The 263166-nt window shown below is 39.2% G+C and overlaps 2 protein-coding genes and 1 pseudogene across 3 annotated transcripts; 1 reads left to right on the forward strand and 2 right to left on the reverse strand.

Annotated features, from left to right (window-relative positions):
- Nucleotides 1–84067: 84067 nt before the first annotated feature.
- On the forward strand, nt 84068–88194 carry HHLA2 (HERV-H LTR-associating 2). Its single transcript, XM_043593280.1, is given in 5 exon segments — nt 84068–84131; nt 85555–85730; nt 85733–85781; nt 85784–85903; nt 86824–88194. Coding segments are annotated over 5 exon segments (663 nt in total). The 3' UTR covers nt 87078–88194.
- An 8559-nt stretch (nt 88195–96753) lies between these two features.
- On the reverse strand, nt 96754–243472 carry MYH15 (myosin heavy chain 15). Of its 2 annotated transcripts, XM_043594075.1 has the most exons (41): nt 243268–243472; nt 239091–239197; nt 235207–235350; nt 233370–233526; nt 232702–232729; nt 231311–231404; nt 229456–229548; nt 226650–226713; nt 226464–226559; nt 217098–217201; nt 215716–215854; nt 205221–205339; nt 200320–200469; nt 199548–199718; nt 192214–192390; nt 191010–191142; nt 187906–187973; nt 186985–187072; nt 184031–184148; nt 183004–183127; nt 178757–178893; nt 175042–175297; nt 171654–171896; nt 170431–170607; nt 168582–168727; nt 164953–165043; nt 162310–162699; nt 154331–154457; nt 149717–149835; nt 146441–146637; nt 142641–142990; nt 139555–139679; nt 136554–136669; nt 126357–126549; nt 125951–126154; nt 122023–122148; nt 119765–119935; nt 116296–116400; nt 100962–101057; nt 99929–100063; nt 96754–97886 (listed from the first exon to the last, which is right to left on the reverse strand). In XM_043594075.1, exons 1-41 carry the CDS (start codon nt 243353–243355, stop codon nt 97872–97874), a joined length of 5781 nt encoding a protein of 1926 aa, XP_043450010.1. In that variant the 5' UTR covers nt 243356–243472; the 3' UTR covers nt 96754–97871. The 2 variants fall into 2 exon arrangements, with proteins under 2 accessions (XP_043450010.1, XP_043450009.1); XM_043594074.1 differs by lacking the exon at nt 96754–97886 and having other exon boundaries at nt 98957–100063.
- Nucleotides 116930–117166, reverse strand: LOC122492577 (annotated as a pseudogene).
- Nucleotides 243473–263166: the final 19694 nt, after the last annotated feature.

Genomic DNA, 263166 nt, shown 5'->3' on the forward strand with positions numbered 1-263166 from the left:
AGTTCTTTCATTCTCCTGAAAGGCTCAGAACAGAGTTGTTCAGGGCTTGAGTCAGGTTGGCATGTGATGGTATAAATCAGGTTGGGCCTCATGGGATCCCCAGGGCCAAGACACACAGGAACTCCAAGGCTGGGGGATAGCTGTCGAGAGGGTGTGTTTACACCAACTTCTTGATGGCTTGATGCTTTTACTGTCTTTAATTCTGAGTCAGCTCAGTTTCCCTTGCCCAGTTCTATCCTGCCTCTGCAGTATCTTAAAAACTGAACATAAGGAGATTTAAAATTGGACTTGCATTTTATCTCTTGGTTTCATGTCCAGCAAGACTGAATTCCTGGATTTACCTGGAAGTCTTCAGAAAGATTTGAATCAACTATTTCTCAGAGATGGGTTACTGTCTTAGCAAGATCTCCCTCCATGGGAGGTGCATCTGGGAACAATTCTGTCATAGTAGCCTCCAGTCTATCCAGTTTTCCTTTGTTTGCCCAATCCTTGGGCAATGGAGAGGATGGCAATTAATGACTCTGTATAGCTTGTTCAGATGATTTGGGGCCGAAATGTCTACTTCATTCCACTGTCTGCTTTCTCCGAGGATTTTGCATCAGCACCGACCTGCAATTGAATGCCATTTTAAGGTTTAAGGTTTCTAGCAGTTGTTAAAAATTCTGTTAAGAATTTTCTCACTTTTCCAGAGGCTTGGGAATTAAGAAGGACAGTGAAGTTTCTGAGTCAAGGATAAAGTCTTTCATAAACCTTGAATAATTGCCCCTGCAAAATATCTTTCTTTATGAGTGGTTAGAATAGGTATATTAGTATGGCCTAGGTAGAAATCATGAAGTTGTAGAGTCTCTCTTTTTAAGTTATGCCATTGTTATTGCTACAGTTTCAACCCTTCCAAAAAATAAATATTGTATTACTACTACATATTTATTGTCTAGGCAGCCAAGTTTATAAAATTTATTTGGAGATGCTCAACTAATCCTGTCATTCGTGTTTTGGTGTATATCACCTTTATAGGTTTTTCTTTTTTTTTTTAGTATTATGTTAATTATAGTGAAGCATGAACTGGGCATATCCTCTCTTATTTTAGAAAATTTTTCCTGTTACTATTTAATATCAGAGGCAATTTGTCCAAATTGTAATGAAGTGTATCATGGAGGATTTTAGCAAGGTCGATTTGAAGTTGTCTGGAAACACTAGGCATCCTTCCTGGATTTGACAGATCTTATCCTCATGAATTTTAAAACTTGATGATTTCCACTTTTTTCCAAAATTCACGGTCTAATTTTATGCTCCTGTTTATGGACTCTTTGAACTTCTTAACGGACTTTACTTACCTGTTTTGTAAGGGAGTATTTGTGTTAGAACAGTTTTTTTAGCAGGGTGATCTGCTATTGCAATCTCCTTTATTATAGACCTCTATCTTGATAACAACCTTCTTGGGCAGAAAACATTTGTGTTTCTATGGCATTTCAAAATCATGAACGACTGAACTACTAATGAACTATTTCAAAAGCATATCAGTGATCAGTGTGTTTTATTTATTGGCAATTTAACATGCCTTTTGTATGACCACAAGTTCAACCACTTGAACTGATTTGGCTTCTGTTAAGGGATAGGGTTCTACAAGAGAATCTAGAATAGTTACTGCATGTCCATCTGGTATTATTACTTTTCCCTTTTAAGATAAAACCCATCAATAACAAAACAGTCATAATCTGGTGTGGGCATGTCCAAAAGATTTTTTTTCTGGGATGGGTACTTCTCAAAGTGCAGAAAAATAACCATGAGATTCTTTTTCTTTCATTAGTTCAAGTTAATCATGTTACTGGATTAAGAATGTTAAATCAATAGATAGGAATATAAGGAGGAGAAAATAACAGTATTTGATAATTAGTTCATCCTTAACAGAGAGTGCTGGATGTCTTCAATGAGCAACAGGGGCTGTACTGCACGTGGTACTTCAGATTTGTAGATGATCATATTAGTCCAAGACCTCTGGGAAAACAAATGTCAAGAAGAAATTAGAAGCGCAAGAGCTTTATTGGAAGTAATGATCCTGTGAAATATAAAAGCAAGAGCGAGGGAGGAGCAGTCAGGTAGTCTTTAGTCTGTGAAGCAGGGACAATACTTGTCAAAGAAGAGAAGAAATGAGAATTGAGAATGAACTCTGGTTCTTGACTTGAACACTGTGGCGGATCTCAAAAGCACAGTCCTTGGAGGCTGTCAGCTAAGTGCACGGGTAGAAATCATGGTGGGTTTTCTCTTTAGAGGAGGTACTGTGAAATATTACATTGCTGTCACAGTCCACGCTTATACTCTGCAGATTCACTGAACACAATGGAAGCAGCTTCTTTAGGGTTCCTATATACCTCTCTTCCTGAGTAGGGATTCAGGTAGGAGGTTGGTTGGAATAACCATAGCTTTGCCATAGCCGGTGGCCTTGGGGCAATAACACAACTGATATGTTGCGGACTACTTGACAGATGATCAGATTGTTAACTGTCCCTGAGGAAAACTGTAAAGGAATTTTGTCTTTACAAAATGCAAATATGAATGCAAGTTTTCTGATTGGGACAAGAAAGAAAACATTGTTAAATCCGTGGTTTCATACCATGTACTTTGAAGCCTTATTAATCTGCTAGCAGTGCTACCACATCCTGCACAGTGACTGTGACAGGGGCTCCTAGTTGGTTGTATAGTCTGTGGTGTAGTAGACTATGGGGCAGGGACGGGGAGGGGGGTCATTTACCAGGATCCAGTCAATTTCTCTAGGGCCAGAGTGGCAAGTTAAATGAAGATATAATAGAGACCACCGCCCTTGTATCCTTTTTGGAATGTGCTATTGTTTTATATTTCCTTGTCGTACCTGGGGTGGGGGTATTTCAGGGACTTCCACTTGGCCTTCCCCTCTATGATAGCTCCTATCAATAGAACAAGGACCCAATGTGAAGGTTATATCAACTGGCAAGTATGTCAGTTGAGGATTATACATTTGAGGGTTAGGGAAATGATTACTGCATGTAGAACAGATATAGAACAGACTGAGTGGATATACTGTAAGTCAGTGCAATCTATTTAGTAGCTGGGGTTTGTGTGCCCCACTCTAGCAGTGGAAACTTTATTCTGTTCTGTGGGTATCAGTGTCAATGACGAACCTTTGTCCAAAAATCCTTGAAATGTCTGGGTGTTCCCCTTCCCCATATATTCAAGTAAATGGCCATTAATCTTGTTGGGGAAGGACTAGTGGAACGCTTAGTAGGTACCTACCATGGTTTTGCAAAGTCCTTCCTCCTGAGGACCCAGTCATTTCCATAGCCAGTGAGTTCCAGATCTTAAAAACTATTCGGGTCCAGGAACTGAGAAAAATATAATAAGACTTTAAAATGAGATGACCACCTTCAGCCTCCTGCTCTTTTATTCTTGACTTCTTTTGTTTGTATGTAGTAAGCATCACCCTCACTAACTGCTAGTCTATTTTGTCTGTAGAGACACTGCAATTCCTTGAAGGCTAAGCCCCCTTAGCTGCCCCTCCAAACTTGCTGGTCATGAAGCTAAATTTGACGCCCTGGTTTGTAGTATTTAAGCACCCCACCTCTCTCCTATTATCCCCCATTAGCCTGTGTTATTAATAAGCCAAATCCTGAGACCATGTTTCCTCCTCTTAGCCCTGACTTGAAGAGGAAAGGAAACGCCTTTTAGAGATGCTAGTGTCCCTTTCTCCAGCACATTCCTAATGGCTTGTTGAATGGTGGTGTATTCTGAACCCTGCTGTGGAGCATAATCCTGTGGTGAGTATTCTGGGCTCATATAATATGTTCACTCCAGCAAATCTACTCCCCTGAGCCTTTTAATCCCTTTTTCCAATGCCTGTCTCAGCAACTCAAACCTTTTTCCTTTGCACAGTATGGATGGACCAGCACTTCCCCAGGTTCCTAAGAACCATCTAGCAGCATGCTCACTGCAAACTTAGGGTCCTTGCCATATCCCATTAGGAGCCCTCAAGTAAATAAACTCTCATTTATCCAGTCTGGCACCCTTGGTTAAACTCTCAAAATCCATTACAATGGATACACCCCTTGGTCTTGTTAATAAAAGCTATATAATTCTTACGGTTCCTTTGTGATCTAATCTCTATCCTTTCTTAGCAAACCTGGCATAACCCCAGATGGCTCATGCTGGCATTTAACCCTAGTTATCAGCCTTAAAACCAGAGCTGTAGGGGCCGAGGGCAGGCAGCCCCAAGATGGGCTAGTTTGGCATGAACACTGTTTGGAGTTAAAAACAATCAAAACCCAGCAGAGTCAGGAAAAGTTCTTTACTCAACCCCCCTCAACTGCCTGCCTGTACCAGGAAGAAAGCTATTAACAGAGATTCCTCTTTACTGAGAAACTTATCTGCATAACATGGTAATGTTTCTTTTCTAAAAATCACCTTTCACCTTCCTGCTAATGGTCTTCCTTCCCTTTGTATCATTAGACTCTACCCCTCTCCTTAGCTCCTGTGTCATGTTGCTTCATTATCCTTGGAATTCCCATATCTGTGTGGATTCTCCAAATGTATGCTATCAAATTTGCTTTTCTCTTTTTAACCTGTCTCATGTCAATTTGATTCTTAGTCCACCTAGAAGGACCTTGAAGAGTATAGAAAATTCTTCCTCTCAACAAGACAAAATGGGGACATTTCTTGAGGTGGGCACCAGATGCCTTGTGAGGAAGAAACCTTCTAAGTATCTTGCTGTATGAAGTCAACATTAGCCTTCAATAGGGAGGGGATGGCCAACTTTCTCGGCTCTGATTCAGGGTGTCCACAGAGACACTGTCCTCAGGGACACCCAACCATATAGATACCCTCTTGCCATACTTCCCCCCCAACATGGCTTTATCCTTAACATAGTAGACCCTCTGTTGGATGAGTTTTCAATAGTCTTTGAACCCTCCTAATCTTGACTGTCAGATTAGGTGTTTGTTTCTCAGTTGTGCCTGATCTCTTTCTGAAGAATAAAAGGGCCTCTTTCTAAACTATTAAACAGCCCCCATGGTTCTCACACTTACTTTTGAACTTTTTAACTGCCCTACAATGTGTCATTTCCCCTGTGTAGTTCATCAATGAAGCAGCAATAGCCAGCCAATTCTACTTTCCTTGTATGTATTGTTACCCTTATTATCTTATATATGCTGAATAGTCCCACTGTTGTTAGCACTTGGGCTTCCTTTTGCCTTGTGTCAGGAGTAGCCTTGCCGCACATGCCACTTAGAATGAAGTCCTTATTACCTGATGAGGGACCATAAAGCAAACTGAGGGCAAAGCACAAACCAGCATACTCACCCCCTACTCCCCAGGAGGGATATGTGTGATATTCCTCAGGCACTCCTGGCTGCCCAAGAACTAAGGACAGGACAGAAAACAAATGTTTAAACCAATAGAACCTCTATCAGTTTACAAATATCTTACTACAATTACAAGAAAAAGACAATCTTATCAATAGCCTAATGTCCAGAAACTCCCTACTGTCTTAATGTTAATGCTTTGCTAGAGGGGAAAACAACCTTAGCTGGATAATAGCCAGGCCTCTAGAAATCTGTGAGTTGTTAGCATATGAAAATCCCTTTAAGAAACTTCCTCATATATATATATATATATATATATATATATATCCACTGTATATAACCAGTCACCCTTCACGACCATAGTGCAGCTCTTTCTGCCCACGGGTCCTGTCCCCATGCTTTAATAAAATCACCTTCTTACACCAAAGATGTCTTCGAGAATTCTTTCTTGGCTGTCAGCTCTGAACCCCCAATTACCCCCAAACCTCATCACTACCCAGCTGGTGACTGAACCAGTTCCCAAACCCCATTTTACCACCTGCTTTCTTGGGCCACTCCAAGTACCAATTGTGTTAGGTTATGCCTTTTAAGAAGCAGCACTAACAGCACTTCAACTAGTCTAAGGGTTAACTTGCCTCAAGCTTATGAACTCCTTGCTTACTGACCTAAGTCCCTTCATCTGTAGCAGAACTGCCTTACATTCTTTGACACTTGCAGACTACTAGTCTTGGGGAATGAAGGGCCACTTTACCAGAAGATAAGGGCTGACTACATTTGAAAACAGCTGCCATGGATGTCCACAACTCTTTTCAGGGTCATGTCAACTTATGACTAACCACCTGGGCACCTGCTTCTCTTACATGCAGCTCCCTTCCCTTTTCCCATGCCTTCCCTTTAAAACACTCTAGATTTGCCAGTCTTTGGTCTTTGAGATATTAGTCTGCTATCTTCCCAGATTGCTGCCTTTCCAAATAAAGCAACCTTTCCTTTCCCACCTCACTTTTCTCTCAGTATTGATCTTTGAGTGGCAAGCAGTCAAATCTAAGTTTGGAAATAGTTCTGTGTCCAGTAACATCACCAAGACATCCAGAAATGCATTAATTTTATTGCTGGTAATGGCTGTGAGACATAAAGGGGTAAAGAAGCAGGAATAGGGAAAGCCTTTAGACTACAATTCAGGTCTGACACTTATGAAACAAGGCAGGGAAGAAATGGGGATTGGATAGGAATAGCATGCAACAGAGGTGCAGCTTTGAGAGTCTCAATGAGCCTGACAGAAAGCTCCAGAGCAAAGATTGTCTATCACAGGAGGCTTGCACTGGACAAAATATCCACACTCTTGTATTCCTGTTTCTCTGTGTCATTGGGAGCTGTTGGGGTAGGGTTGTCTGATTCAAATACAGCAACAAATCCTGAAGATGCTACAACTACTGGTTGTCAATGGCTTGTACTTCTCATTACAGGCCCTCAAAGGGAGATCTGAGCAATGCATTTTGCACTGTCATGCTGCTAAATGAGGTATGTGCTAGAGGCTAGGCCTTTTTATATTGCAGATTCTATATCTGGGATCATTTCCCTTCTGTTTGAATAACATTTATTAGAATTTACTTAGTGGCTTTATTCTGGTTGTAAAACAGTTTTGAATGCTCTTTTTCTTGAGTGTGTATCTAGGTATAGAATGATAAGTTCTCTTTTCTCCCCCACTTTAAGTATATCATTTCACTGCCTTCTACCTTCTATGATACCCTTCAACCATCATTCTAATTGCCTTTATTTTGTAAACTATCTTTCATTTCGGACTACTTTTTACAGTCTTTCTTCAACATTTATAACGTGTGAGGATGTGGTTTTATTTTTATTTTTATCGCTTTAGATTGGGAGTCTTGGCTTTTTAATAACTATAAAAAAATTTTCGCTACTATCTATCTTTTCGTCATGCTTCCAAGTCCTTCTAGAAGTGCAATCAGACAAATGTTAGACTTTTCATTTAATTCTCCATGTCTCTTCTTTATTGTATTTATAAATCAGTCCTCCTGGAATACATTTTGGAAATTTTCTTCAAATTATATTTCTAGTGTAGACAGCGTAAATTAATCAGATTTTTAACTCATATTCTGAATTTTGCATTTTATGTACTGTATTTTTTCTACTTATTCCATTTGGTTGTGTTTTAAATCTCTTGGTCATTCTTTAAAATCTCCTGTTCCCAGCTCATTTTCAAGGATCTCATTTCTGTAAACATGCTTGCTTTTCACTCTGATTGTTAATTCTGATATCTGAGATGTTTGTGAGTCTACTTCTGCTAGTTCTTACTCATAATATGTTTTCATTATTATTTGTGGTTTGTATTTTTGTGCCTGTATGGAGATCCTCAATTTTCTTGGAGTTCTCTCTGTGGAAATTCCTAGAATTCTGGGTTGTTCAGTTTCTCAGTAAGGATTGATGTGTTCTTTTCTCAGTATCCTGGAAGTATGACTAATCCTACTGAGAAATTAAATTCTGTGCTTGGGGTTTCCTTGGACCACACAAGTAACTTGAATGCAGACAGTAAATATGAGGACCAGACTAGTTTATGTTTATGTACTCTCAGAAAAGAATTTATCTTCATTTCCCCATAACTTAGTGCCAAGTTTGAGAAGGCATGTTTCCTTGACATCATCTTTTCTGGCAATGTTTCATTTTCTGTTTTTGTTTTTAATATCCTGAAGAAGTCAAAAATTTGGGCAGTGATATACTGTTAGATTCCCTAGGTGGATGGGCTGTACATTTATTTCTTCCTCATATTAGCTCTCAAGAAGTAACTTGAGAATATCCAGTGTTCCACAGAAACTGAAGGTTGATTTGGTACCTACTTATTTGGCATTCCTGGTTTTAAATAATTTGGGGAGTTTTTCATATTCCTTAATTCTGTACCAATCTGTTGACACTTTATAAAAGATATTTTTATATTTCTATTTATTCTATTAAATATTCCCTCCTTAGGGAGAGACTGTTTAGAATATTGAATCCACCATATTTCTGCAAATAAGAAATACTAATAGCTCTTTATCCGTTAGTTTTTCATGGAATCCCAAATGTTTTCCAACTGTTTTTCACCAGAAAGTAAGATTGCATATTTTGGCAACTGGATACTTTAAATAAAACCAACTTTAATAAAACTCTAACTTAGCCCAAAATATTCTTGTGAAAAAAGCTTCCCGTTGAGAAGAAGGAAAAAAGGTAATGTGTGCCAAGAAGAAGCTGTTTGTCACAAAAGCGTTTTTGTATGTGTGTGTTTTGTTTTTAAGTCAACTTGCTGTTTGCTTTGTTATCCAATACAATCTTGATGTTAACAAAATGTTTATTTCTTTCTGGCTTATCCATATTTTGTTCTCTTAGGGCTCTGTTTCTTACTGTTGATCTTCTCTCTGTTCTTTTCCATCCCAACGGAGCCAAAATTCCAAGCTCTTGTGTTGGGGCGGCATTCAGTCCATTGAATAATAGAAATATGCATTTCTAAGGTTCCCATTTACATTATCTTTCCTGTGAAAGATACTGAAGGACAAGAAATTTTCTACTGGCCCCTGCAGGACCTTAGCCCCAACTCTCCCCTCCTCCTGATTGTACCACCAATGGCTGCTCCACAGCCCCACTCTTGTTCTTGCATCTTGTCCCATGATTAACACAGCCTGTTTCCCATATTTTTCAAGGTTTGAAAAATGAAATCTGATCTTCTTTAATAAAGTCTATGAAATCTTAAATGTCTTTCTCCTCTAGAACATTCAGTTTGAACACTTGTCACAGAGCAACTTTTAAAGTAACTGCTTGAGTTACTCCTTTTGTTTTCCTTCTTTCACACCTCTCTTGTTCATTAAATGCTTATTACTGACCAGACAATGAGTATTCTTGGCACTAGGTTGACAAAGTGAATAAATATGACCTTTGCCCTCAAGGTTTTTTTTTTGGTTTTGGTTTTGGTTTTTGGTTTTGTTTTTTTTTAGTAGAGAAGCAAAGAGTTCCTGTGTGATTTGAGACATTCTTCACATTTCCTGGTAACCAAAGTAATCCAAGTTTGGGAAAACTTAAACTCTACAAATGATAGGAGAAAAGAATAATGAGGGTGCATCTGATTCATCTGGAGATGGTAAGCTTATGTTTCTGGCCATGGAAGTTTCTTCTACAATACGCAGACAGAACACATTTCCACAGAGGAAGACATCTGATCTTCACATAAAATAAGATGCTTTTAAGGAATCTGATCCTTCAACTCCCTTCCAAAATGGGGAGGGAGATTCTGGCAAATTTATATCTTCCAGAAAAATAGGTATGTGAAAGTTGGATGGGTTCATTTACTGTGTTTAAGGAAATGTAAATATTTTAAACAGACCACTGGGGTGGCAATCAAGTCACCATATCTGAAGTTCCCCAAAATGTAAGAGAAAATATTTACCTTTAGATTATTTTGACTTGTTAGAACCTCAAGGCTGAACCAATCAACCTCAAGGGTTTTGACTGTATACCTTGCAATTGTCTCCAGCTCTAAAACTTCAAACTATTTAATAACTTAAGAAATGATCATTGTGTACTCCATTGTTATAAATGTCTAAAATTCATTAAAAGTTAGAGTTCTTCACCCAATAAATTATATACTTTTGAAATGTTATAGATTTGCTTATGCATAGCTCTAATCTGAGAATTTAATATACGATAAATAAGACTGTGTGTACATTACACCAGCTGTGTACCTATACTGCTATTTTATAGTAAAGGAAAACCCGATTTGTGATTATGAGAATGGAGCCCTGAGTTTTCCTTGTGGTGGCTGTAACTCCCTTATGCTCTACACCTTGGCTCTGCTGGCAGTGCTCTCTACTTCTGTTCTGCTGGCCTCACTGTAATTCTAGTTCACCCTGCTGTGGAACAATAGGGGAAATGGGAATAAAGACACCAGTAATAATGACAGCATATTATTATATTATTGCAGCAGTGTGCCCCCACGCCCCCATTTTTTTGGTACCACAAGATCATTTAGAAGAGAGTGTTTGTATGTGTAACCATTCTATTCCTATTAGGTAGATATCAAGTGTTATCCTCATTCTGTCACTGAGGAAATGGCCCTATTGCTAGGGATTGGCCCAAAGACACACTGTAAAATCACAGTAATATACGAGGAGCTAGCATTTTAGTAGACATTTGAGGATCTACTATGTGCTAGGAGTTTGTTAACGAAATCAAACTTCTTTATGGAGCAAAATTGCCAATGCCAGGGGGAAAGTTGGAAATGGTACTGAGAGAATATAAGGGTCTGGTAGATATGGAGTCTCCCTGAAACGAGAAGATTCAGAGGAAGTCTTGTAATGTGCACTTGAAAGATCAGATGACTGGTAGCACAGTTTCATTTCAAAGAGGAGCATTGTCTACAAGGAGTCAAGCACCTTACAAATGTTCTTGTTTAATTTCCTGCACCGCCCTATGAGGTAGGTGTTTTCCATGTCTCAGAGATAAGGAAATTGTGGTAAAAAGATCAAACTGCTAATGCGACAGAGAATGACTTCTGCTCCAGGAAGATCAAGTGGAAGTACTTATCTCTTTTCCTCTCACTAAGCACAAGAAAACACCTGAACACTTCATATAAAACAAATATAAGGCTCTGAAAAATAGAAAGAAGAAGGACAATAGACTAGGAACCCCAGGACCCAAGGAGTGACAGTGTGGAGAAATCCCTGGGTTTTCTTTTAGCCAGAGGTTGACAACCCAGAAATGCCAACAGGCATAGACTGTAAAGGCCCAAACAAAGGCCTTTTCTCTGTACTAAAAAGACCAGGAAAGAAGAAACCTGTCAAGACAGGAAGCTTTTAGACAATAACCCCTCTATTCATGCCAAGCATCACAGAAAAACTGTGGTGGAGAGCCTAGATTTCTGCCTTCTGGAGGCTGTAAGATCCCCCACTGGGGTTGTATCAGGGAAAGCTGAACAAAAAAATGAACTTGCATCCCTTCTAGGCAGTAAGGAGAAACTTGGCCTCACCCAGGGCAGTGGAGACTATGTTGGAGTCTGGGTTTCCACCTCCACTGAGTGGTAATGAAATGGCGTCCTTACCTTCCCTTACTGGATTTGTGTCCAAAAAAGCCAACTCAAATACAGTGTAAAGATAAGATCCAGAGTCTTATAAATTATAGAAGTGGAGAACAGATTAGTAAATTCCAAGGGTTAGATAGGTTGAGAGAAGGGAGGTGCATGTATCCATGAAAGTCAATATGAGAGATCCTTGTGGTGATAGATATGTTCTATCTATGAATGCCAATATCCTAGTAGTTATAGACTGAACTGCCCCCCCCAACCAAATTCATATGTTGAAGCTTTAACCCCAGTACCTCAGAATGTAACCATATTTGAAAATTGAGTCTTTGAAGAGGTACTAAAGTTGAAATGAGGTCATTAGGGTGGATCCTGTTCCAATATGGCTGGTTTCCTCACAGGAAAAAAAGGAAATTTGAACATAGACACTTATAGAAGGAAGATCCTGTGAAGACAGAGGGAGAAGATAGTCATCTATAAGCAAAGAGAAACCATCCCTGTCAACACCTTGAGGTGCTCCGCTCACCTTAACTTCAGCCTCTGAGGCCAAGAGACTTGGAAGAAACTGACCCTGTGGACAACTTGATCTCAGACTTCTAGTTTCCGGAACTATGAGGAGGTAAATTTCTGTTTTTTAAACCCATCTGATACCTACAGGACTTTGTTATGGCAGCTGTAGCAAATGTACACACTAGTTATGATCTTGTACTTTGGTTTTGCAAGATGTTCCAGGGAAACTGGGTAAAGAGTACATGGCATCCTTTTGTATTATTTCTCACAAGTGCATGTTAATTTATAATTATCTCAAAATAAAAAGTTTTTTTAAAAGTGGTCTGAGTTCCAAATGTAGATCTCTCTGTTGCTAAAGCTTTTACGCAAAAGTTACCCAAACATTTTTAATATAATTTATTGTCAAATTGGTTTCCATACAACACCCAGCACTCATCACAAGTGCCCTCCTCAATGCCCATCATCCACTTTCCCTTCTCCCCTACTCCCCATCAACCCTCAGTTTGTTCTCTGTATTTAAGAGTCTCTTATGGTTTGCCTCCCTCCCTCTCTGTTTGTAGCTTTTTTTCCCCTTCCCCTGCCCTATGGTCTTGTTAAGTTTCTCAAGATCCACATATAAGTGAAGACATATGGTATCTGTCTTTCTCTGACTGACTTATTTCACTTAGCATAATACCCTCCAGTCCCATCCACATTGCTGCAAATTGCCAGATTTCATTCTTTCTCATTGCCAAGTAGTATTCCATTGTATATATAAACCACATCTTCTTTATCCATTCATCAGTTGATGGACATTTAGGCTCTTTCCATAATTTGGCTATTTTTGAAAGTGCTGCTATAAATATTGGGATACATGTGCCCCTATGCATCAGCACTCCTGTATCCCTTGAAAACTTACCCAAACTTTTGACTCAGTCCTATGTCAGAGGCTCATCACTTCTGAGGCTGAGTTTAAAAATCAGACTATTCAAATTTAGGTGATTGGCATGGGTGCTGACATAGAGTCTTAGTAGTGATAAGTGAATATGAGCATTTTGCCATAAATTTTTCTGATTTTCTTCATTGTGGAACAATACTCCTGACTACTTTCTTTCTTATAGTAATGACCCTATCTTATAAATTCAGAGCTTAGAGTAAGGAGTAACCTCAGATACTATTGCTTTCATAGGTAAGTAAAAATACCTCACCAAACCTTAAAGGTAATTGATTCCACCCAGTATCCTATGACTTTCCAAAATTGTCATACTGTATAATTTTGAGTGCAAGTATTTCACAGTGATTAGGAAAAAATTGCTTTTAAATAGATATTTCTGGTACTACATAGACCCTACATGCAAGTAGCTATGTTGGCTCCTCAGCTGAAACATAGTAACCTGAACTAAAGAAATAATAGTCCATTTCCATTCTTAAACAATAAAAATACAAAAGGCAAAAACCTTGAACTCTGGATGTCTCTGTTTCTTATGTGGTAAAGGACTTTCATAAGGAATTTTCAGAGGTAATTTTGACTTTGTGAGTGTTTTGCTTTATATGCTGACTTTAGAAATTAACCTCCTCATAAAATCCAATCCCACTTTGCTATTTTGACACTTCTTTTGTCTGAAAGCATTCATTAACATTTCACATAATTGCCCCATTTCCAGAGCAAGTATATAATTTCCTGCAGAGTGAAGACTTTGTGATGCATATCCAATAAAGTCCATCCTGTCTGCTGGTAGTTGATGCCTTAGTCTCACCACGAGCTTGAAAGAGATTTTCCTGTTGTGGATCCTACTGAATCTTGTTGGTCATCTGCAGCATTAAAATGTGACCATCAGTAGTGACCATTTGTAATGTCTACTCTTCTTCAGTCATTGTTCCTTTAATGACTTCCTGGCTCTTTTCTGAATATATACCGTTAGTGGCTCTTGCCAAGTCAACATAGAATTTTAAGAAAAATTAAGTAAAGTACTTTCATAGCTTGATTTTTACCAAGATAGTCATGTAAATATGAATCTATTTTTATAATAACATTAGAGAATAGGGAAAGCCATTATAATATACTATGAGAACTTATATTTTAGTGAAATATGAAGTCAAAGGATGGGCTTGTTGAAATAAGGATATTTTACTTTCTGACTAAAAAAGTAAATTGCACAGAGATTCAAGAAGAATTTTTTTTAAATCGAGTATATATATTTTTTCCCAAAGTGTTAAGAGCAATTATGAAAACAGATTTCATGTCATTATTTTTCAACTGATAGGACTTACTATTTTTTATGTTCAAACAAACTACAATTTAGAAGTTCTTTAATATTTATGTGTAGTTGTTAAACACATGGATAATTCTGGTGTTCAGCCCATAGAAGAGTAACTATTTCTTCTATGAAGAAGGCCTATTTTAGGCCTTGACAGAAATGGATTCCTTGGCCACTCTATGTAGACTGTATATATGTGCTTTAGGAAGAGCATGACAAAATCTCCACTGTTTGTTCCACAGTGACAGATATTTCAATCAACAGATCTAAGTTCCAGAAGTTGTGTCTTAGTTTCTTTTTTTTTTCATATTTGTAACTTAACACACTACATCTAAGCCTTTAGTGACCAGCAATCACAGCAATGTTTACATTCAGACTGCTTGATGTCTGGCATCTGCCAAATATTCTAAAATGACGTTTGTTGGCTCTTAAATAAGAAGCATTGTGGCCAGTTGATCTGCTGGTCTGCACAAGCTGAATAGAATTGTTCCTTTTGTACTATTATTTATCCTTAAATTTGTCTTTCCAAATCAAGAATAGTCTGACATTCAGCAGTTGGTTTTTCTTGATCCTGTGCTGGTGGGTGATGCTTTTTTTGTACCAGAAACAAACAAATATGAATAATCATGTTCCATCTTTATAAAATTCGTGAGAGGAAAATCCCTATTAACACATATGTTTGTCTATAAATAAAACTGGTAAATGTCGATATTATTGCTTTAGAGCTCAACGCTATAAGACATCATCCTATTTTCTTCATTTAGGAAGACTTTTTAAAGTCAGCCATCAATATACCTAAAACAAGAAGCCATAAAAATTAAATATTTACTTTTTATTAGAAAATATAGGATGAAAAGAAACCGGCCCTAAAGCTTTATAGACATGGAACCCTTGTAAACTGATCCTAGAAATGACACTGAATAAAAATAGCTACTTCCAGCTCTTTTAAGTCATCTGTTGAAGATCAATTTACGTATTTCTCTTCATATTTATGCATACATAATTCTTCTTTAACAATCATTACCTTCAGGGTGACCACAGTTTCCTATTACTAAGCACCTAATGTGTGAAAGTCTCCACAGAACTTAAAGAGGTTATACTTGATATTCAAATGTTAAATCTATACCTGTTGTTTGTAAGTGGAAAAAAAGATGAGTATTGAGATTGAGTCTGGTGATTAATAGGGTAATAAGAAGAATGAACTAGAAAAAATCAAAACAATGTGTTTGCAGCCTGTTTTAACTTAGGTTCCTCTAGGAACTTAAGCCATGATCATGTTCTTAGGAAGAAGAACCTAAGATAAATTTTTTATGGAAGTAGTTGACTTGGAGGAGTGAACCCAGGGAATAGGGGAGGGACCCATGGGAATATTAAAACAAGGGAGGAGGGAGAGCTAACCCAAAGGTGTGCACTTGAGTTGGCTGTCCCTGTGGGCAACAGGGGTTTAGTCCTGGTAAGGATGCTTTAAGGAAACACATAGAAGACCCCTCAGAATTGTCAATCGTAGACACAGGAGAGAGGAACAACCCAACCTCTACAAACTAGGATTAACATTGGGGAGTGTTAATTTTCTCTTCTTCAGGATTTATACCATGAAGCAGAGAATCCCAGAAACAAACAAGACAGACACACACTACAGCTGACATGCAGTGCTGTCAAGAGCACCTGTACACAGCCAATGGTTGACTCAGCAATGGTCAGAGCCAAAAGGTGGGCTGATGGGATATGGGAGGGAAATGGCAAATATGCAGTGCCCATCTTTGACACTTACTCATTAGGTGCATCATTTGTACACTCTTTTTTTTTTTTTAACGTTTATTTCTGAGACAGAGAGAGAGACAGAGCATGAGCAGGGGAGGGGCAGAGAGAGAGAGAGACACAGAATCTGAAACAGGCTCCAGGCTTCGAGCTGTCTGCACAGAGCCCGACGTGGGGCTCGAACGCACGGACCGCGAGATCATGACCTGAGCCGAAGTTGGACGCCCAACTGACTGAACCACCCAGGTGCCCCTGTACACTCTTTTTTTAAAGTTTATTAATTTATTTTGAGAAAGAGAGAGAGAGAGCATGAGTTTGGGAGGAGCAGAGAGAGAGAGCAAGAGAGAGAGAATCCCAAGCAGACTCTGTGCTGTCAGAGCAGAGCCTGATGCAGGGTTCCATCTCTCGAACTGTGAGATCATGACCTGAGCTGAAATGAAAATTCAGATACTTAACCAACTGAGCCACCCAGAAGGCCCTCGTTTGTCCATTCGTAGTACCTGTTTCCTCATCCCAGAGGAGGCAGAGGGTAACCTACCCTGCCTGTTTCCCTGGGTGATCATTTAGGATTTATTAAAGGACTTGGTAGCAATTTACAGAATAAGTCACTACAAAACTGAAGGTAGTTGAGGCTGAGCTAGACCTGAGACATGTAGAAATACAGAGAAAATAGAGAACAAAGAGGAGGTCACAGAAAGAATCTAGAAGGCCACGAGAAGCCTCTGCATCTGATGTGGCAGCTCTGTAGCAACCATGGACCAGAAAAGGAAGATGTGCACAAATGATGACAAATATCACAGTTAGCATCTTGTAAAGTAAATGTGTGAATTTAATAGGTCAAATTATTTACCAGCTGGGATATTAGGAGAATGTTCCTTGTTAGGAATAAGTATTGATTGAACTGATTTAGCAAATGCCTAATATATGAAGACTGTAATGTCTAGTCTGTCTCTCAGACCAATTTAAGATCTTTTACATTGCAGTCATGTCTGTCTACCCTTCAGCTTTAGAGATCAAATTCACTTTCTTTTGCAGTGTTTTGACAATTGAAAGTCTCCAGTTGGGTTATTAATTTCAGTCCTATTTGATCTCTGAGGACTCAGCCAGCAGCTACTCTCCCATCCTCAAATTATATGACAGTTATACTTTTATTTCTTCAGAACTTTTGCAAATTTAATGAGTGCTAAATGCCAACATTACTTTAAATTTTCTCTGAGCTTTAGTGTAGGTGCATGTTCACGATAGATATCATCAAGGCTAACAACATTCCATATGTTAGATCTTCTTCCAGAGACTTGAAGATATTATGGAAGAACTTCGCAGTGGAGAGCCTGAACTGGTACTTGGAATAAACAGATATCAAAGCCTAACAGCTGAATTTCTTCAAGCAGTGGCCTCTGGGCTTCCCTAATATAGGATCCTAATGGCTCATCCTACTTCCTTCAAGGTACCTCTTCCGGGAGAGATAGTGACAAGTACATCACAAAGGAGAGAGGTATGTGACCTAAAACTGTCTATTTAGTCTTCAATTGTGGCATAAATGTTGTAGTAACTTTCCCTGTGACATAAACCTCAGAGAAACTCTTATCTCTCAGCTGTTGGCATTCTTAAAAACCTTAATTCTATTTTTGCTTCAACATGAACAGTCTCTGCATAATATCTTTGTGTGTATATGGCATTTCATCCTAAAACTTCAAAAATGTTCAAAGAATATCTAGTTCTTCTGTTATGAGATTCTGTGAAAGTCTGTTCTCCCCATGTGAATGCTTTGGGATCTTAGTATTCCTGAACCTAACATTAGAGTGGCTATAATGTACCAGGAACTACATGGCCCAGGGGACTGAGGGGTAAAAGCTGGGATTGCCTGAATCTTTAAAAGAAGTCCCATTTTGATCTTATGTCACTGTTGATCTTATTAAATAATGATAGAAATTGGCATGAGTGACTTTGGGGATTCTGGGAGCAGGGCAGGGACCTCCAACTCAGCTTCCAGTGGGTAGTAAAAGTCTCACCAAAGACAGCTCCTGGGTAGAAGTGCAAGAAACAGATGGGAAAGTAGAGGAGAGGAGTTCTCCAAATGTACCCTGTCCTTTGCTTCAAATGTCTCCATGTGGCAGGAGGAAAAAAATGGATGTGGGAAGTAATGCACAAAATGTAGAAGGCTAGGCAGAGCCAGATGATCAAGGGCCTTGAGTACCTGGCTAAGGCTTGGATGGTATCCTTTGATCCAGACAGAAGAGCCCTGTTGAAATCCCATTGAGAGCCCATTGTCTTCATAAAGTATCTTTTTGTTCACTTTGTAAATTTGTGTCCATGCATCCAACAAGCACAATACTGACCACCTACTATGCACTAGTATGTAATAGGTACAATGCTAGTTATTGGGGATACAGGGGTAAGTAAAGCATGGATCCTAGTGTCTACTGCGTGTGTGTGTGCGTGCGCGTGCGCACGTGTGACAGAGAGGAGAGAGAAGGAAACACCAATAATTTTAATAACAATATGTGATATGAAAACATAAAAGACAAACACTGTTAAGCTCACCCCCACAGACTTGAGGGAAGTCTTTACAAAGAAGGCTTTTCTCTGACTCCAACTTTGTTAAGCTTGGGTGTTCTAGCAACCAGAACTGCAATGAGAATTGTAGATGCAGATAAACTATGACTTTGTGTAGGATTATGGTTCTTTTTCATAGAACTGTCAGCACTTACTGCAACCAGAAGCACACTTCTCTTTGTCACTCTGCAGCAAACAAGACAGGTTTGCTCTGGATGTGGAGTATAGAGCAGTCTCACCCCGTAGGGTTGTGTGAATCATGACTTTTGATGATGTGACCGCTGGCACCCATAGCATGGAAATCATAGAAGTGCCATAGATCAGTGTTTTGCTGCTCCATTATATTATTTGTAATGGGGCATTCTGATTTCTCGACTTTAAAATCTATAAAGACCCCCTGATCTGGGTGGGCTTTAATTTGAAAGAAGTCCTGTGTTACATCATTGGTTTCTTTGATCTGTTATGGATAATTAACCAAACATATCATAGACTTTAGTCTCTGTTTCACACTGCATACCTCATCCCTGCTTCTTTCAACTGAATTCAAACTTTACTCTTATGGACTACTTAGCATTCAACTGAAAGGCACAGATTTCTAAGTAAGGTAAGAATTTCTTCTAAGTTGTTTATACTTAGATCTTAAAATTGGGCATGAATGAATCAAAAATACATGGTTTTACTTGATGCTTTATTTTTCTGTTAGGAAAAAATTGTTACTGGTTATTTAAATTGATTTTGTGCCAATATCTATAGTACATATGTGTAAAACAAATGCTTAAAAAAGGTTGTCTTGAAGAATCAAGCTGAAATATTTGAAATAAAAGAATTCACCAAAGGGGCACCTGAGTAGCTTCCGTGGTTAAGTGTCCAACCCATGATTTTGACCCAGGTCATGATCTTATGGTTCATGAGTTCCAGTCCCATGTCGGGCTCTGAACTGGCAGTGTAGAGCCTGGTTAGAATACTCTCTCCCAGCCCCTCCCCTGCTCACTCACTTGCTTTCTTTCCTTCTATCTCTCTCTCTCTTTCAAAATAAATAAACATTCAAAAAAGAATTTACTAAAAGTGATGAAATGCAAAAGATTAAGGTCAGAATGTTCTGATAAGATAGTGAAAGGAGGATGAGAAGTATCTGTTTTGAAAAGTATTTGGGGGAGAGGTGCCTGGGTGGCTCAGTCTGTTAAGCATCTGATTTTGGCTCAGGCCATGATCTCGCGGTCCGAATTCCAGCCCCGCATCAGGCTCTGTGCTGATAGCTTGGAGCCTGGAGTCCGCTTTGTATTCTGTGCCTTCCTCTCTCTCTGCCCCTCCCCTGCTCGTTCTCTGTCTCTCAAAAATGAATAAATGTGAAAAAAATAAATTAAAAAAAAGTATTTGGGGGAAATTTATGTCTGAGGGTATATTCTTATTTACACTGTAATTGTTCATCTAGTACACTAAGAAGACTTGTTAGCTCCCCCAAGGATACACTTTGCCCCACTCTGTGTGGAAAAAAGGATTGTGGATGTGGTTTTCTAGCAGAATCGAGTGATCATTGAATTCTAAAATAAGAAACTGAAGTCTACTAGATATTTACAGTGTCTCAAGGGAGAGTCATTAAGTTAATCTCGTTTGTTTTTTTTTAATGTTTTAATTTATTTCTGAGACAGAGAGAGACAGAGCATGAGCAGGGGAGGGGCAGAGAGAGAGGGAGACACAGAATCGGGAGCAGGCTCCAGGCTCTGAGCTGTCAGCACAGAGCCCGACGCGGGGCTCGAACTCAGTACTGTGAGATCATGACCTGAGGTGAAGTCGGACGCTCAACTGACTGAGCCACCCGGGTGCCCCAAGTTAATCTCGTTTTTAATGCCTAAGAAAGGATATCATAAGTTAAGATTTAATTCTCATTAGGTTCCTATTATTTGGGACTTTGGACAAAAAAAAAAAAAAAAGAAAAAAAAGAAAAAGTACTGAAAGATACTTTGGATTTTCTGTGTTACCAGTTCCTGACAAAGAAAACTTGAGTTTCCTCACTTCTTGGAAATTTGGAGGAAATCATTTCTGTCAAGAGCAGTAAATTGGTGTCATCTCACACATTTATAAGCATATTTTAATTAAATGATGTAATAAGGTGTAGTGCTGAAAATCATGGTCTCCAGGGTCAAATAATCCTTGATGTGAATACCTGCTTCACTGTTAGCAGTTGTGCACTTTTCTCTGAGCCTTAGTTTGCTACTCTGTAAAATGGGATAGATAGAACCTCCTAGTTTTGTTGTGAAGATTAAATGCAATGTTGTAAAGTCTTGGCAAGGTTCATGGTATGTAGAAAGTGTTCAATAAATATTGATTGTTATTACTTTAGAATACAGATATAAAAGACAAGTAATTTTCTAGTTTTATTATAACATGATATTATGATGTCGTGTAACACTTAATGTCCTGAAAGTTTGATGGGTCTTAAAGTAAATTAAAGTCCATAGTTGAAGACTCTGTCTGGTTTCAGGGCCCAGCCCAACAGCGTGCTCTATCAGTTGGCCTGTGTTGTCAATTGATTCCTGGATTTAGTTTCCCTCCAGATGATTTGAAGGGACCACAGTTGTATGAATATTTTGATCAATAACCAGGGATCCTGGGTGGCTTCTCCTTGCTGTAGTCAGCAACTGATGTACATTGTACACTAAGGCATTAAAGGTGTTTTTCTTCCTGTGACTGCCAACCAACTGGAAATTCCCAGAGCCTTGCCTAGGAGTGGAAATGTTTTCTAAACTGTTACACGACAGCACCCTCATCTTTGAGACTTTGAATGAATCTCTGTAACCGACTTGAAACATGCAAATGCCCGCCCCCCCCCCACCCCTGCCACCTAGTGAGAATGAATATCTTTTCTCTAGGAGGCCCCCTAACAGCTACCTAGGGGCCACCAAAGAGCCCTGTTAGTTTGGCTTATTTTAAGTTTGGGGAAGACCAAACTGCCTACTCAGGTAAAAACTGTCTCTCAACTTCTCCCAGGCGAGACTGGCCTTTGGGTACACACTCTCTAGGGCTCTGACCTGACTTCCTTACAAAAGAAAACTAGGATCCAAGTTTGTTCCATGTAATTGGAGCTAAAAACATATGTAGCCCTAAAAATCCTGCTATTCTGGTTTTCTTTAACTTCGGATTTGTCTTTCCAAGCAGATACTATCTTTCTAAAATATGTACACCTTTCACTGGTATTCAGTTGTGGTATTTATGTATTAAAAACCCCTCCAATTTGGCCCAAATTAAAGTTCCCAATCCATATTTTAAGGCCTCTTTTACTCCATGATCTTAATATATATATATATATATATATATATATATATATTTTTTTTTTTTTTTTTTTTTTTTTTCTTTCTTTTGAGATAGACTTTACCCTTGGAGGCTTTCTTTTCTCTGGGTGTTCGTATCTACAGCTCTCTGTGACAGTGCACCCTGTGCCATCCCTCTCTGTTGCGAAATCAGATGTGGCTAGCTGGGAAAGCTTCTCATCTCTTCAGCTGCAGATTTTTTTTCTCTGTAAAACCTGCTACGTGACTCTGCAGAAGCTTACTCTTAAATTCTGAGTAATGGGGGTTGCTCTTTCTTTGCTCTTGGAATCTTGTAGTCTTTAATTGCATTACTCCTTATCAGCCATGTAGAGTTCAAACTGCTAATCCCAACCAATAGGATATTAAGATTCAAACTGGAGATACATAAGCAAATGTACGCTTACAGCTCTATTGCTTTAATACTTTGTTTCACTCGGCATGTCTTCTCCATAGCCAGCCTGGTTCTGTCCTACACACCATCTTTGACGTATGGGGTCCTTGTAATCTAATTTAACCTAGATGAGAAGCATTGCAGAGAACACCTTCTGAAGAGAATAACCTTCTTGCCTTACCTTTCTATCCCATCCTCTGTTTTCCTTAGCTATAATCATTAGAATGTACTGACAATTACAGCAAATCAATGTTACCAAGACTGACTTTGGTAATATTCTCTCTACAGGATGTTAAGGCTTAATATCATTTCAAATTATGGTTTAACATCATTTCTTCTCTTGGAAAATATCACTGTCTTATACAAAGTTCAGTACTTCATTGAACATTCTATTCCCGGTTATATATTTAAAATTTTACTTATTGTTTTGGGACTACCTTACGCGTATTTTTTTCTTCTAAACCTATTATGATTAAATTGAGCCCTCCTGTCTGTGCTATCCCAGCCACACAATCCCCATTTAAGTCTGCATTTGAAATATTTAAAAAAGCATTTTCCCATGTTTAAATAGACTTCCTTAATTTATATATTCTTTGAACTATTTCATCTATCATCTGATCTCTAAAAATTTTGTTATACCTTTTTCAAAGCTGTGCTATATATTCTTTTAAAAAATTTTTTTAGTGTTTATTTATTTTTGAGAGAGACAGACAGGGGTGTGAGCAAGGGAAGGCAGAGAGGGAAGGAGACACAGAATATAGCAGGCTCTAGGCTCCAAGCTCTCAGCACAGAGCCTGACACAGGGCTTGAACCCAGGAACTGTGAGATCATGACCTGAGCTGAAGTCGGATGCTTAACTGACTGAATCATCCAGACAGCCCAAAGCTGTGCTATATATTCTTAAAAACCTAAAACACTTAATGATCACTTACCTCTAATTATGTGAGAACACTTTCCATAACTTTTGAGATAACTGAAAAAATCCCCTCACAATATGTTTCTAAGTAACACAGGCAACAGGTGAAAATATTTAGCAAAGCTGTCTCATTTGTTTAGAACATTATAATGTGAATTAATACAAGACAAAGGTGCCTCTTTTTATTAGCAAAATGTTTAAAGTACCTAATGCTGATGATATTGAGTTATGATAAGCATTTCTGAACATGGCAAGTGGGAGATTATATTACAAACCCCTTCTTGAAAGCAGGATCTCAGTAAATATAAAGCATGTATAAACCTAGAGTTAATATAAAATTTCATAAAATGATAAGGAACTGGGGTGTCTGAGTGGCCCAGTCAGCTGAGTATCTGGCTTTGGCTTAGGTCATGATCTCACCATTTGCGAGTTCAAGCCCCGCATCGGGCTCTGTGCTGGCAGCTCGGAGCCTGGAGCCTGCTTTGGATTCTGTGTCTCCCCTCTCTCTGTCCCTACCCCTGCCCCGGGCTCTCTGTCTCTCTCAAAAATAAATAAACATTAAAAAAATGCTAAGGCACAATATACAAAGCACCTTATTTCTAGACCTGGTGGGTTACTGGAAAGATTATCTCCTGGGTGTGGGGTTCAGGGGATATATATTGGAATAGAGTTCTAAGGGCTAAGATGGTAACTGTTGTTAACTTTTTCATCTGAGATACATTATTTGCCTGTGGGACCTGTAGACAATAAACATATAGATATTTTTTATTCCCAAGATTTTATCACTTTTAACTATAAGGTAGAAAGCCTTTGGTAACTTCTAAAATTCCATCTGGTAATTATTGGTAAGGGGGACTCATTTCTGAGTTCCAAGGTACTTATACTGGCTAAAACTTACTGTGTACATACTATATTCCAGGCATTGTTTCAAAAACTTTTATACACATTAATTTGTATATTAACCACCTCTGTCCAATGCCACAGACCTAAGTGTAAGAGCCAGGTTTATATCCCAACATTCTTATTCCTTATTGGTCTTTCTCAACAAGGTCATTTGTGGTATGCTTATATACCTTCCACCCAGATGTTATCAGATGTAGATAGCTATGGTCTATGCTATATTCTCAGTTGCCATAACTATTTCTGAAGAGTTAAACTTCAGGAATAGCTTTCACTTAAAAGGTATAGATTTGATATTTATCCATGACTGAGAGTGTAGTCAAAATATTTATCAACCCTTAAGGCAGCAGCACTAGCCAGTCAGTGAAGACACCACCTAATCAGATGCCCCATAAGCAACCAGTGAAATCATATGGATGCAAAGTGATTGGGTATAAATCTCCTCCATGACTAACTCATTCAGGGATGTCGATGTGACTCAAGAAAATTAGGAGGTACGTTTATCATTAACAATGTGCATTATATTTAAAGATAGCCTATGGAAATCAGAAGATTGTGGTGGAGCAGGAGGACCCTAAGCTTGCCTCGCTCCGCTGATACAACCAGATAACTATCAAATCATCCTAAATACCCCAGAAATAGACCTGAAGATTGGCAGAACAAACTTCACAGCTAAAGGTAGAGAAGAGGCTACAATGAACAAGGTAGGAAGTGCAGAAATGTGGCTTGGGAGAAAATGGATTATGGCGTTATGGTGGAAAGGGAGCCACAGTCACAGAGAAGGGCAAGAGACAGGTTCACACTCAGAAGAGTACATGAAAAAAATAAATCCCCATAGTAATTGGCTTGGAGAGCAAGAGGGCTTGAATTTCATGAGTTCTTGCAACCAGTGGGGCTTAAAGCCTGCAGTTTTAAAGGCCAGTGTGCTTGACTCTGGGAGAACTCAAAGGACATTGGGGCTGCTCTTAGAGAGAAGGCTGGCAAACAGCCCACAGACATACAGTTTGGAAACAACAACCTGAAAAGTGCCTGGGGCACACAATGGGGAGGTTAGTTGCTCATCTTGGAGTGGGTCCCAGAGAGGCAGTGTTCACAGAGACTCTTCCAGGAACAAAGGAACTGGCAGGCACCATTTCCCTCCCCTGTTTCTCAGCATAAGCATAGGGCCACCTGTGGGAACCAGTGCAGCACTGACACTGGCTACCTAACTTGCTTTCACCAAGTCTGGCACCCCCACGCTCCCGTGAAACCACTCTTCCCAGTCACACTTGCCTCAGTCCCAGCATGGTGGGCCCCCTCCTTCAGAAGACTGGCCCAAGCCCCTGCCAACATTACACTTTCCAACCCGGAGTTTTGCGAGGCCTCAGTTCCAGCAGTGGCAACAGGTCTTATTTCACAAGCAGACTAGAGCACACCTAGTTAAAACGTGCCACATTCAGGCAAGGGACAAAAACACTACCTGCAACAGGCAAAGAGAGCTTCTGTAGACAACTGTCCTGAAGGATAAAGCAGCCAGTACACAATAGCAGAGAACATGCAGCACACATTGGAGACACTCCCAGAAGCACCAGGCCCTGGGGCACAGAGGACACTATATGGCAGGGCACTACAGGACCTCTTCTTCATAAGGCCATTACCCTTAAGAACAAGAGACATAGCTGATTTTCCTAACATACAGAAACAGGCACAGAGACTTAGACAAAATAAGAAGACAGAGGAATTTGTCACAAGCAAAAGAACAGGACAAGGCCACTGCTGGAGACCTAAGAGAAACAGATATAAGTAACATACCTGATAGAGAATGTAAAGCAATGATCATAAGGATGCTTTCTAGGCTTGAGAAAAGAGTGGAAGACATGAGTGAGTGAGACTGTTAATACAGAGATAAAGAATAACATAGCAGAGATAAAGGGCTCAATAAAGGAAATGAGAAACACACTTGATGGAAAGAATAGCAGGCTGGAAGAAGCAGAGGAATGAATTCATGACCTAAAAGACACAGTAATGAAAAGTAATCAAACTGAACAAAAGAGAGAAAAAATAATTATGTAAAATGAGAATAGACTTAGGAAACTCAGTGACTACATCAAATGTAATAACAATTATAGAAGTTCCAGAAGAAGAAGAGAGAGAAAAGGGGGGACAGAATTTATTTGAAGAAATAATAGTTGAAGACTTCCCTAATGTGGGGAATGAAACAGATACCCAGATCAAGGAGGCATAGAGGACCCCCAACAAAATCAACAAAAGCATATCCACACCAAGCAATATTATAAATAAAGTGGCTGAATATAGTGATAAAGAAAATATATAAAAAGCAAGACAAAAGAAGAGTATCAAATATAAAGGAAATCCCATAAGGCTCTCAGTGGATTTTTCAGCAGAAACTTTTCAAGCCAGAAAGGAGTGGCATGATATATTCAAAGCAGTGGATAATAAAAACCTGCAGGCAAAAATACTCTATCCAGCAGGGTTATCACTCAGAATAGAAGTAGAGATAAAAAGTTTACCAGAAAAACACAAACTAAAGGAGTTCATGACCACTAAACCAGTCCTGTAAGAAATATTAAAAAAAAAAATTTTTATGTTTATTTATTTTTGAGACAGAGAGAAACAGAGCATGAATGGGGTAGGAACAGAGCAAGAGGGAGACACAGAACCGGAAGCAAGCTCTGAGCTGTCAGCACAGAGCCCGATGCGGGTCTTGAACCCACCAACCATGAGATCATGACCTGAGCCGAAGTCGGACGCTTAACCCACTGAGCCACCCAGGCGCCCCTCCCCCCACAAGAAATATTAAAGGCCACTCTTTGAGAAGAAAGGAAAGACCAAAAAATGACAGTATGAAGGTAGGAATATGAAAGCACTAAAAATGAATATTTCTTTTTAAAAAGCAGTCAAGGAACTCACAAAATAGAAGGATGTAAAATACGACACCATATACCTAAAACATGGGGAGGACAGGAGTAAAGAATGGTTCAAACTTAATATAGACTGATAGATGCAGAAGATGTTATATAGAAACCTAACGGTAACCACAAATCATAACCACTACCAAATATGCAAACAATAAAGAGAAAGAAATCCAAATATGTCACTGAAGAAAATGAACAAATCATGAAAGAAAGAAAGACAAGAAAGGATCAGAAAAAAGTCTCCAGAAACAACCACAAAACAAGTAATAAAATGACAATAAATACATATCTATTGGTAATTACTTTGAATGTAAATAGACTAAATGCTCCAATCAAAAGACATACGGTGACAGAATGAATGGGGGAAAAAAAAGGACCCATCTATATGCTGCCTAGAGGAGACTCATTTTAGACCTATGGCACTTGCAGATAAAGTGAGGGGATGGAGAAACATTTCTCATGGAAATGGATGTCAAAAGAAAGCTGGAGTAGCAATATTTATAGCAGACAAAATAGACTTTAAAACAAAGACTGTAACAAGATAAAGAAGGACACTATATAATAATAAAGAGGACAATTCAACAATAAGATATAACAATTATAAATATTTATGCATCCAACATAGAAACACCCAAATACATAAAGCAGCTAATAACAAACATAAAGGAACTAATCAACAATAATACAGTAATAGTAGGAGATTTTAGGGGCACCTGGGTGGCTCAGTTGGCTAAACATCCAACTCTTTTTTTTTTTATGTTTATTTAATTTTTGAGTAAGAGAAAGAGAGAGTGATCAGGGGAGGGGCAGGGAGGGAGGGGAACAGAGGATGTGAAGCAGGCTCTGTGCTGACTGCAGAGAACCCAATGTAGAGCTTGAACTCACGAACTGTGAGATCATGACCTGAGCTGAAGTCTGTTGCTCAACTACCACCCAGATGCCCTAAGCATTTGACTCTTTATTTCAGCTCAGGTCATGATCTCATGGTTCAAGAGATATAGCCCCATGTCGGGCTCTGTGCTGTCAGTACAGAGCCTGCTTCGGATTGTCTCTCTCCCTCTCTCTCTGCCCCTCCCCTACTTGCTCTCTCTCTCTTAAATAAATTACAAAAAAAAAATAGCAGGAGACTAACACCCACTTACATCAATGGACATATCATCTACACAGAAAGTCAACAAGAAAACAATATCTTTGACACACTGGGTCAGATGGATTTAACAGATATATTCAGAACATTCCATCCTAAAACAGCAGAATGCACACTATTTTCAAGTGCACATGAACATTCTCCAGAATAGATCATATATTAGACCACAAAACAAGCCTCAATAAATTAAAGAAGATTGAAGTCATGTTGATGAGTTTGTATTTTTGAGCAAAATGAATCTATTGAGTATTTGAAGAGGAGAATAAACTGGTCAAAGCATGCATGTTGGTCATAGTCTCTGTCCTCTGTGATATGTAGTATAAGATTAATAGCAAGTGCTTTTAATTAATAGCAAATGCTAAGGCCTTACCACTTGCAATAAATTCAAAATAAATTATTCGATACCTTAATCTACTCACCTATAAAATGGACATATTAGTATGTATTTTACAGAGTTATCACTATGATCAAATAAGGCATGTTTATAACCTACTTAGCAAATTTCCTGACACATCACCAACATTCACTGAGTGACTTCTATTGGTTATAAAGTGAACCACAGGAGATGACTTCTTGTGTACAGGGATGAACAAGGGGGTCTTTCATATTGCTTAAGCCATCTTTATAGACAGAATAAAAATCAGAGAGTTTTTTTTTTTAATTTGAGAGAGAGAGAGAGAGAGAGAGAGAGAGAACATGCAAGTGAGGAAGAGGGACAGAAGGAGAGATAGAATCTTAAGCAGGCTTGACACTGTGGGCAGAGCCTGATACAGGGCTAGATCTCATGACTCTGGGATCATGACCTGAGCCAAAATCAAGAGTTGGACACTCAACTGATTGAGCCACCCAGGAACCCCTGAGAGAGCTTTCTAAGATCAATTCTTTTGTTGTTTACTTGATTTACTTTCTATATCTGGGTTTGAGTGCACACTTAGAAGGCAAGAGCATTGAGAAACTATCTTACCTGTGTGGCTGAAATGGTCACCCCTGAACATGCCCAAAAGATAATTGGCTTCTCTTCCTCTTGATGATGCAGACAGTGTGGAGTAGAAGGATGAGGATGAGCTTTGGAATGAGACTCAGGCCCACTGCTTAAGAATCTTTGTGACTTTGAGCAATTTACTTACTTTCGGCACCTCCATTTTCTCATTTTAATAGAGATCAAATAGGGACTTAAATGGAGACTATTATAGCTCATAACTAATTATCCAGGCTTTTAACATCTTTTCAAAGATATATCTCCATAAAGAAGACTCTCTTAACTTTTCATCTTTTTAAGGCTGTCTCTATAGGTGATCTAATTGAAAAATGTTTTTCTTTTCTGTAGTTTAGACTCCATTAGCACTGCCAACTAAAGAGGAAAAAGATTTCTGGGAAGATAAAATCTCTTACTCTTCCATAGATTTTTCTAATGAGAGAAAATAATCTGTAATTCTGAGTTTTTATAATCATATTTATGAATTCTGCCAACTTTGAATCTTATTTCTCCTTATACTGTTTTACCCTTTGGTCAATATAATAAAATACTTGAACCTCCACTTTCCTCCCCGAATGGAGTTGGCAATATTTTTTAAAATCCAAAAATATATGTTCCTCTGAACTTGTTCCTCTGTGATTTTTTTATACCTAACCTCTTTAGATTAGAAGGATGTCTATCAGAAACAGCTTCTACACCCTCGCCCACTTAAAGTCAGTATCTGCAGAGGACAGCTATGAATATGGCATGTGGTATATGAATGCATGTAAAACATCATCCAGTTTACTAAAGTGGGGAGCTGCTGGAAAAAATGTGAAATCTTTGCTGATGGAATAAATAAAAATTATGCTTCTGAAATCTGTGCCCCTGAAGAGTTATGTGGACAGATTGTATAGTGAACAGGGGAGTAATCTCTTCCCCATGTACCTTTTGACTAGGGCTTGTGGGACTGTTGAAGGGAGGGAACAGATCAATGACTTGTACACAATCCCATCAAAGGAGTTGTTGGGAGAATCTTGCTCTACCCAAGTAGTTCTGAGAGTCCCTGTTTCTTTCCTTTTGAACACAGGAATGCCTTCATGTGGACTGCTTTAAGATTAACCTGTCTCAGGGCACCTGGGTGGCTCAGTCAGTCACGTGTCCGACTTTGGCTCAGGTCACAATCTCGCAGTTCATGAGTTCAAGCCATATATTGGGCTCTATGCTGACAGAGTGGAGCCTGCTTGGATCCTCTTTCTCCCTCTCTCTCTGCCCCTCTCCCCCTCGCACTCTCTTTCTCAAAAATAAATAAACATTAAACAAAATAATAAAAAAAGATTAAGCTGTCTCACTAAATACTTCCTTTCAGCCTTCCTCAGTTTCCTTAAAAATCATGGGTCCATCCTTAGTGTGCAAATCTTCAGGGTCCTGGAAAGTCATTGTGATCTTTTACTAGTTTTCCAGCCTTGGAAAGGGTACTTTCCCTTTAGCAAGTAATGGATAGTTGTTTCCAGAACTGGTTGTAAGCCATGGGCATGTTGTGTGGTCTGGGAATGCTAATTAGGAAAATGAAACCTGGCTTCTCTCTTTGACATCAGGATTGTGTAGCCTATTAAAACAAAAACATCCTAGCATTTCTTGGAGAAAGAACTGTCCAGATGACATCAACAAGAGCCCACATGCTTCAGTGACTCAGGTGTTGCTTAAATGCCAAAGACAACTGGCTTGATCTCCAATTCGAAATGTACATGGTGGAGAATAAGTGGGTGTGAGGGGTATGTGGGGCACTTCCCTTCTTCCATTCTTTTTAAGAGGGCATGCACTTAGTGTTTTTGATTAAAAGGAGTTATTAATCTCCTCATAGAATTCAAAATAATAAACACTCATGTTAATTGTAGGATAGATGCTTTAGAGACGTTGGTTTATTCATTCATTTCATCATTGGTTGCATTAGGTGCTAATTGGAAGTGGTGGACCTTTCTACCACATTTTTGTCTTTTTGGGGAAAAAGAAAACCAAAGCCTTATTGCAGTCTAGGAGTGCTGTACCTATTCTTTTTTGTCTACGTGACTAGTCTGTGAGAATCTGAATCTCCTCTAAAATAACCACATCAATTGCTAGATATTGCTCTCAGAGATTTACAAATTTACAAATTGTATTATTAATATGTATTATTAATAATTAATTAATATTAATTATATTAATAATAATTAATATTACTAATATGTATTATTAATATGTAAGCTAAGCTAGCAGATCTGTAGTTATCAAAATTAACTTGGCAAAAAAGAAAAGAAATCTAGTCTTTTTTTTTAATCAGCTCAAAATGTTAAATAGTTTTTGTCAAAAGACCCAAGAAATACATAATAGCCTAAGTGAGAATGGGAGCAATTGATGAAGTCAGGTCTTAGAAATCGTAAGATTGTTAGGTTAGTGGGAGGGGAGAAAGGATGTTTTGGGATGACAGAAAGTTGTGTCAGGGTAGGATATCCTTGTTTTATGATCTTGTTTGTTTTTAGTTAAAACTATTTTGGTTTGATGTATAAATTGACATACAACATCCCATTAGTTTCTGGGGTACAACATAATGATATATTTGTATATACTGTGAAATGGTCACCACAATAGATTTGGCTAAAATCCTATTGTAAAATGTAAATTGTAACACATGGTTACAATTTATTTTTCTTGTGATGATAACTTTTAAGGTGTAGGATATTGAGTTTGATACTTCAGGGATGAAACAATTCTGGGCAGGAATCCATCTATGAAAGTGTAGAGTGAGTGAAGAAGTGACTTAGTTTTAGAGTTCTCGATCTTCATCAAGAGAGTTTTGTATTTCTCATCACATGGGCATCAAAATCAGCCAGAATGTTGATAACAATGGGGATGGAGAGGGAGACTGAGTTTTGGTGCTAATTCTCAAAATCTCTGGGGCCTGATTGGAATTTAGTAGGTAACAAATGAAGGCATAAGAATGCCAAGACAGATGATCTAAGCCACAGACATTCATTAAAAAAAAATCTCATACCTGATAAAAAGTACAGCATAGGGAATATAGTCAATAGTGTTTTAATAATGTTGTATTATTAATTAATGTTATATCACCACTTATCGTGGGGAGCAGTGAGTAATGTATAGGATTATTGAATCGCTACATTGTACACCCGAAACTAATATAATATTGTATGTTAATTATACTTCAATAAAATTTATTTTTAAATTTCATACCTATAAAGGATGTAAAGAATACTGTAACATAATTATATATGCCCCATCCACCTTAAATACAGTTGACACTCCCTAGGTACCTTCCTATATGGGAGTAAGGATTACTTCAGAAGAAACAGATTCTACAGTGATATCACAGTGAGATCTTGAAACCCTAATGATACAGAAGTGACAGTTTGGAAATAACATTGTACACAGAGATTGACAGCTTTATATCCAGATTCCAGTGTGGAAGAAGATGGGAAATGAGTCATCTCTTTATTAAGAAAAAGGAAAAAGGGAAATGATGCCTTTGGGAATGAATCACGTTTCAACTGAAGCTGGAAGGCAGTGGGAACCTACATAGGTATGGGCAGAGGGAAGCTTATCATGAAATGATGTTTTCAGAGGGCACAGAAAAGAGGTCTCAGAATTGCAGGAGAAGTAGGAGGCTGGGTCAGGGGAGGAGCAGCACAGAACCTGAGGAAGGGTATGTATGAGAAGATGAGAGTGTCTTATTCACAGTGTGAAATGCCAGCATTTGCAGAGACGTGAAGGTGGGAAGGAACCGTTCAGGGCTTTCAAGGATAACCTGTCAGAGGATTTCAGTGCATTGTTTGTGTCTTGAGGACGCTTCTACTAGAAGCAACTGCTTAGCCAAAGATTTAGGTGCAAATGATTTATTAAAATAGTGCTCCCAGGAGAAACTAGTTAGGGAGTAGGAGAAACCAGCTCCACAGATGGGTAGGATAACATGACCCAGGTGAGCCAATCATGTGCAAGGAATTGTTTGATTGGGTTTCTGGGTAACACATTTCTCCTCAAAAGGTGCTGGCTGAAATACCTATTCTTTCCATCAGGGTTTGGTGGTGTGCAGATGTCAGGTCTGAGACATCCGCGGCCACGTTATTACCATGAGCAAAGCCAGACTGTACATGAAGCAAAGCCAGAGAAGGTAAAGCAAAGATATGGTACGTGGTAAGATGGTTCCTGGGTCACACTGGCCTGGGACTCCCAGAATCTCAGAAAAAGTCCTTTGTTGTGTAAACCAAATTGTTCTGAAATTTTGTTGTCATTATTGTGATTGTTATTGCTTGTAACAAAACTGTAAATTCTCAAACTCTTTAGACTCCTGTCGTGTTTATCCAAATGTGCTTTAATCTTGGAATTGAGAGTAATCAAAAATGAGTAATGACATCACATATCCGGGTTTAGCTTAGAACACAGAGGAAATATTTCATAGCATTACAAGTAAATGAAAGAAAACTTCCTTTCTCATTGAAAAGGAAAGAGGAGATTATACTTCCACAAATATCTCTTCTAATTTATGTCTTCTGGTCTTGCAGTTAGTTTTTTTTTTAATTTGAGAATGAAGAGACTGGGCCCTCCAAACCAATTTTCCCCATTGAATTAAGCTTTTTATTTTATAGCAAAACAACTTTACATCCTCCGTGCACTTCCTAGATTACTTTTCTAAATCTTCTGCATTCTTGTGCTCTTTGTGTTGTGTGCTCTGAGGTGGTTCTCCAAGTTGTCTTTGCAGGGATTCTGCCTGCCTCTAGTCTGTGAATTCTAGAGATGCGGCAGCAGAAACAGATGGTTGAATTCCAAGTGTATTGTTGCTCTAGTTCCCACGTTTATTCATTTCCTTTCCGAAGATTCCAAATTTTCTGTTGTTTTCTGAGGTATTTGCTTTCTCCTACAGTCACCTTCTTGGGGTCTTTTTTCTTAAGTTACCTCCTATTCCATCAAAGTTCTTTCCCCATGTTCTTCACCCACCACACCTGAAGTCTGCTGTATTTCCCTCCTCTGCCCCCAATTATTTCAAATGTCCTTATCTCTTGCAGGCTTCTTTTCTTCCTTCGGGTAATTTGAGAGACTTGATTGTTCCTCTTTTCCTTTTTGACATTTTGAGGATGACCCATGGTCGTTTTTATCTCTGTGACAAATTCTTGTAATCTCTGCTTTATAAGGATTCAATCCCCATCTCCCTCCACTCAAGCAGGTAAGCTCGTCTTTACTTCTCTCTTCTTGTAACCAAGTAGCATATTTTATTTCCCACTTTTCTCTACCTCCTACCTTAACCCTGCATTTCTCTTGTGTTTCCAGGTTGGTTTAATCAGAGTAATTCATTCGCCGAGGACCTGAGTAGCCTGGGTGGTTTTTGTTTGTTTGTTTGTTTTTGTTTTTTGGTTTTTTTTTTTAAATAAAAGATAAAACTAATTCAATCCACAAAACTGACCTGAAGTACTGAGTTGACATTTTAATTTTAAAAGAAAGTTAGATCTGTTACAGGTTTAGGAAATAAGGTTAGTAAGGATCTGAGATTTTATTTCTATATTGCTATTTATATTCATCTAATTCATACAAGAATGTATACTTACTAGTTACATAGATGTGGTTTTTCTAGTTGGGAAGTAAAATTTTTAATATGAAAATTCAACAACAATCTGACATTTTTATGGTATATAAATTGGGTTAGAGAGTACCTCATTTCATTTTCTATTTTACTGCAAGAGTTAGTCACTAGAAAATAGGTCTGAAAGAGTAAGCAGTAGATTAACTGGAAACCTGTAAATATTTTACTCTCTGAGCCTCCACCTGTCTACTTTTGCTGACAGTATGTTGACACAAACATGATTTTATTGACAATTTAACATCTCCCCCAACTTTCTGCTCTGCTAATTGTACTTTCATTTGTTCAGGTTACAGTTGGGGATTTCTGGATTCTGACAACCCAAGACATTCAGATCTATTCAAGGCAAGTAATACTGCTTTTTGAGTAAGTTTATCATTTTTTTTTTCTTTTCCCCAATTCAGTTTTAGCCACATATTTAACATAGCCACAGGACTTGTCTCAGGTAGAAAATGGCTGCTACTTTAGGGATGTACCTTTTTCCTATTTTTGTTCTTGGGAGTTCTACCTCAGAAGACATTGTGCAAAAGGTCCTGAAGTTGAAAGGAGAGGAGGTAGGAAGGAAGAGGAGAAAAGGAATTCCTTGAGGGCATTTAATAGAAATATTTCCTTGGTTCTCCATTTCTGTCATAGACTGGTGCTCTCCATGAAAACAGCACAGACTGATAAGAAATGGAACGTTATGAAGTCATCTTCTCTGTTGTCTTTTGTAGAGAAGTTAGAGGTCGTCCCTTGTCTTCTCCATCCTTTTTCTACTGTTTTGTTACAAAATTGTTTCAACAAAAAAGTAAAATTTTCTCTCCTCTTCCCTTTTATTTGATATTCAGCTTAATTAGGGTATGTCTTGGTCCTGGAACATGGATGTCCATTTAACAATTCAATTTTGTCTTCATTTCAGGGAAATTTTCTTCTATTTTATCTATGTATCAACAGCTTAATTTGATAGGCTTTTTACTTCAATTCCAATAACAATTATCTTTATATTGCATCATCTCTGTTTTATGGCTTAACTTTATCTAATTGTATTCATCTCTTCTTTCATCAGAATTATCAGGATGTATCAAATCTTTCTGTACCATGGTGTGAGATAATAGAAAATATATACATTGGTCTCTGCCTTTGGATCCTGGCATAGAGCTCCTAAAACTCTTGTAAATTCCTAAGTGACGGGAGCAGTAGGAGCATCTTTTGTTCTAATGAGGGACTCTGAGTAGGCTCCTGGATGGAGGCTGGTCACCAGAAAGACCAAGCCATGATTAGAAGCTTGGAATTTTCAGCTCTATTGCCCCTTCTTTAGAGAAGGAAGAGGGACTAGAAATGGAATTAATTGATCATGCCTGCATAATGAAGCCTCCACAAAATTCCAAAAGTATGGGGTTCAAAGAGCTTCCAGGTGGGTGAGCACTTCTATATATCGGAAGAGTGACGCACTCTAACCCTTGGGACCCTCTCAGACATTGCCCTATATGTCTCTTCATCTGTCTGTTCATCTGTATCCTTTATCATATCCTTTAATAGACTGGTAAATGTGTTTTCCTGAGTTTTGTGAGCTGTTCTAGCAAATAATTGAACCTAAGACACAGGAAGTAATAGGAACCTCCAATTTATAGCCAATTCAGATAGAAGTTGTGGTTAACCTGGGGACCTACAACTTGTGATTGGTGTCTAAAGTGAGGGGAGGCAGTCTTGTGGGACTGAACTTTTAAACTGGGGGTTCTGACTCTATTTCCAAGTAGATAGTGTCAGAATTGAGTTAAATTGTAGGACACTCAACTGGTGTTGAAGAATTGCTTGGTGTGAGGAAAAAACACCACACATTTGATAACTAGAAGTATCTAACGTGTTCTATATGAGTAGTAAAGGAGACACACAGAAGAAATGTAGGGTTTTTTTGTTGTTTTACTTTAATGTTTTTATTTATTTTTGAAGGAGAGACAGAGCGAATGTGAGGGGGCAGAGAGAGAGAGGGTGACACAGAATCTGAAGCAGGCTCCAGGCTCTCAGCTGTCAGCACAGAGCCTGACGTGGGGCTTGAACTCCCAAGCTGTGAGATCATGACCTGAGCTGAAGTCAGACACTCAACTGATTGAGCCACTCGGGCCCCTAGAAATGTAGGTTTTTAAAAAAATAGATGGTAATTGGCTTTCAGTAGTATCTCTTCTGTACTTAACTAACTCTATATTGTTATTGGTTCTCTCTAGAAATTTTTTTTTTAATTTTTTTTTCTTCAACGTTTTTTATTTATTTTTGGGACAGAGAGAGACAGAGCATGAACGGGGGAGGGGCAGAGAGAGAGGGAGACACAGAATGGGAAACAGGCTCCAGGCTCCGAGCCATCAGCCCAGAGCCTGATGCGGGGCTCAAACTCACGGACCGCGAGATTGTGACCTGGCTGAAGTCGGACGCTTAACCGACTGCTCCACCCAGGCGCCCCTCTCTAGAAATTTTAATACATGTTTTGTTTCCTTAGTCACATTTTCATCTTTCATTTATCTTGTTTTTGTGTACTTGTTTTACTGTACATGTGTTCTGGGGGTTACTTTCTAGGGATATGGATTTAATGTAAGAAAAGGCTTTCTGGTTTTTTTTGAACTGTTTTATTCTAGGTTGGGCTTTATTTTTACTTTTTAGTCATTTGCATGCTATTGCTGCACCCTCACCCCTTTCTGGACTGTGGTATCTATTCTATATTTAGTGTGTCATTTTTTGGTTTTGCTCAATTAGTGACAAAACAGTCAAATTGCTTTGACATAATATGTATGTGTTGAGTTGATTATTGCACACCACCACCCCCCGCCCCCGCCCCCGTACTATATCTGAGATCTATGACCACTAACACAACCTCTGAGGTCACCATCTCATGTCAAGGAACTCTTTAAGGACTGTTATTTTGTATTCTATCCTGTTTCTTAGCCTGATTTATTGGCCAGGGGTGGACATTGACCTTTGCAGTTTCTGATAGGTAACTGGGCTGAAGTCTTTTTTTGGAACCTGCTGAATATTCTAGTCATTACACCAGTTAGTTGTGTGTGTGTGTGTGTGTGTGTGTGTGTGTGTGTGTGTGGTTTTCTAAAGGAGAATATGTCAGGAGGCTTTGAATGGTTTCTCCCATTCGAGGTACTGTTGTATAAGCTCTACTTTCACTGTAGAGTCCACTTTATTGTTTACGTTCCCATTTCTTTCCTACTACTCCTCCAATTAAGAAAAAAAAGGAGAAAAATGACTCCTCTTCAAATCTTGGTATTAGTTTCCTAGGGCTTCCATAAAATGTACCACAAATATGGTGGCCTACAACAACAAGAACTTATTGTCTCACAGTTCTGCAGGCTATAAGTCTGAAGTCAATGTGTCAACATTCCCTTTTAAGGTTCCAGGGGAGAATCCTTCCTTGCTTCTTCCAACTTCTGGTGACTGCTGGCATTCCTTGGTTTGTGGGTACATCACTCCAATCTATGCCTCCATTTTCATATGGCTGCCTTTTTTGTGTGTCTGTGTGTCCCCTCCTCTCTCTCACTGGACTTAGGGCACACCCTCCTCCAGTGTGATTTTTGTTTTGATACTTAATTACATCTACAAAGACCCTATTTCCAAATAACGTCACATGCTGAGGTTCTAGGTAGACATGAATTTTTGGTGGATACTAAAGGTATAACTACAGGTTATAAAGGTATAACCTGTATAACTACAGGTATATTAGGAAAAACTTTACTTTCAAATTTTTGTCAACCACAAAAACAAATCTACAGGATCACTGAAGGTTAGCTGTATTTTCTCTCCTAAAGACTGCAGTTCATATCCTACAGATGCCTGATGTCCCCAGATCTGGTAAATTGCTCCTTTAGCCCAAGGCAATGAAGATTCTCTTCCCTGTTGCTAGCCTTGGAGGTATAGCATAGTTCCTGTTAGTTTCCCTTAACTGTGCCCATCACTTTGTAAATAACCACATTAGTAAACTATTCTCAGCTACCCAATATATTATCACATTTGCTGCTCAGTCACTACCTGATTCTGCATCCTTGCTTTATAACTGATTTTGCAGGGAGTATTTCTATTTTCCCATTTAAGACTGTATTTGTTCCAGGTTTTTCAGACATACGCTTTATCATATTTTTAAAAGTCCTTTACTCATGTAATGAGTTTTTAAAATTATTTTGCATACCAATTTTTTCTTCATGTATTCAGGTGATTGGATTTTCCACTTTAATCTGTTTAATGTGTGTGGTAACCTGCGTTCTCTAGGAAGCAGAACCTGAAGCAAGGATTAAAATGCTGATGCTTTCTTAACTTGGGAGGTGCAAACCCAGGGTAGTGAGAGAGAAGAATAATGGAATTGAGGCAAGGAAATATGGGAAACTTTGTGAAGGGATGGCTTACCATGCTGGCTTCTGCTTCATGGGTAGCCAAAAAGAGAGCAGTGCTCTTGGTAGTTGTATTCATTCAACACCAGAGACTTTCCTGAATGTGCTGCAAAGGGAACTGTGTCTCCAAGCAGTAGTACTTGGGAGGAGTGTGTCTGCCCAGGTCCACTGGTTCCTACTGATAGAAGTTTACCTCACAGGAAGTAAATTGCCCTGTATATCCAGGTTTCATCATCTAGCCCCTTTGATAGAAGCTTAAGATACCTGGTCCCATGCCCTGCAGTATAGTGTTTCATTCCACACCAGAAGTAGGAGGTGTCAGACATCCGGGTATTTGGCTGACTGGCTCAGTTCTGCAGTGGTGAGTAAACAGGAGGGCCTACTGCTAATTAGGGCCAATTAATAATCCAAAGCTAACAGTGATGGTAAGGTCTGTGAAGCATTTGAGCCAAAGGAATCTGAAGAGGCACATAGATCTGGGTCTAACACATGTGGTAAGTCACATTTACAGATCTGACTAATACTAAACCTTTGGATTCCTGAAGAAAACCCAACTTGGTCACTGTGGCAGCCATGAAAATGTAAAGCTCAGGATCTCCTGGGCAGAGTATGGTTGATTAACAGCCCCAGTTGCCACCCTCAGTATTAATCACCACCTTTGTGTTATGGCCATGTTCACCACAGGCCTTGATTAATCTCCCCCAATGCTCGGTTATTTACTTAGCTGATGACTCAGCATGGTGGTGAAACTAATGCAGGCTCATTTCTGAGGGCCATAAAATCCTCTCATGGGTGACAGGCTTAAGGACTCACCAGTGGCCTTGCTACAACTTTCTTAGAACTGCACTGCATTTGAGGGTCTTTTTAATTCACTTCCTCCTTTCACATGAGTCTGAAAGTTTTCTGCTTCCTCACCTTTATCCTTCTCAGGAATTTCCCTCAATAAATTCCTTGCACATATTATGCCAACTTGGTGTCTGCTTCTTGGAGGACATGATTAGCATAGGTACAGTATATTATCTGTATAAACATTGCTAGATTTGGTTTACTAATATTTGTCTAGATTTCTATGTTTATTTTCCAGAGTAAAATTGGTTGATTATCTTTTGTCCTTATGCTGTCTTTGCCTGGTTTTAATACTGTGGTGATACTGTCCTAGAAGTTTGGTAGAGTTCATCTAAAACACCATCTGGGGAGTGCCTGGATGGCTCAGTTGAGCGTCCGACTCTTGACTTTAGTTCAGGTCATGATTTCACAGTTTCCTGAGTTCAAGCCCCGTGTTGGACTCTGTTGACAACGTGGAGCCTGCTTGGGATTCTTTCTCTCTCCCTCTCTTTCTGCCCCTCTCCTGCCCGCATGCTAGTGTGCTCTCTCTCTCAAAATAAATAAACTTGAAACAATAAGATAAAAAATAAACTATCTAGGCCTGCTGAGTGTGTGTGTGTGTGTGTGTGTGTGTGTGTGTGTGTGTATGTAGGAAGGTTTTTAAACTATTATCCAATTACTTTAATGAGTGTAAGATTCTTTATGCTTTCTATTTATGTGTGTGTGGCAGTTTTGTAAGCGAAAGATGCCTGGAAAAGGGTTTCAAACCCATTTGCAGAAAGTTGCTGATACTCATTTTTCAAATCTCTGCTGTATTTATAGTTATGCCAACTTTTTCATCATACTTTTGTATTGAATTTTGCCAGAAATTTATCTATTGTCAATTTCATTACTCTTGTTGATCAATTTTTGACTTTAACTTCTTCTATTGTATGTTTTCTATCTTATCTCCACTGTTACATTTTCATGCTATTTTATTTTTCTAACTTCTTAGATTTAACACTTCATAAATTTTAACGTTTATTCATATTTAATGTAAGTATGGCTATAAATTTCCCTTAAAGGACTAATTTCACTGCATTGCATGTGTTTTCGTGTACGCTATTTTTTTCATTTGGGTGTAATTAAATTTTTTTTGTTTTGTTTTGGAATAATTTTAGTTATAGAAAAGTTGCAAGAATACTAGAGAGTTCCTGATTACTTTCATCTAGTTTTCTCTCTGTTAACATTTTATATAACCGTAGTTCGTTTATCCAAACTAAGAAATTAATAATGGAAAAGTACTATGAACTAAACTACAAATTTTATGTGAATGCCACCAGTTTTTCCACTAATTTGTTTTCTGTTCCATTGAACCCAAATACCACATTGCTTTTAGTACTTACATCCCCTTAGTCTTTCCTAATCTATGAGAGCTTCTTTCTTTTCTTGTTTCTTTGTGACCTTGACAGTTTTGAGATGTAATCATCAGATGTGTTGTTGACTATCTCTCAATTCAGCTTTGTCTGTTGTTTCTCTCCTGATTGATGAGGGAGCCAAAGGCAAGCTGAAGGCAAAGCAGAAGCTAACATCCCGTGACCTGCTCCCCTTCCCCACCCCTCCACGTGGGATATGTGTGACACTCCTCAGGCACTCTTGGCTGCCCAAGAACAAAGGAAAAGGAAAAACAAATGGTTAACTGATAGAAATCACAGTCCTGCAAGACAAGAATCTCCATCAGTTTGCAACTGTCTTAATGATTTACAAGAAAAAAGGCATCTCCAGAAACCTATAGACTCAATTTCCTGGAGCCCTAACATCACCCTCCCCTCCACAGAGATGTGGGGAACAAAAGCTAGAAGAAAATGTAGATAAAAGTAAATTTCTTTATAACCTGCGGCCCACTGACAAATACTGAGATAGGTAGAGTGAAACATACCTCCAATAAACTCCCACATGTTTTGTCTTAATGTTAATGCCTTACTAGAGGGCAAAATAACTTTAGCTCAGCAATAGCAAGGCCTCCAGTATTGTAGGAGTCCTCTTTAGCATATGAAAGTCCTTTTGGAAACCCTTCTTTTTCCTTACCCTACCCTAACTCCATAGTATATAATTCGTCACTTCTCACAACCCCAGTGCAGCTCTTTCTGCCCACCGGGGTCCTGTCCCTGTGCTTTAATAAAATCACCTTTTTGCACCGAAGACACCTCAAGAATTCTTCCTTGGCCATCAGCTCCAAAATGGCATCACTGATTAGACTGGGGTTGTGGGTTTTGTGGCAGAACACTGGACAAGCAAAGTGCTCTTGTTATCATATCAGGGGCACATGATATAATACTAACTTTGATCACTTAGTTAAGCTGATGTCTTTCCACTGTAAAGTTACTATTTTCCCCCTTTTCATAGTGTATTGTTGGAAGTGAGTGACTAAGTCCAGCTCATACACAAAGGAAGGTGAGAGGGTGATATGTCCTATGTATTCTTAGGAATGTTTTGGTAAGGAAAAAGCTCTTTATTCAACCATTAATAGATGTATAGATTTTTAAAAATATTTTGGGTTTCAAAATAGGGTTACTCTACAATCCAGGAATTGCACTACGATTTACCCAAAGACTGCAAAACCCTAATTCAAACATATACATGCACCCCTATGCTTATTGTAGCATTATTTATAATAGCCAGACCATGGAAGCAGCCCAAGTGTTCATTGATAGATGAATGGATAAAGAATATGTGGTAAATGTATACAATGGAATATTATTCAGCCATAAAAAGAATGAAATCTTGCCATTTGCAATGAACTACATGGAACTAGGGAGTATAATGTTGAGTGAAATAAGTTAGAGAAAGACAAATACCATATGATTTCACTCATATATGGAATTTAAGAAACAAAACAAATGAGCAAAGGAAAAAAAATGGCGGGGGGGGGAGGCAAACCAGGAAACCAATCTTACCTACTAAGAACAGATGGCTACCAGAGGGGAGGTGGTGGGAAATGGGGGACATAAGGGGATAAGGATTAAAGAGCATACTTTCCATGATAAAAGAAAGTGATAAAAACAATATTTTGGGTTTTTTAATCTAATATTTATTTTGCTGCTTAAAGTTGCCAGCGTTGGCCATTAGGGACTCTTTGAAGTTGATGCCTGTGTGTGTGTGTGTGTGTGTGTGTGTGTGTGTGTGTGTGTGTATAATGTTTTTAATTAAAATTTTTTTTTATTTTTAGAGAGCGTGCACAAGAAGGGGAGAGGGGCAGATGGTGGGGTGGGGGGAGAGAGAGAGAAAGAGAGGTGCACACTGTGCAGGTTCTATGCACAGTGTGGAGCCAGACATGGGGCTCCATCCCATGACCCTGGGATCATGACCTGACCCAAAACCAAGAGTCAGACACTCAACCAACCCAAAAAGCAATTACATATTTTTAAAATTGCTTTTAGGGGAAAAATATCTAAAGAATGCAAAACTTGTCAAAAGTGTCAGTTAATACACTTTTGTTATTTTCATCAATCATATTCTATCAGAGTTAATGGATTATTGTTCCCCTCTTGTTGGAAAAAATCAGCTAGCTTAATCATTAATTTTTTTTTTGAAATTTTTTGGCAAGTCAGAGTAATTCATTTGGATTATCAAGAGAAAGTTTATAGTATAATGGGCTGAATTCTCAAAAGTTGTTAATCGTTGAAACTTAACTGCATTCCAGATCCATACTGGCAGTGAGAATGAACTTACTTATGTGTTATGATTATGGATTTGATTTCTCATCTCAGCAGATAAAAAACTGGATGCCTCCCTGGTGCATCTCAAAACTGATCTGAAAGCTTATAAGACTATTTAAAATTTGAATATGAGGAAGACGTGAGTATTTGGTATATTCTAAATATTTGACTCAATGTCATTTGCCTGTGGTATATAAGTTCCTTGAAGGCAGAAATTTTTATTTTAATACAACATTTAGCAGATACATTTAGCCATTTTTTTTTAACCAATAAAGTTTGGGCAACTTTGTGCTAATATGTCCACATATAAATACTATTTCTTCCATAAGATTTTACCATTCACCAAAATGCACCATGGATGTGGCAACGGGTTATAGCTTTTACATCTTCTAGGTTGTTTTAAAGAAACATAGAGTTAAGAACACTTACAGAATGCTATTTATTGTCTTCAGTTTACTAAATAGAAATGGATGTGTGTGTCTACATGTGGTATATATACTTGGAAAATTGTTACACTCATAGCCAACCTGTATGTTTGTTTGATTCCCACCCCCCAACTATTTGATTTGCAAGTGGTAGAGAACAACACCTGAGAGGCTGGTCTCTGTTTCCTAATAAGCCTGTAATCACTTGGCTAATCCCCTAGGGGCAGCCATTGTGTAAACTGTCTCTTGAGTAGTCCCAAGTACTGATGCAAATTGACAAATAATTAAAAACATATGTAAATGTTCCCACTAAATTTGGACTTATGGTTAATGCTTAATTATGTTATTTTAGTGCATGGTGAAACATTTCAGGTGATGATTAACATTTTGAAAATATCAAGTAATAGTAAATACTAAGTATTTACTCAGACATGTGAAAGAAAAATGGAAATTCAAGCAAAGGGAAGTCCTGCCAAGTCAACCTATGCCAAAATTATTAATAGAATGGAGCTCAATTCTTTGTTTTTAATGTTTATTTATTTTTGAGAGAGAGAAACAGAGCACAAGTGGGGGAGGGGCAGAGACAGTGAAGGAGACACAGAATCTGAAGCAGGCTCCAGGCTTTGAACTGTCAGCACAGAGACCTATGAGGGGCTCAACTCATGAAGCCTGAGATTATGACCTGAGCCAAATACAGACGCTTAACTGATTGCACCACTCAGGAGCAATTGGAGAATGGAGCATGGAGCTCAATTCTTTTTTTTTTTTTTTAATTTTTTTTAATGTTTATTTATTTTTGAGAGAGAGAGAGAGACAGAGTGCAAGCCAGGGAGAGGCAGAGAGAGAGGGAGACACAGAATCTGAAGCAGGCTCCAGGCTCTGAGCTGTCAGCACAGAGCCTGATGCGGGGCTCGAACCCACGAACTGTGAGATCATGACCTGAGCCGAGGTCTGATGCTTAACCGACTGAGCCACCCAGGTGCCCGGAATGGAGCTCAATTCTTAATGTTACTTTCAAAATCCTCCAACTTTTTTCTTTATCCCTTTGCTTAGATTTTATTGGGTCTGGGAATGGGCATCAGGGGGAGCGTAGCTTTTGATTTTGGTCTCTTCCATAGTTTGAAAACTAGGAACCAAGCTAAAACAGCAAACTGTGGTGTACATTTGATTGCATACACTGAGACCTGGCATAAGTTTCATTACTTCTATTTTATTCTAAGGGAATGTCTGTGTCCCCTAAACTAGTTTATTATATATAATAGCAAAGAAAATGGATGACACACAGCTGCTTTGGTCAACGTGTATCTCACTTGGTATAAACAGAAGTGCTTACGTGTACTGTACCAGGGTCAGTCACCTGCCCATTGGCTCCTGTTCTCTTTCTGCCCTTCCCCTATTCTGCATCACAGGAAGCTACATTTCCATGGCCTCTTTCCTTCTGGCATCTTTGTAGGTTTGGCCAAGAGGGAGCACAGAAAGAAAGCTGGAAGGCTGGAGGTGAGAGGAGAACGCAGCTTATACCCCTATCCTTATTTCCTGAGGTGTCCCTTCTGCATCCCCTCAGGGGTTCTATATCCCCTAGACAGCCCTGACTGTACCACCTTTCATTGTCCCTCAAACCCTAGGGGGTGATAGCAGCTTCTCGTTACTGCTACTTAGTGGATTTTCTTACCTCTCTTGCTTTCCATCTGTCCCATCACCCATGTGGCCAATTTCCTGTAATTACTTCTTTATTAAAGATCTATGGTTGTTGCTGCTTCCTGGCTGGACCTTGTAGACTCCTAGTTATGTCAATGAACAGGAGTCAGGATGAGAAGTAGCCCATGTTGGTGTCCTGTGCAGATCCAATTTGCTGGTGAGATGCACCCAACCCCCAGCTGCTGTGAATGTTGGCTATTAATGGCTCAGGATGCACTCTTTTCCAGAGATGTCTGGGGAACAATGCCGTCCCACCTGACCAACAACTGACTGATTTGAGATTACAAACCATCCATTCTTTGCCTTAAGGATAAACAAGTCTATGGTGCCATTCATGCCCCAGTGCTCCCTGTGCCATTCATCAGGGACCAGACTTCAGCCAGCCCACCTTTGCTTGGCTTCCTTGCCCTTCTTGGTTCTATTCCCTCACTTCCTTAACTTCTCTTGGAAGTGCACCCTCAGAATAATCAATTGTAGGAGAACCTCCATCTCTGGCTGCGCTTCTAGGGCACCTGACCTAAGTATATTTCACGGCTCATTTTATCCATTTCTTCTGTCTTATGAGGTGGTTAAATGGAAGTTGTGAACAGAGCTTCAATTACAGTTCCTAACAGAGTGGTAATGGTGAGAATATAAAAAAAAAAAAGAGAGAGAAAAGCAACAGCTGAACATCTTAGAGGATCTACTGTTGTTGAACTCAAAGCTTTACTATATAGAGGAAGAGTGCCTTACAAAATTAAGGGTTAGAACACTATGTATTATGGCAAAAAAGATGATATTATGCTTTTTACTAGGTGAGTGTGGAGCCCTAACAGTTTGAGTGAAAACACCTGGGGGTGATTAGAAATGCAAGTCAGATTTAAGACTAGAAATAGAAACTGAGACAATTATATGAAAGCAATTTTTCTCAGACTTGAATAATACATAACTCTCCTTTGGGGTGATAATTCTCTTGTATTCCTAGTATTGGCTTAAGTGTTTTTTAGTACAGAATTACTTGTTTTTTAAGCTACTGGTGACACCTTCCATGTGGTATGTCACTTGATCTTCAGTTCATAAAAATATGTCTGCCCTGTCCTTATTTAAAAAAAAAAATGTTTATTTTTGAGAGAGAGAGCATGCAAGCGAGCACTAACGGGGGGTCTCATGTTCTCCCCTGAATGCCCACTCTTTCTGGCAGAAGTCTAGCATGTATCACGTTTAGTGTAACTGCATATGCCTTTATTTCTGCTGGACTGCACTGTGTGGGACACAGATGGATTTTTGCCTTGTGCTCATAACACTAGCAAGTTAGCAAAGTGCTGTACTAATGAGCACTAAGCACATTCCCTGGGTAAGTATCTGAAAATACTTGACATAAAGAAGGAGATTAAAGGAGAAAGAAGTTGGGGGTGGGGGCAGCCATGGAACCACATTCTGTATTCTTGTGAGCACCTGTTCTTTTGTTACCATAAGCAAAGTAAGTCCATAGCCCTGTTTTCTTTGAAAGAAGAAATTTTCTCCATTTCCACATTCTTCAGCTTGCATTTAGCCATTTTGCAGATTCCTTCCCCTTTTGCCTTGCCTTGCCTTGCCCTTCCTTTCCTTCCTTCCTTTTTTTTTTTTTTTAAAGGTTTATTTATTTGAGAGAGAGCACAAGCTGGGGAGGGGAAGAAAGAGGGAGAGAGAATCCCAAGCAGGCCCTGTGGGGGACTCAAGGAGGTGGGGCTCCACTTCATGAACCATGAGGTCATGACCTGAGCCAAAATAGAGAGAGATGAACGCTTAACCGACTAAACCACCCAGGCACCCCCAGATTCCTTCCTCTTTTGAATCTATTATTACAAGTCCTTCTCAATTTGTAAATAGGAAAAGAATAGTGTTGACAGTGAGAGAAGTTGACAGGAGAAGGGGAAGAATTTTCCCTGGCCCCAGATGTGATGGATCCAGATCTGGAACACCCACAGCTCCTTTCTCCAGGTCTCCTGTTAGGAGAAAGGCTAGAAAGACAATAGAAGGTAAGGAGAGGATGGTAGAATGTGAAAAAATACATGTACCTACCAGCATAGAGCCAGGCATTTTATTTCATAAAGGTGTCGTAAAGATTAAGAAATTATTTGTATCCACCACTGCCCCCAACCGCCATTTTACGGGTGAGGAAACTGCTCCTAAACTGGCATATCATCAAAGTCCTGTAACTAGTACATTTTGGAGCTGGAAGTAAAAACCTAGGCCTGACTGCAGAGCCCAGGCTCTCCCCTGCCTCCTGCCAGAACACCTACTGGTACAAGACTCAGGTGCCCCACTATAAAAGCCTGCCACTCTTATGTGGGGCCTTACCCCTACTCATCTGAATACAAAGGTTGCTGTGCCTGCCAAGAAGGATGCAGGCTCTGTGCCCAAACTTCTTTTCGGCTCTTCAGAAGGACAAATGCCCCCATTTTCCCACATGGGTTGAAAATGGTACCTTTGTACTCACATTAAGCCTTTCATCAGAGGCTCTTACCCTGTGAGATTAAGTTCAAGGTGGCTCACTGAGTGCATTCCCTTGCCTCCCTGCTCTTAGAAGAACCTGGTGTTCAGACTGAGCCCTGGGTGCACACCAAGTGTATTCTGTGGCTCCAGAGACCAAAACGGCAAATGGAGAATCCTCAGATATGACAGAGAGAGCATGGCTTCCTATTACATAGTATGAGAGTAATAGTCTCTTGGAGCCTAAGCATGTGCCCAGGGTTAACACATGTGCTTCCTTAGAGCTGTTAACCTCTCCTTTGACACTCGACTCTTCTTCAGTGGATCCTCCCAGGTGGTTAGTTCTCCCTGCAGAGGCTGCGGGTGCAGAGGAAGCACTTGGTCCCAACTGTGCTCATCCTCTATGTGGTTTTAGCCAAGTCTGTTAACTCCTACTACAGTGTATCTATCTCATGTGCCAGGAGGAGGCAGGCTAGCATTCCAAGAGACCTTCTACTTCCAAGATTCTAATCTGCTTTGGTAGGTGAGCTATTAGATAAATTAAGATGGTGTATCTTATGTCAGGAACTTTCTCTTCTGGAAACCCCAGGGGTGGGGAGGGGGCTTTCCTCTGAAATAACAAAGTGCTGCCAGAGACCACAGGTGATATATTTTTAATATGAGTAATTAAGCCAATTAGGGATTATTAGCCTATGCATATTTTGTGTTAAATCCTTTTTATTAGAATATAATGCAGAATTAGAAGTTTAATTGATATGTGACCTAGTGTTAAGCACTGTTTATGAATCTAAAGATAGTAAGTCTGATCATTGTAAATGTTAAGAGCAGACCTACATAAGCTTATTTTCATGGGAGAAAAGAGTCTTGATGCTTGATGGTTTTCTTAATTTTTTTTAGTTTTATTTTGAGACAAAGCGTGCACACAAGTCGGGGGGAGAGAGAGAAAACCCCAAGCAGGTTCCCCACTGTTGGCGTGGAGTCCAATATTGGGCTTGAACTCATGAGCCATGAGATCATGACTTGAGATGAAATTGGATGTTTAACCAACTGAGCCACCCAGGTGCCCTGGCTTTTCTTAATATTTTAAAAGGACATATAGTAAGCATGAGTAAAGTATATGTGGTAATTTTCTTAAGGTTTCTTGTTTGTTTTTAAACTAGAATGCTATGCCTTGCATTTTCTTTTCTTTTGATTTTCAAACATGTATCTGTCCTTTAAAACTTACCTCCACTCAGAAGCTTGATTTATTTGTGTGGTTTGTATGCAGTTGATGTTTATTTGGGTAATCTGAGGTAGCAGAAGAGGAATATATTTAATCATCTAACCTTTACAATAAGGAACATTTGAAATGTCAGCATTTTATTTCAGGAACAGGTGAGCTATTGCACTATGAGGCTTTTATTTATTTATTTACACCATGTGTCTTTCTGAAAAGGAATTTGAAATAGCTTAGAAAAGCTTATAATAAGGGTAAAATAGTAAGAAAAAAATATGAAAGATGAAACAGAGTAAATATTCCAACCAGAAGAGTCAACATAGCTGCTATGATGGAATATAAGCCTGTGTCTCAGATTCTTGGAAGCAGGAAAAGGCAAGAAACAAATTACATACTTCTTAATATTCAAAAGCAGGGATCAAGTTCTTCTGGTTCAAAACTCAGATCTCTAATAGAGTACATTATATAAAGGACATTGGTTTAATCCATTCAACAAATACCTAAGTACTTACTATGTAGTCAGATCTGGGTCAGGTGTTGGAGGCAAAGCTATGTAGGTATGAGTGCTCTTCTCATGAAGCTGTGTCTATGGGTACAATACAGATCAAACCTATTTATAACCAATTACACTTTTCTTTTATGCAGTTTAATGAAAGTAGCAATTCCTAAGCTCCTAAATTAGCTTAATTTTTTCTCTGACTCCCCAACTGAGACCTGAAAGCTGAGTAGGCACAAACCCAGTTGAGGGGACAGAAGAAGTGGCTGGATAGGTTGGAGAAATGGCAGAAAGTTGTGTGTCTGGAGGAGGCGGTACAGACAGGAGAGGCCAGGAGAGGCAGGTGATGACAAGGTAAGCTTTACTTTATCAAAGTAAAAAATGTGGGTCTAAGTAGACAGCGTTTATTTTTCATTTTTATTTATTTTGAGAGAGAGCATGTGCATGCAAATGCAGGGAAAGGGCAGAGAGAGAGAGAGGGAGAGCCAGAATCCCAAGCAGGCTCCACACTGTTAGCGCACAGCCTGACGTGGGGCACAAACCCAGCACCCACAAGATCATGACCTGAGCTGAAGCCTAGAGTTGGATGCTCAACCAACTCAGCCACTCTGGAGCTCACAAGTGGGGGAGAAATATTTATTTCTTGAGAAATATTGGCCTTTATTTTAAAATTACTATGCTCAAGAAATTACATGCTTTGTCTTCCTTTTTTCAAGTAAAACTTGACAATCCTTTGTCAGTTCCCAAGAAAACTTTAAAAAAAATTTTTTAAATGGTCCATGAAACCCCAAAACCTGGGAAACATTGGTCTACATAGGACCCTCAACAATTATGGCTGGAGAGACATGAGAAGAGTAAAAATTTGGAGTTGAAGCATAGTGTAGTGGCAGGATTTCCTCATGGGACTGAGGAACACATAAACCATGGCTACCCTGGACAGTTACTCAGACTGAACAGTGTACTGAGCACCTAGCTCATGAAATAAGTGGAAAATGAAATCTGATCCTCATTCCTCTTACTGAATAATGTATCGTGGTACAGGGCAGTGTCTTCTTGGAAGAAGGGAGGCTTTTTTTAGGAAGACACTGGCCAGTGGTAACACATACTGTCTTCCAGTGATCTAGCTTGATCCAAAGATAGAATTTAAACCTGTAGGAGTAGATACATGGCATGAAGCTAGAATACCTGTTACACTTTTTCTGCCAGGTATATTTTTTAATGTGTACAACTGTTCTTCATTACCCTCTAGTAGGGGTCTAAAGTGCTAGCTGTTGATGATTAAAGATGGATCTATGTGTTTTAGAAATTAAGTTGGCAAGTGGAAGCATGAGTAGCAGTGAGGGAAGAAGAAAATATTGTGTCCTAGTCATTGAGTTAGATACTTTAGTAATTTTACATGATTGTACGTAAGTTTGCCCATAGAATCCTGACGAGTCCTGTCCTTGAGAGGTAGCATATGATCCAAGGAGACTGCTTCTTGAGAAAAGTGGTAGCTTTAACTATTCTCAACTTTTAATTTAGACTTCACTGGAGCAATCTTTTTCTCAAGACCTCACAATAAAAGTAGAGATGGTTCTAGTCAAAAACTTTTCAGAGAGGGTATAGCCAGTTATTATCAACAGCTCTGAAAAGAAAAAAAATCTTAACCAAAAGGTCTACTTTGGCTAACATGGACTACTAAATATGCCTTCTAGGATGAATTAGCTGCAAAATGCATCCAGGGGTTATAGGGGAAATTGACCTGCTCTATGGAGTGTTTTTTTTTTAATATTTAATAATTGACCAATTATGTTGGAGACTGTGCAGAAAACATGGACTTAGTTAATGTTTAGTAATTCTTGGAAATAAGCAATTGCCAAAATTATTTTTTCCAACATATTTTTCTTTATATTATATCAATTCATTTTCATTGTAGAAAATTAGAAAATACAGATTAAAAAAATCATAACTTTATCCTGTAAAGAAACAGTGGTAACATCTTAATCATGTTCTCAAATATTTTCTACCCACATATAGTTTGTGTATGTATATTTTTACCTAAGGTGTCAGTTGTGGTGACCCTGCCTTTTACAGCCTACCTCAGATCAGCTGGTACCCCTCCTACCACTCCCCAAGTTAAGTGGGAAGTTTAGTGCATGACTAAGATTTCTGAAATTGCTCAGGGACTTCGTCAACCTTGATTATCATTTCTTTATTTTGTAGATGCTTCCCTAGGCTTACTTGGCCTGCAGCTGTTTTTCCTCATTCTTTCCAAAACACACAGAATATTACAGGGCAGCATCAAGTCCCTTTGGCATCTGAACACCTTGTTACTTCACTCTTTCTCTGTTCCTTACCTAGTTTGTTCTTTATGTCTTCGCACACCCCAAATTGCTGTTTATTATTTCTTATTCACAGTGGCTTAGGAAAAGGCCTCGATAAGGTGGTTGCATAGGGGATTTAGAGCCTCAGGGCCTGGGTAGCAAAGTGGCAAAATCCCTAAAGGAATTGTAGTGGTGCATAGTAAAATACTAAAAAAAAAAAAAAAAAAAAAATCCACCATAGACTGTATTTGACTTTAAAACAAAGAATGGGGCCATGCTACTGAACAACCCCTCCCCCGCTTAACTATATTGTTAAGAATAGATTTCAGCAAATTTGGACACTTAACAACCATCAGATTCTTTTTCTGTTATCTGTTTATGATAATTAGATTATCAGTGAGGGTACTCAAACTGTCTTGTAGGTGATTTGCAGTCTGAATTCTGCCATGCATACTATAGCAGCCATGAAAATACTCAGGTCTCCTGCTGTGGGGAGCATAACTGACTGCTAGTGCCAGCTGCTGCACCTCTGGACACACAGCCTCATTCACCCTGACATCCTGCTTCCTATGGCTACTTCCAGCCAGTCACTGAGCACGGCTAGGAGTATTAATGCAAGTCCTTGGTTGCAACATGAGTGACTCCTGGATGAGTGACTTTAGTATAGGAACTCCCTATCAAATTGGCTAAAAGTTTCTTGAAACCCCATTGTAAACCAAACCCTTCCCACCTAATCTTTCTCTCTCCTTCCTTGGCTCCTTCATAAATGTCAGAACTTCCTCATGGCCTTGAGGTCCTTCCTGCCTTCATCAGCCCTCTTCTCCTTTCCTTCATGGGTATGTCCCCCAATAAATCCGCAATAATCCTGTCTTGGCATCTGCTTCTCCAAAGTACCCCAAATATTCTGTTTAGTAAGCGACCATTAAGAGTCCTAAAACCTGTTCATGCAAGTTTGGGGAAGTACCAGAGTACTTGTCTCATAGGTACTCAAAGTTCCTTGCATGACAGGTTTACTTAGAGGGAGACACTGAAGTATTCTTGTGTTAACTGCTCTTGTAGGTATAAGCTTCCATTATACCCCTGTTCGTGCAAGAGCAGACGTGTCTGTAGTTTTCACCACTGAAAATCTATTTTGAGCACCTCTTACGCTAGTTAGCAAATCCTCCAATGCTGCTGGAGCTAGTTGTTATCATTGAAGCCCTTGCCGGTGTTGCTTCTACAGCAGGTCACCTGAAGGACACACACTGCACAGGGTTCTTCAAATATTAACTAGCCACCCCTGGAGGTAGATTAAATCAGTGCATACACACACATCCTATGGTCTATGCCTAAGTATTTTAAAGTAAATTACAGAGTAATGTGAACTTTACCCATGTCAGCAAATGCACCATATCAAATGACTGCATAATTGTCAATGGCATGAATATCCCAGTTATTTTAATCAATTCTACAAGAGTGGGCATTTTGGGCTCCTAATTTTTAACTGTTAGTGTCTGATTTAGCAAAGCCTTTCAGTGTACTTTGGGCATTGTTCAACTTTTCACAGACTAATTTTTAGAGGTGGAAAAAAGCATGCCCAATTTTAAGATTTTTTGATATTCATTGCCAAAAAGTCACCCAGGAAGTCTGTTTTAATTTACAGTCCAACCATTACTATATGAGTAGGCTTCTTTTTCCCTTATTTTCTGCATTTGAAGTTATGTGAAAAGTGTAAATTTTTAATTAAAAAACCAACAATTTAAAAAAAACCTTTAAGTCCTTCACTCTAGTTATAAAATAGAACTAAAACTCTCCTGTGTTTGTTGCTTCTCAACATTCCTCTCCATGCCTTTCCTCCCATAGGGTGGCAAATACAAAGCTAGTTGTGTGAGCAGTTCCAGGACAAGATAAACCCAATAGTTGCTGGGTCTTAGGCTTCTGCTTCCTGGGAGTTTACAAGAGGACCTTCTGGTGTATTCAGTGGGGGAGGCCATGCATGTGTTCTAGGAAATCTGAGCTCACTACACTCTGAATTTGGAAGGATTGTAGTGTAAAACAGATACCAAACACGAGCAGTGGGAGTGAAGTGGACTGCCCTGGGTTTCTTGCTTCGAAGCTCACCATGGCCTTGTTCCAGCTTTCAGAACTAAATTGAAGCAGAATACTTTGGTGGGGTGAAATAAATGTCCACATCCATTTTAGGCAGCAAAACCTGGAGGAAAGAACAGAACATTTATGAGCAAATTGTCAAGATCACCACATTCTGATATGGGCCGGGCTCTCCAGGGCATTCATCTAGGTATTTAAAAAAAAAAAAAAAAAAGACTAAACCAAAGCAGTGGGGTTCATGGTCCTATGTCCTGCAGCATGTCTGTCTAGACTTGCATTACTCCACTCTGGTCAAGTTTCCAGCTAGCATCTCAGGATGCCTGTTTGCTATCCTCCTAGGAATCCCTTCATCCTATTTGGAACTCATGCTGCCTGTATCCTGCCTTCCTTTTTCTTGGTTTATACTTTTATTTTGGTGGAACACATTTCTAGCAGCTTCTTGAGAAAGAGGATGGGTATTATATTGTGTGTGTGTGTGTGTGTGTGTGGGTGTGTGTGTGTATGTCTGTGAATGTCTGAAAATGTCATTCTACCCCCACAAAGTTTGGTAGTTTAACAATAATTATAGGTTACAAGTCATTTTCCTTTACATTTCTGTGTATTAGTTCATTATCTTTTTGCTTACAGTAATGTTGGTGCAAAATCTGAAGCCATTGTGATTCCTGATCCTTTCTGATCTGCTTTTTCTTCCTGGAAGTTGATAGAATCTTCTTTTCTGCCGGTGATCTGAAATTTCAAATGACTTTATGTAGCTATTTCCATCTACTACTTCTATTCAGAAAACTTTTTTCCCAGTAATAGCAGTTCGAGTCCTATTTTTCTGGGAAATTTTCTTGAACAATTTTGTTTTATGCTCTGTTTCCTCTTTTTTTCCTAGATTTTCTGGGGCTGACATCCATTTTTTTTTATTTCTTTTTCTCCTATTTTCTGCCTCTTTGTACTTTTGCTCTACTTTCTAGGAGACTTCCACGACTTTATCTTCTAACCCTCTAATGACTACACTTCTGTTATGTTCTCAATTCCAAGATCTTTTCTGTTTTCTTAAATTTTTATGACATCCTGATCTTCTTATATGGATGCAGCATTTTCTTATTTCTCTCAGGATGATGATGATTTCATTTCATTTGATTATGTTGATTTCCTTCTTCTCCAACTCCTACGTTCTTTAGCTACTCCAAGATGCCTTTTTGTGAAGGAAATTACTTTTTTTTTTAATTTTTAATTTCTGTCTTCCATCATAGGAGCTCTCCTCAGATATTTGATAATATCTGAGTATCTTCTTAATATTTAGTATGGGAGATCTAGAAAGCTCTTTAGAAGCTCTGAGAGCTTAAAGTATGGGCCATGCTAATCAACTGAATTCACTAGAGTGTGATCAAGATTGGTGGTGGGGGAAGATCTTTTACTCAGCTTTAGGTGTACATTTTTAAAAAAATTTTTACTGCTTGTTTATTTTTGAGAGATAGAGACAGAGACAGAGTGTGAGCATGGGAGGGGCAGAGAGAGAAGGAGACAGAGAATCTCAAGCAGGCTCCGAGCTGTCAGCACAGAGCCCAATGTGAGGCTCAAACTCATGAACCACGAGATTATGACCTGAACTGAAGCCAGATGCTTAGAAGACTGAGCCACCCAGGTGCCCCAACGTTAGGTGTACATTTAATCACTTACTCCTGACTTTTACCCTAACTCTATTGAATGCCAGGATCATCAGTCCAGACATCTTGCTTTTAGTTTCTCCAGAGAACAAGCTTCTAGATTTTCCTCAGAATTGGGAGGGGCAGTTGCTCAGCAAAATGGAGTAAGAGAAGAAATCTGCAAGGTTTAACTTCTTAAATAGTATAATAGAGTCTGAGTCCATTTTTAAGAATCTTTGACAGCTGAGAGCTGTCAAGCCCCAGTTTAGTCCTTCCCCACTGCCTTCTATTTAGGCAAGCTGACAAGAAATCCATGGCACTGCTTCCTTTGGCACTGGAGAGGAGTTCAAACAATTCTGGGAATGAATTCTCCTGTAGCTCCACCCCCTAACCATGATAAAAAACCGGAACCACTTGCCCTCACTCTCAAGACACTCAAGCCAGTTCTAGATCATTTTGGGTACTGTACTGTTCTGCCCAGAAAGTTTCATGATCTAATACAATTTTTTCTACCTCTTAATGTGTGCATGGTGTCATCATCTGGACATCATCTGTTCACTGGGTGTCTTAGACTGCTTGGGCTGCTGTAACAAATTGCCGTAGACTGGGTGATCTAAACAAACACACAAACAAACCAACAAAAGCAGTTATTTCTCATAGTTCTGGAGGCTGGGAAATCTAAGATAAGGTCCTGGCAGATTCAGTGTCTGGTGAAGGCACTCTTTCTGGTTTGCAGAAGGCCATTTTCTTATTGTATCCTCATACGGTGGAAAGTAGAAAGGGAGAAGTATGCTTTTTCCTTATGAAGGCACTAATCCTATCCTGAGGGTCCCATCTCCCAATACCTTACATTGGGTATTAGGGTTTCAGCATATGAAATGGTGGGCATGCAGGTGGATAGAAACATGCAATCTACAACAGAGAGGGCCCAGACCATCCATATTGCATAACTATAAGAAATAGCTTTCAGAAATTTTCTTTTCTTATTCTTCCTTTCATTACCAGTTCCAAAGACAATTCTATGTTTTCTGAGCACTCTGTAGTATAAATTGATTGGCTCTCACATTTCCCCAGTACTAGCTAGAGATTAGTTTTCTTGGGCCTACCAAATCAGTTCATATTTACCCACATTTCTCTAGCTTCCAAAATTTTACTATATTCACCCCCCTCCTGGTTTTCTGATTTGTATCTTTCTCTTTTTAAGAAAATCCTTTTCTAAATTTTTATTGACTTGAGGTAAGAAACAAAATTAAAAAACATGTGTTGAAGTTGCTATCTTAACCCGGAAGTCCTGGGTGGCTCATTTATTCACACCTTGTCAACAATGGTTGTTACCTTTTTATTTATTACTGAATTCCCTAAATATATTCTGCATTTAGTTCTAATCATTCTGGCAACTCAGATTATCCACATTATTGAAATATGATCTGGTTCACTCTTCATATGACAGTTTACAGTACAATTTCATGATTTATGGCAGATTCTTAAATTCAGCCATTCAGTTTACTCTAAGTTTGCTTCTTCCTATTTTTAGTAGCACTCCATTGTAATGCAAATGGAGGCTTCTACCAATATTCTAGAAACAAGTTGAAATGAAAATGAATTAACTATACCTGTCTCCGTTGCATTTGTGTGAGGGCAATGGAAAGACAACCAATTCATGGGTGTCTGTTTAAAATAAAAGCCACTTTTCTTCCCTTCTAAGTTATGAAAATTTGAGCCATCTTTTGAACAAATTTAGCAATGATTTAAAATTCTTGGTTTTACATGCCAGGTTTAAATTAAAATTTCAAAATGCCGTTGTTAATTTTAAAATAATGATTTGATCAAATAGTAACCCTATTTTTTCAAAATTGATTTATAGGTTGGTAAGATTTCTTTTAATTAAAAAAAAATAATTCGAGTTAATTTCACAGTAAAAAGCATTTGGATGAAAATTAGTCCCTTCTTTCCATAAAGAGCAGAGTCTTAGACTCCCCTCTAAGAGGCAGGGGGTCAGATTAAATTTATTATGTAGGTTTTGAAAAATGATCTGTGTGAATGCAAGCATGTATATAAGTATGTAAGCTTTTTTTTATTACTAACAAGAGCATACTATTTCTGCTGTTCTGAACTTTATTTAACCATATATTTCTGATGATTATACTATATCAGCACATTTAGATCTCCCTTATACTTTTATTATTTTTTGTGGAAATCAAATAAATACAGGGAAAGGCACAAAATACATATAGTTAAATGAATCAGCACAAAACAAAAGCCCATCAGGTTAGCCAAGCAACAGAACATTCCTAACCCTTCATGTCCCCTCCAAATCACCCCCATCTCTCTTTCCCTCAAAGGAAATCTCTTCTGAACTTTTATGATCATCCTTTCCCTGCTTTTCTTTAGTTGTACTACTTAAGTGTGTATCCTTAAACCTTATAGTTTAGTTTTGCCCATTTAGAATTCTTTGCCTCTGTTAGAATTTCAGACAAGTGGAGTTGTGCAGTATGAATTGTTCTTGTCTGACTTACCCAGTACTTTCTATTTGTCCCATCTATTTTATGTTCTATTTTATGTATTTTCCTCCAAATGTCCTTCTTTCTGGCCTTTACTTCAAATTTATTGATCTATTTTTTTTGTTTGTTTGTTTACTATCCTGGAGGTTACACATTCTTTTGCAGTTCTCCTGGTTAACCACGGATTATGATACACATTGTTGGTTCTTAAAGCCTCATATTAATTGTATTTTACTTTACTTGAATCTTCATGGACAATTCAAGGACCTTAGACTCCTTTTAGTTACTTCAATTCCTTTAGCCACCTCCATACGTTCAAGTCATTATTATTATATTCTTTAATTCTGTCTGTACTTTTTTAATTGTTTTATTGTTTATTATTTTTGAGAGAGAGACAGAGACAGAGAGACAGAGAGACAGAGAGCAAGCAGGGAAGGGGCAGAGAGAGAGGGAGACACAGAATCAGAAACAGGCTCCAGGATCTGAGCCCTCAAGCCAGAGACTGACACGGGGCTTGAACTCACAGACTGCGAGATCATGACCTGAGCTGTAGTTGGCCGCCCAACCGACTGAGCCACCCAGGTACCCCTAATTCTGTCTGTATTTTAAACGTTATCATCTTAAGTTCACCTACTTAAGTTTGCCCCATATTCCCCTTTTCATTGCTCGTCATTCCTTCCTGAATCTTAGCTTCTACCTGGTATCATTTTCCTTCTGCCTGCGAAAACTGCCTTTAGTATTTCTTTTAGTGCCGATCTACTGGTTACAAATTCTATTTGTGTATCTTAAAATTAATTCACCTTATTTTTTATTCTTCATTCTTGAAATATATTTTTGCTAGACTAGTGATTCTAGGTTGGAAGTTATTTTCTTTTAGCACTTTGAAGATATTAATCTCTTTGGACTTCTGGTAACTCTGTTTAAAAGTTAGCTGTCTATGGGGTGCCGGGGTGGCTCAGTCGGTTAAGCATCTGACTTCAACTCAGGTCATGATCTCGCCGTCCGTGAGTTCGAGCCCCGCGTCGGGCTCTGGGCTGATGGCTCAGAGCCTGGAGCCTGCTTCGGATTCTGTGTCTCCCTCTCTCTCTGCCCCTCCCCTGTTCGTGCTCTGTCTCTCTCTGTCTCAAAAATAAATAAATGTTAAAAAAAAAAAAAAAAGTTAGCTGTCTGCTTAATTGTTATTTTGAAGACAATATGCTTTTGTTGTTGCTGCCTTTACTTCTGACTACTTTAAGATTTTCTTTGGTTTTTAACCTTTCACTTTGAGGTACATGGTTGTTTTCTGTTTAGGGTTTGTTGGGTTTCTTGAATCTGTAAATTAATGTCTTTCAGTTTTGGAAAACTTGCATCCATTATTCAAATAATTCTTCTTACCCATTCTCTTTTTTCCCCCTAAAGTTCCTCTTATATTGCTTCTTCTCACTGTTTCCTCTGTTTCTTACCTTTCTTTGTAATGTTTCCACTCTTTTGTTTCTCTTGACTTCATTCTAGGTAGATCTTTCTGACCAATCAATATTCCAGGATCCTAATGCTTTGACTACCTAAACAGCTGTTAAATCAATCTATTGAGTTGTTGCTAACTTTAGTTGTTATTTCCCAGTTCTTGTAGTTTGTTCCTTTATCATGGTTTTCAGTTTTCTGCCAAAATTCTCCTATCTTGTCCCCTTGAACAAAATAAGTGTGGTTATTTTAAAGTCTATATCTAAAAACTCCAACATCTGAAGTGCTCGTGAGTTTTATTTTCAGTTATTTCTGTTTGATTGTTACTTTGTCTCTGAGTGCCTGGTTATTTTTTATTGTGTGCCAGACTGTATTTGCAAAAATGTTACAGAAATAATTTTCAGCTTAGGATATCTTGTTGCAAAGAGGATTGATTGTTTTATTCTTTTAGTCATATGGGGTACTAATACTCTGGAATCACTTTAATTTCACCCACACAGTATAAGACTACTAATGCTACACGAGATGTGATAGTGATGCTTCTTTTGAATGATACTAAAGTACCTTCTATGCTAAGTGGGGAGATATACAATCAGATTTCAACGAGATCTGTGCTGGCTATTTAATACTTTGTACCAGGTAGTATGTTAAATGCTTTCCAAATATCATTAAGGTAATTCTTACAACAATGATTCTGAGATGGATATTACTATTATCTCTATGTTACAGATGTAAAATTAATACAGAAGAGTTGGACAATTTGGCCAATGGTAAGGGTTTTAAATGCAAAAGCCAGCTTTTCAATTTGGTTTCAGAGTCTCTGATCATTGTTTTTTTTTTTTTTAATGGTTATTTATTTTTGAGAGAAACAGAGTGTGAGCAGGGGAGGAGCAGAGAGAGAGAGGGAGACACAGAATCTGAATCAGGCTCCAGGCTCTGAGCTGTCAGCACAGAGCCCGATGTGGGGCTCAAACCCACAAACTGTGAGATTGGACCTGAACTGAAGTCGGTCACTCAACCAACTGAGCCACCCAGGCACCCCTCAGAGTCTCTGATCTTAACTTATGTGACAGAGTTGAGAATATTCTCTAAGGGGGCAGATTATTGTTTATGCCAGTTCCTCTTAGCTCCCTTAGCTCAGTCCCTGAATGCTTAGTGCATTAAACCAAAGGATAAACACTATTAATAGGATTATGTAACTGAAATTTTTTCCAGGGGCAATTTTGTGAATGGTCACCAGCTTAACTTAAATTGTCTTGGTGAGAAAGAATGATGTTGAGGTGAATTTAGACTTTAAGTACTGTATTATTCTGGGAAATGGCAAAATTTGGAATTATGTGGGCAAAGGCAATTAGGAGAGGCACTTATGACTTTGTCTAATGATTACAAAGTTTAAAATGCATGATCTGTCATTTTGGCAGTGGTGTTGGGTGTTTAGGAGAGAATCACAATAAGATTATCACATGGGTTAGGAGACTCCCTGAGAAAGATCCCAGTTTGTATAAACTCACTGCTGTCATTCAAAATTGGGAGGAAGCAGAATTGTGGGTTAAGTGTGGGGTCTCTACAGACTCTCTCGTGCTGAGAGCAGCAAGTATGGAAAAATGGCATCTCTTAGAACTCAGAATTTTTGCTTGATTTGTGTGTGGGATTTGTTTGTTGTGTTTCTTTTCACAATGACTGCTAGGGCTGTTTCAGCATGAATAGTCAGCTCGGTACCCAGAGAGTTTGACTAGCTAAGTTAGGAAGCAAAATGCTATACACTACAGAGGAAATTTACCCTGGCATAAATGTAGATCATTTAGTCAAATTGCTATATTCTCAACATGCTAAGGCTTCCCTGGGGAAGAAAAAAAAATGTCATAGGAACTTTCTTGTAAACACAAGTAAATAGAACTTATTTTCCAGCAAATCTAAAAAGCATGACCTAGCATGTGATTCAGGACCAGCCAACATGACCTTGGAGGGAAAGATATCATAAAAAAAGTAATAATAAGAGTGAGGCATGAAACCAATACTACAGAGGCTTTTATGAGTCAGAACTCCTGGTTGCAAGTGACAGAAACCAGATTCAAATCAACTTAATCACAGCCATCAAGAGAGGGGAAAGAGAGACAAATTACTGAATTTGGCTGATTTGCATATACTGATTGCATATCATTATAAATTTATACTTGTTGGAGATGGAGGGAGGGTCAAAATGTTTTCAGCAGACCTAAATGTACTTTGGAAGGCTCTGAATTTAAAGGCCAAAAAAAAAAAAAAAAAGAAAAAAAGAAAAGGGAATGTGTTGGCTCATGATACTGGAAACATCAGGCATGGCACTAAATCACACTAGGCTGGATCAGAGGCTGAAAAACACCCCTTTTGTCCTTGCATCAGCCAACCTGCCTTTGATCTCTGTTCCTCTCTTTGTGGGCTCCTTAACTCCTATAGAACATGCTTATCCACGTTGTTAGAGAAGGGAGACACCGGCATCTTTCACTCTAGATTTGTCAGGCCTAGGACAGGTGTTATATGAGTTAGCTACTGCTCCATGACAAATCATCCCCCACATCAGCAGTCCTTTATCATCTCACAGAGTTTTTGAGGGTCAGAAATCTGGGAGAAGCTTAGCTGGGGGGCTCTGGTTCAAGATCTCTCATGGCATTGTGGTTAAGGTGTTGACCAAGGCTGCAGTCATCTGAAGGGACTAGAGAAACTGCCTCCAAGCTCATTGACGTGGTTGTAGGTAGGAAGCTTCAGTTGCTTGTCATGTGGACCTCTCCACAAGGCTGCTCACACGGCATGGCAGCTGGCTTCCCCCAGAGTGAGTGATCCAAGTGAGAGAAACCATATGGAAGCCACTATACCTTTTAAAACCCAATCTCAGAAGTAATGCGTTGTTTCTGCTTGTTCTATCGGTTACACAGATCAACCCTAGTAGAGTGTGTGAGAGGACCAGACAAGAGTTTGAATACCAGGAATGGAGTGATGGCTGAGGGCCATCAGAGAGGCTCACTTCCACAGATGCTGCAATAGACAGGACTGTAAGATGGCCCCAGATTCTTGCTTCTCTCTATACACCTGTTGTGTAATTTCCTCCCCTAGAGTGTGGGCCATGCCTCTGAATATGATTGGGTAGTCAAGGCCTTGATTCAATTCATTATATAACAAAGGTGAATGTATTGTGCAGATGTCCTTAAGGTCCCATACCAGTTGATTCTGAGTTAACTATAAAGGGGATTATTCTAGGTTAGTCTGACCTAAGCAGTGAGTACTTTGACAGAGGGTCAGAGACTTGAAGTAGTGGAGATAGTCTCCTATTGGCTTGAAGAAGCAAACTGCCACATCACGGAGAGGGCTATGTGCCAGGGAATGGAGGGTGGCCTCTACTTGCTGTAGGCCTCAGTGCTATAGCTATAAGAAACGAGATTCTGCCAATGGTTAGTGAGCTTGGAAGAGGACTCCAGGCCTTAGATGAGACAGTGGCTCTGGCTGATACCTTGATCACAGCCTGGTGAAACCATGAGCACAAGATACATTTAAGCTGTGCCTGGATGGGTGTTGTTTTAAGCTGTTAAATTTGTTAGTAATTTGCTATGCAGCATAGAAAATGAATACAAATGCCCACCTTTGAAAGGTAAAGGATATGCAGGTGTTCTGTCAGTCTCTCTCCATATTGTGAACTTGGAAGAAGACTCCCCAAGGCAAGAAAGGTGCCAAGAAAGGAGGGGGATAGCAAGGACTGTAGGCAAACTGAACTTAGCCCTTGGAGTTTATTATAATCTTCCAAACTTGGAGATCTTCACCATTTCAAGGATGTGAATCATTGAGCAACAATGCTCCCCACTAATGTCTTAGACATTGTTCTTAATGTGGTCGGTATACCACTCATAAGGGAACTTTCTGGAGTGTTTGTTAAAATATAAACTCCTGGGCCTCGCTCTAGATGAAATGACTCAATTTCTATGGGGTATAGCTTAGAGATATGTATTAATAATTACATAGTTTTTTATTTTGAAAATTAGAAAAAAATGTGAAGTACAGTGAATGCTTATATGCCTTTCACCAAGAATCCTCAATTGTTATTTTATCCAATTTTATTTCTCATATACATATTTATGTATAATTTTGTTGGTGAACCATTTGAAAGATACAAACATCATAACATTTTACCCCTAAGCACTTTAGTACAGATCTCCTACAAATGAAGTTATATAATCATTTACTCTTACCACATTGACGAAATGAAACATTGATGTATTATCTAATACAGCCAATATCTTCCAGTAATTCTCAAAATGCCCTTTAGATGATTACTTCTTAAGGTTTGATCCATAAACCTGTAGCTTAGGCATCACTGTATTTTGACAAGAATGCAGTGATTCATATGCACATCAGTTTGAGAAGCCCCGTAGCAATTTTTTGATGGAATGCCTAATCAAGGATCACATTGCCTTTTGGTTACCAATGTTGTCTTTACTCTCCCCAGTCTTTAAACTAGAATAGTCCATGTTTTTTCTATTTTCAATTCTCTTTTTCTGCTACCTTCCGCCTTCCCTCCCTTCCCTCCATCTACCCTGAATTTAGAACCTCTTCTATGATTTTGAAAGTAGCCATGGATAAACTGTGTAAAGGTTCAATGACTGCCACAAATAAGACGTAGAAAAGCAAGGTGGCAAGTGATATCACTAGGATTTGACTGAAGTTTCATGAAAGATGTGGTACTTCTGTGGATCTTGAAATCACAGATGCTGACTGCAAGGAAAATCACTTGTGGGGATAAGCATGGTGCATTTGGGAAACTAAGTCTATCAAGTCACTAAGTCAGGAAACAAAGAACATCCTTTGAAAGGTAAGTTGTAGCTTGATTCATCAACAGTCAGAAATCTTCAGTAAAAAAATAATTTCCAGACTCACAGAAAAACGTGAGTAGGCTACTTAACTGTGGAAATGAAAATTATCTCTGTTTGGTGTAACTAGTGAGTTTTAGTTTTTAAGTGTACTTCCTACCAGTCTTTATAAAAAGGGATCATTGTAAAAGCCTGACTAGCATTATAAATTTCATACAATAACTTCCCATAACATTAAATATCAATCCAGCCCTCAAAGTCACCTCAAATAATGTACATTTCCATATCCTATTTTATTTCCCCATATTATTTTAATCTTCCCCCTATTATTGGACATTTAAGCTGCTTCCAGTTCTTCACTGTAACAAAAAGCCTTGTTCATACATCTATTATATTTCTGATTATTTTCTTGTAGTAGTCCTAACAGGGTTGCTGGGGCAGAACTTAAAATAGACTCAAACTGGGGTGTGTGCCCAGCTCACATCAATTCCCTCCGAGGCTCTGGCTGTGCTATCATTCTGTCTCTGTCCCTAAATCATCTGATCCAGGAATAGAGGACCTAGATTGAAGCTGACCACCACCACCTCCCTAAAAAAGTGAAGATTTGGAATCCTGACAAACAGAGGCAGAAAAGATAGGACCATCTCAGATAGGGACTTGGTGCAATGCCCTCAGGTGTCTGCAGCTGGGCTTTGACATTACACTATTCCTATTCCTTCCAGAAGCTGGTTTGTGCAACCCTTGCTTGAGTCATAAGCAATCTTAGACTTCTTTCCCCAAATCTATGTTTTGCTTGTTATTCTGAGTTCCTCTCTGTTGCTACCAAAAAAACAAAAAACAAAACAAAACATCCCAACTGATACTGATGGTGGATGGCATAGAGTTACATGTAACATACAATGATACCTAGAGAACCATAGTATTTGGAATCAGTCATTCAACCTTACCAGTTTGAGAGGCAGTGAGACACCCTGCTATGTTCTGGGAGAGAAATGTAAAAGCTCACGATAAGTGGTTGCCAAATATCTCATCAACCTCTTACCCTCATGCAACTGGACCTCTCCTTAGAGTGAATCTCCAGATGTTTGGATAACTGTTTCTGATATAAAAAGAACAGAGGCTGATGAGGCACCCTGGTGCCACAAATTATGTAGCTGGTTCTGGTCCAAGGTCACAGTCATTAAGTGGAGGTGATATGACTCAAACCTAGGCAATCTCACTCCATAGCCTTGGTTCTTAACCACTTCTTTACACTCCCTTGCCAAATTCAGCTAAGTCTCCTTTATATGAAAGAAACTAAAGCCAAATGTCCCCCAACTATAGAGATCCAGAGTTAGCAAATAAAAACACAAGATTTCCAGTTAAATCTGAATTCCAGATAACCAACGAATGATTTGCTTTAGTATAAGTATGTCCCAAATAATGCATAGGACATGTTTATAATAATAAAAAAAAAGTATTAGCTTATCTGAATTCAGATTTAGCTAGACATCTTGTATTTTTTCTGGCAACCTGTACACAGTCCGATATCATATCTTTTTTCATTATTGCTCTCGCAGTAACAAAAATGAATTTAAATTCAGCACATACATGCCACAAAGGGTACAGTGCAGAAAACATTTCAGAAGAACTATCAGAAGTTCAGATCTGCTGAAATCATTACTACATCAATACTCCCCAGGCAGTCTCTATTCAATGAGCTAGCCTAGGCGGCCAGCTTTCATTTCAAGTTTGATGGCTTGGTTAAGTGCGAACCATTGCTGAATGCTGTCCTGCACTAAGTGACATTGAATTTCAGCCCTTCTATCATTTGGAGGCTTTCTTGCTTTCAAAGTCTGCAAGAACTAGGAACATTAGTTTGGATATATGTATGTGTCTGGCCCACCTACCTCCCATTCTGTTCTGTTACTGGGGCTCAGAAGCATCTTCTTTCCCATGAGAAAGATTACTGAGCCAGGTTGCAGAATTCTTTAAAAACGCACATTGCTATCTGTTTTTGTAGGCCAGAGGAGACTGCAGAAGAGAGAGATACAGTGAAAATGGGATCCCTAAACTCAGCATAGTTAGGAGGAGTCACGCTGAAAGCAACTGATTGCAGACTCCAAGCGGGTGTGGTCAGAAATCCAAAGGCGGTGCAGTATTCAAGGCTCAGGAGAAAGTCAGACAAGCAGACATCTTTGGCTCAAATTAAACATGGAGTCTTCAGGAATTAAATTGATGAGCCAGCCTTTTTGTTTGTTTTTTACTTTTTTTGACATAAAAAACAAATTCCGTTCTTTAATTGCCATCAATGTTGCAATGGCTAAAGGCTAAACCAAGGAACTAGATGAGAACAAGGTGTGGATATTCACATATATATCTTTCAAGCCCTTGAAAATATCCCAGGATATGGTATTACTTTTGATCAACTATTTGGAAGGCATGGGGGAGACAAAATACTGCCATTTGGTTTTCCTACTCTTAAGTAGACTTTACAGAAGAGGTCAGGGAGCTAGTTAATTTGGGGATTCCAAAAGTTGCCAAGGATAGACATTCCTGTTATGTACTCAGAGAAAAAAAAAATGTGTCAATTATAGTCCCACAGAGACTAGTGTGAGTAAACTTAGCTGACCTACACGTAGAGTCTTTCCAGGAAAATAGTATCAACTTCAATTATTCACAACAGAGGGAATTTACTGCAGGCAGCCAGTTAAAAGAGGAATTGGAAAATCAAGAAGATGATAGTGAGAAACTGGGGCGCCTGCGTGGCTCAGTTGGTTAAGCATCCAACTCTTGATTTTGGCTCTGGTCATGATCTCATGGTTCATAGGATTGAGCCCCATTTTGGCCTTGTGCTGAGAGTGCAGAGCCTGCTTAAGATTCTCTCTCTCCCCCTCTTTCTCTGCCTCTCCCCCACTCACATGTTTTCTCTCTCTCAAAATAAATAAATAAACTTAAAGAAGATAGTGAAAAACTCATGGTACAGTAGGAAGTTGCTTCTGTGAAGGGAGGAGTTGATACTATGGGGTCCCAGGGATGAGGGTGCCTCATGGAAGCTGGAATCCTGGCAACTTTGCCTGTCAGGAGCTTGAGCCACAGAAAAGATGGAACTGGTGCCAGAAAAGTTGCCTAACATATTATTTAATCAGGTGCTGATCTCCTTATAACTTCTGTCCATATATTGTCTCCTCACTGGAAGAAATTTATGCAGTGACTGAGGCAGATCTGGATACTGAATGTGTATATAGCAAACCCTAACATAATTGCAATAAAAGCTCCTAGACTTTGAGAAAGGCTTTGCTTTCTTTAGCAAAGGATATTCGTTTCAGAAATTGTGTCTAGGTAGATCGGATAGCATAGAGTTTATGAAGAACATACTTGAGTTTTAGAGTCTATGATCAGGGATCCAGTATCTACACCAAGTTGTGCCTTCCAGTGTTCTATTAAGCAAATAAATTACATGAGAAAACTGCTTGTATACCATCAGAAGCCCATCAAGCAAGCAGTGAGAAGGAGGCTGAGCTGAACTGATTCCATCAATGCCTAGTCACGTGATTGAGAGCCTCTTGTGCAGTGAAGGCTTTCTGGTGAGCATTCACATGGAACATGAAAAAGGCAGCCATAAGAGTAGAGATGGAGGCTCTGTATAGACTCCACCACACAGTCTTTCCCTCATCAAAGCAAACCAGGCTATGCCACAGCTGAGCGCTCACTTTGTTAGCCTTAGAGATTGGCCCACATCTCTGATGTGGCATCACACTTAACAAAGAGAAGTTGGCTCCTTGCTGGATTATATGTAATTGCTTCTGCTATAGAAGGGAATTCTATTTCCCTCTTCCACTCCCTCCTGGGCATGCCTTTGCCAGAACTACCAACTGCAGTCTTACTGAATGCTTCATACGCAATCATTATCCCACCCAAATTGGCTGTGAAGGGAGTTCCTTGATCAAAAGCAAAGAAAGAAAGGGGTTCCTTGGTAGCTCAGTCGGTTGAGCATCCGACTTCAGCCAAGGTCATGATCTTGCGGTTCACGAGTTCGAATGAGTTCGAGCCCTGCGACTGGCTCTGTGCTGACAGCTCAGATCCTGGAACCTGCTTCAGATTCTGTGTCTCCTAATCTCTCTGTCCTTCCCCAGCTCAGGCTCTGTCTCTCTACCTCTCAAAAATAAATAAAAACATTTTTAAAAAATTATAAAAAACAAAACAAAACAAAGAAAGCCATGGACTAATTCAAATGTAATTCATTATTTTTTTCTATCAATGAAGCTGCAATCCTTCTAATATGGTAGAATGGTCTCTAAAAACTTAACACTGCAATCTTCCAGGACATCTTCTACCTGATGATATAGCTACTTCACAGAAGATTGTTTAGGCTCCAAACCAATGTTCTAAATAAGGAACTATTGGGGTGCCTGGGTGGTTCTGTTGGTTAAGCTTCTGACTCTTGGTTTCAGCTCAGGTCATGATCTCATAGTTTGTGAGTTAGAGCCCTGCATCGGGCTCTCCGCTGTCAGCACAGAGCCTGCTTTGGATCCTCTGTTCCCCTCTCTCTCTGCTCCTACCCCACTTGTGCTCTCTCTGCCTCTCTCGAAATAAATTAATTAATTAAATTTAAAAAAATAAATAAGGAATTATCTCCCCATAGTTAGAAGATGTGATCTAGGAACCATGGGCTGAGGAGAGAGTGAGGTGTCTAATAATTATAACAAAGCTACTCTCAGTTTTTACTCACTGTGGCTTTTAGTGTCCTTCATCTTTGTACTTGAGGGCTCGATGCAGTGGTACTTCTGAATTAGAAACTAAGACTGGTCATTGGGTTCTTCATGCCAGGGGAAAATGGCAGAAAAGTGGGATACTATATAGCTAGGGTGACTAACCATGCCTAGTAAGAATACTATGATTACTGCTGTGCAGTTAGGGATCCACTAAGTTCCTATCATATTCCTCCTTTCTTTTATGTTCTTGGTGGAAAAGGTTAGTGGGAGACCGTTGTCCCTATGTAGGTAAGACCACTAAGAATGGAAGCCATTCAAGAATCAAGGTTCAGGATACCCATCAGGGACATAGCTAAGGGACTAGCAGAAGGCAAGGAGATCACAGAATAGGCATAAATACCAGTTCTGGCTTCAGGAGAAGTGGCAGATAGAAAGAATATGGCCTGTTTCCTTGATTGTTGTGACATGACTTAGAAAAAAGCATCTTCTATCCATATTGTGTGTAAAGTGTGTTGTTGATGGTTAAGTATTCCTTTTGGACTATAGACTGAAGCAGAATTTGAGGGGGAATAAATATTATCCAAAGTAGAACTCCTCAAAGTGGGGAACTGCAGGCTGGTGCCAGTGTTTGAACTGTTTATTATTGGTTCATGATGCTAGAAGTATAGAAATAGAGTTTTTAAAATTACTGTTACATTTCTCTCAAGGTTTCTGTGCCTACTGTATATAATAATAAAAAAAAACAAGTGCTTCATTTTATGTTTAATTTCATTTATCTAGCAATTCATCTTTATTGCATTTTCCCAGTGAATTTGTCCATGACAGATTAGAAACAAAAATTTACTGTTCCTTTACTATAGATGGTTTGAGAAATGCCGATCTTGTTGAGCAGTGTCCTTGTGAAATCTATTATTACTCCTGGATGCAGCAGCTTGTGTAACTTGGACTGCTTCCCACAGAGAAGGAGGTAAGTAAGCTTGCCATTATTCAGAGAGTATTTGGGTGTTGGTACGTGAAGGCAGCTTTGGCTGTATGGAGATGTGTATGTGTGTTGGGCATCCAAAGGTACATGTATAGAAATATACCAATGAGCTGACTGTACATCTTATATTCTGTTGCTCTCTCTCCCTACCATAGCTGGCTTTTCCAAGAGTAGAAGTATGTAACCAATTCTTGGTCTCTGCAGTTTGGAAAGTAGAACTATCATATAGTTAGGTGGAAGTTGATTGGAACTGAGTCACTGTGTAACAGAACCCAAGAACCCAAGAACCGAACCCAGGCTTCCTGCTGTCAACTTTCCCAGCATTGTCTGGGCCTTTGGTCTTTTGAAGCTTGGAGATTCGTCCTTCAGTTCTGGAGTTCCCCAATGTCCTTCTGTCACGTTTCCTCTTGCTTAAGTCTTAAATCTATTGCTTGTCACTACAGGAGGTCTTGCAGTTTTAAAGGCATTTGATAAATATTGCCAAATTGCTTTCCAGAAAGTTAAGTTGTATATCAGTGTGTACCATCGCCAATGATATGTCTCTAAGCATCTTTTCCAGGACTGAATATTAAATGTGTGTGTGTGTGTGTGTGTGTGTGTGTGTGTGTGTGTGTGTTGTGTAGATATTCGTCTCTCTATCTAATCTTTGTCATTCTGCTAGGTTAGAAATGAAACCTTATTTAACATTTTTTTCATATCTTTGAATATTATTGAAGGTAAATTTTGGGGAGATTAGGTGTCAGGACACTTTTATATGCAAGTTATAGAAACCAGATTCAGATTAACTCAGGCAAAAAAAGAGATTTGGTTAGCACACATGAAATGGAAAGATACTGGGGTAGTCTATAGACTTGAATTAAAAAGTGTGAGAACCAAGGCCATGAGGACATGCTTATTGGCTAGCACTTCTCTCTGCTCTGGTGTACTCACCTGCTTGTTATTATACTCTCACCCTCAGCCTCTCTATGTACCCGCCACCCCCCACCCTCCCAGTCCACACCCCATCCCCCCACATTGACTGATTTCTTTCTGTCAAATGGTTCTTTTCATGTGGCAGGAGTTTATTGCTGTCAGTAGTTCCACATTCTCCCAGTATGGAAGCATTAGTGGAAAAAGATCTCATTTAAATTTCAGAAGTGCTTTGACCTTTCTTGGATCCCTTGTCCCCTCTTTGGATGGGTCGCCAGGATTTGCCATGCCTGGATTATTAGCCTATCCTTGGTTGGAATGGTAGAGTAGGACATTGTGGCCAACACAGATTAGCAGCACCACTCCCCTCCAGAACAAAATGAAGTGGTGAAGAAGCGTTCCTCTGAAGGCAGGGTATAGTTGGGCAGACAGAAATGTTCCCTACACATTTAGCAGAAGTTCTTGATTTTGAGGAGATTGATTACATGTTGATATGTAATGTTTAATAAAGACTAAGACAGCAATGGTATATAATTTATCATCCAACGTGGGGCACTATGAAAGAAGCTACTACTAATCATTAACAGAATGCACAGTTAATCCTATTTGGAGAGCTAAGCAAGTGGAAGCAGAGAGGGCACTTGGAATTACTACACTAACTTCTTTCCTAAACTACACATGGTTTTACAATCACTGTTGACCACTTGCTAAGAGAAAACAACTTCCTGCAATCAGGGCCAAAACTGAAATGGTCAAGATTCAAAAAGGCTAAAGCTACACTGGAGGGAACCATTTGCTCCCTGATAGCTCATTCTCTGGGGAATAACCTAGGGGTCGTGAATCACTGATGTCACTTGTGAAGTTTCATAGTAGAGTAGTGGTCAATGGAAGGCCTCAAAGTCATGAGCCTGATGTAGTTTAAAGTCCTGGCTTTGCCATTCACTAACTGATGTTGAACAAGTTATTTAACCTCTCTAAACCTCAGTGTCTTCATCTTAAGATGGAAATTACAATACCTCATATGATTGTGTTTAGATTTACAATGTGTATAACATTACTATATGCTTACTAGCACTGTGATGTTAGCTGCTAATATTACCAAAAGAAGTAACAAATGCAGAAGAGAGAAAACTATAGTTTATTTTGTCTTAGCAGATAGGACCTCCTAGTAAACTTTGGTCATAAGGGTTCTTTTATCCATCTTTATTTATTTACATAATCTTCTCTCCTGACTTGCCAATTCTCCTCACCCAAGATCCCCACAAATGTAGACAACATCCTATTTTATGGCAAGAGAGGAGTAGCTGAATGTCCCCATGTGGTTTAAGAATGTCTTTGGGTTTGTCACTTGTGTCACGGGGATTTTTCAAAAATGATTTCAGTATTGGTAAGGGGAATCTGGTTCGCAGGATTTTTATTTCTTATTTTTTTTAAGTTTTTAAAAATATTTTATTTTATATTTGCATGTGAGAGAGAGACAGAGAGAGAGCACAAGCAGGGGAGGGGCAGAGAGATGGAGACAGAATATGAAGCAGGTTCCAGGCTCGCTGTCAGCACAGAGCCTGATGCCAGGCTCAAACTCATGAGCAGTGAGTTCATGACCTGAACTGATGTTGTACACTTAACCAACTGAGCTACCCATGTACCTCACAGGACTTTTAAAGTCAGTATGCAGTGAGAAGGAATAGCAGTAGATATCGTCCCAGATACAGATCATGAGGTAAATGTGTTGGGAATTAGGGTCACAAGTAGAGGTAACAACAGGGTCAAGGAATGCTGTTCAGTTTGTAGGCATGGGGAAAGAAAGAAGCAGAGCTGGGCTGGGTCAGGAGAAGGGTTAAGGTCTAGAGAAAGATAAGAGGGGACAGAATTGAGACAGGAAGGAATTACCAGAAGATAGGTTGATAGAGGGGAGAGCAGATGAGAGAATGCATATTTCTCAAAGAAGGTAGTGGCTTCTCATCCTTACTCTCCGAAGATCAGCTAATGCAAGGAGAAGCAGTCTACATTGCACAGTAAATTGTGCTGGCCTGGATCTCACTGCCTTAGAGGAGATCATGAACAAAGATGCCTCCTATCAGCACTGGTTAGTGTCTGTCTGTCTCCTATCCCCTCCCCTCCCTCTCACACTTTCCCTTTCTCCCTCCTGGAATGTTTCAGTGTTTTTATTGAGCCTAGAAAACCCCCAGGAGAACCTCTAGCTATAGAAACAAGTAGAACTGAGCAGAGGCTGCCTTGCCAGGTGCATCTGGGCAGCTTGATCTGTGAGTGGCCCATTATACCCCTGTGTATCAATGAGCCACTCATTTACTCTGCTCTTTAAAGGTCTACAGACCGGGGCACCTGGGTAGTGCAGTCGGTTAAGCGTCTGACTTCAGCCAGGTCATGATCTCGCAGTCCGTGAGTTCGAGCCCTGCGTCAGGCTCTGGGCTGATGGCTCAGAGCCTGGAGCCTGTTTCCTATTCTGTGTCTCCCTCTCTCTCTGCCTCTCCCCCGTTCATGCTCTGTCTCTCTCTGTCTCAAAAATAAATAAACGTTGAAAAAAAAAATTTTAAAGGTCTACAGACCAACTTAAAACTTTTATATTGTCTCTTCTCTAGTCTTAACTCTATAAATTCAACATTAAGTTTATGATGTTGAAGTATACATCATTGCATTATGACTTGTCAAATTCATTCATTCTACCAATATGCAAATCCTAGTTATATACTATGACATTACTTTACTACTTGATAGCCGTATTTTCAAAGGCCTTTTGAAAACAAGTGTTTACTCTTTTTTTTTCTTTGAAAGAAATAAGGACAAACAGGGACCCTAGAGAGTAAAAGCTAGCCAAACCCTTTTCTAGGTGTATAATAGAAAACCCCCCTATGTGCAAGCTACTACTTCAGCTGAACATCAGTATTTTCCATTTAATGTTGACACTAAAAAGAAAGGACTTTTAAGGTTAATGTGGTTCTGCTGTTAGAAACTTCTTCCTACAGAAAACTTAAAGCACACTAAACTTCCTACAAACGTCTAATAGCTCATCACTGATGCTTGCTTTAGCTTCAAGATTAAAAGTGGTTTTGCCACCATTAGCAAGCAAATGAATCTCTCTAACTCGACCCTGTTAAAATAGGACACCACTTCTGTCAATATTTTGTTGTAGTAGGAAGAGAGGCTATTTTTTTTTCATTGATTTATTTATGTAGACAAAAATGGCACCTACTTCCTGTGTTAGTAGCTCTTCATCAGGGGAAAGAAGATATTTTTATTTTGTGTCACCTTGGGACATTTGGAAACACGTGAAGGCCCAAGTCACAGCAGTTTAAATATATTACTTAATTAGCAGGAAGTCTAAAGGTACAGGATCCAGAACAGGCTGGACTCAGCCATGTCATTACAAACTCTATTTTTTTTTCTGTCTTTCTGTCATCTCTGTGATCCTTGTTATGTTGACTTTTTAATCTTCTCATTTGTTTCTTCATGTCTGGGAGGTGGCTTCTGCAGATGCAGCATGAAATCAGTGCTCAGAAAGTAGAAGGAAGGGGTTGCCCTGAAATTCTGTTCTTGTAACTATCCCTCTTACACAGACACAAAAGTTGCCACAGAAGTCCTCCCAATAGACTCCTGTTTATGGTCCATTGTCCAAAACAGTGTGGAAAAAGAATTTTTTTTCTGCAGTTGGATTTCAATAGTTCCTTTTAGAGACAGAGAAGTACAAGGGGCTTGGCCACACTTTCCTATTTCCATTAGGCTCAGAGTTAGAAGGAGGGAAAGGCAGATGTACAGGCATTATAATTGGGTTTCCAGACTCAAGAGGTATGGAAACATGGTTAGTTGCTGGGCTCTCCATTTCCCAGAAAGTTGGGAAGTTCTGATTGGGTTCCAGCTCTTTGCAGTGGTCACTACCCCAGCTTCTCCTTCCCCAAATGTGGAGGACTCCCCCTCCTGCACTGAGCCAGTGTGGCCATCTCATTTACCCTTTCTGGACCTTCTGTGTTCTGTTAGCTAGAGGTGGTCACGTCTTGCCCAGGGCTGGCCAGAGAAAGAGTTCTGCTAGCAAAGAAAAAGGGAAATGGTGCCAGTGTCTGTCACGGTGTCCCTTTCACATTTTCTCTATTTCACACGATTTAGTTTGCTTTTAAATGGTTTCCTGCCACATTTACTTCATTGATGCTTACAGGCTGGCTCCTTTTATTTATCTGCTACAATTCCACTGGTGGGATCTTTTCTGAAAGACAAATCTGACTTCATCATTAGGTTTCTATTTCCTTACTGTGGCTTACAAGAGTGGTTATGATCTGGCCTTTGCACACACCTTTCCAGCATTTTCCCTTCCACACGGCCTGCTTTGTTATTGTGTTCTCTTTTGGCTGTATCTTTGTTCTATTGTCTGCCTAGAAAATATCTTCCCTCCTCACTTCCCTCTACTCCTTCTCACAGGACAGCTTCTTCTTGCCCTTCAAAACTTAATGCTTTGGGAAGCTTTCCTTAACGCCCTGCCCTCACTAAGCTCAAGAACTTTCTTCTGTCCTTCTGTAGCACCTCAGAGAGTTCTTATTGCTGCCTGTATCTCTGTATTTTGATTTACTTGTTTATATAGTCCATCTATCTTTGGTACCAGATTGAGCTTTGTGACATTAGGGACTGTCTGACTCATCCCTGAATAGCCTGTGACACATAGGAGATGCTCAAATTGTAGGTTTTCAATGGCAGAAAAGACAGTTAAGCTTGGTGGACAACAGAGTGGGGGGAACAGTACAAAGGATGATCTAATCCTGTTTCCTAGGAGGTCGGGATAAATTTGAGGTATTTCATTTTCTCTTGTTTCTCAGAGCTTTAACATTGTCAGACACTAGGAATGGATTGGGAGTAGAACATAGGTCCGGAGCAACGGAGTTTTACAAACAAGAGTTTATTTGGCGGAATGAACTCTGAACTATATAGAAAACTCACCGATAAAAAGCCAGTTTCACAACTACTGTACTTTGAAAATGACCCACTAAACTGTGTATGTAGACCTAGGCCCTGGTCCTCCCTGTCTTGTGCACCAGCTAGTTGCGTTAGCTACATCTTTAAATTCTAAGGACTGATAGCCGGTAATTCAGATGCACATAGGCAGTCCTTTATAAAGCATCACTTGATAAAAGCCCTAAGCAATCTACACAGCTAGGAATAAATCTTGTAAGGATTGTTTTGCCTAATCATTTTTACACCAAATCCTTGATTCTAATATTCTGTTACAGGTCACTCAACCCCAGTACCTTGATATGTAGGGACAAGAAAGTTTCTTTACTTCTGGATTTGAAAGGAAAACATGGGGATTGAGTCAAAATGGCTAATCTCATACTGAGAATGATGAATATTGAATATGTCACTTACCATACAATAGACATTTAAATATAGCAACCGTGACCACTGTAGGATGGAATTATGATACCAGACTTGGGTGATAAACCTAAACCAACCTTAGGAAGGAGGGATCCTTTGACCCCCCACCCCCACCCCAACCCTCCTAGGTACTACTGCTGCCTCTGTGTTACAGATACTTTGTCTCACATTGTCTGTGGGGATTGGACACCACAGTCATGTCATTACTTTCCTTAAAATCCTTACATCGGACACAATCAGGCCCCGTAGTTGGTCTAGTTAAAAAAACAAACAAATAAACAAAACCAAAAAAAAAAAAAGTTCGGTATCCAAATGATATATTTTAAATGTTTTAAAAATTGAAATAACAGGTGTCCATCTACTTTCTAGTTTTGTTTTGTTTTGAGTGGAGGGGGTCAAGGCCTTGTTCTGTGTGTGGAGCACTGTGTGATTTTCTGTGTTACCTTTCTTCCACAAACTTAGTAGGGCACCATCTAGTATTTCCAATTATCATTTCTTGAAAATGGCCAAAGAACTTTGTACTCAGATTGTTACAGAAGAGTTCAGCTCTTTCTGGATCTTTACAGTTTGACTATTGTGTCTCCAGCACCTAATCTGATAGCAGAATTTTCTTCTCTCCTATTTTGTGACTTGCTTTTATTTAGCCTTTTCGCAGAGCGTTCATCTCCTTCGGTTTAGCTCGTGGAGAAACCCTGGGTTTGTCTTGTCCTTGCATTTAATCAATTAACATTTAAATTATTTAGTGATGATAATGCACTGAACTGGCAGGAGGAGAAGTGTACAGAAACAGCAGACTGGCTTCTCTGGGGCATTTGACATGCCACAGCCATCTATCTGTGTGTTTTATAGAGGGAGAGCTGACTGTTTTCAAGCAGTCCTTGGCCTTACATCTGCACATGTTCAAAACTCACTTCACTTAATGCAGTCTCATTCAACTGTTTACTACCTTTATGTGCTCAACAAAATGCCCGCCTGTCTGTCTTTTCAACCCTGGCATTTTCTTTTGTCTTGCGTGGCTTTGCAGCATTCTTGCTTTAAAAGAAAAAGAAAACAAAAACAACAACAACAAAAAACAACACTCTGTCCAGCTATATTCTTTCTTATATAGAGCACTATTGAGGAGGATTATATAATCAACCCTTTTGGTAGGAGGAAGCATTTTGTGATAGGAGTCTGAAGTGGAGAATGGCCCTTGGAGGCATAGTACTGCCCTTCCCATTCACGTTCTTTGTCTCGGGCTCTGCTTCCAGGGGACCAACCCCGCCAAAGATGGGGATTTGTGGAGTGTTTCCAGGAGGAAAGTGTGAAGAAGTGTGGGAGCAGGATGGGGCAGGAAAAGGAGCTGAGCAGGGATGTGGCTTCATGTGAAGGCTCAGCCTCATTTGCTGGGAGGCTCTGGACCACAGAATGTTTCTTGCCTTGAAGCCACCACTGGGGCAGGGAGTAAGGGAAAGAATATAACTCCCAGAACCACAGATTTCATCACCTGAGGGCAATCCTCTGAAGAAGGTGGCAGTAGCTGAGCAATGTGTGCATGAAACCTGAACTAGTAGAAGTGATCATAGGGGATCTGGGCAGGAGATTAATGGTCTGCTAATATACAAAATATCCGATATTAAATGTGTGGCATTTCTAAAATAGTGACTTAAAAAAATTTTTTTTAATGTTTATTTATTTTTGAGAGAGGGAGACACAGAGTGCGTGAGTGAGGGAGGAGCAGAGGGAGACACAGAATCTGAAGCGGACTCCAGGCTCTGAGCTGTCAGCACAGAGCTGGACGCAGGGCTCTAACTCACGAACAGTGAAATCATGACCTGAGCCGAAGTCAGATGCCCGACAGACTGAGCCACCCAGGTGCTCCCAAATAGCAGCTTTTATTGGACCCGAATTATGAGCCTTCCTAGGTTTTCTTGGCTTTACCTATTTTCTGGGCTGTCCACTCGTTGCACAAAGAGAGCCCCCGCTCTAACATCACTGCCCCATTTCTAAATGTCAGCAGCTGTATCTGCCTTCCCGGGGGAAGGCTAACTTCTGTATGCCCACCACTGTACCCACCACAGTGTGAGTTTCAACAACCACAGTCCAGACGTGAGTCTCCAGGGGAAACTCACAGAAGCTGCGGTTTCCCCTGCCCTGTGTTCCCAGACTAGTGAGGTATGACGTCTGGCTTCCTTAGTGGCTGTCCTGAGGGACCAGGTGCACAACCAGAAGGAACATGGGAGTGAAAACCTCATGGGAAAACCCATAAGTGAGTTCCTTTTCTTCTTCTTCTCTGATGGATTGTCCTGAGGTGCTGTGATTCTGTAGAGGATGCCTGGAGATTGTCCCTTGTGACTGAGCAAGTGGCTCTGTTTTCTGTTCTCAAGCTGTGGTCAGCAAGACACGACAAGCAAGACAACTGTCACCCCCTATCTACCTTCCCTTCTTCCTAGTTTCACCTCCCTTTTCCTTCAGTCTTCCTGGCCTGCCACTGCCCCTCCACACCTCCCCCCCAAATGTACTAGTGTGCACCTTAACCCAGTTACAGAGACCTACTCCTCCATCCACAAAAACAACAAAACAGAAACCTAAACAGAGCCTGAAACCAAGCACCCCTAGAGATTCAAAGTTTCAACCCAATGTGTCCTCAAGGGGTGGATTTTCATTGTACAACATCAGGGGAGGTTTTTTTGAGTAAAGAGTGGGTAATACTAACACTGTTCTTTTGTTCTTGGTTCCATCTTAACAAAGTCAATCCTATTAAAATCTAAGTGGATGCTAAGGAGAAATCCCTAGGATGCTACAAAGAGTTTCCTTTTGTTATGACTTTCATGAATTGGCTCAGAGCCAAGAGCACTTTGAAGAGGCATTGAATTTAAAACCAATGCTGAGGAGTCTGTAGCACCCTGGAAGCGGCTTTTCCTGAAGGAATTCGTGAAGGGAACTGGCACAATGCAAGGGATGTAAAACATTCCTGTTTTTCAAAAAAAAAAAAAAAAAGAGCATTGGCTTGCGATGTGGCTCAGGTCCTATTTAGGCCAGCAGTTATGAGGCCAGGACTGGTCTTGAGTGTTACTGATGTGCAGGCTAGAGAGTCTGGCCTGAACACAAGTGAAGTTTGTCATTGTTGTCACAGTTAGTGCTGATGGCTGCAGTCAGTGTGGTCTGTAGCTGTCAAGATGGGTACAGGGGTAGTCGTTCCGTTCTCTTTGTTTTATGCTTGTAGAATGGCTTCAATTTTCTCTTCTGTCTGATTAGTCTTAGCATCTGGATTTCTTTTTGCCATGTTCCATTACAGAGGCTGCCTCTTTTTGCCATTCTCCCCCACATCTGGAATCCAGCCAAAACGTACCAGAACAAGATGCTTCTAACATTTGAGCCCTTTTGTAAGGATGCTGATTGCAACTTGGGTGACTTCAGTTTAATCCAAGGTGGAAGATTTCTGCTGCTTTTGGGGAAGGAAATAAATGTCTAAAAATAAAACTTGGGCATAAAAATAGGGCCAGATACTCATTAACTCCCTCACTTAGCTGAATGCTGAAATTATTTCAACAGAGCTAAATCAAGCATTTGTGTAGAAGGGGTTGAGTATGTTTTCTTTTTTTATTCATAGTACTTTATCTTAATGATAAATGGGTTACTGTCATTGTCATTTTATGCAAAAAGCATGAATTTAATAATTTTCAAGAGCCTAATTCTCAGCTCATGCTGACCCTTGAAGTGGAGGATTAGTGTTCACAGGGTTTTGAGAATGTATGTTGTGGGCTCTTATGGAAGAGGCTGGAGGGGCAGGCAGGGCTAGGAGCCAGAGTACACAAGGCTTGGTGGGCTAGGGTTAAAAATTTGGATCCAAGTATGGCGGGAAGCCACTGGAGAGATTTAATTAGGAGGATATCATAGAATGATTTATATTTTAAAAATATGACCCTTGGCTGCTGAATTGACAGTGGATTGTAAGGAGTAACCAGGCAGATATTTTAGATATCCAGGTAAGAGAGGATAGTGACTTTGGAAGAGATAGTAATAGCAGAGTTGGGTAAGTGCACAGATAATGGAGATTTATCGAATCCAATAGCAAAAACAACAACAACAACAAAAACCAAAAACCAAAAAACAAACAAAAAAACAAGACTGGCAGCACTTTTGGGTAATTTTGTTGTCTTGTTTGGGCTGAGGCAGGGAGCAATGGTAAAGGGAATAAGGCAAAAGTCAAGGGCTCATGTTGATTCTGTGCTGCCTATAAGGCATCTGTCAAATGGGCAGCTGAATATATGACCTTGATTCAGTAGATGCGTTTGAAAATCCTTCACATACAGATGACATTCAGAGCCATGGAATAGAAGAACTCACCTAGGGAGAGAGTGTAGAGAAAGTATAAGACTTGAGAACTTTCCATATTTTCACATAAATTGGGAAAGCAGAGGAGGAGGAGCAGTGAGGAAGGAAGAACCAGGAAAAAGAGTTGGGCTGGAAACAAGCCAAGAATCTTCCAGGAGGGAGGTAACTGCCAATTATGTTGAATGCTGCTCTAAGATTGGATAAGATGAGGACAAATTATATCCACTGTTTTTGGCAACATGGAAGCCTTTGGAGACACTGGTAGGGGCAGTTTATGGCATGTCACACAGACAGAGGCCAGAGTGGATTGAGGAGAGACAGTAAAGGGGAAATGAGGGTGGCTCTTTAAACAATTATTTCAAGAAGTTAATAAGAGCTAAGAGATAGGTAGGTAGCTAATCAAGAGCCAGAGGAGAATACAATGGTCTTTTTTAATGTTCTTACGCTAGAGCTTATTGGGGTATTTATACTCATGGTATTGATCTAATGAAGAGAGAGAACCTAATGATACAGTAAAGGAGGGGATATAATTGTAGGGACAAATTTCTTGAATGTAAAAAAATATGAGATACAGAGCAAAAGTGAAGGCTTTGGCTTTGTGTAAGAGGAGAAGGGGGGACAGAAAGAGAAGACACAGCTCTTAATGGGTTGGTTGAATTGATGTAGGGGGTGAGGGAGTATCCATAATAAATTATAATTCACGAAGCCAGAGCATCAGCTGAAAGAGACATGGGAAAAAGGGATGTTGGAAATTTCCAGAAAAGGTAGCAAATATTGGAGTCATTAGAAAGAATGAGAAAGTGAATCCAAACAGAGCGGACATAGGATGTCCCAAAGTTACATTAAGCAAGGTGGATTTGAGTTAATTATTACTTGGAAAGCAATAATTCTTAATTCTTTTTTTTTTAAGTAGCCTATAAAGGTAAAAAATATTACATATTTACATATGCTCATGCAGAAAATGAGTTTAGTGATTACTTGTAATCTTAGTATTCAGAAATAATCATTGTGCTACATCTTTTCATACATTATACATGCAAATACATCTACAGGAAAAATATACAAAGGCCTTATTTTCTTTTTTTTTTTAAATGTTTATTTATTTTGAGAGAGACAGATAGACAGCAGGAGAGGGGCAGAGAGAGAGAGATAATACCAAGCAGGCTCTGCACTGTCAGCACAGAGCCCCACCTGGGGCTTCATGCAGGGCTTGAACTCATGAACTGTGAGATCATGAGCTGGGGAAATCAAGAATCAGACGCTTAACCGACTGACCCACCCAGGTGCCCTAAAGGTCTTATTTTCATAACTAATACTATTTTACAAGTTTTTGCTTTGCCAAACATCTTATCTATTGCTCTAAGCTATTGGAGTGATAACTTTGTCATATAGTAAACATATTGTTTATTTGTATCTTAATATGTTCTTGTTGCTTTTCCAATTTTTATTTAGATCTATCTATATAAAAATTGTATAGTCCTGTTAAAAAAAGGCCCACATCTTAGTCTGTATACATGATTATTTTATTCTAGAATTTAAAATGCAAAGATGAAACTATAAATTATTCTATCAGGTTTTATTTTGATGTGATGAAGGAGTCAAATTATATTTTTTAAATTTATTTTGAGAGAGAGACTGACAGAACACACACAAGCAGGGGAGGGGCAGAGAGGAGAGACAGAATCCCAAGCAGGCTCTGTGCCATCAGCACACAGCCCCATGCAGGGCTCAAACCCACAAATCTGTAAGATCATGACCTGAGCTGAGATCAAGAGTTGGACACCCAACCGACTTTACCACCCAGGTACCCCTGAATTGTATTTTTTAGAATAGTTTTAATTATTATTTTTTTTAAAACAAAGTTTGCTTATTTTTGAGAGAGACAGAGAGAGGGAGAGAGAAAGCAGGGGAGGGGCAGAGAGAGGGAGACACAGAATCTGAAGCAGGCTCCAGGCTTTGAGCTTTCAGCACAGAGTCCAAAGCGGGGTGAGTCCAACTCACCAGCGGTCATCATGACCTGGGCTGAAGTCGGACACCTAACTGAGTGAGCCACCCAGGTTCCCCTAGAATAGTTTTAATTATTCTTAAAGCTCATATCCTACAACAAATTTATGACACAGCTTTTTTAATAGTATGACTCCCAAATGATTTCTTTAAAAATTTCCTTTAGAGGTTTTTTAAAACTAATTATATGCTATTCTTTAAACAAGCTATTTTTTTAGAGAGTAAAAATGATCTATAATCCTATCACCAGAGAAAATCAGTTATATTTTACTTACTTGAATTATATTGTATGTATACACTTTGCCATCTATATTTTCTTGTGTTTTGTGCTTTTTGAAACATTCATTGTAAACCATGATTTTAATGACTGCCTTATGATCTATACTATAACAAGAATGTTTCTAGATTTTGTTTTGTTTTCGTGTGTTATTATATTTTATTTTTTTATTTTTTTAAAAATTTTTTAATGTTTATTTTTGAAAGAGAGAGAGGGAGGCACAGAATTTGAAGCAGGCTCCAGGCTCTGAGCTGTTAGCACAGAGCCTGATTGCATGGTTCGAACTCATGAGTGGTGAGATCACGACCTGAGCCAAAGTCAGACCCTTAACCGACTGAGCCACACAGGCACCCCTGTTTTTGTATGTGATTATAAACAATACCATAGTTAACATCATTGGCATTAATGCTTAACTGAATTTGTTTTTAGTATTTTTACTGTAAAAGCAATGCATATCCATTGTAGAAAGCTTTAAACATAACAAAAACTGTTATCCAGAGAACCACTGTTGACCCTATACCAAATCTTTATTCACTCAACGGCCATTTCTCAGTGCCTACTATATGGTAGGCACTGCTTTAGATGTGATATCTGCTCTGCAGAGTTAACATCCTAGTGTGTATTTAGTGACAAGTCTGTCTCCTATGTGCAGAAATGGGTGTGCTTTTAAAAAGGGATTATGCTACTTACAAGTTACATTGTAATCTGATTTTTCTCCTGTAAAATTAGGAACTTCTTTCCACACCACTGAACCAACTATTACAATATTATCTTTAATGGCTGCAGAAGAATGATTTGTATGGATGTACCGTAGTTTATTTAACTGATCTCCGATAGTCAGACGCTTTCTTTTCCTATTCCTGCTGGCCTTTGAAATCCCTAACATGCATATTTTGCTTGTCTTTGATAGTGTAATTAGTATGACCTCCACACGACATGAAGGCACAGGCAGTGCTATCTGTCATCCTCATCCTTGTACCACCTCTAAGTGGATTTCACGGTGAGTTCCTTTATAATGTAACCAAGTGTTAGTTATTTGTACAACTAGATAGGAACGTGAGCACACAATGCAAGGTGATGGTTTCCTCTGTTGCCATAGCGTTGTGAACCTTTCTAAAAGATCACTTAAAGAGAAATAGGAAACAGACTGGAGATCCTGGATGAAGATTAAAAATGATATTTTCTCCTGTCTACTCTAAGGCTTTTTCTGTTATCTGCTACCAGATATAAAATCACTAGAAAGGCAAGTTTGATTGACTGATGATTGATTTTTTTTTTTTTCAAGGGTAAGCTTGGTACTTAGCACTTAACAGCAGGCATTATCCACTTTTCTTGGTCCTGTCATGGGCATTTTTAAATTATCCAATGAAATATTAGAGGTGTTTAGTAGGACAATTTGGGAGGTTGACATAAACCACTCCTTTTCTTTCCCATCTTTCCATGTCTTTCTCTCAGCATAATACCACCACATCCCTCTAGCTCTTTGTACAGAAATAAACTAAATCTGAGGGAGAGAAGTGGGACATAGCGGAGTAGAAGGAGCCCCAGAAAAGGCAGAGGAAAAAGACTGTGACAAGGCCACATGAGCACTCAATTCTCCTGTCTTGGGTAGTCTTGGCCAAGGTCCAAAGGAGTTTACTCCATTGTCTCTACAGCCCTAATTTCCTAAAATCCATAGATAGGGTACACGATCTACCTACAATGTTTTGTGAATTAGTCAAAGAAGCTGGATGCTACCTTCAAGGATTATGGAATGGCTAAATATATTTTCTTTACGAAAACCTTGCTTGTTTTTCTGAATCCATCTGCTTTTCAAAGTCAACTTCTGAAATTAATAGTAAAAAAACTATATGTATAAATATATAGCTCAGGATGATTGGACTTCCACATTTATATCTAGGATGCTATTCCATAGGGACATTTCATTTGACACATATGACCTCCTGAGAGGTGCCCTAAAGCCAAAATAAATGAGTCCCTTCATTTCCCCTTTTGGACCCCTCCTGCCCATGTGCTCCCTTGCTTGAGATTAAGGTCTGCATATTCCTAACAGATTTCCAAATCCAGCATTGTCTTCTACACACTCCAAATATTTCCTAATGAAACCAAGTTAAGTTTGTTCTATTTGTTTAGGGCCTGCTGACTCTAGCTAGCTGAATAAATGGTTTTGTTGTTATTGTAGTAGGTATTAGAAGTAAATGGGTTCATGAAATAAAAGTCAACAGGACTCTTGCATATATAATATACAATTGCAGAAACTCTAACACTAGCTTTGTGACTCGTTTCTAGTAATCAGACTAGCAAGGTTTTTGATGGTATTGTCTTAATTGGCAGGCTGCTGACCGAGGATAATTCTTCTAGGTGGTTCTGATATAGCCCTTGATAAGCACCCATCGCTAATTCTCCTCATAACTGCTCTTGATTTTTAGTTACATTGCTTTTGTCTTCCTCAAATCTTGATAATATTGAGGAAAAGCAAATTGCCATTGGAGGACTTGGTGAAGATGTAATTCTCCCTTGCTTATTTAAGAGTGCGCCTGAAGTAGTAGTTCATTGGAAGAATCAAGAGAGCTATGTGCACTCATACTACAAAGACCATGACTGGAAAGGCAAGATCACAGATACACAAACAGAACATCCCTCTTTCATAGTGAAATGGAAATGCCTCCTTATCATTTAGAAGATTAAGCCTTCCGGATGAAGGAATTTACATATGCTATGTGGGAACAGCATCTAGAAACATCATAAACAAAGTGGTACTAAAGATGGGAGGTAAGTATGCATGGAAGGCTTTATAAAACATAGCAATAATATCATTCCATGTTTTTCTAAAATATCTCTTTCTTAATTGAATATGCTATGGACTACCTCACAAGTCAATACAAATCTACCTCATGTTTTAAATGCATGGTATCTCATAGTATAGACATGCTATAACTGATACATCCATTCCTCTACTGGTAGATATTCCAGTGTTTTACATGACAGGTGTTGTGATGAGCATTCTTGTATTTAATAGTGGGAAATGATTTGAAAGAAAAAGTATCAGAAAATTTTAATATATTACTTTGACCCGTTAGTCTTATTAGCATTTAATAGTATCAATCTTAATTTCTGCCCATATGCTATCTTTTAAAATGTTGAATTACTGGCTTAATTTTTGTTTTTTAAGTTTAATATTGTATGCTTTCCTCCTGTCTATATTAACTATATTTATTTATTGGGGGGAGGGGCATTTTCTGGCAGGTTGTTTTATCCAGCGCTTGTTTCTTTTCCCTCTGTCTCATTTAGCTGCTTCAGATCTTGACTCAGAAATCTAAGAATCATGTGTAAACAAAGAATCAAACAGGCTCTGGGTTATTACCTGAAGAGGGCATAGTGCTGCATGAGCTCTAGTTTATATTGGTTGCTCACTGAGGTCATTAGATTTCTATCTAGAATTCTTGCTAGAGAACGAAGATTGCTAGTTGCTAAGTATCTGCACATGCTTTTTTCTTTCACTTGTAGATAACCAGACTGTATCTTAAGTTTCTACAGAGTTTTTGTTTTGTTTTTCCTTTTGTAACTGCCAAGTTTTTCTCATAAAGCTTAGCTCTTCGTTTTATGGGTATTAAAATAATAAGTGTTCTGCACAGATGACTTAAAAAGAAACTGATGCCAGTCCCTCACATGCCCTTCTATCTCCCTCCTAGCTTTCATCACACCTGTGATAAAGTATGAAAAGAGGAACAGAGATAGCTTCTTAATATGCAGTGTGTGAAGTGTTTATCTTCATCCACTTATCACATGGAAAATGGACAATACACCCACCTCTGAAAGCAATATGGAAGAAACTGAGTCTTTGGGTTTTTATATAAATAGTATGATAAATATTACAGGATCAAATTTATCTTATGAATGTGCTACTGAAAACTCATTGCCGAAACAAACATGGACTGGGGATTGACAATGAAAGGTAGGCTCCATGGGGCTTTCTGTGTGCATGTGCTATGTCCGAGGTTGGGAGGGAATTAGGATTGATTTACAGGGAAAGAAGAGAGCACAAAAGAAAGAAAATGTATCTGCACCAGTTAGAGGACCAAAACAACAGTCCCAGGTCTGATATATACTGGCTTTGTTATCTTAAGCAACCATTTTTAGCTCTAAGCACTAGCTCCACATTGGTAAGACAGAAGTAATTCTACCTGTTAGGTGTTTGTGTTGAAGGAAAACATTTTTAAAATGGAAAGTAGCAAATATACTCATGAATATTATATTTCTCTATGATTTGTCCTCTAAATAGGATTTCCTACCTGCATTGCACTTCAAAAGATGAGAGGATACTTGCCTATTAAGTTACAATCTGTGATGTTTGCCATTCTTTCCACTAAACAAAAATTAATTAGTATTGCCTCTGTTTATTCTCTTTACATAGTATTATCCTATTAAGCTTTATCAACAGCACTATCATAGCGTGAACAGTTCTTGATACTCTTTCCTCTTATTTATTTGAAAAAATCTAAATTTTGACCAATCTCTAAATCTACTATAATCTACTCTAATAACCTACTATTTAAGAGAAAGAGAAATTAATTTGATATTTCTTATCCAATCTAAGGAAAATTGTTTTATATTTTAGAAGCAAAGCAAAATTTCTTTAGTAAATCTCCATTATATGGAGAAGGTAAAGGTTAGCTGCTCTCCTTTTTGGGCTTCTTTCCTGAGTCTCGTATTCTCCAAGTGCTTGCCAAGAAGACCCTGAATTATGAGTGATTCACCAACTTTACATAATTTCAGCATTGAAGGCAGGGACACCCAGTATTCACTTTTCCAGGCAGTAATGGGAATATGGAAAAGTGTTGAAAATGTTGATGTTAAATTGTAAATACTTTCTATGGAAAATTGTATTTTCTCACATTTATTCAGAATTGAGTATGCAGAAGCATCTACAGTTTCTTAAGCTCAGTGCTATTTCCTCTTGTTGAGGATTTTTTTATCTGCCAAGTTTGTTGCTCTCAGACTGTGAACTTAAGAATGGGGGCTTCTGGGTGGCTCAGTCGGTTAAGCATCTGACTTCGGCTCAGGTCATGATCTCACAGTTTGTGGGTTTGAGCCCCGCATCAGGCTCTGTACTGAATGCTTGCTCAGAGCCTGGAGCCTGCTTCAGATTCTGTGTCCCCTCTCTCTGCCCCTCCCTGCTAGCACTCTGTCTTATTCTCTCAAAAATAAATAAATGTAATTTAAAAAAATTAAAAAAAAAAAAGAATGTGGACTCTTACTCATTTCTGGATCCACAGCATCTAGTAAAAACATGTAAAAATTAAACTAGGAAGACAGCATAGCAAAGGGAGCAATTAATTCTGTTTACTATGATTGGATATAAATGGCATTGGATTGGATATAAATGGCGTTGTTAGAGAATATATGCTTAAGGAGTTTGCATAGGGCAGAAGTTTAAAAGAAAATTAGGAATTTCCAGAGGACATAGGCATTCCAGGTTAAAAACCACAAAAGCACAAAGGAGTAAATATTGCCTGAATTTGTAGAAGTATAAGTGGTTGAGGGTAAAGCTAAAGTAGCAATAGATAAGCCTGGAGAGGGAGGCAAAAATCAGATGAAAGGCCTTGGTCTCGCTAAGTAGCTTGACCAGGGTCCCGGAGGAAGGAAGTATGGAGCCAAAGAAGGATTTGAGGCATCAAAGAGACCCAGATTTGCATTTTAGATGGCTCACTTTGGCATCAGTCTCTTGCAGGTGGAGTGTGAAGTAAGTCTAGAGCCTAGGGAGAGAATTCATGGTAATCCACAGAGGTCAGCTACCAAACTGCAGAATAGGAAGGACAAGATGCAGCTAGATTGGAGGGGCAAGCCAAGCACACCTAGCATAGTCTCTGCTCTAACAGAGCTCAGTCCAGTGGGGGCTTACCTCCACATAGCTGGAAATATACTATTAATGTGCAGGAAAAGGGACTTTGTGCAGAAAGAGCAATTAAGAAGTGGTTGAGACCACACAAGTAACAGAGACTACTAGGGAGTAGATAGTGACAAGAGGGGAGTTCTGGGGAATACCAGCATTTTAGGTGTCAACAGAAGAACATTGAGTTTGAAAGGCTGGTGGCAACATTCTTGAGCGCTCACTATAGGGCTATAGGAGTTTGGAAACAAGGAGTGAAACCTCTCTAGCTGGCCCAGGTTTAGGTCTCCTCAAAAGTCTAAACTTAACCTTGGGAAGTGTTAAAATGATGGTAACACAGCTTTTCTTCCAAGAAATGCATTTCCAAAGATATTTCTCAAAGCATTTCCAAGTGTAACTTAGAAAATTCATTTGAAAATTGTATTTTCATTGATGTTTCCTTTTCTATCCTGTTATTAGATGACCTTCATAAAATGCAGGGTGAAAATGTTGCACTCTCATGTAAACTTGTGAACAGTATTTTTTTTTTTTTTACTGAACCCAGATTTTTTTTTATTAAAAAAAAATTTTTTTTAACGTTTATTTATTTTTGAGACATAGAGGGACAGAGCATGAACAGGGGAGGGTCAGAGAGAGAGAGGGAGACACAGAATCTGAAACAGGCTCCAGGTTCTGAGCTGTCAGCACAGAGCCCGATGCAGGGCTTGAACTCACGAACCGTGAGATCATGACCTGAGCCGAAGTCGGACGCTTAACCGACTGAGCCACCCAGGCGCCCCTGAACCAAGATTTCATAGTCACTTGGTCCAAAGTGGAAAAGGAGATCTCCTCCATCCTGGCTCACTTTCTGAGCTCCTCACAAGATAACAACTATCAGTGAACCCTGACTTTCATGGAACAAAGACCTAAAAAAACAAAGTGACTTCTCTTTGACTTTGAAGGATCTTAGTCTTTCAGACAGTGAGGAATACCTAGGCAATATTTCTTCAAGCAAATATAGCTTACTCACCATCCAAATGCTGCATGTTGTAGGTAAGTTACAAGTAGGGTTGGGTAACAGATTTTGGCTATAGCAATAGAGATTGTGAATATCAAACAGGGAAATTAGGTTGGCATTTAAAGAATAATTTTGATAAGTATTCTTGAAAATGTTATCTATAGGGATACTTCTGGCCAAGATACTTATTTAAAACTCACAAAGTCCTGCATTGAAAAAAATTTTTTTTTCTCCCAGAAGATTCCTCTTCATGGTTTCAGGGCTTCAGAAATGTAGAGGGAATTTACATGATTTGGTGAGTCTGTGGTCTTAACATCCTCAATTTCTGCTTACTACTGTGCTTAACCTGTGCTTTAGGGCCTGGAATTTGGGGAGTTGAGGCTTCAGGCACAGTAAGAAGTTAGAACTGGGGCTCTGGTAGATGCAGGGGAAGCATGATCTGTGAACCTGGTGGAAACAGTCACCAAGGGACGTTGGAAGCAGTAAGTGATGCCCGATTCAGCTTATTTTTTTTTTTTTTTTACCTCTACTGATAGTTAACTGCCAAAAATATTTATGGAGAGTGGACTAGAGATATTTTAGAGTCATGGCATATGCACCCATGAAGTTGACTTTCTAAGTGTATTGGTTGATCCCCTTACCCTTAAGCTATCAACGTGATGTCGTAGGAAACCATGGCAGCTCTGTATTATGTATTAAAGATACTTGAGTCAGTTGAATATTTGTTTTAAAAACATTTATATCATTCTAGTTGTGAAAATTAGGAGGAATAACAGATTTAGAGATAAGAACACAGATTTGTCCTTAGGTCAAGTAGTCCTCAAACAGAAGCTTCTAGACACTGAGGGACAATACTCCCTTTGTGCAGAGCTGTCATTTTGAGAATGCTGAAAAGTGGAGTGCATTTGAAGCTCCTATTTTTCTCCAAAATAAGAATGTTAGTTTTATGTAAAATACAGTTAAGATTTCATTCTGTTTTTAAAATGTTGCCTCATTTTGGAGTGTGGGGGAAAAAACAGGAAGATATGGTCTGAAGACCACGTATGACCCATCTTTCTAATCAGAGGTCTAATCTTTAGTTTACACAAAGCAAAACATCAGGACCATTCCATCTTTGACAAAAGAAGCTTTTCAGAGCCTCTCATTCCCACCCAGGAAGAGGTGTGTAATGGGAGCCACCCCCACAGGGCAAACACCACTCATATCCTCAACATCACTCTTTCAAGGCAACTTGGTTTTCTGTTCTCAATTGCAATTTTCTACTTGTTATCTTGCCCAGGAGATGCTGCAACATTTGAAAAGGAAGCCCAGATTTGGGGGCAGAGGGGTTATGGATCTACTCCATAAAAGTTGCATGGAATTGAATGGAATTTAATAATTCTTGCTAAGTTTTGTGGAATCACTATGTGATGTTAGGCAAATTTCTTTACAGATGGGAGAAGCGAGGGTCATGAGTAAAGTAAGGAAATTCTATACCTTGCAAGACTTTCTTCAGGAGGAAAAGTGTGCATATGGAAACACTTTTGAAAGTCAACATTTCTACTTAATTGCTCACCCTCTATATGGGTATAGAATTTCAGAATGACACAAATATATAGAGAGATTAATGTTTTAGTGATTGCAGGACATTACTTTATTAATAAAGAGTATGTTCATAAAAATAGGCATCTGTTATATAGAGCTATTCATTTTAAAGAATAGCTATAAACATTTTTTTCCACCTTGAATTGGCCTATGTGCTCTAATGCTTGCCCCCACTCTGTGGCAGAACATAGATCACAAGATTAGCAGGTAACTTAAGGTCTCCAAGTTTCTGCCTTCTGGGTCCTACTTCTTTTAATACTAATTACAATTATAGTTCCAACAACGATGCTGAAAAAACTCTGGCTACTCCAATGATTCTGAGGGGCATCAAGCACTCTCTTGGTCACCTCTCACTCAAGACCATGGCTCCCACACCACTCTGCTCATCACCTCTGTACTTACCCCTGTTCCTCTATGCCCCTGTCTTCTCCAAGCCAAGGGTGAACTCTGCCCTCCCTTCATCCTCCAAGGAGAATGCTGGGCTGAGGTTAGTCTGTAGTCATAATTATCCCTTTGTTAATTCTCTTCACAATATAAAAAATAGAAACTCACAGTGCATAATAGACTCACTGCTTTTTAAGTTTGCAGACTTTTTCTCCTCTGACACCCACTCCCTACTAAGCCCCAAATTGGTTAATATTCCTGCTTATGCAGGTTTCCCACAGTAAAGCCATTGAGACTGTGAGGTATTTATGCTCATGAATGCAGAAATAACTAGTTTTTAAAATAGTAAATGTTTCCTTTGGTAATTTTTCTTCCAGTTTATAGACTTTTTGTTTTATTTAGAACAGAGTCAAAAAGGAATTACCTGGATAATTATCCTGTCTCGGGTGCCTTTGGTTTTGCATGTTCCTTATTAAGTCAATAAGTTGCATCCATTTCAGTGGAGATAGGTGTCTCATGGGGAATTTGGGCTTTGTTCCCTGGGTGTTGAGTAGAGGTGTATCAAGCAGCTAACCCCACACAGCTGCTGGGCTTGTAAACAGACTTGAATCTTCTGGATATTCATTTGCAAAATTTATCAGCAACCTTTCTAAATGCTCCCACATTTCCATCTAACTATCCTACTTTTTTAGTTTATCCTGAGTTAAATGGTCAACAATATAACAAGCTATATACACGCACATGCATTGTAGCACACTGAAAAAATTTAAATCTGGCACTAATACACAAAATGATCAAATTTATCTTGCATTGAAAAATAGCTGGAATGAAATAAACCCAGACTTTAAAATGGATGCCTTTGGAGAGAGTTTGCCCCCTCTGTCTGGACTTGCTTTAGTCCTTGTACTGTTTTCTTTTTCCTTGAGCTTTGTCTATGGTGCTACTTCTTTGTTCTTTATAGGCCATTTTATTTTAATCCTTGTTAAATTTGTAAAAAAAACTTTTTCTAGATTTTCTGGGACAAACCTGTGTTACTTACAGTACTTTTATTACTTATGGTAATTTAAAATTATACATTAAGATGCCATGGTCACAGGACTTCTTAGAAGACTTTGCTCTTATTGACAGAATTAGATCCAGGAAAAATTTAGATGTAGTTATTTCCACATTTTATAGACCAGGAAACTGGAATCCAAGTGGTTAGGGACAAGAAACAGTTTCATGTACACCACTTACGATGACACAGCTAACTAGTGGCAGAGGTAGGTCTAGGCTCCAAGTAGCTCTCTTACTCCATAACCTTTCTGAGAAGACCGAGTGTCCTGGGAGGCTGAGATATAGCTCATGTCCCTTCCTCTGGTTGATAATTGCCTTTTGCCCCTAATGAAGTTAGGGGATTTGGTCATAGCAGACACCATTATTGAAGGTAAGGTTTTTAAGGGTGATACAAATCTACACCTTTGATTGTTTGTACTAATCCGCAGACTAGTCCTGCTTATTTGTTCCTCCTGTCCCTCAGCTGGCCGGAAGTAAACAAAATCAGAAATTCTGGACAAGTCTAGTTTGTCCCCCAGAAGCAACCTCTGACCTGATACAATGACGGTTGTGACTAAATTAGGGTTCAAATTATAGAACAGAGGGACACTACATACTGCTCAAGAATGACATTTTAGTTTCTATTTTGGAAATGTGCAAAAGTCAAGTCCCAACAGAAAACACCTGGCATACCCAAAATTGTACAAAGGGGAACACAAAAGATAGTACATTTCCCCAGAACTGGGAGCAGCTGATTTGATAGCAAATATAAGCTTGAAGGGACAAGGAGAGGGTGCAGTTCCCAAAACCCAGAAGCAGAGAGTCATGTAAAATCTGATGCCTTATAGGGAGAATGACTTTTAGTTGAAGGACACAGACCAAGAAGACCTTACAAGGAAAGAGCTGGAAGAATAAATACGTGCATTTGCCCTTTCCTCTCTCTGGTCTCCACCTCAACTGGAGGCCAGAGGGAAGACTTTTGAAGGAACCTACTCAGGTAAGCATCCCAGGGCAGAGACAGGAGGCTGGGTTCTGATTCTGGAGGAGCAGTCAGGAGATAAGAGCAAAAACAATGTCAGGGTATTGGCTACTTAAAAAAATAATGTTCTACAGTTCTGTAGTTAGGTAGGCTGAAAATATATTTCAAGCTGTTGCACTAATGGCCCCTAAACCTTGGTTGTAGTTTCATAGGACCATGGTTCATGTTTTTCTTCTTTAAATTCCCTTTTCTAGTACTGTTTTAAAATGTCCTTAGTCTAGGATAAGTATAAATTATCCCAGATTTTAGCGAGACACAAAAGGAAGGCCTTACAATGTTGTTGTATCCCTTTTCCTTTGCCATCGCTCTGGGTTTAACCATCATCTCTTTGGCTGTTATTTTCCATTGTTAACAGTAGGAATCAGGCCAACAATCCTAAAGAGCCAGGAATTCCTGGCCTGGTTGAACAGCCTTTATCCCTGCTTTGGAGCACCTGAATCGGCCATAAGAATTTATTGCTATTTGTAGATGAAGAAGTATTTCTACACTGAATGCATTTTTAATGCTGTTTGTTGGAAGAAAGATATGAAAGGGGGAGTGACTAAGGTGAGTGAATCTAATAACGTAATTGTACTGAGGTAGGAATAAGAAAGAAGCTGAGCATTTGCAAAGAGATTTTTTTTTAATTTCTCTTTTTTCCTGTAGAAAGGTATTCTGTCTCTACTGATGAGAGAGCCAACACTGCTAATGACACAGAAGAAAACAGGTAAAATCTTTCCTTTATCAAACCTTATAGTATAAGAATGCTACTGTGAAAAAGTGATTGACATATCATCAGAGGGGAAAAAAGGGTGAGAGGGATCATAGGATAACTCAACAGGAAAAAAATAAAATTAGGACTTTTTCCAATGTCTATAATTAAACAGGCGCTACTTAAATAAGTGGCTGCTCTTCTCACTTCCTACTGTTATTTATAGAGATCTCCAATGGCACTATGCTTATGATGATGCACCAATGTATTTATTCTTCCAATGGAAGTATGGGACTGAATAGAAGCCGAAAGAAATACAAAGTAGAGAAAAGCAGATGACAGTTTCTGCCCAGATTCAGGTGGCTGGGAATCCATACTTTTCCAGCCACTTCTAGGCTCCTTGGGGACTGAATTTACTTACAAATTATAGTTTGATTGCAAATTCAGTTGTTTAAAGTGGAGTTTAAATTTTTTGCTGCTGCACACCTTTTAGGAGTCCATTAATCATAATATAAATGAGAGCAAAGAGTGAGGTAAACTCGCTTTTCTACTGGTTAAAAACTCAGGAACTAATCTAGGAGGGAGATTGAAATTGAGACTTCATAACTACTTACAACTGTCTCATGGATCCCTCATTACAGATGCAAACAATAGCTCTAGAGCTCCCCTCTCCCAACAATCAAGACAAAACAGTACCATCATTAAATGCTCAAGATAAAAATGGTTATTCTGACATGAACAATGGCCACATAAAGTCCCATTTTTCTTGGTTCTAGGCCCTTTCAAAACACCCAGACAGTATAGGAAATGAAGCAGAACTGTGGTAACACATGACGAGCATCCTTAATATCCAGTGACTTCACTTATTCTTTCTTTACTGCAATTCCAGATATGGCTCATCATGGCCCAGTAATTCTACCATTGGAAAGACTTCCCAACTACCATTGGAAAGACTGGCAAGACTTGTCTTTGACAAGATTACATTTACTTTTCAAGTCCTAACCATCACTCACTGACTCCCTACCTGCATCAAGATTATGAATGCCTGGATGCCAAGGATTCCAATTCAAACTTAGAACTTTCTCATTCATTGACATCCCTGCTGCAATCAGCCACAGTGAGACTCCCATCAAGATCTTGGAAGAAATTATCACTAAGTGTTGATTCAAAATCTGATCAACTAATGATCTGATCAACATAGAAGCAGAAATTACCTTAGTGAAAAGGTGAAAAACCAGGGCAATTGATATGCTAAGGTACTGTACTCCAGTTTTCTATGAATAGTTAATATCAGTTTAACCAACTAAATTTAGTATGATGAGTCTTAGGGACTCCAAAGTCTAAAAATGTCAGTATCTTCAAGATTGCCTAGAGCAAAGGGCCCTATCAACTCAAGAATTGACATCTCTGAGGCTGGGTTATACCTTCCAACACCAGGTTTGCATAGCTGAGTGACATTAGCTATGAAGATAATTTGATTCACTCTTCTGGCTCAGTTGTCATATTGTTAATCAGCCTTATAATAAATTTATATTTCCACATAAATTTTTATACAAAGACAGAATGGATAGCGCAGTTGACTTGATCGCTTCCTTTTAATTTTAATCAGTTTATAAGAAAGAAAAAAATCTAATCAGGATTTTTGTTACTTAATCAAGTTTTGACCCTATAGTTTAAAGGAGAAAATCAACCTTGAATTGTATGTTAATGCTACCTGGTCCAATTTTCTCTAAGTGTTTGCTCCAATGTTATGACAGGTACTCATCATAAACTATAAAGTATTAACATCATTATACACAAAAACTTTGTCAGTAGAAAATGCTCAGAACTACTATCCTCTCCTTACAGTGATGAGGAGGGACAAATTGAAAGACTAAAGTCAACAAATTCAGGGTGGCAGACAACAATGAACTTGGGTCCTTCAATGCTGGTGAGCCTCTAAATTAATCTTGGAGCCACCTGTATGAGTCAGGGTTGGGTCAGAGAGGCACACTGCTGAGAATGCTAGAATAAAGATTTATTATATAGAATCAACCTTACACAAGTCTGGGCATTTGTAAAGAAGTCCATGTCATGCTGTCCTCTCCGCATCTGGGGATGTACCTTAGGTAGCTGTAGGTCAGCTGTGCTAGTGGTCAGCAAGGAGAGCTGGTTGTGGAGTGACGATGAAGTGAAATCCATAAGAAGAAACTGGAATTCATGCCTCTCAGGGCCTCCAAAGGCAATGACAAGGGTGACCTGCAAGAGAAGCTGGTGCCCAGTACCATGGAGCCACACACACACCTAGCTAGGACTCTGAAGCTGAAGGAGGGAGTTTCAGTGCCAGCTCACTCTTTTGGCCTGGGGTAGTATTTGCCAGCTATCACAGTGCCTGGGGCCATACCATGAGCTTAACAGCATAAAATGAACAGCTGCATCTCTACCGCTCCCTCTCAAATGTGGTGAAAATTTCTCTTGTGACCAACTCCAGTCCAGAACAAACAGAGAAAGGAAATCCAGGAAATGTACCTCTCGCTTAGCTACATTGGCACAATACAAAGCCAGCATTCCCCCTAACACTAAACTGATCATCTTATATGAGAAGCTGTTTCAGTGTTGAAAAATGCACAGGCATGTAGTCCACCCAGGTATAGATTAGGAGGATTCTTATCTACAAGTTCTAAGTACCTGTGACTATATGTAAATTACAGTGTTAAGAGAAAAGTTGATCAACTCCCACCATTAGTGGCTAAAAATATACTTATTGTTGGAGGAGTCCAGCAAAACTCATTAACTTCAGTAATAACAATTTACTAACATACCCTAGGCCTCATCGTCCATGTCTTCCATAAATATTTTGCATTAAAAGGCAATAGGTATTTTTTTAACTTGAGAATTTAAAAGACTCTTTTATCTTTTATGTAAAATGTTTACTTGTATTTGAGGACCAAAAAAATCCCCATTAACCTGGGAAGCAAGGATACTCTATTACATTTTCTAATCACCTTGTTTAAACTGCTTTTCACACCACATAAACATGCTTTTTTTAATGCTTGTTTCAAATGCAACTTAAGTTTTCAGCAATCAAATGGTACCATCCTTGGACTTGTCCAACTTCTGTTTTTCATAAGCAAGGACTGCTTATTCTTCATGAGCCTGAAAAACAATATGAGTGTGTTCTGTGAATTCCTGTGACTTTCATCAGTGGCACACACACCCAGAACCAAGCCCAGTCCCTTCCAGAGTAAGCAGACCTCAGCCAACTCCTCATTAGCTTCAAAGGGATACGGGGAATTGAGGCAATTATGTGCATTACACAAAGCAGACACAGGTAATTCATCTGAAGGACGTGCTTGGGTACTCTCAATTTTCTGCCTGCCAAGCCTTGCCAGTGAAGGCAGCGCCCTCTACAAAAGAAAAGGAAAGGCTGTGGCCATATTACCACTGGCTCCATAGCTGGGACACACAATTCTATCAGAAAACGTTTTCACTTGGTTTATGACAGTTGAGAGATTTTCAGGCTTTCCTTCTATAAATGGGAAACAATTAGTCATTGCACTGCCAAGGATGGTTTTCCTATTCATCTTGGGCCTCTCAGAAGCAATTTCTGCTTCACTCATTTTATTCTTTGTTGGAAACAACTGTGACAAAGTCGAATACATTACATGTTTTGCAGCCCTTTTGACCTCCTACAGCTGAGTGCAAATGTAGCCTGTGTGAGGCATTTCCCCAAACAAAACTATTATGTGCAGTTGAGAGGCAGGCATATTGGTTTATATGCACCCAAAACCAATGCCATGACCCTCTCAAATTGTGGCCAGAGTTCAAACCACTCAAGTGGACCTTTGCACATAGGCCTTATCCCTAAGACAACTATTCAAGCATCAATAAGAAATTTCTGGAGTGTGCCAATGACCCATGCTTCTCATATTTAGATCTAAACCTATTCAGTACAACCAACTTTTAGATTCTCCTTCAAAAGAGATTATTTTGACCTCCTTCCAGGTAGTATTTATTATGGACAACCCTATTTACTTATCCTGCAGAGTTATTAGTAATTCATTTATAAGAAGACCAGGCAGGTACCAAATTTTTAAAAATGGTGGCTCTCTGTGCTAGAGACTGCTAAGTGTTTTATAAGCATTCCATAAAGGACAGCTAATGTCTTATCTAATGTTCTTTAGTTCATTTCTCCTAAAGCTAGACCTTATTTAAACACCCTGTGTTCCTGGAAAATCTAATAAGAAAGCTGAGCTTCCTATGGTCTCAATGTTAGTATAACCCCAAAATTCATATGTTGAAATCTCAATCCCCATAGTGACGATGTTAGGAGGTGGGGCTTTAAGTATGAGGGTGGAGTTCTCATGAATGGAATCAGTGCCTTATAAAAAAAAATCCCCAGAAAGCTCCCCCCCACACCCCCCACTCTTTCACTATGTGAGGACACATTGAGAAAAGGGCTATGAGGAAGTGGCCCTCACCAGATACTGAATCTGCCAGCACCATGATCCTGGACTTCCCAGCCTAAAGAACTGTGAGAAATGTTTGTTGTTTATAAGCCACCCAGGTTCTGGCATTCTGTTATAGTAACCTGAACACACCCGGACAAGCCCACTGTTCAATGGTCTTTGTCATGCTGCTACTTTGCTGGTAAAGTTAGGGTAGTGCCCGTACCATGGGATCAGAATAGTAGTGTCATAACTCACAGATATGGAAATATCCTTTCTCCTTGCTTTAGGACAGAACCAAGAGTAAAGCTAGAAAAGACAAGTGCATTTATTCTCCACTGCCTCAACTTTAAACCTCACCCCCCAGGTCTCCATACTGATTTAGTATAAAGTCATGTACTTGTCTACCTAGAAAGACTTCTCTTGGAGTTTCAAGCATATCCATCTTTCAAACTTTTTAAATTATCTTTGTTCTCTGGACTTCTGACTGTTCTATAAAAGTGAATCTAGGACCTGGAATTCAGAGTCTACAAGTTCACCTGGAATTAAGAATTTGAGAAGTATAAATACAATGTGCATTCCACCCAAATGCTTAGCACTTCACATTACCTGGACAAGGAGAATTTAGTAAATAGGGAAGACTTTAAAGGGAAGGGGATGCGAAACAAAGAGATTTCTTGTTCTACTCGTTGTATGACATGAACCCTAAACACGCACACTTTAAGAATTAGAGTTGAATATCTGACATACCTTTTTTGTAAACTCTTTTGCTTTCAACTTGAGTTTATTGACTTGAGATTCTGCTATCTCTGCCCTTTCCTTAGCTTCGTTCAACTCGTGTTGCTGCTTCTTATACTTGGAAAAATATTGATTGGCTTGTGCTTCCTATAAAAATAAAAAAAATGAAAAAAATATCCCTGTGCTTACATAGTCATTTTCTCTGCTTTGACATGAGAAAGTTGAAAAATGTGTGAAAGGAATATAAACTTCTGAGTGTTGAATGGAATATATTTTGGTATGATATATAAGGATTCAGACTTTCTAGCAGGCATGATATCCATTTTTATAAGCATTGTTTTCTAGAAATTTAGGACCTGCTCAGCACGTTCCACTAATTGGATGTAGTATGGTTTTCACGGGCATCTTATGTGTTAGAAAAACCACAATTGTTTTGCAAACAGCTAAACATCCTAGTTTACCTCTGAGTGAAGGGGGCTTATCTTTAAAATTATATGTCAACAAGTAATCATTACATATAGCAGTTTTAGGCAAAATTATTGAAATAATTCAAAACCCCTGAAGAGGTATTATTAGATATATATTATTATATATAAGCCAATATATACATTACTTATGAATTACATTCTATGTAGCTATGAGTTGGCAACCAGCGTTGGCAAGTACATTTCAAATGACAGTTTTGGCCAGAGTTATGTCGAGGCTGTGAAACAACTCACCCAAAGATTTTTAGGGTGAGGAAGGCCCCAGGGTGACTGGCCAAAAATTTGCCATCCCTATACGACATCATGTTTTTACTTGACTCATTTTTTTGCAATGCACATATCTGAGCGTAACCACAAGTTTGATGGTGAAAGCTCTGGCTCCCCAAAGGAAAAAGTAACAATTTTTTGAGCATGGGTGATAATTCTAGTCTGAGAAAAACTAGAAAATGAACAGACTTTAAGCTGAGCTGGTCCTCTCTGACAAAGTGCTTACCTATCTCCATAAATCAAAAACAATGGCTGGGAAATCCATGAGGCTGTAATGGCCGCCAGGTACTTACTGCTGCCTCCATTTGCTGCTTGTAACTTTGTACTTTTAGCTGAAGTTTATCCATCAGAGTCTGCATCCTACTCAGATTTTTCTTGTCATCCTCTGCCTGAAATGCATAGATAGGTATATGAAAGTGATTTGAATGATCCAGCAGTCTGCACTGGGAGTAGCCTCATGTGAGAAAATAAAAGGAAATTTATTATTTTAATTTTGGAGAGGGAGAGAGGGAGACAGAGAATCTGAAGCAGACTGCACTGTCAGCACAGAGCCTGACATGGGGCTCAAACCCACAGACTATGAGATCGTGACCTGAGCCCAAGTCAGGCACTCAACTGACTGAGCTACCCATGTGTCTTGGTTAGGAACTTTACTAAATAACTTGAGTTGTGATTTGAGAAATGGGTCTTTACTTATTGTAAGTTCTGAGAAATTAGCAATGACAGTCACTTCTCCTAACAGTCCTCCCATCCTAACCAAGCTACACGAGCCTGTAGTTTCTCAGTAGGAATGAAGTACCATTATAACAGAAGCTGTGTGTACAAAACTAGAAACCAATCCTCTCCTGCCACTAATCAAACCAACTCTTCCCCCTTGAACTTTCTAATTGACTCTTGATTTTGGATAATGGAATTATAGAAAGGTAAGTCTTCTGGAATTGTGGTGTGGGCATCAGCAGAGAGTGAGGAAAATTCTATGAACTGTGGGGACCTTGGTGTGTACATTCTCACTGCTTCCATTGCAATCCAGGCTTGGGATGGACAAAAGAAATCTAGTAGGATAGTGTTTCTTAGCTGTGCTCCACAGAGCCCTGGGTGTTCTGAGGAAATAGGAGAGGAGAGGCACACAGGTAGGAAAGCCTCTGCATATCCCCTACTTTCTCATGCCCTTTTAAGTAGAGTATCTCCACTTTGGAGCTGTTGAACTTTCCAAAAGAAGACCATCTCAGTTGGCTTGTGGTTGAGATACTGATTTTTTTTTAAGTTTTTTTTTTATTGTGAGAGAGACAGAGACAGTGTAAATGGGGGAGGGCAGAGAAAGAGGGAGGGAGAGAATCCCTAGCTGCCAGCACAGAGCCCAATGTGGGGCTTGAACTCATGAAACTAGGGGATCATAACCTGAGCCAAAATCAAGAGTCAGAAACTTAACCAACTGAGCCACTCAGGTGCCCCAAGATACTGATTTATCAAGGTCTGCCTCCTGCTACTCAAATGATTTTCCTGTTTTCATATTACTTGTTTCATCAAATGTCAACTCCTTTGGTGACTTTCATAGTCTTTCTACTGCCCTTCCACTGCCTTCCACAAACTTCCTCCACTCCAATTAAACTCATCTCCTATTACCTCATAGTTCTCTTATTCCCTCCTCTGTAAGTTTAGTCAATATCTCCCCTTGGACACAGTACTGAGGAAAGAGAAATGTCAAGTCTTTCCACAAAAGAGGACTATTTGCTTATCTTAGTACCTGCAGCCTAAGGAAGGCTTCTAATTTAACACACAAGGGGCTGACTGCAATGCTCTCCAGAGATATGAAAGGCTGGTAGGCATCATATTCACACTTGCCCTCTGCCTCACTCCAGGTTGCTATCTCTCAGAAAGGAGGCTTGTGCATGTTTAGTGCCCTGGTTTGTGGATGCTCGCCAGAAAATACCCCATGAAGGCATGACTCTGGTGGCCAGTGGTACTTATGTTCATGGGTCCCATAGGGCTGCAACAAATAGTGCTTAGCCCGCTGACCCCTCCCCTGCCATGTCACAATACAGAAGCAGAATACTGAGATGCCATCTTTCTGTCAAAGAGACTAATTCATATATCTTAGTAGCTGTCACTAAGAAGCTGGCTTCTAATTTAACATACATCAAGGGGCTGACTGCAATACTCAGAGACTGGGCAGGCTATCTTCCCCACTCCAGTTTGCCAGTACTTCCAAGAAAGGAGCTTGTACACAGGTCTGGTGTCCTGGATTTTGTAGCTGCTGCCCAGAGGACACATCCCTTGATAGCTGGGCTCTCGTGACCAGCAGGGCTTGTGTTCGCAGGTCCAATGGTATGGCACAAAGAAACAGTTGTTAAATGGCTATCACCCCAAGGCTCAGCAGAAATAAAACAGAAATGGCCATCTCCCAGTCTTCGCCTAGAAGAGGTATATATGCATATTTTAAAAGCTCCTACCTGAGGATCCAGATTCCAATCAGCCTGCATCTAGGTACTGAGATCTGCCCCTTTTGGATACCAATAGGCTAGGACACCCTAAACTATTGGGAGCCACTATGAACAAAGAAGAGAGCTTGGACAATGACAACGGTTTTAGAAACAACCAAGAGCTAGAGCATTGTTGAACAATAAGGATCATGTCCTATATGAGACCACTCATTCAAGACTGGGAGAGGTAGCTGTTTTACCTAATGCATAGAAATCAATGCAGAAAATCAAAGAAAATGAAGAAACAGAGGAATGGGCTTCAAACAGAAGAGCAAAATAAAATCTCAGAAAAAGAGGTAAGTGATTTACCTGATAAAGAGTTCAAAACAATGGTCATAAAGATGCTCACCAAGCTCAGGAGAACAATGCATGAATGAAGTGAAAATTTCAACAAAGAGAAAATATAAGAAAGTACCAAACAGAATCACAGTAATGAAAAATAAGTGGACGGGGGTGCCTGGGTGGCTCAGTCGGTTAGGCGTCCAACTTCGGCTCAGGTCATGATCTCATGGTTCGTGGGTTTGAGCCCTGCATCGGACTCTGTGCTGACAGCTCAAAGCCTGGAGCCTGCTTCAGATTCTGTGTCTCCCTCTCTCTCTGCCCCTCCCCGGCTCACACTCTGTCTCTCTCTCTCTCTCTCAAAAATAAAATAAACATTAAAAAAAATTATAAAAAAAAAGAAAAAGAAGTGGACTGAAAAGTACAACAGAGAGTTCAACACCAAACGAGATGAAGCAGAAGAAAGGATAGTGAACTTGAAGACAGGGCAGTGGAATTCATCTCATCAGAGCAGCAAAAAGATAAAGAATGAAAGAGTGATGGCTTGAGAGACTTATAGAAGAACATCAAGCAGACCACAATTTGCACTCTAAGGGTCCTAGAAGGAGAATAAAGAGAGAAAGGGGCAAAAATTTGAAAAAATAATGGCTGAAAACTTCCCTAACCTGAGGAAAGAAAGAGACATCCAGATCCAGGAAGTTCAGAGACTTCAAATGAAATAAACCCAAAGAGACCCACACCAAAACACGTAATACTAAATTGTCAAAGACAAGGAGAGAATCTTAAAAGTAGCAAGAGAAAAACAACTTGTTAACTCCATAGGACTCTATAAGCAGATTTTTCAGCAAAAACTTTCCAGGCCAGAAGGGAAAGGTACAATACATTCAAAGTATTGAAAGAAGAAAAAAAATAAAAACCTGCCAATTAAGAATACTCTACCTGGCAAAGATGTCCTTCAAAACTGAAAAAGAGATACACAGTGTTCCAGGCAAGCAAAAGCTAAAGGTGTTCAGACCATTAGACTGGCCTTATAAGAAACATTAAAGAAACTTCTATAAACTGAAATGAAAGGGCACTAATTAGTAACAGGAAAATGAATATACATATATATATATGTTGTGTATATATTTATATACATACATATATATACATATATATTTATATGTATAAACATATATATGTATATATGTATGTATATATGCTAATTTTTTTAATGTTTATTATATATATATACATATATATTTATATGTATACACATATATATGTATATATGTATGTATATATGCATACATATACATATACATGTATATGTTTATATGTATATATATGTATATTTTCAGAATAATATAATGTTTGGTGGTGGGTAAATCACATGTATCTAGTATGAAGGTTAAAAGACAAAAATAGTAAAAAATAACTTACAATATCTGTTAATGAATACACAGGATAAAAATATGTAAATTGTGACATCAACAAACATAAAATGTTGCCAGGGAGGACAGTAAAAATATAGAGCTTTAGAGTGCATCCCAATTGAAGTTTAAAATAGACTATCATAAATACAGTTTGCTTCATGTAAGCTTCATGGTAACCACAAAGCAGAAACCTATAGTACATACACAAAAGATAAACAGAAAAGAATCTAACCATATTACAGAAAATCACCAAATCAACAAGGAGCAGGAGAAGAAGAAAGTAACAAAGGAATTACAAAACAGCGAGAAAACTAACAAAATGGCAATTACGTGCATACCTATCAATAATTACTTTAAATATAAGTGGACCAAATTTTCCAATCAAAAGACAGAGTGGTTGAATGGATACAGAAAGGAAACTCATCTAGCTGCTGCCTACAAGACACTTCAGACCTAAAGACACACAGACTAAAAGTTTTAAAGAATGCAACAAGATATTACATGCAAACATTAACCAAATGAAGGTGGGGTACCTATACTTATATCAGACAAAATAGATGTTAAGACAAAGATCTCAATAAGAGGCAAAGGTCATTATATAATGATAAAGGGGTCAATATAACAAGAGGATATAGCAGTTGTGAATATCTATACACCAATATAGGAATATCTACATATATAAAGCAAATGTTAACAGACCTAAAGGGAGAAATAAACAGCAATACAATAAAAGCAGGGAACTTTAATACCCAATTTTTATTAATAGATAGATCAGACTGACAGAAAATCATTCAGGAAACATAATCCTTAAATAAAACATTAGACCAGATGGACTTAACAGACTGTATACATTCTGACCAAAAGGAACAAATACACATTATTCTCAAGCATGCATATAATATTCCTCAGGATAGATCATATGTTAGGCCACAAAACAAGTTTTAATAAATTTAAAAGGATTGAAGTCACATCAAGTATCTTTTCTGACCACAACTGTATGAAACTAGAAATTATAAGAAAAAAAACCTGGAAAATCCTCAAATGTAGGAAGATTAAACATCACTAAACAACCAATGAGTCAAAGAAGAAATCAAAAGAGAAATAAAAAAATACCTTGAGACAAATGAAAATGGAAATACAACATACCAAAACTTTTGAGATGCAGCAAAGGCAGTTCTGAGAAGGAAATTAATAGTAATAAATTTCTACATTAAGAAATGAATAAAGATCTCAAATAAACAATCGGACTTTAGGCCTTAAGAAACTAGAAGAAAGAACAAATACCAAAGTTAGCAGAAGGAAGGAAATAACAAAGATCAGAATGAAGATAAATGAAAATAGACTAAAAAGACAATAGAAAAAAACCAATGAAACTAAGAGCTATTTTTTTTAAAGATAAACAAAATTGATAAACGTTTAGCTGGACTCACCAAGAAAAAAAAGAGAAAGGATGCATACAAAAATAGAAATGAAAGAGGGGACATTACAACTGATACCACAGAAATACAAAGGATCATAGAAACCACTAAAAACAATTATATGCCAAAAAATTGAAGAAATGAGTAAATAAATTCAGTAAAGTTGCCAGATTCAAAGTTAACATACATAAATCTGTTGTTTTTCTAGACACTAGTAGTGAAGTATCAGAAAAAGAAATTAAGAAAACAATTCTAGTTACAAGTGCACCAAAAGAATAAAATAACTAAGAATAAACTCAACCAAGGAGGTAAAAGACCTATACTCTGAGCTATAAAATGTTGATGAAAGTAAATGAAAATAACACAAACAAATGGAAGGATATTCCATGCTCATGGATTGGAAGAATGAATATTGTTAAAATATCCATACTATAGGGGTGCCTGGGTGGCTCAGTTGGTTAAGAGTCCAACTTCGGCTCACATCATGATCTCATGGTTTGTGAGTTCGAGCCCTGCATTGGGCTCTGTCCTGACAGCTCAGAGACTGGAGCCTGCTTCAGATTCTGTGTCTTCCTCTCTCTCTGCCCCTCCCTGGCTTGTACTCTGTTTCTCTTTTCCTCTCCCCCTCTCCCTCTCTCTGTCTCTGTCTCTCATAAATAAACATCAAAAAATTTTTTAAATATCCATACTGCCCAGAGTAATCTACAGATTTATTCAATAATACTCCTTATTAAAACACCAATAGTATTTTTCACAGATCTAGAACAAATAATTCTAAAATTTGTAGAACCACAAAAGACACCAATTAGTCAAATCAATCTTGAGAAAGAATAAAGCTGGAGGTATAATACTCTCAGATTTCAAGATGTACTACAAAGCTATAATAATCAAAATAGCATGGTACTGGCATGAAAATAAACACATAGATCAAAAGAATAGACTAGGGAGCCCAATAATAAGCTTACATTTATATGGTCAGTTAGTCTATGACAAAAGCAACAAGAACATACAAGGAAGAAAGACAGTCTCTTCAGTAAATAGTGCTGGGAAATCTGGGCCACTACATGCAAAAGAATGAAACTGGACCACTTTCTTCTTAAAGCATACAAATAAATATACTCCAAATGTATTAAAGACTTAAATGTGAGACCTAAAACAATAAAAACTCCTAGAAGAAAACATAGGAAATAGTCTCTTGAATGTTGCCTTAGCAACATATTTATGGATGTGTCTCCTTAGGCAAGGGAAACAAAAGCAAAAAGAAACTATTAGGATTATGCCAAACTAAAAGGCATTTGCACAGCAAAGGAAACCATCAACAAAACAAAAAGGCAACCTACTGAGTAGGAGAATATATTTGCAAGTGATATACCTGGTTAAAGGATTAATATGCAACATATATAAAGAACTTACATAACTCAATGCCCAAAAAATCCAAATAATCTGATGTACAATGGGCAGAGCACCTGAATACAATAATAATACAAATAATACAAACACTAATTTGCAAAGATATAGGCACCTCTATGTTTACCGCAGCATTATTTATAGAGCAAGAAATAGAAATAGCCTAAGTGTCCATCCATAGATGAATGGATAAAGAAGATATAGTATATGTATATAATGGAATATTACTCAGCCATAAAAATGATTCAGTCTTACCATTTGCAGCAACATGAATGGACCTAGAGGGTATAATGCTAAGTGAAATAAGAGAAAGACAAACACCATATGGTTTCACTTATAGGTGGAATCTAAAAAACAAAATGAACAAACTAACAAAAATAGCAAAAACAGAATCTTAAGTACAGAGAACTGTGGTTCTGAGTGTGTGTGTGTATGTGTGTGTGTGTGTGAAATGAACAAAAAGGGGTAAGGGGAATGGGAGGTACAGGCTTCCAGTTTTGCAATGAATAAGTCATGGGATGAAGACATATACAGATTATAGGTAATATAGTCAGTGGTATTGCAATGGCATGATATGGTGGCAGATGGTAGCTACACTTGTGGAGAACATAGCATTACATCTATAGTTGTCAAATCACTATGTTGTACACGTGAAATGAATATAACATCGTATGTCACTTATATTGCAACAAAAATATTTTAAATAAACAAAATTGATAAACTTTTGGCTAGACTCACCAAGAAAAGAGAGAGAAGACTCAAACAAATAAAATTAGAAATGAAAGAGGAGACATTACAAGTGATACCACAGAAATACAAAGAATCATGAGACTATTATAAACAATTATATGCCCCAAATTTGGATAACCTAAAAGAAATAGATAAATTCTTAGAACATACAACCTACCAAGACTGAATCACGAGTAAAAGGAAATTTGAGGATATCAAAAATACAAGAAACAACAGATGTTGTCAAGGATGTGGGAAAAAGGAAACCTCTTGCACTGTTGGTGGGAATGTAAATTGGTGCAGCCATTGTGGAAAATAGTATGGAAGTTGCTAAAAAAATTGAAAATAGAAATATCCTACATTCCAAGAATTGCACTACTTGGTATTTACCCCAAAATACAAGAACACTAAATCAGAGGGATACATGCACCCCTATGTTTACTGCAGCATTATTTACAATAGCCAAACTATGGGAGCAGCTCAAGTGTCCTTTGATAGATGAATGGATAAAGAAAATGTGGTGTGTAAAGGAAAAGAAAGGGAGAGAGAAAAAAACAAGAAACAGACTCTTAACTATAGAGAACAGTGGTTGCCGGAGGGAGGTGGGTGGAGGGATGGAAGTAGGGGATAGGGATTAAAGAGTATAATTATTATGATAAAAAATAAAAATGATAAAAATAAATCAAGTACAACATAAAAAAATCGTAACAGACAAATTACTAGTGAGGAGATAGGATTAGTAATCAAAAATCTCCCAACAAATAAAAGTCCAAGACCAGGTGGCTTCACTGGTAAATTCTATCAAATGTTTAATGAATAATTAATACCAATCCTTCCCAAATTCTTTTTAAAAAATTGAAGAAGAGGGAACACTTCCAAACTTCTTTTATGAGGCAAGCATTACCTTGATATCAAAACTGAGAGAGAGAGAGAGAGAGAGAGAGAGAGAGAGAGAGAAGGAAGAAAGCAAGCAAGCAAGCAAGGAAACTGAAAACTACAGGTCAATATCCCTGATGCACATAAACACAAAAATCTTAAACAAAATATTAGCAAACTGAATTCAGCAATACATCAATAAATCCAATAATCAAATTGGATTTATTCCAAGGATGCAAGGATAGTTTGATACCTGCAAATCAATGTGATATACCGCATTAACAAAATGAAAGATAGAAATCATATGAACTTCTGAATACATGAAGAAAAATCATTTGACAAAACTCAACATCCATTCATGATAAAACCTCTCAATAATGTGAATATAGAGGGTTGTATCTCAATAAAGACCATACATGAAAAACACACAGCTAACATCATACTCAATAGAGAAAAGTGGAGAGATTTTCCTCTGAGATTAGGAATGAAACAAAGATGCCTACTGTCACCACTTTTATTCAACATATTACTGGAAGTCCCAGCAGCACAATTAGGCAAGAAAAAGAAATAAAAGGCATCCAAATCAGAAAGGAAGTAAATGGTCTTGATTTGGAGATAATAGTATATGTAACAAAACAAAACAAAAAAAACCCTAAAGACTCAATCAAAAACTGTTATAAATAATAAACTGATTCAGTAAAATTGCAGATGTAAAAGCAACATACAAAAATCGGTTGTGTCTCTGCACATTAATAACAAACTATTCCAAAGAGAACTTGAGAAAACAATCCCATTTACAAATGCATCAAAAAGAATAAAATAGTAATAAATTTAACCAAAGAAGTGAAAGATCTGTGCTCTGAAAACTGTAAGACATTGATGAAATAAATTTTAGGAGACACAAATAAAATGGAAAGTTATTTTATGCTCAGGGGTTGGAAGAATTAATATTGTTAAATATCCATATTACCCATAGCAATTTATAGATTCAGCACAGTCCTTATCATAATTTCAATTGTATTTTTCACAGAATAATTTGAAAATTTGTATGGAATCACAAAAGACCTCTAATAGCCAAAAGAATCTTGAGAAGGAAGAAGAACACTCAAGTCATCATGCTTCCTGATTTCAAACTATAAAACTATAGTAATCAAAGTATTGACATAAAAACAGACACATAGATCAATGAAACAAAATATAATGTGCAGAAATAAACTCATACATATATGGTCAATTAATTTATGACAAAGGAGCTAAGAATATACAAGGGTAGCCTCCTCAATAAATGGTGCTGGGAAAATTGGACACCCACATGCAAAAGAATGAAAGTAGACCACTTTCTTATACTACACACAAAATTAGCTCAAAATGGCTTAAAGCCTTAAATGTAAGATATGAAACCATGAAACCATAAAACTCCTAGAAGAAAACAGAGGGGTAAGCTCCTTGAAATTGGTCTTGGCCATGAAGTTTGGATTTGACATAAAAAAAACAATGGCAACAGATACAAAAATAAATAAGTGGGACCGCAGCAAACTAAAAAAACCTCTATACAGCAAAGGGAACCTTCAAAAAAATGAAAAGGCAACCTATGGAATAGGAGGAAATATTTTTAAATCACATACCTGAGAAGGGATTAATATCTCAAATACATAAAGAACTCATACAACTGAATAACCAAACAGAACAGGAAACAAAAAATATGCTTTAAAAATGGGCAGAGGAACAGAAACATGCAAAGATGCTCAACATCATTAATTATCAGGGAAATGCAAATCAAAGCAACTATGGGATATCACTTCACACTGTCAGAATCACTATAATCAAAAACTCAAGAAACAAGGGTTGACAAAGATGTGGAGAAAAAGGAACCCTCGTGCACTGTTGGTGGGAATGCAAACTAGTACAGACACTGTGGAAAACAGTAGAGAGGTTCTTGAACAAATTAAAGAATAGAGGACTGAATCCAATAATGCCACTACTGGGTATTTATCCAAAGAATATGAAAACACTAATTTGCAAAGATAAATGCAGCTCTATGTTTATTGCAGCATTATTTTTAATAGAAAAAATATGGAAGCAATCCAAGTGTCCAAAGTGTGGATAAAGATGTATGTATACATGATAGAATATTACTCAGCCATAAAAAGAATGAAATCTCGCCATTTGCAACAACGTGGATGGATCTAAAGGGTATAATGCTAAGTGAAATAAGTCAGAGAGAGACAAATACCATATGATTTCATTCATATGTAGAATTTCAGAAACAGAACAAACAATAAAGAGACAAATAAAAAAACAGACTCTTAACTATAGAGAACAAACTGGTAGTGACCAGATGGGAGATGGGTAGGGGGAATGGGTGAAGTAGGTGAAGGGGATTATTAAGAGTATGCTTATCTCGGGGCGCCTGGGTGGCGCAGTCGGTTAAGCGTCCGACTTCAGCCAGGTCACGATCTCGCGGTCCGTGAGTTCGAGCCCCGCATCAGGCTCTGGGCTGATGGCTCAGAGCCTGGAGCCTGTTTCCGATTCTGTGTCTCCCTCTCTCTCTGCCCCTCCCCCGTTCATGCTCTGTCTCTCTCTGTCCCAAAAATAAATAAAAAAAAAAAAAAAAAAAAAGAGTATGCTTATCTCAATGAGCAGTGAGTAATGTATAGAATTGCTGAATCACTATACTGCACACCTGAGACTAATATAACACTATACATGAATTACACTGGAATTTTATTTTTAATTTTTTTATATTTTATTTAAATCCAAGCTAGTTAACATATAGTGTAGTAATGGTTTCAGGAGTAGAATTTAGTGATTCATCACTTACATATAACAGTGCTCATCCCAACAAGTGCCCTCCTTAATGCCCAGCATCCTCCAGCAACCCTCAGTTTGTTCTCTGTATTTAAGAGTCTCTTATGGTTTGTGTCCCTCTCAGTTTTTTAGCTTTTCTTTTCCTTCCCCTATGTTCATGTGTTTTGTTTCAAATGAACAGAGGATCTGAAGAGATCTTTTTTCCAAGAAGATATACAAATGGCCAATAGGTACATGGAAAGGTGCTCAACATCACTTACCATCAGGGAAATGCAAATCAAAATCATAATGATATATCAAAAAGACAAGAAATAACAAGTGTTGATGAGAATGTGGAGAAAAGGGAACCCTTGTGCACTACTGTTGGGGATACAAATTGGTGCAGCCATGGTGGAAAACAGTATGGAGCTTCCTCAAAAAATTGAAAACAGAACTACCATATGATTCAGTAATTCCACTTCTGGTTACTGATCTGAAGGAAACAAAATCACTATCTTGAAATACCCCATGTTCATGCCAGCATTATTTACAATGCCAAGACATGGAAATAACCCTAGTGTTCATCAACAAATGAATGACTAAAGAAAATGTGCTATATGTACAATGGAATATTATTATTCAGCCATAAAAAGGAGGTCCTGCCATTTGCAATCCTTAAGGGCATTATACTAGTGAAAGAAGTCAGAAAAAAATAATGTATGATCTCACCCATATGTAAAATCTAAAAAACCAAACTCACATAAACAAAAAAAAAAGAATTGGTGGTTGCCAAAGGCAAGGGTCTATGGGGGTGGAGAAAATGGGTCAAGGTGGTCAAGAAGTACAAGAAGTACATTCCAGTCCTCGGAATGCCATGTTGAACATGGTGACTGTAGTTAACAATATGATGCTGTATATTTGTAAGTTGGTAAGAGAGTAAGTCTTAAAGAGTTCTTAGCACAAGGAAAAAAATTGTAGTTATGTGTGGTGATGGATGTTAACCAAATTTGTGATAATCATTTCACAATGTAAACAAACATCGAATTATTACATTGTACACACAACACTAATGCAATGTTATGTGTCAAGTTTATCTCAATATAAGTAAATATATAAATACATAAGTAAATAAATAAAGCTTTAACCAAGCCATTTCTATGGCCTAGAATACTCCCCCACCCCACCTGAAAGTACAATCTGCCAGTAGATAATTACTTATTTTAAGCTTACTAAGGCAGGGACCAAGATATAAGAGAATGAGATAGGTCTACCTCTTCAATAAAATCTACTGTTTTCATCTGCCTGTCTCTTTCCCTCCCAGGTTTAAGAAATTTGAAGATTCATAGAATTATGCATGTGTAGAAGTTCTAAAACTAACAGAAGTTTAATTGCTTAAAACCAATTTACTGAGGCAAGTTAATTTTCTGTGTGGTAAAGGAAGCCACAAGGAAGAAAACTGAAGCCTGGAAGTGGTTGCTGATGTTAATGAGCTCCTCCCACTTGAGAAGGCAGAGCCTTTGTTAGGCTCAGGCTCACATCTCAGCCCTGAGGCATTACATCACTGTGGTAGCCATGGTTGCGAGTGGCTCAGATTTCCCTTCAAGAAAAGAACTTGCCATTCAGCAGTGAGGAGGGCACTTACCTGAAAACCTCCAACTGCTGTGCCTTCGGGATCTGCTGTAGCATTTACACTGAGATCACCGCTCCCCAGGCAGCCCCCGGTCAATAATGGCCCAGTGATTACCAGGGTCCAGCCATTTCTGCCCAACATGGGGCTCCTTTCCAGGCAACTTTTGTGCTGGAGACTGCTCAGAGGAGATGGGCTGCAATGTGAAGCTCATATCCCATCCTCCTTCCTTCACCTTTTCCTTTCATGGATATCAGATTCACATCGTGGTCTAAAGGCTTTCTCTGCCCTGATCCTGCTTGCTCTCTCCTTTGTCTTTCCCAGGTGTTATGTCAGATAAATCTCTTATGCTTCTCAGACTCCATCCTGGCATCTGGTTCCTGGAGAAGCTACCCCAAACTACATTTTGTTTCCTTATCTCTAAAAATGAAGATACTATATCTGTAATTATATTTGTAAGGATTAAATAACATCTATACATAGATCCTTGAATATAGAAAGCAGTGGAAGATAAAATGGAGCAGGTGGATGGGAGGGGGCAGAAAGACTGTCTGTACCTGTTATAACGGTTGTCAGTCCCTAGTCCTACGTCCTGCTTTATAGCACATTATTCTAGGTACTGGAGAGAGAACATAGGATGAGTTTCCAAATGCTAGAGGGACATACAGGGGAAGATAAATGCTCAATGGGGACTGGCTATAGAACTATTGTGGCTGGGGTCACACTTGATTCCCTTTCCAATGTAGTAGGATCTTCCCAGAGGATGTTTCCTAGGAGATGAAAACCATATTTATGCCCCTTTCAAAATGACATTTTCAATTGGCACCAATGACGTACTATCACAAAACACCCTGCCTCATAGTCCTGGTGGTTATTTTGATGTTAAAGGAGAACAGATTGGATTGGGCCAGCATCTATCTTGAATATTTCAAAAACAGGTACTGATATCAAGAAATGTGGAGCGCTCTCTAATGTCTCTTTAAAGTCACAGGGCCTAGCTTCATATCTTGTGTTAAATAGGTGCTCAGTAGGTGTTATCTGATTTAACAGCAGAAAAGCATTGCATAATTGAACAGATATACTGTGAGCATTGTGCAGACGCCTGGAAGAAATTAAGAACTGTACTTCCGTACTAGTACAAGGGGAAACAATAAGGCTAGCTCTATGAAGAAACAAAGATAAAACACAATAGAACAACAATACAGTCTTTGGGGCAATGAAAACCAAAAAAGTATAGCCTTTGGTGTTTTGTTCTATAATGGACTTGTCTTCAGAGGGGGAAAAATGTCAGTATAATCCACAGGAAACTAAAAAGAAGAAAAACCCAGACATCATTAACAAGCAGCATGTGACTCCCTCAGCGTAGGTGGCTTCCTCACCCCCCTCAAAAGAAGGGTAGAATACCACACCTTTCATGCTCCCAAGGTGTTTACTTCCTTAGCCACACATCCCAGGGGCTCACTCCCGAATGGTATTGTTATAACTAGCATACTCTAAAGAAGTGTCAGACTAACTCTTAGAAAAGTCTCAGAAAAGAACCACTTCCTCAGTAAAGAAGAGCTGTGCAAGGAGCTCATTTCATCTTAATTAGCCCAAGATGATGCTTCTGAAGTGCACCGCGTTCTTATCAACACTATCCTTCTCGCTGCAAGGAGGGAAGACATTGGCATCTCTAACAACAACTCAGCCTCAGGAACCAGAACCAGGACTGGCAGATCTTGCATTCGTACTGCCAACGTTGCTGTGAAAGCGGGTGCCCGGGAGGAATTTGCCTTTTCGCTGGCATAAGCTGTACGGTGCAGCAGGAGAGGGCCAGTGAGTGACCTCTGGCATCCGTGTTCAACAACCGGAACGTGGGCACCTAGTCTGTGCCAGGAAGATGCTGGGCCGCAGAACAGCGCACAGCACAGTGCCTCTGCACTCACGGATTCAACGGTCCCCTCCGTTTGAAGAAAAGGGAAGAAAGGTTAGAAAATGAAAATGAAGGTGAAGGATTGTATTGTTGCTTTAGAAATGCGTTAACTACTGGTAAGAAGTCTTTCCATCTCTTTTCACTTCTTTGCTTGAGACCAATGTTCGCTCACGGGAAAAGAATCTGCGAGCTCCACACGGCCGTATTTAGCAGCTACCACCTGGCACAGGCACCGAACAGAGTCCTCAGTGGCCTGGAGTGTCTGTGCCACCAGAAAATAGGAGCGAGCATGTCCCCTGCTTCGATGTAGCCAGTGTCCCGTGTAACACGCTGGCTGAGGAGCCACCCCGACTCTCTGTCAGCCACTTCATTTACACATTGTTCTCACTCAGCCTCTCACAGGAAGGCATCTTTCTGAGAGCACCCCAGACGTTATGTGTGAAAAAATAAGCACGGTATAAATAGCTTTTCCCTTCTAATTGCAACTTGCGCTCACATTTTGCTTCCTGAGAGCTCTGAAAAGGGACCGACCCAAAGCACTAAGAGCACAGGAGCCCTGGGCCTGTCAGTCCATGTCTACCACTGAATGTGAGCACAAAGGTGGGGGAAAGAACAGCAGGAGACCTAGGAGGCCACCCCAGGCTTGAAAGGAGCTCACTGCTCCAGCACACAAACAGGCAGTGGTTTCCCGGAGTACCTGATAGGTCAGCTCTTTGAGGCAGCGCTCCAGCCTGCGGGCTCCCCTCTGGGCCTCCGCGCTGCGACGGATTTCGTCCTCCAGTTCACCTTCCAGTTGTCTCACCTGCAACAAAACCCTGACCTCAGATCGCAGGCTGGCAGCCAGCAAGACGGGATGCCAGCGAATTTGCCAACTGGCGCGATCATTTGAAACAGAGCAAAGTCATCAAGGGGGGGGGCGCTCTCTTTCTGGCAGTGGTTAAACAGGGTAGCCTCTCGGGGAACACTGCCTCGCCAAAAGTGAGTTGGTGGGATTATGTGAGTTTATAAAAGGACCGTTTAAACCCTCATCCATGCAGAAGTGGTAAGTTTCCTGTGAGATTACAAAATTGCACACACCCCTGTGTATGATCATAGGTAAGTATACAGAGAATAAGCTATACGGGGCACACTTTAGGGATTAGGACAATGTACTACCTGATCTTAAGTTTCTTCCTCCATGTTCAGCCCTGACTCCCTGAAATCTGACCTTGAGTCTATGTGGCAGATATGTCCCACCCTGCCCGACAGCCCTGTTTTGTGGGAGGGCAGTAGTACGGATGCACAATCTGCCTGTAGCCTCACAGAGTCATACAGGCAAAGTTAGCATGATGTTCATTCGACAAACATTTTATGCCAACCACACACCGGACCCCAAGGCTAGGGAGACAGCAGTGAAAAGAACAAACAAAAATTTCTCCCGTATGTAAGCGTATGTTTTAACGAGCGGAAACACACAAAGATAGAGAATATGTTTGATGGTGAGATGTGATTTGGAGAAATAAAACAATTAGCAATAATCGTGCCTTGGATAAACCTCATTGGTGACAATACTGCCATTGTGCAGAGCTGGAGAAATAAAGCAGAAAGGGGTGTAGAGAGTTGATGGAGGAAGGGGTGTAGAGAGTTGATGAAGGAGTCGGCTGTTCCTTCTCTTCCTTTAGATGTCCATGGCTCTGTGGCTGCCTTTTTAAAATATATTTTTTAATGTTTTTAAAGTTATTTTTTGAAGGAGAGAGAGATAGAGCATGAGCAGGAGAGGGGCGGTGGGGGGGGGGGGGGGGTGGGGGGGACACAGAATCTGAGCAAGCTCCAGGTTCTGAGCTGTCAGCACAGAGCCCAATGCAGGGCTCAAACTCACAAACGGTGAGATCATGACCTGAGCTGAAGTCGGAGGCTTAACCTACTGAGCCACCAGGAGCCCCCGTCTTCTTCTTGACACAGATGCCACCTTCTCAATGTGGTCTTTTTGACTACTCTTTTAAAATAGCAAAGTCCAATGACCCAGGGCATGAATGTGCTTGGAATGTCTGACCCCATCTCTTACTCCCCCCCTCCCCTCCCCACTCCAGACACACTGCCCTTGTTTTTCCTCAGAGAGGGCAAGTCAGCAGGTGTGCAAGTTCCTTGTGGACAAAGCCCGTTAAAAAATCTTCTAAACCCCTATTGTCTAGGAACTTAATACATAGTTCTATCAGTTGGGACACGAGACTATGAGTCGACACTTTAAGGTTTTCTCATGTGTTCATGTATGTGTTTAAGTCGATTAAAAAACCTCAGGGAAAATCGCTTTAATATATCAAATCCTAGACATCATATAATTTCACCAGTAAATATTCCATTATGTAATCCTAACAGATTAGTATTATGATTATGGTTTTAAGAAAATTAATCATAATTCCTTAGTATCAGCTGATATTTGGAAGCTTATTGCTACTGAGTTAGCATGGGTTCTAGGCTTTATGGTGGACAAACAGCAATTGGAAGCAAAATTAAAATCTTAAATTCAAATTGGAAACACCATTATCATTCATCTATATTTTTTTAAATTAGGGGAAAAAGACATATTCTAAGTTCTTTAATTTTATGCCTATATGTTTTTTTTCTCCTACTAAAAATCTTGGTTCTTATACAATCAAGATTAAATAATTATTGGTTAAAGAATTATATTAACCTTACTGATAGTGTTAATGATAAGATACTATTATTTGAGGGGTGCCTGGGTGGCTCAGTGGGTCAGCATCCCGCTATGGCTCAGGTCATGATCTCATTGTGTTCAAGCCCCACATTGGGCTTTGTGCTGACAGTGTGGAGCCTGCTTTGGATTCTCTGTCTCCCTCTCTTTCTGCTCCTCCCTCTTTCCCCAAAATAAATAAACATTAAAAACATTTTGTTAAAGACATAGTTATTTGGAACTACAAGTGCAGTTTGCTTTGATTTTTTTTTTCTTTTGTCCTTAGATATATTCCATGAGGGATGTACAAAGCACTATGTTTAAAAGTCACTAGGAATAATTCTTCTGTGTATGTTTCATGCCCCTCAACTTGATATACAGTTAGCTTCAGTTGTTTCCATTTGTCTTAACATTTTCCAGATCGATTTGTTTTATTCTGCTCTTTGATTTAAACGTGTTTTCTTTTAAGTTATGAAGCATGTAAATGTTTTATATGATTTTGCAATCAAAACAACTAAACAAGGTTCATTCGGAAGGTCTAAGTTTCATCTCTGTGTTCTCCTCCTATGGCAGCTATTTTTATTAGTTTTTGTTTTATTCTGTCACCACTTCTTTTTGAAAATGCAAGCGAATGTGTATGTGCCCCTGTCTTCTATATTAACCCCCTCTTGCACAAAAGGGTGTAGACTCTACCTTTTCTCTGTGCCTTTTATCATCATCATACTGCTAGATGAGATCTCCAGAACATATTACAGAGCGCTCCCTCATTCCTTTTTAATCAGCATGATTATAAGGAGGCACCATAGATGTGCATTAGAATTCTATTGTATGGATATACCATAAATGTACAAAAGCAATTTTAAGAGGCCCTTCTGAACCATCAAGTCCCAGTCAAATATTCTTCCTATCCTTCTAGCATTTGTCATCCAACCTGTACATAGTCATTGAAATTGATCCAATAATTTAAAAAATCCTATTTTCAAGATAGATCTTCCTATTTATTGTCAAGCTCCCTGAAGGCAGGTGCTACATCATTTCTGTCAGCCCCTCCTATATCTTCACTAAGCATTTCTTGATCCTTGATTTAGTTGTCCCCCTTCCCCCTTTCTCTGGATGTTAAAAAATGGGCATTCTCTGCAGAGGAAATAACAGGAACAGAGGCACAGAAGCAAGACTGCGGGGGTGTATCTGGAAATAGCAGGTAACCCTGGCTGTGGGGAGCCTAGAGTTGGTGTGGCTGAATGGGAAGAGATGCATTCTCACTTAACAGGAAGAGGGAGGCAGAGTTTATCCAGCAGAAGGAAAGTCTTAGTTGATAGCCCAAGGTCAAGCGAGAATGAATGAATATATTGAGATCTGACACTATCAGTGATCTAGAAGTACTAACAAGAGAAGTGACGAGAGAGCTACAAAACATTTGGAATGATATCCCAGGACTATAAGGCCTTGAATCAGAAGTTGTCATGACCCCATGATTATCCAGACAAATGCCTACCCTAGATTCTAGCTTCTGGATTTGCTTTCTACTCCCCATCAGGGCAGTCTGGTCAGCTTCATTCAGTCTTTTTTGTAAGTCTTTAATTGTCTGCTCCATATTCTTTCTCATCTTCTGCAAGTGGGCATTGGTGTCTTGCTCTTTCTTCAGTTCTTCTGTTACGTTTGCTGCCTAAAACAGAAAGAAAGGGACTGTGATAAGCTGGCAGCCAGTTGACCTTCACATTTCTGCCCACAATCTTCGGGTCCTTATCTGACTAGTTATCATGCCTTCCTCTGTGTCTCAATCTCCTCCCACTGCTCTGTCCCTAACCTGGGCCACCCTCAAGTTTGTTAATGATATGGCAATCCAGATGACATCAGCTTCCAGGGAGACTGGGGCGAGGGGTAACAGAAACAGACCAGAGATGAACGCTGCACAACAACTATATTGAAAGAAAGGTGACCAACTAAAGCAACAGCTTTGAACTGAATAAAGCCCAGGACACATCCGATAACATCACACACCAGGAAAAGTATGGAAGGAGGCCCATGAAGATCTTTCACATCTCTCTTTTATAATTCTGTGATTCACAACAGCAAACAAGTTTAGGCTCCAGGAATTTGGCAGCTACAGATGCTCTTGGTGCCAATAATCTGGCACAAGGAAGGTTAATTCTTGTTTGTGAAGGCTGCTCTTGGCTTTGGCTATGTGTACAAGGGCTTGATGTCTCGATGAAATTATTAAGAACCGGTTCATGAATCTCTCAGCGCATTTAATGTAGGAACACTGTCCTCCCAGCCAAAGATTCTCTGTCTATCAGGTTACCAACCATCTGTATAATTTAAGTGTGAGACGTCTGTGCAGATGGTGAGGGCAAAGAATGAATTATGGAGGCAACTCTGGGTTCTGCTATGTGGGGCTGGGACTCAGAGATGAACTATGTGAGAATTAGAAGGTGGGGGAAGAAGTAGTGAGTTCATTTTTCAACGTTGTCAAAAATCTTATAAAGGCACAGTAAAGCAGATAGTCTCCATAATGTGTGACTGCATACATTTCCCAAGCTGGAGTAGACACTCTTTTTATTCCTTTTTCTCTATGTGGATTTTCATAAATGTGAAACATTATTTTTCTCTTGGCCATCAAACATGTTCAAGCTTTCACACACCTCTTTTCCATCAGAGAGCAGAAGTGTCTGCCTCGATACGAAACAGCTGAGTGACAGGCATGCTTCTCTATTCTTAGAGAGGGCTGGATTCTACAGTGACCTGGTACCCAGGACTTAGTGCAAAGGTTTTGTTTCGTTCCTCAACTGCCAAATAACTCAGGCAAATAGAGACACAAGCTCTTCCCCTCCTCTGAATTTTAAAATGACTAATATAAAATCTAATCGAGTATCTTGTCGTCCCAGTTCTGATATCCCCTTCATCATGAGGATCAGCTTCCATTCACATAGCAAAGGCAGGCTGCTGCACACAGTTGGGCATTTGCTGGACCACACGCACAGAGTCACAAGACGGGGATGGGGTGAGTGGAGGCTGCAATTAAGTCCCTGCTCTGCTCAGCAAGACTGGGACCTGCCAGGCCTTCCATCTCCCTCTGCTAATATTTGTGTTGAGTGTTGCCTTCTGGTCACTGTGCCCTTTGAGAGAAGTGCTACAGCTGTCCGCAGGGGGTGCCTGGCAGTGGGTCTTCTCCCGTTCCCATAAACTTTCAGTCAAGGCTGGCTGCCAATGCTGAGCTTAGTGCCGTTTAGGAAAAGCACTCTCATCAACAATGTTAAACTTGCAAATAAAGAAATCCTGAAACCAGCCCTGAAACCCTTCTTTACCAACCTGATGGCGCTACTCAAGCAATAGTATGGGTTGGGGAAAATAAGTGACATAAGCTTTCTTTCCAGATCATCATGATAAAGCCATCACAGGCTCTAAAAAAATAGCAATTTGTAAGGACTCACAGAAGAATTGTTTTAGACTCTAGATATATTGATTCACAAGTGGAAAGTGGCTTAACTTAAAAAAAAATCTCTTTCTTTCATGAGGTTTTGCTCATAGCAGTTCAACTGCTCCTTTTTATTGTCTGAGCCGTTTGGAAAGGAGGAGCTAATTGGCCTAATTTTTCAAAATGGAAACAGAGAGAGGCAGAGGGGTCAGTTACTCTCCTCCTGGCTATATGGAGAATCAATAGAATTCTTTTTGGCTGCAGATCTGCCTCTGCCCCTTGGCTGCTGCCCCGGTCAATTCTGCAAGATAGGAACAGCAGTCAGTCAATGAACCCACCTCAGTGGCTGCCTTCTTGGCCTTCTCTTCTGCATTTTGACACCTCTGCACTGCCTCTTCAGCTTCTTTCTGCATCCTGGTAACATCAACTTCCAGCTTCTTCTTCTGGTTGAGGAGGCTCGTGTTCTAAAGCAAAGCAGCACTCTCATTAGGCAAGTTGAGACCAGCGATGCAAAAGCAAGCTGGCAGGTCGAGGACATGCAACAGGAATGGGCTCTGGCCGGGGGTGAATTCTGTTCTAAGCAGTCATAGTCAGTGAAGCAATATTTCCAACCCCAGGAAGCCACACTAGAAAACTCTCCTTTGCCATCAAAGGCATATTTGAATGGAAGGGATTTCATCCGTTAGACGTTCAATATTAAAGACCTAGCAGTTTGTCTGAATAAGAAAATAGAAATGGATCCAGGTAATCTACAAGCCCCAAACATGTGTTTGGTTTTCAGCTTGCTGAGGAATATGATTTTCTGCCGTTTGTTCTTTGATGTTGTAGAAGCAAGTGTTCCAGAGCACAAGTCGGGGTCAGTTGAAGATATGCGGGGAGCAGGAAGTTGGGGAATAAAAATCGGTTTCCAGCATGTTGCTCCAGGAAAAATAAAAACAAAAACAAAAATCCAATTTCCTCTTTATCTACCTCCCTTTCTATCTGACTTTGCAATGAGGAGGAGGGAAGTGTAGCTCAAATAAGCCTCAACCCCCAGGTCTTAGGAAGCCCCCCACCCCATGGGAGGATTATTGCTGTTCTGTGGCTGGTACTGTCCTAATTCTTTCTTTCCTGGGTTGTGACACTAGAGGCTGAGGCTCCTTTTGCTGCTATTTGGTCCACGTTTGAAGCACAGCTTTTCTGAGGGTGTGAAACCTTAGCACAGAGAATGTATATAAAAAGCACAGGCTTCCTATTTTTGATTTCTCTTCATTGTCCTTTCACTTTTCTCTAGCTAGTGCCTTTCGCAGTGGCAGGATTGTACCTTAGAAATAGAAAGAAAGATATTCCAGCCTCACAGGTTCTGTCCTGCTTCTTCAATGGCATGAAGCATCTTCATCAAGGCTTCCATGCTCTGTCCTCACAGACAGCTAGGTTCTGTGCTCCCACCCCTGCCCCAGGATTCTCCCTGGTAGTGGTCGTGGTGGTGGGGATAAGTGTACCTTACTGGAATGTTTTCTGGATCCTCACTGCACGTAACTCCATAGAAACTCTTTCTTTGTAAAGGAAAGTACAAATATAAATGCCGACTTGTTTGTACATAGAGTCATTTAAAATCTGCTAAGGAGATAATGGCCAAAATCTTTTTAAGCTGAATGGCTCTTTATTTGGTTCTTTTTGGGAGGAAGGGGGTTAGGTGGTATTGTGCAAAAGAGCAATCCAGATTGTCACAGTTCAGGTTTGAAAAAGAACACATGTAATCAGCCAAGGATAAGTTTGGCCTTGTATGTTTATTCTAGGCTTAGAGGTCTGGGAATGCAGAAGGAACTAAGAAGGTTCCATAAAAGATTCATTATTCTATCAAAAGATTGACAGCAGTCTATTAATTGCAAGGTGTCCCCACATGATTAAGGTTGGGGAGAGGTTCTTGTGAGCAATGTAGTATCACCTAGATATGCTGGTCACAGGGTAGCTTCTGGACCACCAGCATCATCTGAGTATTTGTTTGATTCTTGGGTCCCACTGCAGAGATTCTGATTCAGTAGGTCTGAAATGAGATCTGAGAATTTGCACTTTTGTGTTAATTTCTGTTATACACCTAAATTTTTCGGAAATTACACTCTAGAGGTCAGGTCTCCATGGCCTAATTTTCTTTTCATTTTTTTTTCCCAAATTCATCTCCTCCTTTGTCTGTTTTTGCTCTGGTTGATGTCCTCATCTCTCTCCCTAGGCTAGTGGTTTTTCATCATATTGGGACCCACTGGTGCATTATCAGTTATAATATGCATGGAAAATGATTTATTACCAATAGCTATTAAGTACTACAGATAGATGATTACTTTTTAAAAATTCAATATCCTAATTTATAAGAATCCTGCTCATTGTATTTACATAAGCTTTCTTGAGAGAGAAAGAAAATGTTGAAGCGAGTTAGCTTGCCGGGAATTATGCAAAACATACAGCCTATTTGTTCCATATCACATGATATCTAAATAGGGTTGTGTCATGCACAATGTTTTGACGGACACAAAAGTCAAACTGTAAGCAAAAACTAATTGCAATGCTTCCCAGCTGGTACATCACTGGCTGATCCTTCCTTTTTCTAGCATTTCTCGGTGGGGGTACAATTGGCATTCTGGGAAGGGCAATTCTTTGTGAAGTGGGATTATCCTGTACCTAACACAGACATTAGTATCTCTGAACCCTGCCCACTAAATGTCAGAGGCACTTTGCAGTCACTGTGACAACCAAAATGACGTTTCTAAATACTCCACGGTATGGCAGTTCTGTCTATAGTTGTTTTAATCCACCATTCACAGCAATCACCAGAGTAAACTTCCTAAAATGAAAATCTGATCATTTTACTCTCAGCTACTCAAAATTCTTCAGTGGATCCCCATTCGCTGCAAGAAGGAATTCAAACTGCATTAGCTTCAGACTCAAGGTTCCTGGGGACCTGGCTCTCCCTGCCTCTTAGCATCATTTCTCTGATCTCTCCTACCCCTACCCCACTATGCTCTATGAGTACAGCAATTTCCCTCAGCAGCCCACATCTCCTCCTCCCCCTTGCTTCTGTCCTTGGCTTTTCTCTCTACCTGACAGGTTGCTTATGTGTCCTTTATGACTCTGATTGAGCACATTGTGTATCTAGCTATGCCTAGGACTGTCAGGGAAGGCTTTCTGTAGGGATGTGCTTGCTCTGACACTATACTCCAGCAGCGCATTGAGTTCCTTACTTGGCTCTTCACTTTTTTAGGACAATGGAGACATTCTGCACGTGCACCTCATACAACTGCTCCGGTTATGGTGGGTGCCCTATAAATGTTGAACGATCCATTTAGTATACACGTTTATCCTAGACGCTGTGGTTTCCTCTGATTCTATGAGAATGGCAAACGATCTAAGAATCCTTGCTTCATGTCACTTATATAACCTTCCATGGGGAGCCAGAGTCCTGACAGCTCATATCTGTCAGCAGTCACTTAGAATTGTTAGAAATCTCCTGGCTCTGAGGCAGGAGAATTTTTTTTTTTAATCCTTGGAGAACATGTGACTTGGAGGGAACAGAAGAAACAGGCAAATGGTTCTGGTACACTAGGGAATGTTCAGCTCTCCCCAGCTTACTGGCTGTCAATGTCCTGAGAGTCCATTCTTTTGGACTTAGTGTTATGGATAATATTGTGTCCTCTCCAAAGGAGATAGGCTGAAGTCTCTAAATGTGATCTTATTTGGAAATAGGGTCTTTACAGAGGTAATCAAGTTGAAACAAGGTCATTCGGAGGTGTCCAAATCCAATATGACTAATGTCCTTATAAAAAAGGGAAATTTAGACACAAATACTAACAGAGAAAAGATGATGCTAAGACATATAGAGAGATTTCCACGTGAAGGCAGAGGATTGAAGTGATCATCTATAAGCAAACGAACACCAAAGATTGCCAAAAATCACCAAAAGCTAGAAAAACTCAAGGAAGTATTGACCTATGAGATTCAGGGAGAGCATGGCCCAGCCAACAACTTGGTTTCCATCTAGTGTTGTAAGAGAATAAATTTCTGATGTTTTAAGCCACCCAGTTTGTGGTCCCGAGTGATAGCAACCCTAGGAACTTAATACATTTGGGAATGAGTGAAGAGTGTGCCCACTGCTGCCAAAGGCTCTCTTTATGCCTCATATGCCACATCCATTGCCTGACATGGCAACTATTATGGTCCAAGGCTGAACAATGTGTGGAAACCATTGCCTTCATCCAGCTAATACAGCTCATAGGGAGAGTTTATGGGCCTCACCTGGATGTGGAAAAGATTGATTTTCTCTGTGGCCTGCAGGAGCTCTTCCTCCGCCAACTTGCGCCCACATTCCGTCTGTTCATACAAGGACCTCAGCTCCTCTAGCTCAGACTGGACAAGAGAGTTGTGCCTCTCAGCCACAGCCACCTGCTCCTTCAGCTCACTGTTCAGGCGTATGCTGTCATCTAGCTGCACCCGAAGGTCCTGTGAGAGAAAACACAGGCCTGGGGCACAGATTGCTGAGCTCAATGGGATATGCACCTGCATGCATGCTCTAAGCAAAGCTCACCAATTTAAGTGTGTTCCTGCTTTCTTGAAGGATTAGATTTGTTGTCCTTACTTTTATTTCTCAGCACAATCTGTCTCTTGGTTTGCTTATTCCCTGCCCTTATATTGCAATTTGTACCTGGATTTGAATCTGAAGCTGGCCCAGGGATTTGGTTGTCTCTGACACCTGTCGGTTGGCACAGCTAAGCTGGAGTTCCATCTCACTGAGGTTCCCTTCCACATTCTTCTTCAGCCGTGTCGCTTCAATTCTGCTCCTAGTTTCAGAATCCAGACTAGACTGCAGGGAGTCAATAGCGCATTGCTGATTCCTCCTAATTTTAGAATAACATTTAAGAGAAAAAAAAATCATGCACCCAAATTAAGAAAGGTTACCTGCTGTGCACATAATAGTTTAGGAAACATAAAAAATTAAAATTCAAGAAAAATTCTGGGTAATTAACAAAATGAGTCTAAGGGGTTGTCATTTTAAAAAACATAGAGGTTGAAGGGTTAGGTTAGTGAGCATCATAATTGATTAAGATTCCCAGGCCAGCTTTTCTCAAGAATCAAGGAAAGTATCAGAGAATCTTTGTGAGGCCCTTATGTCCAGTGGGACAGCCTTAGCCTTACCTAAGACCCCTTAAGGGAAGGCATAGAACAAACATCTAGATTTCCTGCAGTGGCTAAGGATGAAGGAAGGATGCTCTTCCAGACAGCTATAATATTTAAACTACTTTCAATGGTAAAACATATCTGAACAAGGCAAGAAAGAGCCACCCAGGCTTAAATCCCAAGGACAAGCAATATTGCTCTAATGGCCTATTGTTGCTTAGCCCTTCTAGAATAGCATAGTTATCTTTCTGTAGGAGTTGGAGTACAGTCAAGGGTAGGCTGAGAAGACCAACTGCTGTGTGAGGATTGAGTTGCTTCAATATTCCTCATGACAACAAAAACCCTACACTGAAACTATACTTGCCAAGTGATAGAAGCTTAGACAATAGATGTGTGTTGAGGGAAACAATGAAAAAATCTAGGGAACCCATGGCAATCATTTCCCAGCCTTCCTGCAGTCAGTTTGGAATTATGTGACTGAATGCTGACCACTGGATCATGGGCAGAAACGTTTGTAGGCCTTGCCCATACAACATTTTTACTTGTATAATCCAGTACTCCCCTCTTCCTCATCTATGGCAAACTTGGTGGCCACTTTTGGAAGATTGTGGCACCACAAGATGGAAGGAAACTGGGCTCTTGAATGACTTTGAAGAATAGTGGCTCACTCTATAGCCTAACCTACACTGGACTCAGACACAAAACAAAGATGAACTTTGATAGTTTTTAAAAAAATGTTTTTTAATGTTTTTTAATTTATTTTTGAAGGAGAGAGAGAGAGACAGAGCATGATCAGGGGGAAGAGCAGAGAGAGAGGGAGACAGAATTCGAAGCAGACTCCAGGCTCTATGCTGTCAGCACAGAGCCTGATGCGGGGCTTGAACTCACAAACCATGAGATGATGACCTGAGCCGAAGTCAGATGCTCAACCGACTGAGCCACCCAGGTGCCCTGAACTTTGATAGTTTTGAGTCAAGATTTGGTGTTTGTGAGCCAGGATGGTTTAACTGCTATAACTAACACCCTCCACCCCCGGATTAAGCTCACCCTGTGAAATAGGACTTAGTGCTGAACAGGCAAAACAGACATGGGAAGAGCCTTCCTATTCTTCATCATAGAGCCCATTATCAGAAATAGCAAAAATGTACTCATCTTGGATCATAATTATGTTATTCATTGAAATAGCATTGAATATGTGTCCTGAACTCTGAGGCCAATCAGGAAGGCATATAGCCCACATGGGATAGTTGTGTGGCTCAGGTTTCTAATTGGGTAACAGGTGGAGGGGCTGCTTTTCATGACCAGTTGTCTCCCCATTGGTAGGTGAAAATCTCACAAGTACTTATGGAAATGTATGGGAGAATGTAAAGCCCAGAGTTAGCACCTCTTCTGTGCTAACCTTATGTCCCTGGCCCCCACAAATTGAGATCAGCCTCTCATGACTAACCTTGGTTGTGGGCTTTTGTTCAGCTTCCAGGTCATAATCCTACAGGAATACCAGTACATAAAGTTAACCCAGACTGTTATAGCTGAATATGTACTTCCCCATTTATATATTGAAGCCCTAAACCCAAGTACCTCAGAATATGACTATCTTTAGAGACACGGCCTCTACAAGAGGTGATTAAGGTAAAATGAGGCTATTGGGTGAGGCCTAATTTAATCTGATTAAGAGAAAATTTGGACACACACAAACACATCAGAGATTCACATGCACAAAAGAAAGATCATGTGAGGACATGACAGGAGGGCGGCCATCTGCAAGCCAAGGAGAAGCCTCAGGAGAAACCAAACTTGCCAACACCTTATTTTGGACTTCCAACTTCCATAATAGTGAAAAAATAAATTTATGTTGTTTAAACCACCCAGTCTGCATTTCATCATGGTAGCCCAAGCAGACTTATACAGTGACTCATACTATCAACATCACTAAAAGCTTTAAGACACTTTTTTGTTTTATATTGGGGAAACTCACTTTTGCCACAGCTGACTCTCCTTATACAGGAACACTAAAGCATCCCTAGCTTGGTATCAAAATCCTTTATACAGACATACATTCTACTTAAGCAGACAATGTTTCAAACTGTACTTTTACACAGTTGTTTATGAATCTTCATGAGTGCCTGCAGACAGTAGAAAGTGCTATGGTTTGAGAGGCTTGGATATGATACAGGCCTAAAGAATGGCCTGTAGACAATCAACACATTTCATGCATAGTCAATAAATCTTTAAAATGAAAACTCTTCCAAGTACATTTAAAAAAAAAATGAAGCACTCAGGACCAGAACCATATAGTAAGAAGTTCTTTCATTCCTCCTGCCCCCATCCTGACATGAAATGCAGTTTGAAAAAGAAAACCAGATACAAAAAAAAAAAAAAAAAAAGAAAAGAAAGAGAGAAGTCAGTAAAAAAACTGACAACTTAAGGGAAACCATTGACAAAACAAAAAGGCAACCTACTGAATGGGAAAAGATATTTGCAAATAATATATCCAGTAAGTGATTAATATCCAAAATATATAAAGAACATATACAACTCAACACAAAAAATAATAGTAATGCTAATAATATGATTAAAAATGGGCAGAGGACCTGAATAGACTTCTTGCCAAAAAAGACACAGATGGACAACAAACACATGAAAAGATGCTCAATATCACTCATCATCAGGGAGATGCAAATCAAAACCACAATGAGATGTCACCTCACACCTGTCAGAATGGCTAAAATCAAAAACAAAAAATAATGAGCATTGGTGAGAATGTGGAGAAAAAGGAACCCTCAGGCACTGTTGGTGGGAATGCAAATTTGTGCAGTCCCTATGAGAAACAGTATGGATGTTCCTTAAAAAATCAAAAATAGAATTATCATATGATCTAGTAATTATACTACTGGATATTTACTCAACAAAAACAAAAACACGAATTCAAAAAGATATGTGCACCCCTATATTTACTGTAGCATTATTTACAATAGCCACGTCATGGAAGCAACCTCAGTGTCCATCGATAGATGAATAAAGAAGATGTGATATAGACTTCCAGAGGAGATGGCAGAATAGGAGGACCCTAAGCCCATCTCATCCCCTGGATACAATTAGATAATACCTATATCAGTGTAAATAAACCAGAAAATATCACAAAGAGTGGCAGAGCCAACTGTCCACAGCTAAAATTAGAGAAGAGACAACAATGAAGGTAGTAAGAAGGGTGGAGATGGAGACATGGTCAAGAGCTAAATGGACCAATGGGATCGTCCATAGGAGTGAGACACATAGAGTTGAGGGAAACAGCTCTTCACACCAAGCACCCCAGGCACTAGGAACCCATACAGGGAAGGCAAACCCTATAACCTCTGGCTATGAAAATAAGAAGGGCCTGGCCTCACAAGTTCCTACAGTCAGGCTTAATACCTGGAACTTTAAAAGTCAACGGGATGGCCTCTGAGAGAGCAATAGGAAACTGAACCCCATCCTTAAAGAGATAGCATGACAAACAGTCCCTCAGAGATACAGCATAGAGGTAGCATTTTGGAAAATTCCTAGGATATATGGGAAGATTTATTTACTAATCTTCATAAGGCCACTACTTTCAAGAGTAGGAGATGTAACTGACTTTCTTTTTTTTTTTTTTTTTTATATTTTTTTTTTCAACGTTTATTTATTTTTTGGGACAGAGAGAGACAGAGCATGAACGGGGGAGGGGCAGAGAGAGAGGGAGACACAGAATCGGAAACAGGCTCCAGGCTCTGAGCCATCAGCCCAGAGCCTGACGCGGGGCTCGAACTCACGGACCGCGAGATCGTGACCTGGCTGAAGTCGGACGCTCAACCGACTGCGCCACCCAGGCGCCCCTAACTGACTTTCTTAACACATAGAAACAAATACAGAGAGTTAGACAAAATGAGGAAAAAGAAAAATGTGTCCCAAATGAAAGAGCAGGATAAAAATCACAGCAAAAGAGCTAAATGAAACCAAGATAACAAATGCCTGAAAGAGAATTTAAAGCAATGGTCATAAAGATACTCACTGGACTTGAGAAAAGAATGTAGGAGCTCAGTGAGGCCCTCAACAAAAATATAGAAAACATACAAAAGAACTAGAGATGAAGAACTCATAACTGAAATTTAAAATACACTAGATGAAAGCGTGGAGGAAGCAGAAGAACATATCATCAACCTGGAAGACAGAGTAATGCAAAGCAATCAAGCTGAATAGGAGAGAAAAAATAATAAAAACTGAAATTAGACTTAGGGAACCCAATGATACCATCAAAGATAATAAGATTTGCATTGTAGGGACTCCAGAAGGAGAAGAGAGATAAAATGGGGCATAAAGATTATTTGAAGTAATAATAGCAGAAAATTTCCTAAATCTGGGGAAGGAAACAGAAATCCAGATCCAGGAGGCAATGGGAGTCCCCAGAAGAATCAACCCAAGGAGGTCCACACCAAAACTCATTGTAATTAAAATGGTAAAAAGAAATTATAAACCATTTTAAAAGCAGAAAGAGAAAAGAAAACAGTTATATACAAGGGAAACTCCATAAGGCTATAAGCTACTTTTTTAGCAGAAACTTTGTAGGCCAGAAGGGAGTGGCATAATACATTCAGTGTGCTGAAAGAAAAAACCTGTAACCAAGAATATTCGATCCAGCAAGGATATCATTCATAAGAGAAGGAAACTTAAAAAGTTCCCAAACAAAAGTTACAGGAATTCAGGACAACTAAACCAGCCCTACAAGAAATGTTAGAGACTTTTTTTTTAAAGTTTATTTATTTGAGAAAGAGAGCCAAAGCAGGGAAGGGGCAGAGAGAGAGAGAGAGAGAGAGAGAAACAGAATCCCAAGCAGGGGGAGCCTGACACAGGGTTCAAACTCATGAACAGTGAGATCATGATCTGAGCCAAGATCAAGAGTCAGAACCTCAACCAACTGAGCCATCCAGTTGCCCCAGAAATATCAGAGACTTTATGAGTAGAAAGACTTTAAGTAGGAAGAGTAAGAAAAGTAGGAAGCAGAAAAGCAGTAAAATTAAGTATATTTATAAAAATCAGTTAAAGGAGTCACAAAATAAAAGGATGTAAATTATGACACCATATACCTAAAATGTGGAGGGGAGAAGAGTAAAGAATGGGTTCAAACTTATGGGACTGCTAAATGCATGCTATATATAAACCTGATGGTAATCACAAATCAAAAACAAGTAATAGATATGCAAAGAGAGAGAGAGAGAGAGAGAGAGAGAGAGAAAGGAATCCAGGTATATCACTAAAGAAAGCCCGCAAAACGTGAGAGAAAAGAGCAAGAGAAGAAATGAACAGAAGAACTACAAAAACACCATAAAACAAGTAACAAAATGGCAATAAGTACATACCTATCAATAATTACTTTGAATATAAATGGTCTAAATGCTCCAAACAAAAGACATAGGGTGACCAAATGGATGAAAAAGCAAGACCCACCTATTTGCTGCCTGCTGGAGACTCATTTCAGACTGAAAGATAACATCCCTATGTTTATTGAGGCATTATTTACAATAGCCCAATTATGGAAGCAGCCCAAGTGTTCATCAATAGAGAAATGGACAAAGAAGATGTAGTATATACATATGTATATACGTGACACATTTTATGTATTTATATATGCATATTACTCAGCCATAAAAAAGAGTGGAATTTTGGATGGATCTAGCAGGTATACTGCTAAATGAAATAAGTCAGAGAAAGATAAATACCACATGATTTCAATCAGATGTGGAATTTAAGAAACAAAACACACCAGCAAAGAAAAAAAGAGACAAACCAAAAACCAGACACTTAACCATAGAAGACAAACTGATAGTTACCAGACAGGAGGTGGGTAGGGGAACGGGTGAACTAGGTGAAGCGAATTAAGAGTACACTTATCATAGTGAGCCCTGAGTTGTGTATAGAATTATTGAATCACTATATTTACACCTGAGATGAAGATAACACTGTATGTTACACTTTTTTTTCAAATTTAGAATTAAAAAAAAAAAACAACATTAAAACTTGTAAAAGTTATAATGACTTTAAATGGACAGTCAATTCATTAGGTCACTTTTTTTCTCCTGCAATATTGTTTATCTGTATCAGAGAAATGTGAGATTTTCCTTAATTCTAATACATATAATTTCGATTTAAAATGATTAGCAAGGTATTTTCCTAACCAAATACCATGCCTGAGTGTGAAATCCTATTTCTTGAAGACATGCTAAAATATTTTACTTAGAAATGAGAAGAGACTTAAACACATTCTTCTGGCAGAGACTCAGACAATAACTGAAATTAAGTTTGATGGTGCTTATAAATTAAGACCATGTGTGAAATTTGACATCACTGAGTTTTGAGGAACAGGCCAAATGGAAGGAAAACATGATGGAACATTAAAAATAATGTGTAGACCCCTAAGGCTATAGAGGCCAGGGTTGGGCAAACTAGAAGTTATAGGCCACTTGATTTCCTATTGTGTACAACTGCTTTCAAGCTACACTGCAAAGTTGAGTAGAGATAGAGACCCTATGGCCTACCTGCAAAGCCAAAAATATTTGCCATTGATGCTGCTCCAATGCTATCCCAAAATACGGCACCTTGGCATATTAAATATCTTAAGCTCAAGGAGTTTGAGAAAACAATGGAAGCAGGAAGATCAATCTAAATTCTGCCCTTTTTCCCTGAATTCAGGAGATAAACCTCCCTCGTGAAAGATACCCTCTCCTGTACAGAAGGAAGGGAGACATCCTTGTTACCAAACAGTGAATTTAGGGCCAAGAAGGCTGTCTAAACAAACCTTGTTAATTCTTCAGCATTTAAACTACCACAAGCCCAAATCCCTGTGCCTTATCAATTCTTCACAAGTTTATTGTTTGTCTAAAAGGTATAAAACTTCCTGCTCTGGTTGTGTCCCCCCAGTCTTCATTCTTTTGTGAAAGCTCCCATGGAGATTAAAAATTCAATAAAACATGTAGACTTTTCTCCTTTTAAACTGTCTTAAGTCAGTTTAATTCTTAGGATCAGTCACAGACCCAAAGAGGGTAAGGAGAATTTTTTTCTTCCCTACACTATCTCATCCTCTACAGAAAATTTGTTTAACCCTGCCAGAGGCGATCAAACCAAAGCAAGCTTTGGACTGCAGGACTTTCAGTCCCTCCTTCCCAAGACCGTCAGCAGCACCTCTCTGGCTGTGCCTGAGAGAACACAGGCTGGGTCCATCCTGACCCTCGGCCAGTGACAAGACACTCCCATACTTCAGCATTTCCCTGAACACCCTGAGTTGGAGGAGGTGGCCTCTGTGAACACCGGTGGACATCTGTGGCCTCTGAAAATTCAGGACCCACCTGACCGACTTGTTTTCAACCCAGTTCTGAGTCTTGTGGTCAAACTGGATGCAGGTGACAGGTAGGGCCACCAGTTGGCCTTCATGCTAACTGCCATTATGCCTCCTTTTCTGTATCCAGGATGGAGAGGGCCAAAGCCAGCCACCACACCTCCTCCTCTCCTTCCATTAGTGACTGCATTATCACCTCCCTACCTCTACCTATGTCAATTAGAACACTGTAGGAAAAAAAAAAATGTTTTTGAAAGAAAGAAAGCCCCATCAATCCATAAAAGTTTAGGAAGCCCCGACAAGAATAGCAGGCCCAGTGTCTGGCCAACATGAAGTGCTCAAATATGTATTTAACAAGCAAAACATATGACACATATCCCAGCTGCTCATACTTTCACCACCAACAGGCCTGGGGCTCACTGAGGATAGATACGTCCTCCCAGGATGATGGCTGGAGCTCGGCGGAGGAGGAGTTGAATGAATCACCCCTCTGCAAAACCCTCAGGGCTCTTATCTTTGCCTCTGAGTCTCTTTGGCTTCTCTGGTCCCTTCCTCACACGCTTCCTTCAGTCTCTGTGGCCTTTCCCAAGGTTTATGTGGACGCAGGACCTAGAACCTCATCTTGCCTTCAGGCCATATTTTCCTCGAGTTCTAGAATTTACCTGGCTTATCTTGATTGCTCAGAATCCTCTGCTCTCCTAGTGCTTCTCCCTGCCATTTTGTGCAGACTCCTCAGGGCCCCTTCCTCTCCCAGCCCCTGAGGCCAGACCAAATAATCAGATTAAACAGAGGCTTCTGATACATTCTGCACTGGCACAGAAACGTTCTGCAAGGGCACTTGTGATATTTTGTAAGATATGCTCATCTCTCCTTTCCGGATGTACCTATTATAGCTATTATGGATCATTAACTAAAACTCCTGACTAGCTCGCCCCACCCTCTAGCCCGCCTCTTCTTTTTTCAGCCCCTCCACAGCCCCAGCCTAGAGTTCAGCTCTTTCTTCTCCCAGCCCTGGCTGTTTGGATCTCCAGCTTCCTTTGCACTAAGATTATTATAATTGGTGAACTGCTCTAAGACATTCAGATGTACCTGACGAGAGGCAGACTCTCTGAGGATTCATTTTTCCCTAAGCCAGGTCTATTAATAGATGCAGGGTTGACATTACCTAAAATGAGCTTTTTTCTTTTAACTGCACAAAGAAACGTTCATTTTTGTTCCTCATGGAAGGAAGTAGGGCAAATATCAAGGCCTGATGTTTTGCCCTTCATCAAAAAAAATTCTTTTAGACACTGAGTCAGGGCCTCTTAAGTAGACCGAAATTCATCCTCACAGTCAGTCCTAGAGAGGCAAGTGTCCATGAGTGAGAGCGAGCAAGGATAACTCAAAGCACACAGAGGGCCAAATTTGGCTTGATGTCCTCATTAAAAAAAAATGACCCCCATGGGAGTTTTGTCTGAATTGGGGCTATGGGAAAGAAGCCAGTTCAACTGACTATATTAACATTTTTTAAAAATTGTTTTAACAAGCAAGTTGCCCATGGAAACTCAGACTCCAGTGATTTTCCTTGCTCACATATGGCACTGACTTAATGGAACAGATCAGATAAATGATATAATCACAGTGAATTCCATGTGTTTATAATTGTGCCTTTGATCTATACAGTGTGAAGTGCTTTGCCAACATCAGCTCACTGATCTTCCTCACCACCTTCTGCGACATGTATGGGGCTGCTTTTATCCCCTCACTTCACTGAGACGCTAAGAAGTGGAATGTCTAAAGTCATCAGCTTGTTATGATGAGGCTAAGAAAAGATCCTGCAACCCATGAGTCCTGTCTAATTCAGTTTCCTGACCATTAAGACTCAGCCTCTTCAACAGGGATTCAATAAGCAGCTTAGCTCCTGGCTCCCGCCCCTCTCCAAACAAATGGCTACAGGTGCAGGCAGGGGGTGTGTGAAAATTTCACTCTGATCTGGCATTAATTTCAATGTACGGCATCACATTTAGTTCCTTCTTCCACTCTTCAGCATTATCAGTCAGCTTCTTGGATGCCCAAGAGACTTGTTATGGGGAGACCGGGTAGTGTCCACAGCCCTTGTACATATAAATATGCTTTTTTGGTGTGTTCTCTTGAGTCTCTATGAGAACAGAAGCTGCTCAATCATAAGAAAATCCTAAAAACAGACAGTAATTGCATAGAGGTGTTCCTTTAGATTAATAGTGATGAGCTTACTAGAAAGATCTGGCATAGGGTTAGACTGGCTAAGTTTCTTTGGTAATGTTCCAGCAGAGGCCATAAAGGCAGCCAAACACAGCACGTTCTGTTCAGTCAAGAATTCTGGAATATGCAAATGTGGCTCATCAAAATAATCTCAGATACCTAAAATTTTCTATTTCTTCATCTTTCTCTGAAAGCTTTCTTTCAAGTTCTGCTTTAGCTTCCAAGAGTTCAAGCTGGAAGCGAAGAATCTTGCTTTCGTTACGTTCCAGAGCTCCCTGAAACACATAAATTAAAAGTACTAAGTTAAGTCTACTTTATGGATACAGAATTTTTTTTCCTCAAAATGTGTGTCACTATTGCAGCTCTCTTTGGAGTTGTTGGGAGGCCTCTAAGTTCAAATCAGTTCCCTGAAGATTGGAACAGGATGAGAGACAAGTGACTGCTTTTGTTTGTCACATCACTTACAGCTTTGACATTCTTAGGGCTCTTGGCTGTAGTTCAAGAACTAGAATTCTAAAGCATTTTTTTTTTTTAAATAGAAAGATTCAATCTTGTCTGTGACTATATTTAAACTTTTTAATTCATTACTCTGGACTTTTCTTAATATAGTTGATCCTCAGGATGAATCAATAAAAGGATCAAAGCTAGAACAAGGAAAGTGATAACTCCTACCTGCAATCTTTTATTCAATTCTGGACATCACGGAGGAACAGAGAAAAAGGTGAAAGCAGCCAGAGAACAGGAAACAGGATAGTGTCCAAATAGTGTCAAAGGAAGAACAATAAAGGAATTTAGGATGTGCCTGACACAAAACACTCAGTGTGAGCCGTCACCACCATGATTATTAATACTACTTCAAATGGATTGCTTTGACAGCTGGGGAAATCTCCTGCCCCTTTGAGTATTTAAATATAGGCAAGGCAGTTACCGCCAGGGATGTTATAAAGGTGATTCAAGTTTAAAAGTGGAGCTTTGATCAAATCGTTAAATTCTATTCCAAAGATACAATTTACATTGCAGTAGAAACAAACAAAATATTTGGAGGATACTGAGGAAGATGTTTATTAGAGACACAGGTGTGACAACAATCTATTGGTCAGTTAACAATTGGCAGGTAGTCCTGAGGGCCAGAGTAATTTTTATGGCCTCTTCTGAGGCAGGCTTACCACATGCAACCAAAAGGAGAAAATAAAACTGAGTAGCAATTTCAAGATAAAAAGAAGAAAGATGTTAGGAATTTTAATATGCCTTAAGGCCTTGCTGCTGTTCCCTCAACACTACCTTCAATATCAGAGACAATAAATCAAAAACCAATGCTTGGATAGCAATTTCCTGAAAGGAAATGCTGCCCTTCCTTCAGGGGAAACTGTCACCTCTCAACCTCTAGAATCCACAGAGAAAGTGAATCTTTGGAGAAGGTGACCTGGGATAATTTGAGTTTTGTGGCTTCAGAAATAATCTGATAAAGATTCTCATAAAGGCTCACCCAGGAAAACAAATAACCCAATTTTACAAATACACGTCCAAGTTGAAGTATTTATGGATGCTGCCGAAGATGCAAACTTGAGAAAATGCAAATAGAATATAATGCCATCTAGTGGCAGTCAGTGGTATGAGCGCCACGGCCTTCTCACCTAGGACGTGCTAGTCAATTCAATACACAGGAAAGTCTGTATGTTATACGAGACTAAAACTGTCCCTGCCCAATCATACCTCTCACAGACCTGTCATAGTGCTTGAAAGTTTGGCTATAAAAATTACTTCTTTAGGTTAAGGTGGTGGCTTTAGGAAATCCCTGCCTAGGATGGCCAGTAGACCAAAGGGAGCAAGTAAATGAAACATTTCACCAACTTTTTCACCAACCAGCCTTGTTAGGTGACATGACACTACACTAGCAAATAAAAGGATTCTGTATGAAATGTAGAAGACCTGAGGGAAACAGTTATTCACAAAATGGCAACAGCTGTGTCAAAAGCCATCCACTTGACAACTCTGTATGTGGGGTATATATATGGACATGTCTTCTGTCTGGCTGGTTTCTTACAGAAATGTAGTGATAAGACAAATTTAACAGAGATTGCTTGGCATGGAGCAGTCCTTTGGGGTCTAATTTCCCATTATCATACCTTCCAAAAGGCTCTGTTTAAAACTGACTGCTTTGCCTTTTAAAATCATTTTCTCAGTTGGAGGGTGAGTGGTGGGGGCTGTTTTAAGTACTGGGTACTTAGTCTAAGGGAGGGTCAAGAAGATGAAATTCAGCTATGAGAAAAAAGGCTTTGCAGGGCGTGTTAACTGTTTAGTGACCACGACAGATGACTCTTTTTATAGGTCACTCTCTTTGGCATAAAGTCTTCTCAGTGGTCCTTTCACTCCCTAGCACACCCCGAGGGATAAAGGCAGAGGCTGCTCTTGAATTTATAATCCAGAACACTCAAAACACTCCTGTCACACAATCTGTACAAAGACGAGCTTTCCGGGCAAATGTTTGAGAACATCACTTTGAATCCCATTTTTAAAACTAAAGTTTTTTAGGGGGGAAAAAAAAAAGGGTTTTAGCTGACTCTTTTTAAAGAGAGGAGGAGGTGTGAGGATATTTATTCATTGTTGAATGAATAAATAGGTTCAACAGATATTTGTTGAACCTCTAGTACACACCAAGCCAATGTTCCAGGCCAGTGCTTCTCAAATATTAGTGGAAATATGAACACTACAGGATCTTGTTAAAATGCAGATTCTGATTCAACAGATGTGGGGAGAAGGCTGGGAGTCTGAATTTCTAACAAGCTCCAGGGCAATACAGCTCCAAGCAGCTGATCCTTGGGCCACATTTTGAACAGTAAAGGTCCAGGCACTGAGGATAAATTGATGAATGAGAGAGACATGGTTGCTCTTTTTGTTGCAATTGGTAGATTTGCATCCGCTGCTGCTTATCCTGCCCTCTGAGCCTCTATGCCTTCATTTGTGAAATGGGGACACTAGTTTGCTAGGGTGATTGCATAAAATAAGGCCTACCGAGCACTGGGCATAGTCCCTAGCAGGTAGTAGTTAACACTCGAAGAAGAAGTGTCATTTTGTTGTTGCTGCTGCTATTATTACTAGAAAGCAGGTCTCCTGTTTTGTCACATTGACACAAACCGCCTTTGCTCCCTGGAGGTAATACCTCTGCTTCTTCCAGTGCCACCTGGACTTCAGTCTTCTCTTGTTCAATCCGTTTCTTGACCTTCTCCATTTCACTTAAGTTTTTCTTTCCTTCCCTCACCTGATTTGTCAGATTAGAAATCTCTTCTGGAGAGGAAAGAAAGGCAAAGTTAGTGAATGGAACCTGTCTCAGACCCATAATATCAGGTACAGCAGACCGTTTCCCTGGGACCGTAGTCATGCCATCCTTGGAAGCTTGACGGCAAGGCCACTACTGGCACAGATGGGACCCTTGTTCGAATTAGAAAAAGTCACTCTTTATTCAGTACATTCTTTTGCCACCTGCCAGAAAGTTGCCCACTACAACTAGAGAGGGTGGTGCTTCTCAGAGTATTGCACCATGAACAACCTGTACAACTTCACATGGTGGTCCTTTTGTCAAAGCCACGTCAGATTCTGCCTGGTGGTGCTCTAAGACACAGACCTGAATCTTTACACACCCAGTGTAAGTGCTCAGCGCTTGACATCAGTGACTGCCATTTTGTCCGCTGCCACTGAATACCAGGATGGGAACTTAAAGCATAAGCTGGGTCATTGCCTGCCAGAAGCCAACACAGGAGCCCGGATAGACCCAAGAATCCAAAGGAGGTCAAGCACTTGAAGGGTTGTGTCTAGTCTCTCATGAACACAAGTCTTTTGACAGAATAAGGAGGCATCCAGGAGTGACAAAACCTCTCCCACTCAATATTGTTATTGTCATTTCTGCGTCTTCATAAAGGAAGCCTTTAGTAACTAAGAGGTGTGGAGTAGGGCCAAGTAGCTCTGGGAATTACCCACAGTCCAGAGATGGTGAGAGGAGCTCAAGAGCATGCCTGCTGCTCTGGTTTTGAGATCCCTGGCTGTGATGTGATGTGATGTGATGTGATGTGATGTGATGTGATGTGACAAGAGTCTTGAAAAGTCACAAAACCAAGGGGCACCTGGACCTCAGCTTAGGTCATGATCTCACAGTTCGTGGGTTTGAGCCCTATTTTAGGCTCTGTGCTGACAGCTCCGAGCCTGGAGCCTGCTTCAGATTCTGTGTCTCCCTCTCTCTCTCTGCCCCTTCCCTGCTCTTGCTCTCTCTCTCTCTCTCTCTCTCTCAAAAAATAAATAAACATTACAAAAAATTTTTTTAAAGTTACAAAACCAAACCCTTTAGATGGCAATTCTTACATAATAAATCCTTCTCTTATAAGCCCTCTCCAGAAGAGAGGTTCCCAAAAGAAAACTCAAGGGCAGTGGCTCTCCACTCTGATCATACCTCAGAATCACTTGGAGAGCTTTTGAAAAAGACTTCTGCCCAAGCCCCACCCTAGACCAAGTGTGGTCCCCAGACCAGCAGCACTTGTCTCACTGGCAATTTGTTAGAAATGCAAATTCTCAGACCCCACCCTAGACCCAGTGAATCAGAAACTCTGTGGGGAGGGCCCAGCCAACCATTCTAACAAGCCCTCCAGGTGGTTTGGATGCTGCTAAAGATTCCTAACCACTGTTCCAGCACCTCCCACATGTCCAGTCAGTGACCTCATCATGGACTATGTGGGCCAACAGGAAGGCAGGATTCATTTATGTCTCCAATAGTAATGAACTTGCTCCCAGGGCATCTCAGGGTTTTAATGCACATCACTGATGGTGCTGGTGTAAGTTGGCCGCCTCTTTGAAGGGCTGCTTGGCAGTATCTCAAAATTGAGAAGTTCATTCCTTTAACCCAGCAGTTCTGTTTCTAGGAATCCACCCCTACTGAATTATTATTACATGTCCACAAATATATGTGCAGCATGTACAGTATAGTATTACTTATAATTGTGAAACATCATATCTAAGCTGAATAAGGTCTCGTTAAAAAAACGTTAACCATCCTTATTATAAAACACTACCTAGCTATCAACAATCATGCAGCAGGTCTCCTTGTACAGACATGCAAAGAGAATAACAAGGCATGTGGAAGGTGGCACAGCTGGTCGTAAAGTGTGTATATGCTGGAGTCAAGCTGGCTGGGCTCCAATCTCAGATCTGCTTTTGATCAACTGTGAATTTGGACAATCTTTTAATCTTACACGATTTAACATAATCTGCATTTTACAGACAAAAGAAACTAACACATAGGACTGTTTTGAGAATTAAATAACGAATGGTTACATGCACCACAGAGCCCGGCACATAGCGCAGCCTATGGAAATATTTGTTAAATTAGAAAATATACTGACAAATCTAAAAAAGAAAAGAAAAGAAAAAAAGAAAAGAAAAGAAAAGAAAAGAAAAGAAACTGTCAAATACTGTGTAATTTGAATAATACACACATGAATATATGCATGGAAAATCTTGCTAAGACTATGGGTGATAAAGAAATTCTTAAAAGTGGCTTTCTTGACAGAGGGAACCTAGGGCTAAGGTCAGAAAGTAGTCCTTTTTCAGGGCACTTGAGTGGCTCAGTCAGTTAAGTCTCTGACTTAGGCTCAGGTCATGATCCCGCAGTTTGTGGGTTCGAGCCCCACATCGGGCCCTGTGCTGACAGCTCAGAGCCTGGAGCCTGCTTCGGATTCTGTGTCTTCTTCACTCTCTGCCCCTCCCCACTCACACTCTGTCCCTGTCTCCCAAATATAAATAAACAGTTTTAAAAAATAAAAGAAAGCAGTCTTATTTTTAGAACTTAATAAAACTAATAACTGTAATTTTAAAAAGGTTTCCAAAAAGAGTATTAAAAGTAGAAAAGTGAAGGGGTGCCTGGGTAGCTCAGTTGGTTGAGCAACCGACTTTGGCTCAGGTCATGATCTTACAGTTTGTGAGTTTGAGCCCTGTGTTGGACTCTGTGCTGACAGGTCAGAGCCTGGAGCCTGTTTTGGATTCTGTGTCTCCCTCTCTCTGCCCCTCTCCCACTCATGCTGTGTCTCTTTCCGTCTCAGAAATAAACATAAAAATTTTTTAAAAAAAAATAGAAAAGTGAAAACCTGAGCGGGACCATGACAATGCCGAGGCTTCTGCCCATGAAGGACAGCCCTGCCCTGGTAGCCAGGGCACCCCCACACGACGTTGTCCTGCTCTGGCTCCAAGCCCAGCTCAGAGTACCTTGGAGATTCTTGTTCACCCTCTGAAGCGTCTCCTGGCTCACAGTGCTCTCCTCGCAGGCATGCCTGAGCTTAAGGAGCTCCATGCTAAGGGCACGGGCCTCCTCCTGAGAGGCCTCCAGCACGGCCTGTGACTCCTCCTGCTTCTGCCTCCAGTCATCAAAGCACTTGTCAAAGTGCTGCTGCTTCCGGTCCAGTACCGCTGCTGAGGAACGGGCCTTCCCAAGGTCCCACAGGGTGTCCCCGAGCTCGAGCTGCAGTCTGTGCCTGGCCCTCTCCAGGGAGGCATTTCTGGCATTTGCTACCCCCACGGCTTCAGCCGCCTCCTGCAATCTAATTGCCAACTTCTTCCTGCAAAGGGGAGACCCAAACAAATGGCAGGTGAGTTTCAGCCCTCAGAGAGCTCACCCGGTTTGTCCTGGATTAAAACAGTGCTTCGGTACAAAATAGGGTGGCCCTTGAGGTTGGCTTAATGGTACCAAGCAAAAGCAGCTCACGCCGGAAAATGACTTCCTTGTGCCTATAGAGCCCAGATGTCGGCTGGCCACCATCCTCTGGCTCCTGTGTACATGTGTGCTTTATTTTCCCCTACCCTTTGTCACCCTGGTCTTGGAACTCAGGATCTCTGAATCCTGGAAGTATTTGCTTACCCTAAACCTCCTATAAGCAATACAGACTTTATTGATGACTTAAGAAATGGGAGAAAGAAGAAGATCGTACTGAACACCCCACCAACAGTAAGCAGTTGTTGAAAGTTTGTAGGCACATTGGGACACCTGGGTGACTCAGTTGGTTAAGCATCCGACCCTTGATTTCAGCTCAGGTCATGAGCTCACAGTTTGTGAGTTCGAGCCCGGAGTCGGGCTCTGCGCTGTTGATACGGAGTTTGCTTGGGATTTTCTCTCTCTCTCTCTCTCTCTCTCTCTCTCTCTCTGCCCCTCCCCTGCTCTCTCTCTCTCTTTTTCAGATAAATAAATAAACATTAAAAAAAAAAGTTCTTAGGCGCATCTAGTCTTTAAAGATCTCCTTGCTACATTGCTCCCAAGGAACATTCTTTGGTTCTCTCCTGCTCATTCTCTCTCCCTCTTATCACATGGCTCTTAAACAGGCCAAAGTTCTGTCTTTTGTCTGAATTTTTTCTCCACCCCAGATTATCTGCTCAAATTTATATACTCAAATCCATGCCATTGTTATGCTCACTTAACAGGTCACTCTCAGGAGGGACTCTAGCCCCCACTGTTGTCCCTCCAGCATCCCCTGAGACGGAGTGGCTTATTAAAGTGCTTCCTCCACCACCCCCACAATGCAGTGCTCCGAGACTTTCTAATGGATGAAATGCGTTTTCTTGCTCACATCTCCCGCAGGGACACTGGCAGCCCCATTCTTACCCATTCATTACACTTCTTAGATGAAAGGTACTGTGCATACCAAAGCTCTTTCTGATCTACTATTATTAAACAGAAAAAGACCCTCCGGAATGAACATGTGCCACACAACTAGCCCATCAGAGCAATGTGATCATACAGCCCCTTTTGGGTGGAAGCCTTCAGAAACCAATCTGTGTTCAGCATCCTTGCTTCATTTTTCCTAAATATTAAGAGGAGATTCTGATGGATCGCATGGTGACCATAGTTAACAATTCTGTCTTATATACTTGAAAGCTGCTGAGAGTAGAGCTTTAATGGTCTCACCATAACGACAACAAATGGTAATTACATAGGGCAGGGGATGTGTTAACTAACCACATTGTGATAAAGACTTTGCAATATGTACATATGTGAAATCATCACTTTGTATTCCTTAAACATATTCAATAGTATACAAGAGTTTGGGGCCCAGATGAAACTAGAGTTGGTACCAGCATGTCAATATCAATATGGACACATGAATGTCAGTTACATCTCAATAAAGCTGGAGAAAAAAGGAGATTCCGATGCTTTAACCCATCTAAAACAAGGATCTTGTAATAACTACTTTAGAAATACCCAACTGGTACCAGAAAATAGGGATTTTACTTTGGGTGACCAACTATACTAAGGGGTTTCACCGCGATGGGGGGCTATCAGTGCTAAAATCAGGCAAGCCCACAAGCCCATGGGGCAAAATAGACAAGTTGGTCACCCTCATTTCACTGATAACATTGTCCACATTTCATACCAACTACCCTTTGTTCTTCAACTTGCAACCATAAGTTCTTACTTAGTACTTAGCACTAGAATCTGCAAGCAGAGGTAGAAGATTAAGAAACCAAATCCCTGTCCTTAGGGAATGTGGGATTTGGAAGTAGTCAACTGGGTCTCAGATGAGCTTGATTCAGCTAGACACAGTCATGCTGTGAAGACAAGACTGGAAATCAAAGCAGGTGGGACCCTGAACTTGCCAACTAAAAAAAGAGGGGGGGGCGGAATCCTAGAGGGGTTTTTTTGTACCTCTGCCTCCCTGGGGTGATTTAGAAAGAAAACATAATATAGACAATGTTTTATTTATTTGATATTCAACTAAGTTTAAAGCAGAAGAGGGATTCGGATATTGCCACATTGTCCGTTATTTCTCTTTAGTTGTCATGTGCTGCAGGACAACAATTTGTTAGCTCAACAAAATCACACGGTTATATGTGGTCTATATACTTTCCCTCTTTTCTGCCCCTCCCAAGAAAACCTTCAAACACTGTGACTGCTAGGCACTTGCACCAGAAATTTTCCATCATCGAAGGAAAAAAAATCTTACTTTAGAAGCAAATGCCATATTTCAGGTATGAGGAGCCATTTCAGTTCAAAGCCCCACTTTTCTGTGGTGCAGAGTTTTTCAAACATGTACGGCAGATATTTTTAGTACCTGTCATCCCAAAGCCCTTTTTAAGTTACTGTGGCTTCAGAGACAGATTACTTGATACCCCTTTAGGGACAGGACACGGCGACTGTTAAGCAAGTGCCCAGCCACGTCTCTCAAATATTTAGGTAAAGAACTGAAAAACAATATTTTTGGTTGAAACTAAAGAGAACTGTAATGATCTGCTCCGAATTTTTGCTAAGCTACCAAGCCAGAGACACATTCTTTTGAGTAAACCTTTAATGACTATAAAGCTGGGGTTGGTTTGACACTTTCTCTCAAATTTACACGGTCCTTTGACCTCTGAGCAAAATGTTTCAGTTCTACACCCCGGTACCAAGTCTTGATTCATCTAGGCCCCAAGCTCCTGTAGTTTCTGAGAAGGACTTCTAACACCTTTATGTAGTGTTGGCTATAAAACCGACATTCTAACCTTAGAGGTGGTCTGAGGGTGATTTCTTTTCAAAGAAACGTTTGTCCCTTAAGGCATGACGACAGATCCTGATATGTTTCCAGCCATCCCTGTCCATCTTCACAGACCACTTTGTAGTCTACAGGTCGTAGACCAGAGACATAATGACTTGAATGTATGGAGACGTGTACACACACGGACTCGATTATTTTGATGTTCCAAATGAAGTCTAGGATTTCAAGTGCTAGCCCATTTTCAAACCATAGCTCAAAGTCACATCTTCTATGAAGACTTGCCTTGGGCCCTAGAAAGAGCCTCCTTTCTTTCACCAGGATCTCTTTATAGTCTTTCCTACTTTGTATTATAATTTTTAGTTTGTAGCCTCACTGGAGCACGTGTTCCTTGCCAGCAGTGGCTGTTTCAGCTCCGGTCTCGGGCTTATTCACACACCTGGTAAGGAGTTGTTAAGTGTATACATGAGGTCTTTAAGACCACAGTCACTACCCCCATCCCCCGCTGTGTAACTGCCTCCAGGTTCAGGTGCACCTGGCTCTACTCACTTGGCTTCCTCCAAGTCTTCAGTTCTCTGAGTGGTGTCATCTGCATACTTCATCCTCCACTGCACCATTTCGGCATTGCCTTTGGATAGAGCCCGGAGCAGCTCAGCCTTGGCCTCTTGTTCTTCCTCGTATTGCTCTTGGAGAAGGTCACGGTCATGCTTGGCTGACTGCAGGGCCTGGGCCAGGGCACTCTGTGACTTAAAGGACACAACACACGTTAAAAAAAAAAAGAAAGAAAGAAAAGGCATCACTACCATTAACAACGAAACGCTTGGAGGTGACATCATTTTTTTTTTTTTTTAGATAAGGTTAATAACAACCTGTCACAAATGCAAGCTGAACCTGAACCTAGTAAGATAATACCAGGGAAAGAATTGGGGACAAGAAAGGATAGAGTATCTAATTGCTGCCGGTATAACAGGGAAGAGAGTTCTATTTAGGGAAATGCCTGCCTGACTATGTGGGCTTCAGCAATAGGCAGCCCTGGAGTTCAGGAAATAGTGGGGGAGGCAAAGGTAGTAAGAATATTCCCTACCATTTAGGCAATAAGATTTATATTTAGCCCTATATAAGGTTCAGATTTTATTTGGACTAAAGAGGATCACTGAGATTTGGTCCAGCTTTATATTCACTAATGAAAAAACAAAATCTTTTCTTTCACATGTAAATCTCTGAAAACTATCTCATCATTTTAAAACAGCACTATCCAATGGAACTTTTAAAAAAAAAATCTTAAATAGAAAGAGAGAGAGTGAGTGGAGGAGAGGGGCAGATGGAGAGAGGGAGAGAATCTCATGCAGGCTCCATGGAGCTCCACATGGGGCTCAATCCCACAACCCTGGGATCATGACCTGAGCCAACATCAAGGGTCAGACATTCAGCCGACGGAGTCACCCAGGTGCCCCTCCAATAGAACTTTCTGTAGTGATGAAAACACTTTATATGTGTACCATCCAATATGGTAACCATAGCCACATGTGGCTATTAAGCACTCAAAATGTGCTTGGTACAATGTGTGGTCAAAACTGAATTTTAATTTTTTTTTAAATTTTTTTTTTCAACGTTTATTTATTTTTGGGACAGAGAGAGACAGAGCATGAACGGGGGAGGGGCAGAGAGAGAGGGAGACACAGAATCGGAAACAGGCTCCAGGCTCCGAGCCATCAGCCCAGAGCCTGACGCGGGGCTCGAACTCATGGACCGCGAGATCGTGACCTGGCTGAAGTCGGACACTTAACCGACTGTGCCACCCAGGCGCCCCCTGAATTTTAATTTTAATTAATGTAAATTTTAATTTAGATAGCCACCAGTAGTGCCGTAGTGGCTACCATACTTTTTGGACAGCAGAACTCAGTTTAGTGAAAATTTCTGCCATTTATATAGTGGTCTAGTTAACCTAGAGGCATCATTCCCAAGAGATAATCTAGTCAAGTGGAAAGAACCTAGTCTAACGGAGTCTCTGCCAGTCCTCATGGGTCCTTTCTGCACATTAGAAAAAAAGCATCTTCTCAGGTGGAAGCAGCTCTGAGAGCAAAGGCTTAGTTAAAGGCAGCCTCAGCCAGAGGGAAGGGAAGGAGGAGCAACAATACACATCGACCCTGAGAAGGACAGAGGTTTTGAAATCCAATAAAATTGGTTTTAAATTGCCTACCTCTTATATATTTATTGAGCACCTGTTCAAGATATTAGTGTTTACGGAAATGAGTGAGATGCAGACAAAGTCTTTCCCCTATGGAACCATAAAGGAGTGAGTGGATACACAAAACAAACATATAAACAAATTAATTTAAAAAAAAATGCTGACAGCAGAAAGAAACTAAAACAGAGTGACACAATGTAGAATGTTTGGCTTCTTCTCATCATTGCCCAAAGCCCTTGAGGATGGACCTGTACACAGTGGAAACAGCAGCTAAGAAAGTCCTACGGCAGGAATAATGGCGGTTTGTTTAAGAGGCAGAGAGGCAGCCTGGGCGGCTGGAGGGGAGGAAATGAGAGAAGCAGATGTATGACGCGAGGTCACAGGAGGAAGCTGGAACCAATGCAAAGGGGCCTCATAGGCCAGCTGGAAGCCACTGGGAAGTCAGCCAGAGATCTTCCAAAATATAAATTAAATCATCTCACTACCTGCGTCAATTCCTTTACTGTCTACTACTAGCTGTATGACCTTGGGCATGTTATTTTTCTTCTCAGAACCTTGGTTTCTTCATATAAAAAGATATAAGTCTACCGGTTTCATAGGACTTACATGAAGATTGAAATAACACGAGTGAAGTATCTAGCAGACTGCCTGATGTACAAGCCATGGTGGTCATTTAAAAATGTACATATAATATTAGGGCGTCTGGGTGGCTCAGTAGGTTAAGCAACCAACTCTTGATTTGGGGTCAGGTTATGATCTCATGGTTCGTGAGTTCGAACCCTGCGTTGGGCTCTGCACTGATGACATGGAGCCTGCTTGGGATTCTCTCTCTCCCTCTCTGCCCCTCCCCCACTCACTCACCTGAGCGTGTGTGCTCCCTCTCTCTCTCTCTCTCTCTCTCTCTCAAAATAAACGAACATATAAAAAATAAAAATGTATATATAATATAGAAAACAAGGAGAGTGGAGGGAATAAAATAAAATATTTAAGAATAGAAGTCTATAGTCTCAATGACCTTCACCTCAGAGTAGATGCCTTTGTAGTGAGATTACTAATAAGCGAGGCACTTTGGGGTGTTAGCAACAAGGTGCCTTGAATATGAATGAAGAATTAACTTGAAATAACCAGAGCTCAAAGAATTTCTCTCTCATAGGCTTTCACCTTAAAGAACCACTTTCACTGGGGTCACCTGCTAGCAACAGTATATATCCTCTTAGGCAGAAATGACCACTATGTATAATTTATTGACAACTTAAAAGTAATACTGAACTAAGTCAGCCTCATTTATTTCATTCTGGTCCTTTATTTAATTTAACCTCTTGGTGCAATTCAGAATCAAAGATCCATAAAGAGCCTTGCTGACTTACTGTTCAAGTAATAATGCAAAATGGAAATACACAGTTTGCTTGCTCTAAATCTGACAAACTAGACAAGTAATTTGAATCACTGAGGAAGATCCTTCAGTGATCAAGGCCCTTCCCAGCACATACAAGGTCCACCATGTTCTTTTTCCCACAACTTCTGAGGCACTTTTCTCTCTTCTTTTGTATGGGAAGATATTGAAACTGCCCCATCAAGTACTAGCATTTTTTTACACATACAGTCAAGCTACTGGTGAGAAATAATAGATGCATTACTTTGGACTCCTCTTCCAGTTGCCCTTTTAGTTCTTCTATCTGTCGAGTGAGGCTGCTCTTCTCCCTGGAAAGTTGGTTTATCAGAGCCTCCTTTTCTTCCAGCCTCCTTAGGAGCTCTCCTATAGAAAGATTTCACAAAGTAAGTTAATCATGGCCTTCCTCCTCATCCACTATCTCCTCACTTAACTCGTTCACTTGAAGGGCAACCACAATGACTCCTACAACATATTTATAATACTTAAAAAGGTCTGAGAGTTCGGTTATCAGCAGCACCATAGCAATGTTCCATTCCAGGACTCACAAAAGAGCCCTGATAAAGAACTGATTTTTAGCAGTGAGTCTGAGTCAATAACAGGTAATATTAGCTACCATATATTGAGAATCTTCTATGCATTAGGTACTACTATCTAGTTAAATTCTCGTAACTCCTTGATTATTTCGGTACTTTATTACCCACATTACAGAAGGGAAACCAGGGAGACTTACTTGAATATGATGGAGACACAAACATGCACAGACAGTAGTTGGTGAAGGTAGATTCAAATTAAGCTTTTAACCCTAAAGAACACATTCTTTTAGGCTATGCTCCCTTGTTCATTTCATGTGGCACTACCAATTTCTGGCTATATAATTTCTAGATAATTACAACTTCTTTGCCTCACTTCTAAAATGAGGACAATAAAAAATTGTTAATGAAAATTAAATGAGTATGAATGTGTTTTGTAGACTAATTGCTAAATAAATATTAGAAATAGTCATTAAATAGTAGAGGCTATGACCACGGTGGGGGGGGGGGGATTCCATTATACTGTAGTCTACCCTCTCTGATAGATAGACTGATGATAAGACAGAAATGCCTTGGTGATTAGCAACAGTACCAGATGCTGAGCCAATCATGGGCAGAGGCAGTTGCTCTCATAGTAACACTAAAAGCCCCAAATATTTATGACCCCCATATCTCTTGCTATAAACAAGTTCTAAACCTCTCAGCATCCTAAGGAAGCATCTATTTGGGCTAAAGTAGCAGTTCTCAACCTTTTTGGTCTCAGGAACACTCTATATGCTTAGAATTTATTAGGTACCCCAAAGAGATTTTGTTTACATGGATTTTATTTTTAATAGTTGGTGTATTTGAAATTAAAAGAAAAAACTTAAATATGTATTAATTCATTTTCAAATAATAATAAAAATCTTAGTGATGTGTTAATATGTTAACATAAACAACACTTTTTTAAAGAAAAAAAATTTTTTCTGTGGTTTTCCAAAACCACAGAAAAGTCAGTGATAAAAATGACATTATTTTACATTTTTAAAAATATCTGCCTTAATAAAAACTAGATTTTCATATTTGCCTCTGAAGTCAATCTATTGTAATACACGGGTTTTATTGAAGTATATGAAGAAAATCCAGCCTGGAAAAGGGAGATGGAGAAGGGAGATGTATTTTACAGTCTTCAGTCTTTTCATTTTTAAAAAAATTTTTCATTGTCTTTTCAGATAATTGTGACTATTATTTGATACAACACCAAAACTCAACAAATAGAAATTTCTCAAGGATTAGTTGCAATGTGTTACTCTGTTACATTAAACTTTATGAGTCCATTTTAAACTTTGAATGGATCTTTCACCCACACATGATTGTATAACATCATGCAGTGGTGATTTGAAAAATATGTGTTCACTGAATTATGCAGATCTTCAAAATGTTGACACATTCCCTTATACAATATTTAAAAAAGCATGTTTGTTAACATCACTAGTGATCTCATCAGAAAAGTCTTTGAGAATTGAGAGCATCAAGCTCATGATGGCATATACAGGCTTTCAGAATCTGATTTTTGCCTAAAACTCCAATTTTATTATTGGCAACAAATAATATCAGTTGTTTTCTTTGAAGCGACAGGCTCGCTTTGTTCATTTTTGAGAAAATATCTGCCAAATATTTAAGTCAGAACATAGTTTGTCCTTTCAAATAAATAAGATACTCCCTGAAAACACCTGCTAGCTCAACACAGAACTTAATCACACATCATACTTCAGAGAGGTAAGACAGTGATGGGTGAACAAGGTGAAGGGAATTCAGAGCACACATTGTGAGGAGCACTGAGAAATGTATAGAATTGTTCAATCACTGTATTATACAGCTAAAACTAACATAACACTATGTTAACTGTACTGGAATTAAAATTTTTAAAACTTCTTTAAAAAAAACAAAATAGAAGTGCTTTAAGCATACGTCTTTTGTTATCAGAGAGAATATTAAAAATATATATACTTGGGGTCAGGATGTAATAAGATTGATTTTTATTGCTTTATTAAGGACATTCTGACCTAAAACTGACTCCCCCCCAAAACAACTGTATGTATCACTGAATATAATGATTAATAGTACCGTGCGGTACCACTGTCTTGATGAGTGTCTTGATGAGGCTCAAGTAGTTTTAATTGTCACTGCTTTTGCAGCATCAATATAAATGTCAAAAGAACTTAAAAAAAAGCAATCATTTTAACCTCATAAGCCCCCTTCAAGGGTCTTGATGATTGCTGGTGTTCTGTGGACCAAACCGAAAATCTCTGGGTGACAACATCATATTGAAAAGGAGCCTGAAGAAATGCCAATACACTAGGGGGTTGAGAATAATATATCACGTATCTTATAGAACACGTACCCACTTCACATGGCTTAATTGATCACATTTACCACTGACTGGCTTTAAAAGCGGAGTTTGATATGTTGACAGGGCAGGGCATGAGACTAGTGGGTAATGGCAAAAAAGCAACAAAAAATCTAGAGCATAGACCCAGTGAGGGGAAAGGAGGTTTGGATAGGTATGTACTTAAAATTTAATTCACACAAAGCCAAAAGGTGAAAATAAGAATTAAAGGAAGGAAAAAAAAGGTCCTTCATCCTGAGCCGAATTATCGCTTCACACCCACTTTCACTCCACTCACTTACCTAGTAATTTCCTCATCAAAAAAGTGAGTAGAAAATTAATGCCAATAACCTAGGGGGAGGTAGGCAGTGCCTATCACAACAATTTTATACAGCACATCATTTAGGGCCAGACATATAAGTATTCTCCAGTCTTATCACTGGACTGTAGAGTCCACAGACTATGTCCTAAATAGCAGAGAGCAACTTGGGGATTTTATAACAAGGTTAAGTATCATATACCCTGCTCCCACTATAAGAATCCTAGTCAGTGTCCCTGCTAGAACCAAAAACACTATCTTCTGGGCTTCTAGGTTTATAGTTTTGCCAGCCCATTATAATTTAGCTTTAATTCTAGATTTACTATCTAGAAACAGGTGTCCACTAGCAGAAGGATGTGATACAGTCCAAATGGTCTTTATTCTTTTTGTTAAGTATGTGCCTCTGGGCAAGAATATTGTTTGTTTTCATTGACCTAGGAATTTGAACTCTGGAAATATATTCCTAAAAATAATTCTAATTACAGAGAAACAGCTAGTCACATGCTGTTCACAGCAGAGAAACAAGTCAAGTTCCAAGGCAAGGTTAAGTAAACTATAGTCCCTCTACTTGACAGGTTAGAAGTAGCCATTATAAATGACTAAGTATGAAAGATACAAAAAAAAAAAACCTTGTGAAAATTGAAAAAAACAGAAAACAAAAAAAAATTGCCACAATGTAAAAGATTGGGGGAAAAAACCATGAAACACAAAAAACTATCAATAGTAGCTGAAAGTACAGAGTAAACCTTGGTACATTTTTCTACTTTTTATTTATCAAGTGTTTGTGCAGCACCAATAAGTGGCAGGCATTATTCTAGATGACTGACACATATCAGTGAATAAAACAAAGCTTACATGAAGCTTACATTCTCACAGATGGAGACAGACAAATAAGCACATTTATCATGTCAAGTATGTCGTTTGTCTGAAGGTATTAAATACTCTAAATAAAGAAGCAGAGAGTGGTTGAGAGCACTCAAATGTTGCCTTCTCAACAAGGCCTATCCTGACGTCCCCAGATATCCGTTTGATTAACCTTCATCTTCAAGTCTCTGGAGAATTAACAGAGTATTCTGGGCAGAGGAAGAGGCTAGAGCAAGACCCTAGGACGCGAGTGTGCCTGGTGTGTTAAAAACTCAGCCAAGGCAGAATGAGAGAAAGGGAAAGTAGTAGAAGAGGTCAGAGAGATAATGAGGGGTCCAATTATGTGGCCTTTGTAGGCTATTGCATAGACTATAGCTTTTACTAAGTATAAAAAAAAGTATGGGTTTATTATTGAAAATTAGAAAAAATGTCTGTTTCAATGAGGTTGACACTATAAAAAGTCATGCCTTACAGGCTGTGTGGACAGCCCCTGTCATCTTTTGATCTTGAGAGTTGCTTCCTCCAACTGCGTAGTGCTTTTCTCCTTCCCAAAGGAGAGCTGGGTGGAGCCTCCCAAAGCAGCACGGGGTGGGGGGGGGGGGACCTTTACCAGACAAGAGCATGTCCGTGGACAAGGTTAACCCAGAGACTGCATTCCTCCCCTAGAATCTTTAAATACTCACTCAGTTTCAGTAACTGATTCATCATCTCAGGAGTCCCTCCACCAGGCTGCTGGGACCGAGGCTGGCTCACAAATGAAGCAGCACATTTACTTACCATTCTCACTCCGTAGCTTTGTCTTCTGTGCTTTTAGGTCATTTGCCAACTGACTCACTTCATCTAGTTTCACATTTGCTTCATTCAAGCGCTCTTCATACAGACTACAGAGCTTCTCAGAGTTAGCCTAGGGTTGAGAATGAAGAGTTGAACATGGCTCATGGAGTTCCTGCTGAATTAGCTGCATAAGAAAGGGAAAGGGTGGTTCCTGGGACCCTTGTGCTCTCTTCTGCTCTGAAGACCACAGCTAACATTTGGAAAACTGTATCTTCTAATTTCATCACACACAGTAAACTTAAGGTCTGGTACTTTAAGGAGCCCAAACTTCTTAGGCTGTAGGTGTCATGGAGAAACCAAATTCCCTGGGTATTGGGACCCTCTCTAGAATTCTTTGCTCTTTTGGAGAAGGAAACATACCAAACACTGATGAAGTACACAGCCACTTTCTGACATTATGTTATATATTTAACTATCTTTCTCTCCCACTAGAATACGCTTCATGAGAATAGAGATTCTGTTGGATCACAGATAGCCCCCCCCCCCCAAGTGCCTAGAATAGTATGTAGCACATACAAGAAGTTCAATAAACAACTGGGAACATGCAAAGGAGAGGGAGGGAACAGGGGAAGCAGGAAAGAAATCCAAAGCGCTGACTAAGCAGTAGAGGAGAAAGTAGGTAGAACTGAGCTGCAATGGCTTAATGGAAGTTTGAACTGTCAAAGCAACCGCACCCTCTGGATCACTAAGGCTGAAGGCTCAAGGTAACCCTGTTGGGTTAACACTCAATTCTAAACTCCAGCTTCTCAGAATGGGTATTTTGTGCTTGGAGAAAGGGATATGCCATTTGGCCGTTGTACCTCCACCTATTTAAATAACCAACCTAACCATCAGATTTTTGCCACACTCTGAAAGGGAATGATAGGACTTTGAGACTCAAGATTCTAAAATAGGACCAAGAGCTGTCAGATGTATAATGGTTGTGTCCCTTTACCTAGCTTTAATTTGCATCCTTGCTATTAATATGATCAGAAAGGACATTGGTGGTTCTAGAGATCCATAGTTCCATAGGTAGCTGTTTTTGTGTTTTGCTCTTTACATGTATTAAATCTCGTTCAATACAACAGTCCCGTGAGATCTTTGTTTTTACAATGAGTTCTATGGAAAAGGAAGAATTAAGACAACAAAGAAGGGATCACACCAATGGCATTCCAAGAAAATGGTGACACATGTGAAATCTGGTGTTAAGCCTAATATTCTGAATATTAACATAATTTGTATGATGTAGCAATGGCCAAAGATGAGGAACATTTTTAAGATGTCAGGTTTAGTCCTCTGGGAAACTTCTGAATCTACAAAAACCTTGGAGACCTCCAGCTAGAGCCAACTCTGTGTTGAAGATTGTTCTCTTCTGGCTTACACTAGTGACTATTATAAACCCCCAGTGAAAAACTACTAGATTACATCTTCTTATATTCCCAAGGCAGTGTGTAGTGCTGGACACAAAATAGGTACTTAACATATGTCTAAGACAATCAAATTACTGCCTTAGTGAGAGATTGGCCAATATGCCCACTAAAGTTTACTTAGAGGTCACATTCAAGCTTTCCTTATAATCCCCAACCTCCAAATTTATTTTTTAGCTTGGTGAAGATATTATCCACTGATTAGGAAACCAGTGAAGAGCCAAATCAGGTGCATGCCCATTTGGAGGCTTATAAGGAATGTCATGTAGTTCAAGCTCAAAGATGTTCCATAGCACACCCAGGCTTGCTGGTGAGTATGCAGCCAAACTTGGCAGAGATTCAATGACCAGCTTCTTATACAATGCCATCAGCATCATGTAGGAGAGAGCACTGATGTTAAATGTCAGGCACATTCAGTTATCCATACTCTCCACTTACTACTTTAAAAAGGTTGTAGTATTGATAAATGTAACAGTCTTTAGATGGTCAGAAATGTCTACTTATATTTCATCTGTTGAATAGGTTTGCTCTCACTCCTAAAAGCAATTTTACAAAGTTGGCACACTGATTTTTTTCAACAAAATATCCCTTAAAAGTTCAGATTGACTCTTTTCTATAAACGAGAAGACTGAATCAGAAAGGCTAAACATCTTGTCCAAATTCACAGAGCTAGTGAGTATTAGAATTAAGATTTGAACTGATAACTGCCTGTACAGAGGCAAAAAAAAAAAAAAGCCAAAACTAGACCCCTAAGTATCTGTTATATGAAGTAGTAATAACAAAGGGAATGTTACATTGACATCCAGTTGGCTCATATTGTCATGAGTCCTGAGTGCCAGAGGAAACAGGATAAAAATATGGTAACTATGTAAACCATCTTTATTTTATGTTGTCTCCAATAATAAATGACCCATTAACTGGGCCAGGAAGAAGACATCCAGGTGTGAGAAATAGCACTTCTGTTTATGGCCCTGAATATTCTATGCTATGCATCTGTTTGCTGAGGGTGAAAGAACACAGAGCTCTATAAGACAACTTAGTCAATGGTGTGTGGAAATGGCTAGCAAAGGAGCCAGAGAATCCCCAGTTTTTAAGAGACTCCTGTGTAGTAAAGCCCAGCTGGGCTGTGCATATCTGCAGAGCATGCAGCCACCTGGACAGACAGAAAAGGCATGCGCTCTGAGGCATAGCTTCAAATGGTAGGTATTGATGGGCCATGTTAACCATTGGCATAGCGTTTTCTACTTACAATGTATTTTTATAAGCAGGATCTGCAAAAGACAATGAAATTATTTATCTAAAGGTAGTCTTTACAGGGTATATCATTCAAATGGTTGTACCTTCAAAAGAATGCATAAATATAGGCATTAATTTTGATACTAGGAAAGAAAAGGTTAATGGAATAATGTACATTCATCTTACAGCTGATTCTTAAAATGCTGCCTAAAAATGCTGTCTCCCAGAAATGCAGGAACCAATGGGAATTCAAAATAATCAAGATAATTGTGAGATTGACTATAACTTCTAAATTTCCCTGGGCTTCTCTGTCAGCATAATATGCTTTTTGAAAATGCTTCAGTTTCCACTGTACCACTGAGTATTGGCATTCCTGGCATTATAATTCAGAAAAAGATGAAATAAACAATTCAAGAAAAATTTCAGTATAATATATATGCCTATGAGAATGAACATAATCAATTTATCCCACCAGGAAATATTTAAGGTAGCAGCACAATGTGGCCACACACCAACATAAACAGAATTTGGAGTCAAGGCCCATCTCTGCCATAATTGTATGACCTTGGATAGTCACTGAATCTATGTGCCACAGAATTCCCAAAAGGCATATATAAAAGTTAATGCTAGTACTTGAGTATACAGGTTATGCATATCATGTAGTAAACATGAGTAAAATAAGACCTAGTTTCTGCCCTAGAGATGCTTTCTATTTAAGCAAAGTTAAAAGACTATATAATGCAGCAATACAAGAGGGATCCCAAAAGTGCTATAGTAATTCTGAAATAGATAAAGTTTTAATATGGAAAGTTGAACTTGAGCATTCCAGGGAGAGGGCTTAGTTTGGAAAAGGCACATTGGTGGGAAAAGATATTTGGTGAAAGGCAAGCATGTTAGCTTGGCTGAAATGGAAGGTCCATGAAGCAGTAATGGAATCTAAAATTGGCAGGGCAGATTGGGTCAGATCACAGGCCATAGGGTACCTTGAAAAGCAGCAATTTGGAGTTCACTGTTAAGCAGGGACATGACTGTATAAAGCCATGTCTAGAAATATTCATATGGATACTATATGGGATAGATTGAGAAAAGAAAAACTAGAAGCAAAAAAAATAATAATAATTTAGGAAACCACATTAATAGTCAGTTAAAAGGTAATGAAAGTCCTACCTGTGTGTGGGTATGGAATGGAAAACTGTAAGACAGTGAAGAATTGACCTGCTGCAAGAATTGATTGGAAAGCAAAGAACAAGGGAGGAAACACATAATCAATTACAGGCTTTAAGCCTGGGTGATGGGAAGAAACAGGGTGTCAGTGACAGAAATGTCCAGAAGAAACACTAGATTCAGAAGAAGGTGATAAGTTTGGTTTTAGACATGCTAATCTGAATAAAGGAAGACATTACTGATCTTTGAAAAAACAATTTAAGAGAATACTTTTAAGTAATGTAGGGGAAAGAAAAGACACTGAGGGAGTTATAGGAGTGAGGAGGTAGTGAGTGCTAGTGGGTGGTGGGTACTCATCTCCAAAGATGACTCCCCAGTGAGCCATACCCTCTGGTATTCATACCTTTGTGTAGACCCCTACCTGTGACTTATAACTGAATCACTCCACTGCATTGTAAGTCTTCCTCACAAGAATTGTTGCAGCTTCTGCCTTGGTCTCTTGTAATAGTTGCTTTTGTTCCCTAAATTGCCTTGTAAGAAGTCCAAGTCCTCTGTGGCTGCCATGCTGTGAGGAAACCCAAACTATGCACATGGTGAGAGAGATTTCCATCTAGCCTCCAGCTGTTCTGGTTGTCCCAGCTCAGGAGCCAGACATGGGAATGAATAAACCTTCAGATGACTCCAGTCTCAACTGCCATCTGAGCTAAGCCAGTCAACCCCAGAACCAAGGGAGATGATAATAAATTGCTATTTCAAGCTACAAGGTTTAGGGATGATTTGTTATACAGCAATAGATAAATAGAACAATACTCTTTGGTCAAGGAGACAGATTAAGGCAGATATAGATAGACCTTGCTTCCTTCTCCTAGTGTCTGAGGAAAAGTCTTTTTTATTTTGGTTTGTTTTGCAATGGGTGAGTAATGGTTATGTGGAAAAATATTTTATTCTTTGGGACAAGAAGGAAAGAAATGGATGAGTGTAAGAAAAATATAAGGTGAAGAGAGAAGTTATACTGAATGGTCTTGATTTTATCAGTTAGGTCTTACCATTTATTGAAAAGGATTTAGAAAGTCAGGGTTAGAATCTGAGGGAGGATTTTGTTTAAAATAAAACAGAAGGTGAATTAGAAGAATAAAGAACTTCTGAGCAGCAATGAAATTCTAGAGGAAATTGGAAAGTATGAAATTCATACCTAATTAGTATGGATTTATGGTGAACCTATCAACAGTTTTATGACTATGACTTCCTACTAAGATATGCAGAAACAGAAGAATTCCTGAGGATAAACAAGAGGCAGAGAAAATTATAAAGAGTAAGGACTTCTAGAGTCTCACTTGGGCTGAGGAAAGCAAATGAAGCCTACAGGGCATGGAGAAAGCATGCTTTCATTGCTGAGAGAAAGATGAGTCCATATAAAAGGCAGAATACAGATGAGATAGAGGAGAGAGGACTTAAATCCTTACTAGATTTATATTCTAAGATAATTGTCAGGAAGAGTGGAGAGAAAGAGAAGGAAAAGCAGGATGTTTGTGTTTCTTTCTACCCAATTCCCTTTTTTAAAGGGAATTAAGGCTAAATATTTTAGGAGTCACTCAGTATCTCTGAAGAAATGCTGCATTTTTCTGGCCATGGTCCATGAAAGTTGAGCTTTATTGTTGGTTTGTCTCTTTCCCAGATAACTTCCCAAATTCTGCTCACAAGGAGAATGTGACACTGGCTATAGTCATACCTTGGAGATGTTGTGGGGTCAGTTCCAGACAAGTGCAATAAAGGTAGTATCACAATAAAGTGAGTCAGTGAAGTTTTTGGCTTCCCAGTGCACACAAAAGTTATATTTACCCTATACTGTAGTCTATTAACTGCACGTTAGCATTATGTCTTTAAAAAAGACATAGTTATCTTTTCAAAGTTATCTGGAAGGATCGGAACCAACTTCTTCGAAACTCCTGCTAATGTTTGGCCTCTTCCTGTGAATCATGAATGTTTTTAATCTAGAATGGCGAATGCTTTCCAGAAGGTTTTCAATATACTTTGCCCAGATCCATCAGAAGAATCACTATCTGTGGCAGCTATAGACCTACAAAATGTATTTCTTAAATCATGAGATTTGAAAGTCAAAATGACTCTTTGATCCATGGGCTGTAGGATGGATGTTGTGTTAGCAGGCATGAAGACAACAAGAATCTTCTTGTATATCTTCATCAGAGTTTTTCAGTGACCAGGTGCATTGTCAACGAGTAGTACTACTTTGAAAGGAATCTTCTTTTCTGAGCAGATCTCAACAGTGGACTTTAAATATGTGTCGTCATCCAGACTTTGTTGTTCCATTTCTAAAGCACAGGCAAAGTACATTTAGCATGATTCTTAAGGGCCCTAGGGTTTTCACAATGGTAAGTGGGCACTGGCTTCAATTTTAGCTCCTAACAGGAGTTAGCCTGTCCTTTGAAGCCAGGCATTGCCTTCTCCTCCCTAGTTATGAAAGTCATAGATGGAATCTTCTTCCAACAGAAGATTGTCTACATTGAAAATCTGTATTTAGTGTAGCCACCTTCATGAAGTATCTTAGCTAGATCTGCTAGTAAACTTGCTGCAGTTTCTACACCAGCACTTGCTGTTTCACCTTACACTTATTTTATAGGGACTGCTTCTTTCCTTAAACATCATGAACCAATCTCTGCTAGTTTCAGACATGTCCTGCAGCTTCCTCACCTCTCTCAGCCTTCACAGAATTAAAGAGAGTTAGGCTTTTGCTCTGGATTAGGCTTTGGCTTAAGGGAATGCTGTACTTGGCTTGATCTCCTATCCAGACCACTCAAACTTTCTCCATTATCAGCAATAAGGCTGTTTCACTTGCTTATAATTCATGTGCTCACTGAAGTAGCACTTTTAATTTCCTTCAAGAATTTTTCCTGTGCATTCACAACTTGGCTAGCCATTTAGCACAAGAGGCCTAGCTAGCTCTCAGCCAGTCTTGGCTTCCAACATGCCTTCCTCACTGAGCTTAATCATTTCTAGCTTTTGATTTAAAGTGAGAGATGTACAACTCTTCCCGTCACTTGAACACGTAGAAGACATTGTAGGGTTATTAATTGGCCTAATTCAATATTGTTGTGTTTCAGGGAATAGAGAGGCCTAAGGAGAGGGGGAGAGAGATAGGAGAATAGCCAGTTGGTGGAACAGTCAGAACACACACACTTATCAAGTAAGTCTGCTGTCTTATATGGGCATGGTTCTTGGCACTCCCAAATAATTATAATAGTCACATCAAAGATGACTGATCACAGATCACCATAATAAATATGATAATAATGAAAAAGTTTTAAATGTTGTGAGAATTACTAAACCGTGACACAGAGGCATGGAGTGAACATATGCTGTTGCATCAATGGCACCAATAGACTTCCTCAGGGTTGCCACAAACCTTCAATTGTAAAAAACCACAATATCTGTGAAGCACAATAAAGCAAAGCTCAGTAAAATGAGGGAGGCCTCTATTTATTCTGCTTAACCTAAACTACGCCCCCTCTCAACTACCAGAAGATAGGATGGCCATTACCTGTGATCTGATACTAGTCATTTGATATGAGAGCTTATATTATATGGATTAGTGGTCTAGGTGAAGAAAGAATACATGGTGAAACTTCCTTCTCATGCTGGGTGGTTAAAGAGATGCCAGAGAACATGAAGGAGAAAAAAGTCTCTCCCCTTAGCAAAGTTCTTTGTGTCCACCATTCATGGAGACAGACCCTAGAGTATCTGAGCCACCCCCGACGTGTGCTCCCAACACAAAGCCATTCTTCAAGAGAGACACACGACTCACATAGCTAGTGGCTTCACTTTCTAGCCAACTTACTTATGTCATCATCAGAAAGACCACAAGAAACATGGCCTGGAACCCCAATTAAACCAGAAGCTACTGTCAGGCTACAGTCAGGTAATAGCCATGTGACCTTAACAACGCGCACTGAGCTTAAGCCTGATATAGTCAATCTAAAGAAATACAGCCTCCGTTAGCAAACACCTCAAGTCACCAATCCAGTGTATTTTTCTTTTCCTTTGCCTCCCCTACCTACTTCCATGTCCTGAAGTCCATAAGGTAGACTTGAGGATGCTTACCTTAGCTCTGGTCATCTGCTCAACATTGGTCAGGAGGTCACCCACTTCTAGCTGTAAGTCACTCTTGTCTTTTTCCAATTTCTGCTTGACCTGTTGTAGATTTTCCAGCCGGCCCTGGAGCTCAGACAAGCTGTCTGCATGTCTCTTCTTCAAAGAGGCAGAAGTTGCCTCAAAGTGCAGTGTGGCCTCTTCCATGTCTTGGCGAAGCTTCTGGAATTTTGTTTCCTGTTTCTTCATTATGTCTAGCTGAGCCAAACGGGTGCCTCCTGCCTCCTCCAGCCTTTCATTCAAGTCTTCCAGTTCTTGTGTGAGGTCAGCTCTCTCCCTCTCCATCTTGGCTCGAGTGGTCCTTTCAGTTTCCAGTTCCCTTTTCAAATCCTGTATCTGATTCTGCAGCAATAAATAATTTTGACTTTTACTAAGCGCTTGTAGCATATTTTATATTCAAGAGCTTTACTGTATTTTTTAAAACTGTATCAAAACTAAGAAAAATCATGTAATACCTTTGGTTTCATTCTATAAAGAAGATAGAATACATAGAAATTAAATGATTTTCCCCAAATCACTACAAAGACCAGAGTTCAAATGTGCCCTTCCTCCAGATCTCCCAGACCTTGTTGATGAGCAACTTCATTAAATTCTATACGTGGAGGAGAAACTACAGTAAAGAGGACTTTCCAAAAGAAGAGGAAACACATTTCATAGAACAAGAAAAAAAAATTTCAAGAGCTTAATAAAAACTAACATGATGAATTTTATACACAATACCTCATGCATCTGGGATTCATTTACCAATCTCAATTATTGGGATCTTGGGCAAATATCTGATGAATCAAATAAATATCTGAGTTCAAGCAACTTACTCATAAGAAACAGCATCAATTTAATTTCACACACAGTTCTGCCAAACTTGGTTACTTGGTTTCTTGGTCTGCAGGTGATTTCAAGTACCAGGAGATCCGAAGTAACGAATTAAAATGGGTGGAGGAATGGGGAGTGCTATGGTGAGTAGTAATCTGATACCATTAGAGGCAGAATTATTAGATAAAGGAAATTAGTGACAAGAACTCTCAGAGCCCCACTCTTGTAGTGTAAGGGCAAATAGCTCTACAAATCTTGATAGCATCATTATAGTACAGCACAGGAAAGCCACTGATGTTCAATAACATTACCTTAAATAATTAGGCATAGATTAGGACGGGAGTGAAAAAGGATAGTATCTATTTTAGAGCATGTTTCCTTTCCTTTAAATTAGAGTACCATGGCTTTGAGGATGCCGATTTCTAGATCATGCCAATATGTAGGCTACCAGATCTGTAGATGAGTAGGGACAGAGAAGGCGCTAAAAAATTTGTGATTTCCACATCCAAGTAAATGTGATCCCCTTCCAACTAGTTATTCTGGGATCCAATACCTTTGTCCCAAACAATACTATCATTAAAACAAACATTTCTAGAACATTTCTTCAGAAATAATCTTTAGAGCATTAAAAAAAATTGTTTTAATGTTTATTCATTTTTTGAGAGACAGAGAATGAGTGGGGGAGGGGCAAGGAGAGAGGGAGACAGAATCCAAACAAACTCCAGGCTCTGAACTGACAGCACAGAGCCTGATGCGGAGCTTGAACCCACAAACCAGGAGATCATGACCTGAGCCAAAGTTGGACACTTAACCGACTGAGCCACCCAGGCACCCTAGAGCACCCTAGAGCCACCCTAGAGCATTTTTTTAAAATCATGAAGGTAAGAGAATTTGTCTTTTGGATAAATTGAAATTTTTGAGTCTTTTTATTTTGGATAAAGTCAAGTATCACTTGAAGACAAGCCTGGTGAATATGATAGATAATCGCTTGGAGATTAATATTGTGTTTGAAATCATGCCTATAAATCAGTGATACTGTTTTTCTTATTTGGTTTAAAATGTCTCAGAAAATAATTATCAGAAAGAGGCTCAAAATTATTTTGAGTAATGGTTACATTACTGAGATAAATATTTAGCTCCAAAGGAAAAACATCTATCATACAGATGTATATGCATACAGCATATGTGAGGAGTTACATATATGTGTGTATGTGTATATATCCATTCATACTTATTTTATAACATGGTCAAGTAGTGTAAAACAGCCACATGGTCTAAAACTTATAAATAGCATCCCATTACCAAATAATGTTTTGAGACTACAAGTAGGTACAAAACAGATTTTCAGCACAGAAGTAGAATTGTTTTCTAATCACAAAGACTACTCATCATAAAAAATTAAATTGCTAACACTGAATGCTTACCACAGATCAAGCACTGTGCTTACCACTTAAATGTACTATTGCATTTAATAATATTAGCTCAAAGGCTGTCAGGAAGATTAATAACTGAAAAAAATACGTAGCTAGGATTTTAGCACAATGTTTGGTTCACCACAAATATTCGACAAATTACCTGTTTTTATTACGGTAAGAAAATCTAAGCTTAAGAGGTAATTTTTCCAAGTCACTTATCTGTGGAATGTGGCAGTTTTCCTTCTTAACCACTGCTCTTTTCTGCTTCTGTCCATGGTTGCCTCAGGGTATGGATAGCAAAGCATTTGTCATTAAAGTACCAATTATTACCCATGAATCTACATATAGCTACATGAGAAATGATTACCTGAAGCTCTTTAACCATGTTCTGAAGCTGAGCCACCAGGCCTTTCTCCTTCTCCACCTTTGAACTCATCTGATTCATTTCTAGTTCTTTCCTGTAAGGGAAAAATGCATCAAATAGAATTTCTTAGGTGATAACATTTGACTTAAATATTTTAAAAATTATAGTAATAACACATGAAATTATTCTCTTATAAAAATTCAACTACTACATCTATATCTGAAGTCTCCTTGGCTCTCACACCCAATCTTTGTTCCTTCCCAAGAGGTAACCACCATTATCAATTTGGTATGAATCCTTCCAGACATTTTTTCTAAGTATTGACATGCATTTGTGTTTACATATAGGTAGAAATAGTTTCATTTTCTCTACTGTGAAAGGTATAATATGTAATATTAAGTATAAATATAATTAAATATATAAATAATTAAATAAAATAATATAAATAATTAATATAGTATATTATTATATAATTAATATATTATAATATTATAATATAACATATTATAATATATAATTAATAATATAAATAAATATATAATTAAATATAAATGTAAATATAAATAATTTGTATTTATAGTTCCATAACTTATTTTTAACCCAATAACACATTTGAGTTTTTTTCATGTTGGCCCATACATAAATTACTTCATTTTAAAAATTAACTATGACATACTATTCCATAATTTAGACATCCTGTAGTTGATTTATCCACTTCCCCATTAATAAGCCCTTAGGTTTTCCCCAATATTTTCCTTCTGTAAATACCACTGTTCATAACCATGCCCCCTTGTGCACATGTGAGTGTTTCCTTAGAGTGGATACAGAGTAGGGAATTCCCTGGGTCAGGTATAAGTGTGTGCTTAAAAATACATAACCCTGCCCTTTGCCCTTCAATAGCAGTGTGAGATTATTTCTCTATATTTACGCCTAATATTAGCATACTTCTAAATTATTCCTAATCTGACAGAAATTGGAAAATTAGAATGCCTTAGTTTTTAATGTCCCTGTTTAACAGTGAGGCAGCATCTTGTCATTTAAAAATGGCCAATAAACCAAACGAACTACCTGGTGGTATCCTTTGATCATTTGTCTACTAGATTGTTCATATAATTAATGAATTATAGATTTTCTTTTAGTATTCTTATTTTCTGGTATCTCCTGAAAATATTTCTCACACCTTGTATAACTTGTTCCAATTTTACTTATGTTGGCTTTTGCCACATAAATATTTAGAAATGTGATATCGTTAAGTATCAAGATATTCTTTTTCTGTCTTTGGCTTTTGTCACTTATTCAAGAAAATTTAACCTGCCAATTTGCTTTTTTTTTTTAATTTTTTTTTAATGTTTATTTACTATTGAAAGACAGAGTCAGAGAGTGAGCAGGGGAGGGGCAGAGGGAGAAGGAGACACAGAATCTGAAGCAGGCTCCAGGCTCTGAGCTGTCAGCACAGAGCCTGATGCAGGGCTCGAACTCACAAACCGTGAGATCATGACCTGAGCTGAAGTCGGACACTTAACTGACTGAGCCACCCAGGTGTCCATAACCTGCCAATTTTCTAAGATTTATTACCTAAATTTTCTTGCAAAGATTTGTATTGTTTTTATCGTGGTAAGAACATTTAACATGAGATGTACCCTCTTAACAAATATGTAAGTGCATAATACAGTAATGTTAACTATAGGGACAATGTTGTATAGCAGATTTTTAGAACTCAGTCATCTTTCATAACTGAAACTTTATACCCATTGAATAACAACTCCCTATTTTCCACTCCCTCCAGCCCTAAACAACTACCATTCTACTCTGCTTCTGTAAGTTTGACTATTTTAGATGCCTCACATAAATGGATTCATGAAGTACTTGTTCTTCTATGACCACTTTATTTCACTCAGTATCGTATCCCCCAGATTCATCTATGGTGTCACATATGGCAGGATTACCTTGTTTTTAAAGGCTGAATAAGAAGGGTGCCTGGGTGGCTCTATCAGGTGAGCTTCCAGGTCTTTATTTTGTCTCAGGCCATGATATCATAGTTCTGAGATTGAGCCCACACTGGGCTCCATGCTGACAGTGCTGAGTCTGCTTGGGATTCTTTCTCCCCCTCTCTCTCTGCCCCTCCTTCATGTACTCTCTCTCTCTCTCAAAAATAAAATAATATAAATAAAATAAAATAAAATAAAATAAAATAAAATAAAAGGCTGAATAAAATTTCATTGTGTGTAAACACCATATTTTCTTTATCCATTTATCCATCAATGGGCGTTTGGGTTGTTTCCATATCTTAGCTACTGTGAATAATGCTGAATCTTCTAACTGTTTTATAGCCTTGTCTTTACCTTTAATTCTTTAATGCAACTGGATTTTGTGTGTATGAGTAGTGTGTTAACTTTCATCTCAGAAAATGAATAGCTAATATTCTCAGCACCGTTTATTAAGTACTCTAGTCATCACTAATTTGAAATGCCACCTTTATCACATATTATGTTTATATATATACATAGGTCCATTTAGAGAAAAAGTTTCACAGTTAATGTTATATCTTTCCCAAAACATGGATTTCTAAAATGCCAGAGCTCTTTGACCTGTGGCCTACAAGGACATGGAACATCATTTTCACTTTGCTGAGCTGAAACATGATCTTAAAATGGAATGCTAAGAGACCTCTATCATCATTTCAATGTTCCATACATTTATAGGATTACTTCTTTTCCAAACACCTATCAAGTTCAGTAACTCATCAGAATATGAACAAAACCTGAACATGAGCATGTATCATGGCAACTCATGTAGACAAACAGAAAAACCAGAAGCTCAGTGATGCTCACTTGACTGTGTTCTTTCCTGTGGCTCCAGTGATGGACCTGTTCCCAGCTTTACCCTGGCCTTACCTCACTCTTGGGCCTCACTGTTTCTCTCTCCTATTTTATCTTTTCGCAATAACTTGAAAATCCCTAATGGTGAGAAGAAAGTCTAACTGAGCAGGGGATGACAAGAGACAAGATGAGAAAGTCCATTTCACTAAGCAGTAAAACTAAACTGAGAAGCCACCTTGCCTTGAGTTCATGTGAGCTGAAAGTTTTGCTAATTTTGATTGTTATGTTTTGCTTTCGATTTTAACGTTTAATATTTAGATCGTAAATTACTTGATAGAAAAGCTATATACATTTTAATGAAGTTATATCTGGCAAACTTTTCAAAGAGATCAAAGGCTATATTGAACTTCATATTAAAGGGTTTGGGGTTTTTTGTTTAGTTTAGTTTTTTTTTTTTGTTTTACTTTTTATGCCATTGGTCTCATCATGAGTAAAAGAAGGGAGCCATTTTTATTTTTGGACTAGTAGCCTCAAATTTCAATAATTCACAAGTCATAGGCTTTACACCTTTCTTTCCAGTCTGCTAGTCAGATGCTTCCTCAGTCATATTCTTCTAGATTATGCATTTACTCTCTTTTTACAACCATATAATAGTCCAGCAAAAAAAAGAAAATTCATTTCCTAGGCTTGTTATCTTCCCAGTCAGGTGTTGAGACATCTGGCCCTGGAGTCATGAGGATAAGTGCCATGAGAAAGCTATTCCTTCCAATATAAGGTCTCCCCGAATCTCGCGTCCACAGCGAGGTGACTTACTTCCTCAGCTTTTCTGTCAGCTGCAGCTGGCCGCTCTCCAGGTGCTCCACACTCATGAGGTTCAGCTTCAGATCGCCCTCCAGTTTGCTCTTTTCCCTTTCACAGTTCATTCTCGCTTTCCTCTCCTGCTCAAGGGCACCCTCAAGCTGACAAAAGGAGTAATTATTCAGCCAAATAAATACGTAAAGTTTATACTTCACTAGATGTGTTCACTAACACTTACCTTCTGGAAAAAAAGAAAAATACATGCACAGATTATGTAAATGATGCCCAGTTATGTAGATATTTAAAAATATATATTGCATGCATTGCTAGGACAACAAAAAAATCTAGAAATTACAGTGATAAAAGAAAACTTTAGAGATTAAAGAATATGAGGCTGGGTCTTAAGGAAGGAACCAATAATAAATAACCAGTGAGGCCTTGTTTGATTGTTTCCCACTGATGGGAAGCCCACTTCTTCACACAGCAGCTCATTTCATGGGTGGGTAAGTCCATTTACTCAGGAGTGCTTCTTCATAAGAAGCCAAAAATGTTCTCAGTAAATTCTTCTCATGAGTCTAAACTCTGCTCCCTGGAGCAGCACCAAGCAAATATGTCTCCACACGATCATCTATGAATGTTAGGCAGCTCTCCTGAGTCTCCCAACTCAGTATCACAGACCCTTTCGAACACATCTCACATGACATGATTTCTATACCTTCTTTACCACCTCGGTACCCTCTTCTAGTCCATAACATTATGTCATATTCTCGTTTCCCACCGAGGTGGTCAGAACATTCCAGTTTTGTCTGGATTAGTGTTGTCAACAATACCAAGGTTGGTTTAGCAGGAGGCTAGATAACAATTACACTATGTCTATTTGATCATCGATATGATTACTTTTCAGCAGTAGAAGCTATTTCCTATAACCAGCAAAATATATGAAGTTCAAATGGGAGGAGGTGGGAGAATTTCTGGAAGGAGTATGTAAAAACCTGAAAGTAGATAAACTCCAGGAGAAAACAAGTAATTGTGTGCATGTGTATGAGCGAGAGAGCGCACGCAGACACAATAAATCCTTATACTGAGGCTTTGTGAGACACACCAGCAGTGGAAATGGGAAGAGAATTGAAACAACGAACAGGTAATAGAGGAAATTGATAGAAAAGCATGAGGAAAAAGAAGCAAATAATGCAAATGAAACCAGACCACCTTGTCAGCAATTTTATAAAGGCTAAGCTTTTGGGACAAATAAGAGAATGAATGCATATGCTATGTCAGTGGGGCAGGGGGCAGGGGGTAGGAGGAATGGTGAGGCAACCATTAAGAGTGGTTTGAAATATCTTCATCTCACAGGGTGTTTGGAGGCAGAACACGGACACCATCTTTAGAATCTCACAAGTATTTTACCAAAGTGTAGGTAGAACACAGCTTGTGATTTACATATCTTTCAATTATAAATAAATCTCAGCATACCACTGGAGACACAACAGGGCCTTGAAACTAATCTTTCAACCTCATGTCAAACAGAGAACCAGCATATCGTCGGGCAAAACACCAGTTTCCGTGGGAGCTATGAGGAAAAGTCAGTCACTTACAGGGATAACCTTTTATTATTCATCTCAGTGCTCTCCCACTGCCCAGGGTTGTATGAAGGTTGCATTTAAAAACTGACAGATTACATTCTGGGGCTTCTCTTCTACTGTAGTGGTTCAGTGTACATTAAGAAAAACTAAACCTCTGTTTCCAAATATTAAAGAAACAAGACATGCCACAAAGTTTTTCCAAAACTGTCAAGTAAATTGAGTAAAACTCAGAGGTTTGTATGCATGTGGGGAGCAAACTAGCTAGATAGTACACTACCTACCTCATCTACTTGCTGTTCCACCTTCACCTTGGCTTTGCTCAGGCTGCTGAGTTTTTCCTCCTCTGTGCGTAGGTCATCCAGGGTCTGCTGATGGGTCTCCTGCATGACCTTGGCCGCTCTGTTAAGTTTGCCGATATCCTCACTTAGAGACTCGACTTCCTCAGTCAGGTTCTTGACCTATGGGAAGACAACAATGATAGCAGCATTAGAGTTTCCACTGGGAAGGTGGACATAATGCTAACGGCCATCTTCTCTCTTTTCTAGTATGGTCTCAGGAGGTATCCAATGTCATAAAGAACCAAATTCCCAATATACTGTTAAAAACTCTAAATTCACTTTTTCTTACACACACACACACACACACACACACACACACACACAGTTAGGGAATGAGGTATTCAGGTTAATCAGATATTATCAGGATAGCTCATTTGATGCCATTTTTAGAGTGTCATATTATTATATAACAAGAACACCACTAAAGGTAGTTTTGTGAGTATTCATGGGGCACGTAGGAATCTTGTGGTGTCTCACATCCCGACAGTGGCAATGAAAGAAGCATTCCAGCTGTTGAAATACATAAAAATGGAAGCTGGCTGTATCAGGCCCACGTGCTTTTTATGAAAGGGAACCAATGGCACAAGAGTTGCTATTTAATCATCTGCCAAAATTACAGTGTCATTTTAGAGACCAGTTATTTATCAGAGGTTTGGTACAGAGTCCTCAGCTAGTTTCAATCCATACACAGATGCACAAGTTAAAACCCTCAACTGAAGCGGACAGCACGTCAAAGTATTTAACTGGAATTAAAGTGACATCTACAAGGTCAAAGTTTAAATTAATGGCAGAGCTAGGGGTTCAGACATACCCCCGAGTCACCTTTCAGTAAACGGTATCATGTTAGCTCTCTTCCCTAAAAAGGATACTTAGAGGCCCAATGAAACCCTTCTGCTCTTTCTATTAGATTTCAGATGTAATAAGATTGAAACAAGTGAAAATGTATCATTTGGAAAATTAAGTGGAGCTCCATAAGTGTGAATTGGAAATTTGAATGGGGACAGTACAGTTCATCAGATACTTCATTTTATGCCAGTCTGACTCCCACTGCTGCAAAGTTGGAGGCCGTCGTGTTAATTAATTTGAGCCAAGCAAGTCTGGTGCCGGAACCCGACAGGGAGTAGGATTGGGGCATCCAGGCCTCCCTAACATTATAGAAAAAGTACCTTGTGCTCTGTAGCACGCTTCTCCTTCTGTGACTTCGCCAATAGTGTTTCCAGGTCATCGATTTCTTTCTTCAACTCGGAACATTCATCTTCGAGCTTCCGCCCCCTGGCAGTCAGCTCGGAATTTATCTCCTCTTCTTCCTCCACCCGCACCGACAGCACCTTGACTCTGGCCTCCAGCTGGATCTTGGATTTAATCAGCGACTCGCACTGCTCTTCAACATTTGCCAGGGTCTCTTGCTCCTGCCATGATGAGGAGAAAATTGTTGCCAACAGCTGGAAATAATTTATCAGCTAGGCGAAAATGCTGCTTAACACATAGCAAAGAGATAATTGCCTGCCCTGTGACCAGCACTTTCACCCGCCTTTCCTCAGCAGGTGAAATAATATTCCCAGTTCCCTGATCCTATTGTTGAGAAGTGGAGGAGTTGCTGGTGCTTGGAGGTGCTTTTGATCTTTCGGGCCATTCAGTAGATTAGATTACCTCTTCTAAAGCACTTAATAGAATCCTGGTGGCCTAAAGGAGATAACATGCCTCCAAAAATCAGTGGTGTACTGCTTAAATCACAGCTTCTGGAAGCATCCACATGGGCATAGAGTTTGAGGTTGATACCTGCTCAGAATACAGTCTTTTAAGAAAGCAGTGTTCCCTCAGACACTAGAAGATTTATATTATTATAAGTGCCCTGATGCATTTGTTTAATACACATAGGTATCCTCTAACAAGTAGTTGTGTATTTTTTATTTATAGGCTGAATTTAGAATTCATAAATTTTATTTCCAAGTCACTAACTAGATTTCACAATTGCTTCCAGTGAAAATCTTTCCTCAATGTTCTACCAGAGTAAATTCTAAAAGTCATACATAGCAAGTGTAAAATAGCCTTTCCTTTTGTTCTTTCAAATGTGTTGTCTCCAATTCTCATGGAGTGACCCATTCTTCCTGTGTTATGGGTCAAGCAAAAAAAAAAAAAAAAAAAAATGAAGGGGTCAATTGTCTTTTTGCTACAAAACTTGTTTTATAACCTTTAACCTCTCTAATTTGTCTCTGTTTGAGGCAAAATAAAACCTTTTCTTTGGGAGCAAGTTCTTAATTACCATGGCGTCATTGCAACATAACTTCACATACATCTGTCTTCCATCTCTAGACCTCATTCATCCTATACAATACACCACTTTGGACAACTTATTAACCATCCATTTGCCTTGCATAAGTTGTTTCATTAACTCAGATCAAGAAAAAAAGACAAAATTCTAGACCATTGGTTTCTGGCTAACTTTTGGTGAGAGAATGGCCATCTGCCCAACAAATGGTGCCCAAAGAGGCACAGATGGGGAAGGCATAGAATAGTAAATCTCCAACATCACTGAGGAGCAAAGAGAAGGGACAAATTAAAAACAAAACAAAAATGTCAAAGCAGGAAGAGTCCATGCAGATCAGAGAAGCTTCCAATGTTTGGGAAATAATGGGAACATTTGATCTTAGTTCATACCAGGTCGACAAGCAGAAAGCTATTCACTCTATTCCATTCGGTATGTGTACTGGATCTGTCATCATCACTGAATGAAGAAGACAGTCCAATCGACCATCATTGATCCCTTCATTAAACATGACAGCAGGATTTGGGGGCCGACTGAGCAATGGTATGTCAGGCTAACAGTAGGAACATCCTCTCCCTGATGGCAGTTCTTCTCTCACATATTCAGGATGTTGATTGGAATGGGTTCACTCACTTCTGCTGGTATTTTGAGTAAGTAAATGATTTTATAAGAATCTTTCTTTCTTTGATCCCTACTGTGTTCAGCTGTGTCCCTTAAAAGTGAATAATAACATATTTCATAGCTCTGTCAACTTTTAAAATCTCAGTTACAATTTGAACTCATCTTAGCCTTCCTGGGTTTTCCCAGGAACTGGCTTGAATGTGTTTCCCATGCTCCCCACGCTGATCCTTTATCATATATCTGAGGCTTTTACCTACCACCCCCTGCATGAGTAGGGTCCATTTCTATCTTCCGTACCAGCCTAGGTAGCACTGGCCATGCTCTCTGTTCATAGGCAGAATGATGAAGACTGGAAGGCCAGATCTCATCCAAAGCTGCCTCTCCCCTGAGCCACACAAAACATGATCTTACAAACTGTAATTTTCACAGTATGAATTTAAAGTAGGTTTGGAGTGGGGCCCAGGAATTTGTATTTCAAGCAAGCATCCCAGGTGAGGCTGAAATGCACTAAGGTTCTGGAACTACTGCTATGTTAAATATGTATCAAAAATATAGGTCTGGGTGAAATTCTTATGTAAAATATGGCCTATTGGAGCACTGATGAATAGCATAGCCCCAAAATAAAAGAATAACTTGGGTCTGTCTAAAATTACTAAATTTCCCCTACTTTCCACTTAAGTTAAAAAAGCAGGAAAAAAAGTTTTGTAATTGTATTGTACGAATTGTATTATAAATTGTATATAATTGTAGTGGAACCTGGTGTCTTTTAACTTAGCACTGTGCTAAGTGGGGTGGAAAATATAATAAAGGTGGATAAAATCTCATCCCTGCCTTTGGGATGTTTGAGGATAACAGCAGTCCCAGTGGCCAGAGAAGAGGAATGTGAAAGGCAGTGAGTAAGGGCACACTGGCATCGGATTGGAGATGTAGGCTCAAAGGAGTCTGGAGTCTACAACACACATCTTGCAGTATCTGAAGCTTATTCATCAGAAAAGCAACATATTGTTTAAGACAGAGCTACGGTTCTCAATCCTAACTGGTTATCAGAATCGCCCATATAGATTATTTGGACTCATGCAGGGCCTGCTTAATCAAAATATCTGAGAGTGGGGTCTAGGCATCTTTCTTTTTATTTTTTTAATGCTCCACCAATAAGTTTGATGCAAACCCAATGTCGAGAGCTGATGTTTTTAAGAATTGGACTGATGAGTAAAGTTGATTTAGACTGGGGAAGGGGAAGTAGAGAGACCAAAATCGGGAAAACCGATTAGAAACATACTGCAATAATCCTGAAGATCTCAGTAAAGGTTTTCTTGGGATCTACTAAATCCTGTCTTTTGATTTGCTAATGGAGCAAATTTGATTTGTATGGAGCTACATACAAAACTTAAATTAAGACCCAGAGCTTCCTGGCTCCTGTGATAGATTATGGTGCTTTAATGTAGTTAAAACCCATCTAATAGTTTGTCCCCTTTTCAAAGACATCCTGCCAATGAAATCATTTCACTATGAAACAGGGTGTCTCTTTAAGTATTTCCATTGTGTTTGGTGAAATGCTATAGTATCTGAAAAGCACATGCTTCATTTTTCTCAAGTGAACACTGCCTGCAAAACAAGAGACTCTAATTAAAAACTTGATTTGAAGAACAAATGGTGGGGCCACTCACAGCTTGCAGCTGAAGAAGCAGGTCATTCTTTTCCCTGATGAAGCAGACTTGTTCTGCTTTCAATTCTTCCCTCTCAGATTCTGATTTCTCCAAGGCTTTTTGCAGTTGCACATGCTCTTCCTTCAGAGCAGCTATCTCCTTTCCCATTCCAGCAGATTTAACAAGAGGCTTGATCTTGAAGAAGAGCCTCATCCAGGGCCAGTTCTTCACAGCCATGAACACTCTTATGTTCCACTGGATCAAAAGAAGTGCATCCCTAAATCAAAAGAGAAAGAATAAAAGCAAGTCAACCCAGGCTATATGAGAGTTATTTTCCCAATTAAGATCCTTAAGAAGCATAACTTTTTAGGAGTCATTAAAAATTCTCATTAGTCTTCAAAGCACTTCTACATCTGGGCTCTCATTTGATTCTGGCAAAAGCCTTATGAGGACTTCTGGGGCTAGCAATATTGTGGGCTAGGTGTCCCCCATATACTCCCATTATATCCTTTCAATGAGCACTGAGCCTAAAGGAGGAAAGAAAGAAAGAGGGATCAAAAAAACCTTAACAAAAAGTGAATGTGTGTATATCTTGGCCATCTTCATGGAATGAGGGATCCAGTTTTGATATTGTAGGGATTTATGTTTTTATACCCATATGGATAAAGAGACAGGCTGAGACTTTCAACGAATGTCACCCTTAATGAAAAGAAAAATTTAAAAATTCACCACTGGCACAAAGTGATGTCAAAGAGAAATACATCTGATTTGCTATGGGCTCAGGATGAAGAAAAAATTCTACTCTGGGAATTTTTTTTAAGTTTATTTTCATTTATTTTGAAAGAGAGAGAGAGAGCAGGTGAAGGGGAAGAGAGAGAGGGAGACAATACCAAGCAGTCTCCATGCTGTCAGCGTGGAGCCCAATGGAGGGCTTGAACTTATGGAACAGTGAGATCATGACATGAGTCAAAACCAAGAGTTGAACACTTAACCAACAAACCACCCAGGCACTCTGAAATGTACTTTTTTTTTAAAGAAACTCATCTAAACTGACTCAAGAAGATAGAAAATCTCAATGACCTATGTTGTTAAATAAATGGAATCAAAATTATAAAAATATATAAAAAAAAACCCATCACCAGATCTACATGGCTTTATAGGCAATTTTACCAACCATTCAGGGAATAGACAATCAAAATAAATTGTTTCATGTTTTACAAAGAGGAAACATTCTCTACTTGTTTTACACGGTTAAGGTAATCTTGATCCAAAGTCAGATAACACAGAAGGAGAAAATAAAATTACAGACCAAACTTATTCATGAACATTGTTGCAAAAATCTTTATGATTATACTACAACCAAACCCATCAATATATGAAAAAGGTATTTCAAAAATAAAGTCCTTTTAACATTTAAAAAATCTATTAATATAATTTAATACTTATAGGTTAATGGACAAAAAAACCATGGGATTATTTCATTAGATACAGAAAAAATTTAACCATTTTACTGTTGAAATCACTTAATGAAATAGGATGGAATGAATGTGCTCCACACAATATATCATACCTACAAAAAGAAAAAATCTACAGTAAACATCATCTTAAAAGGGAAATGATAGCTTTCCCCAAAGCAAGAAATATGACAAAGATTGGTAAAAGTTTTGAAGTCCAAAATACTGCAAGTTAGTAGCAATACAGAGCAATGAGACTTTCATACACTTCTGGTGAAGAGTAAATTGGAAAGCATTTTGACAATATCTCATGAAGGTGGAGTTGTGTGTAAGCTAAAGTCTAATAATTCATACCCTAGAGAAAGCTATTCAAAGTGTGAACTTCACCAGCTGCTATCAACAAACTCTCACTGCATGAACCAGCATTTTGAGTAATACTGCACTCAAGAAACTCTTGCACACATGCAGGAGCAGATATTTATAAAAACAACACTACAGAGCAGTTCCTAATAGCAAAAATTATAAATGAGTTAAATTTACTTGGGCTAGAAAATGGATAAATAAATCATGATATATTTGTACAATGGAATACTATAGAGCATTTAAACTCCATAGTCTAGCACTAGATTTATAAACATTAATAAATTTCAGGGGTGCCTGGGTGACTCGCTCGGTTGGTTAAGTGTCTGAATCTTGGTTTCTACTCAGGTCAGATCTCATGGTCCTGAGATTGAGCCCCGAGTTAGGCTCTGGTGGGCATGGAGCCTGCTTGATTCTCTCTCTCTCCCTCCTTCTTGGCCCACCCCTGCTCATGCTTGTGCACACTCTCATATATAAATAAATAAATAAATAAATAAATAAAGTTTCAAAAATAGTTCCGAATATAAAGAACAAATTTAAGGATAATATATGGAATATTATTTATGTGAATACTGAAAACATGTAAAATCATAATTTTTTAAGGATATCTATATATCCCTGTAGGATTTGGATCAAGGCAGAAATCCACAAGGGGTTTCAACTGTATCTGTTAATTTATTTTTTTTAATGTTTTGAGCAACTATAGAAAAATAGGTTAAAGATATGAAAACATACCTTTATATATTTTATATATTAAACATTAATGAAACATGGAATGATAAAACAAATTCAGGATCTGGGAAGCTAGGTATAGGACCTCGATCAAGGGAGAAATACACAAGGGGTTTTAATTTTGTAAATATTTTAATTGTGAGCAATTATAGATGAAATGTTAGGAATTGAAATACTTTGATGATAAGCTCCATGAGTATGCATTAGAATATTTTCTGTATTTTTTGTGTATTTGAAACATTTTATAATAATTTTTTAAAAGCCATCCAATGATTTAGAAGGAATGAATAGTAAAGACCTCATTTTATAGATGAAGGAAGTAAACTATATAGAAATTAAGAGTTTTTACCCATGTTCACAAAACTACTCCTAGAAGCCATGTCTTCTAATCCCCAAACTCCCATACCATACCAAGCACTGAGTCACAAAAGACTCTGAGGAGAGGTCTCTCTAATATCTTTGGTATCACCATGTAATGATATTTTTCTTCTTAGGAAAAACAGAAGGAATTAATACACTGACAATTAAACAAGTTATACCAAGACCTGTGGACCTGTCTTCAGAAGGTAAACTACACCATGGAAAAAAATAAATGCAACAATTGCAGAATCTGTTTTTCAGAATCCCTTTGTTTGGAGATTTTACAAGCTTGCTTTCCATGGTTCTATTAGACAAAACCTATACCTTAGCGTCCAAATGTGATAAATGTCCCTAGTGAGGCTGCTTGAAATGAAGTAACAGAGTTAGGATTACATATCACCAACAGCCATAGTTTCTGACCCAGGGGAAGTTGGAAAGGGGTCAGGACACCTCCCCACTCTGCAGCAAACTTCCTGAGAGTTGACTGTGGGAGGCATGCAAAATTTTCCAGGTCTGCTTCTATTACGAAATGTGAGTCACACCATCCTCAGAGATCCAGACTTCCTTGACTATAAAGAATATCTCCAAAGGGAAGGCTGGAAACAATACAAGAAATACCTGAATTATGTTTATACTTGGTTGGATAAGGCAATAAAAGCCCTTTGTGCTCTGTTTGGTGTTCCATGATTTAAAATTTTTAAGTGATGTCCCCACATAAGCAGAGGTTGCAGTTCTTTACCTTGACCTATTATAAGACAATGAGATAAGGTCACATTGATTTAGGTACACCACTACTCTAGCAGTGGGGGTGAAGGGTAGTGATATCATACCTCTCTTCCAGAATCCTCTGGTACTTGATTCGCATCAGTTTGCCCCGTACTTTGGCTTGGAACATTGTGAAGACTTTAGAAAGTCTCTCATCTCTCATTGCTTCCAGTTGTTCCAGAAAACCAGCTTTTAAAAACACCTAAAAGAAATAAGTCAGATATTACTTCCACTCACAATGGGTATTTATTAAATGTCTAATGAATGACTGTATAAACTAATATACTCATTGATTAGTTGTATTTCTTGTCAAGTTTTACTCAGTGGGTAAAATGCACATTCTAGAAAGTTTGATTTTATAAATTCAAAGTTTGCAAAAAATATTTTATTTAATCTTGTGGTTATTTTGGTTCCTTAAGAATATGGACTATTCTTGGGGCGCCTGGGTGGCGCAGTCGGTTCAGCGTCCAACTTCAGCCAGGTCACGATCTCGCGGTCCGTGAGTTCGAGCCCCGCGTCAGGCTCTGGGCTGATGGCTCGGAGCCTGGAGCCTGTTTCCGATTCTGTGTCTCCCTCTCTCTCTGCCCCTCCCCCGTTCATGCTCTGTCTCTCTCTGTCCCAAAAACAAAACAAAACAAAACAAAACAAAACAAAACAAAACAAAACAAAACAAAAAAAAAACGTTGAAAAAAGAATATGGACTATTCTTGGGGTGCCTGGGTGGCTCAATCAGTTAAACATCTGACTCTCAGCTTCGGCTCAGGTCATGATCTCACAACTTCATGGGTTTAAGCCCCATCAGGCTCTGCAGTGCAGAGCCTGCTTGGGATTCTCTCTCTCTCTCTCTCTCTCTCTCTCTCTCTGCCCCTCTCCAATTCACTGTTTCTCAAAAATAAATAAACAAACTTAAAGTAAAAAGAACATAGACTATTCTCCTTATCTGTTAATAATGTGTAGGTTGTCAAGGGAACCTGGTTTAAGTTTTAAGTTAGACTCAGCCATGCAGTGTTCAGAAGTGCCAGGCAGGGGTCTGCAAACTTTTCTGTAAAAGGCCAGATAGAAAATATTTTGGACTTTATAGATCACATAGAATTTTCATAGATCTAAAGAATCTTCTTCATCTCCTCCTCCTCCTCTTCTTCCTTCCTTCCTCACCTCTTACTCTGCCCCCTTCTTTTTAAAAAACAACCATTTAAAAATGTCAAACCAGGGTGCCTGGGTGGCTCAGTCGGTTGGGCGGCCGACTTCGGCTCAGGTCACGATCTCGCGGTCCGTGAGTTCGAGCCCCGCATCGGGCTCTGTGCTGACAGCTCAGAGCCTGGAGCCTGTTTTGGATTCTGTGTCTCCCTCTCTCTGACCCTCCCCCATTCATGCTCTGTCTCTCTCTATCTCAAAAATAAATAAATGTTAAAAAAAATTTTTTTTTAAATGTCAAACCATTTTTAATTAATTTATTATTTTTATTTTTTAATTTACATCCAAGTTAGTTAGCATACAATGCAGTGCAACAATGACTTCAGGATAGATTCCTTAATGCCCCTTACCCATTTAGCTCATCCCCCCACCCCCCTGACAACCCCTTCAGCAACCTTCTGTTTGCTCTCTTTTAAGAGTCTTTTATGTTTTATCACCCTCCTTGTTTTTATATTGTTTTTGCTTCCCTTCCTTTCTGTTCATCTGTTTGTATCTTAAATTCTTCATATGAGTGAAGTCATATGATATTTGTCTTTCTCTGACTAATTTCACTTAGCATAATACTCTCCAGTTCCATCTACATAGTCGCAAACAGCAAGATTTCATTCTTTTTGATTGCCAGGTAATATTCCATTGTATCCCATTTGGGCTCTTTCCATACTTTGGCTATTGCCAATAGCACTGCTATAAACATTGGGGTGCATGTTCCCCTTCAAAACAGCACACCTGTATCCCTTGGATAAATACCTAGTAGTGCAATTGCTGGGTCATAGGGTAGTTCTATTTTTAATTTTTGGAGGAACCTCCATACTGTTTTCCAGAGTGGCTGCACCAGTTTGCATTCCCATCAGCAGTACAAAAGAGATCCTCTTTCTCCACATGCTTGCCAACATCGGTTGTTGCCTGAGTTGTTAATGTTAGCCATTCTGACAGGTGTCAGGTGGTATCTCATTGTGGTTTTGGTTTGTATTTCCCTGATGATGAGTGATGTTGAGCATTTTTTCATGGGTCAGTTGGCCATCTGGATGTCTTCTTTGGAGAAGTGTCTATTCAGGTCTTTTGCCTATTTCTTCATTGGATTATTTGTTTTTTTGGATGTTGAGTTTGATAAGTTCTTTATAGATTTTGTTTGCTAACCCTTTATCTGATATGTCATTTGCAAATATGTTCTCCCATTCTGTTGGTTGCCTTTTAGTTTTGCTGATTGTTTTATTCGCTGTGCAGAAGCTTTTTATTTTGATGAGATCCCAACAGTTCATTTTTGCTTTTGTTTCCTTTGCCTCCAGAGACGTGTTGAGTAAGAAGTTGCTGCGGCCGAGATCAAAGAGGTTTTTGCCTACTTTCTCCTTGAGGATTTTGATGGATTCCTGTTTTACATTTAGGTCTTTCATCCTTTTTGAGTTTATTTTTGTGTATGGTGTAAGAAAATGATCCAGTTTCGTTTTTCTGCATGTTGTTGTCCAGTTTTCCCAGCACCATTTGCTGAAGAGACTGTCTTTATTCCATTGGATATTCTTTCCTGCTTTGTCAAAGATTAGCTGGCCGTACATTTGTGGGTCCATTTCTCGGTTCTCTGTTCTGTTCCATTGATCTGAGTGTCTGTTTTTGTGTCAGTACCATACTGTCTTGATGATTACAGCTTTGTAATACAGCTTGAAGTCTGGAATTGTGATTCCTCCAGCTTTGGTTTTCTTTTTCAAGATTACTTTGGCTATTCAGGGTCTTTTCTGGTTCCATACAAATTTTAGGATTGTTTGTTCTAGCTCTGTGAAGAATGCTGGTGTTATTTTGATAGGGATTGCTCAAACCATTTTAACATATAAAAAATAGTCCATGTAGATGGACCTTACACCAAAGTTTTTGATCTCTGCTCCAGAGAATTCACTTTGTCTTCGATATTAATGAGTCCACATACACTTTTTCAAGAATTATTAGTAATGGCCAAGATGAGGTGAGTGAAGTGTCAGGCACAATTTTAAGGAAGCTCTCACTTTTAAGGTTGTATAAGTCAGTACTTACATAACCTTAATAGTGAGTGCTTCTCAAATTTTGTGCTTTAGGAAGCTCTTTTTACTCATGCTAGTCCTAGTCCAGATGAGTAGTATACAGCAAAAATAACTAAGCACACAAGGAATCAAGAGGCCAGTAGTGGAAATCAGCAGAAACAATGAACACCAGAAACAGACTCTCAAGAACTCAAAAGATGGGAGTCGACTAACATTTTATAATTATGTCCTAATGGAGTTCTTTTTCTGTGAGCTCTTTACCCTAGACCTTCCAATTCTCCTTCTAACAATTTGGTCCTTCTATGGATGTCATTAGGAACAACTTGATGTTGACCATCAACTAAAACCAAATCTATTAGAAGTTTCCCATAATATGTGGATTATTCCAAAATCATCTAACATGAGACAGAATTTAGCAAACTACATTTAAGGGACTTAATTTTGGATTAATTTTTTTTAGATAGTAGGGTTGATCTTAACATTATTTTATTTTATTTTTTTAGAGAGAGAGGGAGAGAAAGTGAGTTGTGGAGGGGTAGAGAGAGAGAGAGGGAGAGGGAGATTCTTAAGCAGGCTCCACACTCAGCACAGAGCCCAGCGTGGGGCTCCATCTCACAATCCTGAGACCAAGACCTGAGCCGAAATCAAGAGTCAAACGCTTAGCTGACTGAACCACCCAGGGACTTAAACATTTTTAATTACTCATATACTCTCCTAGAATTAATTCCCTAAAAGAGTACTTGTGTATAAACCAATTCACACACATACAAGCAGTTCATTCAATAAGCTGATTTACCTTCTTCTAGCTCTGATGTCGATGCACATTTTCTAGCACAGCAAGGTTAATTCAATATTTTATATCTTGGCCCAAACTTACTTAAATGAATAATTATAAAAATGCAAATGTACTCAAGACTGAGGTTTAAGAAACATTGAGTTTTCTCCCAAATAGCGTTGAAGTTTCCACTTTCAACCAAGCTCTATTTGTGTTATTTGCGGTCACAAGAACTGTAGAATGCCTTATCATTGCACTTTCATGGGTATTTTATTTTAAGATACACACTCTTTCCTCCCACTCTTCTCCAAATGCATTCTTCCTAGTTTTCTGTTACCTTAGTGATTCCAAAGCGATACTGGATATGGTCTATCTCCAATGAGCCAAGTAATTCTTCAGCGGCTTTTCTGCTGCTCACAAACCTACTCTTTGGAAAGGCCCTGGGGTTCAGGATGCAGTACCTAATTTAAAATAGATAATGAATAAGCCCTGGGATCAGAGAGGTCATATGATTCAAACGAAGAATAATTTGGACAAGTGAGGTAAAGAAGGTACAGACTTGTACCTCTCCTATCAATATGTTCAATTTTTGCAAAACTCCTGGAAAAAATAATGAGGATACAAGCAATAAAACCTTACTTTGGCATAATAGTGTGTATTTTTATAGTACTTTAGAGCAACATCATTTGATTCTCTGCTCAGTTACAGACGGAAGGAGAGATTGAGAGTCAAAGGGAGAGAAAGAGCCAGGCTTAAGTATCTCTATTGTACAGGTAAGAAAACTGAAAAGCAGAGACATTAAATGTCTCTTCCAAGATTTCTTCACCCTAATGGTGAGCTGGCAGAGAACTAGAAATATGCCTCTTAATTCTGAGACAGGTACTCTTTCTACTTTACCATACTTGGCTCAAATTTGCTTGATGACCTATAATTTACACTTTCGGAATTCAGGAAATAGAAAGCAAAAATGCCTCTCCTGCGGCCTGCCACACACCCTGCTGGCTTCCTTTCTTTCACAGGCTTGCTAGTAAAGCAACAGCCTACTTGGAAGGCAGCTACGATTAAGTACATACAACATTTCAGAAATTCAATTCAGCCTCCATGTCTTTCTTCTGTATATATTTCTTCTATATGTAGGTCTATTATCCATTAATAGAGATTTAAGGATATTACAGCTACATGGATGTTGGATTTAAGGGGAAGTAATAATGGAACTCTGTCGTCATATATCTCACCACCACCAAACCACATCGATCTGTAGTCTGGAGGACATCAACCAAACAAACAATGCATGCCTAAACACTCAGAAAGAGAGGAAAGCAGAATGCCTTAGGTTCCTTGGGTCCTAGGATGTATATGTTTACCTTTGTTTAAAATCAGCATACAACAGTTGGTTCGGAAAACCTTCACAGCATATCCTGATCCCTTCTAAGACACCATTACAACGCAGCTGCTGCAGAACCAAGTAAGGGTCCAATACACCTGAAGAAGAAGGGCCGCGCTTAGTCTGTGTCCAAAAAAGATTATTACTCAAGATTTTGTCCTAATTGCTGCATCTTGAGATTTAAAAATGTTTGAATTTTGTGCTCTTTACATAATAGGTAGTAGGCATTCACTCACTCCCCAGCCTGAGGACACTCACAGTACCCATCCTTTCATGCAAGAGTCTCCAAATAGGATTTACTCCAAATAGGATTTACTCCAAATTCCTTTAACACAGAATGAACCTTTTAACTCACAGTTTGTCAAGTTTTATAAGCAAATACACCTAGAAGGCAAAAAAGAATACATTTTTGCTAGAATTGTAAATAGCTGGCATTATATCCATTCTCTGGCCAGAACCAGCCAGAAAGGAGCATAAGAACACAAAAGGCAACTGCCACCTCCAAGTAGGAAGGAAAAGGGATTACAAGAAGGGGGAATACAAAGAGAGGAGAAGATGAGCACAGCCACAAAATTGTTTACTATTTACGAAAGACTTGAGCACATGCCAGCCTACATTCTCTCCTCACTATCTTGAGAGCACCTAAGTTTTATTCTATAGCATAAGCATCTTCCTATCACTTCCACGTTTATCAGATGAAACCCTACTAGGGCTGCAGCAGCAATCTCTGAGAGAAGCCTTAGATAAACCTTCCAAGGAGCCTTCCAAGGAGTCTTCAGGAAGAAGCCAAGTAGTGTTCCTCTTAACACAAAGGGCTATGAAAGTATTGTCAGAAAAATGGAAATCAGATGATTCTCTGTTTATGTCCAAAGTCACAGAAATAAACTCTAAGCCATATATTCATCTTCCTGTACTCTAATTCCTTTCATAGATAGAAACAGATGATCTGTAAGAAGGGGAACAAGTGGACCTCTATGACCCCAAAAGGTCAATCATGCTATTCTCTTTAAGCACATATGAAAAACTGTCTTGATTAGATCACAAAGCTTTTCTTATGACTTTGTCTTATAACTTAAAAAAAAAAAAGAATATAACTGCTAAAATCAGAGCTGACTCTATGGGAGACAACTCTAATAGGTAACAGAATTGCTCCAAAATAGAGGCAGCTAATTAGATTTCTTGCCAAATGGAAGCAGTGTCCCTAGATGCATTCAGAAACCCAGCTGATAAGAAACAATGAGACAAAAACATACAGAGTCAATGAACATGAAGTGTTTGTGTTGCAAAAACCCAAACTGCAGTATCATTGTTTAGTATCACACTTTCCAAAAATAGGTCACAGGCTGTCAAGATTAGGGTCTTAATTACAGGAGGTTAATAAAAATGCAAGATACTACAGAACCTCAGAAATTAGAATCGGCAGCATCTGGCTGGCTACATATTCCAAAGGTGATTAGTGCTCTGAAGACTTAAGTGTGTATCACACATATAACTTTGAGCTGACAGCCTCTGACCAAGTTATATAGGAGCCTGTAATTCCAAAAAGAAGTCTGAGAATCTTCAAACCCATTATGTAAGGAAAGCAATCCGTGTAGTTAATAATGGTAAAAACTTTGTTTGGGCAATTAAATACACAAACAAATAATTTACCACCACCCACCTACTGCTGTCCTTTCATCAAAAAGCATCCACTACAATAACCAAGATACAGAAACAACCTAAGTGTTCAGAGATGGAAGAATGGATAAAGAAGGTGAGGGGTGTGTGTGTGTGTGTGTGTGTGTGTGTGTGTGCGTGTGCATACATACATATATACATGTATACACAATGGAGTATTATTCAGCCATAAAAAAAGAAGAAAGTCCTGTCATATGCAACAACATGGAAGGACACTGAAGGCATTATACTAAGTGAAATAAGTCAGGCAAAGAAATATAAATACTGTGTGATCTCACTTATATGTGAAATCTAAAAGCAAACAAACCCAAACTCATAGGAAAAGAGATTAGATGTGTGGTTGCCAGAAACAGGGGGTGGGTGAGGAAGGGGAAATTGGACGAAGGTCGTCATAAGGCACTAACTTCCAGTCATAAGATAAGTAAGTACTAGGGATGTAACATACAACATGATGAATACAATTAACACTGCTATATGGTATATTTGAAAAGTTAAGCGTCAAAAGAGTAAAGTTAACAGAATCAATTCTAGGAATTTTTATCACAAGGAAAAAAATATCTATATGAGGTGACGAATGTTAACTAAACTTGGTAATCATTTCACAATATATGTAAGCCAAATCATTGTGCTGTACACCTTAAATTTATACTGTAGTGCTATATGTCAATTATATCTCAATAAAACTGGGGTGGGGGAAGAAACATTAAAAAAAAAACTGCCCATGCCTCAGAAGACATAGCTAAAGAGATGGGTGCTGTAGGGAGAAGGAAGATATTAGTATTGGCGAGGGAGACTGGAGGGAGTTCTTAACAATTAGAAATGGATTTAGGAACTGTCTTTATGGTCAATTTAGATAATTCAGATCAAATAATCTCCTTTATGCCTAAATATCTACCTTAATTCCTCCAGTGATTATCTAATTCCTTTTATTATACTTTGCCCTCATAGACAATGGCATAGAAGCTCATCCAGGTTTTAGTGTGAAATTCAAGGAGGAATTTCAACGCTAATGTCAAGCATTCTAATGTTACCCAGTTGGGTCGAATTCGTGAAATCCTTCTGTATGTCCACTTGAATCTCAATTCAAAAGCAATCTTAAGGAAGTTCTGAAGACCTCGCTTTTAACTTACTTTCATTTTTCTATCAGAAATCTACTCTTATATAAAAGGGACCAGTAATTTTCTTAAAAAAGACATTCAACATAGCTTGAATCAAATGTATTCCCCAGTACGGATTACAAAGAAGTCTAGTTCTTACCTGGCATTTTGTTCACATTGGGATTTATGCATCTCACAAAATGAGGTGCTGTTGATTTCAGCTTAGTCATCAATTTATTTAGGTTTTCCTTAAATAGAGACCATAACAAACACAAAATCACTTTGCAAATCACTAAAAACACCAATCTACCTCACAATTGTCTCCAAGTCCATCAACTTAATCTTAAAGCCAAGATGCATATCAACAATAAAATAATGAATTCAACATTTTCCCTGCTTACCAAACCATACATTATTTCTTTCCTATGACAAGCCAATATTTATCTGACAGATACAGTTCTGTTGTGAATCAGATCTACCTGTTTTGAATTTGATAGCAATAATTTATGACTGGGCAATAAAATGACTTGAACACATAAACTGTTTTTCAAGTTTTCAGTATGCAAATTCTTCTTAGGTCAGATTCTCTGGAAGTAGAATCTGAGTTGGGGATTCTGGTTTGAGGGGTTTATTTGAGAACTAGGGTAGGATAGGGGAAGAAAAAAGCAATGATATGGATTCAAAGTCGAAAGTGATCCCTGAATGAGCTCTGAGCATAAATGCACCAATTGTACCACACTCAGTCCCTACCTTGAGGCAAGAAAGGGGCCAGAGTCTACAGGGGTGAGTAAGGACATAACTTAGCTTCTCATTTGACAGTGGCAATCCTGGCACCTGTGAGTTGTTATGAGCTGACATTCTTATCAGCTGGAAGATGGGTGCAGGGCTGATAAAGGGGACCTAGGTGGGGCACCAACAGTGTCCATGGAAAAACCATTTATATCAAGATAGACTTCAACTTTTCCAACTCGGCTAACTTCAAATGCCTTGCCCTCATTTGAAGATGTGAAATTTCAAATAAATAATAATATATGCAGATTGTGAAGTAGTTAATATATGAATAGATGCAATTAAAAATTACTTTATGCAGAGATGCAACCATTTGGAATGAAACTCCTTTCTTGCGTTTCTTCTCCCCAAACTGTAGAGCTAAAAAAAGAAGAAGAAAGCATTTAAAAAGCTCTTTTCTTGTCACATTACCATACCCTGTTGATGAAAGTATAAATTCGTCAAGTTCTAGAAGCAATATGGCAACATCTATCAAAAGCTTTAGAAATATTTGTCTCAACACAAATGTCTATTTCTAGTGCTCTTCCTTAAGGAAATAGGCAACTGTGTGAAGAAACTTGCTGCAGCATTGTTTAGTTACTGCAAAAAAACAAAGCAGAAAATTAAATTATCAACAAATGTCTATCAATGGATTGGCTGATTAAATTATGAGAGAGAGAGAGAGAGAGAGAGAGAGAGAGTGTGTGTGTGTGTGTGTGTATACAATGAAACACTGTGACCTTTTAAAATGATGATGTGGATCCATATTACTGGCATAGAAGGATTTCTAGGAGTTATTTTAAGAGAAAAAGTAGGTTACAGTTTGTGTGTTATGATCCTTGGTATCTATACATGGTTTTCAGTGTAGTTGTATTATTAGTGACTATATACATAAAAAATATTGGGAGGAGTGTAGGCCAAAATGTTAGCAATTGCTACCACTCTAGATGAACTTATAGGTAACTTTTACATTTCTCTTTTTATTTTTCCATATAGTCTGTGTTTTTGGCAACACCATGCATCACTTTTATAATTTATAAAAAACCATCTATTTCCATTTTCTGGTAGCAAAAGAATCTATGCTAAGCCAAATTGTTTTACAAACATTTGTGTAGTGCTAACTCACAAAGATGTACAGCAACAACAAGTGCAAAATCCCTAGGCAATCTGGAAAAAATGGGCCAGCTGCCAACATGAAAAACAAAATCTTCCCTGTGCCTGAGTAGTACCTGTGCTGGAGCAGATGTCCTAAAACCTAATCACTAATGTTCTACTGACATGTCCCAGGCCCTCCAAATGAATCACTTGACTTCTTTGTACATTAGTTTCTCCATCTATGAAAAGAGAATACTACTACCTTCCATTATTAATATATATTTTTTTAATTACAACTTTGGTTTAAAGTACTTGGAGTCCCCATAAGAAAGTATGGTTATTATGGGTAATTTAATGTTTGGATGAATAAGAAACATGAAGGCAAGTATTTTCAGGAGGTTCTTGAAAAATCACCCCAAAAAAAACATTCTAGATAGTTCTTCTTTTCTACTTCCAAAGGACACAGCACACACTCTGAAGAGTTAGAAGATGATTTCCTCTCTGATTCTCTGCCTGAACCGCTGCCTGATCTCTTATGTTCAGAGAATGACCCATTTGGGAGCTGTAAGCTTAGGAGTCACTAACTGACTGCTCAGGGGCACTTTAGAAACCATTAGAATCAGGCAAATGTGCTGCCTGAAGATTATCAGGGTCCAAATACAATAGCTTTCATTTCTCAACCTCTTCTCAAGGCAGGCCAACAGGATTTCAGGCTCGCTCCTGAATTATGTCATCATGTGCTGATGAAGCCAGGGAGTGCCAAATTCTCTCTCCATTTCTTGACCGTGTCAATCAGGAGTCCCAAATCAGCCTGATGGGGCCAGGAATTAACTTGAAGCTGGGTGTGAGACAGCAGGGCAGTGAGAAGGTTAGGGAATGAGAGCACACATCCCTTAAAGAAGAGCTGATACACCTCACCCATTGCCACAAGGGTATCTGAATCTAGGCTGGCCAGTTTTTCTCTTTTCTCATGTTTTCCACTTTTTGAAGACAAAAGGAAACCCAACTGTGTACATGGCAACTTCTGATTTTTTTTTTTTTAACCCATGTGGACCAAACAAACCATGTGAAGGCAAGGCTCTGCTCGGGGCCTTCCAATCTGTGACTTTTGCTATGAATCATGGAGAGCTTCCCTCTGTAGATAGCATTAATCCAGTTGTGTGGCTGATGTTAGCAATGTGGGCTCAGTATCTTCAAATCCTTTGTACCATTGTGCAAAAGTCTGAATTAGGTCCTAAATACATGTAGCTTGTACATCTCTCTGTTTTGTTTCTGGAAGACAGTGAGAGTGGTATAGGCACCAGGCCAGGAAGCAAAGCTCTGCTTCCTACCTTGGCTTTGAATTTACTAGTGTTAAGTTAACTAAACAAGGGGCCATTAGACTGATGTGGCTCAGACTCTGTAGTGGCCTGTATTAGCAAGCCATAATCTAAGCTTGTACATGCCCTAAAATCAAACTGCTAAGGACAACCAATCACAGTCAACTAGGCTTTAAACTACAACCAATCAGTAACTTCCTTACTTTGCTTCTATGTTTTCTCTATAAAATATCTCCCTGAGCTCCTGCTGGTGGAAAAGTCTTAAACACTGAGGGTTTGACACAACCCCATTTGAATTAATTTGTGTTCAAATAAATGCTCAAAAATTTTAACATGCTTTAGTTTATCTTTTAACAGTAGATTTGTGAAATTGGGGATTCTCCTTGACTCTTCTGTACTTGTTTCTGTAAGGTAAGAAGACATTTTCCTCTCTCTGTATCTGAAAGTGTCATGGCATGGACTAAGATAATATATATAAAAGTGCTTTGTAAATTACAAAGTACTAAACAAGATTAGTTATTTGTTGGCCAATAAATATTTATGGAGTGTCTGCTAAACAGGCATTTGCTACACGCTTGAGGCTACAATTAAATAAATCAGACCTAATCCCTGCCCTCATGAAGCTTATAATAATCCCAAATTACTGTAATATAAAAGCACTGTGAAGGAGAAATCCAAGATATTTGGGGAATATAGATTAAAGAGGCTTGTTATTTCCCCAAAATCATTTATCAAAATATGGTTTGCTGCTCCCTCTTTGCAGCTGGGTTGAGTAGAAGATAAAAGCAGAGTAGAGCAGCTTCCTTGAAATACATCCATCTCAAAGCACCATTTCCCTGGAGAACCACCAGCCTGAGGACAGAAAGGCTAATAAGAGGGATGACTCAGACCACAGGGAGCAGACACAGATATCACAGGAAAGAAGCAAGGATTTTTATAAGTGCTGAGGCAGCCATGGGTTCCATTCTAAAGCTAAAAAATTAGGGAAGATTGTTCAACTCACCACTGTCAGTACTCATGTGATTTTCAAAAAGGTTTGCCAGCAGTCTATTTGATGACTTCTGAAATACAGCCACCACTGTTTCATTAAGAAGGTCTTTGTTCTTTTCAAGCCAGCCACTAATGTTATAAGGCACCTTTGGAAAGGCATGCAGTTCAGGTAACAAAAGAAGAGAGTGCATAAATTAACATAGCAACCTGTGCATTCCTTTAAAAAAATCATAAATTGTATGGGTCCTTTAACTTTAAATTAGTTTGAGTTAACAGTACTGAATAATACTCCAGGAGTTCCATTGTGCAACCCGAAGAGATTCTTAGGCTTTACCATTTACATTGTAGAAAGAAAGGAAGAGACGGGGAGGGAAGGGAGAGAGACAGCTAAGGAAGGAGAGGGAGAAAGAATTAAATTGTATTTCCAGTAGAAACAATTCACATCAGCTCTCCTTCCTAGGCAAGAATAGATGAAAAAAATCCAATTGTCTCTGACACACACTGAACATTCAAAAAAATTAGCAATTATAATGATATTTTACTGTAAATATCATTATAATTAATATTCAAGGATTTGAAAGAAGACAATTACAAGCACATTTATGTACACTTGGCAGGTCACTTTCAGGCTGAAGTATTATTTTATCCTTCATCAATTATCTTTCTGTTCCATCCGGAATCACTGACCATAAGCAGAAAAGCAGAAAAAAAGGGGCAACACACACCAGTAGGGAAATGAGGAGAGGCAGCGAGAGTCATTGGAAACCTTTGTTGGCCATAGTTTGGAGGCCATTACTTTACAGTGAATATGTCTCTATGAGAGAATAAAAAAATTAAAAAACTTCAATAAAAAGATCAGTTGAAATCACTCATTCACACAATGTTAAGTTAAAAGGAAGGACAAATATGAAAAAACCCATGACTTTGATGATCTCCATGACTTTCTGAAGCTGTCTTACTTTGAGCTGGGATGACAGGGTCTATTTTGAAATTTCTAACCTTTGTGCACATGGAATACTATTATAGTATGGGTATTTCATTTCCTAAATGCTAAAAGGCTACACCAACTTTTTTTCTGGAACGGAGATTTTTTTGTTGTTGTTGTTCATCTCTTCATTTAATCTAAATTTTACTTATATATTATCTAGGGATTTTGACTGAATGCATTTGAGCCTGAGTCAGGAAAATTCAGGGCTGAGGGTCTAGAAGTAACTTACCACTCCTGCATAATGGACAAGTTCAAAGTGAGCTTCATATCTCTTATTATCAGGCTTGGGCTTCTGAAAATGAACCGACTTCCCAAAATGGTTGTCAAAAAGTTTGGTCTTGAAAGTCACATCTGTAGCCTGAGGAAACATACATTCCTCTTCAAGGATGGAAAAGATGCCCATTGGCTGTTGGAGATACATATGAACAGCAGATGTAGAAAACACCAGGAAACAGTATCTTCAAAGGGGGTGGGAACTCATGTAAATTCTTATTCCAGGATCCTAATCACTTGACAAAGGGAAAGAATATTCACTATACATAACTAGTCAATCATCCATTCAACAAATATTTATTAAATACCTACCAAGTGCTGGGTACCAGTAGGAGCTGGCAATGTAGCCATTAGCCACATACACAAAGTGCCTGTCCTCAGACTGATTACATTCTAATGGAGTAGAAAGATACTAGTCAAGTAAACAAAGAATAAATAATTTAGTTTCCCATTAGTGTTCTGAAGAAATCATGCAAAGTAAAGAAATCAACAATGACTAGGGGACTGACTGGGAGCTATTTTAGTGGGATAGTCAAGTAAAACCCTCTGACCTAAATGAGAAAAGCAAATCCTAAGATCTGTGTGTAAGTATTCTTGGCAGACAAAATGATGAGTGCAAAGGCCCTGAGGCAGGAGCACACTTGGCAAGTTTGAGGTCCTGCCAGAGGCAAGAGTGGACAGAACTAAGGTAGTGAGATGGAGCATATGGTATGAGATAAAGCCAGAGAGGTAAGCAGTATTGGATCCCAAGGGCTGTCCAGGCCATACTAAGACATTTGGATTTTAAGTGTAATGGGAGGTCTTTGTAGATTTTTAACAGAAAGTCATGTGATTTGATGTTTGCTTTAAAAAGATCATTTGTTTAGAACAGCATTGGCAAAGTAGAGCCTGTTGCCCAAATCCTGCTCATGGCCTGTACTGGAGACCCAGTGAGCTAATAAGAGTTTCTACATTTTTAAAGGGTTGCAAAAACAAAAACAACAAAAAAAAGAATATGTGGTAGAAAACCCGATGACCCCTGTCAGCAAACTTTTTCTTTAAAAGGCCAGGTATTAAGTATGTTAGACTTTGTGGGCCACGTGGTCCCCATTACACTTCTGCCGTCCACTCAGCAATTTTAGCCCTGAAAGTGGCAAGTGGCAACATGTAAATAAAATGGGTGTGACGATGTTTTATTAAAACTTTATTTACAAAAACAGGCCACAGGCTAGATTTGGCCCACAAGGCCACAGTTTACTGACCCCTGTCCAGATTAGTGATAGTGTTAGAGGTGGTCAGAAGTCATTGAAAGATGACATAGCTCAAAAGGAGAGCAAGGTCTGCTGCTGGTGGATAGAACATGGGGTTTGATAGAAAGAGAACGATGACCAGGTTTTTGGCTTGAGAAAATGGGCAATGGATGCTGCCATGAACCAAAATAAGGTACATACATATAGAGAAAAGCAGGTTTTGGAAGGAAAATCAAGGATTCTCATATTTGCATATCTATTAGTGTATTTGTATATTCGTTAGTCTACTCCACAAATATTTTTGCAGTGCCTTCTATGAATAAATCACTGTACCAGACGTTTTGGGTTATACGTGGGTTGTGGCTCCAGAGCATCTCACCAAGAAGACAAAATAAATATATGCATGTGAGTACAAGAAAGCAGACAAAACAAAGGTATGCAGAAGATGTCATAAGAATGCTGAGACAGAACATGACCCCCGGGGCCCAACAGGCATAGATTGCATGATTTCCTACCATTACTTTGTACCTAAGAAGCATAGACTCTCAGGTTTGGGAAAGACATTAAAAGTCTGGTCTAACCCACCTAAAAGTTCCTTGAATTCCCTTCGTAATTTCTTTCTAAACAGCTGGTTAGCTTATGCTTAAATGTTTTCATGGAGAGAGAACACACCAACTCCAAGACAAGGCTCTGGATGGGTGACATATTAAAAGGAAATTTGTTTGTAGTTTAGAATTTGTTCTAAATTGCTCTCCCTGAGCCATACAAATGCTTCTAGGTAGTGGATCATCAGATATTTAAAGATCGTATTTTTGATCCACCTGAGTCTACCGTTGTAATATACAGACTGTGGTTTTCTACATCTTGTGTATGTTTTCATAGACTTGAAACCTGCACTTTAAAGGAAATGTAATTAACAATTTCACTACTAATTCTTGTACTGAAGAGTTCTGGGACATCTTCGTTCCTCCCAAACATCTAGGTGGGGAATGATGCAGTGAGTAATTATGTGAAGTGTTCTAAGTGACAGCAAACTAGTCTAATAGAAACTGACACCCATTTTGCTCCTGGCACCACTGACCTTGTGGGTTCTTGGCAAAGTACGTAACATGGAGGAGGTGGAGGAGGAGGGGGAGGGAGAATCTGATAAACTAAATAGTCGATTCACTGGTGTGAGCTTTTGGAGGCATGGATTCTATCTTGCACACAGATTTTCCTACCACGCATGTGGTCAACCCTCAGTGAAAACTGGACTGAATCATTTAAAAATTTAAGCATCTCTTGCAATGGTGTCTGTTAACAGCAGGGTTGTGGCAATGCCTCACAAGGGGGGACAGTCCCCATCTCAAACAGTCACCTTCTGTCCATGAGGACTGCCATTCTGCCGGGAATCTAATAAAGCCAACTTCCATTTTTGGATGAATGGAAGCTTTATGTTAAGCAAGTACATGTCATAGCTCAAAATATAACAGCCTAACCACTGAGGGGGAAAAACACTGTTTCGTCAGGGTCTTCTCCATTTTTCCAGTGCTCAGGAGGTGTAAAACTTCTAATAAATATGAGGCCCTCCGGTAAATTAATTTCCAAATAGGTCAGGGAAAAAAGTAATTATGTGCTGCCCTGTGGCATCACATGTCCTATATTGCACACTAAATTGTTTGAGTCAGTTGCCCTGACTCCGAACATTAGTGTTTTCACCTCTCCCTCTTCAAATATTATCAATCCGGTCTTCCTTCCTTTTATGTCTGTCACTTACTTGCTATTTGCATTTCTGTTTTCCTGATTCAGGACCTCTTTACTTCTCACCTGTGCTGCTGTCCCCAACTGCCTTAACCTTAGCCTTTCCTCCGATTCCAGACATCAAACACAAACCCACAGAACAAACGTGAGCAGCTCTGACTGCTCTGTTCCCAGCGCAGAAGCCCTCTCTGGCTCCCCGCTGCCAAAAAATAAGGTATAAATTACTTCAAGTCTCTTCACAAGCTGACCCTCCTTTTTTTTCTTCCAGCTACTTCCTTCTGTGTGTTCTGTGCTCTACTAGACTACTGAAAATTTCAGAATGTGGCCTTTGTTTAGTTACCTCTCTACCTTTGGTCTTGCTAGTCCCTTACCTGCTCACTGTCCTCCTCTCTTCACCTGCTAAAATCATAATCATTTCTTTTTTTTATTAAAAAAAATTTTTTAATGTTTATTTATTTTTGAGAGAGGGAGAGAGACAGAGTGTGAGCAGGGGAGGAGCAGAGAGAAAGGGAGACACAGAATCTGAAGCAGGCTCCAGGCTCTGAGCTGTCAGCACGAAGCCCAATGCGGGGCTCGAACCCACAAACCGTGAGATCATGACCTGAGCCGAAGTCAGATGCTCAACAGACTGAGCCACCCAGGTGCCCCAAGTCACAATCATTTCTTAAGATTCAGCTGAGATTTTATACCCTTTCCTACCTGGCCTTCCAAGATTCCCACAGGCAGAGGGGACTCCTGTGCTTCGGAGTTCTGTGGACCTTTGTGTCTTTCCTGCATTTATACTGAGACATATTTTCACACTGATTAGACTTACAAATCTCCTGCTTGACTGCACACTTCCTAAGGGCAAGTGCTACTTATAACAAGTGCTTAAGTTTTCCACAGCACTTACTTCAAAGTCTTCTCTACAGTAGTGTGGTACTGGGCCTGAAATTAAGGACCAACATTATGTGTGCCCTGATATGTGTGCCTGGGAGGGCTTCAGATGACCTAATCTCAAGTTCCCCTCTCCATTTTGCTCCGTGAGTGAGGTCCGCTAGCCAAACTACTATCCTAATCATGGGACTAGACACAGTGCCTGCTTATCCTTGAGTGATGGGTTTCAGATCCCTGCCAGCCCTTGGAATTATTCAAACAAGCCAATCGCATCCTCCCTTGAGAAGTGATAGTCACCGCACCCTATTATTACTATAAAGCCTGCCTCCCACAGCCCCTCTTATTCACTCTGTCAATAGTGCAACCACTGTGTAACCCTGCCTGGCATGCAGTGTCCTTCCTCTTCAGGCTGAGTGTATGTGACCAGTAAGCTATTGTCAAACTCACCTGTCCAGGGTCAGGTGTCCTATGTTCAGCCATCTCTATAACCCAGGGCTGAAATCCCTCCCTCACCAGCAAGGTAACAAGGAAGTGATCAAAACAAGTAGTTGTTAAATAAATTTACTTGTTTAATTAAAACAAAAAAGTAAAAGTTTTAGTCTTAGGAAGATGCCTTTCCAATGATGATGCCCTTAGTTCCTTCAGTGACAGGATGATGCCTCTGGTTTGCATTTCTCACAACCCTTAGTATAGCAGGTTCCAAGGTGACTAAATGTAGGTCCCCAGCAAATTTCTGTTACATAATTGACTGACAGGTGAACACTAAAACATCCAGATTTGAGCTCTGGGATCTGGCTGCTTTGCTGTGGGCAGTAGCCAGGCAGAAAGAGTTGTAACAGAGAGCTTAGAGTTACGTGTTTCAAGGAAATACTCATGGGTGTACAAGAGATAGCTAGATATTAATGTGATTCATTCTATAATAATAAAATCAGACTTAGCATACCCAAAGAATCCCACTTGGGAGGCAACAACACATATTGCCAAGATGCAACCAGGATTTAAAATATTTTAGGAACTGTATCACTGTAGAGAAACAACAAAAATTTATTCAGGCCCAGTGAAATAAATAAGATTAAAAAAAGAAAAACACAAGAAAAACAAAAACAAACATGACCAAGCTAGGTAATACAGCTTGGACTTAAAACAGGTACAATGATCAGTACTGCAGCTAATTTTCTCTCACAGCTGGTAATATTCTAAAACCTTATTCAAATCCCAATCCTATGAGGAACTTTTTGCAAAAGGGCCGAACTATTGGAAAATGGATGTAGTCTCTCAAGGTGACTACAATCTAGGGGCAAGAAGATTTTAAATGTATAATTTTGGATGTATTTGTCTTAAGAATAATAGAAAGAATCTGTTTACCAATACCTATGCAAAACCATAAATAATATGTAGTCATATATGTTAATACTTTAATATGTAAATTATTGATGTTTTAGTTCTAAACACACTAGAATATTTCAGGTAATGAAAGAAATGTGAGCTAATCCTATAACAGATTTGTTCACTGCATATATTTATTCACTGCACACACACACACACACACACACACACACACACACACAGAAGGAGGTCACTGTATGCTTGGTGACCAAGTTAACAATTAAAGATGGGGTTGAAATACATTCTTTTTAGTTTGACAAACTTTTTGGTAAACACAAAAATTTGAAACTTTTAAGTCTGAAAATCCCCCTTCCTTTTATGCACACACAGATGCATGCTATAAGATATTTTGTACATGTTGATTTATCTCAGTTCTCTTGAATTTTGAAAACTTCTCACGATTTATTCTATTTCAAGAAGTTTGGTACAACATTAATATTTACAACAAAATTTCTTCACGTAGCCTGAACCAGCTCAATGGGTCTTTTCAAAACATAGAATAATTTCAAGAAAGATTTTCGTATTCCTCATTTGCCTGACCTGAATACCTTTGAAATCATTCATAGGAAGCCAAAGACTTATCTTTTCCTTCTATCATCTGGTCAGGGTTTTTTTTTTTTTTTCTCATCTTATTGTATCAGTAGAAAATGCAACAGGAAATTACATCCATGTTGCTAGTGTGTTATTTAGAATAACTGAGACCAGAATAAATGAGACAATGAGCTTCATATCAACTAAAAAATCAGTAATGTTCACAGACCTAACCAGATCTGAATAATGTCTATGTCCCGCATTCCTGCCTGAAAGTGGTTATCTCACCATAATCAGAGTAAGTAGATATTACAGGTGACAATTGCCAAAAGCTGAATCTATCCCTCTGAGGAGGTCCAGTTCTTTAGTTTCATTTCTCATCAGAAGTGAAATCAGAAAACAGCTTTAATAGTACCAGCAAACATTTACTACATCATGGGTGGGCCATTATTATTATTATTATTTCTATCAGCTCTGAGTTCGGGTCATTATCATTGTTATTATTTTTTTAAGCAACCTGTCCTCCCCTGACGAAGTTCACTGGTTATAAAATAAACAAAATCAATGTGACATCCATTCTTGTTAGGAATAATGGCTATTTTCAAGGAAGATGTAGTTTCATCTAAAGCCTAATAAATAAGGTTGATGGGACACTGGTCGATAAAACCTGAGGCCCACAAAGACAGTGAGAGGTCAGTCACCCTATCTCCTTCCTGATAGGGTCTTTGAGAATCAGATGCCAACAGCTTAGCTAAAGAGAGCGTGCAGAACACTGAAAGCAGTAGGCCTTGGCCTTCCCAGACCTGGCTCCAGAACTCACTGCAATCCACGGTCATAGCAAGACATGCCGCCACGCATGCTGCCACGGACAAAGCCACAGAAAACTTTATACTTAATTCCCCAGGCAAACTCAGTTAATCTTTCCCAGAGCACATGGAAAGATTTCAGAGTATGGGAACATCACTGAATTCAGAAACCATACACTGCAGCTAATTTACTAATAAGCCATGAAGTATTGTCATAAATTACTTAAACTAACTGGTACTTGTCCAATTAAATGAACAAACTACATCCTGCAAGGTAGTGGCCTTGAGGATTTATGACAGTTGTTTGTTTGCATGCTAATTTGCCAAATTTCGTTAAGCTGCTTTGGGTTTACTCATTCACCTTATATTAATCAGCCAGGCCCTACAGTGCTCATATTTTCAGCTCTGTGTTTTTCCAGTCAAGAGCATGACCATTTTTAATCTCGACAAGTTTGCTCACGCATTAACAGTGGAGGCCATGCATAAGCGGCAAATGCGTCCCGACAATCTGCGCGGGAGATGATGGAGGAGGGCAACTGACACGAGGGTTGAGTTAGGTTGCCACGGGTGCTGCACACAAAGCCCATTAAGAGAAACTGCGCAGAGCTCTCCTGCCCTTCTTCCCATCCTCTGACAGAGCCCGAGTCCTGATATGGATCGATACGGCAAACAGGGACCATTCTCCTTAAATGAAAATGAACGAGGAGAAAAACATGCATTACCTTCTCAACGAGATCTATGCAGGCTTGTAAATCCAGACCGAAGTCGAAGGACACCCAGCCAATGCCTTCTTTCCTGTATTCCTCTTGCTCCAGAACAAACATGTGCTGATTAAAGAGCTGTTGTAATTTTTCATTGGTAAAATTAATGCAAAGTTGCTCCAGGCTGTTATACTTCGAAGATGTGATTAGGTGAGAAGAAGAGATAAAAGAAAAATTGAACAAATGGTAACTATCCCAGGTGATGGCTATGTTAATTAACTTGACTTTATTTCACAATGCACATGTGTGCCACATCACCACGTTGTATGCCTTAAACATATGTTTTTTAATTGTCTAATATACCTCAATAAAAAAATAAAATAAAATTGAGGTCCACTTGGAAAAAGGTACAGAGAATATCATAACCGCAATCAGATGATGGCAAATAGACCCAGTAAGTAACAAATCCTCAATTAAATCCTTACCTCCTTGAAATACACCTGCAAACTAAACATTATGACAACAAGATGACACACAATGATATCAAAATTTAAAATCGTAAAAGGCTCTTCTATTTCTAGTTACCTTTATTTAAGGCTGAATTTTTAATACTACTAATTATAACTATTGTTATTTATTAATATTAAAAATAACTCTTCTCCAACCAGAGTGGCTCTCAAGTTTTCAGTGAATGAAACTCATCATGCTTTGACTCCATTTTCTGATGTTCAATTCACATTTTCTAACCTCCTCATAAATACGCATTGGCTTCATTTTAACCAGATATACTTACATCAAGGATTTCAAAACCAGTGATGTCAAGAATGCCAATGAAGAATTGCCTTGACAGCCTGGCATCCAGGACCCTGTTGATCCGTGCCACCAGCCACTTAAACATCCTTTCATATATTGACTTGGACAGGGCACCAACAGCATAGATCACCTGGAAAGCACATTGAAAGCACTCCACATCTGCCAACAGTGTCCATTTTAATCCTGGGCATTTTCTATCAGCAGCCACCTTCTAGCAAAATTGGGATCTATTTATTGACTTTCTGTGGTTCTAGCGTGCCGCTGAGATGATACAGGAGGAGAAATTTAATACAATGAGAAGAAAGGGAGAAGGAAGCAAGGGGGAGGAAACAGAGGCAAGCCAGCCTAGTGCGTCCTTACCAGGCATTCCTGTGAGAGAAATGTTTCTATTAGCAAAGGACCAACTCCCCAGGGGGTAGAGTGGTAATGCATTTGAAAGCCTTGCTATTTGAAGTGTGGCCCTAAGACCTGCAGCATCAGCACCACCCGGAAGCATGTTAAAGATGCCAGCTCTCAGCAACTCTGCATCTGGTCTCAGACCTATGAATCTGAACTGGCACTCTAACACAATCCTCCACTGACCCCTGTGCACCATAAAGTTTGGAAAACACTGGTAGAGTAGGTTAGGAGTCTGGAATGCCTAGCCCTTACCTGCTGCTGCTGTTAAGAAATTTTGTAGCCTTTGGCAAGTGACCTACTCTCTCTGGACTACAGTATCTTCCCCTGAATAATGTTCTTGAAGGTTCGTTCTAGGCTCAGCTTCCACATTCTTTATTCTATCAGTTCCCAGGGTTGCTCTCAACTCCCTGTAGGGAGAATGGCGATTTAGCGCATCAATCTGACTCAGGTTCTCCTACTGGAAAACTCAGGCTGCATTTCCCCTCCCTGGAGGTGTGTGGCAAAGGCTCTAACGTACGTAACCTACTGGGGAGAGCTCCAACCTCAGTGCCGACTGATGGTGTGTAAATGCAGATCCTACTTCCATGATGCAAAAGTGCTGCGATAGTAACAGGTTTCTGATAGACCCCAGGTAGGAGTGAATTTCAGCCAGATGGTCTCCAAGCCTGGAAGCAGAATGGGCTCCGAGCACTTAACATTTAAAATAGGCCTAGCCCATCCATCCTTCAGCTGCCCAGGAGAGAGCATGCAGCAGGAGCTTGTTGGTGTCTGGTGGTGATTTAGTTATGAGCCACCCACTCTCTGATCAGTTATCTTGAGTCATTTCCACAGTGATCCATAAGCCGGATGGCATCACTGTTTTTTATTATTGGCGTCAAGAGCACACCCGCACAGATAAAGCACCAAGAAGGGTTTTATCCTCTGGAGCACTGAGGAAATCACTCTCTGCCTACAGCAGTCACATTGATACTTTAAAAAGAACATGACAAACTTGCTCACCCCTTTTTAATTCCCTAAATGTTCGGAAATGGGAGTGGGAGAGAAACTGGCCAGGGGTGGAGAGTAGTGAAGAAACAGGAAGAAAGCCTGAAGATGTAGTCAAGGGAGGAATTAGACAACATGGCGTCTGCTCAATGAAACCAATAAGCCAAGATACTGCTCAATAATTAATCATTTTCATCCTTTTCTATCCAATAAAGAGGAATTACACAGCAGGACCTACACTTCCACTTTTCAGGGACTACATGAACTCATTCCTTAGCTCTCTTTCAAATAACCTCGCAGAAGACTTTGATCACTGAGGAGCAGTATCACAGGATAGAACAAAAACTACCAAAAAGAAATGGAGTCAAATAGCCACATTTGTGGCCACTTTGACCCCTGCCTTTTTAAATATTAAAATATGATTTTGATTAATTTATTAATGTAACATTAACTTATTAATATTAAAATATGCATCTGCCAGAGTTGTTGGGAGAGACTCAATGAGACGGAGGATGTAAATGTATGTAACACAACATTTGGCATTTGCTATCCAATAAATGTTGGTTCCCACTCTCCTGTTTCCTTTCCACTCTTACTACTTCCTCATCTTCACTCCAGGATTTACTAGCTATATTACCTCGAAGAGTTAATTTCGTAAGGTTCACCATCTTTGACTATAAAAAGGGAAATATAAATAAGATCAATTTTGCAGGCTTGCTGTTCAATTGAATGGGATATCCATACAAAGCACTCAGCACATAGTCAGTAGTTACTGATTATTGTGATTTTTAAATCATTATTAAACTCTTAAAAATTAAAACAATTGCGGTGCCTGCGTGGCTCACTCAGTTAAGTGTCCAACTTCAGTTCAGGTCATGATCTTTCAGTCTGTGAGTTCGAGCCCTGCATGGGGCTCTGTGCTGACAGCTCAGAGCCTGGAGCCTGCTTGAGATTCTGTGTCTTTTCCTTTCTGCCCCTCCCCCACTCGTACTCTGTCTCTCTGTCTCTCTGTCTCTCTGTCTCTCTCTCTCAAAAATAAATGTTAAAAAAATTGTTTAATAAATTAAAATATAAAATTAAAACAACTTATTTCTAAGAGGTATAGTTAGAACTCTCATGGAATCATAAAATACTAGATCTGAAGGACCTTAGTTCTGAATAATCATGTGTGGTGGCTCTCGATTTGGGATGGTACCTGCCCCTGAAGAAAGAACGCATTTGAAACTTGAGAGGGCATTTTTCAGCTGCCGTCATGACTGTGCTACTGGCATTCAGCACCTGGAAGCCGGAATGCAAAACCCCTACCATGTGTCAGACATGCTCACATCTGAAGGACCATCCCATTCAGATGCCAGTCACCCCTCCCCTGAGACACAGAGGGATTCAGCCTCTTTTCTGGGTGCTCAGAGAGGTGAAGATATTTGACCAAGGTCCCAGAGTTAGTCAGCATCAGAGCTGGAAGCAAATTTTGTAAGTGTTAACACTGCAAGAATTTTTGCCATCTTTTGCAATTGTCATCAACAGAACATATACATCTCTATTCTTAGCAATGGCAATTGTCTCTATAAAGTCAGTAAAATCCCTAAGAAAAGAAAAGCCTTACAGGGTGCTTTCCCTACTCTCTCTCCAGGAGCAAGAGAAAGAGAAACAGAGAGAGGACGGAAGATGAGGAGTGGTTTTTTTTTTTTTCTTTTAATGTTGGATAATAATACATTAGCTTGCTTCACTGGTTCTATTATAGTGAAGGCTGGTGGTAACTCAGTTCCTGAGAACACGGTATTAAAGAGCAGAAGGTTTGATTTCAGTGCTCCTCTGGGCTCATTAGTTTTATACAGAGCGAGTCCCTGTTCTATAATCATAGCACATCATGCATGCGTGTTGTGGTAAATGTGTTAAAAAGCAAGAAACTGCCAAACACCCTTAACTTCACTATGACAAAGAGTTCAACTACTTGTCCTGCTGATCATGGTTCAAGTTCAGCTCAATATTTAGTTTATCTTAATGTGTACAGAGCACCTACTGCTTGGAGAGCACTGTGCTGGATGCCAAGGGTACTAAAATGAATTCATCGCAGTCCATGGCCTCAAGGAGCTCCAGTGATGAGGGAGAACAAAAATGGAGACTAATTGCTTCCGTATAGTATTATGATAGAGGTAGAATTATTGATTTATAGAGTAAACTAAGCAAGGAAATTGCGGAAAGGTTTTAGATAACATAGTCACACCAGATGCTTTAATATGCCAAAAATAGAGTTTATTGTCATCAGATTAACTGCCTTCTATCACAAATTTGTACATTTGTCTATCTTATTTTCAGATTCAAAATGTAAAGTAAGACAGTCTAAATGTCACCTGGATATGATCTGTGTGTCCTTTGCAGTGTTACTTATGTTCCCTAAGCCTCAGATTCTCCAACCTGGAAAACCTAAGTATTCCTCTATTTACCTCCGAGTATTGTTGCCAGAAGAGAAGGAATCAATGCCTGCGAGTGCTTTATCCATACTATGTGTGATCATACCATTCTCTCTTTCCAGGAAGCTATCATACCTGTAGCTAAGGGGATAATTTGACTCATTTTCACCAAGGGACGATTAGTGAAAGTGTCATCACTGCCCCAAGCAGTTAAGGTGGGTGCACTCTCTCCACAAACCATCTTTCCCCCCTGCGTGGCAACTCGGGAGGCCAGGTGTTCCAGGTGGCCTAACTACAATGCAGAAGAAGGCCATCCAATCTGTACTGGACTTGGTGTCAGAAATAAATGTTTATTTTGCTGTCACTGAGATTTCAGTGCATATGTGTTACTGCAGCATGGTATCACATATTGACTAACAGGCGTTATAGATGTAAATTTTTATTTTAAAATGCACTGGCATACTTAGATGGTCTCATTACCCGGCAGCCCTGGGAACACTTACTGCATTCTGACAAAGCCTCCGGATCAGCAGTCCTGAGAGTACTTGTTATTCTATCATTAAAAGATTCTCCTGGATGCACAACAAAACCTACATGACCTTGCATCTCTCATTTCTGCTCTCAACACCCCTCCTTCAAGTACTAACTTCAGCCTATATTTTAAAACCCTTTCTCAACTAATGTGTCTGTTACTCTAAAGAGTCAATATTCCAAATAGGTGAGGGGTGCCAATTTACCAGTTTTGTTCATATTGGAAATTAATGGCTTTGAAAGCTTCTTGAGCTGGACAAGAAAGACGTTGATCACAAGTAAAGGGCTTGCCTACTTCTACCAAGAGACTTGTTACCTACAGGAAAACTGTCAGACAGTATATTAAGAATCTGGAAAGATTCTTAACACAAGACCATTTACTGTGGTATGCATCACAAGTGAAAACATCCCGAATACTCATCACAGTAACTCTTACTTGCTTTTTTATAGAAGCTCTTGTTGCAGACAATATCAGAAGCTGAAAAATAACAAGTACAATATGTATACAATTCTTACAAGATCATAGAGTCATAATGCTCTGGAAATGTCACCTTACCTGTTCTACAGTTTGACCTCTAGTAACATATTCATTACCAACTTTGATTCTAGGATGGATCAAGCCCTTCACCAACTCAGAAGAGTTAATCCCCATGAGGAAAGCAGCTTTGTCAGCATCTGGTCAGAAGAAAGGAAGGAAGGGTTGGATGGAAAGGGGGAGAGAAGAAGGTGGGAGGAAGGAAGGGGGGGAGAGGGAAGAGAAAACACTATTTAAATTCATTCAATTATAGCCAAACAAAGTCCCCAGAGACAAAAGGAAGGTATGTTCAGACCTGTATAGCAAGGTAGACTATAGTTTTGAAATAAAATGCTTGAATCTGAAATGTTTAGAAGACTTTACTTCTTGGAAGTGCAAATCAAACCACAATGAAATGCCACCTCACACCCACTAGCCTTGCTATAATCAAAAAGACAGATAATAACAAGAGTTGGTGAAGGTGTAGAGAGATTGGAACCCGCATACATTGTTGGTTGGAATGTAACATGGTAGAGCCACTATGGAAAACAGTTTGAGAGCTACTGAAAAATTCAATAGAGTTAATCTAGGAACCAGAAATTCTACTGGTGGGTATATACCTAATAGAAGTGAAGACATATGTTCACACCAAAAATTGCACACAAATCTTTCTAGCAATATTATTCATAACGGTCAAAAGTGGAAAAAACCTAAATGTCCATCAACCAATGAATAAACAAAATTCTGTATATAAATACAATGGAAACTTTTTCTGCTATTAAAAAGGAATGAAGTATTGAAGCATGCTTCAATATGGCAAACTTGAGGGGCGCCTGGGTGGCACAGTCAGTTAAGCGTCCAACTTCAGCCAGGTCACGATCTCGCGGTCCGTGAGTTCGAGCCCCGCGTCAGGCTCTGGGCTGATGGCTCAGAGCCTGGAGCCTGTTTCCGATTCTGTGTCTCCCTCTCTCTCTGCCCCTCCCCCGTTCATGCTCTGTCTCTCTCTGTCCCAAAAATAAATAAAAACGTTGAAAAAAAAAATTAAAAAAAAAAAAAATGGCAAACTTGAAAACGTTATGCTAAGTGAAAGAAGCCAGAAACAAAAGGCCACGCATTGTGTGATTCCAGTCATATGAACCGTCCAGAACAGGCAAATCCAAAGAACAGAAAGTAGCCCCTGTGGTTGCTAGGGGGAGAAGGGAATAGGGAGTAAGTACCAATGGGTACAGGGTTCTTTTTCTGTTTTTATTCCTCACATTTTTATTTAAATTCCAGTTAGTTAACACACAGTGTAAGATTAGTTTCAGGTGTAGAATAGGGCTCTTTGAAGTAATTGAATGCTCTGGAATTAGATAGTGGTAATAATTACACAATCTTGTGAGTATGATAAAACTCACTGAGCTGTATACTTTAAATGAGTAAATTTTATGGTATGTGAATTACACCTCAGTTGTAAAAAGAAATCTATTTCTTCATCCTGGCTCTCTTCTAAAACAAAATACTTGACACACAGGAAAAATCTCATCTTTATTATTTGCCTATTTTCCCCATCTACATATGCATGTGTAGGTTCTTTCAATGAAACAGGGACTTGGGCATGTAATTTGATAATTCAAGACAATCACCAATAATCAACATAAGCCAGGATACTTGAATTTATCAAACACATTTCTTTTTGGGCCGCCTGGGTGGCTCAGTGGGTTAAGCATCCGACTTTGGCTCAGGTCATGATCTTATTGTTTATGTGTTTGAGCCCCGTGTGCTGTGCTGACAGATCAGAGCCTGGAGGCTGCTTCAGATTCTGTGTCTCCCTCTCTCTCTGTCCCTCCCCCCACTCGCGCTCTGTCTCTCTCTCTCAAAAATAAATAAACATTAAAAAAAATTTAAAAAAAACAAAACCTTTCTTTTCCTACCGTCTCTGTTTGCTCCATAGTGCCCTCTGCTGCCCAACAAATATACTTACAACCCACACAATTGGTATTATTCTAAATCAGTGCTTCCATTTTCTAAGGAAAGTGGGGAAGAAAGAATAAACATGTATCACATCATGTGTTAAAAAATGACAATACAAAAGAATGCCACAGGCAAAAAGTTATAAGCACACTCCAATTATAGATTTCTTCAGTTGTCAAGCCAAAGGAATATTTTGCTCATCTAACCCCTCTGCTATACCTTACATTTTTATATGAATTCTGAGATATGCTAGTATATCTGATGTAGTCACTTTATGAAATAATGTCTTACAAGAGGTGAAAATGCAGTCTTTCATTGCTTCACTAAGGAGTAAAAAAATTTCCTGAGCAATAACCGCAAATAGGGAGTAAAGTAAAAACAAAAAACAATTAGAGAACTGTATGTCACTTGTATTAACTATATCCATTTCCTTTTGTGGGCCTTTGAAACTTTCACAAAGGATTAAAAACCTTGAAATATTTATTTTCTTGTTAACTAAGATCAATATATATTATACATACATTTCCACAGGCTACACACCTACTCTATGTCAGAGATAATGGCCCAGGTACGCAGTTGCTATGAAACCTTTCAAAATGCAAAGCCTATTTGGGGAAATAAATGGGAAATCAAAAGTAGAGCAGATGTGCTCATCCTATGCTGAGATATCCCTGCTAAGAGTGCCATATTTGGAGACAAAAGCATGATTATTTCAAGTTGAGAATCCGATGGATCAGAATCCTAGCCTTTTTGCACTGGAAGAAACTTTAAAGAGCACATGACCTAGAATTAAAAAATATTTTAAAAAAGAGAAATGTAATGTGCCTGATGAATCTGAGTGGAAATGAATTCTAACTGACAATGTGAAAAATGAACAGTTCCTACAATATCTGCTCAAAAAAAAAAAAAAGATAGGAGTTCAGTTTTCTGAGCTTTGGAAGCATTCAGATGGACAATACAGGTAATAATAGTCTCAAACTCATACCTCCTTTTTCCAGTGTTAAGGACAGTCTTTTGAGTCTATTTTTATCCATGAACAAAGGAAACTCAAATTCTCTGTACAGTATCCCACCTTAAGCTCTAACAGAAATAGCATCCAACATTACAGAATTATTTGCCACCCACTCCAGAGACAGTCAAGTGTCTACAGACAGAGAAGTGGTATACCTTGCATTTATCCTACAGGTGGATATTACACATTCTTCAGTTTTTTGTTGTGTTTTGTTTTGTTTAGACAGAAAACAGTACTTGTTATCTTGCTCTAAAAAATAAATGACTTAATTTGCACTAAAAGTTTCACAACCAAGATGAAAATAGTTTAAATCTATGAATAAATATCCATCAGACAGTCAGGAAATGATATTATGAACAAAGCAAGGTCTGTAAACACATTTTCATCATATAAACTGATATGTTCTGAAAAGAGGCTTTATGAAATTCCCACCATCATGCCCCAGGACCTTGTGAATAAACCCAGGGATTTTTAATTAGGCTGTCTGGTCTTACCTGGGAGAGGCAATGTTTAGCTAGAGCAGGTGTTCTCACACATTGGCATGAATCAAAATACCCCGGAGAGCTCATAAAGGTACAAAGGACTGAGCTTGCTGAAGGTGGTTGGGTCTGGACCTGTTTTTATCATGTTCCCCAGGTGCTTCTGACATACATGAAGATTTGAGAACACAGTCCATATTATAGTGGTCCTCAAACTTGGCTGCACAGTGGGGTCACCTGGTAAGTTGTAAAAAAGACAATGATGCCTGTACTTATACCCATGATTAGTTTTCTTTGGTCTGGGTGAGGGTTGAGCTTCAGAAATTTCAAAGCTCGCCGGTGAGTCCAATGTGCAGCCAAATTGGAAAACTAGTCTCTGAAGAATGGTAACCAGGTTTAGTAAGTACGTTTTGAAGTCAAGAAGGTAGAACAAAGTCTGGCTTTACCTGAAAACAAGTAAGGGCATAGAGAAAAACAAAAGGCAATCTTTTCCAACTTTACAATTTCATCCCAGTTCAGTCCCATATGTAAACAACCAGATATAAAGAAAGGAACAAAATCCAGTTTTGTCAATCCTGGCTGATGTAAAGAGGGGTTAGAAGAATGACATTTAATTGTTAGCCTTTCAAGTAGGGTTCTAATATGATTTCTGAGCTGTTCACATTTCGCTATTATTATTGAATAAAGTTTACTAAGCACTTACTATGTGCAAGGCCTAAGTGCTAGATGCTGTAGCAAGAGAGATAAACAAGACAAAAAATTTTGGGCATCAAGGAGTTTATAATCCATGAAGGTAAATAAAACAGAAAAAAATAACAAGTCAGTAAAACAACTTCTTATCAAAGACAAAGAAATCGATTATTAGGAAAGTTTGAAAGAGGAAGGAATCCCTTAGGACTGTCTGACCAAGGAAGATTTCAAAAAGAAATAGTATTTGACCTGAGCCTTGAAAGATGAGAATGGTTTAATAGGCAAATACAGGAGGAGCACCTGGGTGGCTCAGTTGGTTAAGTGTCCAACTTTGGTTCAGGTCATGATCTCACGGTTCATGAGTTCAAGGCCTGCATTGGGCTCTGTGCTGACAGCCTGAAGCCTGCTTTGGATTTTGTGTTTCCCTCTCTGTCTGCCCCTCACTCACGTGTGCTCTGTTTCTCTCTCAAAAATAAATAAACATTAAAAAAAAATTTAATAATAGTAGGCAAATACAGGTGAACAAGAATACCTGAGACAGATCAGCATGACTTATAGGCACTGCAGCAGGCCAGAGCATGCCTGGTCAAACTGGACCACAAAGTCAGGGAGTGAGCAATAAACAGAAAAGCGGGTGATTTCTGGTCACAGAAGACATCTGATGCCACTCATTATAAGGTATTCATTAAATAATGGAGAAACAGTAAAGGGACTTTTAGCAAAGCAATGGCATAGAGTCAGGCTTCACAATGATTAATTTTGTGCAGGTGTGCACGACAGACCAGAGCAGGAAGAGTAGAAAGAAAGTGAACCCACCGCAAGATGCCAACATGCAAAGTGCTGATGGTCTAAACTGGTAATAAGAAAGGGAAAAAAAGACTGAGAAACTTGACTAAGAGGTTCTGACCTGAGAAGTGAGAGAAGAGCAGAGCATGAATACAAATAGAGAAGTCAATAGAAAGACGTCTAGTCTCATGGGAGCAGACAAGAATACAATGAGTTTTAGCCACACAGTTTAGGATACCAGGTGATTATGCCATAGGAAGTTAGGAATGTGGGGTTGGCACTCAAGAAAGACGCAAAGGCAAGAATGCCCCTTCAGTTTAGGTGCCTTCTCTCTTTCCACCCTCTTGTCCATCTGTCCAGCTCCTTCAATCCTCCCTCTATGGTTAATTGGGGAAAAAAAAAATCCCCAACGCTTAATAGATTAAGAGCCCTAAGAAATCAGTGAGAAAGTCGATTGTTTCCAACAAAAATGTTTAGTTTTTTTTACTGTTTATATTTTATGTTGAGAGAGAGAGCATGAGCTGGGGAGGGGAAGAGAGAAAGAGAGACGGAGAGAAAGACAGAGAGAGAGAGCATCCCAAGCAGGTTCCATGCTGTCAGGGCAGAGCCTGACATGGGGCTCCGTGTGACAAATTGGGAGATCACAACCTGAGCTGAAATCAAGAGTTGTAGGGGCGCCTGGATGGCTCAGTTGGTTGAGCATCCGACTTCGGCTCAGGTCATGATCTCACAGTCTGTGAGTTCGAGCCCCGTGTCGGGCTCTGTGCTGACAGCTCAGAGCCTGGAGCCTGCTTCCGATTCTGCATCTCCCTCTCTCTTTGCCCCTCCCCCGCTCATGCTCTGTCTCCATCTCCGTCTCTGTCAAAAAGAAAAATAAACATTAAAAAAAAAAAAGAGTTGGATGCCCAACTGATGGAACCACCCACACACCCCCAAAATGGGCTCAATTTAAAAGTGGGCTAAGGATGGAAATAAAAATCTGAAAAAGAAATGATGCAAATGTGTCAGAACACACAAAAATTAACTTTATTAATATTTAAATAAAAAACAAAACTTGGCTATTTGGCAAGAGAAAGAACTGTTAATGTTAGTGAACACAGTGAGAAAGTTACTCTCAAAGCTGCTAATAGGAATATAAATGGCAAAACATAGGGCAGCTTGAGAGAAAAATTTACTTTTAGAAGTTTATTCTAAGAAAATTATATATATCTTTGAATTTGTAAGGGTGTTCACCAAAATTTTGTTCATGATGGTAAAAATCTGGAAATAAATTATTCAATAAGAAATATTTAAACTAATTATCCATACATGGACACTTTATAACCATCTAAAAAGTTATTGCAGAAAATACGGAAGATGTTCACATATAATTTAGTGAAAAACTCTAGAACGAAACAACATGAAAAGCATGAACATATATATTTTGTTTAAAAAAGTTCTCTGTGCATATTCAACTATAAAAACACAGGAAAGATGTGTCCTCTGGCATTAGCAGTGATTGTCCCTGAGCACATAGGATTTTTTAAACAAATAATCATGTGCCAGGCACTTTTTTAAAACCCAGAAACACAGCACTGAACACACCAAATTAAGTCCCTGTAGGTCAATAAAAAATATCTGTATGAATGACATGAAGAAAAATATTCAGGTTAAGGAGAAAGAGAGTGATCAGGAGGCAGAAGGAGTGGTCAGGGAAGTCACCACTGAAGAAGACACCTTAATAAAATGAGGGAGTAAGCCATGAGGATGCCTAGGAAAAAAGAGCTCCCGATGGAAGGAGAAGTCATGAAAAAGTCCTGAAACAAGGAGCTCCTATGCTCTAAGAAGAGCCAATAGACCAGTAGGGCTGAATGAAGGGAATGACAGAAGGGGAAATGGTAGATGAAGTTTCTGTACCCTATTTCGGGGAGATAGGTTGGTAGTGGGGGTGGTGATGATTCCACACCAAGCAATTCTGTGACACCAGCTGGGTGTTCTATGCTGGGTGTCCTACAATTCAACTCAATTCTACCTGAAGATAGCATCAGATTGCATGGGTTCAGTTCCATGAGACTATTCTCCCCCTCCTCCACTTCAGATGACAATGACAAATCCAGGTTGTCTCTTGGGCTACCGACTCAGGCTGTAGATTCGTGGTTCCAATGACCCTCTCCTCAGGTTCAATTAATTTGCTAGGGGTTCACAGAATTCAAGGAAATATATTACTTACTATATCAATAATTCATTATAAAAACAAATCACTCAGGAATAGCCAGATGGAATAGATGGCATAGGGCAAGGTATAGAAAAAGAGTGCAAAGCTTCCATGCCCTAAACATGTCTTCCCAAATCTCCATATGTTCACCAACCCAGAAGCTCTCTAAACCTGTCCTTTTGGGTTTTTATGGAGGCTTCACTACATGGACATGACTAATTAAATCATTGGTCATTGTGATGGAACTAAATCTTTAGCCTCTCTTCTCTCCCCTGTTGGAGGTAGGACTGAAAGTTCCATCTCTCTAACCACCTGGTTAGTTCCAATGGTGACCAGCTCCCATCCTTAGTTACAGTCCAAAAGTCGACTCATTAACATAACAAAAGCACCTTTATTGCTCTCATCACTTAGAAAATTCCACAAGTTTTAAGAACTCTGTGCCAGAAACTTGAGTTTAATAAAAAGTTAATAAAAAATGTAATTTTTTATTAAAAATCACAATATCAAAAAAGTCACAGTATCACAGTAGGAGGTGGGATTAGAGAGATTTAGAGGTATCACAGAGGATGAGGCTATGAAGGGAACTTGGGGCTTATTTTAAGTAACATGGGAGCTATTAGTGAGTCTAGAGCAAGGAGAGGGCATGAATGGACTTACACTATGAAAGAGTCACCATTGGCTGTTCTGTGCAGACCTATCAGTCATGAGACAAGAGTGAAGACAGGGAGACCAATAAAGAAGCTATTTCAATAATTTTGTAAGAAATGATGCCTCGGGCTAGATGCTATCAGTAGACATGGTCATGGTGTGTAAGTAGTTACGAGTTTTATACATATTTAAAGGTAGATACAGCAAGGCAGAGACAAAGGAGTTCACGATGATGCTAAGTGTTAGGGCAACTGAGAGAATCCAGTTGACATTTACTAAAAACTGAGAAATGAAGAGAAATGAAGAGCAGGGGCGGGGTGAGATGAAGAATTTAATTCTACACAGGTTGAATTTGAGATGACCACCTAAGAAATCAGAAAAGATTCAAGGATCAAGCCCAGCATCTCTATAGCATTTACAAGTGGGAAAGATGAGGACAGTCCAGCAAAGACTTTGAGAAGGAACCACTGGGGAGATTGGAGGATATTATGTACATCATTTTCTTGTATGTATTTTATGATAAATAAGCATGCCTAGCTTTCATAATGAGAACAATTCTTCAAAAAACCTGTTTCAAAGAGTGTAAAAAGCAAAAACAAAACAAAACCAAAAAACAAAAACACAACAACAAAAAAAGCAACAAAATAAGATGTCACAAAAGCACATTTTAATATGTTAACATAAGATGTTTACACAAGCATCAGGTCACATTCCTATACTTCATTCTCATCTGTGCTCAAGTGTTCTCTTTCCTGAGGGGATTTTCTGACTATCTACAAGAACCTTCAAATCCCAATTATGCTTTATTCTTCTACTCTGCTTTATTTTTTTCATTACGACTTCATGTGTGTTTGTCTGCTTATGTATAATGGTCTATCTCCCACACTAGGTAGTCAGGACAGGGATGATCTCATGTGCACAGGTATATCCTGAGCACCAAAACAGCCCCTGGCACAGACTGGCCTCAAAAATTATTCATTAAACAATTAAAAAACAAACAACCCAATTCAAAAATGGGCAAAGTATTTGAATTAATATTTTTCCAGAGAAGATATCCAAATGGCCAATAAACACATGATAAAATACTCAACATGCCTAATCATCAGGAAATGTAAATCAAAACCACAAGAAGATATTACTTTATACCCATTAAGATAGCTATTATAATTTTTTTTTTTTTTAAGAATTGAAATCAGGGACTTGAATGGATATTTAAACACCAATGTTCGCAGTAGCATTAATCATAGTAGTGAAAGGTAGAAGCAACTCAAGTGTCTGTAGATGGATAAATGGATAAACAAAATGTGAAATATATATACAACAGAATATTATTCATTTCTTAAAAAGGAATGAAATTCTGACATATACTATAACATGAATCTTGAAGACATTATACTAAGTGAAATAAGCCAGACATAGAAAGAAAAATACCGTATGATTTCACTTACCTAAATACCTAGAGTAGGCAAATTCATAGAGACAGAAAATAGATTAATGGTTGACAGGGATTCAGAAAATGGGGTAATAGGGAATTATTAATAGGTACAGAATTTCAGTTTCAGATGATGAAAAAAGTTCTGGAGATGAAGCGTGTTGATGGTTGTACAACAATGTGAATGCACTTAACGTCACTGAACTATACACTTAAAAACAGTTAAAATGGTAAATTTTATGTTATGGATATTTTAGCACAATTGAAAACAAAAAATTTTAAGAAATTACTTGTTGAAAGATTTGAATGAATGGGTTTTCTCTTTTTTGCTTTAGCAGCCAGGAATTTTAGTATTAAATGAAATAATTATAATAACTATGCTTCCTTCCCTTTTTTTTTAAAGCTTATTCATTTATTTTGAGAGAGAGAGAATGTGAATGAGTGGGGGAAGGGCAGAGAGAGAGAGAGAGAGAGAGAGAGGGAAAGAGAGGGAGAGAGAGAATTCCAAGCAGGCTCCATGCAGTCAGGTCAGAGCCCCATACAGGGCTCAGTCTCACTGATTGTGAGATCACGACCTGAACTGAAATCAAGAGTTGGATGTGTAACTGAGCCACCCAGGTGCCCTGCTTCCTTCTTTTCATAAGGAGGATGCCTCAAATTTTTTTGGTAAGCAGGCAAGACTATAAAGGTTTTTTTTTAATATTTATTTTTGAGAGTGGGGGGAGAGGGGCAGAGAGAGAAAATCCGAATCTGAAGCTGGCTCCAGGCTCCAAGCTATCAGCACAGAACCTGATGTGGGTCTCGAACTCATGAACCGCAAGATCATGACCTCAGCTGAAGTCAGACGGGACGCTTAACCAACTGAGCCATCCAGGTGCCCCAAGAATATAGATATTTTAATGTGAATATAAAACAAAGGGAAATGAAGCCATTGTACTCTCAACCCAATGGAAACTCTACTTTGGGAATGCTAAAGATCTTTGTTCACACCTCCATTATGTCATTTAATACATCTTCTGGTAATTTTCTCCTTTCTCTGTTTTTCTCAGCAGACTATGTGCTGACAGAAGGGCTTTCTCCTAGTTAATCCTATAGTACCCAAGTTTAGCAAATTTACTAGCATTGTCAATAATTAAGGAAAGCTTCTCATTCTGAAATATTGGAATTATACATCAGAATGATGGTTAAGAGAAGAATTTTGAGGAGAAACAATTGAGGGAGATTGCTGATCAGTGTCAATGTTTTCAAAATCTAAGAGACAAGGTAACTGCAAGGAAAAGGGAGCAGGGCTGGGCTCAGGGATTTGAACAGAATATATGCCACGGCCTCAAAGCAATTCTTACTTTCTGTGCCATCTGCTTCCACTTGCTCTTCTCTGGGTTTCTGTTTAAATTTCATGTTTCCAAAGTGCAGGATGGCTCCAATGAGTTTATAAGATCCATACTTCTCGTCAGGAAGGAAGCCCAAGATGTCCATGGCCCGCTGTAAAAAGAGAAACAGATGGCCATATCTTCATTTGCCTAATGGCTGCAGTAAGCACCTCACCCCTGCTGTGTGTCACACATCCCTACACTCCATAGGCTGTCAAAGGGAATGAAACAGATCGCCACAGCCCGAGGTGTGACAGCTCTGTTCAAAGCAATGCAAATCGGGCCTGTTGGCACTTGGTCACCCGCAGTCTGCTTATCCCTTTAAAAGAGAATTAGGAAGGCTTGTTTAATTTCCAGTAGTTTTAGAACTTTCCTTGGATGCCCTGCTCCTCTCTTCTCCCTTCTAGCCATTGATCATTAACTGGGTATATAAGGTAAATGGTTTTGTCTTCTATTGTAATGGCAGAAAGTAACACTATATCTGGTGGGTTGCTTATTTTGGGGGCTGCTATACATTTCCCCCACACATACTTTATTCAAAGACTGGCAAAAGGAAGTATTTCAGAAAAGAAAAAGCCATGTCACTGAAGACCTAAATCTTAAGAAGCCACTGCACGTGGTAAGATGTGTGTTCTCACACACTCCAATAGGGTAGAAATCGGTACAATCTTTCTAGTAGTTAATTAAGAATATGTATCAAGAGACTATAAAGAATTCATAATCCTTACGTAGTAATTTCACTTTTGGGAATCTAGCATGAGGTGAATCTAATATACAGAAAAAGCATTTGCCTATAAACATTTACCACAGTAGAAAACAAATCAAAAAAACTTTGAGTCTCATGATAGGAGAATAGCTAAACACAGTACAGAACAAATGTATGATAAAATATTAAATATTCATTTAAATGTTTATGAAGAGTTCGTAATAACACTGAAAATGTTTATAAGATTAATCAAAAAAGCAAACTCTGTATACCAAGTAGTATATACAGTGTGATTATCATCTTTTATTTAAAAAAAAAAATCTTCCCAAACCAACTACATAGTAGCAACCCCAAATAGAAAAAAAAAAAAAAAAGAACAAAGACTATAAAGATATACCAAATAAAAACAGTGGGTGTCACTGAGTTGAAACATCTACCCATGTTGCCACATGTTCCAAAGTTACCATACTGACCAATGTGCACTTTTACAGTTAGTAGACTTTGAACAGCCACAGATCTAAAGGGGCTCCTTTCACCCTCCACCCCCAGAGGAAGGAAAGTCACTTCTCCTGGACCCTTCAGAAGGAAGATCTGAAATGCTTTCATTTCTCATTGTTATTACCAGACTTTGGTAACTAACAAGCCTTACATCTGTGGCCAGCAATTCTTCAGCATCATCCCAGCTGTCCATAGCAACTACTCCATGAGAGCAAAAGGGAAAGTCAGAGGGATTTCCAGACACCAGGAGCATGTCTGCAGTGGGAAAACCATCAGTTAAACAGTCAGAGAAATACACAAGGCTTTAGAAAATAATTGACCTATATTCACAGTTTATTCTTACAGCTGATAGCACACTTGTAAACAAGCCAAAATAAAATCCATATTCTTCAGCCAAACCTCTGCAATCAAATTTTGCCCTCTATTAACTTGTCAGTCATGTGTTAATGCCTCCCAAGAGAAGACCAGGCAGACCAAATCCAAAAGCAGATTCAATTGCAGCAGCTTGAATTGGTGTGAAAACAAAAACAAAAACAAAACAAACAAACAACAAAAAACCCAGTTAAATGTGGGTTGGCAAAACTTTGAAAACAGAAATTTGGCCTAGATACATGGTTGAGGGCGGAGGCCAAAGAAATGTTTTGTAAAATTATAAGTGTAAGAGGCCTGAATTTCAAAGGCTGGGAAACAGGCAGACCCTGGGGTTAGCACCCAGGAAACATTAGCAATGTAATCCTGTCATATCATGTCCTTCCTATTGGGAGACTGAGTCTGTCTTTCAAAGGATCCATAAATCAGCCTCTGTGTTCAGCACTGCACCTCTGATATGTCTAAGACTCCTGACATGATTCACTTAGGAAACATAATGCAGGCAGAAACCAAGGCAGGCTGTCAGCAGCACATCAGCGACTGACTTGGCCAAATCACATTCACTGCTTAATGCCTAACATTTGCTTCCAATGAAGTTTCTTTGAGCTGATCTGATTTTCGTATTTGTCACTCAGCAAAGTGAAGCTACTATCCTGAACCCCAAATCTCAGAAACAAATTGCACTTTGCGAATGTTCATGGCAGCTTTATTTGGAAACAACCCAACTGTCCATCAAGAGTTAACAAACTGTTGGATATCCATACAACAGATTATTACTCAGCAAACAAAGGAATGAACTATGAACTATGTATGCTATGGCATGGAAGAATCTCCAAATAATTATGCTGAGTGAAAGCCAGACAGCGAAAGAGTATATACTGTGTGATTCCAAATTATAAAATTCAAGAAAATGTAATCTAATCTATAGTGACAGAAAGCATATTAGTACTTGCCAAGGGACTGGGTGGGAAGGGAGAAACTCAGAGGAGTGAGAACAGGTTGGGGGGGATTATAAAAGATCATGAGAAAACTTTTGAATGGATACATGAATTATCTGGATTACGGTGATGGTTGCATGCATATATACATATGTCAACACTTACATTTATGTCGATAATGCTTCAAAGAAGCTATTTTATAAAAGTTAAAAAGTAAAAAGAAATTGAACCAGCCCAAAGGAAGTCATGCCAAAGGCAAGTACTGTATTTATGTATTTAATGTATATTTAATAGAAATATAATCCTTAAATTCTTACTTGAATGATTCAAAGATCCTTTAAATGTTAATACTTCCCAAGAATCTCTTTATATTCTTTCTCATGCCTCACTTTATATCAACAAATATTTGCTGAGTTCAAACTATGTGCCAGGCATTGTAAGTTTTAGAGATACATCAGTGAGAAGAAAAAAAAAATCCTGCCCTCATGAAGTTTATATCCTAATAGGAGGAGACAAGAGACAGAAATGTTAAGAATAAGTAAAATGCATGAAAACATATCGGATGTGAGATGGTGATAAGTGCCATGGAGAAAAATAGCAGGGAAAGGGAATAAAAAGTATTGGCAATATGGGGGCACCTGGCTGACTCAGTCAGGTGGAGCATGCAACTTTTGCTCTCCGGGTTGTAAATTTAAGCCCCACGTTGGGTGTAGGGAGTACTTAAAAATAAAATCTTGAAAACAAAAAAAAGTATTGGTGATACAGAGTTACAATTTTCAAGAAAGTGATGAGGGAAGGCCTCTATAAGGTGACATTTCAGTAAAGACCTGCAAGAGTTGAGGGAGAGAACCGTGGAGATAAACGAGGGAGAATGTTCTAGATAGAGAAGAGCAAATGCAAAGGCCCTGAGGGGAAAGTTTGCCTGGCATTTTGAGTGGCTAAGGTGGGTCAGGAACGGGCAAATGAAGGAAGTGGGAAATAGTAGGTTTGAGGTCCGAGAGGCATCAAGAGGACAGATGATAGCTCCTTACAGGCCAGAGTGAGGATTTGGGCATTTATGCTTGGTATGAGACAGGAAGCCACTGAAGCTTTATGAGCAGAGGAGTAACATCATCGGATTTATTATTATTATTATTATTATTATTATTATTATTATAATCATATTTACCATGGCTGTTGGGTTGAAGACAGAGGAAGCAAGGGTGGAAGCAGGAATACCAGGCAGGAGATGGTTAACTAATCCAGGAGAGAGGTGATGGTATTTGATCAGGGCAGTACCAACAAAGATGGTAAGAAGGCTTTTGAAAGTAGATGGAACAAGTGAGAATAAGGTGGGAGAAACAGATAATCGAAGGTAATTCCAAGGGTTTGTGGTGAGTCAAGCGGAAGGGTGGAGCTGCCTTCAATAGCCCTGGGAAACACTGTGGTAGCAGCAGGTGTGGGAGGGTGGTTCAGGAACAGGTCTCAGGCACATTAAATTTGAGATGCCTATGCATGAACTATGAATACATGCTATAGCATGGAAGATTCTCAAAATAATTACACAGAGTGAAAGAAGCCAGACAATAAAAGAGTAGATACCATGTAATTTCATCTTATAAATTTCCAGAAAATATTTTTTCACTTAAAGTGCTTTATACTTGTGTAAGCTGAACAGAAATGTACACACTGAAATCTCAAAAACCCTGAGGCATGCCCATTAACCTTGTTATGGGTTCTTCTACATGTCTTTCTTTTTTCCATAGGAATTTCCCTCAAACATCTAAAACCCAGAGTTTTTACTATATACACAGCCTAAACCACAGCAATCTATGATTCTGTCATTTTACACTGTGAAAAATCCTCAAAAACTAGTGGTACAATAGAAAAAAAGATCACAAGTAAATTTCATTATATGTCAGTCATATAATGTGGTCCTTCTCCAAACCAAGTAGAGAAATAAGGGTCAGTTAACGAGGAGTCTAAAATACTGGAGATAAGTCTGAACTCCAAACTGTGGAAATCATCCAATAGAAACGATCTTTGTAACTGTCAGCTTATTGTGCAGCCATTATGGAAAACAGAATGGAGGTTCCTCAAACCTTACACTAGTAGGTATTTATCCAAAGGATACAAAAATACTGATTTGAAGGGTCACATGCACCCCAATGTTTATAGAAACACTATCAACAATAGCCAAATTATAGAAAGAGCCCAAATGTCCATCAACTGTTGATACACTAACACACACACACACACACACACACACACATGCAATGAACTATTACTCAGCCATCGAAAAGAACGAAATCTTGCCATTTGCAATGGTGTGGGTGGAACTAGTGTATTATGCTAAATGAAATAAATCAATCAGAAAGACAAATACCATATGATTTCACTCATTTGTGGAATTTAAGAAGCAAAACAGATGAATGTAGGGGAAGGGAAATAAAAATTAAAATAAAAACAGAGAGGGAGGCAAACCATAAGAGACTCTTAACTATAGAGAACAAACTGAGCGTTGCTGGAGGGGAGAAGGGTGGGGGAATGGGTTAAATGAATGAGGGGCATTAAGAAGGGCACTTGTTGGGATGAGAACTAGGTTTCATATATAAGTGATGGATCACTGGGTCCTACCCCTGAACTCAATACTATACTGTATGTTAACTAACTTGAATTTAAATAAAATCTTGAAAGAAAAAAAAACAGTCTACAGGAGGTTACCACAAGATAGATGCAAGAACTGAGCCCCAGGGAACTCTAAAGTCACAGGCCAGATGAAAAAGAGAGACCCACAAAGAAATACCCAGAGATTTAGGAGAGGAACAAGGGAGGGTGGTGTACTAGAAGCCAAGAGGAGAGATTTTCAAGGAGGAATGGGTAATCAGTGGTGTCAAATATTGTCATAACTCTAAAGGTCAAAAAATCTCTATATATTCTTCTTGCAAGGCTCATTTGTGGTTTTAGTGATGACTCGAACCTATGTTTTCTGAGTTCCAGACCTAGAATTCTAACTTCCTACTAGACATTTCAGTGTAGATGGCCATAAGTAGCTCAAACCCAACACTATGAAAACCGAATCCAGGGTATTTACCATGTCTGCCCTGAAGCTATGCCTCTTCTGTGGTTCCTTATGCTGGTGAATGCAAGGCCGTAGCCAGGCCAGACACCAAGGGGCCTTAAAATCTTGTCCTTTCACCTCCTTTACAGCCAAATACAGACATCATTTCCATGTCTTTCCAATCAAAGTATCTACTTAATCTTCTTTCTCTAGAATAGGTGTATGATATGGGAGGAGGTAAGGATACAAAAATAACATGGTCCTCTCCCTGTAGGAGGCTACAGGAATCACACACCTAACCAGTGCTATCACACACCCACTTTTTAGGGTGGGGGATGTTTCAGTTGGATGTTTCAATTTATACCAAAAAAAAAAAAAACCAAAAAACAAAAAACAAAAAGAACCTATCTTCTAAAATTGTTTTGACAAGAATTACCTTTTAGACCATTCTGAATTGTAACAATTCATATACTTTTCATTTTACACTCATACTGATTAAATTTTTTTAATGTTTATTTATTTTTGAGAGAGACAGAGACAGAATGTGAGTAGGTTAGGGGCAGAAGAGAGAGGGAGACACAGAATCCGAAGCATGCTCCAGGCTCTGAGCTATCAGCACAGAGCCTGACGTGGGGCTCGAACTCAGGAACTGTGAGATCATGACCTGAGCCGAAGTCAGATGTTCAACCGACTGAGCCACCCAGGCGCCCCTACACTAATACTTATTAGGTCATTTTTGATCATTTTCATTTTGGTTGTGATGACCAAAGGTGCTATATTTGACGTTATTTTCTCTATGTTGAATATAGGAAAATAGAAACCTGGAAAGCCCCATGACTTGCCCAGGACACAATTAATAGTATATTGAATTTAAAACACAGTCTTTAGTATTTTTTTAAATTTTATTTGAGAGAAAGAGAGAGAGCTGGGGGAGGGGCAGAGAGGGAGGAAGACAGAGAATCCTAAGCATGCTCCCTGCTCAGCACAGAGCCTGATGTGGGTCTCTATCCCACGACCCTGGGATTATGACCTGAGCTGAAATCAAGAGTCGGATGCTCAACAAACTGAGCCACCCAAGTGCCCCTAGTCTCTAGTATTTCTGTTAGACTAAGCCACCTACCTACTCGAACCTGTGTTTGTAACTATAATCATAATTCCTTTCCTCCTTTGCATAGACAGGGTCTTGCTTCCAGATACACTTCTGGAAGTTATAAAGGATACTTAATGGGCTTTTGCTTTATCTCACTAACCAGAAATATGGCTGATGCATTGGCCTAATCATCTGGAGCAGATATAGTCACAATGAAGTGGTGGCTCTAAAAAATGTACAAACTAAATGCGTGAGTGTTTGAGGAACTCCGAAAGGCCTTTAGCTCAAAACATCTTCCCCCCTGGGCCTTATCAAAATTTGTTTTCAAGGAGCAATTAATTTTAATTGGGGTGAGGCTTGAAGTTACCTTGGAATATCATGTTAACAGAGATTCCTTTATTTAATTAATTTCATTTCTACCAAGAGAAATGGCCAAGAGAGAATGGAAAAAAAGCAAACAGTGAATACATTTCTGTGAGGCACTTATTAGGGCCAGGAAGACTATCTAGGCCACTAAAGGCCCCCACACAAGTGGGGCATGTGGGCATGTGGAGAATGGGGGAGATTTTCAGGAGGGCTGGAGAGAGCACAGACAGGGGGCACGAGAGGATGCTAAAAGTCAACTGCTTCACAACCACAAAATATGCCGGTGTCATTTCTAGATCTCTCTCTTCAATAGCAGATTCAGAGAGCCCTTTAAGAGTGAGTATTTTATCATTCAAGGCTGTTTTCCATGTCATCTTGACATCAAATTTTACTTTTCGCATGGCTGAATGGTCTCCAAGATTTAGCTGAGTTCACCATGAAAAGGAGCAAAACTAACCATTGGACAAAAAAACAAAAACAAAAAACAAAAACACCTTAAAATCGCAAAGTTCTGTAGCTAGTCCCTCTATGCCACATAAGTCATCATTACCAATTTCTCACACTGCCATGTACCTCTGAAGAGGTTGTACATTGCCCAGCTCCAGAAAGAATCATTCACATAGTCTACAGCTTGAATAGCATTCTCTAGAGTTAGGCCAGGCACCACCACCACACACACATCTTGCTCCTCCTAACAACCAGTGGGGAGAAAAGGGAGTAAAGATATGAGACTAGTTCAAGAGAGACATAATGGGTAAAAGGAGTACAACTTAATATGCTCCGGACTAGGAGGTCCAGATGCTGACACTTTCTTCCCCCAGATGCATTCAGGCCACTAGTAGACGGATCAGGCACACCTCTTGGCAACTTCCACACTGCCTTACTGCCACATACTAAAGTGAGCACTTAGAGCAGTAAGCAAAATGTTAGGGATTCCAAGAGACAAGGTCATGTTTCTGACCTTTCACCCTAGAGTTTCTACACTAGTTGAATAGCAAGAATGGGTATGATAAATGAATAGAAAAAAATAGTAAAGGAGAGAAGAAAAAATAGGAAGGTATATGCAGCACCAATCTATACAGTTGGTATTAAGAATTAAGGAATTTCAAGGGGCCGTGTCTAAAGGGACTAAGAAAGTGAGTTTTAGCCATGGCTTGAACAAGGGTCAGCCTAAACTGAAAGGGAGTAAAGGCATGTTCCAGACCATGTAGAGACTAACTGGGGCCTGACTTTGGGGTAACACGTCACCCCATTTCCTAGGCTTCTTCAGTGGGTGGCCAGCCTCTTGACTGATTTTCCATACCCAGTTCTTTTGTAGTACTGACAAATACTTCTATTTTAGGAAATTTGGACATTATCCTTAAGTTGCTAAGATGTGTTCTCCTGTATCAATTCTCGGGAGATCTTTCTGAAGATCTCCTTTGGCAAACATGAATAAAAAGAGTTCAAATTTTAAAATGTCCCAAAGAATGACCAGTGGTGAGAACAAGTGGACTGACAATACCCAATTTGGACCACCAGATGTCAGCCTTTGTACAGTAATCAATCTCTGCAGCCCCCAAAGACTCCACAAGATCAATGAATTCAAGATAAGCATGCTTTTTCCGTAGCAGCCCAGAGCCCTCAGATGGTTCTATTAGTAAACAGCTCCCCCAAGCTTTGCAGTCACTGCTGGTACCTACATTGGACCCTCTGTGTCACATACCCTGTAGAGCATAGAAATTTGTGCCAAGAATGTTAGATTTGGCAGGGCTAATAAAGGGAGATTAAAAAAAAAATCTGTTCAAGGTTAGGTGGAGGGAAAGTGAGAAGAATAGTTGCTGCTTTCATATCACCAATTGCGCCTGTGGCAAATTTTCCAGTTTGCAGATATTTCCCCATTCAGTAAGAGCTCTTTGAAGTTGAAGGCCATGTGGTCAAAACACAGCCAAGTGTATGATTAGTATACTTAATCTAGGATAACAGGCTGGGGGGATTGTTCTCCATTAATTTGCTCGCCTGGATCTTCTATCTCATCCCACATCCATTCCTGTGGGAGCACCATTGTCCTCAGTGGTTTACCTCATGTGCAAGACCTTTGCAATCCAATCAATTTTTCATTCTCCCCATCCAATGACTTCCCATAGCACCTAAAATTCACTATAAACTCTGCCAAAGCCTGTAAGACGCCGCTTGATCTGGCTCTGCCCATCTCCCCCTTCGTTACCTTCTCTCCACCACCTGCAAAGGACATTTTGCTATTTCAAGAGTAAACCAAATGCATTCCTGCCTCAGCGTCTTTGCATTTACTGTTCCCTCTTCCTGGAACTTTATTCCTGGACATCTAGCCTACTTGCTTGCTTATTCATACTATGGTCTGTGAAAATATTGCCTTCTAAGAGAGATCTTGCCTGACCATTCTATCTAAAATATAACCACATACCCCCACCAAGACCAAATTCACTCTGTCCCTTCATCCTATGTTTTTTGTAGACCTACCATTCTCTAAAATTACATATTTCTTTGTTTACTTTCTTATTACTTGTCTTCCATACTAGAATGTAAGCTCACAAGGGCAGAGACCTGTCTTATATCTTCTCCAACACCCATGCTTAAGCAACAGTGCCTGGTGCACACACAGCAATCCTACAATAAGTATTTGTTGAATGAATACATGAAGTTCATTCTCTTACCACACAAGTTACTTCTTCATTTCTGTTCATGCCACTACCTTTATCCTTGTCAAATTATAAAACTTGGGAGGATTTTTGACTCCTCACTTTCCCTCATTCCTATAGTCATTGCTAAGACCTGTCTATTCCTCTATGAATCCACTTCCTTTTCTCCCATTCCCACTGACACTGCCTTCAACAATACCTTGTCATCTCACAGCAGGGCTGCTATCGTCACTTCCGTCTAGGATCTCCACCTTCCATCCCTCTTGCCCACCACACCAGCTTCATTGTCCTTGCCTTCAACAAATCATGACCTCCTATTACCCTCCCCCTATAACACACATGTAGATGCATGCACATACACACGCCCTCCCAACTCCTTGAGTTCAGAAACCATCAGAATAAAATCTCCACTATTCCTATATCAGATCCTTTCCTTCAGTCAACCGGGTCTCTCTGCTGCATGATCTTGCCCTACCCTTTCCTGTCACTGTACCCACTGTTCCTCCCATAGGAAATATCCTCCACTCACTCTGGTTAAATCCCCTTTCCATCCTTTATATCCCAACCCAAAGCCTCCTTTCTTTATAAAACTCCCATTGTCCACTACGCACCATAGTGGTGACTCCCACTTCTGGCCTCCTGTCTATACCACTCATGTGGTTCTAATCTTCTAATCATTGAAGGCCTTAAATTATTTAATACTTTTACACACATCTCTCTCTCTCTCTCTCTCTCTCTCTCTCTCTCATGCACGTGTGTGTACACACACACACACACACACACACACACGCACACATTCATTTATGCCTGCTGGGCATCCTACCCACTTCCAAACACTACTAAATAGGGGGGGAAAGGGCTAACATTTACTCTCTAGCCATATAAAAGTATAGAACATTGGTTTTATGATTGGCTTAATAATTATTTACCTTATACGATGAATAAACTGAGTTCTAAAGAGGCTAAGAGACTTATTAAGCAATCCTTTCCCAGGTCTGTAATCTGACTTCTGTCTTTTGTTTTAGTATGTCCCTAAGCTCCAGAATAATGCACTCACCATGAAGTTCTTTTTTTCCAGACAGAATTTGATAGAATATGTGGTAGTTTCTCTCTCCAGGCTGCTGGAAAATCACTCGGGATTTTTCGAACAAATCTGCAGGATGAGAAAAGGATAAAGATTCATACTTAGGTGTTCTTGCAAAACTTAGAAGAAAAGTAATCAAATAGTATAGTGGCTACTCACAAATATCGATGTCTGCAGATGACAGCTTGCCTCTGGCACAAAAGTGCATCCTGATGAATTTGCCCTAGGTGGACACAAAACACGGTCTCCTACTGAAACATTCCAAACAGTTGCAATGGCTTTATTACACACATTCCTCTCAAACTACTACTTCCCCAAAGTTAAAAGAAAAATGCAACATGGCTCTGAGATGACACCAGTTAATGCTAGGAGCAAGCCAGAATGACACCAGGATTGGCAGTGGTCCTGGATTCTAGTCTCAGATCTGCCGACTTCTAGCTGTGTATTTTTGTGGGTGTTCTTGAATCATCTCTGGGCCTCAGTGTTCTTATCTGAAAATGAGAAAACTATTCTCCATGCAGCGAACTCTTTCATTTATTCAGCAAACATTTGTTGAGCACCTACTATGACCCAGGAGACCTGCTAGGCCATGGACATACCATGTTAGAAAAATAGGTGTGGTCCTTACTCTTCTAGATTCTAAGTGTAAGCAGCTAATGCAATGGCATTAACACAGGGACATTTGGTGAGTCTTGAATCAAGAAGAAAAGTCAGTTGTGCAGGAGTTCAGTGAGTAAAAGGAGTCTGAGAAGTAGACAGTCACCAGGCACCATATCAGTAAGCCATGTGGGCCAGAGGAAGGAGTAAGATTTAATTTTATGTGTGCTCAGAAGATACTGGGAGATTTTAAGCAGAAAAATGATGTGATCACATTTATGTTTTAAAAATACTACTTTGGCATAAATAACAGTTGGGGCTCCTTCCTTTCTTCTCATGAAAAGCCATAGGACAGGATCCAATGGGACAGAAAGGCTGCCCAGAGGTGACAGATCCGATGTCAGAAGCCACAAGCAGCTAAGGAGACACTCAGTGGGGGATGCCTGGGTGGCTCAGTCAGTTAAGTATCCTACTTCAGCTCAGGGTCATGATCTCACTGCTCATGGGTTGGAGTCTGCGTCGGGCTCTGTGGAGCCCAGAGCCTGGAGCCTGCTTCAGATTCTGTGTCTCCCTCTCTCTTTGCCCCTCTCCCCCTCCTTCGCTGTCTCTATCTCCCCAAAATAAATAAACATTAAAAATAATAATAAAAAAAATAAGATGAAGCATCAGTGGCAGCTAGATCTTGCAGGATGGGGATGATAGTGCCAGGCAGAAGGCCAGCTGGTGGAGGTCATCCATTTAAAGAGGGAGTCAGAGCAGGATAGCAGCTGGGCAAGGGAAGGAGAGTGGCTACAAGCACTGGGATTGAGCCACTAAGTTAACAAATGTCAGGCAATGGGAATCACACACACACACACACACACACACACAAACACACACACACACACACACACAAGTACACACATATATGTGGATTTATACACATACATTTATGTATACATACATATATACACAGTATTAATTGAAATCATTTAACCTGAGTTTCTTGATTTTTGGACCCCTTTTTCTCTTTCCTTTTTCCTTCTCCCTTCCTTTCCTTCTCCCTTCCATTCATCCATCTTTGTAGATTTTGCTTCTCTATTTTTTCTTCTATCCTTCCAACTTTTTTCTCACTCTTGTTCCTTTTCTTTCTTTTTTTTCCCTTAAATGTTTATTTATTTTGAGAGATAGAGCAAGCACCAGCATGGGGAGAGAGGGAGAGAGAGACAGAGAAGAGAGAGAGAGAATCCCAAGCCAGCTCCACACTATCAGTGCAGAGCCTGACTCAGGGCTTGATCTCACAACAGTGAGATCATGACCTGAGCCAAAATCAAGAGTCAGATGCTTAACCAAGTGAACCACCCAGGCACCCCTCTTGTTCTTTTTCAATTGCTTTCTTTCCTTCTCATTTATCCTTATTTCTACTTGTTTTTTCCTTTCTTCCTTTTCTTTTACTTTTTCCTGTCTTATGTTCTTTTATCTTCTTTTCCTTTCCCTCTGTTTCCCTCTGTTCCTTCCTTTCCCCCTCTTCTTTTCCAGTTTTTTTTTCACATTTCAGCAGAAAACGCTTTCACATTCTAATCAATCCCAAATCTAGCAGTTGTTTTATGGACCGATATTAGCACCTGCTATGCAGCCAGACATTACAAGCAGATGTAAGCACAGGCAGGGCAGTGCTAAGGCCCTGGATGGAAACTAGCCAAATCAGCATGAGGTGTTATGTAATTGTGCCCAAAGATTCAAACAGGAAGCCTTCTGCAAATTTCCTTGTAAATTATAGAGTGGCTCCCTGCCACTCATTTTTGGCATAAAATGGATTTGTGAAACTAGGGTTGGAAATCCAAATTCTTTCTCTATCCTGGGGCTGCAAGCTATCAAAAGCTATTTTAAAAAATGTTGTCTCCCAACAAAAAAATTCCCCATGGAAAATATACAGAGGTAGGGGAGCCATAGGCAAGAGTAGAAACAATAATTATACTAAGTGAATTAGGAAGTGCTTACTAAATCTATTTGTTATAAGGAGTATAGGAAATTATGAAAGAGAAAGTACTTTCAAATCTGTAAAATGTAATAAAATATAAAGCGTTATTGGAATTTGCTGGGTAAGCTTCCTTACTGGGAGTGGAAAGGAATTTGAAATTATTAAATATTTTCTTCCTGAAACTGACCAAATAGAAGCTCCTCAGGTTGCACATTTGTATGTAGTTTTAATTTCTTAATGATGAAACTGATCTCTTTCTTTTTCGAAGACTTTAACAATATTATAAACTTTAATCAAAGACCTCTTTGGTGTTCCAGAAATTTTTTTACACCTATGTGCTAAGACATGAATTTTATCATTTGTTTCAAAATTAAAGACTCTGATATGATGCTTAATCATGCTACTTACAAAACGAGAGGAGTTGTCATTTCTAAGGGTTTTGGCGTTTCCAAATGCTTCCAAGATAGGATTCACTTCATGGATTTGATCTTCTAAAGTCCCCTGAGATGCAGGTATGAGAAATAAAACAGATAAAATTTTCAGCAAAATTCTGTAATGTGATAAACCCTCCATTCCTAGGCCAGACCCAATTCTTGTTTTGATAACCAGTAGCTAAAAACCATTTCCAGATTTGGTAATACAACGTTACTTTGGGATGGGAACTCAGAAAAATAGATGTATGAGAAAATGTCTTAATATACAATGCCTCTGTGAATATATGTGGGAGCTCATTTATTTTAAATGCTTCTCTTTTGGTTGGCATTAGCCTAAGTGGGAAAAGAACATAGAGATCTATATCCTATTTCCAAGCAAGTTTCATTCCTTATATTTTCCCCATTGTTAATCTCCATCTCTTCCCATCTAATTCTCACACCTGGGAATTTATCCTAAGATAACAGAACAGAATCTTGGCATTATTAAATTAATTTTTACCTTGCTACTATTCCTAAGTAATCTAGCAGTCCATGTCAAGCAGTGACTTGTGACATAAAGAGATATAGATATTTAATTGGTTAGGAGAAGGGGAAGGACTATCTTAGGCTAGAAATAACAGCACGAACAAAAATCAAAACTCAGTACAGAAAGATTAAAGATTTTATAAAAACCAGAAGCCTATTTCTTATGGTCCTGTTAACAATGTATGTTAACTATGTAACCAACCATGTAGTTTATAGTATTTAGGCATTTATAAATTTATAAATACTATGTCGCTTCTAAGTATTATGGGTCTACTATCCTTTAAATAAGTAAGGGGATATTTAAGCAAAGATTTTCATAGAAGTGTTATGTATTATGTAATGTGTTATATATTATCATAAGGCTCAATGGCTCCACCAAACAAACTCACACCAAACAATCTAAAATGCACACAAAAATGAAGTAATATCTAGTGAATAACAGTTCAATGACACCTAAAGAAATCAATCAAATTCAGAAATGTGGGGGTTGGTAAAGAAACTTTTTATGGTTTGAAAATTGGACCAGTTTGTTATTTTGATATACTTCTTATTTGCAAAACAGCAGGATGGATCCAGGATTGAATTGAAAAGGCAAAATAACAATGCCAGACATAGAAAGATAAGAGGCTCTAACAGCTCAATAACTCATTGATTTTGAGTCCCACTCAGAATTATCTAATTTTATTTTGCATACCGATTCTCATGGTCTAGTTACTCTCAAATTATTATGAAACTCATCAACATGTTAATGGAGCTTAACAAAATAAGCTAAATTAAAAATCACCAAAGATAAAATTAATTAAATAGAGAGGGAAGGTAAATAGAACCTGGAATATGATTAAAGTTGAGGGTATGTCCACCAGGCATTTGAGATCTGATCCAGGGGATAGTGGTGAAGGAAGCAGACTTTTACTGGTGCATATCTGTGGGAGTTTGACATTTCATGATAGCTAAAGGAATTCAGAAATATCAAAAGTAGCCATTCAAGGCACTGATGACCCTAGCCTTTAGGGAAGATGGTTTAGATCTTAAAAGTAATTCTCAGAGGGTTCAATCAACAAAGACTAAACCCTTGAAGCAAGTCTAAAACAAATTATGTAATTTTATATTTGGGAGTTATTGGTTTGAAGCACTTAATAATCCTCTCAAGAGGCAAAGATGGGGGAAAAAGACTTTTCTAAAATTTTCTAATTGTTCTGTGGTTCTTGTCTCCTCTTTTCTCCCCAAAAGTAATCAAGGCAGAACTTCCATGATCAGCAGATAGGACCACTTCATCTTTCCTGCCAAGATATATGAACACTTACCAGCTTTTCCCTAGATTCACCCATGGTTCCTATGGTGGCAAAATACTGGATAATATGTTTGGTGTTCACAGTCTTTCCAGCACCAGATTCTCCTCTGTGATTGAAAATTCAATGACACAGTTAACTGGTTCAGAATACAAATGCAGTGAAAGTTAAATAAATTTTTCCCAAGAAGGGAAATTTCTATGGAAAAAATGGAACTTAAGAGAAAACTTTAAAGAGATGTAGATATTTAATTGGTTGGGAGAAGGGGAAGGACTATCTCAGGCTCTAAAAACAGCACGAACAAAAATCAAAACTCAGTACAGAAAGATTAAAGATTTTATAAAAACCAGAAGCCTGTTCCTCATGGTCCTGTTAACAAAGAGCTGAAGAGCACCTCTATTAATTAAAGACTGGTCTCCTCATTACCAACTGTTCAAGGGATTTTTACATATTGAGGCTATCAGATGGCTAGGTCCAACCCCCTCCCTAAGAAGAGGGCCTACCAATCATTCCACCTGGCAGTTGGGTTTTAGACTTCCCTTTTACCTTTGATAACCAGTTAACTTTGTAATGTGGGAAGAAAACACAGTGGTGATAGCTTCATCACTCAAAGCATCATAAGATCAAGGTCTGCCTTTATCTGTATGAAACTCCAGGAAATAGTCTACCTTCTCTGCAAAAGGCTGAACACTAACTACTCATCTAGCTGCAAGATTCTGAGACTGTTATTCTTCTCAGGATGACTAGAGCCAATGGAGAGCCCAACACACGAGGTGGCAACATTATTGCATAGGAAGACTAACAACTTTAGCATTTCACTGCCTCTTAGGTCTTAGCCTCTCCCCTTAGCCACCATGCTGACAGTTTACCTGGCCAATCAATGCTCTTCTCATCAAAATTAACATACAATGTGGTATCACTGAAGTGTTTTTCCTTCCATTTTTCCTCCAAGTTTCACCATCTCTTAGTTCCTACTACTTAATATACCTTGGTCTACTCAATCTGACTGCCCAGATAATAGCAGATTCTATGTTATGTGGTCACACCCATTGGACTTTCATTCTCTCTGTCCAATTAGCCAGTCCAAAGACCTTTGAAAATGATTATATGGACAGGGAGTTCTCCAACAAGAAGATGACTAAAATCAGCTTGTGCACCACGAGTTCTAAAAGATCTACTAAAATGGTGGAAGCAGTCTAGCTAGTACCAAATTTAGAGTAATCACTGACTAAAGTGTTATGACAATTTCCTGAGTATCTTATTCTTGCCTAGAATGTATTCTGTATCTAAAGAGCAAACAATTCAAATACAGTGAATTTATGTTTTATTCCCAGTGAAAGGTAGGTGTCTGTTTCCATTGAAACTCTCACGGCTGGCCAAAAAGAAGAGGCAAGGCAAACACTTACGTCAAAAGTACAGACTGATTCTCTCGAGCTACAAAAGAAAAGAAAATGTCAGAACGTTCTTTTGCCAGAGCTTCTACGTATTGGCAAACTTATTCAAAATTTCCTTGGTTGCAGTTTGAAGTCAGACACAAGGGAAAGGATTTGCTCTCAGTTGGAAAAAAAAATACCATTTAAATAGTACAGAGTAAAATAGATTTTTCCCTTGCCCCTATATATGCCAGTCATAAGAACATACAAATCTCAGGCCTATTCTCTTGCTCCAAATACAAATGATAACTGACTAATGGTTGACATTTTTGCCATTTTAAGCCTTTTAAGAAGCATGGTGCTACAATAGCTACAGAGAAACTTCTTTGTGCCAGAAAGTCTAGCAGGAGCTTTATGTAATAAAAGCTGCCATCTACAGGGGGCTTACTCTGGGCCAGCCACTGGGATGAGCACTTTCAATGCATTATCTCACTTAATTTGACGTGTGAGCTAATCGTCTCCAGAACCCTAGGAGGCAGGCTCTATTTTGCCCATGTTTTATCCAAAAGAAACAGAGGCTTCAAGTGATTAGGTAACTGTAAAGGCCACGCTCTGTTCACAATGCCTACGTGACTCTTAGTGACACGGAGAAAAAGTAGATCAGATATTTTTACCTTTCATTTTGTAGGGCAGCCACTTACTGTGAAGCATGTCCTGAAAGGCATTATCGGCAACAGCGAAGATGTGAGGGGGAGCTTCTGATCGCCTCTTCCCTTTGTAGGCAGCCATGACTTCTTTCTGATACACTGGAAGCCACTTGTAAGGGTTTATGCTCACACAGAAGAGACCTGAATATGTCTGAGGAAAAATCAGAGAAGATTTCAGAAAACAGGTTAGAAATACTTCCAGGTTTGTCAGCTCTCTCACTGCCAGATAACATTTGCTGAAATATTTACTCATAAAGGAACTAAAAGGAGGAGAGCTTTTAGATTCTTACAGAGAGGGGACTATAACAAGAGGAGATAGAATCAGGTTAGAGTGGCAGCAGGACCTGGGGTTACCTCTTCCCAGGGAGATGTGCTAACTACTAACATGTCTGACACACACACCTTTTGACAGAGAGCACGCCATCAGCAGGCTGAGCAGCCATCAGGCATTTGAGGCCAGAAGGTGGCTTGTGTTTCAATAAGATCTGGAACCTGGTTTTTAAGGCACTGAGGGGGAGTAGTTCATTTGGGTCACTGAGTCACTATAATGGTTGAATTGTGACCCCTAAAAAGATACATTCAGATCCTAATCCCCACAACCTGTGAATGCGATCTTATTTGGAAAAAGGATCTTTGCAGGTATAATTAAGTTAGGGATCTCAAGATGATATGTGGGTGGGCCTTAAATCCAATGGCTGGTGTCTTTATAAGACACACAGAGAGTAGATACGGACACACAGAAGAGACAGTGATGTGAAGACAGAGGCAGAGACTGGAGTGGTGTGGCCACAAGGAATGCCAGCAGCCACTAGAAGCTGGAAGGGGTAAGGAATGATTCTCCCCTAGAGACTCCAAAGGGAGTATGACCCTGCTGGTTTGATTTGATTTTGGACTTCTTGTCTCTAGAACTGTGACATAATAAACGTCTGTTGTTTTAAGCCAACTGGTTTGTAATAATTTTGTTACAGCATCCAAGGAAACTAATATAGTCATGTAGTTACAGCTTCCAAGGGGAACTAATATAGTCATGTAGTAAATCAAAGTGCCAAGGAGCAAGTTGACTACATTTCATGGCTTCTATCGCAATGGATCCCAAATGCCACCATTTTGGCCCAATCTACTCAGTGCTGCTTCTGTTGAAAGGGTTCTGAGTAAATCAAAGAATTTGAGCAACCATCACCAATTTAATGATGATGAAAAAATCATTCCACTTACTGAGCCCAAACTAGGTGACAGGCACTGCACTGTCTGTTTTACATTCTCTTATTTAATCCTTCAGGTTACCTTGGAGAGTCAAGCATTCTTATCCCATTTTACAGATAAGGTGACCTCAAGAAGTTAAGAAACTTAAAGACTAGTAAGTGAAAAAACTAGCATTCGGACAAAACTAGCATTTGGCTCTAAGCCTTATGCCTTTACTCTAGCTTGACAACCTAGGGAAAGGGATATGAATGTTGACAAATTAAAATTGGGGAAATGTTAAGATAAGATCCCTTTCCAGTGGGCATTCCTCAAGAATTATTCCCATGTGAGTCACCTGGGTGGCCCAGTCAGTTAAGCGTCTGACTTCAGCTCAGGTCATGATCTCTTAGTTCTTCAGTTCTACCTACTATCTGCTGTCAGTGCAGAGCCTGTTTCAGATCCTCTGTCTCCCTCTCTCTCTGCCCCTCCCCTGCATACATGTTCTGTCTCTCAAAAATAAATAAAAACATTTAAAAAATTATCCCCATGTGAGTATGCTTAATTTCAAGGTAAGCGCTTATCCAAAAGAGGGCTGAGACATTGCCAATATGAGTGCCAACATATTTCACAGTAAAGCATGTACACATACATAGATCATCCAATGGTCATAGCGCCTCTTCAGGGTATGCAGCACAGATGCTTCATTGAGATGCATCAGCATTGCCACATCTTCAATCATTTCAAACTTTGGGGGATTCATCTGCTGAACTTCATCCTCCTTGACACTCAGATTCTGCAGAGAAGAGAAAAATATAATATGTATTTTCCTATTTTATGTTCCTTCATTTTGCCATGCATTGCAAAGAATCTTCAAACAGTCGAGAAAAAGATGCCTCATGAGAGGATGGGGACATAAGTTTAACCCACCCTAATGAAAGAAACAGGAATTTCTCCTGCCCATGATCACTCCTTGCCTGAAGATGAAGTTTAACAAAGTTTTTGTTGAATCAAAATATTCTATCTTGCAGAGCTCTAATCCTATGGCTCCTTACTGACTGGTTGCCTCTGAGAGCACACACATCATATTGCATATGATTTGGCACCTCTCTTAATGTTTAGGTTTGGAAGAAGGAATTTGGATAGAAGGATTGAGGAGGCAGATGAATCCTTCCAGACTTTGTTCAAGACCTATCCTCTTCCTCAAACCTTTCCCCACTCCCTTAGCTCATTTTTAAAAAAATCTTTTACCATATAAACAACCTGTACTATACTGACACTAACTCTTGTGTATGTTTTAATAATTAACTATGTTAGACTATTTCTCATCTAGATTATAAACACTTGAAGGAGTTTTGATGTTGTTTTCTTTTATAATTACTAAAGCATCTATTATAATGTGATGTATAATGTGATGTGACATGGTAGGTACTCAATAAATATTGATCTCCTGATGAAAATGGATGTATTGCAACCAAAGAGTTGTCTAGAGTTGCTCTCAAAGTTTCCTAACACCATCTCTTATAGCCCTTTTCTTTGCTTAAAAAACATTGGTATCAACTGATGACTCCATTTAATCCCAGTTGGTGATGGCTTCTTCTCACATTCTCCATAATCTTGATCAAATTCCTACCCAAAGTCTGCTTCAGCATTGTTCCAATAGTAATCCCTTTTGTTCTGAATCCTTTTAAATTCCATATTTCAAGGACTCCTTTTCTGTAGAACATAACCAGGTTCTCTTGCATCTTTAAATATCTCCCCTTAGCTCCGATTCTCTCTTCTTTCATTGTCAACTTTCTTCCATAAGTATTATTCTACACTCACTGGCTTTGTTGCCGCTGTTGATATTAAAAAGACTGTTCATATGGTTATGAAAAGTGTGGTTACTTCTAACATCAGGAGGAAGAAGGCTGGAGCTAGGGAGACAGAGGAGGAATAGGTGAACGGTACCATCATCACATGGTGGAAGGACAAACAGGACAAAGCAAACCCCTTTAGACTCTTCTCTCTACATCATTAACTTATTGCTTTCATGCTCTTCTTCCTACGATTTCTTTTGAAAATCATAATTATAGCCATATTATATTTACAAATCACCTTAAATACTGTGGAAAGGCCACAGTTTTGGAACATATGCTCAGACAAGAAAGCCTCTCATTTGGAAGCCTAATAAAATAGGGTTGGACTCCATCAAGAAAGTGAAAAGACAAAACTGGGAGAAAATCTTTGCAAATCATATATCTGATAAGGGACTTGTATCCAGAATATATAGAGAACTCTTAAAATGCAACAAAAAAAGCAACAAACCAATTAAAAATGGGCAAAAGGTTTGATTAGACATTTCTCCAAGGATACACAAATGGCCAATCAGCACGTGAAAAGATGCTCAATATCATTTAGTGATTAGGGAAATACAAATAAAATCACACTCAAATACCACTTCACACCCATTAGAATGGCTATAATCTAAGAGATAATAATATGTGTCAGTGAGAATGTAGAGAAGTTACAACCCTTGCGTATTGCTGCAGGAATATAAAATGATGCAGCCACTTTGGAAGACATTTTGGAAGTTCTTCAAAATGTCAAATATAGGAGGTACCATATGACCCAGCAATTCTCGTAGGTATATACACAAGAGAAATTAATACATCCACATAAAAACTTGCACATGTGTGTTCATGGTGGCATTATTCTTAATAGCCAAAACATGTAAACAACCTAAATGTCTATCAACTGGTGAATGAACAAATGTGGTGTGTCCATACTATGGAATATTATTCAACTATAAGAAGGAATAAAGTATTGATATATCTTAAAACATGAATGAACTCGAAAACTATTATACTAAGTGAAAGAAGCCAGACACAAAAGATCATATGTTATATGATCCCATTTATCTGAAATTCCAGAATAGGCATATCTGTAGAGAAATAACATAGATCAGAGGGGACAAAAGGGAGTGACTGCTAATGGGTACAAGATTTCTTTTGGGGATAATGAAAATATTCTAAAATGAGATTACAGTGATTGTTGCATAATTCTTTAAATATACTAAAAACTGAATTGCACACTTTAAAGAGGTGAACTATATGATATGTAAATTATATCTCAATTAAGTTGTTTTTAAAAAATTGTCATAAACAATGATGGAAAAGAGACATTCAAATCTACTTTCTCTCTTTTAATAAGAGATAGTCCCAAGGCTGAAGGACCCCTCTGTTTCTTTATTTAGGACATTCTCAATTTTTTCCTGGCCACCAATGTATGTTCCTGCTGATAATGCCCAAGTTTTTCCCTTAATTACATTAATCATATAAAATCTAGCTATTCTGGGATTTTTAAGGTCCAGATACTGCCAAAAAGACCTATTAAGACACGATACATAATAATTTATAAGTAGCCTCCAGAATTTTACAACTCAAATGGCAATGCTTTAGATTATAAATTGCCCAGATGCAAAGATAAGGGCGCAAAAAAGGAGGAACTTTCTTGGTAATGGTTACATCTGTTTGTTATGGAGTTGAGCCAGAATCGGAAGGAGATTGGAGACAATATGGGCAAGGAATCATCTATAAAATCTACCAGGAATTGTTCATTTGAGTCAGACCAATAATAGGGTCCAGTTCACCACCATGGGAATGGCAGGTAACCTGAGTTCAGTAATGTGGGTGAAGGTCCTGAGAATGGACTGTCTGCTGCCCTAGTGACAGGGAGAAGGGTTTGAAGGCCATTACACATTTACTTCACATGCCCTCCATGACACCTTACAGACTAACTTATGCCCAACACTTGCCCTACTAACCTCTTTCAAAGGTCATAAGTGACCTCCTAATTCTGAAACTCTTTTCCCAAGGCTTTAATTGCCTTCTCTAATATTTGGCATTATTGACCATGACTCATCTCTTGGCTTCTCTGGCACTGTGCTATTCTTAGTCAAATTATCCCTCTCTTTCTCAATCCTATGAACAAAACTTGCTTCAGAGTTCTTTAGGTCATTATTCACTGCAAGGGGCACCTTTTGAAAACAACAAAACTTGAAATATTGATGAAAGAAGTGGAATTGTGAATTCTAGGGTCCATGATCTTTACCACCTGGCAATTGTTTTACTCTGATTTACTCAGTGTTTGTCATTGAATCTTTGATAGGAAGTGGAGCAGCTTCTCAAAGATGTATGAAATTTCCAAATGTGTATCTGGGGCATCTCCTTCCCCAGGTTTTTTGTTTTGTTTTGTTTGTTTTGCTTTGTTTTGTTTTGTTTGAGAGAGCACACGTGCACGAGTGGGGGAGGGACAGAAAGAGAGAGAGAATCCCAAGAAAGCTCCACGCTCAGTGCAGAGCCCAACTCGGGGCTCAATCCCAAGACCCTGGGATCATGACCTGAGTCGAAATCAAAAGATGCTCAACCAACTGAGCCACCAAGGCGCCCCTCCTACACTAGGTTTCTAATTAAACTATTAGAGAAAGGACATATTTAATTACTTGATTAAATGGAGAACTTAGTTATCCCTGAGATGAAAGAAAGATCCCTTTACCTTTCCATCTGTCGTCTCAACGATTATTTTGCCATCATTTTCACTCCCTTTAACCTCAGCCTCAACATATGCATTTCTGCCATCACGAATCCAGCATTTCTTTTTTCCTACAGAGGAAGAAAAAAGATTATAACCATAGTATTTGTACAAAATATACATTGGGCACTTTTGTACTGATAGATATGATATCATTTCTGCTAGTTCTGCTTGGTGACTTGGAATCACCAATACAGGAAATTGCAGAGTTAGATAAAATCATCAAAGCGCATCCTGAAGATAGCCCCGCACACTGACTCTGTAGGAACACGAAACACTTGAGCAAGCTGAGGCTGGGAACATCACAGACCATTCTGCTACAAGACAATTACTGGCCAACACCTTATAAGCCATTCTTCCCAACCCTAACGCTTACCTCTCACTCATAGTCTCAGGTCCTGAGTGGTTGTCTTGGTGCCTTACCCTTCCCAGCTCCCCTCCAAAACACTTCACTAAGAAAGGTCTGGTTACAACTAAGTGAAAATTAGGTTAGTGGACATTTCTGCCTTTCTGGCTTTCTTTAGACCTTATTTTTAATATTGGAATAAAAGCCTGCTATGAAAATTACATGGTAGAATTAGAGATGTGGGATTAAGAGAAGAGAATATGGGTTATTTTTGCCATACAGCATAGCAGCTTCATATTATTTCCCACTATATATTGTTTTTCTCTCCTTGGCCTCCTCACTTCCATGCCCCACTCCTAAGTAAAGCAGCCCTCCACAATGCGATTAACCAATAAGAAGCTTCGGGTAAAATGAAACACTCTTATAACACCTGAGACAGCTTCTTTGGGCCTCACTTAGATGCTTCTCAGGTTCTCTCCCACCTGAGACAGATAGCCAGGGAAGATGAATAAGAAAACTACTTTTAAGGGAAAGCGAGTCTTACCAGAAGCTCATGGAAGTCCCAAGTCACAGATCCTCAAGTAGATAGAGGGGAAGGGAGAGGAGAGCATTTGGCTGAAAGAGGGAAAATCCGAACTCATGAATAGGGGGAGCCCCATTACAACCATGGCATGGGTGGGTCTTGCCAACTCCAACACTACCACCACCCCAATACATGAAACAAAAGTTAGGAGGCCTCATTGGTGCTAGACAGGCAGCCCTCACCAGAGGCTCTCCCCAGAGGTGGACAGTAGGACTTGGGGACAGTGTGAGGTGAGGTGAGGGAGCATTCGCCCTTCCTTCCACCGTGTTTGTCTCTGCAAAGAATTTTCTTGCACACTTTCTTGCTGTCCCAGTCTTCACTGTTCTCCCTTCCCTGTTTCCTTAACTACAACCAATTCACCACTAGAATTGCTGGGCAAGAAGATTTTTATATTCCTATCAAACTGATTTTGCATTTGCTTCTACTTGTCGTTTGCATTTTAAATGCTGGTTTTGCATTATATTTATTATTTTGGTCTCTTTTTTACAAAAATGGATTTTGCTTTGTGTTATGTCTATGAAAAGAGGCATGTTTTCAAAAAGTACCTATTTTGCATAAATTTTGTGTGTTTAAGGTAAATAAATGCACTGCATTTTACACCAAATGTTATCACTTGAAAGAAACATGGATATACCTGGCAGGATTTCCACTTTTTTTTTTTAATTTTAGAAAAAAACCTGAGAAAAGAGATCAAGAGAGTTGTCCATAGTCACATAGCTAATTAGTGGCATTAGAATAATGACTCTAGAAATTAAATCGATCACCCACCTCCTAAATCAGAGCTCTTCCATTACATCATGCTTCCTGTCTCTTATATGCTTAGCTTTTTTCCTTCAATTTTTCTCTCAGGATTAGGTTCATCACCTGCCTCATGGTTAACCCTTTCTTTTATCATTCCTGGAAATGGTGAGGGAGAATTTCTGGAAACCCTTACCTATCTGAGGGCCAGTCCCTAACAGGGATGTTTTGAAGATAAAGTAAAAGAACTCAATTTTTAAGTTTTAAGTTTTAAGTTTTAAGTTTTTTGCATTCATGAATAATTGCAGAGATGGAAATGCAAACAGCAATGGTTTTGAGTCAGGCCACCTGGATTTTCGTCTTGGCTTTGCTAGTAACAACTCTTTGGGCCTTAGTTTTCCCATCTGTAAACTCAGGAGGTTTGTCTATATGGTTTCATATTTTTAGATGACTAAATATCTTTTCTAATATAAAGGCAATGTGAGTTTAATGGAGAAAACTGAAAAAGTAGAGAAACATAAAGAATTTTTTTAATCACCCATGGGGCACCATGGGTTCAGTCAGAAGAACATGTGACTCTTGATCTTGGATCATGAGTTCAAGTCCCACGTTGGGTGTAGAGATTACCAAAATAAATAAATAAATAAATAAATAAATAAATAAAACTGAAAAAAAATATCACCTATAATGGAACAACTCAGAGATAGTCACTATCATCTATCTGAAGCATTTCTTTCCAGTCTTTTTTCTATACTATTGATTAAGATTGTAGTAATACTATTTCAGTTTGGTAGCCATTCAAAATAGATTGTTTATGGGTTCTAACATAAAAATCATCTACATTTAGCTTTGGAATGGTGTTTGTGTTTATCTCTAAAAGCACACTTTCTCCCTGACACCCAGAAATTCTACTTTTCCTTCCCAGGTCAGATAACAATGTCTTGTGTTTGTTTTTCATGTTTATTGTCACAGTAGGTCCCCATGAAGGAAGGTAGGCAGGGCAAGTATCCAAGTATCACCATCCTATTTGACAGATGAGGAAACAAAGCCTTAGTAAAGTGAAGTGATTTGCTCTAATTACATAGCTGGAGAGGGTCAAGGCCAGGGAATGTGAACCCAAGACTACTTGCCAAATACTCTGATCACACTGCTTCCATTTGGCCTGAGTTCAAAAAAGCAAACTCCATTGTCTACTCCCCCAGAAGGATGAAAATCTTTTGCTTACTGTCATCTTTTTTGCTGCTACTGCATTTCTATGAGGAAAACCATTTGGCCAATGAAAAATTAATGAAAAATTACTGCTATTTTTAAGTAATTATTTACAGTGCTAATTCTATTAAATGCATCATCCAATTATCTCTAATGTTTTGGCCTAATTTTTATTTTCTCACTTGGCACCTCTGCAATCTTGTCCTTCATTATCTGACTACCTGTGATAAGCTTCTGCATGACCAGTTTTGACCTCAGGGATAGTTCTGTTACTGTATTTGATTTGATGGATTATAATTAGCTACTCTAAAATCCAATCATCGTAATGAAATCCAATGACTGGAAACTGGGAGCTGATCCAGGACTGGTCTATGATGGAAATATAATGTCCTACATAACTGGTTTGAATTGTAATTGGTCATCTTAAAGTCTAATGTTGACTAATTGTGGGTACTAGAACAACACTCAGTCAGTATTTATATTACATTGTTGAATAATTTTGGAATTAAGATATGTAGGTGGCTTGATGCTAGATCACACTGTGAATCTGAGTTGAAATCTCTAATTAGCTGAAATTCAGAAGATGACTATGCAGCCCAGCCACGTAAAAAAGGAGGGCGAAATGTGACATTTATTTAGAGATTTTAATGTAGAACTCAGCCTTTATCTTGAGGGTAAATCCTCATTAACCTTTGTCCTTGCCTGTAACTACCAAGAGATTATTCATCAGGGTGAGCAAGTCTCCCAATTATCTCTTATTGAGTGTTGGTTGAGTGACCTTGCTGACCTGGAAGACAAGCAGAGGGCAAAGTTCCAAGATTAGAAAAGTCTGAGGAGGGCCAGGGAAAACTTCCATTTCCCCTGCCTTCCCCAAAGCTTTTCCTTCCTTCTTCCTTGGAATGTATCAACCCTACCCATGGTCAAAGTCCCAGGCCCCTGTCTGTTTTCACCCATACTAAGGGGTTTCTGAGAAAGGCTTTATCTGGCCCACTCCCAGGAGTGTTTGTGCTATCACAAAGAGAAAGGGAGTAAGCAGGGCTTGGGCTTGATCTGCCTCCCAGCTGTCCTCCTCTTCCTTGCAGACTCATCCCTACCCAGGCCACTTGGCTCCTTGCTTACTCATTCGAAGGTCCATAGAGGTGAATGCATCCCAAGCAAATAAGTTAGGTTCCAGGATGGATGACTCTTCTCAACCAATCAAGTATCTCAGCTGCTACCCAGAAGCAGTAAAATAAAGTGAAGACAGAGGCCACCACAAGTCTTACCATCAAAGGCCATGGCCTGTAGCAAAAGCAGCTCAGCCTGGTTTCTTCTAAGGAAGGCTGCAGCCTCTCCAAGCTCCGACAGATCCATCCTTCTTCAAGTGATCCACCAAAACAGGCTTGGGCCTGAAAGAGAGCTACAAGGATTCACTCTGTAGAGAAGATAGGTGCAGGAAGAAATTGGTAGACACGGGGCACCAGGCACTAATCCAAGACACTATTCACTATAGACAGACTAAGAAGGGTTAAATCTTTTTAACTATATCCACACCTCCTCTCTCTCTGCATGTCTCAAGTGTATGACAAAGCTGGACTCAAGAACATCTCACTGTAGCGAGGCCAACTTACCTGCCAGGCACAGGAAGCACAGTGCCTATCGTCCATGATGCTTTCAGGGACCCACAAGGGTAGCTGAATAATAATTTTGTTTAAAATCAGAATGAAGGAGCACCTGGGTGGCTCAGTCAGTTAAGTGTCCGACTTCAGCTCAGGTCATGATCTCATGGTTCCTGAGTTCAGGCCCCACGTTGGGCTCTGTGCTGACAGCTCAGAGCCTGGAGCCTGCTTCAGATGTCTCCCTCTTTCTTTGCCCCTCCCCTAGTCATGCTCTCTCTCTCAAAAATAAATAAACATTAACAAATTTTTAAAAATCAGAATGAAAACATAAATATAATATTAATGATATACAATAATGAATCCATCCTGGGTTATATTAATTAGTCTTTATGCCAATGCAGTTGCAAAACCCTATTTTTAATACTTTTTGTGAAGGAAGACACCCACAAAGACAAAAGTGCCTGGGGTCCATGAAAGTCCATAATGCACCCCTGAACCACAAAGTCCTGATTGTGGCAGGTGGTAGAATGGGTCAGACCGAGAAACATCCAGTTGTGAACACTAGATGCCTTGACAGGAGCGGAGGAAGGGTTTCCAGTCTTCTAGGGGCATCCAGGAAGAGGGAGCACTGTAGCCAGATTACGGTGACAAAGGGGAGAAGTCATCCAGACTAGTGTTCAGCATTAGAGAGTACAGGAGTAACAATGTGAGTATCCCACAGAGATGAGTGTCTGGGAGCAGAGGGGACACAAAACTATATATGATAGGAAAAAATAGGATTGAGTAGGCAGAGAGGAAAAGAATAGGACCTGAGTTCCCTGGGTTGGGAAACACACATATTTTGGAACAATGTTAGGAGTGTCTGACCACGGCAAATCCCCTCAGGTGTAAGGTTCCCCTTAAGAATGTAACAGACACCACCCACTCCCCCTCAGGTTCCCCTCAGGAATTTGACAAAAGGCCTAAATATGACCATGGGCCACCCCTCATACAATGTAAATGAGCCAATAAGGAATGGACCACCCAGAGCTATCAGGCCAATAAAGGTGGGACCTGAGAGGGAACAGGGAGGAAAGGAGGGCTATCCAAAACCTTATAAAACAAGGACCCTTGCCTATAGTCTTGGGTATTCTCTTTCAAATTCCCCCTCTCTGTAAAGAAAGCTTTCCTACTATTCTTCTCTGGTCTTATACTCTAATGAACTTTTGCCTGTTGCTCATTTTGTGTCTATCTGTTTATTCTTCAAAGCAGTGAGACAACAAACCCTGGGTTTTGAGGCAAAGATTCCTGCAACACTACTGGCCAACAGACATTTGGGAAGCAGCAGGGAAGCACAGGTTGGAGGTGGGAAGCAGGTTGCATGCTGAAGGCAATGAGTGGGTGTGGGTGGATCAGTTCATCAGCTCAGGTGAGGCAAGTGCTAGTCTTGGAAGGGCTGGTGGCTTGGCAAGTTATCAGGGTTAATTTCAGTGTGTGTTCACTCTGTACCAAACACTTTACTTATTTTATCTTTAATCTTCACACTTTACATTTGATAACAAGGAGAAAAAATGAAATCTGGGCTATCATGATCCAAAATAAGAGGTCATTCCTTCTAATTGGACAAAAGAGTCTTAGGCTTTTCCTCTCCACTCAAGGTTGCACAGCAACTGTTATTTGCCCCATTTTACAGACAAGTAGGTAGAGCAGGACTTGCCACAGTTACTTAGCTCTGGTGCTGCTCTTGAGGACTGATCAGCACCATGGTTTACACCCTCCAGAAGAAACTAATCACTTTCTATTTCACACATGGGTGACAATGAACAAACCCAATAAAATAATGCATTGCTGAACTTGATCTACTCTTTTTTTGTGTGGTGGTTTGGGTGTGACCAGCAATAACACCTCTGGGATCTAAGGAATGTGATTTAAAGCTAAGACCAGTGGTCCAGGCTAGAGTCCATTTTATGTCTGCCAGAAAACAGGCATGTGACTTGTGGGAAATCACTTAACTCCCTCTAGGTTCAGTTTCCTCCCCTGCACAAGGCAAGGACTAGTCATAATCTGTGGATACATTTCTCGAGGTAGAGAGAAGAGAACTATGCAAGGGAAGCAATGAACAAAAGCCCAGAAATGGGACTGAGGGTGAAATCTCCCAGGAGAAAAAGCTGAAACTGACCTTTCCACAGGTGAGCACTCAGACTAAGGATATGTAATGATAATAATAATAAACATTTGAATAGGTAGAAGGGAGCAAGAAAAAGGAAAGCTTAGAAAGCTAGGCAGAGAAATTTAGGAATAAACACTACAGGAAACATTGCAGACAGGGTGAGAATATGAAGGAAGCAGTATTTTAGGAAAATGGCTCTGGCAGCATATTCAGGGAGGGTTGGAACAGGGAGAAGCCGTAGTCAGGGAGACAAATTGCGGCTCCATATTTGTGAGGGGATTGGACTGAATCCTCCCCACTCACTCTGTGTGGCTTCCTGATGGCTTGCACCCCATAGATAGAAGAGCTCAGGAAGTATATTGTGGCTATAGAAGATCTCCATAAATGTGTGTGTGTGTGTGTGTGTGTGTGCGTGTGTGTGTGTGTATGTGTGTGTGTGTGCATGCACTTCTGGAAAAGATACCTAAGGAACAGGCAGGAATGGAAACAGGATATGGGTGGGGGAAGGAGACAGTTACCTTTCACTTCCTACTTTTCTGGTCTATTTTAGTTTGTGGCATGTTCATGCATTTTCATAACAGATTTTTAAAAGTAGTTCTTATTATAACATCCAAGGATAAAAGATCACATCAAGACAGAGCACACAGCTGTGTAAATCTCTTTCCTAGTCTGGACCACTTTGCATATTTAAAGGTATACAAAGAACAGAAAGTGTCAAAAGCAGTACCGGATAGGAGAAAACTGCATGTGCCGAGAGCAGAGAGGCCCTGGCAACTCTTTGGAGGCAGGAAACTGAGATCAAGACATGACCCACCTGAGCAAAGGAAGGATAGACTCTTCCTTCCCTCTTGGCCTGCTGTATACATCCGTTAACCCAATCTCCAACTGTCCCCTGGGCCCATTTACTATCAAGTTGCACACATGGCTTTAGAATTTGACAGAATAACAGACTTATCACAGCCCGGTCAACCAACGTCTTAAAATAGAAAATGAAAGAGCCCAAACTCCCAAAAGAAGTAAACAAATTAACCTTGCCAGCAAAATAAACAAAAGGTGTATTTTAATCATGATAGAGAAACATAGATGAGTGTAGAACTAAAGGTGCTTTTTTCAGAAGGAAAATTTAATCTACATCTATTGAGAGGAAATTAAATTTGAGACTGGCATTTTGGTTCATTTTTGTCAAAAGATGCTGAGACCTACTATAACATTTATTTGCTAGTATGTAAGAGGCAGAGAGAGAAAAGGGATGCCGGAGAGAAGGGAAGGGATAAGGCACAAGGGTCATCTGCACATTGCTGTGAATTCTTCACATGTGGGCTTCCTTTGAACGTTCCAGAGTTTGGTTTGTCAACTCGCTTGTGGAGAGATTGGACTCTGGGAGCCACCTGGCTATGCTCATACATACGGTGACCATATTACTGATCATCCAAACCCACATATATTTTTTATACCAGGACATAGTAGTAAATAGTAATAATAATAAATATTAGAAAGTAATAATAAAATTATTAATTTAATAATTGAACTTGGGCAGCAGATATAGTCTAAGACTGTCCCAAGCAAATAAGGACATATGGACACCCCATTTATAAGAAAAACAAAGACTTGGAGTGACCATTTATAGATCAGCAATAATGGTACACCTTTTCAATAACTACCAAGTCCTGATTGCCTGTGTCCATTATTCCCAGGATTCTCAGAGAATATTACCATCAGAAAGCTTCACCCAGAGAGAGGCTTTAAATACTCATGTTTGTTTTCATTCAGTTTGCCTTACAGCTAAATAATTCCTCCCATTCTCTCCTGGTGTTTACTTTTTCAGGAACTGAGTGCTATGTAAACCACCACACTCACATTTGCATTAAATGGTACAATTTCCAGAATTAAATGTATCTCAGTTACTTAACAAGGTAAAGACAAGGAATGGGAAGACCTTAAGTGAAAGGGAGAGTTGAGATATGATTTTTCACCTTGGCCTAGTGAAAGGGCGGGCCTACACCGGCTGACTCCATCTTGTTCTGTGCCCTTCACCTTGACCACACCTCCTCCCCGTGAGTAACCCCACCGCTCACCTGCCTAACAGGACTTGGACCCTTCCCCAGCCAATCGGCTGAGGCCACAGCCATTACCTCACCAACTGCCCCTAGGCCCCAATAAAACTTTTGTCCTTTTGAAACTCGCTCTCTCTCCCCGGTATCTCACTGCTGTGTTGGTGCAGGTAGGGGATTGAGCTCGAGCTAGCTCGAATAAAGGCTCTTTTGCTTTTACATCAGACTCGGCTCCCTAGTGGTATTTGGGGATCACGAATTCTGGGCATAACACTAGAAAGAATCATGGTCAAATCGTGGTCAAATCGTGGTCAAAACTTAGCTTCTACTTGATAGGAAATAATTTAATGCCTGCCTGCCATGTGAGAAATAATACCTGCCTGGGTGACCAACCATCCTCTTTGGCCAGAAATTGAAGCATTTCCCAGGACTTGGGTCTTTTAGTGCTCAAACCAGAAGAGTCCCAGGCAACCTTGGACAAGTTGGCCACCCACTTTTAAGTCTAGAGCATTTAACTATTTTAAGAATAAAACTCTTGTTTGGGAATTAGCTATTTTATGCTAGTTGTAATTTCTGTAGTCCTCTCTCTCCCCTAGGTATTTTATAAATAGCTTTTTGAAAATGTTTATATATTCTCATTCAATCTACATTTATTACCCATCTATAATTGTCCATGCTAGGCTTGGGGGTACAATTATGGACAGAATAAACACTCTTTGTCCTCTTAGAATAATTGATTGGGACCTGGTTTCTTCTATCTTGTATTATGGCAATACTTCAGGCAAATTTGTAGAGAAAAATCTTCGCACTCCCTGGGGTGGATGATACTGGTCAGACAGCAGAAGTCAGAATGAGGGAGCCCAGGGGGATTGTGGAAGCCAGGAGAAGAGGGGAGCTTGGGCCGCCATGACCTTCAGCTCCCCACTGAGCTAAAACCTTCAATGGGTTATGTTATTCTCAACATGAGAGGCCTTGTTCTCACACTGTTCTTTCACAGGCTCTCTCTCATCATCCTCTGCTTGGGGGGTTCCCAATGGGAGGGATGAGGGTTTCCCATCTCTGATCCTTGTCATCCCCCAATGTAAAATCCTGGGAGTCATCTACAATTTCTCCAATTTCTCCTCCTCTCTCATGCAAACAATTGACCACCAATTTCTATTGATTCTATAATTATAAAATCTTATCAACTTTTATGTATGTATGTGTGTGTATGTATTTTTTGAGAGAGAGAGAGAGAGAGAGAGAGAGTGCAAGCAGGGGAGGGGCAGAGGGAGAGGAAGAAAGAGAATCTTAAGCAGGCGCTACGCCCAGTGCAGAACCCCACATAGGGCTGGATCTCACCAACGTGAGATCATGACCTGAGCCGAAATCAAGAGTCATAGGCTTAACTGACTGAGCCACCCAGGCGCCCCAAGTCTTATCCATTTTTAGCAGACAGTTTGGAGTGTCTAATGAGCCCACACCCTACTCTGTGAAGTGCCTGCTTTCATCCACAAGCATGAACCACAAGCTTCCATGTCTGTAAGGTGACACCGGTGTCCTGGCCTAGCTGATTAGACCAAGTGTGAGCATCTGATTCAATCAGGGACAATCACGGTATCTTTCCTATCTGGAATACAGATTAGATTTGGGCCCAAGGTGACACTCTCAGTCTGTGCTTTTTGCTTGAATGGAGTGATGTGAACTTGGGAGGTGAGGTTGGCACTGTGGTGTGGTCATGTGGTGCCACATGCATGCTAATCAGTGGAACTATCCATAGAGAGGGAATCACAGGAATGAAGAGAGGCAGCAATAAGGGAACAAGGGCAGGGAGAGAGATTGCTTGTGTTTCAAATAGCGTTCCTGTTAACAGTACCTCTTGAGACCTAGATTCAATTCCTGCCTTTGGTTTTCATAGGATCTTTCAATAACCTTCTAATAAATTCCCATTTCTCTCCTCCCCCAACTTTAAATTATTCTGAATTTCTGTTTTTCCCATCAGAATATCTTTAAGACATTACGTCTGATTCTTCATCCTAATACAGGTTTTTATTTCGTCTCCTAAGATCATGTGACTATTGTATGTAAATGAAAGTCAGCACAGCACTGTGCATGCTAACATTTCAACCCACGTTAACTACTTTTATTACTATTCAACAAGCATTTGTGCAGTCTTTGAATGCTGTGCTAAAGATGCAGGAGGGTAGCTTTGCTTTCCAAATCGCTTAGTGGATTTGAGATGTGAAAAACCATGCTAGAAAATAGTACCACAGGAAGTAGAGTGGGAAAATTGAAAAGTGGCAGCTTTGGCTGGGTAGTTGGAGGTGAGACAAGTATTGTTTACTTGGGGGCTACTCTGTCCTGGAAGATCACACTGACCCCCGTCCTCCACTGCTGACCACAGTGACTCTATCATTGGCAGTATTGTCCCTTTTAATCAGGGCTAGACATTTCTGAGGGGAGGAAACACAGAGACTCTCCTTTGAAATCCATACCGCCTTGGCATTTTAGTGCCTTAAGTGTAAGCAGAAACTCAATCGATGCCTATTAAGTACATTGTTGAAAGAGTTAAAATTTTCTCAGATTAGCAACCCAACAGTTTTCGAGTTGGTTTCATCATAATTGATTAGATTCACTTGAGTTCTTCATCGGGTTAGGTTATTATGCATGTTTACTTTCAAAGGCTTCCACTGCTGGGAAACCATAATGCGAGTAATAAGAAGAAATATTAATATGCTTCTAAGTAAACAAACATGAAGTCTCTCTTGACAAAGCCTCTTCCATTATTAAAATTTGAGACAAAGTGCCTGAAAATGAGAATGGATTTATCCAGATGTCAACAGAGGAAGGAAGAATTATCAAGCCCTTAAATGATTCCCAACAAGCTGGAACATGTGTCTCAAGGCAGTAAGTGAAATACATTTAGCTACAAGGCCCAGTGAACACCACAAATCTGGGGAAATGCTGCAAGATGCTCTTAATTAGGGGCACTACTGGGTAGACAAATGATGCTGATGTCTCCCTAATATTCATGCTTCTGGGATAGTGTTATGTGCTTCAACTTAGCCAGGTTTATTCAGTAGAAAATTGCTAATTGCTTAGTCTTCATGCATAAATCTACCATCCCTTAACCAGCTATAATACTTGAATTTTATTTATTTATATGCAATTTAGCTTTCTACAAAAGCAGGGGCTTTAAGCAGGTTTATCTCCTTGAAAGAGAAATGTTAAAACATTGAGTTGAATTACAAATCAAGAGTGTTGCACAAATTATTGATTATTTGAAGCTCTCATTTCAAAGGGTGATTATGATCATGACTACAGGTATCTGGGCAATTGAGCTTGCATTCCCAGGCTCTGCTCCCCTCCTCGTGGTCTAACCACAGCCCACTGTCGCTTGAATTTTCCTCCCATCACTCCACAGAAACTCTTCTTTCCATTGATCTCTTAAAGCAAATCCAAATGGTAGTCTTCAGTCTCTAATGCTTTCCCTTGTTCTGGGACACTTCCCTCTTTTTGTTCTCCCCCCACCCCCTCACCGTGTTCATTAACTAATCAAAGATCCATCCCCAATCAACATAGTGAGTATCAGAGACATGTCTCTTCAGCTCCCTCCTTCCACGGGTTCTCCTTTCTCAGCTTCCCTTTCATCCTGCCCAGGACTATCTCATCTTAGTCCTTCCTTTCTCCCAATGTTGGATCAAAACTCCAGTTCTCTGCACTCACCTAATTGCTATTTACTCACAGGAAAAAGTTCTGATTAAATTTTGTCATGCATTCATTTTTAAGTATGCCCTCTTAAATATGCTGTGGGTTAAAAGAGAAATAAGACCTCAAGAGGTTCCCACTCTAGTGAGTGCTGGGCCACATAGATATGTCTTAGCTCTTACAGTTAGAGATGAGAAATGTTGGGATAGAGCTATGTACAGGACAGGTCATGGAGGTATGACCCTCTCATCTGTAATTATATTTTTGTTTATTTTTAAATGGTTTAATTTTTTATTTTTTAAAAATGTTTATTTATTTACGAAAGAAAGAGAGACAGACAGACAGACAGAGTGTGAGCAGGGGAGGGGCAGAGAGAGAGGGAGACACAGAATCTGAAGCAGGCTCCAGGCTCTGAGCCATCAGCACAGAGCCCAAAGCAGGGCTCGAACTCACAAACCGTAAGATGACCTGAGCCGAAGTCAGACGCTTAAGCCACTGAGTCACCCAGGTGCCCTTGTAATTATATTTTTAAAATAATGTTTGGGGGCACGTGGGTGGCTCAGTCGGTTAAGCGTCCGACTTGGGCTCAGGTCCGGATCTCACAGTTCGGGAGTTCAAGCCCTGCGTTGGGCTCTGTGATGACGGCTCAGAGCCTGGAGCCTGCTTCACTTCTGTATCTCCATCTGCCCCTCCCCCACTTGCACTCTGTCTCTCTGTCTCTCAAAAATAAATAAACGTTAAAAAAAAATTTTTTTAATAACAGTTTGTAACTCAAAGGAAGGAATCTTAAATGTCCCTGAAATGCTACCTGTACATTCACTACCAACACTATCTTATAAGAGCAAATGATAGTTGACCATTTCTGAGGGCTTATTGTACACCAGGCACTGGGTTAATGCTTTACATGTAATAACTCTCATTAACCTCACAGCAGCCTTTGAGGGACATATATAATAGCTCACATTATATAAAGACATTGAGGCTTGGAGAAGTAGCTAGTGATATCTCTGCTTTGGAATCCCAATACATTAAGTACATCCTTCACCTTCACATTCAATCATTTGCCAAGTTCTGCTGACTCCTTGTTTAAAGATCACTCAGTTCTAGCCACATCTTTCCATTCCCCTACCAGCACCCTGATCAAAGCCACCACCATTTCTCTCCTGGTTTATTGCTTTACTCTTTTAATTGGTCTCTTGACTGCAGTCAATCCAGAGTGAGGCTGTATATACAGGAGCACAATCATATTACTATCTTATTTAAAACCTTTTCATGTTTTTACTTAAGATAAAGTCCAACACATTAACAGGGCCTGCAAAGCTTTTCACCCTGTGGCCTGCCCTATGTCCCTACCCATCTCCCTTGTTCTCTCATCCCAGGCATGACCTGGCCAGTGCATTACTAGTGAGTGCCAATAGCTCTCTTTGACCTCTGGATGTTCTCACATGATGTGACCTCCTCTGCTTGGAACATTCAGCCCTGTCCTTTTCCCTCTGGCCAGCTCCTAGTCATCCTTTGGGTCTCCGCTAAGCAACATTTTACAGGAAGGTATTGTCTAGGCTGTGTCTTTCTTAGATGTGGTCTTAGATGCCTTTACTATTTGTATCATGGTAATCTTTCTATATAATTATTATTTGTCTAACTGCCTATCTTCCTAACTAAAGGTAAGCAATCGTAGGGCAGGGATTAAGTCTACTACATTCAGAGTGAACTTGAGTCCTTTGCAGAGTAGGAACTTAAACACCCAGGGAGTGAACTAACAAATCAGACACATCAGTCTGACTCCTGGGTTCATGTTTCTAAGCATGATGCTTTACTGTCTCCTGGCTGAGCTCCAGCTGTGGAGGGATCATGTCCTTGGTTAGAAAGGAATATAATCAAAATGCAACATGTCCTTACAGATAACATATCTTTGGTTAAGAAAGCATCATCACCTCATTCTTTATGTTGAATGTGAAATAAAAGTAGAGATGACTCTTGAACAATATGTGTTTGAACTGTGTGGGTCCAATTATCCTTGTATGTTTTTTGATAAATACAATACAGTACTGTAAATGTATTTTCTCTTCCTTATGGTTTTCTTAATAACAATTTATTTTCTCTAGATTACTTTTTTTGTAAGAATACAGCATATAATGCATATGACATACAAAATATGTCTCAATTTACTATTTATGTTATCATAAATCATATTATGATTTATGGTTCATATAGTGAGTAATGGTTCTAGGCAAAGTAGGCTACCAGTAATTAAATTTTGGAAGAGTTGAAAGTTATACATGGATTTGTGTGTGTGTGTGTTGTGGGGGGAGATTGATGCGTTTAACCCTCATGTTATTCAAGTGTCCACTGTATTGGTTAAGAAATTTGAATTGTATTAGCCCAAGATTTTTTAACCCTTGGAATCTTAGAACTAAAAGTTCATTAATATCAACTACCTCAGTGCTCCATAACTTATAGGTGAGTGTAAAAAAGACCAGCAAAATAAGTGACGGGCCCAAGTTCACTAGTAGAGCCAGGCTGAAAGTATGAACAATTTTGAACAGAATTTAAAAAAAAATACTCAGATCTATGAAGAAAACTAAAGAAAATTATGATTCAGGGTTGTATCTTTGTGCTTCAGAGTCGAAGGCAAAGATACTCTCCCATAAAATACTGATAAACACCACAGCCAGAGAGTGAATATTAGATAAAATGGAACATCATTATGATCTAGTAAAATATTCCTTAGGATCAGTGACCCATGATCTGCATCACAGTTTAACATCTAATTTAGAATTGCTGATGCTATTATTCAGCACAAATGATATGCATTAAATACATTCAGTGATTCTGAAAGGTGATGTTTAATATAAATCCAAGGTATTGTTCTCATTGTTTTTGTATTTTTCTGGTTGATATGACCTTAACTCAGGATAATTCTGAGTTTTAAGTAATTACAATTATAACCAACATCTTCATGTGATATTCAAAGATATACTTACCTAAGATAAAATTAAAGTATTATATATTCTACTTTAATTAAATTCAACAAATGCTTTTGAATACCTAGTAAGTACCAAAAATTGGCAAAATCCTTGGGATGCCAGAATAATTAATACATAGCTTCTGCTCTCAAGATTTAACTCTAGTAGGCGACAAGACTCATCAACAAATCATTTTTAGGATGATAAATGTAATAATGGACATACATTCTCCAAGAGGCTGTAATGAAAATAAAATGAATTGTGGCTAAAATTCTTACCTCAGAATGATTCCGTTGTACAAACACATTGGGCTTTTTTTTTTCTTAAACTATTTAACTTCATATAATGGATAACACCCGAGGGAAAAATATCAGTAAAAATAGCAAAGCATCTTTTTACCTGTCATTCAATGTACTAGCGGAAGAGGGAAAGAGACAAACCTACCTTGGAAAGAGCAAAAGAAATGAGTAGACCAGTGCTGGGCAAGACTTTATACACATTTGTCAAGGTCAATGGTGACAACCTCAGTTAATTTTGCCATTGTTTCTAAATTTGTCTGCTGGTTTTTAAGAAGTTGAACCCATGGACCTGGATTTGGCACCCAAAATGTCTCTGAGGCAAGGGTGGAAGATGCCAGAAAACTATTCCGTTTCTACAACCAAAATCCACAGACTAATTTGACTCATTCTCTAAATGCTTGCTGTATAAGAGGATTAGACAAGATTAATAAGAGAAGCAGCCAACACCCCCTCTGGCGGCATCAGTTTTGGAGTCTTGGGCTCTAGGGCTATCTCCCCTAGTGATTTTGAACAATTAAGTTAAGGGTCTCAACATTTTCCACAGTACCAAGGAAACAGTTAATAACAGTTGTCTACTATTTAGGCCATTCTAAGACTCCTTAAAAGAGCACATATTAATGATTTACTATGTTCCAAGCACTGTTCTAAGCACTTTGCATATATGAATTCATTTAAGCTTTATAATAACCCTATAAGGTAGGACTTTTATTATTCCTATTTTACAAATGAAATAAATAGAGGCAGAGATGATAAGATAGAAATTTTTGGAGACAAGATTTGAGCCTAGAAGTTTGGGCTTCAAAATCTATTCTTGTAACCATTGTAATGTACAATTATTAGCCCATAATTCTGATAATGTTATTTAATATCTTCCCTCAAAAAGTGTAATTTAAAAAAATTTCCTTTCTCTATAAGGAAATACGTTACTATTTGTTTCTTCTAACAGCCAGGAAATTTTCTTTTGCTGCAGTCTCTAGGTGAAGCAAATAGCTAACTGACTGCTATAAAAGGGGAAACAGCCAGACAATGCCTTTGGCTTTGAATCACTTTTCCAGGACTTGAAAGTCTTTTTCAAAACCTGCAAATGTCTCCCTGGAGCAAGAGACTTTCTGAACTACATTTAAAATAGCTTGGGAAGCGATATAAAAAAAGTGGAACTCTTTTGGGTTATAGGAAACAGCTCATGCAATCAGTTCTCAGTACTGATGGGCCAGCTCTGCATAACTCTTCCCCAAACCAATTAATTCATCATTTCCCATTGGAGAAAAAGAGAAGAGAATAGAAAGACACCTATACTGAAGCTTATTACAGCAGTGTTATGGATAGAAGTGGGCTAGTAGTAAATACTGAAGTAAGTACGACATAATTATAACTAATCAGTTATGCTAAAATGAGCCAATATGGCAGCGTAATTGAGATGATCCTTGTTTCTTCTTACAGGAATGCAATTTAATTAGAATGGGTAAACTGACAGTCAGCAGTAACCTCGCAGAATCCTAGGCAATATGAGATGAAGCAAGAAAAATAACACCCTGGCTGGCTTTCAGTTTGTAGGAAATGGACATTAGAGCTGTCCATTTGGCCTTTGGGAGGCTGAAAGCCATTTTTTCATGTGTGCTTAGGGCTTGAGAAAAAGGGTGTGTTGTTGTGTTTGGGCTTTTAAAAAAGAATCAATCTAGATAAAGCAGACAAAACAGTTTAACTTGCATTTCAAGGAGCTCCGAGGATTCCAAATATTCGGATGTAGAGGAAACTAACCAGATTGGGTTTTCAGAGGGGTCTAATTTGTATTAAATAGAGGCAGCTGTTAAAAGCAATAAACCTGTTACCACTTTGAACAGTCAGGATTCAGGCATGTTCCAGTAGATTCTGAGGGCAAGTGGTTGAAAGCAAGAGGTGTATAAGGAAGTAGGGCATGTTTTGGCTCTATTAAAAAAAAAAATTCCAAGAAAGGACAGGATCAGGGAGTTGCTTATGTGGCTTGGTTGGCATTTTGTAGTTCTCAAATCTACAAGGTGAATAGGCATGGCAGCCCTGAAGATTCAAACTTGGCCTGTGATATCATTCTTATAACCCCAGGAGTATGAGGCAGAGTTATTTATTCTCTGGGTTGAATAGAGAATGGGATCAAAACAAGGGCCTTAATGTAAAGTAAGTCATGTCTTAAAAAAATGAAGCACAGGAGAGCTAAATTATGTCAACTTTTACATTCAAATGATCAAATCGTATAGATAATTGCCTGAACAATAAAATTAAAGTAACTGTTCCCAACATAGAGACCCCTTGAAAATTTGTTGTATATGATGATCATAAAGTGGTCTACTGAAAGTAATTGGCCGAGGACTCTAATATGCAGAACTAAAAGTCAAATCTCAAGTCTTACTATAATAGTTGCTAAAGACAAAATATTTTGCAGTATTGATTACACAGATGTTACTGAACCATTTGAGGGCTAAATAAGTCATGTGATGTTACCAATGAATTATTCTGTCCCATTCTTAACCTAGAAAGAAGTTTCAATATCATGAAATATGTTAGAGTATGTTGGCTTGTGGAGGAAGGGAAAGAGGAAGTTTTCCATATGGGCTTGCCACAGATTTAAAGGAAGGAAAAAACAGGGATGCCTGGGTGGCTCAGTCAGTTAAGTGTCCGACTTTGGCTCAGGTCATGATATCACAGTTTGTAGGTTCAAGCCCTGTGTTGGGCTCTGTGCTGACAGTTCAGAGCCTGAAGCCTGCTTTGGATTCTTTGTCTCCCTCTCTCTCTGCCCCTCCCCCACTCATACTCTGTCCCTTTCTCTTAATAATAAACATTCTTAAAAAATTTTTAAAGAAGGAAAAAACACAAAATTCTCAAATCCTCTTTCTTCCAGGCTGCCCAGCTTCTTCCCTTCCCAAGTCCGTGTGTGGTTTGAGGACGACCACATTTGTCAAAGGACTTGATGTGTGGATGTAAAATGATGGCTTCATGTTTGTTAGAAAACAAGATCGTAAACGTATGAGAAGAATTAATTATTAAAGAAATTTGTGGTATTTGAAGAAGAATGATTCATAAAACAGTATCATGGTATATTTAAAAGTTATATGCCTTTAAAAGTAGTCCTAAAGTGGCTATATCTGAGTAGAGGAATTCTGGATTCTGCAAAAAATTATTTTTCATCGCTGTATTTTATAATTTTCCTATAATGCCTTTTTGTAATAAAAATTATCTTAAGATGGTGGTCAGTATTTCTGAGTATAAATTAGAGTCATAATTCAGTATATATATGTATATATATGTGTATATACATACACACACATATACATATATAATACATACCTATACATACATATACACATATATAATTAAACATATAAGTAAGTCAAGCATACCAGACACTTTTTTGGGGGTTTTTTGGCTTGCCTTTGTCTTCTTGTCATAACCCGTATCAGATCGTGCATTTTTTAACCCTTCCACTCACATCATTTCTTTTGCTTCTGCTCAGTGCACAGGTTAACAATTTAGAATTCATCCTTTGGTATTTTCCTCTATGTTTATATGCTCATGTAGATATGCAAACTCATCACACATTGCTATTGGTTGTTTAACAAAATAAGGTGAATTATATATAGGTCTATATGTCTTCCTTTTCTCACTCAGTAATATTTATTCAAGACTCGCCAAACCAGCTTCCAGAACCCTAATTCATCACTTTAATGGCTGTATGATATTCCATGGTGTAGATATACCACAGTGTATTCAGCAATTCACCTATTGAAGTTTCTAGTTTTTTTGTGTTTTGTTTTTTTACTATTATGAAAAATGTTGTAATCAATATTGTTGTACATGTGTCATTACTTATAATTTTGTTTCTTTGGGAAAGTTCCCAAGGGTGGGCATGTCAAGTCAGAGAAAATGCATTCAAAATTGTAATAGATATTGCCAACTGCTTTCCAAAAAGGCAGTAACACTTAATTACACTAGCCAGGTATGAAAGTACTCTTTTTTTGACTACTGACAGTAATTGGCAGTCATTCTTTTTAATTTTTGACAATCCAATAGGCATAAAGTAATATATCATTTGATGTTAATTTCATTTCTGTATTACAGAATTTGAGCATCTTTTCAAATGCTTATTAGTCATTTGTATTGATCCTTGTCTGAATTGTTTATTGTCCTTGTTTATTCTGCCTGTTTTCCTGTGGGGGTATTTACTTTTCTTTTTGATTTGCAATTGCTTCTTGCACATTTTTGTATCCTGATCCTTTGTCATCTATCTTATTAATTTGATTTACCATATCATTTGTCTCCTGAATTTGTATATGGTAACATTTGTCTTGTATTTTGACATAGTTAGATATAAATATATTTTCTTTTTATAACTAACTTTTTTTTTTTTGGTCTAGCTCCGGAGGATTATAAATGGTTATATTTAGTCAGTATTTCTTGGCAGCCCTAGTATTAGTTGCCAAGGGGAACAACAACAATAACAAAATTGCCCTTTGCAAATAGACAAATAGGAACAGAAAACTCCAAAATAATGATGACTTAAATAAGATAGACATTTATTTCTGTCATTGAGTCTGGAAAGAGTTAATCCAGGGCTTGTATGTATACCCCAGTATAAAGGATCAGGTTTCTTCTTTCTGGATGATCTGTTTACCGTGCAAGGCATCCATTCCCCAGGTCAACTAATGATTCAAAATTCTGTTAGAAATCCAGCCATTTTGTCTATTTCCAGTCCAAAGGAGAGAAGGAAAATAAATGGGCCATGTCTTTTAAAGAATTTCCCAGAAATTGTCCACCACTTCCATTTATATCACGTTAACAAGAATGTAATTACACATAGTTCCAAACGATGCTTACATTTCCCTGACTACTAGTGAAGACTATGAAACAGTCTTCATTCCAAGTGGCTTTGTGCTCAGCTAAAAAATTAGTGGTTCCAATACTTTGGAAGATGGGGAAAAACTAACCACAAGAGAGCTTCAAAACAATAATCTGCCGAGATACTTTGAAATTAATGATTTCGGGGAAAGTATACCTTTTATGAAGTCTTTATACTACTTTAAATAAATAAATGATGAATGAATAAATTAATGGATGAACTTGTACTATATTTACACAAAATCATCATTTTCTTCTCTAGCTAGGTGTCACAGATGTTTTTAGCAGATGATGCCTACTTACTTGGAAAATTGCTATCAACCAGAAGTGACCCTGCACCACTACATAAAGAGAATTTTTCCCCTTATCCATTGCTCAGGTTCATCAATTGCCCAATGTTTTCAACAATTTTAAAACATCCTTTGTGAACCTAGTAAAAGGAGCAAAGAAAGAATGCATTGGGGAAAAAAATAACAACACGTTTTTCAGCTAGAAGGGTTAATGCTGCTGGGTGTTTTTTAATGAGTGGCTACATTCAAAGGAGTAACTTCTGTTTAGATGCTGTCATGTCTAGCCTATTTGTAATGAGATTACACATTGCAAAAGAATGTAATAAATTTTATCTTAAAATGTAAAGATGATGTCAAAGCAGATGCTGTGGTTTATAATGTGGGTCTGTTAGTGGGCTGCCTTTTGAATCTAAGAGATAAATTTCAAAATATATTTCACCAATTCTTGCTGTATATTGGAAATAATGCAGACTTTTTGAGCAAGCCAGGTTTCTAATTTTGGAATAAAATATTTGTATTATTAGAGAAATGGTCAGGAATTAGAATTAGGGGCATGCAATAGGCACACATGTGTCTTTTGATTTTATTCTTTGATCAAGTTGAATATTCATTTCTTAAAAAAGAAGAAGTCTTGAGCTGTCATTTACAATTTCACGCTCTCTAAAATCTTCGGGGGATGTCATTCAGCAGCATAACTTTTTCCCTCGTGATTGAAACTGAACTCAAGTGCATGAAATGGGCCAATAAAGTTAGACTCTTAGGCAGTTCTGATGCTTCGATAAATAAACTCTCCATGCAGCACTTTTATAATCAATTCATGCCACCAACAAGCATGTTAAAATTATGAATCATGGAAACCAGAGCTACCTGATTTTGCAGCTGTGAGGCATATATATCTACATAGAGCTTCTATTAGGCCTCACTAAACAGGAGATGGTAGAGTTGTCAAGTCAAATTTATTCCCCCTGTTCTGCTTCCTTTTCCTACCTATGTTCTCTTACTTAGGAGGTGAATGCTCTCTGATCTTTACACTCATTTCCAGTAATTCCAGTTCATGATCTGTTTGTTGGGTAGCTGGGAACCAGACTCTATGCCAGTCTTGACATGAACACCAGTGAATAAGGCAAGTCTCTGCCCTCCAGGAGCTCACACTCTAGAGCAGAACTTCTAAGTGCTGTGTTGAGACTCATTACAAGTTATTTGAGGAGAGCCTGGGTGGCTCAGTCAGTTAAACTCTGACTTCAGCTCAGGCATGATTTTGCAGTTCATGAGTTCGAGCCCCACATTGGGCTCTTTGCTGTCAGCATGGAGCCTGGAATCTGCTTCAGATTCTGTGTTTCCCTCTCTCTCTGCCCCTCATCCACTCTCTCTCTCAAAAATAAAATAAATGTTAAAAATTAAAAAAAAATATTTGAAACAGAATAACAACAGTTGTAATGCTTATTTTTTCCCAGTGATTTTTATTTAAAAAATATGTTACAACAGTTTTTAAAATATCCACATATTAATACATATTACTTGCACTCACATACATTTTCCCAAGTGGAAGAATTTAGCTGATACCAAGTCATAAACTGCATTCCATTTGATCTATGCCACAGCCCTAAGCCTTGATTTTATGAACCTTTGTCATATAGGAGGAAAAGAAGCGAGGACTAGACTTATCTGTGCACTTGCCTTGGTCAAAAAGACTTTGAAAATAGATCAATGCAATGGGTCAAAATTATTTTACATTTATCTGTAACTAATTCATCTTGAAGAGCTCACAATGATCTTCCCACATTTTAATACTCTTAATATTCTTATTTCTAATTGTGTAGTTCAAAAAGTATCCTGCTAGCAGTGGTTCTTAAAATTTAGTGTCTAGGGATGCCTGAGTGGCTCAATCAGTTAAGCATCCGACTTTGGCTCAGGTCATGATCTCACAGTTCATGAGTTTGAGCCCTGGGTCAGGCTAGGTGCCGTTGGCTCCGAATGGGCTTTGGATACTCCTTCTCCCATGCTCTCTGCCCCTCCCCCACACTCTCTCCCTCTCAAAAATAAATACATATTAAAAAAATAATTTAGTGTCTACTGAGGATGATCTAAAGGGTTTGTTAAGACACAGATTGTTGTGTGTCACCAGTTTCTCGTTCAGTATGTTTGGGACAAGACTTGAGAATTTGCAGTTTTAGCAAACTCCTGATTGACATTGATGCTGCTGGTCTGGGGATCTCACTTTAAGAACTAGTGTACTAAACAATAGCAAGAGTGGGGAGATTCTATTAAGCCACTAGGGTCTACTTTATTCTATCTCCTAGCCAGCCCTAAAGACCAGCCTCAATTCCCCTTTCTCTGGTGCCTTATACACTGGCACACTTAGTACTTCTCCATACTCTAAGAGAGGCCAAGCCTTCTCCTCAAGGGCACCTTGCCCCACACACAGGTCTACCTGGAAACATGCTTTACCACCTCTCACTGCAAAGGACTTTCAGCTCTAGAGTCTATGTTTCAGGAGAAAATGTATGTTATTCTAGATAACCTCTAATGTTTTTAAAAAATCATTACCCCCTCTCACCCCCTGGTAATGCCTGGGATGCATTTCCATGACTCCTATTTCATGTTGACCACATCTTAGAACTGCACTAGTTAGGCTAATTTCGGATTTGACAAATGTCACCATAGATAAAAATCTCATCTTGGCTTATCAGAAAAACAGAGAGGGTAAGTGGTAGGCTTTGAAGTCGGGCTGCCTGAGTGTAAATTCCGACTCTGCTCTTATCTAACCAAGTAATGTTGAGAACGATCTTTATTCTCTCTGTGCCTTAGCCTTTTCATCCATATTATGCTTACATCATAAAGTTTTCATTTTAGATAAAATAATACCTATAAAATCATCAGAACAATAATAAAATAATATCTATAAAGTTCAGAACAAACTTGGAAAAGAGAAGGTGTTTAAAAAATGGCAGCAATTATTATCATCACAAAAGAACTGTAATTATATTGGGGCATATATGAGTAGAATTTATTCAATTTCTCACTAATTGAGAATGGCCATATCCTGGCAAGACTAATAGATAGGCATAAAATATAATTAATTTCCTTGGATCCTAAACTTCTTACAATAGTCTTCTTAGTGAAACAGTTTGAGCTCATGGACACACTAAAATAGGAAATAATGGCTGTGTCTTTCTGTTCTCGGTCATTGCTGTGGGTTTCAAACAATTTGGTAAGGAATTTTGTCCTTAAAAAGCAATGACCCAATTTAGGAGTATG

This window comes from Prionailurus bengalensis, chromosome C2 (genome assembly GCF_016509475.1).
Source record: "Prionailurus bengalensis isolate Pbe53 chromosome C2, Fcat_Pben_1.1_paternal_pri, whole genome shotgun sequence".
NCBI lineage: Eukaryota > Metazoa > Chordata > Mammalia > Carnivora > Felidae > Prionailurus > Prionailurus bengalensis.

What these genes read in the sequence shown, in the direction of transcription:
- MYH15 (XM_043594074.1), bottom strand. Translation starts at nt 243,355, where the DNA reads ATGGATCTGTCGGAGCTTGGAGAGGCTGCAGCCTTCCTTAGAAGAAAC. An exon ending in ACATGGTTAAAGAGCTTCAG is followed by an intron (nt 162,700 to 164,952) that starts GTAATCATTTCT and finishes TTATTGCTGCAG; the next exon opens with AATCAGATACAGGATTTGAA. An exon ending in GGTGAACAAGAATCTCCAAG is followed by an intron (nt 139,680 to 142,640) that starts GTACTCTGAGCT and finishes TTTCCTCTCCAG; the next exon opens with AAGAGATTTCTAATCTGACA.